The following is a 252,904-nucleotide window of genomic DNA, read 5'->3' on the forward strand; positions in this document are numbered from 1 at the left end:
GAACTCCCTGTACACATAGATACATGATAAGATCCTGTCTGCAGCCACCACTAGGGGGAACTCCCTGTACACATAGATACATGATAAGATCCTGTCTGCAGGCACCACTAGGGGGAGCTCCCTGTACACATAGATACATAAGAGTCTGTCTGCAGTCACCACTAGGGGGAGCTCCCTGTATACAGAGATACATGATAAGATTCTGTCTGTAGTCACCACTAGGGGGAGCTCCCTGTATACGGAGATACATGATAGGATTCTGTCTGCAACCACCACTAGGGGGAGCTCCCTGTATACAGAGATACATGATAAGATCCTGTCTGCAGCCACCACTAGGGGGAGCTCCCTGTACACATAGATATATGATAAGATTCCGTCTGCAGCCACCACTAGGGGGAGCTCCCTGTATACAGAGATACATGATAAGATTCTGTCTTCAGTCACCACTAGGGGGAGCTCCCTGTATATGGAGATACATGATAGGATTCTGTCTGCAGCCACCACTAGGGGGAGCTCCCTGTATACAGAGATACATGATAAGATTCTGTCTGCAGTCACCACTAGGGGGAGCTCCCTGTATACAGAGATACATGATAAGATTCTGTCTGCAGTCACCACTAGGGGGAGCTCCCTGTATATGGAGATACATGATAAGATCCTGTCTGCAGCCACCACTAGGGGGAGCTCCCTCTATAAGAGATACATGATAAAAGTCTGTCTGCAGTCACCACTAGGGGGAGCTCCCTGTATACAGAGATACATGATGAGATTCTGTCTGCTGTCACCTCTAGGGGGAGCTCCCTGTATACAGAGATACATGATAAGACTCTGTCTGCATTCACCACTAGGGGGAGCTCTCTATATACAGAGATACATGATAAGATCCTGCCTGCAGCCACCACTAGGGGGAGCTCTCTGTATACAGAGATACATAATAAGATTCTGTCTGCAGTCACCACTAGGGGGAGTTCCCTGTATACAGAGATACATGATAAGATCCTGTCTGCAGTCACCACTAGGGGGAACTCAATGTATACAGAGATACATGATAAGATCCTGTCTGCAGTCACCACTAGGGGGAGCTCCCTGTATACAGAGATACATGATAAGATCCTGTCTGCAGTCACCACTAGGGGGAGAGCTCTGTATACAGAGATACATGATACGATTCTGTCTGCAGCCACCACTAGGGGGAGCTCCCTGTATACAGAGATACATGATAAGATCCTGTCTGCAGTCACCACTAGGGGGAGCTTCCTGTATACAGAGATACATGATAAGATTCTGTCTGTAGCCACCACTAGGGGGAGCTCCCTGTATATAGAGATACATGATAAGATCCTGTCTGCAGTCACCACTAGGGGGAGCTCTCTGTATACAGAGATACATGATTAGATTCTGTCTGCAGGCACCACTAGGGGGAGCTCTCTGTATACAGAGATACATAATAAGATTCTGTCTGCAGGCACCACTAGGGGGAGCTCCCTGTATACAGAGATACATGATAAGATCCTGTCTGCAGCCACCACTAGGGGGAGCTCCCTGTATACAGAGATACATGATAAGATTCTGTCTGCAGCCACCACTAGGGGGAGCTCCCTGTATACAGAGATACATGATAAGATTCTGTCTGCAGCCACCACTAGGGGGAGCTCCCTATATACAGAGATACAAGATAAGATCCTGTCTGCAGCCACCACTAGGGGGAGCTCCCTGTATACAGAGATACATGATAAGATCCTGTCTGCAGCCACCACTAGGGGGAGCTCCCTATATACAGAGATACAAGATAAGATCCTGTCTGCAGCCACCACTAGGGGGAGCTCCCTGTATACAGAGATACATGATAAGATCCTGTCTGCAGCCACCACTAGGGGGAGCTCCCTATATACAGAGATACAAGATAAGATCCTGTCTGCAGCCACCACTAGGGGGAGCTCCCTGTATACAGAGATACATGATAAGATCCTGTCTGCAGCCACCACTAGGGGGAGCTCCCTGTATACAGAGATGCAAGATAAGATCCTGTCTGCAGCCACCACTAGGGGGAGCTCTCTGTATACAGAGATACATGATAAGATCCTGTCTGCAGCCACCACTAGGGAGAGCTCCCTGTATATAGAGATACATTATAAGATCCTGTCTGCAGCCACCACTAGGGGGAGCTCCCTGTATACAGAGATACATGATAAGATCCTGTCTGCAGCCACCACTAGGGGGAGCTCCCTGTATACAGAGATACAAGATAAGATCCTGTCTGCAGCCACCACTAGGGGGAGCTCTCTGTATACAGAGATACATGATAAGATCCTGTCTGCAGCCACCACTAGGGAGAGCTCCCTGTATACAGAGATACATGATAAGATCCTGTCTGCAGTCACCACTAGGGGGAGCTCCCTGTATACAGAGATACATGATAAGATCCTGTCTGCAGCCACCACTAGGGGGAGCTCCCTGTATACAGAGATGCATGATAAGATCCTGTCTGCAGCCACCACTAGGAGGAGCTCCCTGTATACAGAGATACATGATAAGATCCTGTCTGCAGCCACCACTAGGGGGAGCTCCCTGTATACAGAGATACAAGATAAGATCCTGTCTGCAGCCACCACTAGGGGGAGCTCTCTGTATACAGAGATACATGATAAGATCCTGTCTGCAGCCACCACTAGGGAGAGCTCCCTGTATACAGAGATACATGATAAGATCCTGTCTGCAGTCACCACTAGGGGGAGCTCCCTGTATACAGAGATACATGATAAGATCCTGTCTGCAGCCACCACTAGGGGGAGCTCCCTGTATACAGAGATACATGATAAGATCCTGTCTGCAGCCACCACTAGGGGGAGCTCCCTGTATACAGAGATACATAATAAGATCCTGTCTGCAGTCACCACTAGGGGGAGCTTCCTGTATACAGAGATACATGATAAGATTCTGTCTGTAGCCACCACTAGGGGGAGCTCCCTGTATATAGAGATGCATGATAAGATCCTGTCTGCAGTCACCACTAGGGGGAGCTCTCTGTATACAGAGATACATGATTAGATTCTGTCTGCAGGCACCACTAGGGGGAGCTCCCTGTATACAGAGATACATGATAAGATCCTGTCTGCAGTCACCACTAGGGGGAGCTTCCTGTATACAGAGATACATGATAAGATCCTGTCTGCAGTCACCACTAGGGGGAGCTCTCTGTATACAGAGATACATGATAAGATCCTGTCTGCAGTCACCACTAGGGGGAGCTCCCTGTATACAGAGATACATGATAAGATCCTGTCTGCAGCCACCACTAGGGGGAGCTCCCTGTATACAGAGATACATGATAAGATCCTGTCTGCAGCCACCACTAGGGGGAGCTCCCTGTATACAGAGATACATGATAAGATCCTGTCTGCAGCCACCACTAGGGGGAGCTTCCTGTATACAGAGATACATGATAAGATTCTGTCTGTAGCCACCACTAGGGGGAGCTCCCTGTATATAGAGATGCATGATAAGATCCTGTCTGCAGTCACCACTAGGGAGAGCTCTCTGTATACAGAGATACATGATAAGATCCTGTCTGCAGCCACCACTAGGGGGAGCTCCCTGTATACAGAGATACATGATAAGATCCTGTCTGCAGTCACCACTATGGGGAGCTTCCTGTATACAGAGATACATGATAAGATTCTGTCTGTAGCCACCACTAGGGGGAGCTCCCTGTATATAGAGATGCATGATAAGATCCTGTCTGCAGTCACCACTAGGGGGAGCTCTCTGTATACAGAGATACATGATTAGATCCTGTCTGCAGTCACCACTAGGGGGAGCTCTCTGTATACAGAGATACGTAATAAGATTCTGTCTGCAGGCACCACTAGGGGGAGCTCCCTGTATACAGAGATACATGATAAGATCCTGTCTGCAGCCACCACTAGGGGGAGCTCCCTGTATACAGAGATACATGATAAGATCCTGTCTGCAGCCACCACTAGGGGGAGCTCCCTATATACAGAGATACAAGATAAGATCCTGTCTGCAGCCACCACTAGGGGGAGCTCTCTGTATACAGAGATACATGATAAGATCCTGTCTGCAGCCACCACTAGGGAGAGCTCCCTGTATACAGAGATACATGATAAGATCCTGTCTGCAGCCACCACTAGGGGGAGCTCCCTGTATACAGAGATACATGATAAGATCCTGTCTGCAGCCACCACTAGGGGGAGCTCCCTGTATACAGAGATACAAGATAAGATCCTGTCTGCAGCCACCACTAGGGGGAGCTCTCTGTATACAGAGATACATGATAAGATCCTGTCTGCAGCCACCACTAGGGGGAGCTCCCTGTATACAGAGATACATGATAAGATCCTGTCTGCAGTCACCACTAGGGGGAGCTCCCTGTATACAGAGATACATGATAAGATCCTGTCTGCAGCCACCACTAGGGGGAGCTCCCTGTATACAGAGATACATGATAAGATCCTGTCTGCAGCCACCACTAGGGGGAGCTCCCTGTATACAGAGATACATGATAAGATCCTGTCTGCAGCCACCACTAGGGGGAGCTCCCTGTGCACAATGAAGTTAATTGCAATAGTTGTGTCCTCTATTATTAGGGACTTGTGGGTAATCTGTTGGTGTATACTCCCGTGCAATATTCAGCACACCTTGGTTCTACTTGTGCACCTTCTTCTTTTATTTCTTTGTGCAGAGAAAGGCCGAATGCATTTTCGTTGTTTTATTTAGTCTTGTAAAATTATACCGCAACACAGTGCACAGGAGAAATCATTGTGCTGGAGCTGCTCCAAGCCTGTATACAATGTGTTATGTGATCTGCGCAGGAGAGCCGCACCCCACCCCTCCCTGATCCTGAGGGTCTGTGCTGTGCACCTCTTGTACAACCTTCTCTCCCCTCCTGCACAGAGCCCAACCCTGAACCTAAGGGACAGTAAAACCGCCCCTCAGCTATCTGAGGAATCCCAGGCTGGGAATTCATGGTGGGAGGTGTCGTGTCAGTAACTAAGTGAGGAAGCTGCGTGTCTGGAGGTGTGTACTGGGAGCTTGTACTGGGAGCTGTGTGCTGCACTGGTGTCCGCTCCTGGGAAGTAGTGTGCACTGTGCCTTGTGTTTACAGGTCGCTACGTAACTTTTCGGAGGAGGCATCCAAAGCCTACAGATCCAGAATGGCCGTCCTCGCCTCCCCCAGCGCGGACCAGGGGTACATACGAACCGTCTTGAGCAATGAACACTTCATGGATCTGGATACGTCCACCTTGGCACTACCCTCGGAGGAGAAGCTGTCAATCAGCCGCCAAGATCTGGAGAAAGCCATGAGGATCCAACACCAGGTCCAGCTCACCATGGCGAGGAAGACCAACAAGAAGAGTCTGGCTAACGGTGAGTTAACCGCCGTTGGCACTATTGCTATTGCAACCAGTCGTTATACCTACCTGTGCCACGGTAGAGCCGGCCATATATGGTGCGAAAGCTGGGGAAAAAGAGACAGTAACAATGAGGTCAGGTGGAGGCAGAGAAAGCTGCGTGCTTTATAGTTCGGGGCGCTTTGCAGAATTGGCATTGGAGCCAAAGACTGCAAGTTACTTCCTAAGTTACACCTTATATGTTTGGCCATCTTAAAGGGGTATTCCACTGCATAAGTGATAACTGTTACATCGGTGTGGACTCCCACTCATTGCCAGAACACAGGATTTGTGTTCCCAGTTAACCCTGGTTCTCCCCGGGTTGCAAGATAACGGACACCGCTGTGACCTCCACCGATCAAGAAAAACACAATGACTTTTGTCCCCATTTATTCCTGGTTCTTTCTGGCGAAAAAATTGCTTCCCCATGATAGACATTACTGTGGACTCGTGTTCGTAGTTCTCCCCCTAGCTGCAAGATCATGGTTACCAATGGGACCACCATCGATTGCCAGAATGGAGGACTTAGGTCCCCGTTTTCCCTGGTCCTCCCATGGGTGCAAGATCTCGCTCACCGTAGGGGCCTCCAGTGATCTCCAGAACGGAGGACTTGTGTCTTCATTTCTCCCGAGGCTACAAACTCATGGCCAGTAGAAACTGAGTGCTGCATTTTGCTTGGCTATCTTTTGGTATCTTCAGTGTTATAGGTATGAATAAAGCGCCAGGAGCGTGCGTGATCTGCTGCTCCTTCATAACCTCTTGACCATTTTGGTGAACAGTGGGGGTCTCAGTGGTGGTTGCGATCTTGTCACCAGAGAAGAATCGAGGGTATATTGGGGATACAAGTCCTCCATTTTGGCAATTAACAGGGCTCATGAGTAAAGCATGAGGAGCCATCGCGACCTGCTAAAGTGCTCTGTTTTGTTGATCAGTGGGGGACCTAGATCTTGCAGCCAGGGAGGAATCAGGGTGGGGAGGGAGGGAAACAAGTCCTCAAAAACCAAGCTAAACTGGGGACACAAGTCCGCGAGAACCAGGAGAGAACTAGGGACACATTTCCTCAAGAACCAGTGGAGAACTGGGGACACAATTCTGCGACAACCAACTGGAAACATAAGTCCTCGAGAACCAGGGAAAACAGGGGACACATCCTCAAGAACCAGGGGAAAGCTGGAGACACAAGTCCTTAAGAACGAGTAGAGAACTAAGGAAACAATTTCTAGAGAACTAGGGACACGAGTCCTCAAAAACCAGGGGACAACAGGAGACACAAGTCATTGAGAACCAGGGGAAAACTGGGGACAAAAGTCTTTGAGAACCAGGAGAGAACTAGGGATAACCATGAGAGAAATAGGGGCATAGGTCATTGAGAACCAGGGCAGAACTAGGGATACAAGTCTTGAAAAAGCAGGGAAAAGCTGGGAAGACAAGTTCTTGAGAACCAGGAAAGAACTAGGGACATAAGTTGTTGAGAACCAGGGGGAAACCGTGGACACAAGTCCTTGAGAACCAGGTGGGAACCAGGGAGACAAGTCCTGAAGCACAAAAAAAGAGCCAGGGACACAAGTCCTCAAGAACCAGTGGAAAACTGGGGGCACAAGTCCTCGAGAACCAAAGGGGAACTAGGAACACAAGTTCTCAAGAACCAGGGGAAAACTGGGGACACAAGTCCTCGAGAACCAGAGTGGAACTAGGGAAACAATTCCTCAAGAACCAGGGGAAGACTGGCGACACGAGTTCTCGATAACCAGGGAAAAACTGGGGGCACAAGTCCTCAAGAACCAGGGGAATTCGTGATTGTTGGATTTCCAGTGTCTGGGACACTCCCCAATCTAACAGTTACCACCTACAACGTACAGTACTTGTTTAGGCTGGTTTATCTCTTTAAGTCAGGAAACACAAACGCTGTTTTTGCTGCAGTGTTTGGGCCAACGCCAGAACCAGTATAATCCATCCTATAATTCCCGTTGGCTCAAAAAGCAGAAGCAAAATTTCCATCCCAAATCGGAGTTGTTTTGCTCTCTGCATAGTCGATTTCGAAGTGTCCACTTTGGTTGGAAGTGTGTTTCACCTCAATGTCAGTCTTCTGCTATCAGGCGTCACAAAAATAACGTGTTAAAAGGTCGAAGACAATGACTTATCTCAGCTGGAGATAAAATATTTAACTATAGAGACCCAGACTATTGAAATCAGCGAAGGGATGGATGGGATGAAAAAAATGTGATTGTCTGGATCTGTTGTCTTCAAGTATGAACTGTAATATCTTGGTTTACACACATTTTTCAGTTGTATTCTATGTTGGTATAAAAAGAAAATCCTCGTGTTGCCACGTGGAAACCAACAACAAGTAGGTTAGGCTGTTTTTTATTAAGCTTACCACTGAGTATAAATTCTATTGAGAAACAATCAGGCCCAGAAGATATTGAGATGAGAAGATCATGGTGCCTTCAAAGTCCAAAATAGGCACACACAATAAGAATGGCTGATTTTGCCTACAGCAACTTGTTGATGGTTTCCAGTTAGCCATAAGCATATAGATTCTTTTCGGACGTGATGGGCGTTGACATTTTTACTTTAAATCATAATGAATACAATGTATCAATATCACCCCAAGCTTCCCTGTAGGCTTGGCAACTACTTACTAATTCTTAAAGGGAATGTCCAGAATTAGACAAAAAAAAAGTTTGTTCTTCCAAAAACTGTGCCACCCCTGTCCACAGATTGTGTATGGTATTGCAGCTCCGCTATAATTTAAGGGTTTATTCACACTTTGTGGTGTAACGTGTAGGCCTGTCATTGCCATGTGACCACTTATATGGTAAAATTCTGGCCTACTGCAGTCACCACTAGGGGGAGCTCACTGCTTGTTATGTATACGTTTAGAATAACTATGGATCTGATTAGTGTAAGATCCTAAGATCGCGCAGGAAAACTTGTCAGCTAAGAATGTTGGATGTTCTGTTATTCGCCATAGTTTTTTTACAAAAAAAATTTGTATAAATGCCGCGGTTCTCCTGAATCCGGCATTGTTTTTCTTGTGTTTCTACGCCTTTCCGTTCCTGAGATATGGCCCTTTATTCCCTGAGCATAAATCTAGTCTTTTTAACCAAGTGGGAATGAACCTGAGAGTTTTTGTGGGCGTCATCTTAAGAACCACACCCCCTTGGTTAGCAAGGCTACATTTACATCCAGGGAAGAAAGGGCCATATCTCAGGAACGGAGAGGCGCAGGAACAAAAGAAAAACATCGCCGGATTCAGGAGAACGGCGGCATTTACACCAAATTAAAAAAATATATATATATATTTACATCAAATGGCAGGTCCCCTTTAAGACATTTCCTTAAAGCATTAGTCGTAATTAGCGCTGGGACCGATTTCAGGGATTACCCGTCCATTAGGTGAGTAGTGGGTGTAAGTGACTCCTGTGAATTTCCGCCCCCGTCTCTTTACATTACGCCATTTATAGCTTCCGGCTCAACATATAAAATCCAGTAAACTATAATAAATTTATAATAATCAGTAACAAGGAGTAATAAGCAGCACTCAGAATATTAAAGCAGGTGGATCATGGTAATGTGGGCACTAGCTGGGTGATAACCCCCGTGGCCACAATTTTTTTTTTATTTTTTTTAATGGTATTTTTATTTATTTATTTTTTTAAATTCTCCTTGGAAAAAAGATAAGGGGGGCGCCAAGGACTGCACATTCCACAGACCGGTCCTGCATTCTTCTCCATGACCTTTCGGCCCTGCGCCGCCATCCCACAGTGCCTAATGCATCACACTGGGGGTATGGAAGGTGTCCTGAGTGCTCTCCGCCATGTGGGCGAAGGTTCTACAGCAGCACAGAGGATTTCAGCAGTCTTATGGCGGGCAGTGACTCATATCTTAGATTGTGGTCCTCACTACCAGCACATTCCTATAGAACGAGAGAAATGCTAAAATCAGCAGAAATCCCGCGCCGTCTCCAGACTCCGCAGGATCAGCGCTTCCCCTGAATCCTCGCTAAGTCCAGGATCACGTCTGGTTCAGGCTGGAAGATTAATCGCTTAAGCACAATCCACCTCCTGCCTCATAAAATGCTCAGCTTGTTGTTCCATGCTTTACACTGCAGCTGTGCTTATTCAGATTGCTTCGCATTATTTATTGTCACTAGCAGTGGTCACTTTTTTTTAGGCTCGAAAGTGGTGGAGGACCGTAGAGAAGGCTGTCCTTACCCTGTAGGATTCTAGCGCCGTTCCCTCTGTTCATACCGCATTTAAACAACTGGATCATAAACTGTTATATAGTATGGTGCCTAAATAATACTGCCATATCGTCACCAAATAATACTTCTATACAGCTGCCTAAATAATACTGCCATACAGTGGATATTATTTTTCCAGTGTCACACAAAGCCTAAAAAAAAAACATCATATAGTGCTGAAATTATACCGCCATACATTGCAAAAATGTTATACAACGTGGTGCTTATGTATGAGCGTCTAGAGAAATCCCACCAGTGTTGAAATAATACTGCTATACATTGCAAAAATAATATACTGTACAGTGCCAAACAAGCTTAGTAAAAAGCATTAAACAGTGCTCAAATAATACCGCTGTGTAGTGCAAGATAACATATAATCCATGCTTATGTAACAGCCACAAAACGCCAAGTAACTATCACCAAATAATGGCAAGTGAATACCATCGAACAGCACTGAAATAAAACCGCCATACGTTGCAAAAAAATATTATACAACACAGTGCTTATGTTAGAAATCCCACCAAACAGTGCTCAAATAATACCGCCATACATTGAAAAATAATATTTTTTGGCATTTACAATGCCTAGTAAATACCACCATACAGTGCTTTTGCTCCCGCCATAAACTGCACATAAACTGCTTGGCAGCAAGTAACTATAACCAAATAATGGCAAGTAAATACCGCCACAAGTTGCACAAATAATACAGCTATACAGTGTTTCTGCTACAACCATACACTGAAAAATATTCTACTGCACAGTGCCGAATAATGCCTAGTGGATACCAACATACCATGCTCTAATAAATCCACTATATAGCGCTTCTACTACCATCATATGTTGCAAAAATAATATACTGCCTAGTGTCTATGTGAAAGTACCGCCACAGAGTGCCAAAAAGTGCTGAAATATTATCACCATACAGAGCTTCTACTACCGCCATACACTAGAAAATGATATACAATGCAGTGCTTATAAAACACCCCGCCAAACAGTACTCCAATAATACCGCCATATAGTGATAGAATATCATCTATATACCCTGGCGCCCTCTTGAGCACAGGTTGCACATTCTTAAAGGGGGTGTTGGGTAGGATATGATATAAATGTCCCATACATCTCAGTCCCAACCCCAAGAACATGGTCCCAGCACAGCTTGTCAGAAATGGAGATGCGGTCTTTTCAATGGGGGCCCCAGAAATTGATCACCCGTCCATTTCTGCCAGAGGACCCCACCCACCTATCAGACAGTTATGGCGGCCAACCCTGTAACTCATAACGGCAGGATCAGGCCAGACACAGGACTCGTTGGTAGTGGAAACACATGGCTCTGCATGAGAGCTGCGTACATGAAACGGTAGTCGATTTTTACTTTTTTTTTTTTTTTTTTAAATCGAAACTTTTTTTTTTAAGTTTTAAACTAATTGGAGCAGTAGAAAAAAAAACAAAGACTTGTGTACGTCTACACCCTTTCTTTTCTTTTTTCCTCTTCACCTTTGTTTGCGCGGTGGTAGAGCTACCAGCCTGACCAGACAAGTCCTTCCTGAAGCATCATGGCCCTCAGCAATGTACGATGTAGATTTATTCTCTGAATGATACATTCCTCGCCGTGCGCTCAGATATTATTACCGTCACATGACTCCTCGGGAATTACACCGCGCTTTGAACTCCACGTTCAGTTTGAATGTAAACCTGGAAACGGCGACACACCCTGGAGTCCTCCGTATCCACCGAACCGTGCGGCGACTCAGTATCTGACACCGCTGATCTCCGCACATCAGAGGAATACATGATAAGATCCTGTCTGCAGCCACCACTAGGGGGAGCTCCCTGTACACAGAGATACATGATAAGATCCTGTCTGCAGCCACCACTAGGGGGAGCTCCCTGTACACAGAGATACATGATAAGATCCTGTCTGCAGCCACCACTAGGGGGAGCTCCCTGTATACAGAGATACATGATAAGATCCTGTCTGCAGCCACCACTAGGGGGAGCTCCCTGTATACAGAGATACATGATAAGATCCTGTCTGCAGCCACCACTAGGGGGAGCTCTCTGTATACAGAGATACATGATAAGATCCTGTCTGCAGCCACCACTAGGGGGAGCTCCCTGTATACAGAGATACATGATAAGATCCTGTCTGCAGCTACCACTAGGAGGAGCTCCCTGTATACAGAGATACATGATAAGATCCTGTCTGCAGCCACCACTAGGGGGAGCTCTCTGTATACAGAGATACATGATAAGATTCTGTCTGCAGCCACCACTAGGGGGAGCTCCCTGTACACAGAGATACATGATAAGTTCCTGTCTGCAGCCACCACTAGGGGGAGCTCCCTGTATACATAGATACATGATGAGATCCTGTCTGCAGCCACCACTAGAGGGAGCTCTCTGTATACAGAGATACATGATAAGATTCTGTCTGCAGCCACCACTAGGGGGAGCTCCCTATATACAGAGATACATGATAAGATCCTGTCTGCAGCCACCACTAGGGGGAGCTCCCTGTACACAGAGATACATGATAAGATCCTGTCTGCAGCCACCACTAGGGGGAGCTCCCTGTACACAGAGATACATGATAAGATCCTGTCTGCAGCCACCACTAGGGGGAGCTCTCTGTATACAGAGATACATGATAAGATCCTGTCTGCAGCCACCACTAGGGGGAGCTCCCTGTATACAGAGATACATGATAAGATCCTGTCTGCAGCCACCACCAGGGGGAGCTCCCTGTATACAGAGATACATGATAAGATCCTCTCTGCAGCCACCACTATGGGGAGCTCCCTGTGTACAGAGATACATGATAAGATTCTGTCTGCAGTCACCACTAGGGGGAGCTCCCTGTATACAGAGATACATGATAAGATCCTGTCTGCAGCCACCACTAGGGGGAGCTCCCTGTATACAGAGATACATGATAAGATCCTGTCTGCAGCCACCACTAGGGGGAGCTCCCTGTATACAGAGATACATGATAAGATCCTGTCTGCAGCCGCCACTAGGGGGACCTCCCTGTATACAGAGATCCATGATAAGATCCTGTCTGCAGCCACCACTAGGGGGAGCTCCCTGTATACAGAGATACATGATAAGATCCTGTCTGCAGCCTCCACTAGGGGGAGCTCCCTGTATACAGAGATACATGATAAGATCCTGTCTGCAGCCTCCACTAGGGGGAGCTCCCTGTATACAGAGATACATGATAAGATCCTGTCTGCAGTCACCACTAGGGGGAGCTCCCTGTATACAGAGATACATGATAAGATCCTGGCTGCAGCCACCACTAGGGGGAGCGCCTTGTATACAGAGATACATGATAAGATCCTTACTGCAGCCACCACTAGGGGGAGCTCCCTGTATATAGAGATACATGATAAGATCCTGGCTGCAGCCACCACTAGGGGAAGCTCCCTGTATACAGAGATACATGATAAGATCCTTACTGCAGCCACCACTAGGGGGAGCTCCCTGTATACAGAGATACATAAGATTCTGTCTGCACCCACCACTGTATCTCTATACATGATAAAATTCTGCAGTCACTGCTAGAGGAGGCTCCGTGCATACAGAAATACATAATGAGATTCCATCAGTCTGTAGCCACCACTAGGGGGAGCTCCCTGTATACAATTTCCACATTAATTTCAATGATAGCAAAGTATGCAGCTCCCTCTAGTGGTGGCCACAGGAAGATAGCATTTTATCATTTAGAGGATTTAGGGGGACTTTTTCAAAAAAAGGGTAAAGAGTAAGGAATGTTCTAACCCTACTAGTCCACGTCATGTGATATTGGGACTGGGGCAATGCAGGAACAATACAGCAGCTGAACGGTCCTCGGACGAGACCAAGGTTAGATGCCGTAATATTCAATGCTGACCCATAAATAGATATAAGAAGTAACTCATCGCCTGAAGAAGTCTTTACTCAGTCACGAAACGTTTGTGTTGGCACGACGGGCTGGAAATTCACTCCTCGAGAAGGCAGCCCCGGGGAACCCTTACCAGTGACTATAAAAAACAATAAAAATTCCATTAGGAATAATAACACATTATAAAAAGAAGAAAATTATATTTCATCAGAAAAGAATCTGCTGCCACAGTAAATCAGATTATAGTAAGAATCAAGTTCACTTCTGACACAAAGGAACTTCTAAGAATTCATGTTAAGTTGCCGCAAATGTTCCCAGTAGGGGGTCAATGAAACTCCTTGAAGCATAAGATACAGCAATATTTACGTCTGGTATCTAAGCCACTCACGATGTGAAGGGTTAGGGGGCAAGACATGAACCCATGATGGTGCCGGGAACTGTCCCTTCAGGGTGCAGCCCTCCCAATGGTCAGAAACTTTGGATTGTTTGTTCAGAAGGGTTTGGCCCTGAAGGGATTAGAGGGGGCCTTTGTTATGGAGCACTTCTATTTTTGGGACCCTTTTCCACTAATTCAGGAGTGAATGTAATTTTTTTTTTTATCATGTATTCATGAGACTCTACTTAGCAGAAGACCACCAAGCCTTCCTTTGTGGACTTTATCTGGCCCTAGATAAGTTCCTGTAGACATATTGTGATCAGAATTATGGGCTTACTGTTCCCTTTCTCTTCTGAAGGCCACTAGACCAAATGTATGTATTGGTAAATACAAAAAAGTGGTGTTGATAGTTCATCGGCCGACATCTATCTCTTCTGACAACCCCATATACAGGAATACTAGGCTTGGCTGAGGGTTCCTGTGTTCTCGATGAGAGTCGCTGCCAAACTCCTTTGGTGGTAAGTTATCTCCCGGAGGAGAGAGAAGGATCGGCCGTCAGAAATTCCACAAGCCTTACTCTTCTGGTTGAGAGAGTTGCGAGGACCCCAAACACACGAGAATTTCGGCAGATCTAACAGATGTCGTCAGTTTCGTCTGACTTTGATCTAAGGTGTATGGTGGTCTTAAGGTGATCAAAATTACGGATGCTCTTCCCCATTATGGACTGAAGACCAAACAGCTGCTCTGATAATCGCAAAAATGGTGGCGTGGAAAAAACTCATAAAGCGATAAATGTCATGAAGGCTATAATGAAACTTACAGAGTGTAACATACCTGGTGGCGTCCTTGCATAGTGGTCCATCTCCCACTGTGCAAGAGCGCGTACTTGATCTCCAGTCCAGGGTGTCTCTCTGGCTTCCCTCCATGCTGTCTGTTTGCTTCTGTGTCTGCTGCTTAATGGCGGCGCCCGATCACTTCCTGCTTTTTGTACCTGCTGCAGGCACACCCCTTGTGCGTCCTCAGCCTATTGCTGTCTATCACCTGGTATTTAAATCAGCTGCCCCAATTAACTGATGCCTGAGCATCTTGCCCTGTCAGTTGGCTTTTGTCTCTGACATGCCAGGTCCTGTCTATGTTACCTGCCTTGCGGTATCAGTTCCCGTGTCTGAACTGAGTCCTGTCTATGTCTCCTGCCTTGCGGTATCAGTTCCCGTGTCTGAACTGAGTCCTGTCTATGTCTCCTGCCTTGCGGTATCTGTTCCCGTGTCTGAACTGAGTCCTGTCTTTGTCTCCTGCCTTGCGGTAGCAGTTCCCGTGTCTGAACTGAGTCCTGTCTATGTCTCCTGCCTTGCGGTATCAGTTCCCGTGTCTGAACTGAGTCCTGTCTGTGTTCTCTTGTCTGCCTATCCTGGAGGCTGTATTTCCAGGCCTGTCTGAACACGCTCCAAGCCTGTTCCTCCCGCCTTCTGTGGGCCGTATTCCCAGACCCGCTCCTGTATTCCGCTGCAGTGTCGGTCTCCTCCGTACACTCAGTTCCAGTCTGAACTCTCTCCTATCCTTTACCTGTTTTGCCTCTATGTCCGTTCCCTTCCTTTTTCTGCAGAGTCTGAACTCGTACCTAACTCCTGCTCGTTGTCACTGTACTTCCGTTTGTGAGTTTGTGGTCCACTCGCTACTTCTCTGCAAGTACCCTGTGGGTATCTGGTTCTGCCTTTTCCTTCTAGTCTGTTCCGTGTGAACAGAGCCCTGTTCCCACCGCGTCTGCGGTTTTCGCTTTGCTCAGCTCTGTCCGCCGCGTCTGCGGTTTTCGCTTTGCTCAGCTCTGTCCGCCGCGTCTGCGGTTTCGAATTTGTCTCCCAGTCTGTACTGGACCCTACCCAGCCTGCGCTCTAGTCTGCCTGTTCCAGTATTCCCCGGTGTGGGTCAACAGCCGTGTCCGGAGTCTGACCTGGAGTAGACCCTGGTTCCTCTGCTCGGTTCCTCCCTGGTGCACTGGCGTCGTATGCCGTCGTGCGACCTTGGTCGCATCGGGCAGATACTTAGTTACGCCCCTGCAGGCACTCTCCGGTTCATGGCACAGTGGAATCACTACATAAACATGCACACGCCAGTCAGTCCGGGCGTGTGCATTACACAGAGGTGTCCTCAAAGTTCTTTTATGAGGGCCAATAATTAGTCAAACTCACTTTCCCAATCATTGGGCTGTGTAAACATGGCAGCAATCGGACGAAAAAAGCAAGCAAACCTTGTTCGTGAGCTGACCACATGTGGCCCGAAAAATAATGTTACCTGTGTAAGCACGTGATGTGCTGCCGACAATACACAAACTATATGGGAACTGACTCACTCGTACAGTTTGGATCAAACTATGTGACCTCTTAAAGAACGCTGATGGACTTGTATGATCGATCATCTCTATAGGCCGAAATCTTTGCATGTAAAACAACTATCACCTTGGTCATTTGTAGTACCTCGACAGTATATTATAGCTGTCAACTCCCCCAGAACATCCTGGAGGGTCCCTGAAAAAGGGGAGACCTCCTGAAAGAGTTGGCAAGTCTTCTATGTACTGTCAAATTCCTCTGTAGACCTTCCCGAAAGCAGAAACTTCTGGAAGGTTTGTTCCTTGGAGTGGAAATTAAAGATTTTGGACGGGTGTGGGTATGTTGGAATGAAACTTTGAAAACACAGTTTGTGGTCAGTGTATGTCTTAAAATGTCTGGTCTGATAGTTGAGGGTTCCACCTGCTTAGCAGCTTATAACTCCCATAAAATCTGCAAAGGATAAAGTGATGCACTGTGTAAAGTCTAGTACAAAGCCCGAGGGGGCGAGGCTCAGGGATTCAAAAAAAACCCAAAGAGAACATGCTCCACCCCCACAGAACTCTGTGTCGTAGTCACACAGTGCTCCCCGCGAAGGCAATACACATTGAGCTGAACTTGCCTATTTCTGTAGGACCGACCGACCGACCATCTTTACATGGGGGCTTTCTCACTCTCACCCAACAGATACTGAGAATAAGAATTGGGCATGATGAATTTCAATAAAAATCCTTTTCTTCTACCAGGAGATAAATCACCACCCTTTACTCCACTCTCCCCATGTACGGAACTGTGGTCAAAAGCTATCTGAGGTGTATGTGCTAGCCACACACTGCCTCTAAGGCAAGTGCATTTTTTGGTTGGACCATGGAGTTGGTATTAGATAGAACTAACTATCTGCCCCCTTAGATGAAGAATTGTGATGCTAGATGTCCACAAACCTGAGCAGTTTGTGCATTGATTTGGGTATCAATCACATTGGTGTCCATTCTGCTTGTCAAATACCCCAAGCCACGTGTAAGCGTCACATAGACCAGCCATAGTCGGAATATTAAAGCAAGCAAACTCACAAAAACAGGATAATATTTACAGACCATCAACGTCACAAATCTCCAGACGATGAGCAAACATAAGATTGGTCGAGATACTGGAGAACTTGTCACGACCCCTGACTAAAGATCTATTAGTAGAACAAGCCTTATCTGGGTGCACACACAATCCCCATATAAAGCTCTTCATACAGATAACGGGCCTATATTTACATGAACAATGTCTACCGTGACCTTGGTGGGCAACCACAATCAGCTCATAATTAACATTTCTCCATCCCCTTTCTCTCCTGACCCAAGGATGTCCCCACCATCTAAAATTCTCTCGTGATACCAAGGTCATAGAAATTTAAAGAGCACATGCACTTTTAACCATCTCTGTGATATATTCTGCATTACGATGAGTTCTCCACAACAAATCCATCCTATTCAAATCATGGGTTTTGTATCATCATGGATCTTACATGTCGACAAATCATGATTGCTACCAGAGGTTGGACCTGGCCACTGGAGGACCAAGAGAGCCTTCTGTGAACATAGATTCTGACACAATAATTGTAGGACCCACAGGGTAGACCCATAACACAATTTTTTTAGGTCGGCAAAAAGTGCCCAATTCTGTCATATAATTATTAATACTATGATTGTCATTGGAGGCTGAAATGAGATGAATACTCATTCGACTCTTTGCGCAGAAGAACCTGTTCTATTAGAGGCCATTCTAGAAGCATGTTCCTTCATTGATTCATGAATAGACCCCACTTCTAAATCAATATTTAGCAGTTTGTTCTCCCTGATAAAGTTAATATTGTCCCTCAAACGTGTCAACTAATGAGACCCAAGGACTCCCTTTCATGTAGTTCAGATACAAAAGCCCAGCAGTGGTGGACCTCCATGGTAGACCCAAATGTTGTTGGTGGAGATTGCCGGCTATGATTCTGACGCGCCCCCTGGGCCAGTGTTGTTTGGGGGATACCCGGAGCCGGATCAGATGGGGGTTGTAGTCTCCGAGTGGCGGTGACCCGGTCCGTGCCCAGGGTGTCAAGCTCAGTGTGTGGCAGTCCTACAGATGTTACTGGATGTTCTTTAGTGTCGACTACGCCACCCGTTGATTTGCGGTCACTACGGCCGCCGCTGCAGCAGGGTCCGCTGAGGCTGGTGGTGTGTGTGCAGCTCAGGTAGTATAACCCCCAACGGGAGGGGTATAGTCTCAGGGGGTCAGTTGCAGAGGATGGTGGTTGTGGAGGTGCAGTGAGGATGGTAATGAAACTCAGAGTCGGGCTGTGCAGTTCAGGGTTTTTACTTACTGCTTTTGTGTTGGTCACTCCGGCCTTGAGTGACCACCCGAGCCGTGCTGCGTCCACCAGGTCCTGGACTCGGCCAACCCCCAGGTGATTCTGGAGCGTGTTCCTGAGCTCCCTTTCTGACTTGTCCTTCTCTCTGGCCTTCCCCACCAGGGATCCACCTAAGTCCGGCTCCCTCGGGCCTCTTGTTGGTAAAACCCTTGTCTCTGGGTTCCCTGACCCTATTCTTGGTTTGCCTTCCGGGTGGATTTAGTGGGTGGTCGTGGCAGATCCTGCCCACGACCTCCGGTCTCTGGCTAAGGATTAGTGCCCTCCACCAGCTTGGGATCCGGTACCCTTGTGCCAACTCTTCACCCTCTGGTCTAATTTTGGGTTCTTGGAGTTCCCTCTTCTCCCCCTCTGGGTCCTTCTTTTCTCCTCTCTCTCACTCTCTTGGCCTTGGAGCTGGCTGAGCTGCTCTGCTTGTCTGACCAAACCTCTACAAAAGACCCTGTTCTAAGATGGTTCCCACCTTATATGCTCCCTCTATGTGTAAGCTCAGGTGACCAGCACCCAATGAGCTCCTAGCATTACCCAGACTGCTCCTCCTATCTGCCCCTACACTACTGGGATGTTCCACCCCCCTCCCACTCCAGCCAGGGACAGACGCTGTCGTACCTGCACATTTCTCTAGTGGGAGTACCATTGGTCTGTCCCCCGGAAATGGGATGTATGTAGTGCATGCAGCCTACTGAGCTCAGTTCCACACTCCATCCTCACCCGGGAGTGGAATACCACACCTCTGGCTTGAGGTGTAATACCCCTGTAGCAGCCGAATCCTCAGGGTGCTACATTCCCCCCTGGTAAATCACAGCACGTCCTCGGGCTGTAAGATATAAAAAACATCCAAAACATACAATTTTTTTTTTTTCATAAACATAAACATATAAAACATCACATATATTATCAGCAATAAAACTTTTCATATAAAACTTTTCATAAATAACATCCTTGTAAACACTCTTGCTCCTCCGGCCACGGTGCAACTTGTGACCGGGAAAAGTGCGACAGTCTCCTTTAGAAACACGGTTTTCCTATAAAACCTGTAGAGGGCGCCTTAGAAAGCGCAACTATATACAGGGGGAATATGGCCGCTCTCAGTCCTCGGCCAGGTAATGGGAATAGGGACACACGGGTTAACAGTTCACTCTTGTCCCAACGGGGACATATTTAAAGCAGCAACAGTTCACTGTACCCCGATGGGTAACTATTTACAGTCTCTTTACCGTACTTTAACGACGGCGTACTCCTGCTCCTCCTTCAGACCCGCTCGGGTCCTCCTGCTCCTCCTCACACCGCAGCTCCTCCTCCGTCAGGCGATGTACATGGAGGGCGTAGGGTCCTTTGGCACCCTTGTGCCGGGTGAAGGTGACCTCGTCCCCTACATACAGGTCACGACCTCTGTGTCCCTCCGGCAGATGGCTTTCTACGTCTCTGTGGGTGACAAAGACGTCGCCGGGGGTATGATGGTCTCTTATGAAGCCCCACCCATGCTGCAGGTTGAATTTAATCACAGTCCCGGTGGTACGGGGACCATGAGCTGCACGGGGATCTCTCCTGGTCCGGCTCTTCTGCTCCGCGCTCCTTATCTGTGTTTGCTGTTCCCGGACCCGCCTCTCTCTCCGCTCCTTCTCAAAGACCTCGAGCTGCTGGCGGCAGCACTCTGCACGCTCCGCTGCGGCCGCCCGAGTCTCCTGAGTGAACCCCATGATGTCTCCTCCGGTGGGGTCCCACTCAAACTGTGCCTCCTCTAGCGGGGGCTGGGTCCTCCTGACGGGCTTCGGAGCCGGAATCAGGGGCTCACACAGGGGCCTCGCCCTTTGGAGTTCCAGTTGGTAGTACTCCTGGGGCCATATGAAGGGCTGCCCATCCGGGCACGTATGCTGGGCGAACAGGTCCTCACCCAGGTGCGGTACTTTGGGTGTTATGGGCGCTGTGGTGGTAGCGGCGCCTGGGTTGACCAGGCCTTGCGACCAGGCTTGGGGCACGCTAAAGGAAAAGGGCACCGTAAGAACGTCGGCGCCCGTGGTTACTCGGCCCTGCGACCAGGCTGGTGGCTCCGCGGAGGTAGGGGGCGCTGTTGGAATGGCGGCGCCCGGGTGTACTAGGCCTTGCGACCAGGCCGATGGTATTTCCTGCTTTGCCGCGCTCAGGGTCGAAGCGCGTGACGTCACAGGGGTCGCGGCCGCGGTTTCCGGTTGAGGCCTAGTCTGCGGCGGTGACGATGCAGCGACGGGCATGGCAGGGGGAATTTCGGGCTCTGCGACGGGGAGCTGGGGCAGGCACGCGGTTTCCCGGCTCGGGGTAGAGACGTCCCCTTTACCTGCCTCCATTCGTTCAGCTCCCTTCTCGGCGCCGTCTCCGGCCTTGAGTCCTCCTGCACCATCCTCAGAGGCGGTCTGTCTCCTCGTCTCGGGTGGCGTGCTCCGCTGACGGGTTTCGGTCCGCTGGGCCATCTCTCGGCTCCACTCCGCCAACGTCTCTCGCTGCACCCGGGCCATCCTCCGTGCGAGGCCCTCCAGCGCAGTCTGTGCACACTCCCGGTCTCGGGGGAGCTGTGCCAGGACCTCCACTAGGCCTAGTGGGGTTGTGGCTTGTAGCAGGCTCCTGACCACTGGGTCGGTGCTGCCTGACTCTCCCTCCATCTCCGGGTAGGCTCTCTCTGGACTCCTCTCCAGACTTCTTGTCTCCGGGTGCGCTCTCTCCAGACTCCTCCAGGCGACACCCATCTTCGTTCTCTTGTTCTGTCTCCGCCCACATTGAGGGTGGTCCCGGGGCAACTTTGTGATTGTCAGTTCCAGGGGCAGTTCTCTCACGCTGATGGACACTTCCAGCATCACAGTCTCTGTTGGTGGGCGCGGTTTCCGCTTTTGGCGCCATTCTTCGACCTGGCCCACGATGGGAGGTGACCTCTTGCCACCCTCTGGCACGCCCATAATGGCGTCCGCTCTTCCAAGGCGGGAAATCTTTGGAAATGGCGGGAATAGTCTCCCAGTGGCGGGAAACTCCACGGATGGCGGGAAAAAGCTGCAAATGGCGGACAACCGGCGGGAAACGACCTGTGATGGGGTCCGTTGGCGGGGACCCTCCGGAACCGGCGGGAGACTTCTTTTTAAGGTAACGGTGAACTTTTCTTCAGGCACGCAGTACCCGGTTGTTGCGGGCACGTTATCCTGCCGACTACGCCAAAGTTGACGCGCCCCCTGGGCCAGTGTTGTTTGGGGGATACCCGGAGCCGGATCAGATGGGGGTTGTAGTCTCCGAGTGGCGGTGACCCGGTCCGTGCCCAGGGTGTCAAGCTCAGTGTGTGGCAGTCCTACAGATGTTACTGGATGTTCTTTAGTGTCGACTACGCCACCCGTTGATTTGCGGTCACTACGGCCGCCGCTGCAGCAGGGTCCGCTGAGGCTGGTGGTGTGTGTGCAGCTCAGGTAGTATAACCCCCAACGGGAAGGGTATAGCCTCAGGGGGTCAGTTGCAGAGGATGGTGGTTGTGGAGGTGCAGTGAGGATGGTAATGAAACTCAGAGTCGGGCTGTGCAGTTCAGGGTTTTTACTTACTGCTTTTGTGTTGGTCACTCCGGCCTTGAGTGACCACCCGAGCCGTGCTGCGTCCACCAGGTCCTGGACTCGGCCAACCCCCAGGTGATTCTGGAGCGTGTTCCTGAGCTCCCTTTCTGACTTGTCCTTCTCTCTGGCCTTCCCCACCAGGGATCCACCTAAGTCCGGCTCCCTCGGGCCTCTTGTTGGTAAAACCCTTGTCTCTGGGTTCCCTGACCCTATTCTTGGTTTGCCTTCCGGGTGGATTTAGTGGGTGGTCGTGGCAGATCCTGCCCACGACCTCCGGTCTCTGGCTAAGGATTAGTGCCCTCCACCAGCTTGGGATCCGGTACCCTTGTGCCAACTCTTCACCCTCTGGTCTAATTTTGGGTTCTTGGAGTTCCCTCTTCTCCCCCTCTGGGTCCTTCTTTTCTCCTCTCTCTCACTCTCTTGGCCTTGGAGCTGGCTGAGCTGCTCTGCTTGTCTGACCAAACCTCTACAAAAGACCCTGTTCTAAGATGGTTCCCACCTTATATGCTCCCTCTATGTGTGAGCTCAGGTGACCAGCACCCAATGAGCTCCTAGCATTACCCAGGCTGCTCCCCCTATCTGCCCCTACACTACTGGGATGTTCCACCCCCCTCCCACTCCAGCCAGGGACAGACGCTGTCGTACCTGCACATTTCTCTAGTGGGAGTACCATTGGTCTGTCCCCCGGAAATGGGATGTATGTAGTGCATGCAGCCTACTGAGCTCAGTTCCACACTCCATCCTCACCCGGGAGTGGAATACCACACCTCTGGCTTGAGGTGTAATACCCCTGTAGCAGCCGAATCCTCAGGGTGCTACAATTCTATTCAAACTCAATGGTGGATAAGAAAATCTCAGGTTTTATTTTAGGAATGCGTTTTGAATTAGTCATAATTCTTCAAAACTCAAAGAAAACTCAACATCCTTTTATAATTGGGCTCTTCTTTAGTTTATTTTATGTGTCATGAAAATTTATGTGATAGATTTATAGCTGCATTATGTCAGCGAAATAATGATTCATGAGACTGAAGAAAACTGGTTTGCCTGTGAAAATTCGTGGCATGAGATCCTGCGAGGTTTGTAAAGGCCCACGAGGACTTGTGATATAATCTGGAGGTGGCAATACTTCTTAGATCTCTGTTTGCTTGAAGCCTTATTTGCCTGTAGTTATTCCTCCCGACCACCCGATACATATGGTGTTCTCAAATGCAGAGAGGGCATAGACAGGTTCTTGACATCTCTGATCTCCAGTAAGACCGAAAGGACTGGGACTGTAGAAATTAAACTTGATGACCCTTCCTTCGACATCTACCATCGGGGAGGAATCGAAATACCACATATACAATAGATAGTCTACCAAGTTTGAAGAAAAATAATCAAAACTGTATGGCCACCTTTCGATGTGGCTTATCTTTGATAATTTTGGATTCATCTTGATCTACAATATGTTTGATACTCCAGTTACAGCCAAAGCTGAATACAAAATTCAAAGCCTTCTTTGATACACCCACCGATTATATCTTACATGGTCACAAATCAAGGCTAGCGTAGGAAGTTAAAAAAGAGAAGGCAATAAATATAACCATAAGCCTAACCTTTTTAATTATCTTGTTTGGTCAGATTGGAGATTGAGGGTCAGGGCTATGGAGTCGGAATCGTGGAGTTGGTGTCCATTTTGGTGGCGTCTGAGTCGGAATCGGAGTCGGTATAAAATGGACCGACTCAAACTCCTAAAATATATAATAAATTGGTACAATGTAGTTCGTGGGGAATATTTTTTTCATAAGAATTTGGGAAAGTTATGAAATGTCCTATTCCTGATCTAAGGGTCTAGACTTTTAGCTGAGATGAATCTGTGCTACAGTAAATTTATCACTTAAACATGAGCCGTGTATGAGGGAGTCGGAGTCGGAGTTGGAGTCGGTGTCATGGAAATTGAGGAGTTGGAGGTTTGGCTTACCGACTCCACAGCCCTGTTGAGGTTCAACCATGATCTGGGAAGGTACACATTTTGTAGGGTCGGAGATCTTAAGAACCATGGTTAACTCTCACTTTTGGATCGACCTTTTGGCAATAAAGGAAGGAGGACATGACACATTGAGAAGATCTGACTTCACCCAATGCCAAAATGTCGTTAAAGGGAACCTTCCATCTCATTCGACTCCCAACAAACCACCATACCGGTTATATGCACATCGGGGAGATAAAGTTTAACATATCCATGTGTCCGGCAAATTTGTTGAGTCCTGAAATCGAAATAGACTATTATTTCAATCAGGTTTTTGTGTAACATGTATTTTTTTTTAAAAAAAGTGTCAGTCTCTTTTTCATACCTTGATTTTTGTGAAAAAACTAACTTTGTAATCTTGAAATTTTCACACTGGCCAATGTGGCTTTTTTTTAGACTTTTAACTTTCCGTTGTTTCAGGAAACAACACGTGTACATTAGCAGCAATGGAGAGACTGACTATCTTTTATATTGAAGCATCTAATGAGTGAGTGCAATGGTCATTTAAAATAAATTCATATAACACAAAAATCAGATTTAGACAATTTTTCAGTCATTTTTCAGTTGAGATTTTTATTAGTCGCTCTGAGCGATCCCTGCTTAGGATCTTGAACTGGAGATCACTTCTATAATGTAAGAATTTCTCAATCGGTTTTATAGATCTGACAAACCCATTTTCTTTTGAAAAAAAATCCAGCAAATTATTTGCTTATCGCCGTATGGTTCAGTTTATTGTGATTTGATTACGGCCGGAACTTCTATAGAAAAACACAGTTTTATTGTTTAATAGGCTTGGGCTTTATCTACATTGGCCAATAATCTGAAGGGAGCGTTCCTAGGAAACCTAACCTGAATTGAGTGGCAGGTTCTCTTTAAGTGTGCTACTGAGAACAATGACAGTCTATGTTCACAGAGTAATCATACTAAAGATGGCTCTTTGCCCATAAAAGTTCTGTCGACATGTCTGGGTAAGTTATGAAATGCCCACAGATCGGTCAGATTTCTATGTTAGGGTCAGTTAGGTCTCTGTTCATATCTGCTTTCGAGGCTTTGTGCAAGTGTGGCGCCCTGCTGCGAATTGGTGCCACAGAACCCAGAAGGGTGCATGGATGGACTTCTCCACAAGAGGCCCTCACACATTCACACACCTCCACCCTACCACCTCAGACCAGCAGAGGGAGCCCGTTAGGGATATATATAGGGAGGGTGGAGCCAGGCAGCACAGTTTTGAGTTTTGTCTGTAAGCAGAGAGCATGCTGACGCTCAGAGAGCAGCGAAGAGGCAGCACGCTGGCTGCTGTGCTTAGGCGAGCCAAGGCCTACAGCACGTGTGAGGGCCCTGAGTGTGGCCGAAGGCGAGAGGAGAAGGAAGAAGTAGCGAGGGGGCAGAGGAGCATACCAGGCTCACCCCGAGATATATACCGGACACCGGGTCCGCACCTACGGGGTCCCTTTATACCCAGTAGGGACCACCGGAACCCCTGGAGGACTACAGGTCCCAGGTTTACCAAATGCTGACTACAGTACCAGGGCTAGGAGTCACAGAGGCCCCAGCGTCCAGGGAGAGTGATCTCCAAAAGAAGGCCCTACCACCAGGTCAGCAGGTGCAAGGGAGAGAGAGACAGTACCAAGCTAGGCCTAGTTCCAGGCAGGCCAGAAGCTTGGCGAGTAAAGCCACGGATCAGAAGGCCCTATACCCGCTCACTGGGGAGAGTCCAAAAGTGCCCTTCGTCCGGAGTACCCTGGACCGTGCCTGTATCATCACCAGTAAAGGTACTGAAGCTTACCCCCGTGTGAGTGTCCGTCTTTCCTCCGGGACCGTCCTGCCGTCTCTCCCCAGCATCCACCATCTACCCCTACACTGCCCTGGAGCTAGCTCTACCTGTGGAGAGCCACACCATCCCTGCTGCCGTAACACCAGCTCCAGAGGACTGCTCCGCAACGACGGCTCCCTTTGGTGGCGTCACGAACTTTCCAAATCCCCTATAGATAATTCCCCTTTTACTGACCGCCCTGGGTCAAGGACCGGGTCACCGCTACTGTGACATCACCCCCAGCATCTACCGGCCCGGCACCGGGTACCCCACGGCCCAGAGGGCGCATCATAAGCAGCATGCCAGGCTATCTTTTCTTGTAAAATGCTAGGAAACTCCGACAAAGCCTGTTAAAAGTCAGTAAGATCCATTGGACATCATTCGTTTCTAACTTGTCAAGGATCCGAACCTCCTGTTAAATTTGTCCTTGTGCTCCTATGATAGAAGAAAACTATGGATTTAAAATACTGATGTGACCAGAACCTAAAGGCCCCAACACATTATATATTAGCTACAGGAACCTGTAGATTATGGCGGGACTGGTCAACCAACTGGTGTGAAGAGGGGCTCCATGCTATACTCTAATGTCAGGGAAGATCAATGTCTGGTTCCTTTTGTTTTCATGCCAAAGCAATCTGGAAATTGCTTTCTACCTTCTCCCCAAGGACATCACATTTGACACTCGGCTGAGCTGGAGCGAAAACTTCGATAAAAGCGTTCTCTCGTGTATGGCAAGCTAAAAAAAAAAAGGATTTTTCTTCATCTGCACTTTACTACATTGGATTCTGGGGTGTAAGAGATCATGGGTAACTCCCAATCTCTGATCTGATCCAGCAGCAGAAAGTGAAGAGTTCCAGTTAACATATGATGAAAATGGTCGATGAACGATCGATGGTTGATGACCCCAAACACATCACAGTCAACATCAGCCAATATTGAATGTTTTTCAGCAGATGAAACTGCCATTGCTGATCATCTTCCAAAAAAAGATGCCCAACTGGAGTTTAGAACATTTACGAATGTTCGTTGATTGGCCATGAGTCAAAACAAACTACCAATCTTTCCACCAAACCGTTTGTCATGGTTGAAACCATGAGTTTTACCTAATGTGTATTTGTTCCCTACATGGCAGATTGCTTCAGTCTGGAGTTGGCAGATTTCCCAGAATCTACACTTTTAAGGTTCGGACAAACTGGCCAACCGGCAGAACTTAACGACTACCAACCGGCAACATGCTTGCCGGTTGCTAGTCGTTTAGTAGGGTCGTTTATGTACAGGCAGACTACACTTCAGATGTGTACTAAACGTTCAGTAATAGATCATTCAGTGCACATAGGCTGATAGGGTTCTCGGCAGCACGAGTTCCCTTTATACATGAGCTGCCGAGAACGATGATCTTTTCACCTTTCGAAACGGGCGTTTAGCCCATTCGTTATGTGATCTGCAGCCTTTTTAGACCTCTATGTGACCCGTGGACGCTTCTCTACCAGTGGTAGTTGCTTCTTTAGAACATTTATTGATATAATAATTCATTCTGAACGTTGTCTAGATGTTTTTATCGCTTTTATGGCTTTTCTTTTTTTTCAAAGAACTTCCGCAGAACAGTTTTAATGGGAAAGACCAGAAATGACTTTTGACTTAGATGTTTTTACTTCTTTTATTAGTTAGAAATTTGTCCATTCATAGCACATAGCCATTATTTATTCTCCCGAGCACGAGCCGGGACTGGCTTTTCATTACAAACAGCCATGGGTTATTGTGAAATTTAGCTATGCAGCAGAGAAAAGTAGGTGGAAATTAGGAGAAAATTCAAGAGGGCAGCTCATTGATTCCATCTCCTCTCCCTTTTGAGCCTTATTTTTTGGATAAGGACAGACCTGTTGATAAAGCTGAGAAGAACGTTCAGGTGTATGGGGGGAGCCGGGAGAGATAGCTGTTTGGATGACAGTTATCGAAAGTCTATGGGCACCAAAAGTCAAGAGTCATCTCTGGTCTTTCAACTTCTTGACCACATCACCCAACATATCAACATTTTTGTAAGTCCAGAAACAAGGTGTAATGTATAGTTTGACTTTCTCCGAGGATAAGGCTCAAAAGTTCTACCGTTCTACCCCCTAATCCAGTGGCAACACCCATGAAACTTGAGTAAGCTCCTGGAGGACCCTTTCTGCCCAGGTTTGAACTTGCTACATCCGTTGTACATGTATTATATAGCCGGCTCCTGAGTCTAACTGCTAGCTCCGATCTCAGGAGTCTAACCTCTTAGATGCTGTTGTCAATTGTGACCAACAGGGCTGTGGAGTTGGTAAGCCAAACCTCCGACTCCTCAATTTCCATGAGACCGACTCCAATTCCGACTCCACGACTCCGACTCCCTCATACATGGCTCTTGTTTAAGTGATAAATTTACTGTAGCACAGATTCATCTCATCTAAAAGACTAGACCCTTAGATAAGGAATAGAACAGAAATTTATAGGACATTTCATAACTTTCCCAAATTCTTATGAAAAAATATTCCCTACAAACTGCATTGACCTACTGTACCCAATTTATTATATATTTTAGGAGTCGGAGTTGGTCCATTTTATACCGACTCCGACTCCACCAAAATTGGCACCTGTTATGTTCTGCTACCAGAGCTAAGGAAAGAGAGGAGATCTGTCCCTACGATAGAACTCAGCTGAATCCCTACGATGTAACAGGGAACCTGATCCTGCGATCAGACCTGCTAAAGTCCTAAGCTAGTCTGTACGGAGACCTATAGATGTGGGGAAGGAATCCCTACAAGTACTAAGGACTGGGAGGAAAATGGGACACCTCCTAACAGAAATAGTAGCAGACAGACGAACAAACAAAATAGATAGAACATAGAGGTCCGTAGACCAAGCAAACTAACAGAGTTAGATACAGAGCACAGGCTAGCTAGAAAGTAGTTATACAATGAAGTCCAGCAAAGCCAGAAGGGCGGAGCAGGATTAAATAGGCCAACAAGGTCATGTGACCAGCAAAGGAAAAAACCTAAGAGCAAGGTTCTAACAGTACCCCCCCTTCTAAGAGGATCCTCCGGATCCCCTAGGACCAGGCTTATCAGGAAATCTCCTGTGAAACGCTCTGATAAGTCTGGACGCGGAAACATCATCTGACCTCACCCAAGAGTTATCCTCGGGTCCGAAACCTTTCCAGGCCACAAGATACTGCAAACTACCTCTATACCGGCTAGAGTTAAGGATGCGAGAAACTTCATATTCCCCGTCCTCCACCACTGGAGGAACAGAGGCAGAGGCGTCACCATCCGACACAACAGCTTTTTTTAACAGAGAGACATGAAATACCGGATTAATTCTCCAGGAGGTAGGAACCTCCAACCTAACAGCAGATTGGTTGACAACCTGAAGCACCTTAAAGGGCCCTACAAACTTGGGACCCAATTTCTTAGAAGGAATCCTCAACCGCAGATTCCTAGAGGACAACCAAACCATGTCACCAACAGCGAACAAAACCTCCTGTCGTTTCCTATCAAAGTAGTCTTTAGATTTTCTGTTGGCCTCCTGAAGATTACCACGCACATCCGTCCAAACTCTCTCCAAATCACCGGAAAAATTCTCCTCCTCAGGCACGGCAGATCCCAACTTGGAGAACGACCCAAACGACGGATGTCTCCCAGAACAACAAAAAAAAGGCGAACAACCAGCAGAAGAAGATGTATGATTGTTCAGAGCAAATTCAGCAAGTGGCAGAAACTCAGACCACCCCTCTTGATTGTCTGCCACAAAACAACGCAAGAACTGCTCAACATCCTGGTTTTTCCTTTCTGTCTGGCCATTAGATTCAGGATGATATCCGGACGAGAACGACAAATGAACTCCCAACCTGTCACAAAAGGCACGCCAAAAACGAGCCACGAACTGAGGACCCCTATCAGAAACAATGTCAGTAGGAACGCCATGAAGTCTGACAATTTCCTTGACAAAGGCCTTAGCGAGAGTTTTAGCGCAGGGCAGTTTGACGAAGGGAACCAAGTGACACATCTTGCTAAAACGGTCCACGACCACCCAGATGACAGTAAAACCCTCAGAGGGGGGAAGGACAGTTATAAAGTCCATAGCCAAATGTGTCCAAGGAGCACTGGGAACCTCCAAAGGACAAAGCAACCCCGCAGCAGGAGTATGTGAGGACTTAGATCTAGCACATATAGTACATTGACGCACCCACTTAATGACCTCCTTCTGCCATCCAGGCCACCAAAAACTGCGACCCACCAGTCTCTTGGTCTCAGAGATTCCGGGATGACCTGCCAACCGAGACTCGTGACACTCAACAAACAAATCTCTCCTAAAGGTCCCAGGCACAAACAACCTCCCATGAGGAGTGTTAGATGGGGCATTCTCCTGTGCTTTAAGAATCTCATCTTCCAAAACGGAGTCCAAAGCAGCTATCACAACACCTTCTTGTAAAATGTTCTCCTCTTTCTCAGCACCGACTATGGGAGAAAAACTGCGAGACAAGGCATCCGCCTTAACATTCTTAGTACCAGGGATGTAAGTAACGGAGAAATTAAACCGCGAGAAAAACAGTGCCCACCTAGCCTGACGGGCATTCAGGCGCTTGGCAGCATCAAGATATATCAGATTTTTATGATCCGTAAGAACCTGAACGGGAAATTCCGCACCTTCCAAGAAGTGGCGCCAGTGTTCAAATGCGAGTTTAATAGCCAATAATTCCCGATTACCAATATCGTAATTCAGTTCAGTCTCCGAAAATTTTTTTGAAAAAAAGGCACAGGGATGTAATCCATCCCCGTTATCCTGAGACAATACTGCGCCAACCCCCACAGAGGAAGCATCAACCTCAACCAAAAACGGCTTAGTCACATCAGGCTGCATAAGGATGGGAGCAGAGGTGAACCTCTCCTTGAGATACACAAAAGCTTCAATGGCCTCAGAAGACCACTGAACCGCATCAGCACCTTTCCTGGTGAGATCGGTCAGAGGTTTGACAATACTAGAAAAATTTTTTATGAATTTTCTGTAGTAATTGGCGAAACCTAAAAACCTCTGTATCGATTTCAAACCAATAGGCCTAGGCCATTCCTGTACAGCTTGAACTTTAACCGGGTCCATCTCAAAACCTTCGCTGGAGATAATGTAACCCAAAAAACTGATTCTCTGTACAGCGAACTCACATTTCTCCAGCTTAGCAAAAAGCGAATTGTCCATTAATAACTGTAATACCTCACGTACGCTCCGCCAATGAGACTCCAGATCCAGCGAATAAATCAAAATGTCATCCAAATACACAACCACATTTTTGCCGATCAAAGGTCTAAGGATGTCATTAATAAGATTCTGAAAAAATGCAGGAGCATTAGTAAGACCAAAAGGCATAACCAGATTCTCAAAATGACCCACAGGAGTGTTAAAAGCAGTCTTCCATTCGTCACCCTCCTTCATGCGCAACAGATTGTATGCCCCCTTAAGGTCAATTTTAGAGAACCACTTGGTCCCCATTAACTGGTTAAACAGATCAGGAATCAATGGCAGTGGGTAAGGATTGCGTACCGTAATTTTGTTAATCTCACGAAAATCCAGACAAGGACGTAAACCGCCGTCCTTTTTTTTTTACAAAAAAAAATCCAACCGCCACAGGAGACTTAGAAGGCCTAATGTGACCGGCGGCCAAACTTGTCTGTATGTATTCCTCCAAAGCCTTCCTCTCAGGAATAGTAAGGTTAAATAAACGACTTTTAGGAAGAGTCGCTCAGGGACAAATTCAATAGAACAATCATAGTCTCTATGGGGAGGCAAAACCTGCGATTCCTTCTCAGAAAAAAACTCTCCAAAAATCCTGAATAGGAACAGGCAATTCTCCCCTATCCAAAGCTGCAATACGCCCGTTACAACACTTGTCATAACATTTATGGCTCCAGGATTTAATTTCACTGGTAGACCAATCCAGTACAGGATTGTGACATTTTAACCAGGGCAAACCCAATATTACTGGAGAAGGCAAGTTATTCAACACTACCAAATCCAATTTCTCATGGTGAACACCATTAATAGTGAGAGGAAATTCACAGACCTTGAGAGTAATATTCTTCAAAGGGGAACCACCCACAGAAACCACAGCAATGGGGGATGATAAAGGTTCGGGTTTTAAATTGAGTCTTTCCAAGAATCCCCCATCAATTACATTCAGAGTAGACCCACAATCAACAAACACCCGAAATTCCATTAATTTTTCCTGAGCAATCGTGGAAGCAGCTAAAAATACACCCTTGGAATTTAAACAGGCAATACGGGCATGACTGACCATTTTTTTTTCTTTCTTCATACGAAGCTCACAGCCTTTAATCAAATGACCAGATTTTCCGCAATAGAAACACAAGCCTTCAAAAAATCGACGGTCTTTTTCTTGAGAGCGAGGTGCCACCGATCCAATCTCCATCAGTTCACCACTGTTAGTACACACATTCTCATAACCAGAAACTGACATAGCAGAGGATTTGCTCTCATTAACCCTTGCACGCAGTCTCCTATCCACCCGTACAGCTAATTGCATAGCCTGTTGCAAATCTTCAGGTGTAGGATAAGCTAGTCTGTACGGAGACCTATAGATGTGGGGAAGGAATCCCTACAAGTACTAAGGACTGGGAGGAAAATGGGACACCTCCTAACAGAAATAGTAGCAGACAGACGAACAAACAAAATATATAGAACACTGAGGTCCGTAGACCAAGCAAACTAACAGAGTTAGATACTGAGCACAGGCTAGCTAAAGAGTAGTAATACAATGAAGTCCAGCAAAGCCAGAAGGGCAGAGCAGGATTAAATAGGCCAACAAGGTCATGTGACCAGCAAAGGAAAAAACCTAAGAGCAAGGTTCTAACAGCACCGACTCCACGACTCCGACTCCACAGCCCTGGTGACCTCGGCATCAAGGAAGTTGGAATTAAAGTTGTCCTTTCTGATGCTGATTGACCCTCCTTTTCCCCCACAACATTATAACTGGGTGCTGAGGGCATTGTCTTGGCAGTTACGGGGCCTACTAAAGGCCTCCATCTGTACCTGTGTCAGAGCTTCATAAGCCAGGGCTTCTTAAGAGATAGCTAATTTTACAATACAGTCCCCTAAGGGGACCCATAAAAAATGTTACAAAGCATGAAAAAAAAAAAATTAGAACAAATCATATCAATCCCCCTTTTTTACGAAATGTAATTACATTTAAAAAATGTAATTAAAAAACAGTTCTGTAGAGAGAAAAATCTAAAAAAAGTTCCAGTTCTTGGAAAGTCAGAAGGAAAAATCAGAAGTGAAGAGGGGGAAAATGGGAGTCTGTCGCCCCAATGTGCAGCCAAAGCTGAATACAAAATCTAAAGCCCTCTTTGATATTCCCACCGATAATGGTTGGCATAAGAAGTAAAAAAAAAAAAGAGAAGGCAAAAAATATAACCATTAGTCTAACCTTTTAAATTATTTTGCTTGGTCAGATTAGAGATTGTGGGTCATCCCATTGTTGAGGGAAGGCAATAACCCTTCACGGTTGACCAAGTGGGTGTCAAATTATTATGCTGATTGCAATCCACAGAAAACAAAACGGAGGCAGTGCTCTGTATGGGAGGATTCAAAGAATCTCTAATCCCGTTTATTTCTACTTAGCATTTTATATTGTTTTGAGTATATCAATAGCCAATCACCTACAGCCATACTACAGGCTTGAACCAATGTTAGTGCAATTATTACTGAAATACACATATGGTCATATTATCGTTAGTTCGGTGCAGGATGGAAATTTACAAAGTTATACCCATCCCGGCTCAGACTAGTCAGATAACGGGAGCAGGGTGTCTCATAGAATCTTCTTGTGAGAAAAGGTTAGTGTGGGAAAGATGCTTGGGAAGCATGAGAAAAGAAGGAAAGAATGCATGTTATGCAAGGAGTATAATAAGATGATTTTAAAGCAAGCAGACAAAATGGAGTTGCTCTAGCATGAGTATCATTATGTCCTTTACACTTGGATAGCATGAATATTAATATGTCCTTTACACCATGATCTGGCAAGATATATATTTTGTAGGGTCGGAGATCTTAAGGACCATGGTTAATTCTCACTCTTGGATCGACCTTTTTTGGCAATAAAGGAAGAAGGAAATGACACATTGAGAAGATCTGACTTCATCCAATGCCAAAATATCGTTAAAGGGAACCTTTCGTCTCATTCGACCTCCAACAAATCATCATAACCCAGCACATCGGGGAGATAATAAAGTCTATCTCTATCATTTACATGTGTCCCGCAAATGTGCCGGGTCCTCAAAGGGAAATGAACTATGGTTTTTGTGTAACATGTATTTTTACTGGCCAGCGTGGCTTTTTTAAACTCTAACTTTCCGTTGTTTCAGGAAACAACACCTGTACATTAGCAGCAATGAGCAGACTGACTATCTTTTATATTGAAGCATCTAATGAGCGTGTGCAACGGTCATTTAAAATAAATACATATAACACAAAAATCTGATTTGAACAATAAGTCATTTTTCAGTTGAGCTTCTTCTTCGATCTGACAATCCCATTTTCTTTGGAAAGTAAAGCTAGCAAATGAGTTACTTATCACTGTATGGTTCAGTTTGTTGTGATGTGATTATGGTCAGGGCATTGCTGAGGGCATTGTCTTGGCAGCCAACTAAAGGTCTCCATCTCTGCCTGTGTCAGGGCTTCTTAAGAGATAGTTAATTTTACAATACAGTCCCCTAAGGGGACCCATACATTTAAAAAGAAAAAAAAAATTATATAAAAAAAATCATATCAATCCCTTTTTTTTCGAAATGTAATTAAATTTTAAAAAAATTTAATAAAAAAAACCCAGTTCTATAGAGAGAAAAAAAAACAAAAGAAGTTCCAGTTCTCTGAAAGTCAGAAGGAAAAATTTGTAGCGAAGAGGTCGAAAATGGGAGTCTGTCGCCCCAATGGCCCGTATACACCCAGGGCCGGTCCTGACATCTAGAACATTACTGTGATGGTATTTTTTCCTATTTTAATAAAAATTTCCAGTGAAAAGTAATAATTCTTTTCCGTAGTAATTATCTATATTACACCTTATTATATCACAATAACGTTACATAATCGTCGAGGACCAAATTATTCCGAAACCTCGAAGCCCGACGGCTAAATGATGAATTAATGATAAAGATTAGATATGTGGAGGAACCGGCTACCTGTGATACACGGCCTGTATATGCTAAGACTTATGGGAGATTGCTGTCAGATAGTAAATCCATCTGCAAATATCATATATTATACTTATATAAACTTCACCCGATCTCTCACTTCCAATAATTGCCTTTCATTGAATCATAAGCCCAACTCTGCTGCACCGGATCCAGGAAATTGTGCGTGGGCGACCGAGGAATGGAAATTATTAAAGCACAACTGCAGTTAAAGAGAATGTTTAAAGGGACTTTCAGACTTTACAAAATATTCAAATACTATATAAGAAAATACCTACTATAATACTGCCCCCTATGTACAAGAATATAACTACTATAATACTGCCCCCTATGTACAAGAATATAACTACTATAATACTGCCCCCTATGTACAAGAATATAACTACTATAATACTGCTCCTATGTACAAGAATATAACTACTATAATACTGCCCCCTATGTACAAGAATATAACTACTATAATACTGCTCCTATGTACAAGAATATAACTACTATAATACTGCTCCTATGTACAAGAATATAACTGCTATAATACTGCCCCCTATGTACAAGAATATAACTACTATAATACTGCCCCCTATGTACAAGAATAGAACTACTATAATACTGCTTCTATACAAGGATATAACTACTATAATAGTGCTCCTATGTACAAGAATATAACTACTATAATACTGCTCCTATGTACAAGAATATAACTACTATAATACTGCTCCTGTGTACAAGAATATAACTGCTATAATACTGCCCCTATGTACAAGAATATAACTGCTATAATACTGCTCCTATGTACAAGAATATAACTACTATAATACTACCCTATGTACAAGAATATAACTACTATAATACTGCTCCTATGTACAAGAATATAACTGCTATAATATTGCCCCCTATGTACAAGAATATAACTACTATAATACTACCCCTATATACAAGAATATAACTACTATAATACACAACAATATAACTATGCACAACAATATAACTACTATAATACTGCCCCTATGTACAGGATTATAACTACTATAATACTGCCCCTCATGTACAAGAATATAACTACTATAATACTGCCTCCTATGTACAAGAATATAACTACTATAATACTGCTCCCTATGTACAAGAATATAACTACTATAATACTGCCCCCTATGTACAAGAATATAACTACTATAATACTGCTCCTATGTACAAGAATATAACTACTATAATACTGCCCCTATGTACAAGAATATAACTACTATAATACTGCCCCCTATGTACAAGAATATAACTACTATAATACTGCTCCTATGTACAAGAATATAACTACTATAATACTGCCCCTATGTACAAGAATATAACTACTATAATACTGCCCCCTAAGTACAAGAATATAACTACTATAATACTGCCCCCTATGTACAAGAATATGACTACTATAATACTCGCTGCTGTGTACAAGAATATAACTCCTATAATACTGCCCCCTATGTACAAGAATATAACTACTATAATACTGCCCCCTATGTACAAGAATATAACTACTATAATACTGCCCTATGTACAAGAATATAACTACTATAATACTGCTCCCTATGTACAAGAATATAACTACTATAATACTGCTCCCTATGTACAAGAATATAACTACTATAATACTGCTCCTATGTACAAGAATATAACTACTATAATACTGCTCCCTATGTACAAGAATATAACTACTATAATACTGCTCCCTATGTACAAGAATATAACTACTATAATACTGCTCCTATGTACAAGAATATAACTACTATAATACTGCCTCCTATGTACAAGAATATAACTACTATAATACTGCCCCCTATGTACAAGAATATAACTACTATAATACTGCCCCTATGTACAAGAATATAACTACTATAATACTGCTCCCTATGTACAAGAATATAACTACTATAATACTGCTCCTATGTACAAGAATATAACTACTATAATACTGCCTCCTATGTACAAGAATATAACTACTATAATACTGCCTCCTATGTACAAGAATATAACTACTATAATACTGCCCCTATGTACAAGAATATAACTACTATAATACTGCTCCCTATGTACAAGAATATAACTACTATAATACTGCTCCTATGTACAAGAATATAACTACTATAATACTGCCTCCTATGTACAAGAATATAACTACTATAATACTGCTCCTATGTACAAGAATATAACTACTATAATACTGCCCCCTACGTATAAGGATATTTGACCTGGTATAGTGACACGCTTGCATTCTGCTGTCTCCGTAGATAAACTTTGTGATCTCAGTAAATATGTTCTCAAGGTTTAATTTAAACATTGCAGATCTGTAAAAATGTGAGCAATGTTGCTGTGCCGGGTTTCTGTATAAAATGCTGTGTGCACCTGTTCATTGCTGGAGGTGGCGGTATCTTTGCTGTCTGTATGGGTTGTGGCCATATATATGACATTTTGCAGTATATCATGTTACTCCATGCCCTGTATTACCGCACAGTAAGATTACCTGTGTCTCCGGTGCAGATCGGCTCCTCATCCACTAATCTTCTAAGAGGGGGAAGAATTTCAGGATTAAATGTTCACAATAGACAGTAAAAACGAATTGTGTCTCATGGCAACTAAACATTATACACAGCGGTGCGACACAATCTACCCGAGAGGGTGAAGCTATACAAATTAATATGGTAGAAGTACGAAAAGTGAGGAAACGTCAGGAGATGAGCGACCAACGAGACAGATTACATTTACTAGATGATGTGGCCACAATATTTTCAAAATTCGGGGTGTTCCTGGTATATGGCAGGTCTTGTTGGGTATTTCCGGAATATAGCAGGTCCTGTGGGGTGTTCCAGATATACAGCAGGTCTTGTGGGGTGTCCCCAGTATATGGCAGGTCTTGTGGGGTGTCCCCAGTATATGGCAGGTCTTGTGGATTCTTCTCAGTATGGTGGTTCCCTGAAAGCATCAGGCCTTTTGGGGTGTTCCCTCTATATATCAGGTCTTGGGGGGTTTCTTATATATGTCAAGTTTTTCAGGTTTTTCCCAGTATACATTTCTTGTGGGGTGTTCCCAGCATATGATGGGTCTTGTGGGGTGTTCCCAGTATACTGCAGGTCCTGTGGGATGTCCCCAGTATATGGCAAGTCTTGGGGGGTGTTTCCGGTATATATCAGGTCTTTTAGGGTGTTCATGATTTATGTCAAGTCTTATGTGGTGTTTCCAGTATTCAGCATGTCTTGTATAGTGTTCCTGGTATACAGCATGTCTTGTAGGGGGCTCCCGGTATATATCAGGTCTTGGAGGGTGTTCATGATATATGTCAAGTCTTGTGTGGTGTTCCCGGTATTCAGCATCTCTTTTGGGGTGGTCCCAGTATACAGCAGGTCTTGTGGGGTGTTCCCAGTCTATGTTGAGTCTGGTGTGGTGTTCCCGAAATATGGCGGGTCTTGTGTGGTGGTCCCGGTATACATCAGGTCTTGTGGGGTGCTCCCGATATACGTCAGGTCTTGTGGAATGTTCCCGATTATACGGCATTACTTGTGGGGTGTTCCCGGTATACAGCAGGTTTTGTGGGGTGTTCCCAGTCTGTTGAGTCTGGTGTGGTGTTCTCGGTATATGGCGGGTCTTGCGGGTGTTCCCGGTATACGTCAGGTCTTGTGGGGTGTTCCCGATATACGGCAGGTCTTGTGGGGTATTCCCGGCATACCGCAGGTCTTGTGGGGTGTTCCCAGTCTATGTTGAGTCTGGTGTGGTGTTCTCGGTATATGGCGTGTCTTGTGTAGTGGTCCCGGTATACAGCAGGTCTTGTGGGGTGTTCCCGGTATACGGCAGGTCTTGTGGGTTGTTCCCAGTATACAGCAGGTCTTGTGGTGTGTTCCCGGTATACAGCAGGTCTTGTGGGGTGTTCCCAGTCTATGTTGAGTCTGGTGTGGTGTTCTCGGTATATGGCAGGTCTTGTGTGGTGTTCCCGGTATTCGGCAGGTCTTGTGGGGTGATCCCGGTATACGGCAGGTCTTGTGGGGTGATCCCGGTATACAGCAGGTCTTGTGGGGTGTTCCCGGTACATGGCAGGTCTTGTGGGGTGATCCCGGTATACGGCAGGTCTTATGGGGTGTTCCCGGTATATGGCAGGTCTTGTGGGGTGTTCCCGGTATACGGCAGGTCTTGTGGGGTGTTCCCGGTATACAGCAGGTCTTGTGGGGTGATCCCGGTATACGGCAGGTCTTGTGGGGTGATCCCGGTATACAGCAGGTCTTGTGGGGTGATCCCGGTACATGGCAGGTCTTGTGGGGTGTTCCCGGTATACGGCAGGTCTTGTGGGGTGTTCCCGGTATACGGCAGGTCTTGTGGGGTGTTCCCGCTATACGGCAGGTCTTGTGGGGTGTTCCCGGTATACAGCAGGTCTTGTGGGGTGTTCCCGGTATACGGCGGGTCTTGTTGGGCATTGATCACTTGTCTACAAATGCCACAGGACTTCTGAAGTCTTGTGGACTCTATTCTTATCATTCCTCCATATATCACGGCAGGTTGACTTCTCTGGTTCCGGACGCAGGTTATGTACACAGGACGGAGATTCTGCCAGAATGTGTGAAATGTCTGCTGTTTACCTCCTGTATACATACACGTCTGCACAAATCCTCGCAGATAACAATCGCGGTACGCCCTGATATATGCCCTCTTGTGACTTTGTCCTATTTCTGTCTATTTTTTTCTTATTTGATTCACGTGCTTCTTAAAGGGACGCGTCCATCAGAACCGATCATTTTACCGGCAAAGATCTTAAGGATTTATCATCCCGTTAACGTCGGGAAGATTTCATGGAATAAAATATATATATATTTTTTAATTTTATTTTTCAGGAACAATTCACCGCTCCGTCAACATCCCCGATCAGGTGATTTACAGCACGACCCAGAGGCCACCGAGGGAGACCGTGAAATCTCCGACCAAGTATGATAGTATGAAGGTAAGAGAACGGCAGAGACGAAGAGCAAAGTCTCTTCTTCTACTCCTGAAACAAGAATTAGCCCCTTTTCTCGTCTTCCAAAATGTGAAAAACTTAATTTAATCTGTTATTTCTGGGCTGAGTTTGATCATACGAAGTAGTAGGCCTGAAGCCTGAGGCTGCACTACTGAGAGAGTCTGTTATCATGGAGACATAAGGCTAGAAAACACCAGATACAACAGTGTTGCCTCACATATAGATGTACATATCGATGTAGATGGTGATTAATATCCTTCTCAACCTCCTCCGTGGAGACTGACACCTGAGACGATCTCCAGACAATGTTCTCGCTCATCAGTCCCTTGTTCAGTGGCCCCTGAAGAATTAAAACAATCTTAAAGCCAGTGCCCCGGGGCCCCACCTCTGAACTCTGAATCATACACACCTACAACCATTATATGTACATACAGTATATATATATATATATATATGTTTACATACCAGGAGATATGGGCCCGAATCTCCCCGACATAGAGCAGAGGACCAACAATGTCCATCTGTACCCCGAGGGTCAATAATCATCCTGTACCCCGAGGGTCAATCATCATCCTGTACCCCGAGGGTCAATCATCATCCTGTACCCCGAGTGTCAGTGTCGTTATCCTGTACCCTTTATGTATGACTGATATCTGCATCTGAATTTTTGTGTTCTGTTCCTTTTACATTGTATTTTTCCTTCTCTTAACAGAACCATTCGTTGTTCCTACATGAGAACGGTTGGGGTAGTAATCACGTACACTATGGCCAGAGACAAGAAAATGGATGGGCCAGAACATATTCCTCCAATAGTCAATGGGGCATAGAGCAGGACGGGGGGCAGAGAAGACCCATTGGGAGGAAGGATATGTCTCCACACAGACAAGAGGCCTCAATGGCGGCCTACGAGCAGAGAAAAAACGCCACAATGGCCAGCATGAAATTTAGGGAGTCCAGGCCAAACAACATGTCCACCATACAGTACTCTCGATCTGAGTTTGGACAAGGAACTCGACCTCGACAAAGCAACGTCAAGAAATCCACCCAGTCCGACCAAGACTCAGTGTTCATAAATAGCGTTCCCACCAGTCCAGCCCGACCATACTACCAGTCGAGGAACAGCCAAAGTATGGATAACCTTCTAGAGAAGCGACATTACCAGACACAGGCTTCTGCAGGTCTCGTCGGCCAAGGGAGGTCCCAGGGAACATCCAACGCATATCAGACCAACGCGAGGTATATGACCTACCAGAAGGAGTATATCCAGTCACCCTCGGCAGCCAGCGGCATGGACATAGGTGGAAAGAGAGCTATGATGACAGCCGCAATGGCTGCGATGGCAACCGGTGGGAATATGACGCAAAACGATGGCAGACATGTGGACATAGCTGTAGGGTGAGTCAATGGTGATGAAAACACTTACTTTTCCTGAATTATCAGATACAGTCCCTGGAAAATTTGGGCCTGTCCCAGATCAAAGTAGTCGTGGTTTATATAAACCCCACCTACAGGGGGCCATGTTAGCGGCGTTCCTGGGTGGGACTAAGGGTGGGACTTAGCCCCTTCCGACGTGTTATGTACAAGTACATCACATATTGAGTGCGGGCTCAGGAGCCATATTATAGAGAAGACACCTCTCAACCAGAGCTACCTCCAATCGTTGCTGCTTAACCCCTTAAATGTCAATGTCAGTCTACGACAGTGATGTTTATGTCGTGCAATATCAGCTGCTCCCTCTATGGGTGAATATCAACATATCTGCAATGCAATGGTGGCTTACCATGGCTGCCATATTGGTACCCATGTAAAGCTAATCGGCAAGCTTAACATTTTCAATATATATAGCAATACTAAAGTACAAAAGTCTGAAAAATAACAATAAAAATGTATTGACAAGTTTAAAAAAATATAAAAAAAGGTAAAAAAAAAAATGAAATTTTAAATCACTCAACTTTTCCCAATTTAAAAGAGGAAATAAAAATACACATATTTGGCATCGCCGCATCTGTAAAAATCCGATCTATCAAAATCTTACATAAATTAACTCATAGTGTGATTACCGTAAAGCAAAAAAAAACAAAAAACGCCAGAATTGCTGTTTATTGGTCGAGGCATCAAATGCAATAAATGCATTAAAAAATTATCAAAATGTGCAAGAAATGCATGTATCAATGAAAACACAGGTCCATCGACTGAAAAATAAAAAAAAGGTTTCGGGGCCTTAGAAAATGGCGACACAAAACAAACATTCGGCTATGGCAGCAAAAAAAAAAAAAGTTATATATCTTGGAACAAGAAGGAAAAAAAATGTAAGAGCAAAAAGAAAAATCACCCAAGAGGGAAGAGGTTAAAATGTCCATTATTTTTATTATTATTATTATATGTCCCTTATGTGTGAATATGGTGGGCCATTGGCTCCATGTTTGCCCCCACTACTCTTCAGGCTTTGGTTAGGTTCCCTGTTACTAGGGTGGTCCTCGGTCCAACTGCTGTAGTTTCGTAATAGGTCACATTGATACCATTGATACCCCCTTCTCTGTGGGGCCAAAGTTGCCAAGTAGCAGTGATTCCCGTCTCGTAGGCCCAAGCTGTCCCTATATTACAAATGCCGGTCTCGTAGGTCCTTCCCGTCGGCATATTATAAATGCCGGTCTCGTAGGTCCTTCCCGTCGGCGTATTACAAATGCCAGTCTTGTAGGTCCTACCCGTCGGCGTATTACAAATGCTGGTCTCGTAGGTCCTTCCCGTTGGCTTATTACAAATGCCGGTCTCGTAGGTCCTACCCGTCGGCATATTATTAATGCCGGTCTCGTAGGTCCTTCCCGTCGGCATATTATAAATGTCGGTCTCGTAGGTCCTACCCGTCGGCTTATTATAAATGCTGGTCTCGTAGGTCCTTCCCGTCGGCATATTATAAATGTCGGTCTCGTAGGTCCTACCCGTCGGCTTATTATAAATGCTGGTCTCGTAGGTCCTTCCCGTCGGCATATTTTAAATGTCGGTCTCGTAGGTCCTACCCGTTGGCGTATTATAAATGCTGGTCTCGTAGGTCCTTCCCGTCGGCATATTTTAAATGTCGGTCTCGTAGGTCCTACCCGTTGGCGTATTATAAAGGCTGGTCTCGTAGGTCCTTCCCGTCGGCATATTTTAAATGTCGGTCTCGTAGGTCCTACCCGTCGGCTTATTATAAATGCTGGTCTCGTAGGTCCTACCCGTTGGCGTATTACAAATGCCGGTCTCATAGGTCCTGCGCCACCATATCATATTGCATTGCCAAGCTACTTTACCTAATCTCTACTGCCAGCGCGGAGGCAGTGCACCCAGTCTGTCATGTCTGACAGTCTTGTTGCTAAGGACACACTGCCTAGCAACCACAATCTTTCTAGTCAGGCCTGTCTTAGTTTACTCAGACATCCCTGGATTTTTACCTTTAGGTTGTGTCCAAGTAATAAAATGATACCCTACACTGCCTAATGTAGGGTCTGGGTGAGACTCAGGATGGACTAGTTGTTTAGCCCTAACGACAGCTTTCTACAGTCGGAGTCCCTGTTTAGTCATGATGTCGTTGTGTGTGGTTTCAGCTCTGCCCCGGTGGTGTCGGAGATGCCGATGACTCTAGAGAGAGCTGTCGGTCTGTTGCAGGCTGAAGGCAGCTCCGCGAGCTCACTGACAGCGGCGGCTAGCTACATACAACATGAATGTTTCCAGAAAGCAGAGTCCAGGAAAAAGGTGGGTAACCTATGACGGTGGGTGGTCTCCTAAAGAATCACAAGCAGATAGCAGGGGTCAGAAATAGAGGAAGAGACGAGAAATAGGGATGATAGAGAGATCAGATAGAAGGATTGAGAAAGAGAAACAAAATAGAGAGACGGGATGGAGAGAGATAAAATGGAGAGACGAGATGGAGAGACATAAAATGGAGAGACGAGATGGAGAGACATAAAATGGAGAGACGAGATGGAGAGACATAAAATGGAGAGACGAGATGGAGAGACATAAAATGGAGAGACGAGATGGAGAGACATAAAATGGAGAGACGAGATGGAGAGAGATAAAATGGAGAGACGAGATGGAGAGACATAAAATGGAGAGACGAGATGGAGAGACATAAAATGGAGAGACGAGATGGAGAGACATAAAATGGAGAGACGAGATGGAGAGACATAAAATGGAGAGACGAGATGGAGAGACATAAAATGGAGAGACGAGATGGAGAGACATAAAATGGAGAGACGAGATGGAGAGACATAAAATGGAGAGACGAGATGGAGAGACATAAAATGGAGAGACGAGATGGAGAGACATAAAATAGAGAGACGAGATGGAGAGACATAAAATGGAGAGACGAGATGGAGAGAGATAAAATGGAGAGACGAGATGGAGAGACATAAAATAGAGAAACAAGAGGGATAGATATAAAATAGAGAGACAAGATGGAGAGATATAAAATAAGGAGGCAAGAAAGAGAGATGTAAAATAGAGAGACTAGATGGAGGGACATAAAATAGAGAGACAAGAGGAATAGATATAAAACAGAGAGACAAGATGGAGATACATAAAATAGAGAGACAAGAGGTAGAGATATAAAATAGGGAGACGAGGTGGAGAGACATAAAATAGAGAGACGGGATGGAGAGACATAAAATAGAGAGACAAGAGGGAGAGACTTAAAATAAAGAGACGGGATGGAGAGACATAGAATGGAGAGACCAGATGGAGAGGCATCAAATAGAGAGACAAGATGGAGATACATAAAATAGAGAGACGAGATGGAGAGACAAAATAGAGAGATGAGATGGAGAGAGATAAAATGGAGAGACAAGATGGAGAGACATAAAATGGAGAGACAAGATGAATAGACATAAAATGGAGAGACATAAAATGGAGAGACAAGATGGAGAGAGATAAAATAGAGAGACAAGAGGGAGAGACTTAAAATAGAGAGACGGGATGGAGAGACGAGATGGAGAGGCATCAAATAGAGAGACAAGATGGAGAGACATAAAATAGAGAGACGAGATGGAGAGAGACAAGATGGAGAGACATAAAATGGAGAGACAAGATGGAGAGACATAAAATGGAGAGACAAGATGGAGAGAGATAAAATGGAGAGACAAGATGGAGAGAGATAAAATGGAGAGACGAGATGGAGAGAGATAAAATAGAGAGACGAGATGGAGAGAGACAAGATGGAGAGACATAAAATGGAGAGACAAGATGGAGAGACATAAAATGGAGAGACAAGATGGAGAGAGATAAAATGGAGAGACAAGATGGAGAGAGATAAAATGGAGAGACGAGATGGAGAGAGATAAAAATAGAGAGATTAGATGGAGAGAGATAAAATGGAGAGACAAGATGGAGAGACATAAAATGGAGAGAAGATGAAGAGACATAAAATGGAGAGACAAGATGGAGAGACATAAAATGGAGAGACAATATGGAGAGACATAAAATGGAGAGACAAGAGGGAGAGACTTAAAATAGAGAGACTGGATGGAGAGACCAGATGGAGAGGCATCAAACAGAGAGACAAGATGGAGAGACATAAAATAGAGAGACGAGATGGAGAGACAAAATAGAGAGACGAGATGGAGAGAGATAAAATGGAGAGACAAGATGGAGAGACATAAAATGGAGAGACAAGATGGAGAGACATAAAATGGAGAGACAAGATGGAGAGACATAAAATGAAGAGACAAGATGGAGAGACATAAAATGGAGAGACGAGATGGAGAGAGATAAAATGGAGAGACAAGATGGAGAGAGATAAAATGGAGAGACAAGAGGGATAGATATAAAATAGAGAGACGAGATAGAGAGACATAAAATAGAGAGACAAGAGGGAGAGACTTAAAATAGAGAGACTGGATGGAGAGACCAGATGGAGAGGCATCAAATAGAGAGACAAGATGGAGAGACATAAAATAGAGAGACAAGAGGGAGAGACTTAAAATAGAAAGACAGGATGGGGAGACATAGAATAGAGAAACAAGATTGGGAGACATAAAATAGAGAGACGGTAATGAGATACATAAAATAGAGAGGAGATGGAGAGGCATAAAATAGAGAGAAGAGATGAAGAGATAACATAGCGAGATGGAGAGACAAAGTAGAGAGACAAGATGGAGAGACATACTGTAGAATAGAGAGGCGCAATGGATAGACAGAATAGAGAAATGAGATGTAGAGAAATAAAATAGAAAAAAGGGGAAGACATAAAATGGAGAGCAAGATAAAGAGAGATGAGAGGGAAATTAGACATAGGAGAGAGATGCGATAGAGAGATATTTAATAGAGAGTTTAGAAAAGAGGCAGAGATTAAATAGAGACAAGATATTGAGGAGAAGGATAGAATAGAGATGTGAGAGTTAAGACAGAGGCGAAATAGAGATAAGATAAAAGATGATAGAGATGAAATGAGAGAAGATGAGATCTAAGATAGGGATGAGAATGATGAGACAGAGGCGAAATAGTCAAGATATAAGAAATATGAGAGAAACAAGATAGAGAGATGAGAGAAATAGAGAAGAGAGACCTCGTAGACAACAGAGTGATAAAATATAGTGAAACGAGAGCATTAGATATGAGAACAATGAGATAAGAGAGACACAATAGAGACGGAATAGAGAGAAACAAAGGTATATGAGATACAAGAAAGAGATGAGCTACACAAAGATGAAATATGAAAGAGAGCGATGAGAGACAAATGAGCTATAAGAGGGAGATATGAGAGAAATGAGATGTTAAAGAGGTGAAAGAAAAGACTTCAAGTAGAAAGACAAAGTAGAGAGATGAGAGAGCAACCATACAAGATAAGGAGAATAGAGAGAGATAAGAAAGACAGAGCAATGAGTTATGGAGAGATGAAATAGAAATGAGCCATCAGAGAGCGATGCGAGAGAGGAGATAGAGAGTGAATTGAGAAATGAGGTATGAGAGGGAGATGCGAGAGAGTTAAGATGGAGAAACAACATAGAGAGACCAGAGAGAAACAAGACAGAGAGAACGATGAGTTATGGAGAGATGAAATAGAAATGAGCCATCAGAGAGCGATGCGAGAGAGGAGATAGCGGGCGAAGAGAGATAAGTTAGTTTTGAGAGGGAGATGTGAGAGAGATGATATAAAACAAGTGAAAGAAGAGAGAGGAATGAGATAGAAAAACAAAATAAAGATAGATGAGATGGAGAAACAATATAGAGAGACCAGAGAGAAATAAAACTTAGAGACAGTGATGAGTTATGGAGAGATGAAATAGAAATGAGCCATTAGAGAGCGATGTGAGAGAGGAGATACAGAGTGAAGAGAGAAAAATGTGGTATAATAGGGAGATGTGAGAGAGATGAGATGGAAGAACAATATTGAGAGACCAGAGAGAAACAAGACAGAGAGAGCGATGAGTTATGGAGAGATGAAATAGAAATGAGCCATCAGAGAGCGATGCGAGAGAGGAGATAGAGAGTGAAGAGAGAGAAACGAGGAACGAGAGTGAGATGTGAGAGAGATGAGATGGAAGAACAATATCGAGAGACCAGAGAGAAACAAGACTGAGAGAGAGCGATGAGTTATGGAGAGATGAAATAGAAATGAGCCATCAGAGAGCGATGCGAGAGAGGAGATAGAGAGTGAAGAGAGAGAAACGAGAGTGAGATGTGAGAGAGATGAGATGGAAGAACAATATCGAGAGACCAGAGAGAAACAAGACTGAGAGAGAGCGATGAGTTATGGAGAGATGAAATAGAAATGAGCCATCAGAGAGCGATGCGAGAACGGAGATAGAAAAGAGGTAGGGGAAAAGAGAGAAATGAGAGAGGGATATGATAGAGAAGGAGATATGAGATGTCTCGATAGACAGATGTCCGTCCTCTCTCTTCTGTATTTCTGTATTCCTGGGCTCCACATGAGGCCAGGGATTTAGTTTGATAGGACGGCAGGAATTTCACACAAGGGCTCTGTCTCTAGGCGGGGGGCACGGGATTATCTGGTTAGAGAGCCGCCTATAATCCCTTTTGGAATTCAGGACATAATTATAAAACTCGGTACAGAGGAGCGGCTCGGCCGGGGAGTCTACGAGTTTGGAGGGGTCTACATGTATTTTCCATGGTAGGGACTTTTAGACTGCAGCCCGATGTGTTTATGCAGCGCGTGTCCCTTATATCACATGTTGTTAATGGCCTGTGTGTTTGACATTTTAAAGGGGAGCAGTCACCGGCTGCTGAAATGTCATTTCAGAGCTCAATAACTTCATTAAAGGAGCTCCCAGGTTTCTAATCCTTATTTTTAGTGTTTTAGGGTCCTCATCAAAGCTAAGAGAAGCCCCAAGGAGCTTCTCTCTCTGGAGGACCCAGCGTGTTTGGCAGACATGCCATTGAGTTTAATGAGAAACAGTGTAATACTTCATTTGACCTCTGGTAGTGCTGCAGAGAAACTTGCTACCAGATTCCTGGTCAGTTTATAGCCGATCACTAGTGATCACCAAAATCACAAAAGCTTATTAGACGACCCCTTTGTTATTTGAGATTGTTGGGGATTGCAGTTCTTAAATATCAGCTAGGCAGCTAAGGTAACTCTTAAAGGGGCAGTTTAATTCAGAATATCTTTTGTAAAATGCGTTAGGAGAGAATTTTCTGATACTTGACCATGTCAGAAGCCCCCTCATTACTCGGGTACATTTTACAATTTTGTCCATGGCAGGTGTACAGTCTGCAAGCGATTCCCAAGCTGATTAAGCTTCTGACCAACAGTAATGAGGAAGTTCAGCGAGCTGCCTGCGCCGCGCTGCGCAACCTGGTGTACGAGGACAACGACAACAAGCTGGAGGTGTGCGAGCAGCGAGCCATGCCCATTCTGCTGAACCTACTGAAGGAGAGCCACGACCTGGAGATAAAGAAGCAGATTACAGGTGAGCAGAGTGCAGGCTCCTGGGTCACAACTTTCTCTAGGGGTCAAGAACAATTGTAGGGGATCAAAAACCCCAACCTTCCTGTTATCATAGCGGGAGAAAAACAGAGAATAACTCTGAAGTAAGACAAATAATAGCGCTGCACAGAACAGAAGTGACAGTGTGATGCAATGATTAAGTAACACCACTGTATTGTGTATAGGGAGCTCCCCCTAGTGGTGGCTGCAGACAGGATCTTATCATGTATCATTTTATACAAGGAACTCCCCCTAGTGGTGGTTGCAGACAGAATATTATCATGTATCTCTGTATACAGGGAGCTCCCCCTAGTGGTGTCTGCAGACAGGATTTTATCATGTATCTCTGTATACAGGGAGCTCCCCCTAGTGGTGGCTGCAGACAGGATCTTATCATGTATCTCTGTATACAAGGAGCTCCCCCTAGACATGACTGCAGACAGGATCTTATCATGTATCTCTGTATACAGGGAGCTCCCCCTAGTGGTGACTGCAGACAGGATCTTATCATGTATCTCTGTATACAGGGAGCTCCCCCTAGTGGTGGCTGCAGACAGGATCTTATCATGTATCTCAGTATACAGAGGCGCTCCCCCTAGTGGTGGCTGCAGACAGGATCTCATCATGTATCTCTGTATACATGGAGCTCCCCCTAGTGGTGACTGGAGACAGGATCTTATCATGTATCTCTGTATACAGGGAGTTCCCCCTAGTGGTGACTGCAGACAGGATCTTATCATGTATCTCTGTATACAGGGAGCTCCCCCTAGTGGTGGCTGCAGACAGGATCTTATCTTGTATCTCTGTATACAGGGAGCTCCCCCTAGTGGTGGCTGCAGACAGGATCTCATCATGTATCTCTGTATACATGGAGCTCCCCCTAGTGGTGACTGGAGACAGGATCTTATCATGTATCTCTGTATACAGGGAGCTCCCCCTAGTGGTGGCTGCAGACAGAAACTATTACATGTTACTATATCAATGCATAGAATTTGGAGCTGAACAGTTAAGCAAGCTGAAGATGAAATGATTTCTAAAAGGCCTAAAGTTATAGATGACACATTTCCTTTGTACTTTAGGCAAAAAAATATATATAGTCATATTTTACATTTTAAAAATCACAAAAAGGAAAATGGGCCGATGCAAAAGCTTGGGCACTCTTTTGAAAGTATCACAGCTTCTAAAGACTTTTTGTAGCCAAACAATAGTTTTTAAATTCTTGTTTGAGGGATTTTCCTCTGTTCTTCCTTGGAAAATTCTTCCAGTTCTGTGAGATTCCTGGGGCGTCTTGCTTGCTCTGCTATTTTGAGGTCTAGACACAGATTTTCAATGATTTTCATATCAGTGGACTGTGAGGGCCATTGTAAAACCTTCAGCTTGCGCCTTTTGAGGTCATCTATTGTGGATTTTGACGTGTGTTTAGGATCATTATTATCCATTTGTAGAAGCCATCAGCTTTTTTACAGATAGTGTTATGTTTGCATCAAGAGTTTGTTGAAATTTCATTGAATCCATTCTTCCCTCTACCCGTGAAATGTTCCCCGTGCCATTGGCTGCAACACAACCCGAAAGCATGATTGATCCACCACCATGCTTAATGGTTGGCGAGATGTTCTCTTCATGAAATTGTGCGCCCTTTTTTCTCCACACATACCTTTGCTTATTGTGGCCAGAGTTCTAGTTTACCTCATCAGTCCACAGGACTTGTTTCCAAAATGCATCAGGCTTGTTTAGATGTTCTTCTGCATACTTCTGACTCTGAATTTTATGGTGAGGATGCAGGAGAGGTTTTCTTCTGATGACTCTTCCATGAAGGACATATTTGTGCAGGTGTCTCTGAACAATGTACCACAACTCCAGAGTCTGCTAGATCTTTCTGAAGGTCTTTTGCAGTCAAGCAGAGGATCTGGTTTGCCTCTCTAGCAATCCTACGAGAAACTCTCATTGACATTTTGCTTGGTCTTCCAGACCTTATCTTGACCTCCACTGTTCCTGGTAACTGCCATTTCTTAATTACATTTCGAACTGAGGAAAGGGCAACTTGAAAACGCTTTGCTATCTTCTTATAGTCTTTCTCCTGCTTTGTGGGCCTCCACCATTTCCAGAATGCTAGGCAGCTGCTTAGAAGAACCAATGGCTGCTGGTTTTTGGCACAAGGTTGGAGGAGGCTGGGTTTTTATAAACCATCACCAGCCTTTTCCAACCATGATGGTGAACAAGCCATAAACCTAACAGGCTAATTAAGGCTTGAAACCTTGGTCAAAGTTATCCGAGCATACAACTCTCCAAGGGTGCCCAAACTTTTGCATCGGCCCATTTTCCTTTTTATAATTTTTACAATTTAAAATATATATATATTTTTGCCTAAAGTACAAAGGAAATGTGTCATCTTTTAGAGATCATTTAATCTTCAACTTGCTTAACTGTTCACAACAACAAGATAATTTTGACCAGGGGTGCCCAAACTTTTACATGCCACTGTATGTATCAGAAAAACAGAGCTTTGATTGCTATAAAGACATATTGCGAGAGAGGCAGATATTGACACAGTGCCTCTTGGCTAAGATTAATTCCTAATGCTTCTGAAATTGTCATGGAGTCATCACAATCTCAAGTCCTTGGAAAGCTACAATTTCATCCAGGCTATTATTGAGAACTAGCATGTACTGATGATGCACCCATAGTATATAAAATGTATCACTGTGATTTCCTATGTATCAGAGATAATGAGCATGTGCCCCCAAGGAGCATGGGAAAACAAGTGCCTTCATGATTAATACCAATGAAGCTCCATTTAAATCATTGAAAAAGTAGCGCTAGCGTAATATTCCTTAATAAATAATAATGTCACCCCTCACACACAGCAGTTTTATCTTAAAATGCTGGTTTACTAATGTCACCATTAGGGGGAGCTCCCTGTATACGGAGATACATGATAAGATTCTGTCTGCAGCCACCACTAGGGGGAGCTCCCTGTATACAGAGATACATGATAAGATTCTGTCTGCAGCCACCACTAGGGGGAACTCCCTGTATACAGAGCTACATGATAAGATTCTGTCTGCAGCCACCACTAGGGGGAGCTCCCTGTGTACAGAGATACATGATAAGATTCTTTCTGCAGTCACCACTAGGGGGAGCTCCCTGTATACAGAGATATACAATAAGATCCTGTCTGCAGTCACCACTAGGGGGAACTCCCTGTATACAGAGATACATGATAAGATCCTGTCTGCTGCTGCCACCACTAGGAGGAGCTCCCTGTGTATAGAGATACATGATGAGATCCTGTCTGCAGCCACCACTAGGGGGAGCTCCTTGTATGCAGAGATACATGATAAGATTCTGTTTGCAACCACCACTAGGGGGAGCTCCCTGTGTACAGAGATACATGATAAGATCCTGTCTGCAGCCACCACTAGGGGGAACTCCCTGTATACAGAGATACATGATAAGATTCTGTCTGCAGCCACCACTAGGGGGAGCTCCCTGTATACAGAGATATATGATAAGATCCTTTCTGCAGCCACCACTAGGGGGAGCTCCCTGTATACAGAGATACATGATAAGATCCTGTCTGCAGCCATCACTAGGGGTAGCTCCCTGTGTACAGATATACATGACAAGATTCTGTCTGCAGCCACCACTAGGGGGAGCTCCCTGTATGCAGAGATACATGATAAGATTCTGTTTGCAACCACCACTAGGGGGAGCTTCCTGTGTACAGAGATACATGATAAGATCCTGTCTGCAGCCACCACTAGGGGGAACTCCCTGTATACAGAGATACATGATAAGATTCTGTCTGCAACCACCACTAGGGGGAGGGCCCTGTATACAGAGATAGATGATAAGATCCTGTCTGCAGCCACCACTAGGGGGAACTCCCTGTATACAGAGATACATGATAAGATTCTGTCTGCAGCCACCACTAGGGGGAGCTCCCTGTATACAGAGATACATGATAAGATTCTGTCTGCAGCCACCACTAGGGGGAGCTCCCTGTATACAGAGATACATGATAAGATCCTGTCTGCAGCCACCACTAGGGGGAGCTCCCTGTATACAGAGTTACATGATAAGATTCTGTCTGCAGTCACCACTAGGGGGAGCTCCCTGTATACAGAGATACATGATAAGATTCTGTCTGCAGCCACCACTAGGGGGAGCTCCCTGTGTATAGAGATACATGATGAGATCCTGTCTGCAGCCACCACTAGGGGGAGCTCCCTGTGTATAGAGATACATGATGAGATCCTGTCTGCAGCCACCACTAGGGGGAGCTCCCTGTATACAGAGATACATGATAAGATCCTGTCTGCAGCCACCACTAGGGGAAGCTTCCTGTATACAGAGATACATGATAAGATCCTGTCTGCAGCCACCACTAGGGGGAGCTCCCTGTATACAGAGTTACATGATAAGATTCTGTCTGCAGTCACCACTAGGGGGAGCTCCCTGTATACAGAGATACATGATAAGATTCTGTCTGCAGCCACCACTAGGGGGAGCTCCCTGTGTATAGAGATACATGATGAGATCCTGTCTGCAGCCACCACTAGGGGGAGCTCCCTGTGTATAGAGATACATGATGAGATCCTGTCTGCAGCCACCACTAGGGGGAGCTCCCTGTATACAGTGATACACGATAAGATTCTGTCTGCAGCCACCACTAGGGGGAGCTCCCTGTCTACAGAGATACATGATAACACTCCAGCTGTAATATTTCTCCTTTAATATTAATTCTTTCAATATTGCAGGATTGATGTGGAATTTGTCCTCCAATGACCAGCTGAAGGTCATGCTGATCCGAGATGCTCTGCCCACCTTGACCAACAATATCATAATCCCCGGCTCGGGCTGGAGGGATGGAGAGTATTCCAAAAATGCTCTTATGTCTGATGCGGATATATTCTACAATGCGACTGGCTGCCTCAGGTAAGTTCTTGATACATTACGCCATTGTTTATTGCACAAAGGGGACTGGGTGAGGTTATGTGAATCTTTGGGTGGTATACCTACAGATCAGTAGAGTCCTCTAGTGTAAGTATGGGCAATGGAGAGCGACTTCTCAGCCAGCCTGGCCATGCTAATTCCTCAGTTGCTCCGCAGGGGCGGTGCTGTGGGTGGAGCCAAATAATTGTTCCTCCTCCGAGGAACCACATATCTGTGTCCTCGTAGAATTATTGTGTGTTTTCGATGAGATGGAGCTGTGAACCTCAGGCCGTGAGATAAATGTCTATGTCAGGACAGCGAGGCTTCCCACCTCCTCCTCCTCCTCGCCTTCTTTTCTTCTCACCCTTGCAAGGAGCGGCAGAAACTTCCCTACAAACAATGAGCTCTGCTTTCTCCGATGATTAATCTATCAGTCCTGATGCTGATGGATGGCTTTTATTTTTCTGGGGTGGGGTGCAGACATTTGCGCTGCTCCAGCAGGTCTCCTGGCATTTCCTGTAAATCAGGTTGGCAGATTTGGCGTTTACTTCTCCTCTGGTTACAATCAGCTTTTCAGACGTTAACTATAAAAATAAATCCTCCAAGCAGGAGGCCAAAAAGAAGGGGAATTTTTACTATGGGACCCGGCGAGCGTCCGGGAATATCTCACTGCAAACAGAGCTCCTAAGTTCTTCCATGGAGTGAATGGACCTTTCATTACGGAGACATCATTTAGCATAGGAGCTGTATACTTAAAACGACTATTTTTTTTTTTTAACTTTTTTATTTTTTTTTATTTTTGGAGCTGTTAAAATATAGTTGCAAAAGTATACACACCCACTAAAAGCAAGGAAGTTAGAAAGTGTGCTGCTCCAAAAGAGAGAAACTGTACATCTCCATTTTTCAGTAAGCAATGGTGGACCCTCCAGTGCCACCCGCCTCCGCCCTCGGCTCCAGAGAATTGAATGTTCTTAGTCTTTGTGTTGCTCTCAATGAGATATTAATAATTCACGAGGTGCAGAATAAGCAGATGTCACATCACCGGGGAGGGGGCGTTTATATATTGTATACACGGACTAGAGAGGGCCTGTGGAATTAGTAATTAGGGTTGTTGTTTTGTACCATAAAGGCCCACCATTTGCACACATTGCATAGAACTGTGTAATACCTCTTTTCTCCTGCGGGGGAGCTGTAGAAAAATTCACTTGTTGACAGATTACAGCTGATTGCATAGTATCTACCATCTTTTAAAATGATACCTCATTTGTGTAATACCTCATTTCCCCTGCGGGGGAGCTGTAGAAAAATTCACTTGTTGACAGATTACAGCTGATTGCATAGTATCTACCATCTTTTAAAATGATACCTCATTTGTGTAATACCTCATTTCCCCTGTGGGGGAGCTGTAGAAAATTCACTTGTTGACAGATTGCAGCTGATTGCATAGTATCTACCATCTTTTAAAATGATACCTCATTTTGTGTAATACCTCATTTCCCCTGTGGGGGAGCTGTAGAAAAATTCACTTGTTGACAGATTACAGCTGAATGCATAGTATCTACCATCTTTTAAAATGATACCTCATTTTGTGTAATACCTCATTTCTCCTGCGGGGGAGCTGTAAAAATATTCACTTGTTGACAGATTACAGCTGATTGCATAGTATCTACCATCTTTTAAAATGATTCCTCATTTTGTGTAATACCTCATTTCCCCTGTGGGGGAGCTGTAAAAATATTCACTTGTTGAGAGATTACAGCTGATTGCATAGTATCTACCATCTTTTAAAATGATTCCTCATTTTGTGTAATACCTCATTTCTCCTGCGGGGGGAGCTGTAGAAAAATTCACTTGTTGACAGATTACAGCTGATTGCATAGTATCTACCATCTTTTAAAATGATTCCTCATTTTGTGTAATACCTCATTTCCCCTGTGGGGGAGCTGTAAAAAAATTCACTTGTTGACAGATTACAGCTGATTGCATAGTATCTACCATCTTTTAAAATGATTCCTCATTTTGTGTAATACCTCATTTCCCCTGTGGGGGAGCTGTAGAAAAATTCACTAGTTGACAGATGACAGCTGATTGTATAGTATCTACCATCTTTTAAAATGATTCCTCATTTTGTGTAATACCTCATTTCTCCTGCGGGGGAGCTGTAGAAAAATTCACTAGTTGACAGATTACAGCTGATCGCATTATATCTTCCATCTTTCAAAATGAGATTGTCCAAAGTGAACCAAAAAAAATCCTATACCTCCAGCTGTCATTCCTGACTCTTCTACCTATAAATCGACAATGTTTTTTACCTCCGTAATAAAGAGGCCTCCGCCCCGTAACTTAACTCAATGTTTGTGGCTTTCCTGGGTGCAGTGGAGCATTACTCCATAATTACCGCATTAGATTTAGGAGAGGAGGATATTTATTATTACGCTTTGATCTGCCAGAGGAATGTCAGCGGAAACCTGTGAGGTCACAGGGCGTCTGAAAACACTTCCCAGACAGGTAAGCGGGTTAATGAGCAAGCAACACCTGCCGCAGAGCTGACATATAATGTTTGGGACATTCCATAGTCTATGCACTCCCCTCCTTACAAAGACATCGTCCTCATGTCTCATCCTCAGTGATTGATATTACAGGAGCTCCGGGCTCTGGTTGTGTAATCCGGACACACTGTGGAAGCATGACATCATAATATAGAAACGTAAAGGATATGGAGTAGGGAATAAAACTACTATAATACTGCTCCCTATGTACAAGAATATAACTACTATAATACTGCCCCCTATGTACAAGAATATAACTACTATAATACTGCCCCCTATGTACAAGAATATAACTACTATAATACCGCCCCTATGTACAAGAATATAACTACTATAATACTGCTCCTATGTACAAGAATATAACTACTATAATACTGCCCCCTATGTACTAGAATATAACTACTATAATACTGCCCCCTATGTACAAGAATATAACTAGTATAATACTGCCCCCTATGTACAAGAATATAACTACTATAATACTGCCCCCTATGTACTAGAATATAACTACTATAATACTGCCCCCTATGTACAAGAATATAACTAGTATAATACTGCCCCCTATGTACAAGAATATAACTACTATAATATTGCTCCTATATACAAGAATATAACTACTATAATACTGCTCCTATGTACAAGAATATAACTACTATAATACTGCTCCTATATACAAGAATATAACTACTATAATACTGCTCCCTATGTACAAGAATATAACTACTATAATACTGCCCCCTATGTACAAGAATATAACTACTATAATACTGCCCCTATGTACAAGAATATAACTACTATAATACTGCCTCTATGTACAAGAATATAACTACTATAATACTGCCCCCTATGTACAAGAATATAACTACTATAATACTGCCCCCTATGTACAAGAATATAACTACTATAATACTGCCCCCTATGTACAAGAATATAACTACTATAATACTGCCCCCTATGTACAAGAATATAACTACTATAATACTGCCCCCTATGTACTAGAATATAACTACTATAATACTGCCCCCTATGTACAAGAATATAACTACTATAATACTGCCCCCTATGTACAAGAATATAACTACTATAATACTGCCCCCTATGTACAAGAATATAACTACTATAATACTGCCCCCTATGTACTAGAATATAACTACTATAATACTGCCCCCTATGTACAAGAATATAACTACTATAATACTGCCCCTATGTACAAGAATGTAACTACTATAATACTGCCCCTATGTACAAGAATATAACTACTATAATACTGCCCCTATGTACAAGAATATAACTACTATAATACTGCCCCCTATGTACAAGAATATAACTACTATAATACTGCTCCCTATGTACAAGAATATAACTACTATAATACTGCCCCCTATGTACAAGAATATAACTACTATAATACTGCCCCCTATGTACAAGAATATAACTACTATAATACTGCCCCCTATGTACTAGAATATAACTACTATAATACTGCCCCCTATGTACAAGAATATAACTACTATAATACTGCCCCCTATGTACAAGAATATAACTACTATAATACTGCCCCCTATGTACAAGAATATAACTACTATAATACTGCCCCCTATGTACTAGAATATAACTACTATAATACTGCCCCCTATGTACAAGAATATAACTACTATAATACTGCCCCTATGTACAAGAATGTAACTACTATAATACTGCCCCTATGTACAAGAATATAACTACTATAATACTGCCCCTATGTACAAGAATATAACTACTATAATACTGCCCCCTATGTACAAGAATATAACTACTATAATACTGCTCCCTATGTACAAGAATATAACTACTATAATACTGCCCCTATGTACTAGAATATAACTACTATAATACTGCTCCTATGTACAAGAATATAACTACTATAATACTGCCCCTATGTACAAGAATGTAACTACTATAATACTGCTCCTATGTACAAGAATATAACTACTATAATACTGCCCCCTATGTACAAGAGTATAACTACTATAATACTGCCCTCTATGTACAAGAATATAACTACTATAATACTGCCCCCTATGTACAAGAATATAACTACTATAATACTGCTCCTATGTACAAGAATATAACTACTATAATACTGCTCCCTATGTGCAAGAATATATTGTCCTGTAGATAATCCTGAGTATTCAGTGATGGCTGCAGCAGGTTTTCTTGCAGATCCTGATCCCTTGGAGTCTTTCTTCCCCTATTATCTTATCAGTTCCGTTGAGAACAATATGAATCCTTAAGACCCTGATCTGCCCTAGAAAACTTCCCCTAATGGATGGGGGTAGATGACCTACAACAAGGTCATGCCGGTCAAAGATTATTTATATAATTGATTGATTGGAGGATTTGCAGGTTACAGCAAGACGAAACCCCGAAGACATCTACAGGAAAGCTTGGGAGACACTTAGGGATATTTATCTTAAAGAAACATTCCTTTATTTTTGTTGCTCTCAGCGGGAAAAACGAGAGAATCTTGTAGTTATGAGACCTTTTAATGGCTAACAGAAATAAATGATGTTAAACCGCAGCTTTTGAGACAACTTAGGTCCCTTCCTCAGGCCTGGTATAACACTATATACGAAGAAACACAAATCCTGTTTTTGTTGCAATTGAAAATCATGACTTTGGACCCTTTTACCAATCGATCTGATGACTTGAGTTGTCTTCTTTATGGAGTATACGGGCAAAATAAAAAAGAAATGTCCCCATTGTGGTACTGCTGTATATTCCTCATGCAGAAGCTGCGCACATCGCTGGGATGACTTTAATGGAGCCTTTGCAGACTTAGGCTATGTGCCCACGATGCAGAAATGATGCAGATTTTTTCCGCTTCTCCCTGGCAGGAAAAACGAATGCGGATTTTACATGCGTTTTTCCCGCCAGGTAGAAGCGTTTGTCAAGCGTTTTTGCATGCATTTCTGTATGCGGGTTATATGCGGATTTTAGCATCACTTGGAAAAGTGCTTGACAACTTTTATAGTAGTGTGACCAAGTAATAGTTAAAAAAAAAAAAAAGAATAAGTATGGTGAAAAATATAAAAAAAAATGCCCATTATACTCACCTTCTGATGGCCGGCGGTCTTTCCTCCGCTGCGTCCGGTCTCTTGTACGGCTCGTGGTGATGTGAAAGGACCTGCCATGACGTCATTTAGTCATGTGACAGGTCACGCGACCGCCGACGTCGGCGGTCGCGTGACCTGTCACATGACGGCATGGAAGGTCCTTTCACACCACCGCGAGCCACGGGGAAATCAGGATGCATCATACAGGAGACCGGGGGCCATCGGAAAGGTAAGTATAATCTTTATTTTTTATTTTAAATTCTTTTTTTTACAGGTTCTATGGAACCGGGGTCTGGAGGAGAGTTTCATCTTCTCCAAACCCGGGTACCATCCGCACATTGAATGGTTTAATATCCGCGCGTGCAGATGCAGTGATGCGGATATTAAGCGGTTCAATGCAAGTCAATGGCGGCGATTACTCTGCGTGTCCGCAAAATGAATGGACATGCTGTGTATTTTTCCGCAATGATAATCCGCAACAGAAATTTCCGCAGCATGTGCACAGAATATGCGGATTATCACTGGGGACAATGGGGCACGTATTACCAAGCGTTTTTTAAGCGTTTTCGCTGCTGAAATTCCGCGGCAAAAACGCTTGAGAAACGCACAGTGGGCACGCAGCCTCTACAGCAGTATCAGATAAGGCTCGGTTTGCTAATGTGTCTGTACAGCCTGCATGACATGTGGACACTGTAAGGCGGTATTACATGAGGGCTGTATGGTCCTGGTACATGGGTACTGCTATGTTTACAACTAAAGAAATATTTAAAGGTATTACCTGGTGCTATTACATGAGGACTGAGTATGCAATGACTAAGAATATCAAAACGCGTCTGTGTCTACTCCACGTCTGAATTTTAATGGATTTGCAATAAAAAGATTTTTTAAGGATCCCTTGTTGGAGGTACCTTCCTTTCCTCTACTATAACACTGCCACTATGTACAAGAATATAACTACTATAATACTGCCCCCTATGTACAAGAATATAACTACTATAATACTCCTCCCTATGTACAAGAATATAACTACTATAATACTGCCCCCTATGTACAAGAATATAACTACTATAATACTGCTCCTATGTACAAGAATATAACTACTATAATACTGCTCCTATGTACAAGAATATAACTACTATAATACTGCCCCTATGTACAAGAATATACTATAATACTGCCCCCTATGTACAAGAATATAACTACTATAATACTGCCCCCTATGTATTAGAATATAACTACTATAATACTGCCCCTATGTACAAGAATATAACTACTATAATACTGCCCCCTATGTGCAAGAATATAACTACTATAATACTGCTCCTAATGTGCAAGAATATAACTACTATAATACTGCCCCCTATGTACAAGAATATAACTACTATAATACTGCCCCCTATGCACAAGAATATAACTACTATAATACTGCATCTATGTACAAGAATATAACTACTATAATACTGCCACTATGTACAAGAATATAACTACTATAATACTGTTCCTATGTACAAGAATATAACTACTATAATACTGCTCCCTATGTACAAGAATATAAATATTATAATACTGCCCCCTATGTACAAGAATATAACTACTATAATACTGTCCCCTATGTACAAGAATATAACTACTATAATACTGCTCCTATGTACAAGAATATAACTACTATAATACTGCCCCCTATGTACAAGAATATAACTACTATAATACTGCTCCTATGTACAAGAATATAACTACTATAATACTGCTCCTATGTACAAGAATATAACTACTATAATACTCCTATGTACAAGAATATAACTACTATAATACTGCTCCCTATGTACAAGAATATAATTACTATAATATTGCCCCCTATGTACAAGAATATTGCTACTATAATACGGCCCCCTATGTACAAGAATATAACTACTATGATACTGCCCCCTATGTACAAGAATATTGCTACTATAATACTGCCCCCTATGTACAGGAATATAACTACTATAATACTCCTATATACAAGAATATAACTACTATAATACTGCTCCTATGTACAAGAATATAACTACTATAATACTGCTCCTATGTACAAGAATATAACTACTATAATACTGCTCCCTATGTACAAGAATATAACTACTATAATACTGCTCCTATGTACAAGAATATAACTACTATAATACTGCCCCCTATGTACAAGAATATAACTACTATAATACTGCCCCCTATGTACAAGAATATATCTACTATAATACTGTTCCTATGTACAAGAATATAATTACTATAATACTGCCCCCTATGTACAAGAATATAACTATTATAATACTGCCCCTATGTACAAGAATATAACTACTATAATACTGCTCCTATGTACAAGAATATAACTACTATAATACTGCTCCTATGTACAAGAATATAACTACTATAATACTGCCCCCTATGTACAAGAATATAACTACTATAATACTGCTCCTATGTACAAGAATATAACTACTATAATACTGCCCCCTATGTACAAGAATATAACTATTATAATACTGCCCCCTATGTACAAGAATATAACTACTATAATACTGCTCCTATGTACAAGAATATAACTATTATAATACTGCCCCCTATGTACAAGAATATAACTACTATAATACTGTTCCTATGTACAAGAATATAATTACTGTAATACTGCCCCCTATGTACAAGAATATAACTATTATAATACTGCCCCTTATGTACAAGAATATAACTACTATAATACTGCTCCTATGTACAAGAATATAACTACTATAATACTGCTCCCTATGTACAAGAATATAACTACTATAATACTGCTCCTATGTACAAGAATATAACTACTATAATACTGCCCCCTATGTACAAGAATATAACTACTATAATACTGCTCCCTATGTACAAGAATATAACTACTATAATACTGCCCCCTATGTACAAGAATATAACTACTATAATACTGCCCCCTATGAACAAGAATATAACTACTATAATACTGCTCCTATGTACAAGAATATAACTACTATAATACTGCCCCCTATGTACAAGAATATAACTACTATAATACTGCTCCTATGTACAAGAATATAACTACTATAATACTGCTCCCTATGTACAAGAATATAATTACTATAATACTGCCCCCTATGTACAAGAATATTGCTACTATAATACTGCCCCCTATGTACAGGAATATAAGTACTATAATACTGCCCCCTATGTACAAGAATATACTATAATACTGCCCCCTATGTACAGGAATATAAGTACTATAATACTGCCCCTATGTACAGTAATATAACTACTATAATACTGCCCCTATGTACAAGAATATAACTACTATAATACTGCCCCCTATGTACAAGTATTTAACTACTATAATACTGCTCCTATGTACAAGAATATAACTACTATAATACTGCCCCCTATGTACAAGAATATAACTACTATAATACTGCTCCTATGTACAAGAATATAACTACTATAATACTGCTCCCTATGTACAAGAATATAATTACTATAATACTGCCCCCTATGTACAAGAATATTGCTACTATAATACTGACCCCTATGTACAGGAATATAAGTACTATAATACTGCCCCCTATGTACAAGAATATGCTATAATACTGCACCCTATGTACAGGAATATAAGTACTATAATACTGCTCCTATGTACAAGAATATAACTACTATAATACTGCCCCCTATGTACAAGAATATAACTACTATAATACTGCTCCTATGTACAAGAATATAACTACTATAATACTGCTCCTATGTACAAGAATATAACTACTATAATACTCCTATGTACAAGAATATAACTACTATAATACTGCTCCCTATGTACAAGAATATAATTACTATAATATTGCCCCCTATGTACAAGAATATTGCTACTATAATACGGCCCCCTATGTACAAGAATATAACTACTATGATACTGCCCCCTATGTACAAGAATATTGCTACTATAATACTGCCCCCTATGTACAGGAATATAACTACTATAATACTCCTATGTACAAGAATATAACTACTATAATACTGCTCCTATGTACAAGAATATAACTACTATAATACTGCCCCCTATGTACAAGAATATAACTACTATAATACTGCCCCCTATGTACAAGAATATATCTACTATAATACTGTTCCTATGTACAAGAATATAATTACTATAATACTGCCCCCTATGTACAAGAATATAACTATTATAATACTGCCCCTATGTACAAGAATATAACTACTATAATACTGCTCCTATGTACAAGAATATAACTACTATAATACTGCTCCCTATGTACAAGAATATAACTACTATAATACTGCTCCTATGTACAAGAATATAACTACTATAATACTGCCCCCTATGTACAAGAATATAACTATTATAATACTGCCCCCTATGTACAAGAATATAACTACTATAATACTGCTCCTATGTACAAGAATATAACTACTATAATACTGCCCCCTATGTACAAGAATATGACTACTATAATACTGCTCCTATGTACAAGAATATAACTATTATAATACTGCCCCCTATGTACAAGAATATAACTACTATAATACTGTTCCTATGTACAAGAATATAATTACTGTAATACTGCCCCCTATGTACAAGAATATAACTATTATAATACTGCCCCTTATGTACAAGAATATAACTACTATAATACTGCTCCTATGTACAAGAATATAACTACTATAATACTGCTCCTATGTACAAGAATATAACTACTATAATACTGCTCCCTATGAACAAGAATATAACTACTATAATACTGCTCCTATGTACAAGAATATAACTACAATAATACTGCCCCCTATGTACAAGAATATAACTACTATAATACTGCTCCCTATGTACAAGAATATAACTACTATAATACTGCCCCCTATGTACAAGAATATAACTACTATAATACTGCCCCCTATGAACAAGAATATAACTACTATAATACTGCTCCTATGTACAAGAATATAACTACTATAATACTGCCCCCTATGTACAAGAATATAACTACTATAATACTGCTCCTATGTACAAGAATATAACTACTATAATACTGCTCCCTATGTACAAGAATATAATTACTATGATACTGCCCCCTATGTACAAGAATATTGCTACTATAATACTGCCCCCTATGTACAGGAATATAAGTACTATAATACTGCCCCCTATGTACAAGAATATACTATAATACTGCCCCCTATGTACAGGAATATAAGTACTATAATACTGCCCCTATGTACAGTAATATAACTACTATAATACTGCCCCTATGTACAAGAATATAACTACTATAATACTGCCCCCTATGTACAAGTATTTAACTACTATAATACTGCTCCTATGTACAAGAATATAACTACTATAATACTGCCCCCTATGTACAAGAATATAACTACTATAATACTGCTCCTATGTACAAGAATATAACTACTATAATACTGCTCCCTATGTACAAGAATATAATTACTATAATACTGCTCCCTATGTACAAGAATATAACTACTATAATACTGCCCCCTATGTACAAGAATATAACTACTATAATACTGCCCCCTATGAACAAGAATATAACTACTATAATACTGCTATGTACAAGAATATAACTACTATAATACTGCCCCCTATGTACAAGAATATAACTACTATAATACTGCTCCTATGTACAAGAATATAACTACTATAATACTGCTCCCTATGTACAAGAATATAATTACTATGATACTGCCCCCTATGTACAAGAATATTGCTACTATAATACTGCCCCCTATGTACAGGAATATAAGTACTATAATACTGCCCCCTATGTACAAGAATATACTATAATACTGCCCCCTATGTACAGGAATATAAGTACTATAATACTGCCCCTATGTACAGTAATATAACTACTATAATACTGCCCCTATGTACAAGAATATAACTACTATAATACTGCCCCCTATGTACAAGTATTTAACTACTATAATACTGCTCCTATGTACAAGAATATAACTACTATAATACTGCCCCCTATGTACAAGAATATAACTACTATAATACTGCTCCTATGTACAAGAATATAACTACTATAATACTGCTCCCTATGTACAAGAATATAATTACTATAATACTGCCCCCTATGTACAAGAATATTGCTACTATAATACTGCCCCCTATGTACAGGAATATAAGTACTATAATACTGCCCCCTATGTACAAGAATATGCTATAATACTGCCCCCTATGTACAGGAATATAAGTACTATAATACTGCCCCTATGTACAGGAATATAACTACTATAATACTGCCCCTATGTACAAGAATATAACTACTATAATACTGCCCCTATGTACAAGAATATAACTACTATAATACTGCCCCCTATGTACAAAAATATACTATAATACTGCCCCTATGTACAGGAATATAAGTACTATAATACTGCCCCTATGTACAGGAATATAACTACTATAATACTGCCCCCTATGTACAAGAATATAACTACTATAATACTGCCCCTATGTACAAGAATATAACTCCTATAATACTGACCCTATGTACAGGAATATAACTACTATAATACTGCCCCTATGTACAGGAATATAAGTACTATAATACTGCCCCTATGTACAGGAATATAACTACTATAATACTGCCCCCTATGTACTGCCCCCTATGTACAAGAATATAACAACTATAATACGGCCCCCTATGTACAAGAATATAACTACTATGATACTGCCCCCTATGTACAAGAATATTGCTACTATAATACTGCCCCCTATGTACAGGAATATAACTACTATAATACTGCCCCCTATGTGCAAGAATATAACTACTATAATACTGCCCCCTATGTGCAAGAATATAACTACTATAATACTGCCACTATGTACAGGAATATAACTACTATAATACTGCCCCCTATGTACAAGAATATAACTACTATGATACTGCCCCCTATGTACAAGAATATTGCTACTATAATACTGCCCCCTATGTACAGGAATATAAGTACTATAATACTGCCCCTATGTACAAGAATATAACTACTATAATACTGCCCCCTATGTGCAAGAATATAACTACTATAATACTGCCCCCTATGTGCAAGAATATAACTACTATAATACTGCCACTATGTACAGGAATATAACTACTATAATACTGCCCCCTATGTACAAGAATATAACTACTATAATACTGTTCCTATGTACAAGAATATAACTACTATAATACTGCTCCCTATGTACAAGAATATAATTACTATAATACTGCCCCCTATGTACAAGAATATAACTACTATAATACTGTTCCTATGTACAAGAATATAATTACTATAATACTGCCCCTATGTACAAAAATATAACTATTACAATACTGCCCCGTATGTACAAGAATATAACTACTATAATACTGCTCCTATGTACAAGAATATAACTACTATAATACTGCCCCTATGTACAAGAATATAACTACTATAATACTGCCCCTATGTACAAGAATATAACTACTATAATACTGTTCCTATGTACAAGAATATTATTACTATAATACTGCCCCCTATGTACAAGAATATAAGTATTATAATACTGCCCCTATGTACAAGAATATAACTACTATAATACTCCTATGTACAAGAATATAACTACTATAATACTGCTCCTATGTACAAGAATATAACTACTATAATACTGCTCCTATGTACAAGAATATAACTACTATAATACTGCTCCCTATGTACAAGAATATAACTACTATAATACTGCTCCTATGTACAAGAATATAACTACTATAATACTGCCCCCTATGTACAAGAATATAACTATTATAATACTGCCCCCTATGTACAAGAATATAACTACTACAATACTGCTCCTATGTACAAGAATATAACTACTATAATACTGCCCCTATGTACAAGAATATGACTACAATAATACTGTTCCTATGTACAAGAATATAACTACTATAATACTGCTCCTATGTACAAGAATATAACTACTATAATACTGCTCCCTAAGTACAAGAATATAACTACTATAATACTGCTCCTATGTACAAGAATATAACTACTATAATACTGTTCCTATGTACAAGAATATAATTACTGTAATACTGCCCCCTATGTACAAGAATATAACTATTATAATACTGCCCCTTATGTACAAGAATATAACTACTATAATACTGCTCCTATGTACAAGAATATAACTACTATAATACTGCTCCTATGTACAAGAATATAACTACTATAATACTGCTCCTATGTACAAGAATATAACTACTATAATACTGCTCCTATGTACAAGAATATAACTACTATAATACTGCTCCTATGTACAAGAATATAACTACTATAATACTGTTCCTATGTACAAGAATATAATTACAGTAATACTGCCCCCTATGTACAAGAATATAACTATTATAATACTGTCCCTTATGTACAAGAATATAACTACTATAATACTGCTCCTATGTACAAGAATATAACTACTATAATACTGCTCCCTATGTACAAGAATATAACTACTATAATACTGCTCCTATGTACAAGAATATAACTACTATAATACTGTTCCTATGTACAAGAATATAATTACTGTAATACTGCCCCCTATGTACAAGAATATTGCTACTATAGTACTGTCCCCTATGTACAGGAATATAAGTACTATAATACTGCCCCTATGTACAAGAATATACTATAATACTGCCCCCTATGTACAGGAATATAAGTACTATAATACTGCCCCTATGTACAGTAATATAACTACTATAATACTGCCCCTATGTACAAGAATATAACTACTATAATACTGCCCCCTATGTACAAGAATATAACTACTATAATACTGCTCCTATGTACAAGAATATAACTACTATAATACTGCCCCCTATGTACAAGAATATAACTACTATAATACTGCCCCCTATGTACAAGAATATAACTACTATAATACTGCCCCCTATGTACAGGAATATAAGTACTATAATACTGCCCCCTATGTACAAGAATATGCTATAATACTGCCCCCTATGTACAGGAATATAAGTACTATAATACTGCCCCTATGTACAGGAATATAACTACTATAATACTGCCCCTATGTACAAGAATATAACTACTATAATACTGCCCCTATGTACAAGAATATAACTACTATAATACTGCCCCCTATGTACAAAAATATACTATAATACTGCCCCTATGTACAGGAATATAAGTACTATAATACTGCCCCTATGTACAGGAATATAACTACTATAATACTGCCCCCTATGTACAAGAATATAACTACTATAATACTGCCCCTATGTACAAGAATATAACTCCTATAATACTGCCCCTATGTACAGGAATATAACTACTATAATACTGCCCCTATGTACAGGAATATAAGTACTATAATACTGCCCCTATGTACAGGAATATAACTACTATAATACTGCCCCCTATGTACTGCCCCCTATGTACAAGAATATAACTACTATAATACTGCCCCCTATGTACAAGAATATAACTACTATAATACTGCCCCCTATGTACAAGAATATAACTACTATAATACTGCCCCCTATGTACAAGAATATAACTACTATAATACTGCTCCTATGTACAAGAATATAACTACTATAATACTGCCCCCTATGTACAAGAATATAACTACTATAATACTGCTCCCTATGTACAAGAATATAATTACTATAATACTGCCCCCTATGTACAAGAATATTGCTACTATAATACTGCCCCCTATGTACAGGAATATAAGTACTATAATACTGCCCCCTATGTACAGGAATATAAGTACTATAATACTGCCCCCTATGTACAAGAATATACTATAATACTGCCCCCTATGTACAGGAATATAAGTACTATAATACTGCCCCTATGTACAGTAATATAACTACTATAATACTGCCCCTATGTGCAAGAATATAACTACTATAATACTGCCCCCTATGTGCAAGAATATAACTACTATAATACTGCCACTATGTACAGGAATATAACTACTATAATACTGCCCCCTATGTACAAGAATATAACTACTATAATACTGTTCCTATGTACAAGAATATAACTACTATAATACTGCTCCCTATGTACAAGAATATAATTACTATAATACTGCCCCCTATGTACAAGAATATAACTACTATAATACTGTTCCTATGTACAAGAATATAATTACTATAATACTGCCCCTATGTACAAAAATATAACTATTATAATACTGCCCCGTATGTACAAGAATATAACTACTATAATACTGCTCCTATGTACAAGAATATAACTACTATAATACTGCCCGTATGTACAAGAATATAACTACTATAATACTGCTCCTATGTACAAGAATATAACTACTATAATACTGCCCCCTATGTACAAGAATATATCTACTATAATACTGCCCCCTATGTACAATAATATAACTACTATAATACTGCCCCCTATGTACAGGAATATAACTCCTATAATACTGCCCCTATGTACAGGAATATAACTACTATAATACTGCCCCTATGTACAGGAATATAACTACTATAATACTGCCCCTATGTACAGGAATATAACTACTATAATACTGCCCCTATGTACAGGAATTTAACTACTATAATACTGCCCCTATGTACAAGAGTATAACTACTATAATACTGCTCCTATGTACAAGAATATATCTACTATAATACTGCCCCTATGTACAGGAATATAACTACTATAATACTGCCCCTATGTACAAGAGTATAACTACTATAATACTGCCCCTATGTACAAGAATATAACTAATATAATACTGCCCCTATGTACAGGAATATAACTACTATAATACTGCCCCTATGTACAAGAGTATAACTACTATAATACTGCTCCTATGTACAAGAATATAACTACTATAATACTGCCCCTATGTACAGGAATATAAGTACTATAATACTGCCCCTATGTACAGGAATATAACTACTATAATACTGCCCCTATGTACAAGAGTATAACTACTATAATACTGCTCCTATGTACAAGAATATAACTACTATAATACTGCCCCTATGTACAGGAATATAAGTACTATAATACTGCCCCTATGTACAGGAATATAACTACTATAATACTGCCCCCTATGTACTGCCCCCTATGTACAAGAATATAACTACTATAATACTGCCCCCTATGTACAAGAATATAACTACTATAATACTGCCCTCTATGTACAAGAATATAACTACTATAATACTGCCCCTATGTACAAGAATATAACTACTATAATACTGCCCCCTATGTACAAGAATATAACTACTATAATACTGCCCCTATGTACAAGAATATAACTACTATAATACTGCTCCTATGTACAAGAATATAACTACTATAATACTGCCCCTATGTACAGGAATATAACTACTATAATACTGCCCCTATGTACAGGAATATAAGTACTATAATACTGCCCCTATGTACAGGAATATAACTACTATAATACTGCCCCTATGTACAAGAATATAACTACTATAATACTGCTCCTATGTATAAGAATATAACTATTATAATACTGCCCCTATGTACAGGAATATAAGTACTATAATACTGCCCCTATGTACAGGAATATAACTACTATAATACTGCTCCTATGTACAAGAATATAACTACTATAATACTGCCCCTATGTCCAGGAATATAACTACTATAATACTGCCCCTATGTACAGGAATATAAGTACTATAATACTGCCCCTATGTACAGGAATATAACTACTATAATACTGCCCCTATGTACAGGAATATAAGTACTATAATACTGCCCCTATGTACAGGAATATAACTACTATAATACTGCCCCTATGTACAAGAATATAACTACTATAATACTGCTCCTATGTATAAGAATATAACTATTATAATACTGCCCCTATGTACAGGAATATAAGTACTATAATACTGCCCCTATGTACAAGAATATAACTACTATAATACTGCTCCTATGTACAAGAATATAACTACTATAATACTGCCCCTATGTACAGGAATATAACTACTATAATACTGCCCCTATGTACAGGAATATAAGTACTATAATACTGCCCCTATGTACAGGAATATAACTACTATAATACTGCCCCTATGTACAGGAATATAAGTACTATAATACTGCCCCTATGTACAGGAATATAACTACTATAATACTGCTCCTATGTACAGGAATATAACTACTATAATACTGCTCCTATGTACAAGAATATAACTACTATAATACTGCCCCTATGTACAGGAATATAAGTACTATAATACTGCCCCTATGTACAGGAATATAACTACTATAATACTGCCCCTATGTACAGGAATATAAGTACTATAATACTGCCCCTATGTACAAGAATATAACTACTATAATACTGCCTCTATGTACAAGAATATAACTACTATAATACTGCCTCTATGTACAAGAATATAACTACTATAATACTGCCCCCTATGTACAAGAATATAACTACTATAATACTGCCCCCTATGTACAAGAATATAACTACTATAATACTGCCTCTATGTACAAGAATATAACTACTATAATACTGCCCCCTATGTACAAGAATATAACTACTATAATACTGCCCCCTATGTACAAGAATATAACTACTATAATACTGCTCCTATGTACAAGAATATAACTACTATAATACTGCCCCTATGTACAAGAATATAACTACTATAATACTGCCCCTATGTACAAGAATATAACTACTATAATACTGCTCCTATGTACAAGAATATAACTACTATAATACTGCCCCCTATGTACAAGAATATAACTACTATAATACTGCTCCTATGTACAAGAATATAACTACTATAATACTGCCCCTATGTACAAGAATATAACTACTATAATACTGCTCCTATGTACAAGAATATAACTACTATAATACTGCCCCCTATGTACAAGAATATAACTACTATAATACTGCTCCTATGTACAAGAATATAACTACTATAATACTGCCCCTATGTACAAGAATATAACTACTATAATACTGCTCCTATGTACAAGAATATAACTACTATAATACTGCCCCTATGTACAAGAATATAACTACTATAATACTGCCCCTATGTACAAGAATATAACTACTATAATACTGCTCCTATGTACAAGAATATAACTACTATAATACTGCCCCCTATGTACAAGAATATAACTACTATAATACTGCTCCTATGCACAAGAATATAACTACTATAATACTGCCCCTATGTACAAGAATATAACTACTATAATACTGCCCCTATGTATAAGAATATAACTACTATAATACTGCCTGTCTCTATTTGTTTCTTTTACGTCATCCCTTTTCCCGCTTCTTTCCTGTGTGACAGGAATATGAGCTCCGCTGGTCCGGAGGGCAGGAAGGCTTTGCGGGATTGTGATGGCCTCATTGATTCGCTGGTATATTACATCAGTCGGAGCGTTGCGGACTATAAACCTGATGACCGGGTAAGTTAATGGCGTCCATATTGGTTGTCAGCCAATGATTGTAACGTACCGCTATAACGTGATCATTTACGTACAGGCCACAGAGAACTGTGTGTGCATATTACACAACCTGTCGTACCAGCTGGAGTCGGAGGTGCCCGGCCGCTACAGCCACAACTTCCACTCACTGAACCAGGAATCCACCCAAAGCGACTCAAACATCGGCTGTTTCGGCTCACGGAGCCGGAAGCTGAAGGAGGTAGGAGGCCGCGGCTCGGGATATTGCTGCAATTTCAATTAGAAAATCTCCCGTTTTGTGTATACAGCTCCTATGCAGATGTGTTAATGGTTACAAAAAAACATCTGTAGAGAAGAGGAGTGGATAAAAAGCTTGACTGCTGGATCAGACTACACAAAGTTTATTTGTAGTCTGTCACTATGGAGATGCATAGATCTGTATAGGAGCTGTGTACACAAAAACGGGAGTTTTTTTGTTTTGTTTTGTTTTTTTTTACTTTACGGTTTGGAAAATAAAGATGTTTCTTACGTAAACTTTCCTTCTGCCCCCAGGATTGGAGAGATGTCCCCATTGCGGAGGAAACCAGTAACCCCCGGGGGATTGAATGTTTATGGAGCTCCAAACTGGTGCGGCTCTACCTGTCACTCATCGCAAAGAGCACCCGAAATTACACCCAGGAGGCGTCACTGGGCTCGCTCCAGAACCTCACAGCCGGGAGTGGGCCGGTACGTATCCGAGTGGTCACAAGTATTTAATCCCGTCTGCTGAGCCGTGTATCTCATCTGTTCCGGTGTCCGCTCCTCCGGTACCCTCGGGGCGTCGGTCCTTCCTTCCTCAGTGAATGTTTCCTCTGTGCTGCCGTCACCGGAGCTTCACAAAAGGAGAGAAGGGACATAAATCACCGGAAGGGAAAAGCTCTGAGCAGAAATCCTACCGCACCAGAAGCTCATTCACATCCCAACTGCATCGCTATCTGCTACGACATAGGCTTTATGTTGTATGTGGAGCATGCTGGTATATCCTGGGCATATCATCTGTATATAATTATATCTGTACAGCTGGTATATCCTGGGCATATCATCTGTATATAATTATATATGTACAGCTGCTATAACCTGGGCATCTCCTGTATATAATTATATATGTACAGCTGCTATAACCTGGGTATCTCCTATATATAATTATATATGTACAGCTGGTATAACCTGGGCATCTCCTGTATATAATTATATCTGTACAGCTGGTATAACCTGGGCATCTCCTGTATATAATTATATATGTACAGCTGGTATAACCTGGGCATCTCCTGTATATAATTATATATGTACAGCTGGTATAACCTGGACATCTCCTGTATATAATTATATATGTACAGCTGGTATAACCTGGGCATCTCCTGTATATAATTATATATGTACAGCTGGTATAACCTGGGCATCTCCTGTATATAATTATATATGTACAGCTGGTATAACCTGGGCATCTCCTGTATATAATTATATATGTACAGCTGGTATAACCTGGGCATCTCCTGTATATAATTATATATGTACAGCTGCTATAACCTGGGTATCTCCTATATATAATTATATATGTACAGCTGGTATATCCTGGGCATATCATCTGTATATAATTATATCTGTACAGCTGGTATAACCTGGGCATCTCCTGTATATAATTATATGTACAGCTGGTATATCCTGGGCATATCATCTGTATATAATTATATATGTACAGCTGGTATAACCTGGGCATCTCCTGTATACAATTATATCTGTACAGCTGGTATAACCTGGGCATCTTCTGTATATAATTATATATGTACAGCCGGTATAACCTGGGCATCTCCTGTATACAATTATATCTGTACAGCTGGTATAACCTGGGCATCTCCTGCATATAATTATATATGTACAGCCCGTATAACCTGGGCATCTCCTGTATATAATTATATATGTACAGCTGGTATAACCTGGGTATCTCCTGTATATAATTATATATGTACAGCTGGTATAACCTGGGCATCTCCTGTATACAATTATATCTGTACAGCTGGTATAACCTGGGCATCTCCTGTATATAATTATATATGTACAGCTGGTATAACCTGGGCATATCATCTGTTATAATTATATCTGTACAGCTGGTATAACCTGGGCATCTCCTGTATATTATTATATATGTACAGCTGGTATAACCTGGGCATCTCCTGTATATAATTATATATGTACAGCTGGTATAACCTGGGCATCTCCTGTATACAATTATATCTGTACAGCTGGTATAACATGGGCATCTCCTGCATATAATTATATATGTACAGCCGGTATAACCTGGGTATCTCCTATATATAATTATATATGTACAGCTGGTATAACATGGGCATCTCCTGTATACAATTATATCTGTACAGCCGGTATAACCTGGGTATCTCCTGTATATAATTATATATGTACAGCTGGTATAACCTGGGCATCTCCTGTATATAATTATATATGTACAGCTGGTATAACCTGGGCATCTCCTGCATATAATTATATATGTACAGCTGGTATAACCTGGGCATCTCCTGTATATAATTATATATGTACAGCTGGTATAACCTGGGCATCTTCTGTATATAATTCTATATGTCCAGCTGGTATAACCTGGGCATCTTCTGTATATAATTCTATATGTCCAGCTGGTATAACCTGGGTATCTCCTGTATATAATTATATAGTTACACCTGGTATAACCTGGGCATCTTCTGTATATAATTCTATATATCCAGCTGGTATAAGTTCTCTACCTTCTTGTATATAGTGAGAGGGAGCGTGCCGCTATACCCTGGGCATGTTCTGCATTCCTCCGTCTGGCTGCGGGTGGGGAATGTTCACCTCCTGTCACTCGGGCTTTGACCTCTGCCACTGACACTTGGATGTTACCTTATCCTACATTCCAGGCAGAGGTGCAGGCAGGGTGGTACGCAGGGTGGTACTTGCTGGTACAGGGGCGCACGCAGGGTGGTACTCGCTGGTACAGGGGCGCACGCAGGATGGTACTCGCTGGTACAGGGGCGCACGCAGGGTGGTACTCGCTGGTACAGGGGCGCACGCAGGGTGGTACTCGCTGGTACAGGGGCGCACGCAGGGTGGTACTCGCTGGTACAGGGGCGCACGCAGGGTGGTACTCGCTGGTACAGGGGCGCACGCAGGGTGGTACTCGCTGGTACAGGAGCGCACGCAGGGTGGTACTCGCTGGTACAGGGGCGCACGCAGGGTGGTACGCAGGGTGGTACTCGCTGGTACAGGGGCGCACGCAGGGTGGTACTCGCTGGCACAGGGGCGCACGCAGGGTGGTACTCGCTGGTACAGGAGCGCACGCAGGGTGGTACGCAGCGTGGTACTCGCTGGTACAGGGGCGCACGCAGGGTGGTACTCGTTGGTACAGGGGCGCACGCAGGGTGGTACTCGCTGGTACAGGAGCGCACGCAGGGTGGTACGCAGGGTGGTACTCGCTGGTACAGGGGCGCACGCAGGGTGGTACTCGCTGGTACAGGGGCGCACGCAGGGTGGTACTCGCTGGTACAGGGGCGCACGCAGGGTGGTACTTGCTGGTACAGGGGCGCACGCAGGGTGGTACTCGCTGGTACAGGGGCGCACGCAGGGTGGTACTCGCTGGTACAGGGGCGCACGCAGGGTGGTACTCGCTGGTACAGGGGCGCACGCAGGGTGGTACTTGCTGGTACAGGAGCGCACGCAGGGTGGTACTCGCTGGTACAGGGGCGCACGCAGGGTGGTACTCGCTGGTACAGGAGCGCACGCAGGGTGGTACGCAGGGTGGTACTCGCTGGTACAGGGGCGCACGCAGGGTGGTACTCGCTGGCACAGGGGCGCACGCAGGGTGGTACTCGCTGGTACAGGAGCGCACGCAGGGTGGTACGCAGCGTGGTACTCGCTGGTACAGGGGCGCACGCAGGGTGGTACTCGTTGGTACAGGGGCGCACGCAGGGTGGTACTCGCTGGTACAGGAGCGCACGCAGGGTGGTACGCAGGGTGGTACTCGCTGGTACAGGGGCGCACGCAGGGTGGTACTCGCTGGTACAAGGGCGCACGTAGGGTGGTACTCGCTGGTACAGGGGCGCACGCAGGGTGGTACTCGCTGGTACAGGGGGTACCGGCCTTTTGTCAGCCGCTGCATTTCTGCTGTTACAGAGACATTCCTTTTAGATGATACAGTTGAGAAAAGGAAAAAAAAATATAGCAAAACTTTTTATTTTCTTCCTTCCACCTTTTGTTGTGTACAGATTCCACTCTCCGTGGCTCAGACCATCGTCCAGAAGGAAAGTGGCCTCCAACACATCCGGAACATGCTGTTCGCCAGTGACCCCAGTGTGAAGAGAACGACTGTCTCCCTCCTGAGGAACCTGTCCCGTAATGCCTCCCTACAAAATGAGATTGGTTAGTACCACAGAGAACACCTCTGGCACCAGGTGAAACAAAGGTTCAGACATGGCGGACTCAACCAGTCCCAGCCTTGTATCCATTAATAGAAGACCATGTTTGGCCAAGTCCATAGACCTTAGGTTTTTGGTGGATTCTGCCAATTGTCTAAAGTCCTATGGCTAGTTTTAGGGTCATTAATTAATCTCCATTCTTTATTTTCCAACAGCCAGAGTACTAATGTCCGACCTGGTGAGTGCACTACCCGACTGTGTACCAGACTCCAACATTGCAATGGAGACTTCGGCATCAATCTGCTACATACTGAACAACCTGATCTGCAACAGCTCAAACAACGCCAAGATGCTGCTCCAATCCGGGGGCATCCGGAAGCTGGTTGATATCAGCAACAGTGATAGGTGAGCCAAAACGGGACCCCTTCAGGCCCATACTTTCAATTTGAGGTCAAGAGTAGGTTGATTGATGTCCTTTCTGGAAGACTTTCCACCACTCTTTGGGGGAAACTTGACCCATTATTCTTTGATATGTAGACCCAAGTGAGGATGAGGGACATTACTCTAAAGCTCATTCTAGGCCTAATGTCAAGCGGGTTTAAGATCCAACTTGGTTGACCACAACCATTGTTTTGGTGAAATTATGGTCCAGCCACGATTCTTCATGTCCAATCAGTCTCTGGTCAAAGACCTGAAAAAAATACCCTTTCATTTTTTTTGCCCCCATTTAGCGGTATGATCACGAAGACTGGAAAAGCAGCTTCTCTTGTGCTCTACAACATGTGGTACCACCAGGATCTACACAACGCTTACAAGAAGGTAAGTCCAGTTTGGGTTAATACCAATTCCAATACCTAGTCCAACCTTCCGGGGGTAAGCCCCCCCCACTAAACTCTTTATCTAAGGCCAATATATAAATTCAAAAATTTCGAACCTCATATAAAATTCAAAAGCTTTCACCAAGACAGGTCCCTTACCTCTATTCCCCTTGACAGGACCAAGATCACCTAACGTGCCCTCACTCCACCATCTGATTGAGCTTTGACAGAGCATTGTAAAGACGTAATACTCCAGCTCAGTCGTCGTCAACCTGTGGCTCTCTATTGTGGCCATTGGGGGCCTTTTCTCCACTTTTAAAGGGACTGTCTTAACTATTATTCTATTTCCAACCCACCAGGCAATGTATAAGAAGACAGATTTTGTCAACCCCAGGACTTCGAAGGCTCACTATTCCCTGTGAGGAGAACCGGACCACCCTGGAGGATTATTTTAAGCTCACACGTTTTTTTTGTACCCCAACCCCCTGTTAATGGACTAAAACAAAAAAAAAAAAAAGCCACCTTACCGCATTATCCATAATTCTGCTTACTGCCTTAATGATACCTTTAACAAACCTCTTTCTTGGGCTGTTGCATTGGGAAAGTTTGCTCAACGGACTCATCGGACTGGGAAGCTCAGGACTTTATTGGGATTTCCTATTTTTTCCTCTCTTTTTTTTGTTTTTGGAATTTAACGTCAACACAAGGAATTTTTTTTTTAGCAACCAAATATCGAAACTTTTTAGGGTTTCTCAATGATTTCAACCTAGGTTGTGGCCAAAGACCAAAGTCGTTAAGCGACTTGGACAAACATGTTCTGCATTCACCCTGGGTGGAAATTGGCCACATGGAAAGAAGCAAGTGGGTCCAATATTGTCATCCTAACATATGTGGTCCTCAACCAAGATCTAACCACCTATGAAGGTCAACACCAATGTGTCATCTTGGCACCATAACCTTGGTCTTCGCGAAACCACAACCAGCTAACCGAACAAAAACATCCAATTTGGGACACTATCTTGAGTTAACACATTCTTCTGGAAGCTTCTACTCCTGAACCAGTGAGATTTTTGTATGGCCAAACTGACTTTTTAGTAGTTATTGGGTGATGAAAGTTGGTTCCACTTTGGTGAACCAAGACTGAACTCCAAAATTGCCTCTCCAAAAAATTTTTTCGAGCTGAGCTCTAAGTATAAAGGATTAGCAAGTGTATGAAGGACCTGCCATGAGAACCCATAGGAAAAAAAAAAAGAGAACTTCCTGGATCCTGGTACCAACTGGGTGGTGTGAAATTGTGACAGTCTATGGAGATATGGAGCAGAAAACTGGATATCGTGATGAAAATTTCGAGAGTTGGAGGGTTTCAGAAATAACCCTTAACTTTGGCTTGCCCACATGAACTTTTGTAACCCAAGTAGAAATTGTGTTTAGTTGTTTTTTATTAATGCTTAGTAAGTTTTTGAAATTTCACTTTGTTTGGGCAGGGCATTTGTACCATAGGGTAGGACCCCAAAGCTGCAACAGAGCCCATAGAGAATGAAGAACAGGTGGTCTACTTCAAAGAACCAGAACTGGGAATGGGATACCAAGCTGGGGGACACGATGCCCTACTCTACTACCAGCTTGTGACGTGACCCTTTAGATGGAGGGTCATTTTTGGTTTAGAATTGGTGGTGTAAATGTGGGACTCCCTTCCAAATATTAGTCCATATCACCTCAGTAGCCCATGGACATTTCACCACCTACGTCCCGATGCCTCCTAGGCGAAAAGGACATCATAGCCTTTAGGAGTCCTTGCAAGTGGACCTCCCATTGCAGCTGTCCCCCATGGTACATATGCCCTTGGATGGTGGCAATTTAAGGATGGGTATCTTTGGATTATTGATCACATGCTTGGGTTGTGGAGCAGCGTTCGGCCTCACCTGCCACCGCTCGTAGGACAGTCACACACGGGCAAGCTCCACATATTGTAGGTCTCACATGTTTTATGCTTATTGTGAATTTTTTTTTGGGCAGTTTTATTGCATTTTTGTAACATTGCTTTATTGGCAGCACCAGCTCCATTCAGACCTTTTACTGATATAAAGAGATATAAAACTCAAGATGTGGCTTTGTGTCCGAAAAGTGAATCATGGGAAGGAGGGGTCTGTCCAGCAGTGGACAACGCCTTTAATTTCAGTACAATACACTCATACAGATACAGTACAGTGTCACAATGTCACTGAGCCTCCAGAATACGTTAAAACCACTGTGCCCCCAGAGTAAATAATTACCACTGAGCCCCCAGAATACATTATAATAACCACTTTGGCTGAGTAAATAATAACCACTGTGCCCTCAGAATACATTATAATAACCACTGTGCCCAAAGTAAATAACCACCACTGTGCCCCCAACACCCATGCTGCTTCGGCCTCTTCTGGCCAGCCTGGCTCCTCAGTAACCACTGTGCCCCCAGAATATATTATTTACTCTGGGGTACAGTGGTTATTACAATGTATGCTGGAGGCACAGTAGTTATTATTTACTCAGGGGGCACAGTGGTTATTATAACTACTGTGCCCCCAGACTATATTATAATAACCACTATGCCCCTGTGTAATAGCCACTGTGCCTTCAGACTATACTATAATAACCACTGTGCCCCCGAGTAAATAATTACCATTGTGCCCCCAGACTATATTATAACCACTGTGCTCCCAGACTATATTATAATAACCACTGTGCCCCCAGAGTACATTAATATAATCACTGGGACCACAGACTATATTATAATAACCACTGTGCCCCGAGTAATAACCACTTTGCCCACAGACTATATTATAACCACTGTGCCTTCAGACTATATTATAATAACCACTGTGCCCCCAAGTAAATAATTACCACTGTGCCCCCAGACTATAATATAATAACCACTGTGCCTTCAGAGTATATTAATACAATCAGCGATTTGGGCGCCAAATTTAAACGCCGCTCTGCTAATTGCACCCCGTCGGCCGCATACCTATTCTAGATTACCCGATGCGTTCGAATCGGGCCACCATCTAGTATTAATATAAACACTGGGACCACAGACTATCTACTATATAATTGTCTTATCCCGTCTGTCTGTCTGTCTGTCTGTCTATCGGTCTTTCTCTCTGTCTGTCCTGGAAATCCCGCGTCGCTCATTGGTCCGGCAGCGGCCAATCAGTGCCGCGGGATTTCTGAAAAAAGATGGCGGCCGTTAGCGGCTCATCTGCGGGACGGAGCTCAGCGGCGATGCAGCCGGGAGATGACCGGCGCGAGGCGCTCATCTCCCGGCTGGTAACAGCAGAAGGACCTCGACCGCCGGACCCATCTGCGGGACGGAGATGCAGCCGGGAGATGAGCGGCGCGAAGGACTGCCGGCATCGCTGACCTCCATGCGGAAGGGAGGACCGGGGAGCGGCGCTGCGGGGCGGGATACTTCTGCTGCGAGCGCCCCCTCATGTCCCGGGTTCTCGCAGCGGAAGTACCCGCACAGGCAGCGCCGCTCCCCGGTCCTCACCAAGACGATTCGATAATTGGTCGCGGTCTTCGGACCCGACCAATCACTGATCTTAGCGCAAAAGTTAAATACCGCTGTGCTGATTGGTCACGGACGCTGCCCGTGACCAATCACTGATTTGGGCGCCACATTTAAATATCGGCCGCGACCAATCACCGATCTTGGCTCCACATTTAAACACCGCTGTGCCAATCAGCACAGTAGTGTTTAACTTTTGCGGTAAGATCAGTGATTGGACGCAGCCAAGACCGCGAGCAATCACCGATTTGTGCGGCACATTTAAATAGCGGCCGCGACCAATTGGATGTCAGCGGCGCTGCCTGTGCGGATACTTCCGCTGCGAGAACCCGGGACATGAGCGACTGCTCGCAGCAGAAGTATCCGGACCGGCAGCGCCGCTCCCCGGTCCTCCCTTCACACCCTAGCCGCATGGATGTCAGCGCCGCTCCCCGGTCCTCCCTTCACACCCTAGCCGCTGATGTCCCCACAGTATCCGCAGGGTGTTACAAAGGTTCGGACATTTGTGTTAAAAATCGCTGATTGGTCGCCGACGCTATCTAAATGTGGCGCCAAAATCAGTGATTGGTCGCGCCCAGCGTCGGCGACCAATCAGCGATTTTTAACACAAATGTCCGGACCTTTGTAACACCATGCGGATACTGTGGGGACATCAGCGGCTAGGGTGTGAAGGGAGGACCGGGGAGCGGCGCTGACATCCATGCGGCTAGGGTGTGAAGGGAGGACCGGGGAGCGGCGCTGCGGGTCGGGATACTTCTGCTGCGAGCGCCCACTCATGTCCCGGGTTCTCGCAGCGGAAGTATCCGCACAGGCAGCGCCGCTGACATCCATGCGGCTAGGGTGTGAAGGGAGGACCGGGGAGCGGCGCTGACATCCAATTGGTCGCGGCCGCTATTTAAATGTGCCGCACAAATCGGTGATTGGTCGCGCCCAGCGTCGGCGACCAATCAGCACAGCGGTGTTTAAATGTGGAGCCAAGATCGGTGATTGGTCGCGGCCGATATTTAAATTTGGCGCCCAAATCGGTGATTGGTCGCGGGCAGCGCCAGCGACCAATCAGCGTTTTTTAACACAAATGTCCGGACCTTTGTAACACCATGCGGATACTGTGGGGACATCAGCGGCTAGGGTGTGAAGGGAGGACCGGGGAGCGGCGCTGCGGGTCGGGATACTTCTGCTGCGAGCGCCCGCTCATGTCCCGGGTTCTTGCAGCAGAAGTATCCGCACAGGCAGCGCCGCTGACATCCATGCGGCTAGGGTGTCAAGGGAGGACCGGGGAGCGGTGCTGCGGGTCAGGATACTTCTGCTGCGAGCGCCCGCTTATGTCCCGGGTTCTCGCAGCGGAAGTAGCCGCACAGGCAGCGCCGCTCCCCACTAATACGATTCGCTGATTGGTCGCGATTTATCGCCGCGACCAATCACTGATCTTGGCCCAAAAGTTAAACACCGCTGTGCTGATTGGCCGCGGCCGCTACTAATCACCGATTTGGGCGCCACATTTAAATAGTGTCGGTGACCAATCAGCACAGCGGTGTTTAAATGTCTCTGCAAGATCGTGATTGGTCGCGGCCGCTATTTAAATGTGGCGCCCAAATCGGTGATTAGTTGCAGGCAGCGGCCAATCAGCACAGCGGTGTTTAACTTTTGCAGCAAGATCAGTGATTGGTCGCGGCCGAAGACCGCGACCAATCACCGATTTGTGCGCCACATTTAATAGCGGCCGCGACCAATCACGATCTTGCAGAGACATTTAAACACCGCTGTGCTGATTGGTCACCGACACTATTTAAATGTGGCGCCCAAATCAGTGATTGGTCGCGGGCAGCCTTGGCGACCAATCAGTACAGCAGTGTTTAAATGTCTCTGCAAGATCGTGATTGGTCGCGGCCGCTATTTAAATGTGGCGCACAAATCGGTGATTGGTCGCGGTCTTCGGCCGCGACCAATCACTGATCTTGCTGCAAAAGTTAAACACCGCTGTGCTGATTGGTCGCGGACGCTGCCTGCGACCAATCACCGATTTGGGCGCCACATTTAAATAGCGGCCGCGACCAATCACCGATCTTGCAGACACATTTAAACACCGCTGTGCTGATTGGTCGCGGCCGCTATTTAAATGTGGCGCCCAAATTGGTGATTGGTCAAAGGGGAGGGTCCGCGACCAATCAGCACAGCGGTGTTTAAATGTGGTGCCAAGATCGGTGATTGGTCGCGGCCGATATTTAAATGTGGCGCCCAAAACGGTGATTTTGAACATCTTTGTAACACCATGCAGATACTGTGGGGACATCAGCGACTAGGGTGTGAAGGGAGGACCGGGGAGCGGCGCTGCGGGTCCGGATACTTCTGCTGCGAGCAGTCGCTCATGTCCCGGCTTCTCGCAGCGGAAGTAGCCGCACAGGCAGCGCCGCTCCCCGCTCCTCACCAATACGATTCGCTGATTGGTTGCGGTCTCCGCACCCGACCAATCAGTGATCTTGGCGCAAAATTTAAACACCGCTGTGCTGATTGGTCACGGCCGCGACCAATCACCATTATTGGCGCCAAATTTAAATACCGCTCTGCTGATTGGTCGTGACCGCCGGCCGCAACCAATCAGCATTATTGGCGCCAAATTTAAACACCGCTCTGCTGATTGGTCACGGTCGGCCGCATACATATTCTAGAATACCCGATGCGTTAGAATCGGGCCACCATCTAGTATTATAATAACCACTGTGGCCCCAGACTATATCATAACCACCACTGTGCCCCAGACTATATTAGAATAACCACTGTGCCCACAGACTATGTTATAATAACCACTGTGCCCCCAAGTAAATAACCACTGTGCCCCCAGAATACATTACAATAATCACTGTGCCCCCAGACTATATTATAACCACTGTACTCCCGAGTAATAACCACTGTGCCCCCAGACTATATTAGAATAATGACTGTGCCCCCAGACAATATTATAATAACCACTATGCCATCAGACTATAGTATAATAACCACTGTGCCCCAGACTATATTATAATAATGACTGTGCCCCCAGACAATATTATAATAACCACTATGCCATCAGACAATATTATAATAACCACTGTGCCCCAGACTATATTATAATAACCACTGTGCCCCCAGACAATATTATAATAACCACTATGCCATCAGACTATATTATAATAACCACTGTGCCATCAGACTATATTATAATAACCACTGTGCCCTGAGTGAATAATAAGCACAGCACCCCCAGACTATAGTATAATGACCACTGTGGCCCCAGACTATATTATAATACCCACTGTGGCCCCAGAATACTTTATAACGACCATGCCGGCTCGGCCTCTCCTGGCTCCTTCTCTAGGACGCCAGCGGTGGTACGAGGTCAGGACACCACCTGCTTTTCTTTTCCACAGGAGCCAGGTTGTCCTAGAAGAGGCCGGACTTTATGAAAAGTGCATGTGAGATGGTGCAGGGACCTGCGGAGTCCTCGCATTGCGTCAGAATTTGGTTATTCTACCCGATGGCGCTCAGCGGTGCCAATCAGATGCACCTCTTCCCAGCGGCGTCTGGTGCGCCTGTAGCGGTACATGTGCCCCTGTAGGACTGGCGGCTCGCACCATACATCCCGCCGCGCCCTCTATTTGCCTCCTGCTACGCGATACGGCGAGGAGAGAAAGTGAACAATAGCGCAGCTGGAAGAACCGCCAGCGACAAGCAGCGAGACGTTACAGGAATGCACCAGACAAAAGGGGTTTTCACAAGTGACTCAGTGGTAATTCTCCCTCACAATAAAAGGCATCAGCAAGTTCACCCAGCCGTCTGCTGCACAACAGTGCCCTTAAAGGGACCCCGACACGGATTATTTACTTTATACCAAGGAGTAAACATTCATAGGGTCACTGAACCAGAAAAGTAAAACCCGTAAAACCAACAAAAATGGGTGAGAAAATTCTCTCTTGAGATTCAGTTCGACTTCTACTCCGATCACATCCAAAGCTGCATTCAGAATCCTGCTCGTTGTCCTGAACTATATGTATGCTTGCAGCTTTGGAAGTGAATGGAGTAGAAATGAGCAGATAAATAAAGCCGAATATATCCAAAGTTTCATAAAACTTTTATGTTGATTTCTGGAATTTTTGCTTTGTGGTCTTTTTCTTTTACAACCCATGCCCGGGGCGATTTTTAATTTTTACCTTTTCCTTCCATGGCGGCCAGATCGCGTGTCAGAAAGTCTATTTCTAGAACGCTTCATCTTCGACAATACAAAAAAAAAAAAGAAGACCTACAAGACACGACAGCCCTTCATTAGCGCTGAACATTCAGATCTGTGTAAGCCGTAAATCCGCAGTAATGACGGCCTTAAAGAGGTAATTAGCGCATGAAAAAAAAAGGCACCATGACGGCTTAAAGGGGGGTTCTCCACTGTGGGAAACTTTTTATTTTAGAAGAGACCATGGTAATAAGCGAGCGACAGAGAGAGCAGGTAAATTTAGTAAGGATTCTATTTTTCTGCACTGCCCCCGCAGGAAAATCGAGGTATTACAAGGTGTCTATTAAAATAATATACAGGTCGGTTCCTCCAATATAGGAGATGCTCTTTTATTAAGTCACAGTGTCTGCTCTTCTTTTTTGCCCTGTGTGTGGTATTGCATGGATTGGAAAGTAGTTGTAGTACCAGAAAAGGCCTGAAGATAAGGGGGGGGGCGCTGTTTCTGGGGAAAAAAATGGCTTTTTTTTTTAAAAAAAAAAAAGTAAGTTTGGACAACTGAATATAGGACGTCTTGGGGTGTATATTATTTGGGGGTGAATAGCCTTTAACATGGAGGTAAAAAAGACATTCCGCTGCGGTCTCCAATTGTAGACAGTGATGTTACTCTCTTGAAATTCGAGAAGCTGTGAGCAAAAATAAATAGTGTCTAGGCCGAAGGACTGGAGGAACCTGTTCCTGACAATAGAGTCCTATTCCTCTTCAGGCCGTCCGCTAATACCAGATTACTGCCATGGCCAAGGTACACAGGACACCCGCCGGGGCCAGGATTACACAGAGACCCTTCCAAAACCCATCATAATACACTGAGAGAGTCAGCACAGTCCTCATTGTCCACTGATCCAGGGGTACAATACACTCCAAACACACCCAAAGCTGCGTTCAGAGTCCTACTGGATCACAGTCAGCTCTCAGGATCTTCTCCCATGACGCTTCCCACTAAAATAATAAGTCTGCCATTATGGAGCGGGTGGATTTAAAGTAGCAGCCGGCTGAAGTATGAATGCAGCTCTGCAGGCTGCAAATACATTATTAACTTACTCAAGTCATATCCAAAGCTGCCGATTCCTTCTAGTTTCGATAACATCCATACAGTCAAAAGCGGCTTTGGAGGTGACTGGAGTATAAAGTTTGAAAAGAAAACCTCTTCCCCTGAGGGAGAAAAGGTGCAAAAAAAAAAAATCATTCATATTCAGAATTCACTCATTTCAGCTAATTGACAGACGTAAAGGTCACCATGAAGGATTGCGGAATATATGTACGTTTTTTGGGTTTTTTTTTCCATTAAGACTCGGCAATGTTCAAGGGCAGAAGCATGCAGCTCTGGGAGGAGACACTGCCCCGAGGGGAGATCTAGATGTAGCAGTGATGGGGCAGTTCTGAGCTGCAGTATTGTGTTACAGCCTTCGGTGTTAGGTGTTTTGTTTTGTTTTTATTTTGTATTAATTAAGTTTCTTTTGAGCACGTCATTCACAAAGTCAAATAGGGTTTAGTTGTGAACCTTTTCTTGAAGTTGGTAAGTAGAAGAAAGGGGTACATTGTCTTGAAGACAACATGAAGACCAGTGGTTGACCTAGTCTTGATAACCACGTGTAGACCAGTGATGGACCTAGTCTTGAAGAGGACGTGCACACCGGTGGTGGACCTCGTCTTGAAGAGGACGTGCACACCGGTGGTGTACCTCGTCTTGAAGACAACGTGCAGACAGGTGCTGGACCTTGTCTTGAAGACAACGTGCAGACAGGTGCTGGACCTCGTCTTGAAGACAACGTGCAGACAGGTGCTGGACCTCGTCTTGAAGACGACGTGCAAACAGGTGCTGGACCTCGTCTTCAAGATGACGTGCAGACAGGTGGTGTATTTCGTCTTGAAGATCACATGCAGACCGGTGGTGGACCACGTCTTCAAGACGACGTGCAGACAGGTGGTGTACCTCGTCTTGAAGACAACGTTCAAACCAGTGGTGGACAATGTATTGAAGATGATGTGTAGAGACCTCGTCTTGAAGATGACATGTAGACAAAACAGATACCTTGTCTTGAAGAAGTCGTGTAAACTAAAGATATGCCTTCTCTTTAAGATAACATGTAGACTTCTAGTAGACCTTGTGTTGTAGTTAGCATGTAAAATAATGGTGGGTTCTTATCTTGACGTTGACTTGTAGACTAGTAGTGTATCTAATACTGAAACAGACAAACAGATCAGTGGTGGACCTTGTGTTGAAGTTGGCTTGTACACTAGTGGTGGGACTTGCTTGAAGTTTACACTTAGACCAGTGATGAAGGTTCACATGTAGCCCAGCAATGCACCATATCTTGAAGAGGACATGTAGACCAGTTGTGGCTTTTATCTTGAAGTTAACATCCAGACAAGTGCTTGATTATGCCATGAAGTTGGCATGTAAACTAGTGGTGGACCTCAACTTGAAGTTGTAACTAGACCAGATGAACCTTGTGTTGAACTTTGCCTGTAGATCAGTAGTGCACCGCATGTCAAAGTTGGTATATTGATGTGTATGTGGAAGTCATCTTTAATTTGACATGGAAACCAGTGGTGGACATCTCTTGAAGTTTACAAGTGGTGAACTTAGTCTCGAAGATGGACAATGGTGGATCTCATTTGATGTTGGTACGTAGAACATAGTTAACATCCTTATCAAGCAGGAACACAGACAGGTTGAACCCCTTATTGACATGTAAATTAATGGTGGTTATTTCCAGTCAGCATACAGATTTAGAATGGTGGACCTGGTCTTAAAAGCAAGACGGAAGCATGGACTGGACCTTGGGCTTGTAGTTGACATAAAGACTACGGGTGAAATTGTTCTTAAAGCTATTGTGCAGAGCAATGGTGGACCACATCTAGAAGTAAGAATAATGAGAGTGGTGGACTTCAATCGAAGACTGCGTTTAGCGCAGAAGAAGTCTTAAAAATGGCATATAGACTAGTGATGGACCATTCCTTGAAGCAGGACTGAAGATAGTTATGGACCTAGTATTATATATGGCATGTAGACCAGTGTAGACATTGTCTGGAGGCAGAAATGAAGAAAGTGAGAACCTTATCTTGTAGTTGGAATGTAAACCAGTAATGAAGTTGGCATGTAGACTAGTCGTGGTACTTTCCATCGTGTCTGGGCCTGGAGGACCATCATGACTCCTGTTGAACCCTTGGCTACACTCCATTTGATATCAATGAGGACCATCATATTCACGTTCTTCAGGGTTGAGGGTACACACATTGACTCACCAGACGGTCTTACTGGCTCTTAGACATATATTTTACACCGCAAAAAGAGTGGAATGTGGGCCTATCGTCTGCACACATATTTCTAGAGGACAAGGAACGTACACGCCGCCGGTGACTTGTTATGACTCAAAATGACTTGAAGGACAAAGGAACCTGATAAGACGTTGCAGGAAATTGCCTCCAGCAATTGAAGTTCCCCTCCCTTCACCTGCCGTACTATGATGGATGCAGCCTGCCACCAAACCAATTACTCAAAAATACACCACACCTGAAGTCTCAGTCTCCTTTTTCTTCGAAGGAGTACACAATCACTCGCAGTTATCAGCCACTTCAGGCTATCTGTGACCGAGATGAAATTTTTCTCTTATAACGCTTCTAACCTATTAAAAGACGAGTTGCTGGCCCTTTAAGCAGCTATAACACGGTGCTGCAGCCGACACGTCCTCGGAATAATCAGGTGAGAGTTCCCACTTCCTTTAGGGGAAGATGGGAAAAAATATCATCGATCATTAGAAGAGTCCAGGAAACGTCTGCACAGGAATCATCCGGGTGACCCAAAGGTGATAATGGAAATGATCGCTGCTTACCAATTACAGGAAGGAAAAGGAATCCCAGGACCATAGAGTCTCACTATAGAAAAGGTTACCTGATACAGAGCAACAAATATCCTGTATCCACATAAGGTATAAAGTTCCGACTATCTGCGGCCACCACCAGATCCTGTCTGCAGCCACCACTAGGGGGAGCTCCTTGTATACAGAGATACATGATAAGATCCTGTCTGCAGCCATCACTAGGGGGAGCTCCCTGTATACAGAGATACATGATAAGATCCTGTCTGCAGCCTCCACTAGGGGGAGCTCCCTGTATACAGAGATACATGATAAGATCCTGTCTGCAGTCACCACTAGGGGGAGCTCCCTGTATACAGAGATACATGATAAGATCCTGTCTGCAGCCTCCACTAGGGGGAGCTCCCTGTATACAGAGATACATGATAGGATCCTGTCTGCAGCCACCACTAGGAGGAGCTCCCTGTATACAGAGATACACGATAAGATCTTGTCTGCAGCCATCACTAGGGGGAGCTCCCTGTATACAGAGATACATGATAAGATCCTGTCTGCAGCCTCCACTAGGGGGAGCTCCCTGTATACATAGATACATGATGAGATCCTGTCTGCAGTCACCACTAGGGGGAGCTCCCTGTATACAGAGATACATGATAAGATCCTGTCTGCAGCCACCACTAGGGGGAGCTCCCTGTACACAGAGATACATGATAAGATCCTGTCTGCAGCCACCACTAGGGGGAGCTCCCTGTATACAGAGATACATGATAAGATCCTGTCTGCAGCCACCACTAGGGGGAGCTCCCTGTATACAGAGATACATGATAAGATCCTGTCTGCAGCCTCCACTAGGGGGAGCTCCCTGTATAAAGCGGCTATCTATGCCTCAGCACGACTTGGAGAAACGTGTTTGTGTAATTCTCTAAGGTAAGAGTTTCCTTTAAGAACCATATTCATATTCACAGCAACATTAAAATCACGTGAAGTTGCCAGGACAACGCCGCCGCTGTTTTATGTGTAAAGGGGTAAAGTCTATTTCCGCCATCTAATAATGATTAACAGCTTTCTTGTCTGGTGCAGTTTATTAAAGGAAACCTGCTGCAGTGTGAATGCGGTAATGTCGGCCGGCAGCAGGAGCGGAGCAGATTGAGATGTCGGTTTGTGAGGAAAGATGAAGAACTACTTATGTTTGATTCATTATAATCTCGCTATGATTAAGAGTCCAGTGGGCGGAGCTTACTGTGCCCTGCCCACTGGACTCCTAAGAATAGAAACAGGGGTTAAAATGAATTAATTATGAGCTACAATGAATTGCTGTAATCAAAATTATATATGTCCGCTTTCCTATAATAAATCTTAAGGGAAGGGAAATGGTAACCATTAAAAGACAAGATTCTGTCTGCAGCCACCACTAGGGGGAGCTCCCTGTATACAGAGATACATGATAAGATTCTGTCTGCAGCCACCACTAGGGGGAGCTCCCTGTATACAGAGATACATGATAAGATCCTGTCTGCAGCCACCACTAGGGGGAGCTCCCTGTATACAGAGATACATGATAAGATCCTGTCTGCAGCCACCACTAGGGAGAGCTCCCTGTATACAGAGATACATGATAAGATCCTGTCTGCAGTCACCACTAGGGGGAGCTTCCTGTATACAGAGATACATGATAAGATTCTGTCTGCAGCCACCACTAGGGGGAGCTCCCTGTACACAGAGATACATGATAAGATCCTGTCTGCAGCCACCACTAGGGGGAGCTCCCTGTATACAGAGATACATGATAAGATCCTGTCTGCAGCCTCCACTAGGGGGAGCTCCCTGTACACAGAGATACATGATAAGATCCTGTCTGCAGCCACCACTAGGGGGAGCTCCCTGTATACAGAGATACATGATAAGATCCTGTCTGCAGTCACCACTAGGAGGAGCTCCCTGTATACAGAGATACATGATAAGATCCTGTCTGCAGCCACCACTAGGGGGAGCTCCCTGTATACAGAGATACATATAAGATTCTGTCTGCAGCCACCACTAGGGGGAGCTCCCTGTATACAGAGATACATGATAAGATTCTGTCTGCAGTCACCACTAGAGGGAACTCCCTGTATACAGAGATACATGATAAGATCCTGTCTGCAGTCACCACTAGGAGGAGCTCCCTGTATACAGAGATACATGATAAGATCCTGTCTGCAGCCACCACTAGGGGGAGCTCCCTGTATACAGAGATACATATAAGATTCTGTCTGCAGCCACCACTAGGGGGAACTCCCTGTATACAGAGATACATGATAAGATCCTGTCTGCAGCCACCACTAGGGGGAGCTCCCTGTATACAGAGATACATAAGATCCTGGCTGCAGCCACCACTAGGGGGAGCTCCCTGTATACAGAGATACATGATAAGGTTCTGTCTGCAGTCACCACTAGGGGGAACTCCCTGTATACAGAGATACATGATAAGATTCTGTCTGCAGCCACCACTAGAGGGAGCTCCCTGTATAGAGATACATGATAAGATCCTGTCTGCAGCCACCACTAGGGGGAGCTCCCTGTATACAGAGATACATGATAAGATCCTGTCTGCAGCCACCACTAGGGGAGCCCCCTGTATACAGAGATACATGATAAGATTCTGTCTGCAGCCACCACTAGGGGGAGCTCCCTGTATACAGAGATACATGATAAGATCCTGTCTGCAGCCACCACTAGGGGGAGCTCCCTGTATATAGAGATACATGATAAGATTCTGTCTGCAGCCACCACTAGGGGGAGCTCCCTGTACATAGAGATACATGATAAGATCCTGTCTGCAGCCACCACTAGGGGGAGCTCCCTGTATATAGAGATACATGATAAGATTCTGTCTGCAGCCACCACTAGGGGGAGCTCCCTGTATACAGAGATACATGATAAGATCCTGTCTGCAGCCATCACTAGGGGGAGCTCCCTGTATATAGAGATACATGATAAGATTCTGTCTGCAGCCACCACTAGGGGGAGCTCCCTGTATACAGAGATACATGATAAGATCCTTACTGCAGCCACCACTAGGGGGAGCTCCCTGTATACAGAGATCCATGATAAGATCCTGTCTGCAGCCATCACTGGGGGAGCTCCCTGTATACAGAGATACATGATGAGATCCTGTCTGCAGCCATCACTAGGGGGAGCTCCCTGTATACAGAGATACATGATAAGATCCTGTCTGTAGCCACCACTAGGGGGAGCTCCCTGTATACAGAGATCCATGATAAGATCCTGTCTGTAGCCACCACTGGGGGAGCTCCCTGTATACAGAGATACATGATAAGATTCTGTCTGCAGCCATCACTAGGGGGAGCTCCCTGTATACAGAGATACATGATAAGATCCTGTCTGCAGTCACCACTAGGGGGAGCTCCCTGTATACAGAGATACATGATAACATCCTGCCTGCAGTCACCACTAGGGGGAGCTCCCAGTATACAGAGATACATGAAAAGATTATGTTGTAGCCCCCACTAGGGGGAGCTCCCTGTATAGAGAGATGTAAATTTAAAACAATCTGTATGCAATGAGCTCCCTCTAGTGGTGGCTGCTGGAAGCTACAATTTCATTATTTCGACACAGGGGGTTTTGGAGTGCCTTAATCAGCAAACAAAGAGACCGGGCAGAAACTCAAGAACAATATTATTAATTTCTTTAGTTTCTTCCATCTTCGGCCAAGGCCATCATTTTAGGATATTTCTCCTATTTCCATCAGACGCTTCTTGAGAAGTTTCTTGGCTAGAAAGACAGAACGTGATTAATCCCTCAGCATCTCAGTTCTACAACCCTGAGACAATGGTTGTTATCGGGGCGGATGGCGTGTTCTCACATCTCACACGGTTTGGCGCAGACGTGATTAACAGATTCGCCATCTCGCTGGCTGCAGACGACGCGGTGTCAGGTTTCCATTGTGCGGGGAGGAGAGCGGAGGTCAATTGTTCGTTGACAGACAGAAGTTTTAAGTAAGTAAAACACCCCCGGGGGTGAGAGCAGCGAGGTACGGAGAACCGCGCCCAGTTTATCCTCGAGGTGAGCGGCCTCAGATACAAAGACTCGATAGGAAGACGACCTACATGTCGCCCAGTTTCCCGAGACTTCTTTTCATTTGGCGTCAAGCACGAGACACTTTTGGCTTTCAGGGGGTTTTGGAGGCACTCAGGAGATTTGCCGGCTCTTCTGACAATCCTGGGGGTCCCCTCTTTTTTTAGGATGTTCTGGGAGAGGTGGAAATTGTGTATCCACAAGACCCTAAAGGTCAATACAGGAAAACCAAAAAAGAACAGGCAATTTTTCGAAACGTTTCGAAAGTGACCGTACAAGCGGGATGATGTTCTTTTATAATCAGTCCTCTCATTAGTTACAGCAGTCCTCTCATTAGTCCCTTTTCGAGCAACTTCCTGTTTCCTTCTGCAGGAGCTCCTTGGGGGCGGGGCTTCTAGCAGGTTGTCTCCGATTGGCTGAGGTTCTTCAGGTGGGTGGTCCATCTCACTTCTCGTAGCCGCTTTTCTGGGTCTTCCAAGACTTTTCTTCCTGTTCTTTCAATTGTCCCAAATTAATCAGACTACCCCAAATTTTCAGATAGAGTCCCACGAAATTTAGCGTAAAAGGGGCGGGATTTATGTGAAAAGCAACCCCATCTCTCCCCCACAAGTTATCACCCGGACTCTTCTGTGACTTGGCACGACAGCAGTGCCGGATTGGAAATTGACCAATCCTGAGTGTCTGCGGCTCTCATAGTTGTGGAGCTCCAGGGTCACCAACATTACAGAAAACAGGACAATCCCGAGCGCTGATCATTAGAAGGCTTAGAACGAGCTCCGCTCTCTGGACAGGCAGCGCCATCTGCTGGCAGAAGAGGGGAAAACCGCTCCGGAACATGAAAGCAATGGTGATGTCGGAGGTCCTTGGTATACCCAAGTGCGAGTATATATGCAAATATACAACGATCACCATTGCATTAAAACCTTTTTCCATTGCTCCATGCAATGTGCTACGCGTTCATACACTTGCATTCGCTGTTCTGGGGTGGGGGTCACCACAGGACCCGCTGCATACCGGGAACCTCCCTCAACACCCGCCCCATACCGGGAACCTCCCTCAACACCCGCCCCATACCGGGAACCTCCCTCAACACCCGCCCCATACCGGTAACCTCCCTCAACATCTGCCCCATAGCGGGAGTGCCCCACAGGACCCGCCCCATAGCGGGAGCGCCCCACAGGACCCGCCCCATAGCGGGAACCTCCCTCAACATCTACCCCATAGCGGGAGCGCTCCACAGGACCCGCCCCATAGCGGGAGCGCCCCACAGGACCCGCCCCATACCAGGAACCTCCCTCAACATCTGTCCCATACCGGGAGCGCCCCACAGGACCTGCCCCATACCGGGAACCTCCCTCAACATCTGCCCCATAGCGGGAGCGCCCCACAGGACCCGCCCCATAGCGGGAGCGCCCCACAGGACCCGCCCCATAGCGGGAACCTCCCTCAACATCTACCCCATAGCGGGAGCGCTCCACAGGACCCGCCCCATAGCGGGAGCGCCCCACAGGACCCGCCCCATACCAGGAACCTCCCTCAACATCTGTCCCATACCGGGAGCGCCCCACAGGACCTGCCCCATACCGGGAACCTCCCTCAATATCTGCCCCATACCGGGAGCGCCCCACAGGACCCGCCCCATAGCGGGAACCTCCCTCAACATCTACCCCATAGCGGGAGCGCTCCACAGGACCCGCCCCATGGCGGGAGCGCCCCACAGGACCCGCCCCATACCAGGAACCTCCCTCAACATCTGTCCCATACCGGGAGCGCCCCACAGGACCTGCCCCATACCGGGAACCTCCCTCAACATCTGCCCCATAGCGGGAGCGCCCCACAGGACCCGCCCCATAGCGGGAGCGCCCCACAGGACCCGCCCCATAGCGGGAACCTCCCTCAACATCTACCCCATAGCGGGAGCGCTCCACAGGACCCGCCCCATAGCGGGAGCGCCCCACAGGACCCGCCCCATACCAGGAACCTCCCTCAACATCTGTCCCATACCGGGAGCGCCCCACAGGACCTGCCCCATACCGGGAATCTCCCTCAACACCCGCCCCATACTGGGAGCGCCCCACCGGACCCGCCGCATACCAGGAACCTCACTCAACATCTGCCCAATACCAGGAGCGCCCCACAGGACCCGCCGCATACCAGGAACCTCCCTCAACATCTCCCCAATACCGGGAGCGCCCCACAGGACCCGCCGCATACCAGGAACCTCCCTCAACATCTGCCCCATACCGGGAGCACCCCACAGGACCCGCCCCATACCTGGAGCGCTCCACAGTACCCGCCCCATAGCGAGAGCACCCCACATGACCCGCCCCATACCAGGAACCTCCCTCAACATCTGTCCCATACCGGGAGCACTCCACCGGACCCGCCCCATACCGGGAGCGCCCCACAGTACCCGCCCCATACCAGGAACCTCCCATAACATATGCCCCATTACTGGGAGCGCCCCACAGGACCCGCCCCATACCGGGAGCGCCCCACAGGACCCGCCCCATACCGGGAACTTCCCTCAACACCCGCCCCATACCAGGAACCTCTCACAGGACCCGCCCCATACAGGGAACCTCCCTCAACACCCGCTCCATACCAGGAACCTCCCACAGGACCCGCCCCATACCGGGAACCTCCCTGAACACTCGCCCCATACCAGGAGCGCCGCAGAGGGCCCGCTGCATACCAGGAACCTCCCTCAACACCCGCCCCATACCAAGAGCGCCCCATAGGGCACGCTGCATACCGAGAACCTCCCTCAACCCCCGCCCCATACTAGGAGAGCCCCACAGGACCTGCCCCATATCGGGAGGAACCAACAAAATCCGAGTACAACCCACAAGCCCCCCAAATACCAGGAGCACCCCTACAGGACCTGTTGTATACTGGGATCACCCCTCTACACCCGCCCCATACCAGGAGCGCCACACAGGACCCGCCAAATTCTGAGTAAAGCCCACAAGACCCGCCGAATAACTGGAGTGCCCCACAGGACCTGTTGTATACTGAGAACACCCCATAAGACCCACCATGTTGGAGATCTTCTAAGCAACTCTTCTCACAGTCGCTCACATCTTCTTGTTTGCTTATTTATCCTGCTTCCAACACACCATCTTCAAGAACTGACTGCTCGTGCAGGTGTGTAAAATTTTGACCCAAAATCCCCGCTCATCGGCCCCCCATCTTCTGATCACACACACAGAATCCAACATTTTATACAATTTAGGATTTATTAACAAGTATGAAAACCTCTCACTCTGGTTGCGCGCTCTACCGCCCGCTCGATCTCTCCCTCCCGCTCGATCTCTACCGCCCGCTCGATCTCTCCCGCCCGCTCGATCTCTCCCTCCCGCTCGATCTCTCCCTCCCGCTCGATCTCTCCCTCTCACAATGCCGCGCTACCCAGAGTGGAGTCAAGTAAGAAATGCTTTGATGTGCAAGTAACAAAAAAAATATAAAAAACCCATCAGTCTGGCTGCGAGTCCGATCGTTACAGTACGTGCAGTTGTGCGTTTCGCTGCTGGCGGCGGCCGTCCTGTCCCGCTAGATCGTCCAGTGTAAGTCGTGTAAATCTCCGGCTCCTCCCAGACTGCCGTCGGCTTCTAGAAAGTTCATCAGGGCGGCTTCATCATCCTCAAAATCAAACGGCGAGCCGTCACCTAGGTGAGATGGAGAATGTCACCAACCGGTGAGTACAAGTCCTTTAAGAAGAGATCTAATCTGCATATTTTCCCATAATGCACTGTCAATAAGACCCGCCCCCCACGCTGGTCTCCATAACCAATTCCCTTCAGAGTGAATTTCCATTTTTTTCCTTTTCGTTTTTTCCTCCCCTTCATCTAAGAGCCGTAACTTTCTTATTTTTCGGTCCCTGTAGCTGTACGAGGGCTCGTTTTTTTTGTGGGACGGGCAGCATTTTTTTTTAATTTTTTTTTTTACCTCTAAAATATGAAATCATAATTTTGCAAAAAAAAAGCTAAAAATTAAAAAATAAAAAGAAGTTGATTTGTGTTGAACTTTGTGAGATTGGTAGCGTTATTTGTCCTTTCTTTTTTTTTCCTGATAAATTATTAATAAGTCTAATATAATAATAAATTATAATTAAAAAATTATAATTAAATTATAATAATTTAATAAGTATTAATTAAGGACGCGACGACAGCGAATATTTTTTTTTTAATTTATTATTTATGAGGGAGATATATATTTATTTTTATATTATTTAAATATTATTATAATTGTATTTTTTTTTTTTTTATTAAATTTTACTTTATTTTTGGGCTCCTTACGGGTGTTGAACCCGCGCGGTGCACCCGGTACGGACACAATAACAGTCCTGATCTGGGACATCAGGCGACCAGTGACAAAACCCTCAGCTTTTCCAGACTCATAAATGGCCGAATCTAGAAGGTCCGGACCCTCGGGGGTCGGCCTAGGAATATTATTGGTGGTCGCGGTGAGTCGTCTTACTTAGCAGGTTGTCAGGAAGCGGGAATGACGGCAGGTGGTCGCTCTGAGACGATGCGTCTAATTTCTCGATTTCTGAGGGAGACAGATGAACCAGCGCCTCCTTCTGCACCTACGGGGTAAACAGAATATCCCCTGATGACATCACACGATGACATCACACAGTTATGTATCCGTATATATGTACTGCGGGGGAGGCAACTTCTACAATACACTGATCTCCTGAAATCCTCTGTGATGCTGGGAAATCCCTTCCTCCAAGCTATTCTGAAATCCTCTGTGCTGCTGGAGACCCCCTTCCTCCAAGCTATTCTGAAATCCTCTGTGCTGCTGGAGACCCCCTTCCCCAAACCTCTTCTAAAATCCTCTGTGCTGCTGGAGACCCCCATCCTCCAAGCCATTCTAAAATCCTCTGTGCTGCTGGAGACCCCCTTCCTCTAAGCTCTTCTGAAATCCTCTGTGCTGCTGGAGACCCCCTTCCTCCAAGCTATTCTGAAATCCTCTGTGCTGCTGGAGACCCCCTTCCTCCAAGCTATTCTGAAATCCTCTGTGCTGCTGGAGACCCCCTTCCCCAAACCTCTTCTAAAATCCTCTGTGCTGCTGGAGACCCCCATCCTCCAAGCCATTCTAAAATCCTCTGTGCTGCTGGAGACCCCCTTCCTCTAAGCTCTTCTAAAATCCTCTGTGCTGCTGGAGACCCCCTTCCTCCAAGCTATTCTGAAATCCTCTGTGCTGCTGGAGACCCCCTTCCTCCAAGCTATTCAGAAATCCTCTGTGCTGCTGGAGACCCCCTCACTCTAACCTCTTCTAAAATCCTCTGTGCTGCTGGAGACCCCCATCCTCTAAGCTCTTCTAAAATCCTCTGTGCTGCTGGAGACCCCCTTTCTCTAAGCTCTTCTAAAATCCTCTGTGCTGCTGGAGACCCCCATCCTACAAGCCATTCTAAAATCCTCTGTGCTGCTGGAGACCCCCTTCCTCCAAGCTATTCTAAAATCCTCTGTGCTGCTGGAGACCCCCTTCCTCCAAACTATTCTGAAATCCTCTGTGCTGCTGGAGACCCCTTCCTCCAAGCTCTTCTAAAATCCTCTGTGCTGCTGGAGACCCCCTTCCTCCAAGCTCTTCTAAAATCCTCTGTGCTGCTGGAGACCCCCTTCCTCCAAGCTATTCTAAAATCCTCTGAGCTGCTGAAGACCCCCTTCCCCAAACCTCTTCTAAAATCCTCTGTGCTGCTGGAGACCCCCTTCCTCCAAGCTCTTCTAAAATCCTCTGTGCTGCTGGAGACCCCCTTCCTCCAAGCTATTCTAAAATCCTCTGTGCTGCTGGAGACCTCCTTCCCCAAACCTCTTCTAAAATCCTCTGTGCTGCTGGAGACCCCCTTCCTCCAAGCTCTTCTAAAATCCTCTGTGCTGCTGGAGACCCCCTTCCTCTAAGCTCTTCTAAAATCCTCTGTGCTGCTGGAGACCCCCTTCCTCCAAGCTATTCTGAAATCCTCTGTGCTGCTGGAGACCCCCTTCCTCCAAGCTATTCTAAAATCCTCTGTGCTGCTGGAGACCCCCATCCTACAAGCCATTCTAAAATCCTCTGTGCTGCTGGAGACCCCCTTCCTCTAAGCTCTTCTAAAATCCTCTGTGCTGCTGGAGACTCCCTTCCTCTAAGCTCTTCTAAAATCCTCTGCGCTGCTGGAGACCCCCATCCTACAAGCCATTCTAAAATCCTCTGTGCTGCTGGAGACCCCCTTCCTCTAAGCTCTTCTAAAATCCTTTGTGCTGCTGGAGACCCCCTTCCTCCAAGCTATTCTAAAATCCTCTGTGCTGCTGGAGACCCCCTTCCTCCAAACTATTCTGAAATCCTCTGTGCTGCTGGAGACCCCCTTCCTCCAAGCTATTCTAAAATCCTCTGTGCTGCTGGAGACCCCCTTCCTCCAAACTATTCTGAAATCCTCTGTGCTGCTGGAGACCCCCTTCCTCCAAGCTCTTCTAAAATCCTCTGTGCTGCTGGAGACCCCCTTCCTCTAAGCTCTTCTAAAATCCTCTGTGCTGCTGGAGACCCCCTTCCTCCAAGCTCTTCTAAAATCCTCTGTGCTGCTGGAGACCCCCTTCCTCCAAGCTATTCTAAAATCCTCTGTGCTGCTGGAGACCCCCTTCCTCCAAGCCATTCTAAAATCCTCTGTGCTGCTGGAGACCCCCTTCCTCTAAGCTCTTCTAAAATCCTCTGTGCTGCTGGAGACCCCCTTCCTCTAAGCTCTTCTAAAATCCTCTGTGCTGCTGGAGAAACCCATCCTACAAGCCATTCTAAAATCCTCTGTGCTGCTGGAGACCCCCTTCCTCTAAGCTCTTCTAAAATCCTCTGTGCTGCTGGAGACCCCCATCCTCCAAGCCATTCTAAAATCCTCTGTGCTGCTGGAGACCCCCTTCCTCCAAGCTATTCTAAAATCCTCTGTGCTGCTGGAGACCCCCTTCCTCCAAGCTCTTCTAAAATCCTCTGTGCTGCTGGAGACCCCCTTCCTCCAAGCTCTTCTAAAATCCTCTGTGCTGCTGGAGACCCCCTTCCTCCAAGCTATTCTAAAATCCTCTGTGCTGCTGGAGACCTCCTTCCCCAAACCTCTTCTAAAATCCTCTGTGCTGCTGGAGACCCCCTTCCTCTAAGCTCTTCTAAAATCCTCTGTGCTGCTGGAGACCCCCTTCCACTAAGCTCTTCTAAAATCCTCTGTGCTGCTGGCGACCCCCTTCCTCCAAGCTATTCTAAAATCCTCTGTGCTGCTGGAGACCCCCTTCCTCCAAACTATTCTAAAATCCTCTGTGTTGCTGGAGACCCCCTTCCTCCAAACTATTCTAAAATCCTCTGTGCTGCTGGAGACCCCCTTCCTCCAAGCTCTTCTAAAATCCTCTGTGCTGCTGGAGACCCCCTTCCTCCAAGCTCTTCTAAAATCCTCTGTGCTGCTGGAGACCCCCCCCTCACTCTAAGCTCTTCTAAAAATCCTCTGTGCTGCTGGAGACCCCCTTCCTCTAAGCTCTTCTAAAAATCCTCTGTGCTGCTGGAGACCCCCTTCCTCCAAGCTATTCTAAAATCCTCTGTGCTGCTGGAGACCCCCTTCCCCAAACCTCTTCTAAAATCCTCTGTGCTGCTGGAGACCCCCTTCCTCCAAGCCATTCTAAAAATCCTCTGTGCTGCTGGAGACCCCCTTCCTCCAAGCTATTCTAAAATCCTCTGTGCTGCTGGAGACCCCCTTCCCCAAACCTCTTCTAAAATCCTCTGTGCTGCTGGAGACCCCCTTCCTCCAAGCCATTCTAAAATCCTCTGTGCTGCTGGAGACCCCCTTCCTCCAAGCTATTCTAAAATCCTCTGTGCTGCTGGAGACCCCCTTCCCCAAACCTCTTCTAAAATCCTCTGTGCTGCTGGAGACCCCCTTCCTCCAAGCCATTCTGAAATCCTCTGTGCTGCTGGCGACCCCCTTCCTCCAAGCTATTCTAAAATCCTCTGTGCTGCTGGAGACCCCCTTCCTCCAAACTATTCTGAAATCCTCTGTGCTGCTGGAGACCCCCTTCCTCCAAGCTCTTCTAAAATCCTCTGTGCTGCTGGAGACCCCCTTCCTCCAAGCTATTCTAAAATCCTCTGTGCTGCTGGAGACCCCCCCCTCACTCTAAGCTCTTCTAAAAATCCTCTGTGCTGCTGGAAATCCCCTACCTCCAAGCTATTCTAAAATCCTCTGTGCTGCTGGAGACCCCCTTCCTCCAAGCTCTTCTAAAATCCTCTGTGCTGCTGGAGACCTCCTTCCCCAAACCTCTTCTAAAATCCTCTGTGCTGCTGGAGACCCCCTTCCTCTAAGCTATTCTAAAATCCTCTGTGCTGCTGGAGACCCCCTTCCTCCAAGCTATTCTAAAATCCTCTGTGCTGCTGGAGACCCCCTTCCTCCAAACTTTTCTGAAATCCTCTGTGCTGCTGGAGACCCCCTTCCTCCAAGCTCTTCTAAAATCCTCTGTGCTGCTGGAGACCCCCTTCCTCCAAGCTCTTCTAAAATCCTCTGTGCTGCTGGAGACCCCCTTCCTCCAAACTATTCTGAAATCCTCTGTGCTGCTGGAGACCCCCTTCCTCCAAGCTATTCTGAAATCCTCTGTGCTGCTGGAGACCCCCTTCCTCCAAGCTCTTCTAAAATCCTCTGTGCTGCTGGAGACCCCCTTCCTTCAAGCTATTCTGAAATCCTCTGTGCTGCTGGAGACCCCCTTCCTCCAAACTATTCTGAAATCCTCTGTGCTGCTGGAGACCCCCTTCCTCCAAGCTTTTCTGAAATCCTCTGTGCTGCTGGAGACCCCCTTCCTCTAAGCTCTTCTAAAATCCTCTGTGCTGCTGGAGACCCCCTTCCTCCAAGCTCTTCTAAAATCCTCTGTGCTGCTGGAGACCCCCTTCCTCCAAGCTCTTCTAAAATCCTCTGTGCTGCTGGAGACCCCCTTCCTCCAAGCTATTCTGAAATCCTCTGTGCTGCTGGAGACCCCCTTCCTCCAAAGTATTCTGAAATCCTCTGTGCTGCTGGAGACCCCCTTCCTCCAAGCTATTCTGAAATCCTCTGTGCTGCTGGAGACCCCCTTCCTCTAAGCTCTTCTAAAATCCTCTGTGCTGCTGGAGACCCCCTTCCTCTAAGCTATTCTAAAATCCTCTGTGCTGCTGGAGACCCCCTTCCTCTAAGCTATTCTGAAATCCTCTGTGCTGCTGGAGACCCCCTTCCTCCAAGCTATTCTGAAATCCTCTGTGCTGCTGGAGACCCCCTTCCTCTAAGCTCTTCTAAAATCCTCTGTGCTGCTGGAGACCTCCTTCCCCAAACCTCTTCTAAAATCCTCTGTGCTGCTGGAGACCCCCTTCCTCCAAGCTCTTCTAAAATCCTCTGTGCTGCTGGAGACCCCCTTCCTCTAAGCTCTTCTAAAATCCTCTGTGCTGCTGGAGACCCCCTTCCTCCAAGCTATTCTGAAATCCTCTGTGCTGCTGGAGACCCCCTTCCTCCAAGCTATTCTAAAATCCTCTGTGCTGCTGGAGACCCCCATCCTACAAGCCATTCTAAAATCCTCTGTGCTGCTGGAGACCCCCTTCCTCTAAGCTCTTCTAAAATCCTCTGTGCTGCTGGAGACTCCCTTCCTCTAAGCTCTTCTAAAATCCTCTGCGCTGCTGGAGACCCCCATCCTACAAGCCATTCTAAAATCCTCTGTGCTGCTGGAGACCCCCTTCCTCTAAGCTCTTCTAAAATCCTTTGTGCTGCTGGAGACCCCCTTCCTCCAAGCTATTCTAAAATCCTCTGTGCTGCTGGAGACCCCCTTCCTCCAAACTATTCTGAAATCCTCTGTGCTGCTGGAGACCCCCTTCCTCCAAGCTATTCTAAAATCCTCTGTGCTGCTGGAGACCCCCTTCCTCCAAACTATTCTGAAATCCTCTGTGCTGCTGGAGACCCCCTTCCTCCAAGCTCTTCTAAAATCCTCTGTGCTGCTGGAGACCCCCTTCCTCTAAGCTCTTCTAAAATCCTCTGTGCTGCTGGAGACCCCCTTCCTCCAAGCTCTTCTAAAATCCTCTGTGCTGCTGGAGACCCCCTTCCTCCAAGCTATTCTAAAATCCTCTGTGCTGCTGGAGACCCCCTTCCTCCAAGCTATTCTAAAATCCTCTGTGCTGCTGGAGACCCCCATCCTACAAGCCATTCTAAAATCCTCTGTGCTGCTGGAGACCCCCTTCCTCTAAGCTCTTCTAAAATCCTCTGTGCTGCTGGAGACCCCCTTCCTCTAAGCTCTTCTAAAATCCTCTGTGCTGCTGGAGAAACCCATCCTACAAGCCATTCTAAAATCCTCTGTGCTGCTGGAGACCCCCTTCCTCTAAGCTCTTCTAAAATCCTCTGTGCTGCTGGAGACCCCCATCCTCCAAGCCATTCTAAAATCCTCTGTGCTGCTGGAGACCCCCTTCCTCCAAGCTATTCTAAAATCCTCTGTGCTGCTGGAGACCCCCTTCCTCCAAGCTCTTCTAAAATCCTCTGTGCTGCTGGAGACCCCCTTCCTCCAAGCTCTTCTAAAATCCTCTGTGCTGCTGGAGACCCCCTTCCTCCAAGCTATTCTAAAATCCTCTGTGCTGCTGGAGACCTCCTTCCCCAAACCTCTTCTAAAATCCTCTGTGCTGCTGGAGACCCCCTTCCTCTAAGCTCTTCTAAAATCCTCTGTGCTGCTGGAGACCCCCTTCCACTAAGCTCTTCTAAAATCCTCTGTGCTGCTGGCGACCCCCTTCCTCCAAGCTATTCTAAAATCCTCTGTGCTGCTGGAGACCCCCTTCCTCCAAACTATTCTAAAATCCTCTGTGTTGCTGGAGACCCCCTTCCTCCAAACTATTCTAAAATCCTCTGTGCTGCTGGAGACCCCCTTCCTCCAAGCTCTTCTAAAATCCTCTGTGCTGCTGGAGACCCCCTTCCTCCAAGCTCTTCTAAAATCCTCTGTGCTGCTGGAGACCCCCCCCTCACTCTAAGCTCTTCTAAAAATCCTCTGTGCTGCTGGAGACCCCCTTCCTCTAAGCTCTTCTAAAAATCCTCTGTGCTGCTGGAGACCCCCTTCCTCCAAGCTATTCTAAAATCCTCTGTGCTGCTGGAGACCCCCTTCCCCAAACCTCTTCTAAAATCCTCTGTGCTGCTGGAGACCCCCTTCCTCCAAGCCATTCTAAAAATCCTCTGTGCTGCTGGAGACCCCCTTCCTCCAAGCTATTCTAAAATCCTCTGTGCTGCTGGAGACCCCCTTCCCCAAACCTCTTCTAAAATCCTCTGTGCTGCTGGAGACCCCCTTCCTCCAAGCCATTCTAAAATCCTCTGTGCTGCTGGAGACCCCCTTCCTCCAAGCTATTCTAAAATCCTCTGTGCTGCTGGAGACCCCCTTCCCCAAACCTCTTCTAAAATCCTCTGTGCTGCTGGAGACCCCCTTCCTCCAAGCCATTCTGAAATCCTCTGTGCTGCTGGCGACCCCCTTCCTCCAAGCTATTCTAAAATCCTCTGTGCTGCTGGAGACCCCCTTCCTCCAAACTATTCTGAAATCCTCTGTGCTGCTGGAGACCCCCTTCCTCCAAGCTCTTCTAAAATCCTCTGTGCTGCTGGAGACCCCCTTCCTCCAAGCTATTCTAAAATCCTCTGTGCTGCTGGAGACCCCCCCCTCACTCTAAGCTCTTCTAAAAATCCTCTGTGCTGCTGGAAATCCCCTACCTCCAAGCTATTCTAAAATCCTCTGTGCTGCTGGAGACCCCCTTCCTCCAAGCTCTTCTAAAATCCTCTGTGCTGCTGGAGACCTCCTTCCCCAAACCTCTTCTAAAATCCTCTGTGCTGCTGGAGACCCCCTTCCTCTAAGCTATTCTAAAATCCTCTGTGCTGCTGGAGACCCCCTTCCTCCAAGCTATTCTAAAATCCTCTGTGCTGCTGGAGACCCCCTTCCTCCAAACTTTTCTGAAATCCTCTGTGCTGCTGGAGACCCCCTTCCTCCAAGCTCTTCTAAAATCCTCTGTGCTGCTGGAGACCCCCTTCCTCCAAGCTCTTCTAAAATCCTCTGTGCTGCTGGAGACCCCCTTCCTCCAAACTATTCTGAAATCCTCTGTGCTGCTGGAGACCCCCTTCCTCCAAGCTATTCTGAAATCCTCTGTGCTGCTGGAGACCCCCTTCCTCCAAGCTCTTCTAAAATCCTCTGTGCTGCTGGAGACCCCCTTCCTTCAAGCTATTCTGAAATCCTCTGTGCTGCTGGAGACCCCCTTCCTCCAAACTATTCTGAAATCCTCTGTGCTGCTGGAGACCCCCTTCCTCCAAGCTTTTCTGAAATCCTCTGTGCTGCTGGAGACCCCCTTCCTCTAAGCTCTTCTAAAATCCTCTGTGCTGCTGGAGACCCCCTTCCTCCAAGCTCTTCTAAAATCCTCTGTGCTGCTGGAGACCCCCTTCCTCCAAGCTCTTCTAAAATCCTCTGTGCTGCTGGAGACCCCCTTCCTCCAAGCTATTCTGAAATCCTCTGTGCTGCTGGAGACCCCCTTCCTCCAAAGTATTCTGAAATCCTCTGTGCTGCTGGAGACCCCCTTCCTCCAAGCTATTCTGAAATCCTCTGTGCTGCTGGAGACCCCCTTCCTCTAAGCTCTTCTAAAATCCTCTGTGCTGCTGGAGACCCCCTTCCTCTAAGCTATTCTAAAATCCTCTGTGCTGCTGGAGACCCCCTTCCTCTAAGCTATTCTGAAATCCTCTGTGCTGCTGGAGACCCCCTTCCTCCAAGCTATTCTGAAATCCTCTGTGCTGCTGGAGACCCCCTTCCTCTAAGCTCTTCTAAAATCCTCTGTGCTGCTGGAGACCCCCTTCCTCTAAGCTATTCTAAAATCCTCTGTGCTGCTGGAGACCCCCTTCCTCTAAGCTCTTCTAAAATCCTCTGTGCTGCTGGAGACCCCCTTCCTCTAAGCTCTTCTAAAATCCTCTGTGCTGCTGGAAATCCCCTTCCTCCAAGCTCTTCTAAAATCCTCTGTGCTGCTGGAGACCCCCTTCCTCCAAGCTCTTCTAAAATCCTCTGTGCTGCTGGAGACCCCCTTCCTCCAAGCCATTCTAAAATCCTCTGTGCTGCTGGAGACCCCCTTCCTCCAAGCTCTTCTAAAATCCTCTGTGCTGCTGGAAATCCCCTTCCTCCAAGCTATTCTGAAATCCTCTGTGCTGCTGGAGACCCCCTTCCTCCAAGCTATTCTAAAATCCTCTGAGCTGCTGAATACCCCCTTCCTCCAAGCTATTCTGAAATCCTCTGTGCTGCTGGAGACCTCCTTCCCCAAACCTCTTCTAAAATCCTCTGTGCTGCTGGAGACCCCCATCCTCCAAGCCATTCTAAAATCCTCTGTGCTGCTGGAGACCCCCTTCCTCCAAGCTCTTCTAAAATCCTCTGTGCTACTGGAGACCCCCTTCCTCCAAGCTCTTCTAAAATCCTCTGTGCTGCTGGAGACCCCCTTCCTCCAAGCTCTTCTAAAATCCTCTGTGCTACTGGAGACCCCCTTCCTCCAAGCTCTTCTAAAATCCTCTGTGCTGCTGGAGACCCCCTTCCTCCAAGCTCTTCTAAAATCCTCTGTGCTGCTGGAGACCCCCTTCCTCCAAGCTCTTCTAAAATCCTCTGTGCTGCTGGAGACCTCCTTCCTCTAAGCTCTTCTAAAATCCTCTGTGCTGCTGGAGACCCCCTTCCTCCAAGCTCTTCTAAAATCCTCTGTGCTGCTGGAGACCCCCTTCCTCCAAGCTCTTCTAAAATCCTCTGTGCTGCTGGAGACCCCCTTCCTCCAAGCTCTTCTAAAATCCTCTGTGCTGCTGGAGACCCCCTTCCTCCAAGCTCTTCTAAAATCCTCTGTGCTGCTGGAGACCCCCTTCCTCCAAGCTCTTCTGAAATCCTCTGTGCTGCTGGAGACCCCCTTCCTCCAAACTATTCTGAAATCCTCTGTGCTGCTGGAGACCCCCTTCCTCCAAGCTATTCTGAAATCCTCTGTGCTGCTGGAGACCCCCTTCCTCTAAGCTCTTCTAAAATCCTCTGTGCTGCTGGAGACCCCCTTCCTCCAAGCTCTTCTAAAATCCTCTGTGCTGCTGGAGACCCCCTTCCTCCAAGCTATTCTGAAATCCTCTGTGCTGCTGGAAATCCCCTTCCTCCAAGCCATTCTAAAATCCTCTGTGCTGCTGGAGACCCCCTTCCTCCAAGCTCTTCTAAAATCCTCTGTGCTACTGGAGACCCCCTTCCTCCAAGCTCTTCTAAAATCCTCTGTGCTGCTGGAGACCCCCTTCCTCCAAGCTCTTCTAAAAATCCCCTGTGCTGCTGGAGACCCCCTTCCTCCAAGCTCTTCTAAAAATCCCCTGTGCTGCTGGGGGACCTTGTCCCTCCTGCCACCAGACTTCATGACCTCCCAGGAGATCAGTAAACTCCTCTTCTGAAATGCTCTGTGCTGCTGAGAACCTGATTTCGACCAGGTTACTCAATTGCCTCCCGAAGATCAGTATATTTTTCTCCTTAAATACTCTGTGCGGCTGACTTTCCCACTTCTGTCATCATGTTTCATGAGCTCCTCCTTGCCCCCATTCCCAAAAGAACAGCCTTATGACTCTCCTGAAATACTTTGTGCTGCAGAGAGGGGGAGGGGGGGGGAATGAGGAGACAGATCAAAAATGTAGAAGAGTGAATCCACACCTCGCATGGCGGCAGGGCTGAGGGCGACTTCTTCAGAGGATGGCTGGGACTTGTGTTGCCATTGAACGGTGGGGAATGCAACCTGCGGATGAGAGGAGATGATGAGAGTTCTTCTTCTGATGTCGGATAAGCCTGTAGTTCCGCACTGTAACTGTAGGGGGAGTGAGAGGCCATCAGGTGGTCCCACCTCTGCAGTTCCACGATCTGCTTTGCGATCTCCCTGCCGATGTTGGCGGCCCCGAGCAGCGTCCCGCTGGACATCCCCGGCACGTTGATGAAGGAACGCTTGGAACCATCTGCAAGGAACAAAAAAAAAAAAACCCATAACATGGAGCGGCCACGTCTCATGGTCCAGGAAAAAATCCACAGGGGTCTCCTACCTTCCGAGGAATGGGAGCTACCGGGGAGGGATGCCGTCTCCAACGACGAACCATGACCTCTGTATCCAAGAAAAATATGTAATAAAACTTAGATGGTGTTGCTGGCCCTTTAAATAATTAAAGGAGCACTCCAGCTTTACAGTAAAGAGGCCACAAAGAACGGAATTAAAACCCATAGAACATGTAAGGGATTATTTTGTTTAGCCCCTGGTATAAAGAGCACTTACGACACCACGGTGTTGCTGGACACGATGTATTCGATGTCTTTGGTCCAAGGGTTGATAAAACTGAACCACTGGCTTTGTAAAATGATGAAGGACCCGTCTTTGGCCTTGAACTTGTACGGATTTGTCAGGATTTTTTCTTTGCTTTGTAAAACTGGTGATTTAAAAAAAAAAAAAAATCCTCATATGCGGGACGGACGAGGCGAGGCAAAGTGCGCGGGGCGGGGGCGAGGCAAAGAGCACGGGCAGGGGGCGAGGCAAAGGGCAGGGGGCGAGGCAAAGAGCACGGGCAGGGGGCGAGGCAAAGAACACGGGCAGGGGGCGAGGCAAAGGGCAGGGGGCGAGGCAAAGGGCAGGGGGCGAGGCAAAGCGCACGGGCAGGGGGCGAGGCAAAGCGCACGGGCAGGGGGCGAGGCAAAGGGCAGGGGGCGAGGCAAAGGGCACGGGCAGGGGGCGAGGCAAAGCGCACGGGACGGGGCGGGGGCGAGGCAAAGCGCACGGGACGGGGCGGGGGCGAGGCAAAGCGCACGGGACGGGGCGGGGGCGAGGCAAAGCGCACGGGACGGGGCGGGGGCGAGGCAAAGCGCACGGGACGGGGGGGGGGCGAGGCAAAGCGCACGGGACGGGGGGGGGGCGAGGCAAAGCGCACGGGACGGGGGGGGCGAGGCAAAGCGTACGGGACGGGGCGAGGCAAAGAGCGCGGGGCGGGGCGAGGCAAAGCGCGCGGGGCGGGGCGAGGCAAAGCGCGCGGGGCGGGGCGAGGCAAAGCGCGCGGGGCGGGGCGAGGCAAAGCGCGCGGGGCGGGGCGAGGCACAGCGCGCGGGGCGAGGCAAAGCGCGCGGGGCGAGGCAAAGCGCGCGGGGCGGGGCGAGGCAAAGCGCGCGGGGCGGGGCGAGGCAAAGCGCGCGGGGCGGGGCGAGGCAAAGCGCGCGGGGCGGGGGCGAGGCAAAGCGCGCGGGGCGGGGGCGAGGCAAAGCGCGCGGGGCGGGGGCGAGGCAAAGCGCGCGGGGCGGGGGCGAGGCAAAGCGCGCGGGGCGGGGGCGAGGCAAAGCGCGCGGGGCGGGGGCGAGGCAAAGCGCGCGGGGCGGGGGCGAGGCAAAGCGCGCGGGGCGGGGGCGAGGCAAAGCGCGCGGGGCGGGGGCGAGGCAAAGCGCGCGGGGCGGGGGCGAGGCAAAGCGCGCGGGGCGGGGGCGAGGCAAAGCGCGCGGGGCGGGGGCGAGGCAAAGCGCGCGGGACGGGGGCGAGGCAAAGCGCGCGGGGCGGGGGCGAGGCAAAGCGCGCGGGGCGGGGCGGGGGCGAGGCAAAGCGCGCGGGGCGGGGGCGAGGCAAAGCGCGCGGGACGGGGCGGGGGCGAGGCAAAGCGCGCGGGACGGGGCGGGGGCGAGGCAAAGCGCGCGGGACGGGGCGGGGGCGAGGCAAAGCGCGCGGGACGGGGCGGGGGCGAGGCAAAGCGCGCGGGACGGGGCGGGGGCGAGGCAAAGCGCGCGGGACGGGGCGGGGGCGAGGCAAAGCGCGCGGGACGGGGCGGGGGCGAGGCAAAGCGCGCGGGACGGGGCGGGGGCGAGGCAAAGCGCGCGGGACGGGGCGGGGGCGAGGCAAAGCGCGCGGGACGGGGCGGGGGCGAGGCAAAGCGCGCGGGACGGGGCGGGGGCGAGGCAAAGCGCGCGGGACGGGGCGGGGGCGAGGCAAAGCGCGCGGGACGGGGCGGGGGCGAGGCAAAGCGCGCGGGACGGGGCGGGGGCGAGGCAAAGCGCGCGGGACGGGGCGTGGGCGAGGCAAAGCGCGCGGGACGGGGCGGGGGCGAGGCAAAGCGCGCGGGACGGGGCGGGGGCGAGGCAAAGCGCGCGGGACGGGGCGGGGGCGAGGCAAAGCGCGCGGGACGGGGCGGGGGCGAGGCAAAGCGCGCGGGACGGGGCGGGGGCGAGGCAAAGCGCGCGGGACGGGGCGGGGGCGAGGCAAAGCGCGCGGGACGGGGCGGGGGCGAGGCAAAGCGCGCGGGACGGGGCGGGGGCGAGGCAAAGCGCGCGGGACGGGGCGGGGGCGAGGCAAAGCGCGCGGGACGGGGCGGGGGCGAGGCAAAGCGCGCGGGACGGGGCGGGGGCGAGGCAAAGCGCGCGGGACGGGGCGGGGGCGAGGCAAAGCGCGCGGGGGCGGGGGCGAGGCAAAGCGCGCGGGGGCGGGGCGGGGGCGAGGCAAAGCGCACGGGGGCGGGGCGGGGGCGAGGCAAAGCGCGCGGGGCGGGGCGAGGCAAAGCGCGCGGGGCGGGGCGAGGCAAAGCGCGCGGGGCGGGGGCGAGGCAAAGCGCGCGGGGCGAGGCAAAGCGCGCGGGGCGAGGCAAAGCGCGCGGGACGGGGGCGAGGAAAAGCGCGCGGGGCGGGGGCGAGGCAAAGCGCGCGGGGCGGGGGCGAGGCAAAGCGCACGGGGCGGGGCGGGGGCGAGGCAAAGCGCACGGGGCGGGGGCGAGGCAAAGCGCACGGGGCGGGGCGAGGCAAAGCGCGCGGGGCGGGGGCGAGGCAAAGCGCGCGGGGCGGGGGCGAGGCAAAGCGCGCGGGGCGGGGGCGAGGCAAAGCGCGCGGGGCGGGGGCGAGGCAAAGCGCGCGGGGCGGGGGCGAGGCAAAGCGCGCGGGGCGGGGGCGAGGCAAAGCGCGCGGGGCGGGGGCGAGGCAAAGCGCGCGGGGCGGGGGCGAGGCAAAGCGCGCGGGGGCGAGGCAAAGGGCACGGGGGCGAGGCAAAGGGCACGGGGGCGAGGCAAAGGGCACGGGGGCGAGGCAAAGGGCACGGGGGCGAGGCAAAGGGCACGGGGCGAGGCAAAGGGCACGGGGGCGAGGCAAAGGGCACGGGGGCGAGGCAAAGGGCACGGGGGCGAGGCAAAGGGCACGGGGGCGAGGCAAAGGGCACGGGGGCGAGGCAAAGGGCAGGGGGCGAGGCAAAGGGCAGGGGGCGAGGCAAAGGGCGAGGCAAAGGGCAGGGGGCGAGGCAAAGGGCAGGGGGCGAGGCAAAGGGCAGGGGGCGAGGCAAAGGGCAGGGGGCGAGGCAAAGGGCAGGGGGCGAGGCAAAGGGCAGGGGGCGAGGCAAAGGGCAGGGGGCGAGGCAAAGGGCAGGGGGCGAGGCAAAGGGCAGGGGGCGAGGCAAAGGGCAGGGGGCGAGGCAAAGGGCAGGGGGCGAGGCAAAGGGCAGGGGGCGAGGCAAAGGGCAGGGGGCGAGGCAAAGGGCAGGGGGCGAGGCAAAGGGCAGGGGGCGAGGCAAAGGGCAGGGGGCGAGGCAAAGGGCAGGGGGCGAGGCAAAGGGCAGGGGGCGAGGCAAAGGGCAGGGGGCGAGGCAAAGGGCAGGGGGCGAGGCAAAGGGCAGGGGGCGAGGCAAAGGGCAGGGGGCGAGGCAAAGGGCAGGGGGCGAGGCAAAGGGCAGGGGGCGAGGCAAAGCGCACGGGGCGAGGCAAAGCGCACGGGGCGAGGCAAAGCGCACGGGGCGAGGCAAAGCGCACGGGGCGAGGCAAAGCGCACGGGGCGAGGCAAAGCGCACGGGGCGAGGCAAAGCGCAGGGGGCGAGGCAAAGCGCACGGGCAGGGGGCGAGGCAAAGCGCACGGGCAGGGGGCGAGGCAAAGCGCACGGGCAGGGGGCGAGGCAAAGCGCACGGGCAGGGGGCGAGGCAAAGCGCACGGGCAGGGGGCGAGGCAAAGCGCACGGGCAGGGGGCGAGGCAAAGCGCACGGGCAGGGGGCGAGGCAAAGCGCACGGGCAGGGGGCGAGGCAAAGCGCACGGGCAGGGGGCGAGGCAAAGCGCACGGGCAGGGGGCGAGGCAAAGCGCACGGGCAGGGGGCGAGGCAAAGCGCACGGGCAGGGGGCGAGGCAAAGCGCACGGGCAGGGGGCGAGGCAAAGCGCACGGGCAGGGGGCGAGGCAAAGCGCACGGGCAGGGGGCGAGGCAAAGCGCACGGGCAGGGGGCGAGGCAAAGCGCACGGGCAGGGGGCGAGGCAAAGCGCACGGGCAGGGGGCGAGGCAAAGCGCACGGGCAGGGGGCGAGGCAAAGCGCACGGGCAGGGGGCGAGGCAAAGCGCACGGGCAGGGGGCGAGGCAAAGCGCACGGGCAGGGGGCGAGGCAAAGCGCACGGGCAGGGGGCGAGGCAAAGCGCACGGGCAGGGGGCGAGGCAAAGCGCACGGGCAGGGGGCGAGGCAAAGCGCACGGGCAGGGGGCGAGGCGGAAAATTTGAAAGATGTACTTAGAAGATGTCATCATAAGTGGAAACTGTACAATAGATTTACATGAGTGAGATCCAAGTGGGGCATGTAAGCAGAAGCGAGATCCGCGTGGGCGGGGTTAGCAGCAGAAGCGAGATCCGCGTGGGCGGGGTTAGCAGCAGAAGCGAGATCCGCGTGGGCGGGGTTAGCAGCAGAAGCGAGATCCGCGTGGGCGGGGTTAGCAGCAGAAGCGAGATCCGCGTGGGCGGGGTTAGCAGCAGAAGCGAGACCCGCGTGGGCGGGGTTAGCAGCAGAAGCGAGATCCGCGTGGGCGGGGTTAGCAGCAGAAGCGAGATCCGCGTGGGCGGGGTTAGCAGCAGAAGCGAGATCCGCGTGGGCGGGGTTAGCAGCAGCAAGATCCGCGTGGGCGGGGTTAGAAGCCAGATCAGCATGGGACGGACAAAGATTAAAGCAAATCGCCTCTCAGACATTAATTCTTTCAAACTTTCTTTTTAAGCAATTAAATAAAAATTACAGGGTATAACTTCCTGATCCCTAGGGGTCCAAATGCTGGTACCCCCCAACTGTTGGGGCGGTGAACGGTCATCAGCATTGCCGCTCCCTTTATTCTTAATTGGGGAGAGTCCGCTAACTCCGGTGCTCCCACGACAGACCAAGCCCTCCACCTCACGACAGACCAAGCCCTCCCCACACGACAGACCAAGCCCTCCCCACACGACAGACCAAGCCCTCCCCACACGACAGACCAAGCCCTCCCCACACGACAGACCAAGCCCTCCCCACACGACAGACCAAGCCCTCCCCACACGACAGACCAAGCCCTCCCCACACGACAGACCAAGCCCTCCCCACACGACAGACCAAGCCCTCCCCACACGACAGACCAAGCCCTCCCCACACGACAGACCAAGCCCTCCCCACACGACAGACCAAGCCCTCCCCACACGACAGACCAAGCCCTCCCCACACGACAGACCAAGCCCTCCCCACACGACAGACCAAGCCCTCCCCACACGACAGACCAAGCCCTCCCCACACGACAGACCAAGCCCTCCCCACACGACAGACCAAGCCCTCCCCACACGACAGACCAAGCCCTCCCCACACGACAGACCAAGCCCTCCCCACACGACAGACCAAGCCCTCCCCACACGACAGACCAAACCCTCCCCACACGACAGACCAAACCCTCCCCACACGACAGACCAAACCCTCCCCACACGACAGACCAAACCCTCCCCACACGACAGACCAAACCCTCCCCACACGACAGACCAAACCCTCCCCACACGACAGACCAAACCCTCCCCACACGACAGACCAAACCCTCCCCACACGACAGACCAAACCCTCCCCACACGACAGACCAAGCCCTCCCCACACGACAGACCAAGCCCTCCCCACACGACAGACCAAGCCCTCCCCACACGACAGACCAAGCCCTCCCCTCACGACAGACCAAGCCCTCCCCTCACGACAGACCAAGCCCTCCCCTCACGACAGACCAAGCCCTCCCCTCACGACAGACCAAGCCCTCCCCTCACGACAGACCAAGCCCTCCCCTCACGACAGACCAAGCCCTCCCCTCACGACAGACCAAGCCCTCCCCTCACGACAGACCAAGCCCTCCCCTCACGACAGACCAAGCCCTCCCCTCACGACAGACCAAGCCCTCCCCTCACGACAGACCAAGCCCTCCCCTCACGACAGACCAAGCCCTCCCCTCACGACAGACCAAGCCCTCCCCTCACGACAGACCAAGCCCTCCCCTCACGACAGACCAAGCCCTCCCCTCACGACAGACCAAGCCCTCCCCTCACGACAGACCAAGCCCTCCCCTCACGACAGACCAAGGAATGAAACGTGATGGTACACGCACCGGTTTTATGTTGTTCGGTGAGATGGCCATGGTCGTCCGGATGGAAGTGTTCGTAGCAGGACGTGCCGAGAAGCTCCTGTGGAAGATAACCTAAAATGGCTGTAGCTCTGGAGGGAGAGAATATTGTATTTCGATGCATAAATAAGCAGCAAAATGCAACACAAAAAAAAAAGATTGGAATATTTGATTTAAAAAAAAAATTAAAATTTATTTTTGGACATTTTAGATTTCGGACCCCTCTCCCCCAGTAGGCGGAGATTCGACCCGTGAATGTTCGTCTTACCGTTGATCTACATAGACAAATTTACCATCCATGGTATAGCGGGTGACAAACTCTGCGGGTCTCACTCTGATTTCCGCGGTGCTCTGCGGCACGATGTACGGATGCAACCGACCGATGGCCACGAGGCACCTGAAGTTATACGCCTCTTTGTCTTCTTCGCAGTCCTCTTTAACCCCTACTTCGCTGGAATGGCAGGTCTTCAGGTACCCCGTGCAATGGATGGTGCAGTATCGCCGGTGCTCTGTGACAACGGAAGGTCCAGGTGAGAAAAATGCGGCAAAATACAGAGCCCTCTGGTGGTAGAAAGTGGTACTGTAATGTAATCAGTGAGGGGTCCTCTGGTGATAGAAAGTGGTACTGTAATGTAAATCAGTGTGAGGCCCTCTGGTGGTAGAAATTGGTACTGTAATGTAATCAGTGCGGGGCCCTCTGGTGGTAGAAATTGGTACTGTAATGTAATCAGTGAGGGGTCCTCTGGTGATAGAAAGTGGTACTGTAATGTAATCAGTGTGAGGCCCTCTGGTGGTAGAAATTGGTACTGTAATGTAATCAGTGTGGGGTCCTCTGGTGGCAGACAGCGGTGGTGTAATGTAATCAGTGCGGGGCCCTCTGGTGGCAGACAGCGGTGGTGTAATGTAATCAGTGTGGGTCCCTCTGGTGGCAGACAGCGGTGGTGTAATGTAGTCAGTGTGGAGCCCTCTGAAGGCAGACAGCAGTGGTGTAATGTAATCAGTGTGAGGCCCTCTGGAGGCAGACAGCGGTGGTGTAATGTAATCAGTGTGGAGCCCTCTGGAGGCAGACAGCGGTGGTGTAATGTAATCAGTGTGGCGCCCTCTGGTGGCAGACAGCGGTGGTGTAATGTAATCCGTGTGGAGCCCTCTGGTGGCAGAAAGCCGTGGTGAAATGTAATCAGTGTGGAGCCCTCTGGTGGCAAACAGCAGTGGTGTAAGGGATGTAAGCAGTGTGGAGCCCTCTGGTGGCAGACAGCCGTGATGTAATGTAAGCAGTATGGGTCCCTCTGGAGGCAGACAGCAGTGGTGTAATGTAATCAGTGTGGCGCCCTCTGGAGGCAGACAGCAGTGGTGTAATGTAATCAGTGTGGAGCCCTCTGGTGGCAGACAGCAGTGGTGTAATGTAATCAGTGTGGCGCCCTCTGGAGGCAGACAGCAGTGGTGTAATGTAATCAGTGTGGCGCCCTCTGGTGGCAGACAGCGGTGGTGTAATGTAATCAGTGTGGAGCCCTCTGGTGGCAGACAGCAATGGTGTAAGGGATGTAATCAGTGTGGAGCCCTCTGGAGGCAGACAGCGGTGGTGTAATGTAATCAGTGTGGGTCCCTCTGGTGGCAGACAGCGGTGGTGTCATGTAATCAGTGTGAGGCCCTCTGGAGGCAGACAGCGGTGGTGTAATGTAATCAGTGTGGAGCCCTCTGGTGGCAGACAGCCGTGGTGTAATGTAATCAGTGTGGAGCCCTCTGGTGGCAGACAGCGGTGGTGTAATGTAATCAGTGTGGAGCCCTCTGGAGGCAGACAGCAGTGGTGTAATGTAATCAGTGTGAGGCCCTCTGGTTGCGGACAGCAGTGGTGTAATGTAATCAGTGTGTGGCCCTCTGGAGGCAGACAGCGGTGGTGTAATGTAGTCAGTGTGGAGCCCTCTGGAGGCAGACAGCAGTGGTGTCATGTAATCAGTGTGGGTCCCTCTGGTTGCGGACAGCAGTGGTGTAATGTAATCAGTGTGAGGCCCTCGGGAGGCAGACAGCGGTGGTGTAATGTAATCAGTGTGGAGCCCTCTGGAGGCAGACAGCAGTGGTGTAATGTAATCAGTGTAAGGCCCTCTGGAGGCAGAGAGCGGTGGTGTAATGTAATCAGTGTGGGGTCCTCTGGTGGCAGACAGCAGTGGTGTAATGTAATCAGTGTGGAGCCCTCTGGAGGCAGACAGCAGTGGTGTCATGTAATCAGTGTGGGGTCCTCTGGTGGCAGACAGCAGTGGTGTAATGTAATCAGTGTGGAGCCCTCTGGTGGCAGACAGCGGTGGTGTCATGTAATCAGTGTGGAGCCCTCTGGAGGCAGACAGCGGTGGTGTAATGTAATCAGTGTGGAGCCCTCTGGTGGCAGACAGCGGTGGTGTAATGTAATCAGTGTGGAGCCCTCTGGAGGCAGACAGCAGTGGTGTAATGTAATCAGTGTGAGGCCCTCTGGTTGCGGACAGCAGTGGTGTAATGTAATCAGTGTGAGGCCCTCTGGAGGCAGACAGCGGTGGTGTAATGTAGTCAGTGTGGAGCCCTCTGGAGGCAGACAGCAGTGGTGTCATGTAATCAGTGTGGGTCCCTCTGGTTGCGGACAGCAGTGGTGTAATGTAATCAGTGTGAGGCCCTCGGGAGGCAGACAGCGGTGGTGTCATGTAATCAGTGTGGAGCCCTCTGGAGGCAGACAGCGGTCGTGTAATGTAATCAGTGTGAGGCCCTCTGGTGGCAGACAGCGGTGGTGTAATGTAATCAGTGTGGAGCCCTCTGGTGGCAGAAAGCGGTGGTGTAATGTAATCAGTGTGGAGCCCTCTGGTGGCAGACAGCGGAGGTATAATGTAATCAGTGTGGAGGCCTCTGGTGGCAGAAAGCGGTGGTGTAATGTAATCAGTGTGGAGCCCTCTGGTGGCAGACAGCGGTGGTGTAATGTAATCAGTGTGGAGCCCTCTGGTGGCAGACAGCAGTGGTGTCATGTAATAAGTGCAGGGCCCCCTGGTAGCAGACAGCGGAGGTGTAATGTAATCAGTGTGGGGTCCTCTGGTGGCAGACAGCGGTGGTGTAATGTAATCAGTGTGGAGCCCTCTGGTGGCAGACAGCAATGGTGTAAGGGATGTAATCAGTGTGGAGCCCTCTGGAGGCAGACAGCGGTGGTGTAATGTAATCAGTGTGGGGTCCTCTGGTGGCAGACAGTGGTGGTGTAATGTAATCAGTGTGGAGCCCTCTGGAGGCAGACAGCGGTGGTGTAATGTAATCAGTGTGGCGCCCTCTGGTGGCAGACAGCGGTGGTGTAATGTAATCCGTGTGGAGCCCTCTGGTGGCAGAAAGCCGTGGTGAAATGTAATCAGTGTGGAGCCCTCTGGTGGCAAACAGCAGTGGTGTAAGGGATGTAAGCAGTGTGGAGCCCTCTGGTGGCAGACAGCCGTGATGTAATGTAAGCAGTATGGGTCCCTCTGGAGGCAGACAGCAGTGGTGTAATGTAATCAGTGTGGCGCCCTCTGGAGGCAGACAGCAGTGGTGTAATGTAATCAGTGTGGAGCCCTCTGGTGGCAGACAGCAGTGGTGTAATGTAATCAGTGTGGCGCCCTCTGGAGGCAGACAGCAGTGGTGTAATGTAATCAGTGTGGCGCCCTCTGGTGGCAGACAGCGGTGGTGTAATGTAATCAGTGTGGAGCCCTCTGGTGGCAGACAGCAATGGTGTAAGGGATGTAATCAGTGTGGAGCCCTCTGGAGGCAGACAGCGGTGGTGTAATGTAATCAGTGTGGGTCCCTCTGGTGGCAGACAGCGGTGGTGTCATGTAATCAGTGTGAGGCCCTCTGGAGGCAGACAGCGGTGGTGTAATGTAATCAGTGTGGAGCCCTCTGGTGGCAGACAGCCGTGGTGTAATGTAATCAGTGTGGAGCCCTCTGGTGGCAGACAGCGGTGGTGTAATGTAATCAGTGTGGAGCCCTCTGGAGGCAGACAGCAGTGGTGTAATGTAATCAGTGTGAGGCCCTCTGGTTGCGGACAGCAGTGGTGTAATGTAATCAGTGTGTGGCCCTCTGGAGGCAGACAGCGGTGGTGTAATGTAGTCAGTGTGGAGCCCTCTGGAGGCAGACAGCAGTGGTGTCATGTAATCAGTGTGGGTCCCTCTGGTTGCGGACAGCAGTGGTGTAATGTAATCAGTGTGAGGCCCTCGGGAGGCAGACAGCGGTGGTGTAATGTAATCAGTGTGGAGCCCTCTGGAGGCAGACAGCAGTGGTGTAATGTAATCAGTGTAAGGCCCTCTGGAGGCAGAGAGCGGTGGTGTAATGTAATCAGTGTGGGGTCCTCTGGTGGCAGACAGCAGTGGTGTAATGTAATCAGTGTGGAGCCCTCTGGAGGCAGACAGCAGTGGTGTCATGTAATCAGTGTGGGGTCCTCTGGTGGCAGACAGCAGTGGTGTAATGTAATCAGTGTGGAGCCCTCTGGTGGCAGACAGCGGTGGTGTCATGTAATCAGTGTGGAGCCCTCTGGAGGCAGACAGCGGTGGTGTAATGTAATCAGTGTGGAGCCCTCTGGTGGCAGACAGCGGTGGTGTAATGTAATCAGTGTGGAGCCCTCTGGAGGCAGACAGCAGTGGTGTAATGTAATCAGTGTGAGGCCCTCTGGTTGCGGACAGCAGTGGTGTAATGTAATCAGTGTGAGGCCCTCTGGAGGCAGACAGCGGTGGTGTAATGTAGTCAGTGTGGAGCCCTCTGGAGGCAGACAGCAGTGGTGTCATGTAATCAGTGTGGGTCCCTCTGGTTGCGGACAGCAGTGGTGTAATGTAATCAGTGTGAGGCCCTCGGGAGGCAGACAGCGGTGGTGTCATGTAATCAGTGTGGAGCCCTCTGGAGGCAGACAGCGGTCGTGTAATGTAATCAGTGTGAGGCCCTCTGGTGGCAGACAGCGGTGGTGTAATGTAATCAGTGTGGAGCCCTCTGGTGGCAGAAAGCGGTGGTGTAATGTAATCAGTGTGGAGCCCTCTGGTGGCAGACAGCGGAGGTATAATGTAATCAGTGTGGAGGCCTCTGGTGGCAGAAAGCGGTGGTGTAATGTAATCAGTGTGGAGCCCTCTGGTGGCAGACAGCGGTGGTGTAATGTAATCAGTGTGGAGCCCTCTGGTGGCAGACAGCAGTGGTGTCATGTAATAAGTGCAGGGCCCCCTGGTAGCAGACAGCGGAGGTGTAATGTAATCAGTGTGGGGTCCTCTGGTGGCAGACAGCGGTGGTGTAATGTAATCAGTGTGGAGCCCTCTGGTGGCAGACAGCAATGGTGTAAGGGATGTAATCAGTGTGGAGCCCTCTGGAGGCAGACAGCGGTGGTGTAATGTAATCAGTGTGGGGTCCTCTGGTGGCAGACAGTGGTGGTGTAATGTAATCAGTGTGGAGCCCTCTGGTGGCAGACAGCCGTGGTGTAATGTAATCAGTGTGGAGCCCTCTGGTGGCAGACAGCGGTGGTGTTATGTAATCAGTGTGGGGCCCTCTGGTGGCAGACAGCGGTGGTGTCATGTAATCAGTGTGAGGCCCTCTGGTGGCAGACAGCGGTGGTGTAATGTAATCAGTGTGGAGCCCTCTGGTGGCAGACAGCGGTGGTGTAATGTAATCAGTGTGGGTCCCTCTGGTGGCAGACAGCAGTGGTGTAAGGGATGTAACCAGTGTGGGTCCCTCTGGTGGCAGACAGCAGTGGTGTCATGTAATCAGTGTGGAGCCCTCTGGTGGCAGACAGCGGTGGTGTCATGTAATCAGTGTGACGCCCTCTGGTGGCAGACAGCGGTGGTGTAATGTAATCAGTGTGGAGCCCTCTGGTGGCAGACAGCGGTGGTGTAATGTAATCAGTGTGGAGCCCTCTGGTGGCAGACAGCGGTGGTGTCATGTAATCAGTGTGGAGCCCTCTGGAGGCAGACAGCAGTGGTGTAATGTAACCAGTATGGGTCCCTCTGGTGGCAGACAGCGGTGGTGTAATGTAATCAGTGTGAGGCCCTCTGGTGGCAGACAGCGGTGGTGTAAGGGATGTAATCAGAGTGGGGCCCTCTGGAGGCAGACAGCGGTGGTGTAATGTAATCAGTGTGGGTCCCTCTGGTGGCAGACAGCAGTGGTGTAAGGGATGTAACCAGTGTGGGTCCCTCTGGTGGCAGACAGCAGTGGTGTCATGTAATCAGTGTGGAGCCCTCTGGTGGCAGACAGCGGTGGTGTCATGTAATCAGTGTGGAGCCCTCTGGAGGCAGACAGCAGTGGTGTCATGTAATCAGTGTGACGCCCTCTGGTGGCAGACAGCGGTGGTGTAATGTAATCAGTGTGGAGCCCTCTGGTGGCAGACAGCGGTGGTGTAATGTAATCAGTGTGGAGCCCTCTGGTGGCAGACAGCGGTGGTGTCATGTAATCAGTGTGGAGCCCTCTGGAGGCAGACAGCAGTGGTGTAATGTAACCAGTATGGGTCCCTCTGGTGGCAGACAGCGGTGGTGTAATGTAATCAGTGTGAGGCCCTCTGGTGGCAGACAGCGGTGGTGTAAGGGATGTAATCAGAGTGGGGCCCTCTGGAGGCAGACAGCGGTGGTGTAATGTAATCAGTGTGAGGCCCTCTGGTGGCAGACAGCGGTGGTGTAATGTAATCAGTGTGGAGCCCTCTGGAGGCAGACAGCGGTGGTGTAATGTAACCAGTGTGGGTCCCTCTGGTGGCAGACAGCAGTGGTGTAAGGGATGTAATAAGAGTGGGGCCCTCTGGTGGCAGACAGCGGTGGTGTAATGTAATCAGAGTGGGGCCCTCTGGTGGCAGACAGCGGTGGTGTCATGTAATCAGTGTGGAGCCCTCTGGTGGCAGACAGCGGTGGTGTCATGTAATCAGTGTGGAGCCCTCTGGTGGCAGACAGCGGTGGTGTAATGTAATCAGTGTGGAGCCCTCTGGTGGCAGACAGCGGTGGTGTAATGTAATCAGTGTGGAGCCCTCTGGTGGCAGACAGCGGTGGTGTAATCTAATCAGTGTGGGTCCCTCTGGTGGCAGACAGCGGTGGTGTAATGTAATCAGTGTGGAGCCCTCTGGTGGCAGACAGCGGTGGTGTAATGTAATCAGTGTGGAGCCCTCTGGTGGCAGACAGCGGTGGTGTAATGTAATCAGTGTGGGGCCCTCTGGTGGCAGACAGCCGTGGTGTAATGTAATCAGTGTGGAGCCCTCTGGTGGCAGACAGCGGTGGTGTCATGTAATCAGTGTGGAGCCCTCTAGTGGCCGACAGCGGTGGTGTCATGTAATCAGTGTGACGCCCTCTGGTGGCAGACAGCGGTGGTGTCATGTAATCAGTGTGGAGCCCTCTGGAGGCAGACAGCGGTGGTGTAATGTAATCAGTGTGGGTCGCTCTGGTGGCAGACAGCGGTGGTGTCATGTAATCAGTGTGACGCCCTCTGGTGGCAGACAGCGGTGGTGTCATGTAATCAGTGTGGAGCCCTCTGGTGGCAGACAGCGGTGGTGTAATGTAATCAGTGTGGAGCCCTCTGGAGGCAGACAGCGGTGGTGTAATGTTATCAGTGTGGAGCCCTCTGGAGGCAGACAGCGGTGGTGTAATGTAATCAGTGTGGAGCCCTCTGGAGGCAGACAGCGGTGGTGTAATGTAATCAGTGTGGAGCCCTCTGGAGGCAGACAGCAGTGGTGTCATGTAATCAGTGTGGAGCCCTCTGGTGGCAGACAGCGGTGGTGTAAGGGATGTAATCAGTGTGGAGCCCTCTGGTGGCAGACAGCGGTGGTGTCATGTAATCAGTGTGGAGCCCTCTGGTGGCAGACAGCGGTGGTGTCATGTAATCAGTGTGGAGCCCTCTGGTGGCAGAAAGCGGTGGTGTAATGTAATCAGTGTGGAGCCCTCTGGTGGCAGACAGCGGTGGTGTCATGTAATCAGTGTGGAGCCCTCTGGTGGCAGACAGCGGTGGTGTAAGGGATGTAATCACTGTGGAGCCCTCTGGTGGCAGACAGCAGTGGTGTCATGTAATCAGTGTGGAGCCCTCTGTTGGCAGACAGCGGTGGTGTAATGTAATCAGTGTGGAGCCCTCTGGTGGCAGACAACGGAGGTGTAATGTAATCAGTGTGGAGGCCTCTGGTGGCAGAAAGCGGTGGTGTAATGTAATCAGTGTGGAGCCCTCTGGTGGCAGACAAAGGTGGTGTAATGTAATCAGTGTGGAGCCCTCTGGTGGCAGACAGCATTGGTGTCATGTAATAAGTGCAGGGCCCCCTGGTAGCAGACAGCGGAGGTGTAATGTAATCAGTGTGGGGTCCTCTGGTGGCAGACAGCGGTGGTGTAATGTAATCAGTGTGGAGCCCTCTGGTGGCAGACAGCCGTGGTGTAATGTAATCAGTGTGGAGCCCTCTGGTGGCAGACAGCGGTGGTGTAATGTAATCAGTGTGGGGCACTCTGGTGGCAGACAGCGGTGGTGTAAGGGATGTAACCAGTGTGGGTCCCTCTGGTGGCAGACAGCGGTGGTGTCATGTAATCAGTGTGAGGCCCTCTGGAGGCAGACAGCAGTGGTGTCATGTAATCAGTGCGACGCCCTCTGGTGGCAGACAGCGGTGGTGTAATGTAATCAGTGTGGAGCCCTCTGGTGGCAGACAGCGGTGGTGTAATGTAATCAGTGTGGGTCCCTCTGGTGGCAGACAGCAGTGGTGTAAGGGATGTAACCAGTGTGGGTCCCTCTGGTGGCAGACAGCAGTGGTGTCATGTAATCAGTGTGGAGCCCTCTGGTGGCAGACAGCGGTGGTGTCATGTAATCAGTGTGAGGCCCTCTGGAGGCAGACAGCGGTGGTGTAATGTAATCAGTGTGGAGCCCTCTGGTGGCAGACAGCGGTGGTGTAATGTAATCAGTGTGGGTCCCTCTGGTGGCAGACAGCGGTGGTGTCATGTAATCAGTGTGAGGCCCTCTGGAGGCAGACAGCGGTGGTGTAATGTAATCAGTGTGGGTCCCTCTGGTGGCAGACAGCGGTGGTGTCATGTAATCAGTGTGAGGCCCTCTGGAGGCAGACAGCGGTGGTGTAATGTAATCAGTGTGGAGCCCTCTGGTGGCAGACAGCGGAGGTGTAATGTAATCAGTGTGGGGTCCTCTGGTGGCAGACAGTGGTGGTGTCATGTAATCAGTGTGGAGCCCTCTGGTGGCAGACAGCGGTGGTGTCATGTAATCAGTGTGGAGCCCTCTGGAGGCAGACAGCGGTGGTGTAATGTAATCAGTGTGGGTCCCTCTGGTGGCAGACAGCGGTGGTGTAATGTTATCAGTGTGGAGCCCTCTGGAGGCAGACAGCGGTGGTGTAATGTAATCAGTGTGGGTCCCTCTGGTGGCAGACAGCAGTGGTGTAATGTAATCAGCGTGACGCCCTCTGGAGGCAGACAGCCGTGGTGTAATGTAATCAGTGTGGAGCCCTCTGGTGGCAGACAGCGGTGGTGTAATGTAATCAGTGTGGGGCCCTCTGGTGGCAGACAGCAGTGGTGTAAGGGATGTAACCAGTGTGGGTCCCTCTGGTGGCAGACAGCAGTGGTGTCATGTAATCAGTGTGGAGCCCTCTGGTGGCAGACAGCGGTGGTGTCATGTAATCAGTGTGGAGCCCTCTGGAGGCAGACAGCAGTGGTGTCATGTAATCAGTGTGACGCCCTCTGGTGGCAGACAGCGGTGGTGTAATGTAATCAGTGTGGAGCCCTCTGGTGGCAGACAGCGGTGGTGTAATGTAATCAGTGTGGAGCCCTCTGGAGGCAGACAGCAGTGGTGTAATGTAACCAGTGTGGGTCCCTCTGGTGGCAGACAGCGGTGGTGTAATGTAATCAGTGTGAGACCCTCTGGTGGCAGACAGCGGTGGTTTAAGGGATGTAATCAGAGTGGGGCCCTCTGGAGGCAGACAGCGGTGGTGTAATGTAATCAGTGTGGGTCCCTCTGGTGGCAGACAGCGGTGGTGTAATGTAATCAGTGTGAGGCCCTCTGGTGGCAGACAGCGGTGGTGTAATGTAATCAGTGTGGAGCCCTCTGGTGGCAGACAGCCGTGGTGTAATGTAATCAGTGTGGAGCCCTCTGGTGGCAGACAGCGGTGGTGTAAGGGATGTAATCAGTGTGGGGACCTCTGGTGGCAGACAGCGGTGGTGTAATGTAATCAGTGTGGATCCCTCTGGTGGCAGACAGCGGTGGTGTCATGTAATCAGTGTGGAGCCCTCTGGTGGCCGACAGCGGTGGTGTCATGTAATCAGTGTGACGCCCTCTGGTGGCAGACAGCGGTGGTGTCATGTAATCAGTGTGACGCCCTCTGGTGGCAGACGGCGGTGGTGTCATGTAATCAGTGTGGAGCCCTCTGGAGGCAGACAGCGGTGGTGTAATGTTATCAGTGTGGAGCCCTCTGGAGGCAGACAGCGGTGGTGTCATGTAATCAGTGTGGAGCCCTCTGGAGGCAGACAGCGGTGGTGTAATGTTATCAGTGTGGAGCCCTCTGGTGGCAGACGGCGGTGGTGTCATGTAATCAGTGTGGAGCCCTCTGGAGGCAGACAGCAGTGGTGTCATGTAATCAGTGTGACGCCCTCTGGTGGCAGACAGCGGTGGTGTAATGTAATCAGTGTGGAGCCCTCTGGAGGCAGACAGCAGTGGTGTAATGTAACCAGTGTGGGTCCCTCTGGTGGCAGACAGCGGTGGTGTAATGTAATCAGTGTGAGGCCCTCTGGTGGCAGACAGCGGTGGTTTAAGGGATGTAATCAGAGTGGGGCCCTCGGGAGGCAGACAGCGGTGGTGTAATGTAATCAGTGTGAGGCCCTCTGGAGGCAGACAGCAGTGGTGTCATGTAATCAGTGTGAGGCCCTCTGGAGGCAGACAGCGGTGGTGTAATGTAATCAGTGTGGAGCCCTCTGGTGGCAGACAGCAATGGTGTAAGGGATGTAATCAGTGTGGAGCCCTCTGGAGGCAGACAGCGGTGGTGTAATGTAATCAGTGTGGGTCCCTCTGGTGGCAGACAGCGGTGGTGTCATGTAATCAGTGTGAGGCCCTCTGGAGGCAGACAGCGGTGGTGTAATGTAATCAGTGTGGGGTCCTCTGGTGGCAGACAGCAGTGGTGTAATGTAATCAGTGTGGAGCCCTCTGGAGGCAGACAGCAGTGGTGTCATGTAATCAGTGTGGGGTCCTCTGGTGGCAGACAGCAGTGGTGTAATGTAATCAGTGTGGAGCCCTCTGGTGGCAGACAGCGGTGGTGTCATGTAATCAGTGTGGAGCCCTCTGGAGGCAGACAGCGGTGGTGTAATGTAATCAGTGTGGAGCCCTCTGGTGGCAGACAGCGGTGGTGTAATGTAATCAGTGTGGAGCCCTCTGGAGGCAGACAGCAGTGGTGTAATGTAATCAGTGTGAGGCCCTCTGGTTGCGGACAGCAGTGGTGTAATGTAATCAGTGTGAGGCCCTCTGGAGGCAGACAGCGGTGGTGTAATGTAGTCAGTGTGGAGCCCTCTGGAGGCAGACAGCAGTGGTGTCATGTAATCAGTGTGGGGTCCCTCTGGTGGCAGACAGCAGTGGTGTAATGTAATCAGTGTGAGGCCCTCTGGAGGCAGACAGCAGTGGTGTCATGTAATCAGTGTGACGCCCTCTGGTGGCAGACAGCGGTGGTGTAATGTAATCAGTGTGGAGCCCTCTGGTGGCAGACAGCAGTGGTGTAAGGGATGTAACCAGTGTGGGTCCCTCTGGTGGCAGACAGCGGTGGTGTCATGTAATCAGTGTGGAGCCCTCTGGAGGCAGACAGCAGTGGTGTAATGTAACCAGTGTGGGTCCCTCTGGTGGCAGACAGCGGTGGTGTAATGTAATCAGTGTGAGGCCCTCTGGTGGCAGACAGCGGTGGTGTAAGGGATGTAATCAGAGTGGGGCCCTCTGGAGGCAGACAGCGGTGGTGTAATGTAATCAGTGTGGAGCCCTCTGGAGGCAGACAGCAGTGGTGTCATGTAATCAGTGTGGGGTCCTCTGGTGGCAGACAGCAGTGGTGTAATGTAATCAGTGTGGGTCCCTCTGGTGGCAGACAGCAGTGGTGTAATGTAATCAGTGTGAGGCCCTCTGGTGGCAGACAGCGGTGGTGTAATGTAATCAGTGTGGAGCCCTCTGGTGGCAGACAGCGGTGGTGTAATGTAATCAGTGTGGGTCCCTCTGGTGGCAGACAGCGGTGGTGTAATGTAGTCAGTGTGGAGCCCTCTGAAGGCAGACAGCAGTGGTGTAATGTAATCAGTGTGAGGCCCTCTGGAGGCAGACAGCGGTGGTGTAATGTAATCAGTGTGGAGCCCTCTGGAGGCAGACAGCGGTGGTGTAATGTAATCAGTGTGGCGCCCTCTGGTGGCAGACAGCGGTGGTGTAATGTAATCCGTGTGGAGCCCTCTGGTGGCAGAAAGCCGTGGTGAAATGTAATCAGTGTGGAGCCCTCTGGTGGCAAACAGCAGTGGTGTAAGGGATGTAAGCAGTGTGGAGCCCTCTGGTGGCAGACAGCCGTGATGTAATGTAAGCAGTATGGGTCCCTCTGGAGGCAGACAGCAGTGGTGTAATGTAATCAGTGTGGCGCCCTCTGGAGGCAGACAGCAGTGGTGTAATGTAATCAGTGTGGAGCCCTCTGGTGGCAGACAGCAGTGGTGTAATGTAATCAGTGTGGCGCCCTCTGGAGGCAGACAGCAGTGGTGTAATGTAATCAGTGTGGCGCCCTCTGGTGGCAGACAGCGGTGGTGTAATGTAATCAGTGTGGAGCCCTCTGGTGGCAGACAGCAATGGTGTAAGGGATGTAATCAGTGTGGAGCCCTCTGGAGGCAGACAGCGGTGGTGTAATGTAATCAGTGTGGGTCCCTCTGGTGGCAGACAGCGGTGGTGTCATGTAATCAGTGTGAGGCCCTCTGGAGGCAGACAGCGGTGGTGTAATGTAATCAGTGTGGAGCCCTCTGGTGGCAGACAGCCGTGGTGTAATGTAATCAGTGTGGAGCCCTCTGGTGGCAGACAGCGGTGGTGTAATGTAATCAGTGTGGAGCCCTCTGGAGGCAGACAGCAGTGGTGTAATGTAATCAGTGTGAGGCCCTCTGGTTGCGGACAGCAGTGGTGTAATGTAATCAGTGTGTGGCCCTCTGGAGGCAGACAGCGGTGGTGTAATGTAGTCAGTGTGGAGCCCTCTGGAGGCAGACAGCAGTGGTGTCATGTAATCAGTGTGGAGCCCTCTGGAGGCAGACAGCAGTGGTGTAATGTAATCAGTGTGGGTCCCTCTGGTTGCGGACAGCAGTGGTGTAATGTAATCAGTGTGAGGCCCTCGGGAGGCAGACAGCGGTGGTGTAATGTAATCAGTGTGGAGCCCTCTGGAGGCAGACAGCAGTGGTGTAATGTAATCAGTGTAAGGCCCTCTGGAGGCAGAGAGCGGTGGTGTAATGTAATCAGTGTGGGGTCCTCTGGTGGCAGACAGCAGTGGTGTAATGTAATCAGTGTGGAGCCCTCTGGAGGCAGACAGCAGTGGTGTCATGTAATCAGTGTGGGGTCCTCTGGTGGCAGACAGCAGTGGTGTAATGTAATCAGTGTGGAGCCCTCTGGTGGCAGACAGCGGTGGTGTCATGTAATCAGTGTGGAGCCCTCTGGAGGCAGACAGCGGTGGTGTAATGTAATCAGTGTGGAGCCCTCTGGTGGCAGACAGCGGTGGTGTAATGTAATCAGTGTGGAGCCCTCTGGAGGCAGACAGCAGTGGTGTAATGTAATCAGTGTGAGGCCCTCTGGTTGCGGACAGCAGTGGTGTAATGTAATCAGTGTGAGGCCCTCTGGAGGCAGACAGCGGTGGTGTAATGTAGTCAGTGTGGAGCCCTCTGGAGGCAGACAGCAGTGGTGTCATGTAATCAGTGTGGGTCCCTCTGGTTGCGGACAGCAGTGGTGTAATGTAATCAGTGTGAGGCCCTCGGGAGGCAGACAGCGGTGGTGTCATGTAATCAGTGTGGAGCCCTCTGGAGGCAGACAGCGGTCGTGTAATGTAATCAGTGTGAGGCCCTCTGGTGGCAGACAGCGGTGGTGTAATGTAATCAGTGTGGAGCCCTCTGGTGGCAGAAAGCGGTGGTGTAATGTAATCAGTGTGGAGCCCTCTGGTGGCAGACAGCGGAGGTATAATGTAATCAGTGTGGAGGCCTCTGGTGGCAGAAAGCGGTGGTGTAATGTAATCAGTGTGGAGCCCTCTGGTGGCAGACAGCGGTGGTGTAATGTAATCAGTGTGGAGCCCTCTGGTGGCAGACAGCAGTGGTGTCATGTAATAAGTGCAGGGCCCCCTGGTAGCAGACAGCGGAGGTGTAATGTAATCAGTGTGGGGTCCTCTGGTGGCAGACAGCGGTGGTGTAATGTAATCAGTGTGGAGCCCTCTGGTGGCAGACAGCAGTGGTGTAAGGGATGTAATCAGTGTGGAGCCCTCTGGAGGCAGACAGCGGTGGTGTAATGTAATCAGTGTGGGGTCCTCTGGTGGCAGACAGTGGTGGTGTAATGTAATCAGTGTGGAGCCCTCTGGTGGCAGACAGCCGTGGTGTAATGTAATCAGTGTGGAGCCCTCTGGTGGCAGACAGCGGTGGTGTTATGTAATCAGTGTGGGGCCCTCTGGTGGCAGACAGCGGTGGTGTCATGTAATCAGTGTGAGGCCCTCTGGTGGCAGACAGCGGTGGTGTAATGTAATCAGTGTGGAGCCCTCTGGTGGCAGACAGCGGTGGTGTAATGTAATCAGTGTGGGTCCCTCTGGTGGCAGACAGCAGTGGTGTAAGGGATGTAACCAGTGTGGGTCCCTCTGGTGGCAGACAGCAGTGGTGTCATGTAATCAGTGTGGAGCCCTCTGGTGGCAGACAGCGGTGGTGTCATGTAATCAGTGTGAGGCCCTCTGGAGGCAGACAGCGGTGGTGTAATGTAATCAGTGTGAGGCCCTCTGGAGGCAGACAGCGGTGGTGTAATGTAATCAGTGTGGAGCCCTCTGGTGGCAGACAGCGGTGGTGTAATGTAATCAGTGTGGGTCCCTCTGGTGGCAGACAGCGGTGGTGTCATGTAATCAGTGTGGAGCCCTCTGGTGGCAGACAGCCGTGGTGTAATGTAATCAGTGTGGAGCCCTCTGGTGGCAGACAGCGGTGGTGTAATGTAACCAGTGTGGGGCCCTCTGGAGGCAGACAGCAGTGGTGTAATGTAATCAGTGTGGAGCCCTCTGATGGCAGACAGCGGTGGTGTCATGTAATCAGTGTGAGGCCCTCTGGAGGCAGACAGCAGTGGTGTCATGTAATCAGTGTGACGCCCTCTGGTGGCAGACAGCGGTGGTGTAATGTAATCAGTGTGGGTCCCTCTGGTGGCAGACAGCAGTGGTGTAAGGGATGTAACCAGTGTGGGTCCCTCTGGTGGCAGACAGCAGTGGTGTCATGTAATCAGTGTGGAGCCCTCTGGTGGCAGACAGCGGTGGTGTCATGTAATCAGTGTGAGGCCCTCTGGAGGCAGACAGCGGTGGTGTAATGTAATCAGTGTGGAGCCCTCTGGTGGCAGACAGCGGTGGTGTAATGTAATCAGTGTGGGTCCCTCTGGTGGCAGACAGCGGTGGTGTCATGTAATCAGTGTGAGGCCCTCTGGAGGCAGACAGCGGTGGTGTAATGTAATCAGTGTGGAGCCCTCTGGTGGCAGACAGCCGTGGTGTAATGTAATCAGTGTGGAGCCCTCTGGTGGCAGACAGCGGTGGTGTAATGTAATCAGTGTGGGGCCCTCTGGTAGCAGACAGCAGTGGTGTAAGGGATGTAACCAGTGTGGGTCCCTCTGGTGGCAGACAGCAGTGGTGTCATGTAATCAGTGTGGAGCCCTCTGGTGGCAGACAGCGGTGGTGTCATGTAATCAGTGTGGAGCCCTCTGGAGGCAGACAGCAGTGGTGTCATGTAATCAGTGTGACGCCCTCTGGTGGCAGACAGCGGTGGTGTAATGTAATCAGTGTGGAGCCCTCTGGTGGCAGACAGCGGTGGTGTAATGTAATCAGTGTGGGTCCCTCTGGTGGCAAACAGCGGTGGTGTCATGTAATCAGTGTGGAGCCCTCTGGAGGCAGACAGCAGTGGTGTAATGTAACCAGTATGGGTCCCTCTGGTGGCAGACAGCGGTGGTGTAATGTAATCAGTGTGAGGCCCTCTGGTGGCAGACAGCGGTGGTGTAAGGGATGTAATCAGAGTGGGGCCCTCTGGAGGCAGACAGCGGTGGTGTAATGTAATCAGTGTGGGTCCCTCTGGTGGCAGACAGCAGTGGTGTAATGTAATCAGTGTGAGGCCCTCTGGTGGCAGACAGCGGTGGTGTAATGTAATCAGTGTGGAGCCCTCTGGAGGCAGACAGCGGTGGTGTAATGTAACCAGTGTGGGTCCCTCTGGTGGCAGACAGCAGTGGTGTAAGGGATGTAATAAGAGTGGGGCCCTCTGGTGGCAGACAGCGGTGGTGTAATGTAATCAGAGTGGGGCCCTCTGGTGGCAGACAGCGGTGGTGTCATGTAATCAGTGTGGAGCCCTCTGGTGGCAGACAGCGGTGGTGTCATGTAATCAGTGTGGAGCCCTCTGGTGGCAGACAGCGGTGGTGTAATGTAATCAGTGTGGAGCCCTCTGGTGGCAGACAGCGGTGGTGTAATCTAATCAGTGTGGGTCCCTCTGGTGGCAGACAGCAGTGGTGTAAGGGATGTAACCAGTGTGGGGCACTCTGGTGGCAGACAGCGGTGGTGTAAGGGATGTAACCAGTGTGGGTCCCTCTGGTGGCAGACAGCGGTGGTGTCATGTAATCAGTGTGAGGCCCTCTGGAGGCAGACAGCAGTGGTGTCATGTAATCAGTGCGACGCCCTCTGGTGGCAGACAGCGGTGGTGTAATGTAATCAGTGTGGAGCCCTCTGGTGGCAGACAGCGGTGGTGTAATGTAATCAGTGTGGAGCCCTCTAGTGGCCGACAGCGGTGGTGTCATGTAATCAGTGTGACGCCCTCTGGAGGCAGACAGCGGTGGTGTAATGTAATCAGTGTGGAGCCCTCTGGAGGCAGACAGCGGTGGTGTAATGTAATCAGTGTGGAGCCCTCTGGAGGCAGACAGCAGTGGTGTCATGTAATCAGTGTGGAGCCCTCTGGTGGCAGACAGCGGTGGTGTAAGGGATGTAATCAGTGTGGAGCCCTCTGGTGGCAGACAGCGGTGGTGTCATGTAATCAGTGTGGAGCCCTCTGGTGGCAGACAGCGGTGGTGTCATGTAATCAGTGTGGAGCCCTCTGGTGGCAGAAAGCGGTGGTGTAATGTAATCAGTGTGGAGCCCTCTGGTGGCAGACGGCGGTGGTGTCATGTAATCAGTGTGGAGCCCTCTGGTGGCAGACAGCGGTGGTGTAAGGGATGTAATCACTGTGGAGCCCTCTGGTGGCAGACAGCAGTGGTGTCATGTAATCAGTGTGGAGCCCTCTGTTGGCAGACAGCGGTGGTGTAATGTAATCAGTGTGGAGCCCTCTGGTGGCAGACAACGGAGGTGTAATGTAATCAGTGTGGAGGCCTCTGGTGGCAGAAAGCGGTGGTGTAATGTAATCAGTGTGGAGCCCTCTGGTGGCAGACAAAGGTGGTGTAATGTAATCAGTGTGGAGCCCTCTGGTGGCAGACAGCATTGGTGTCATGTAATAAGTGCAGGGCCCCCTGGTAGCAGACAGCGGAGGTGTAATGTAATCAGTGTGGGGTCCTCTGGTGGCAGACAGCGGTGGTGTAATGTAATCAGTGTGGAGCCCTCTGGTGGCAGACAGCGGTGGTGTAATGTAATCAGTGTGGAGCCCTCTGGAGGCAGACAGCGGTGGTGTAATGTAATCAGTGTGGGGTCCTCTGGTGGCAGACAGTGGTGGTGTCATGTAATCAGTGTGGGGCCCTCTGGTGGCAGACAGCGGTGGTGTAATGTAATCAGTGTGGAGCCCTCTGGTGGCAGACAGCCGTGGTGTAATGTAATCAGTGTGGAGCCCTCTGGTGGCAGACAGCGGTGGTGTAATGTAATCAGTGTGGGGCACTCTGGTGGCAGACAGCGGTGGTGTAAGGGATGTAACCAGTGTGGGTCCCTCTGGTGGCAGACAGCGGTGGTGTCATGTAATCAGTGTGAGGCCCTCTGGAGGCAGACAGCAGTGGTGTCATGTAATCAGTGCGACGCCCTCTGGTGGCAGACAGCGGTGGTGTAATGTAATCAGTGTGGAGCCCTCTGGTGGCAGACAGCGGTGGTGTAATGTAATCAGTGTGGGTCCCTCTGGTGGCAGACAGCAGTGGTGTAAGGGATGTAACCAGTGTGGGTCCCTCTGGTGGCAGACAGCAGTGGTGTCATGTAATCAGTGTGGAGCCCTCTGGTGGCAGACAGCGGTGGTGTCATGTAATCAGTGTGAGGCCCTCTGGAGGCAGACAGCGGTGGTGTAATGTAATCAGTGTGGAGCCCTCTGGTGGCAGACAGCGGTGGTGTAATGTAATCAGTGTGGGTCCCTCTGGTGGCAGACAGCGGTGGTGTCATGTAATCAGTGTGAGGCCCTCTGGAGGCAGACAGCGGTGGTGTAATGTAATCAGTGTGGGTCCCTCTGGTGGCAGACAGCGGTGGTGTCATGTAATCAGTGTGAGGCCCTCTGGAGGCAGACAGCGGTGGTGTAATGTAATCAGTGTGGAGCCCTCTGGTGGCAGACAGCGGAGGTGTAATGTAATCAGTGTGGGGTCCTCTGGTGGCAGACAGTGGTGGTGTCATGTAATCAGTGTGGAGCCCTCTGGTGGCAGACAGCGGTGGTGTCATGTAATCAGTGTGGAGCCCTCTGGAGGCAGACAGCGGTGGTGTAATGTAATCAGTGTGGGTCCCTCTGGTGGCAGACAGCGGTGGTGTAATGTTATCAGTGTGGAGCCCTCTGGAGGCAGACAGCGGTGGTGTAATGTAATCAGTGTGGGTCCCTCTGGTGGCAGACAGCAGTGGTGTAATGTAATCAGCGTGACGCCCTCTGGAGGCAGACAGCCGTGGTGTAATGTAATCAGTGTGGAGCCCTCTGGTGGCAGACAGCGGTGGTGTAATGTAATCAGTGTGGGGCCCTCTGGTGGCAGACAGCAGTGGTGTAAGGGATGTAACCAGTGTGGGTCCCTCTGGTGGCAGACAGCAGTGGTGTCATGTAATCAGTGTGGAGCCCTCTGGTGGCAGACAGCGGTGGTGTCATGTAATCAGTGTGGAGCCCTCTGGAGGCAGACAGCAGTGGTGTCATGTAATCAGTGTGACGCCCTCTGGTGGCAGACAGCGGTGGTGTAATGTAATCAGTGTGGAGCCCTCTGGTGGCAGACAGCGGTGGTGTAATGTAATCAGTGTGGAGCCCTCTGGAGGCAGACAGCAGTGGTGTAATGTAACCAGTGTGGGTCCCTCTGGTGGCAGACAGCGGTGGTGTAATGTAATCAGTGTGAGACCCTCTGGTGGCAGACAGCGGTGGTTTAAGGGATGTAATCAGAGTGGGGCCCTCTGGAGGCAGACAGCGGTGGTGTAATGTAATCAGTGTGGGTCCCTCTGGTGGCAGACAGCGGTGGTGTAATGTAATCAGTGTGAGGCCCTCTGGTGGCAGACAGCGGTGGTGTAATGTAATCAGTGTGGAGCCCTCTGGTGGCAGACAGCCGTGGTGTAATGTAATCAGTGTGGAGCCCTCTGGTGGCAGACAGCGGTGGTGTAAGGGATGTAATCAGTGTGGGGACCTCTGGTGGCAGACAGCGGTGGTGTAATGTAATCAGTGTGGATCCCTCTGGTGGCAGACAGCGGTGGTGTCATGTAATCAGTGTGGAGCCCTCTGGTGGCCGACAGCGGTGGTGTCATGTAATCAGTGTGACGCCCTCTGGTGGCAGACAGCGGTGGTGTCATGTAATCAGTGTGACGCCCTCTGGTGGCAGACGGCGGTGGTGTCATGTAATCAGTGTGGAGCCCTCTGGAGGCAGACAGCGGTGGTGTAATGTTATCAGTGTGGAGCCCTCTGGAGGCAGACAGCGGTGGTGTCATGTAATCAGTGTGGAGCCCTCTGGAGGCAGACAGCGGTGGTGTAATGTTATCAGTGTGGAGCCCTCTGGTGGCAGACGGCGGTGGTGTCATGTAATCAGTGTGGAGCCCTCTGGAGGCAGACAGCAGTGGTGTCATGTAATCAGTGTGACGCCCTCTGGTGGCAGACAGCGGTGGTGTAATGTAATCAGTGTGGAGCCCTCTGGTGGCAGACAGCGGTGGTGTGATGTAATCAGTGTGGAGCCCTCTGGAGGCAGACAGCAGTGGTGTAATGTAACCAGTGTGGGTCCCTCTGGTGGCAGACAGCGGTGGTGTAATGTAATCAGTGTGAGGCCCTCTGGTGGCAGACAGCGGTGGTTTAAGGGATGTAATCAGAGAGGGGCCCTCTGGAGGCAGACAGCGGTGGTGTAATGTAATCAGTGTGGGTCCCTCTGGTGGCAGACAGCGGTGGTGTAATGTAATCAGTGTGAGGCCCTCTGGTGGCAGACAGCGGTGGTGTAATGTAATCAGTGTGGAGCCCTCTGGTGGCAGACAGCCGTGGTGTAATGTAATCAGTGTGGAGCCCTCTGGTGGCAGACAGCGGTGGTGTAAGGGATGTAATCAGTGTGGGGACCTCTGGTGGCAGACAGCGGTGGTGTAATGTAATCAGTGTGGATCCCTCTGGTGGCAGACAGCGGTGGTGTCATGTAATCAGTGTGGAGCCCTCTGGTGGCCGACAGCGGTGGTGTCATGTAATCAGTGTGACGCCCTCTGGTGGCAGACAGCGGTGGTGTCATGTAATCAGTGTGACGCCCTCTGGTGGCAGACGGCGGTGGTGTCATGTAATCAGTGTGGAGCCCTCTGGAGGCAGACAGCGGTGGTGTAATGTTATCAGTGTGGAGCCCTCTGGAGGCAGACAGCGGTGGTGTCATGTAATCAGTGTGGAGCCCTCTGGAGGCAGACAGCGGTGGTGTAATGTTATCAGTGTGGAGCCCTCTGGTGGCAGACGGCGGTGGTGTCATGTAATCAGTGTGGAGCCCTCTGGAGGCAGACAGCGGTGGTGTAATGTAATCAGTGTGGGTCCCTCTGGTGGCAGACAGCGGTGGTGTAATGTTATCAGTGTGGAGCCCTCTGGAGGCAGACAGCAGTGGTGTAATGTTATCAGTGTGGAGCCCTCTGGAGGCAGACAGCGGTGGTGTCATGTAATCAGTGTGGAGCCCTCTGGAGGCAGACAGCGGTGGTGTAATGTTATCAGTGTGGAGCCCTCTGGAGGCAGACAGCGGTGGTGTCATGTAATCAGTGTGGAGCCTTCTGATGGCAGACAGCGGTGGTGTAATGTAATCAGTGTGGAGCCCTCTGGAGGCAGACAGCGGTGGTGTAATGTAATCAGTGTGGAGCCCTCTGGAGGCAGACAGCAGTAGTGTAATGTAACCAGTGTGGGTCCCTCTGGAGGCAGACAGCAGTGGTGTCATGTAATCAGTGTGGAGCCCTCTGGTGGCAGACAGCGGTGGTGTAAGGGATGTAATCAGTGTGGAGCCCTCTGGTGGCAGACAGCGGTGGTGTCATGTAATCAGTGTGGAGCCCGTTGGTGGCAGACAGCGGTGGTGTCATGTAATCAGTGTGGAGCCCTCTGGTGGCAGAAAGCGGTGGTGTAATGTAATCAGTGTGGAGCCCTCTGGTGGCAGACAGCGGTGGTGTCATGTAATCAGTGTGGAGCCCTCTGGTGGCAGACAGCGGTGGTGTCATGTAATCAGTGTGGAGCCCTCTGGTGGCAGAAAGCGGTGGTGTAATGTAATCAGTGTGGAGCCCTCTGGTGGCAGACAGCAGTGGTGTCATGTAATCAGTGTGGAGGCCTCTGGTGGCAGAAAGCGGTGGTGTAATGTAATCAGTGTGGAGCCCTCTGGTGGCAGACAGCGATGGTGTAATGTAATCAGTGTGGAGCCCTCTGGTGGCAGACAGCAGTGGTGTCATGTAATAAGTACAGGGCCCCCTGGTAGCAGACAGCGGAGGTGTAATGTAATCAGTGTGGAGCCCTCTGGTGGCAGACAGCGGTGGTGTAATGTAATCAGTGTGGAGCCCTCTGGAGGCAGACAGCGGTGGTGTAATGTAATCAGTGTGGGGTCCTCTGGTGACAGACAGTGGTGGTGTCATATAATCAGTGTGGGGCCCTCTGGTGGCAGACAGCGGTGGTGTCATGTAATCAGTGTGGAGCCCTCTGATGGCAGACAGCGGTGGTGTAATGTAATCAGTGTGGAGCCCTCTGGAGGCAGACAGCGGTGGTGTAATGTAATCAGTGTGGAGCCCTCTGGAGGCAGACAGCAGTAGTGTAATGTAACCAGTGTGGGTCCCTCTGGAGGCAGACAGCAGTGGTGTCATGTAATCAGTGTGGAGTCCTCTGGTGGCAGACAGCGGTGGTGTAAGGGATGTAATCAGTGTGGAGCCCTCTGGTGGCAGACAGCGGTGGTGTCATGTAATCAGTGTGGAGCCCTCTGGTGGCAGACAGCGGTGGTGTCATGTAATCAGTGTGGAGCCCTCTGGTGGCAGAAAGCGGTGGTGTAAGGGATGTAATCACTGTGGAGCCCTCTGGTGGCAGACAGCAGTGGTGTCATGTAATCAGTGTGGAGGCCTCTGGTGGCAGAAAGCGGTGGTGTAATGTAATCAGTGTGGAGCCCTCTGGTGGCAGACAGCGATGGTGTAATGTAATCAGTGTGGAGCCCTCTGGTGGCAGACAGCAGTGGTGTCATGTAATAAGTACAGGGCCCCCTGGTAGCAGACAGCGGAGGTGTAATGTAATCAGTGTGGAGCCCTCTGGTGGCAGACAGCGGTGGTGTAATGTAATCAGTGTGGAGCCCTCTGGAGGCAGACAGCGGTGGTGTAATGTAATCAGTGTGGGGTCCTCTGGTGACAGACAGTGGTGGTGTCATGTAATCAGTGTGGGGCCCTCTGGTGGCAGACAGCGGTGGTGTAATGTAATCAGTGTGGAGCCCTCTGGTGGCAGACAGCCGTGGTGAAATGTAATCAGTGTGGAGCCCTCTGGTGGCAGACAGCGGTGGTGTAATGTAATCAGTGTGGGGCCCTCTGGTGGCAGACAGCGGTGGTGTAAGGGATGTAACCAGTGTGGGTCCCTCTGGTGGCAGACAGCGGTGGTGTCATGTAATCAGTGTGAGGCCCTCTGGAGGCAGACAGCAGAGGTGTCATGTAATCAGTGCGACGCCCTCTGGTGGCAGACAGCGGTGGTGTAATGTAATCAGTGTGGAGCCCTCTGGTGGCAGACAGCGGTGGTGTAATGTAATCAGTGTGAGGCCCTCTGGAGGCAGACAGCGGTGGTGTAATGTAATCAGTGTGGAGCCCTCTGGTGGCAGACAGCAGTGGTGTAAGGGATGTAACCAGTGTGGGTCCCTCTGGTGGCAGACAGCGGTGGTGTCATGTAATCAGTGTGACGCCCTCTGGTGGCAGACAGCAGTGGTGTCATGTAATCAGTGTGGAGCCCTCTGGTGGCAGACAGCGGTGGTGTCATGTAATCAGTGTGAGGCCCTCTGGAGGCAGACAGCGGTGGTGTAATGTAATCAGTGTGGAGCCCTCTGGTGGCAGACAGCGGTGGTGTAATGTAATCAGTGTGGGTCCCTCTGGTGGCAGACAGCGGTGGTGTCATGTAATCAGTGTGAGGCCCTCTGGAGGCAGACAGCGGTGGTGTAATGTAATCAGTGTGGAGCCCTCTGCTGGCAGACAGCGGAGGTGTAATGTAATCAGTGTGGGGTCCTCTGGTGGCAGACAGCGGTGGTGTAATGTAATCAGTGTGGAGCCCTCTGGTGGCAGACAGCGGAGGTGTAATGTAATCAGTGTGGGGTCCTCTGGTGGCAGACAGCGGTGGTGTAATGTAATCAGTGTGGATCCCTCTGGTGGCAGACAGCGGTGGTGTCATGTAATCAGTGTGGAGCCCTTTGGAGGCAGACAGCGGTGGTGTAATGTAATCAGTGTGGAGCCCTCTGGTGGCAGACGGCGGTGGTGTCATGTAATCAGTGTGGAGCCCTCTGGAGGCAGACAGCAGTGGTGTCATGTAATCAGTGTGACGCCCTCTGGTGGCAGACAGCGGTGGTGTAATGTAATCAGTGTGGAGCCCTCTGGTGGCAGACAGCGGTGGTGTAATGTAATCAGTGTGGAGCCCTCTGGAGGCAGACAGCAGTGGTGTAATGTAACCAGTGTGGGTCCCTCTGGTGGCAGACAGCGGTGGTGTAATGTAATCAGTGTGAGGCCCTCTGGTGGCAGACAGCGGTGGTTTAAGGGATGTAATCAGAGTGGGGCCCTCTGGAGGCAGACAGCGGTGGTGTAATGTAATCAGTGTGGGTCCCTCTGGTGGCAGACAGCGGTGGTGTAATGTAATCAGTGTGAGGCCCTCTGGTGGCAGACAGCGGTGGTGTAATGTAATCAGTGTGGAGCCCTCTGGTGGCAGACAGCCGTGGTGTAATGTAATCAGTGTGGAGCCCTCTGGTGGCAGACAGCGGTGGTGTAAGGGATGTAATCAGTGTGGGGACCTCTGGTGGCAGACAGCGGTGGTGTAAGGGATGTAATCAGTGTGGGGACCTCTGGTGGCAGACAGCGGTGGTGTAATGTAATCAGTGTGGATCCCTCTGGTGGCAGACAGCGGTGGTGTCATGTAATCAGTGTGGAGCCCTCTGGTGGCCGACAGCGGTGGTGTCATGTAATCAGTGTGACGCCCTCTGGTGGCAGACAGCGGTGGTGTCATGTAATCAGTGTGACGCCCTCTGGTGGCAGACGGCGGTGGTGTCATGTAATCAGTGTGGAGCCCTCTGGAGGCAGACAGCGGTGGTGTAATGTTATCAGTGTGGAGCCCTCTGGAGGCAGACAGCGGTGGTGTCATGTAATCAGTGTGGAGCCCTCTGGAGGCAGACAGCGGTGGTGTAATGTTATCAGTGTGGAGCCCTCTGGTGGCAGACGGCGGTGGTGTCATGTAATCAGTGTGGAGCCCTCTGGAGGCAGACAGCGGTGGTGTAATGTAATCAGTGTGGGTCCCTCTGGTGGCAGACAGCGGTGGTGTAATGTTATCAGTGTGGAGCCCTCTGGAGGCAGACAGCAGTGGTGTAATGTTATCATTGTGGAGCCCTCTGGAGGCAGACAGCGGTGGTGTCATGTAATCAGTGTGGAGCCCTCTGGAGGCAGACAGCGGTGGTGTAATGTTATCAGTGTGGAGCCCTCTGGAGGCAGACAGCAGTAGTGTAATGTAACCAGTGTGGGTCCCTCTGGAGGCAGACAGCAGTGGTGTCATGTAATCAGTGTGGAGCCCTCTGGTGGCAGACAGCGGTGGTGTAAGGGATGTAATCAGTGTGGAGCCCTCTGGTGGCAGACAGCGGTGGTGTCATGTAATCAGTGTGGAGCCCTCTGGTGGCAGACAGCGGTGGTGTCATGTAATCAGTGTGGAGCCCTCTGGTGGCAGAAAGCGGTGGTGTAATGTAATCAGTGTGGAGCCCTCTGGTGGCAGACAGCGGTGGTGTCATGTAATCAGTGTGGAGCCCTCTGGAGGCAGACAGCGGTGGTGTAAGGGATGTAATCACTGTGGAGCCCTCTGGTGGCAGACAGCAGTGGTGTCATGTAATCAGTGTGGAGCCCTCTGTTGGAAGACAGCGGTGGTGTAATGTAATCAGTGTGGAGCCCTCTGGTGGCAGACAACAGAGGTGTAATGTAATCAGTTTGGAGGCCTCTGGTGGCAGAAAGCGGTGGTGTAATGTAATCAGTGTGGAGCCCTCTGGTGGCAGACAGCGATGGTGTAATGTAATCAGTGTGGAGCCCTCTGGTGGCAGACAGCAGTGGTGTCATGTAATAAGTACAGGGCCCCCTGGTAGCAGACAGCGGAGGTGTAATGTAATCAGTGTGGAGCCCTCTGGTGGCAGACAGCGGTGGTGTAATGTAATCAGTGTGGAGCCCTCTGGAGGCAGACAGCGGTGGTGTAATGTAATCAGTGTGGGGTCCTCTGGTGACAGACAGTGGTGGTGTCATGTAATCAGTGTGGGGCCCTCTGGTGGCAGACAGCGGTGGTGTAATGTAATCAGTGTGGAGCCCTCTGGTGGCAGACAGCCGTGGTGTAATGTAATCAGTGTGGAGCCCTCTGGTGGCAGACAGCGGTGGTGTAATGTAATCAGTGTGGGGCCCTCTGGTGGCAGACAGCAGTGGTGTAAGGGATGTAACCAGTGTGGGTCCCTCTGGTGGCAGACAGCGGTGGTGTCATGTAATCAGTGTGAGGCCCTCTGGAGGCAGACAGCAGTGGTGTCATGTAATCAGTGCGACGCCCTCTGGTGGCAGACAGCGGTGGTGTAATGTAATCAGTGTGGAGCCCTCTGGTGGCAGACAGCGGTGGTGTAATGTAATCAGTGTGAGGCCCTCTGGAGGCAGACAGCGGTGGTGTAATGTAATCAGTGTGGAGCCCTCTGGTGGCAGACAGCAGTGGTGTAAGGGATGTAACCAGTGTGGGTCCCTCTGGTGGCAGACAGCAGTGGTGTCATGTAATCAGTGTGGAGCCCTCTGGTGGCAGACAGCGGTGGTGTCATGTAATCAGTGTGAGGCCCTCTGGAGGCAGACAGCGGTGGTGTAATGTAATCAGTGTGGAGCCCTCTGGTGGCAGACAGCGGTGGTGTAATGTAATCAGTGTGGGTCCCTCTGGTGGCAGACAGCGGTGGTGTCATGTAATCAGTGTGAGGCCCTCTGGAGGCAGACAGCGGTGGTGTAATGTAATCAGTGTGGAGCCCTCTGCTGGCAGACAGCGGAGGTGTAATGTAATCAGTGTGGGGTCCTCTGGTGGCAGACAGCGGTGGTGTAATGTAATCAGTGTGGAGCCCTCTGGTGGCAGACAGCGGAGGTGTAATGTAATCAGTGTGGGGTCCTCTGGAGGCAGACAGCGGTGGTGTAATGTAATCAGTGTGGAGCCCTCTGGTGGCAGACAGCGGAGGTGTAATGTAATCAGTGTGGGGTCCTCTGGTGGCAGACAGCAGTGGTGTAATGTAATCAGTGTGGAGCCCTCTGGTGGCAGACAGCGGTGGTGTCATGTAATCAGTGTGGAGCCCTCTGGAGGCAGACAGCGGTGGTGTAATGTAATCAGTGTGGGTCCCTCTGGTGGCAGACAGCAGTGGTGTAATGTTATCAGTGTGGAGCCCTCTGGAGGCAGACAGCGGTGGTGTAATGTAATCAGTGTGGGTCCCTCTGGTGGCAGACAGCGGTGGTGTAATGTAATCAGCGTGATGCCCTCTGGAGGCAGACAGCCGTGGTGTAATGTAATCAGTGTGGAGCCCTCTGGTGGCAGACAGCGGTGGTGTAATGTAATCAGTGTGGGGCCCTCTGGTGGTAGACAGCAGTGGTGTAAGGGATGTAACCAGTGTGGGTCCCTCTGGTGGCAGACAGCAGTGGTGTCATGTAATCAGTGTGGAGCCCTCTGGTGGCAGACAGCGGTGGTGTCATGTAATCAGTGTAGAGCCCTCTGGAGGCAGACAGCAGTGGTGTCATGTAATCAGTGTGACGCCCTCTGGTGGCAGACAGCGGTGGTGTAATGTAATCAGTGTGGAGCCCTCTGGTGGCAGACAGCGGTGGTGTAATGTAATCAGTGTGGGTCCCTCTGGTGGCAGACAGCGGTGGTGTCATGTAATCAGTGTGGAGCCCTCTGGAGGCAGACAGCAGTGGTGTAATGTAACCAGTGTGGGTCCCTCTGGTGGCAGACAGCGGTGGTGTAATGTAATCAGTGTGAGGCCCTCTGGTGGCAGACAGCGGTGGTGTAAGGGATGTAATCAGAGTGGGGTCCTCTGGAGGCAGACAGCGGTGGTGTAATGTAATCAGTGTGGGTCCCTCTGGTGGCAGACAGCAGTGGTGTCATGTAATCAGTGTGGAGCCCTCTGGTGGCAGACAGCGGTGGTGTCATGTAATCAGTGTGAGGCCCTCTGGAGGCAGACAGCGGTGGTGTAATGTAATCAGTGTGGAGCCCTCTGGTGGCAGACAGCGGTGGTGTCATGTAATCAGTGTGAGGCCCTCTGGAGGCAGACAGCGGTGGTGTAATGTAATCAGTGTGGAGCCCTCTGGTGGCAGACAGCGGTGGTGTAATGTAATCAGTGTGGAGCCCTCTGGTGGCAGACAGCGGTGGTGTAATGTAATCAGTGTGGGGCCCTCTGGTGGCAGACAGCAGTGGTGTAAGGGATGTAACCAGTGTGGGTCCCTCTGGTGGCAGACAGCAGTGGTGTCATGTAATCAGTGTGGAGCCCTCTGGTGGCAGACAGCGGTGGTGTCATGTAATCAGTGTGGAGCCCTCTGGAGGCAGACAGCAGTGGTGTCATGTAATCAGTGTGACGCCCTCTGGTGGCAGACAGCGGTGGTGTAATGTAATCAGTGTGGAGCCCTCTGGTGGCAGACAGCGGTGGTGTAATGTAATCAGTGTGGGTCCCTCTGGTGGCAAACAAAGGTGGTGTCATGTAATCAGTGTGGAGCCCTCTGGAGGCAGACAGCAGTGGTGTAATGTAACCAGTATGGGTCCCTCTGGTGGCAGACAGCGGTGGTGTAATGTAATCAGTGTGAGGCCCTCTGGTGGCAGACAGCGGTGGTGTAAGGGATGTAATCAGAGTGGGGCCCTCTGGAGGCAGACAGCGGTGGTGTAATGTAATCAGTGTGGGTCCCTCTGGTGGCAGACAGCAGTGGTGTAATGTAATCAGTGTGAGGCCCTCTGGTGGCAGACAGCGGTGGTGTAATGTAATCAGTGTGGAGCCCTCTGGTGGCAGACAGCAGTGGTGTAATGTAACCAGTGTGGGTCCCTCTGGTGGCAGACAGCAGTGGTGTAAGGGATGTAATAAGAGTGGGGCCCTCTGGTGGCAGACAGCGGTGGTGTAATGTAATCAGAGTGGGGCCCTCTGGTGGCAGACAGCGGTGGTGTCATGTAATCAGTTTGAAGCCCTCTGGTGGCAGACAGCGGTGGTGTCATGTAATCAGTGTGGAGCCCTCTGGTGGCAGACAGCGGTGGTGTAATGTAATCAGTGTGGAGCCCTCTGGTGGCAGACAGCGGTGGTGTAATCTAATCAGTGTGGGTCCCTCTGGTGGCAGACAGCGGTGGTGTAATGTAATCAGTGTGGAGCCCTCTGGTGGCAGACAGCGGTGGTGTAATGTAATCAGTGTGGAGCCCTCTGGTGGCAGACAGCGGTGGTGTAATGTAATCAGTGTGGGGCCCTCTGGTGGCAGACAGCCGTGGTGTTATGTAATCAGTGTGGAGCCCTCTGGTGGTAGACAGCGGTGGTGTAAGGGATGTAATCAGTGTGGGGCCCTCTGGTGGCAGACAGCGGTGGTGTAATATAATCAGTGTGACGCCCTCTGGTGGCATACAGCGGTGGTGTAATGTAATCAGTGTGGATCCCTCTGGTGGCAGACAGCGGTGGTGTCATGTAATCAGTGTGGAGCCCTCTAGTGACCGACAGCGGTGGTGTCATGTAATCAGTGTGACGCCCTCTGGTGGCAGACAGCGGTGGTGTCATGTAATCAGTGTGACGCCCTCTGGTGGCAGACGGCGGTGGTGTCATGTAATCAGTGTGGAGCCCTCTGGAGGCAGACAGCGGTGGTGTAATGTAATCAGTGTGGGTCGCTCTGGTGGCAGACAGCGGTGGTGTAATGTTATCAGTGTGGAGCCCTCTGGAGGCAGACAGCGGTGGTGTAATGTAATCAGTGTGGAGCCCTCTGGAGGCAGACAGCGGTGGTGTAATGTAATCAGTGTGGAGCCCTCTGGAGGCAGACAGCAGTGGTGTCATGTAATCAGTGTGGAGCCCTCTGGTGGCAGACAGCGGTGGTGTAAGGGATGTAATCAGTGTGGAGCCCTCTGGTGGCAGACAGCGGTGGTGTCATGTAATCAGTGTGGAGCCCTCTGGTGGCAGACAGCGGTGGTGTCATGTAATCAGTGTGGAGCCCTCTGGTGGCAGAAAGCGGTGGTGTAATGTAATCAGTGTGGAGCCCTCTGGTGGCAGACAGCGGTGGTGTCATGTAATCAGTGTGGAGCCCTCTGGTGGCAGACAGCGGTGGTGTAAGGGATGTAATCAGTGTGGAGGCCTCTGGTGGCAGAAAGCGGTGGTGTAATGTAATCAGTGTGGAGCCCTCTGGTGGCAGACAGCGGTGGTGTAATGTAATCAGTGTGGAGCCCTCTGGTGGCAGACAGCATTGGTGTCATGTAATAAGTGCAGGGCCCCCTGGTAGCAGACAGCGGAGGTGTAATGTAATCAGTGTGGGGTCCTCTGGTGGCAGACAGCGGTGGTGTAATGTAATCAGTGTGGAGCCCTCTGGTGGCAGACAGCGGTGGTGTAATGTAATCAGTGTGGAGCCCTCTGGAGGCAGACAGCGGTGGTGTAATGTAATCAGTGTGGGGTCCTCTGGTGGCAGACAGTGGTGGTGTCATGTAATCAGTGTGGGGCCCTCTGGTGGCAGACAGCGGTGGTGTAATGTAATCAGTGTGGAGCCCTCTGGTGGCAGACAGCCGTGGTGTAATGTAATCAGTGTGGAGCCCTCTGGTGGCAGACAGCGGTGGTGTAATGTAATCAGTGTGGGGCACTCTGGTGGCAGACAGCGGTGGTGTAAGGGATGTAACCAGTGTGGGTCCCTCTGGTGGCAGACAGCGGTGGTGTCATGTAATCAGTGTGAGGCCCTCTGGAGGCAGACAGCAGTGGTGTCATGTAATCAGTGCGACGCCCTCTGGTGGCAGACAGCGGTGGTGTAATGTAATCAGTGTGGAGCCCTCTGGTGGCAGACAGCGGTGGTGTAATGTAATCAGTGTGGGTCCCTCTGGTGGCAGACAGCAGTGGTGTAAGGGATGTAACCAGTGTGGGTCCCTCTGGTGGCAGACAGCAGTGGTGTCATGTAATCAGTGTGGAGCCCTCTGGTGGCAGACAGCGGTGGTGTCATGTAATCAGTGTGAGGCCCTCTGGAGGCAGACAGCGGTGGTGTAATGTAATCAGTGTGGAGCCCTCTGGTGGCAGACAGCGGTGGTGTAATGTAATCAGTGTGGGTCCCTCTGGTGGCAGACAGCGGTGGTGTCATGTAATCAGTGTGAGGCCCTCTGGAGGCAGACAGCGGTGGTGTAATGTAATCAGTGTGGAGCCCTCTGGTGGCAGACAGCGGAGGTGTAATGTAATCAGTGTGGGGTCCTCTGGTGGCAGACAGCGGTGGTGTAATGTAATCAGTGTGGAGCCCTCTGGTGGCAGACAGCGGTGGTGTCATGTAATCAGTGTGGAGCCCTCTGGAGGCAGACAGCGGTGGTGTAATGTAATCAGTGTGGGTCCCTCTGGTGGCAGACAGCGGTGGTGTAATGTTATCAGTGTGGGGCCCTCTGGTGGCAGACAGCAGTGGTGTAAGGGATGTAACCAGTGTGGGTCCCTCTGGTGGCAGACAGCAGTGGTGTCATGTAATCAGTGTGGAGCCCTCTGGAGGCAGACAGCAGTGGTGTCATGTAATCAGTGTGACGCCCTCTGGAGGCAGACAGCCGTGGTGTAATGTAATCAGTGTGGAGCCCTCTGGTGGCAGACAGCGGTGGTGTAATGTAATCAGTGTGGGGCCCTCTGGTGGCAGACAACAGTGGTGTAAGGGATGTAACCAGTGTGGGTCCCTCTGGTGGCAGACAGCAGTGGTGTCATGTAATCAGTGTGGAGCCCTCTGGAGGCAGACAGCAGTGGTGTCATGTAATCAGTGTGACGCCCTCTGGTGGCAGACAGCGGTGGTGTAATGTAATCAGTGTGGAGCCCTCTGGTGGCAGACAGCGGTGGTGTAATGTAATCAGTGTGGGTCCCTCTGGTGGCAGACAGCGGTGGTGTCATGTAATCAGTGTGGAGCCCTCTGGAGGCAGACAGCAGTGGTGTAATGTAACCAGTGTGGGTCCCTCTGGTGGCAGACAGCGGTGGTGTAATGTAATCAGTGTGAGGCCCTCTGGTGGCAGACAGCGGTGGTTTAAGGGATGTAATCAGAGTGGGGCCCTCTGGAGGCAGACAGCGGTGGTGTAATGTAATCAGTGTGGATCCCTCTGGTGGCAGACAGCGGTGGTGTCATGTAATCAGTGTGGAGCCCTCTGGTGGCAGACAGCGGTGGTGTAAGGGATGTAATCACTGTGGAGCCCTCTGGTGGCAGACAGCAGTGGTGTCATGTAATCAGTGTGGAGCCCTCTGTTGGAAGACAGCGGTGGTGTAATGTAATCAGTGTGGAGCCCTCTGGTGGCAGACAACGGAGGTGTAATGTAATCAGTGTGGAGGCCTCTGGTGGCAGAAAGCGGTGGTGTAATGTAATCAGTGTGGAGCCCTCTGGTGGCAGACAGCGATGGTGTAATGTAATCAGTGTGGAGCCCTCTGGTGGCAGACAGCAGTGGTGTCATGTAATAAGTACAGGGCCCCCTGGTAGCAGACAGCGGAGGTGTAATGTAATCAGTGTGGGGTCCTCTGGTGGCAGACAGCGGTGGTGTAATGTAATCAGTGTGGAGCCCTCTGGTGGCAGACAGCGGTGGTGTAATGTAATCAGTGTGGAGCCCTCTGGAGGCAGACAGCGGTGGTGTAATGTAATCAGTGTGGGGTCCTCTGGTGACAGACAGTGGTGGTGTCATGTAATCAGTGTGGGGCCCTCTGGTGGCAGACAGCGGTGGTGTAATGTAATCAGTGTGGAGCCCTCTGGTGGCAGACAGCCGTGGTGTAATGTAATCAGTGTGGAGCCCTCTGGTGGCAGACAGCGGTGGTGTAATGTAATCAGTGTGGGGCCCTCTGGTGGCAGACAGCGGTGGTGTAAGGGATGTAACCAGTGTAGGTCCCTCTGGTGGCAGACAGCGGTGGTGTCATGTAATCAGTGTGAGGCCCTCTGGAGGCAGACAGCAGTGGTGTCATGTAATCAGTGCGACGCCCTCTGGTGGCAGACAGCGGTGGTGTAATGTAATCAGTGTGGAGCCCTCTGGTGGCAGACAGCGGTGGTGTAATGTAATCAGTGTGAGGCCCTCTGGAGGCAGACAGCGGTGGTGTAATGTAATCAGTGTGAGGCCCTCTGGAGGCAGACAGCGGTGGTGTAATGTAATCAGTGTGGAGCCCTCTGGTGGCAGACAGCAGTGGTGTAAGGGATGTAACCAGTGTGGGTCCCTCTGGTGGCAGACAGCAGTGGTGTCATGTAATCAGTGTGGAGCCCTCTGGTGGCAGACAGCGGTGGTGTCATGTAATCAGTGTGAGGCCCTCTGGAGGCAGACAGCGGTGGTGTAATGTAATCAGTGTGGAGCCCTCTGGTGGCAGACAGCGGTGGTGTAATGTAATCAGTGTGGGTCCCTCTGGTGGCAGACAGCGGTGGTGTCATGTAATCAGTGTGAGGCCCTCTGGAGGCAGACAGCGGTGGTGTAATGTAATCAGTGTGGAGCCCTCTGGTGGCAGACAGCGGAGGTGTAATGTAATCAGTGTGGGGTCCTCTGGTGGCAGACAGCGGTGGTGTAATGTAATCAGTGTGGAGCCCTCTGGTGGCAGACAGCGGAGGTGTAATGTAATCAGTGTGGGGTCCTCTGGAGGCAGACAGCGGTGGTGTAATGTAATCAGTGTGGAGCCCTCTGGTGGCAGACAGCGGAGGTGTAATGTAATCAGTGTGGGGTCCTCTGGTGGCAGACAGCAGTGGTGTAATGTAATCAGTGTGGAGCCCTCTGGTGGCAGACAGCGGTGGTGTCATGTAATCAGTGTGGAGCCCTCTGGAGGCAGACAGCGGTGGTATAATGTAATCAGTGTGGGTCCCTCTGGTGGCAGACAGCGGTGGTGTAATGTTATCAGTGTGGAGCCCTCTGGAGGCAGACAGCGGTGGTGTAATGTAATCAGTGTGGGTCCCTCTGGTGGCAGACAGCGGTGGTGTAATGTAATCAGCGTGACGCCCTCTGGAGGCAGACAGCCGTGGTGTAATGTAATCAGTGTGGAGCCCTCTGGTGGCAGACAGCGGTGGTGTAATGTAATCAGTGTGGGGCCCTCTGGTGGTAGACAGCAGTGGTGTAAGGGATGTAACCAGTGTGGGTCCCTCTGGTGGCAGACAGCAGTGGTGTCATGTAATCAGTGTGGAGCCCTCTGGTGGCAGACAGCGGTGGTGTCATGTAATCAGTGTGGAGCCCTCTGGAGGCAGACAGCAGTGGTGTCATGTAATCAGTGTGACGCCCTCTGGTGGCAGACAGCGGTGGTGTAATGTAATCAGTGTGGAGCCCTCTGGTGGCAGACAGCGGTGGTGTAATGTAATCAGTGTGGGTCCCTCTGGTGGCAGACAGCGGTGGTGTCTTGTAATCAGTGTGGAGCCCTCTGGAGGCAGACAGCAGTGGTGTAATGTAACCAGTGTGGGTCCCTCTGGTGGCAGACAGCGGTGGTGTAATGTAATCAGTGTGAGGCCCTCTGGTGGCAGACAGCGGTGGTGTAAGGGATGTAATCAGAGTGGGGCCCTCTGGAGGCAGACAGCGGTGGTGTAATGTAATCAGTGTGGGTCCCTCTGGTGGCAGACAGCAGTGGTGTAATGTAATCAGTGTGAGGCCCTCTGGTGGCAGACAGCGGTGGTGTAAGGGATGTAATCAGAGTGGGGCCCTCTGGTGGCAGACAGCGGTGGTGTCATGTAATCAGTGTGGAGCCCTCTGGTGGCAGACAGCGGTGGTGTAATGTAATCAGTGTGGGTCCCTCTGGTGGCAGACAGCGGTGGTGTAATGTAATCAGTGTGGAGCCCTCTGGTGGCAGACAGCTGTGGTGTAATGTAATCAGTGTGGAGCCCTCTGGTGGCAGACAGCTGTGGTGTAATGTAATCAGTGTGGAGCCCTCTGGTGGCAGACAGCGGTGGTGTAATGTAATCAGTGTGGGGCCCTCTGGTGGCAGACAGCCGTGGTGTAATGTAATCAGTGTGGAGCCCTCTGGTGGCAGACAGCGGTGGTGTAAGGGATGTAATCAGTGTGGGGCCCTCTGGTGGCAGACAGCGGTGGTGTAATATAATCAGTGTGACGCCCTCTGGTGGCAGACAGCGGTGGTGTAATGTAATCAGTGTGGATCCCTCTGGTGGCCGACAGCGGTGGTGTAATGTTATCAGTGTGGAGCCCTCTGGAGGCAGACAGCAGTGGTGTAATGTAATCAGTGTGGAGCCCTCTGGAGGCAGACAGCGGTGGTGTCATGTAATCAGTGTGGAGCCCTCTGGTGGCAGACAGCGGTGGTGTCATGTAATCAGTGTGGAGCCCTCTCGTGGCAGACAGCGGTGGTGTCATGTAATCAGTGTGGAGCCCTCTGGTGGCCGACAGCGGTGGTGTCATGTAATCAGTGTGACGCCCTCTGGTGGCAGACAGCGGTGGTGTCATGTAATCAGTGTGACGCCCTCTGGTGGCAGACGGCGGTGGTGTCATGTAATCAGTGTGGAGCCCTCTGGAGGCAGACAGCGGTGGTGTAATGTAATCAGTGTGGGTCCCTCTGGTGGCAGACAGCGGTGGTGTAATGTTATCAGTGTGGAGCCCTCTGGTGGCCGACAGCGGTGGTGTCATGTAATCAGTGTGGGGTCCTCTGGTGGCAGACAGTGGTGGTGTCATGTAATCAGTGTGGAGCCCTCTGGAGGCAGACAGCAGTGGTGTAATGTAATCAGTGTGGAGCCCTCTGATGGCAGACAGCGGTGGTGTAATGTAATCAGTGTGGAGCCCTCTGGAGGCAGACAGCGGTGGTGTAATGTAATCAGTGTGGAGCCCTCTGGAGGCAGACAGCGGTGGTGTAATGTAATCAGTGTGGAGCCCTCTGGAGGCAGACAGCAGTGGTGTCATGTAATCAGTGTGGAGCCCTCTGGTGGCAGACAGCAGTGGTGTAATGTAACCAGTGTGGAGCCCTCTGGTGGCAGACAGCAGTGGTGTAATGTAACCAGTGTGGGTCCCTCTGGTGGCAGACAGCAGTGGTGTAAGGGATGTAATCAGAGTGGGGCCCTCTGGTGGCAGACAGCGGTGGTGTCATGTAATCAGTGTGGAGCCCTCTGGTGGCAGACAGCGGTGGTGTCATGTAATCAGTGTGGAGCCCTCTGGTGGCAGACAGCGGTGGTGTCATGTGATCAGTGTGGAGCCCTCTGGTGGCAGACAGCGGTGGTGTAATGTAATCAGTGTGGAGCCCTCTGGTGGCAGACAGCGGTGGTGTAATGTAATCAGTGTGGGTCCCTCTGGTGGCAGACAGCGGTGGTGTAATGTAATCAGTGTGGAGCCCTCTGGTGGCAGACAGCGGTGGTGTAATGTAATCAGTGTGGAGCCCTCTGGTGGCAGACAGCGGTGGTGTAATGTAATCAGTGTGGGGCCCTCTGGTGGCAGACAGCCGTGGTGTAATGTAATCAGTGTGGAGCCCTCTGGTGGCAGACAGCGGTGGTGTAAGGGATGTAATCAGTGTGGGGCCCTCTGGTGGCAGACAGCGGTGGTGTAATATAATCAGTGTGACGCCCTCTGGAGGCAGACAGCAGTGGTGTCATGTTATCAGTGTGGAGCCCTCTGGAGGCAGACAGCAGTGGTGTAATGTAATCAGTGTGGAGCCCTCTGATGGCAGACAGCGGTGGTGTCATGTAATCAGTGTGGAGCCCTCTGGAGGCAGACAGCGGTGGTGTAATGTAATCAGTGTGGAGCCCTCTGGAGGCAGACAGCAGTGGTGTCATGTAATCAGTGTGGAGCCCTCTGGAGGCAGACAGCAGTGGTGTCATGTAATCAGTGTGGAGCCCTCTGGTGGCAGACAGCGGTGGTGTCATGTAATCAGTGTGGAGCCCTCTGGAGGCAGACAGCGGTGGTGTAATGTAATCAGTGTGGGTCCCTCTGGTGGCAGACAGCGGTGGTGTAATGTTATCAGTGTGGAGCCCTCTGGAGGCAGACAGCAGTGGTGTCATGTAATCAGTGTGGAGCCCTCTGGTGGCAGACAGCGGTGGTGTAAGGGATGTAATCAGTGTGGAGCCCTCTGGTGGCAGACAGCGGTGGTGTCATGTAATCAGTGTGGAGCCCTCTGGTGGCAGACAGCGGTGGTGTCATGTAATCAGTGTGGAGCCCTCTGGTGGCAGAAAGCGGTGGTGTAATGTAATCAGTGTGGAGCCCTCTGGTGGCAGACAGCGGTGGTGTCATGTAATCAGTGTGGAGCCCTCTGGTGGCAGACAGCGGTGGTGTAAGGGATGTAATCACTGTGGAGCCCTCTGGTGGCAGACAGCAGTGGTGTCATGTAATCAGTGTGGAGCCCTCTGTTGGCAGACAGCGGTGGTGTCATGTAATCAGTGTGACGCCCTCTGGTGGCAGACAGCAGTGGTGTCATGTAATCAGTGTGGAGCCCTCTGGTGGCAGACAGCAGTGGTGTCATGTAATCAGTGTGGAGCCCTCTGGAGGCAGACAGCGGTGGTGTAATGTAATCAGTGTGGAGCCCTCTGGTGGCAGACAGCGGTGGTGTAATGTAATCAGTGTGGAGCCCTCTGGTGGCAGACAGCAGTGGTGTCATGTAATCAGTGTGGAGCCCTCTGGCGGCAGACAGCAGTGGTGTCATGTAATCAGTGTGGAGCCCTCTGGAGGCAGACAGCGGTGGTGTAATGTAATCAGTGTGGAGCCCTCTGGTGGCAGACAGCGGTGGTGTAATGTAATCAGTGTGGAGCCCTCTGGTGGCCGACAGCGGTGGTGTCATGTAATCAGTGTGACGCCCTCTGGTGGCAGACAGCGGTGGTGTCATGTAATCAGTGTGACGCCCTCTGGTGGCAGACAGCGGTGGTGTAATGTAATCAGTGTGGGTCCCTCTGGTGGCAGACAGCGGTGGTGTAATGTTATCAGTGTGGAGCCCTCTGGAGGCAGACAGCGGTGGTGTAATGTAATCAGTGTGGGTCCCTCTGGTGGCAGACGGCGGTGGTGTCATGTAATCAGTGTGGAGCCCTCTGGAGGCAGACAGCAGTGGTGTAATGTAATCAGTGTGGAGCCCCCTGGTGGCAGACAGCGGTGGTGTCATGTAATCAGTGTGGAGCCCTCTGGAGGCAGACAGCGGTGGTGTAATGTAATCAGTGTGGGTCCCTCTGGTGGCAGACAGCGGTGGTGTGATGTTATCAGTGTGGAGCCCTCTGGAGGCAGACAGCAGTGGTGTAATGTAATCAGTGTGGAGCCCTCTGGTGGCAGACAGCGGTGGTGTCAAGTAATCAGTGTGGAGCCCTCTGGTGGCAGACAGCGGTGATGTAAGGGATGTAATCAGTGCGGAGCCCTCTGGTGGCAGACAGCGGTGGTGTAATGTAATCAGTGTGGGTCCCTCTGGTGGCAGACAGCAGTGGTGTGATGTTATCAGTGTGGAGCCCTCTGGAGGCAGACAGCAGTGGTGTAATGTAATCAGTGTGGAGCCCTCTGGTGGCAGACAGCGGTGGTGTCATGTAATCAGTGTGGAGCCCTCTGGTGGCAGACAGCGGTGGTGTAATGTAGCCAGTGTGGAGCCCTCTGGTGGCAGACAGCAGTGGTGTAATGTAATCAGTGTGGAGCCCTCTGGTGGCAGACAGCGGTGGTGTAAGGGATGTAATCAGTGTGGAGCCCTCTGGTGGCAGATAGGAGAGAGACAATCACCTTTTTTCTTTGCTCCAGGCAGGAAGTTGTTGCCCTCCTTGCTCAGGGCTCGGCCGACCTTCATCCGGCAGAAGAACGAGCGCCTGGATCCCCAGTGCATGCGGGGGCAGCCGGGGGGGAGGTGAGTGCGCACCTGCAACCCAGCTTCCCAAACAGGAGAATGAGACGGTCAGATCTGATCGGGGTCAGTAAGGAACAGAGTGTAACAGCGGAGAGCGATGGCGGAGGGTGCACAGAGCCGGCGGGGGACTCGCCACTTCCCTCACACAGGCCAGATAGTGATTTCTTACTTTTGGCATCGATGAGCTTCTCCCTCGGGGCGATGTCAGGGGAGGCGAGCTGCTCCTTCACTTTGGCAACATCTTTGGGATGTAGATAATCAAAGAGACTCTTTCCTACCAGATCGGCCTGAAAAAAAGCGCAAGATGAGGAGCCGGCCGGTGTGTGACTTCAACCAACCATCACCTCCAGAGCTGCACTCACTATTCTGCTGGTGCAGTCACTGTGTACATACATTACATTACTGATCCTGAGTTACCTCCTGTATTATACTCCAGAGCTGCACTCACTATTCTGCTGGTGCAGTCACTGTGTACATACATTACATTACATTACTGATCCTGAGTTACATCCTGTATTATACCCCAGAGCTGCACTCACTATTCTGCTGGTGCAGTCACTGTGTACATACATTACATTACTGATCCTGAGTTACATCCTGTATTATACTCCAGAGCTGCACTCACTATTCTGCTGGTGCAGTCACTGTGTACATACATTACATTACTGATCCTGAGTTACATCTTGTATTATACTCCAGAGCTGCACTCACTATTCTGCTGGTGCAGTGACTGTGTACATACATTGCATTACTGATCCTGAGTTACCTCCTGTATTATACTCCAGAGCTGCACTCACTATTCTGCTGGTGCAGTCACTGTGTACATACATTACTGATCCTGAGTTACCTCCTGTATTATACCCCAGAGCTGCACTCACTATTCTGCTGGTGCAGTCACTGTGTACATACATTACATTACTGATCCTGAGTTACCTCCTGTATTATACTCTAGAGCTGCACTCACTGTTGATGGGTTCTCCTATCTTATCCTGTGATTTTGCGGCCTCCTCCCCTCCTCCCTCCCCCCTCGGACCACTGTTCCCCGCAAAGTACAATGCCCCTGACAATGGCCTGCAGGGTTTCCCACACAAGCCTGCAGGGGAGAGCAGTAGCGTGGCCGCTGTCTTTCTGAGTCGCGGCTCGTTCAGACCTGGCCGCACTTCAGGGTCTTGGAGACGGATTCAGACACGAACAGGATCTTCCCTCTGTCGCACCCGACCACAAACAGGAAACCGTCGGCCACCTGGAAAAAAAAAGAAAACAGAGAATGGGGCAGATTCACTACCTAACCTGGAGGTGTAGAGAGGACTGCAAAAGTCATCACCCCCTATAAAAAAAAAAATATATATATATATAGCAATCAAGTCTGGTGGGGTCTGCGGTCCTAAGACGATTTGACCTACAACCATACAGGAGGTTCTCTGACACTGGCGCGGGCCAATCCGACAGCCCCCCAGAGGAGCCCGCGGCGGCACAGGCTGGTCCCACTACTGACCCCAAAATTCTCCATTCTACAAAATTAGTAACAAACCTTCAGAATTAACCCCTTCAGCTCCTCCTGCTGCAAAAACGACGGTTTGTAGCTTTCGTCTGCAAACGAGCTGCCGGAACCTGAAACCACAGATCGCAGATGACAAACTGGGGGGGCGCTGTTGCATTGAAGTCTATGGCAAATATTCACATTCACATTGGTGGTAAAAACCCGGTACTACAAGTAACGTACATACAGTATGGTGTCTGAGGGGGGAAAAAGTATTCACTCCCCCTCTGACTTTTCTTTTATTCATCACAACTGTTGGATTAAGCCTCAGGAAAAGAATCAAATCTCTGTAACGAGGCAAGAAACAAGTTTCCTTCCCCTTTAAAATAATTATAAGGGGGTGAATACTTTTGCATATGGGAATTTTGTGAGGTTTATTCCCGGCATTAGGTCATATGTGACGGCTTTCTCTCCAACCAATGAGGATTTATTCTAGAATTCCTTTCATGAGCGGATAAATAAGTCCAGAAGCACAAGCTGTGGTTATGAAGTGGCGATAGGGGGTCCGGCGGGGCAGGATCCAGCCGCAGGGGTCATCGGATTCTTTCTATAGACTCACACACCCTTCAGGGACTTCAGGTGCTGCACCGCCATCTTCAGCACAGTCAATTTGTCCAGCTTGCGGGGTAAAGGCTCGCACTGAGGAATCATGGCGGAAAGTTCCTCGATCAGCGTGTTCATTTTATCCCGCCGTCTCTTTTCCGTCTCGCTGTGAGCCTGTCTGCAAGGGACAAATGGAAAGATCGTGTGGATGAGGAAAGTGGGGAGGAGTAGACGGCAGCCGGCAGAGGAGGGGAGGAGTAGACGGCAGCCGGCAGAGGAGGGGAGGAGTAGACGGCAGCCGGCAGAGGAGGGGAGGAGTAGACGGCAGCCGGCAGAGGAGGGGAGGAGTAGACGGCAGCCGGCAGAGGAGGGGAGGAGTAGACGGCAGCCGGCAGAGGAGGGGAGGAGTAGACGGCAGCCGGCAGAGGAGGGGAGGAGTAGACGGCAGCCGGCAGAGGAGGGGAGGAGTAGACGGCAGCCGGCAGAGGAGGGGAGGAGTAGACGGCAGCCGGCAGAGGAGGGGAGGAGTAGACGGCAGCCGGCAGAGGAGGGGAGGAGTAGACGGCAGCCGGCAGAGGAGGGGAGGAGTAGACGGCAGCCGGCAGAGGAGGGGAGGAGTAGACGGCAGCCGGCAGAGGAGGGGAGGAGTAGACGGCAGCCGGCAGAGGAGGGGAGGAGTAGACGGCAGCCGGCAGAGGAGGGGAGGAGTAGACGGCAGCCGGCAGAGGAGGGGAGGAGTAGACGGCAGCCGGCAGAGGAGGGGAGGAGTAGACGGCAGCCGGCAGAGGAGGGGAAGAGTAGACGGCAGAGGAGGGGAGGAGTAGACGGCAGCCGGCAGAGGAGGGGAAGAGTAGACGGCAGCCGGCAGAGGAGGGGAGGAGTAGACGGCAGCCGGCAGAGGAGGGGAGGAGTAGACGGCAGCCGGCAGAGGAGGGGAGGAGTAGACGGCAGCCGGCAGAGGAGGGGAAGAGTAGACGGCAGAGGAGGGGAGGAGTAGACGGCAGCCGGCAGAGGAGGGGAAGAGTAGACGGCAGCCGGCAGAGGAGGGGAGGAGTAGACGGCCGCCGGCAGAGGAGGGGAGGAGTAGACGGCCGCCGGCAGAGGAGGGGAGGAGTAGACGGCCGCCGGCAGAGGAGGGGAGGAGTAGACGGCCGCCGGCAGAGGAGGGGAGGAGTAGACGGCCGCCGGCAGAGGAGGGGAGGAGTAGACGGCCGCCGGCAGAGGAGGGGAGGAGTAGACGGCCGCCGGCAGAGGAGGGGAGGAGTAGACGGCCGCCGGCAGAGGAGGGGAGGAGTAGACGGCCGCCGGCAGAGGAGGGGAGGAGTAGACGGCCGCCGGCAGAGGAGGGGAGGAGTAGACGGCCGCCGGCAGAGGAGGGGAGGAGTAGACGGCCGCCGGCAGAGGAGGGGAGGAGTAGACGGCCGCCGGCAGAGGAGGGGAGGAGTAGACGGCAGCCGGCAGAGGAGGGGAGGAGTAGACGGCAGCCGGCAGAGGAGGGGAGGAGTAGACGGCCGCCGGCAGAGGAGGGGAGGAGTAGACGGCCGCCGGCAGAGGAGGGGAGGAGTAGACGGCCGCCGGCAGAGGAGGGGAGGAGTGGACGGCCGCCGGCAGAGGAGGGGAGGAGTAGACGGCAGCCGGCAGAGGAGGGGAGGAGTAGACGGCAGCCGGCAGAGGAGGGGAGGAGTAGACGGCCGCCGGCAGAGGAGGGGAGGAGTAGACGGCCGCCGGCAGAGGAGGGGAGGAGTAGACGGCCGCCGGCAGAGGAGGGGAGGAGTAGACGGCAGCCGGCAGAGGAGGGGAGGAGTAGACGGCAGCCGGCAGAGGAGGGGAGGAGTAGACGGCAGCCGGCAGAGGAGGGGAGGAGTAGACGGCAGCCGGCAGAGGAGGGGAGGAGTAGACGGCAGCCGGCAGAGGAGGGGAGGAGTAGACGGCAGCCGGCAGAGGAGGGGAGGAGTAGACGGCAGCCGGCAGAGGAGGGGAGGAGTAGACGGCAGGCGGCAGAGGAGGGGAGGAGTAGACGGCCGCCGGCAGAGGAGGGGAGGAGTAGACGGCCGCCGGCAGAGGAGGGGAGGAGTAGACGGCCGCCGGCAGAGGAGGGGAGGAGTAGACGGCCGCCGGCAGAGGAGGGGAGGAGTAGACGGCAGCCGGCAGAGGAGGGGAGGAGTAGACGGCAGCCGGCAGAGGAGGGGAGGAGTAGACGGCAGCCGGCAGAGGAGGGGAGGAGTAGACGGCAGCCGGCAGAGGAGGGGAGGAGTAGACGGCAGCCGGCAGAGGAGGGGAGGAGTAGACGGCAGCCAGCAGAGGAGGGGAGGAGTAGACGGCAGCCGGCAGAGGAGGGGAGGAGAAGGCAAGAACAAAAAGGATGACAAGGGGAAAGGGGAGGAAAAAAGGAGAAAAAGAATAAGAAAAAAAAGTAGGATCGAAAAAAAAGATAAAAAAGATGGTAGCATTAAGGAGAGAATAAAGCAGAGGCAAGAGACCTGAAGAAAAGAAAGGAAGGGAAGACGGAGTAATGAGACCCCGAGAGGCGGAGTGAGCAGCCATATACTGTGGCGGTGTCTCTTACTTGCTCTGGACGTCGCTGCCATCGGCTCCTTCACTTGTTCTGAGGGAAGCAATCGATTCACTGCACGGTGAAACAGATGAGGAGTTAATGACCTTATTGCCGCCTCATATAGGATAAAGCATTCACAACATCTACACCCAGCGGTGGGCAGGGGGGACACATAGCTCTGCACAGGAGCTGTGTACACAAAACAGTTGGGAGATTTTTAAATGAAGACGAATTTTAAAATTTATTCATTTATTTTTCGATTGGAGCAAAATATATAATAAATAAATAAATAAATGTGCGAATGAATATATTTTTAGAAAATGCAACAAGCCGCCTTGCTCCTCGCGCACCGGGGACATCTGGTTTTAATGTTTCCTAGTTTGGGTAAATTTCATTCTTCTGGAATGACTTTGGCTCCAAGAGTGAATATTTTATAGTTGTAGACGATCGTGTTTCGGGGAATTTGCTCTTTTAGTGTCCTCCGCCTACAGGGAAAACCAAGGCTGCAAAATGTAGAGCAGAAGAAGCGCAGCTCGAAACGCGACGACTGCGGCTCTGAGCATGAAACGCGGACAGATCGGTTGTTGTAGGATCAAGAGGGTAAATTCTTTGGAAACTGTCTGGGGCTTAGTCATCTTTTTCTTATTGCTGAAAGAACAGAGAGAGGAGGCTCCTGCTGCAGACAGTTGTCTCACAACCAGATATAAAGCCCTTCGGGGGTGTGGCCTGTAAGCGTGGGAGGAGTTACACAGGAATCTAAATTCTAATGTAAAAAAAAAAATTCGATTTCCCGGTGTCGTAAAGGACTTACTTGTTGTCAGATTCACTTAGTTTCCTTTTTTGGGGATATTCCACCATGAGGGAAGAGAAGGTACTGGAGGAAATGGTTGTAGAGCCCGGTTTAGGACCCAGGATGCTGGAGACGGCCAGGCACTGACTCGGTTCCATTATCAGGGTATCTGGGAAAAGAGACGAAAATGTTTGTAAAACTACACATCCCATAAGATCCCACTCCAGAAAAAAAAATTCTATATTCTCGAATTGTGTTACTATCCCGGTCCTAGTTAAAAGGGGGTCATCTCACAACAAAATCCCCTATTTTAATAGGAATCTGGCACGGTGATCTGCTCATTGCGATGACTTTTGTTTCTCTAATCCCCGGCGATCACTTCTCTGGCCATACACTCCTCCCACAGCAGCCTCTAGTGGGGAAATTTAGTATTACATGCCAGTTATTGAAATGATTCCAACATAAGGGCAAATATGCCGCCATTCCATATTATCAGCAAATCTCCTCTAGGTCAGGGTACTGGCATTTTGGATGCAGGCAGTCAGTATTTTCTGTATTTGGCCCCTGCTGTGAGGGGCCCATCCATCTAGCCCCATCCACTGCAACGCTCAGTGGATGGGGCCAGAGAGTGACTGACAGCTTTGGCCATGCCCCAAGGCAATAACCTCAATATTCCCGCCCCGTCCGCCTTTTGTCCAGGTGAAGTGCTCACACCAGGGGCGGACATATAGCCGATGCAGCTGCACCGGGGCCCAGGGGGAGAGGGGGCCCTCTCGACTAGAAAAGGGCTGTGGCTCTTTGGGAAGCTGCCGAATATCCCAATGGGCCCTGGAACCAGTGAGGCCAATCTGCTGAAAAGCGTGAGAGCGCAGGGAGAAGACGGCCGGGGCGCCCTGCTCTGGAGAGGATGGAGCCAATGATGACAACAGTCCTGCTGGATAGGAGGGCAGGGAGATACTGTACTTATGGTATATGTGTGTATGTGACAGTATATACAGTCATGGCCGAAATTGTTGGCACCCTCGAAATTGTTCTAGAAAATTACATTTTTGTCCGAGAAAATTTTTGCAATGACATGTTTTGTTATACACAGGTTTATTTCCTTTGTGTGAATTGGAATAAAACAAAAAAACAGAAAGAAAAAAAAAAAAAAAAAAAGCAAATTTCACACTAAACCCCAAAAATGGGCAAGACAAAACTGTTGGCACCCTCAACTTAATATTTGGTTGCGCCCTCTGGAATAAATAACTGCAATCATTCGCTTCCTATAACCATCAGCTTTTTACTCCTCAGCTGGGATCTTGGACTCTTCTTACAATCGTCTCCAGGTTGTTCATATGTGAAGACGTCTTCTTCTCCCATCAGCAATTGTAAGATCTCTCCACAAGTGTCAATGGGATTTAGATCCGGACTCATTGCTGCCTCTTCAGAACTCTCCAGCGCTTTGTTTCCATCCATTTCTGGGGGCTTCTTGAAGCAGGTTTGTGGTCATTGTCCTGCTGGAAGACCCATGACCTAGGATGGACACCCAGCTTTCTGACACTGGGCGCTACATTGCCACCCAAAATCCTTTAGTAATCTTCAGATTTCATGACGCCTTGCACACAGTCAATGCACTCAGTGCTAGAGGTAGCAAAACAACCCCAAAACATCTTTGAACCGCCACCATATTTGACTGTAGGTAGTGTGTTCTTTTCTTTGTAATTCATAGTTTTGATGCCTTCAGTGTGCATGCACAATTTTCATAGTCAAGAAAATACAGAAAAATCTTAACAAGAGAAGGTGTGTCCAAACTTTTGGTCTGTACTGTGTACATATATATATATATGCACACACAGTATGTGTCTGTATATATGGTATCTGCCTGTGTGTATATTAAGTATGTGTGTGCAGGTGACTTCTTTATGATGTAGTTTGTGCAGTAATAATTGTGCACATGTGGTGTCTTGTTTGTGCTTGTCTGATGTATATGTTCAGGGTGCGCGCTGTGCTCGTGTGACGGCTGCGCGCTGTGCTCGTGCGACGTGTTTTTGTTGCATCAAATAATGCTATTTAAAGGGATTTTCTGTTTTGATTCTATTAATGCCCTAAAAACAATAAAATCAGGGTTCCTCCTCGGGGTCAGCAATTCCTCCTTGATACTGCTCTGGTCTTTCTTTTCAGGCTGCAGCCGTGATGTCAGGACTAAGTAACATGACTGCTGGATCTAATCACTGAGCTCAGCAGTCAGGCCAAGGTAGACGGCACAAGTTGCTGAGCCCTGTGATTGGCTGCAGTGGTCATGTGTGACATTACCACTGCAGCCTGTAATCATAAACGGAGCAGTAGCAGAGACATTAATAGACCAGGTGAAAATGAGTAACTCTAATTTCATTATTTTTTCCTAGCGAAAGCCGACAAACACAAAAATAAAAATGGAAGACTCCTTTTAAAAAAATGAGGGGCCCATACACAATTCTGGCACAGGGGCCCTTTGCTCTCAGAGTCCGCCCCTGGCTCACACGGAGCGCTTTCCAGTATTTCATGACAAGAGGCGGCGCAGCTTTGAGGGGAGATTAAGCCATTCTTAGAAATGCTGTCTGACCTGACACCACCACAGAACATAATACACTAAAGCTTGTAGATAAGAGGCCTCCGAGCCGCTCACCCAGAGCTGCCAATTACATAAAGCTCACATCCCGTAGTGTGCCGCCATACAGATAACATTCAATGCGGTCACTTACCACCCGCTCAAAGGAACGGGACTTGTAAGGGACAGATTCCCAGGGGAAAACTTTGTATGGAGCTATCAATCCTGGGCACCCATGAACGGCAACCCCATTGCGGGCTCCCATGAACAGCAACCCCATACGACAGTTTCCAGGTATAAACAAGAGCCTAAAAATGAGAAGCCTAATTCTTCTTGAGGGCGACCCCATCGCGGTCCCCCCACGAACCCGGCCACCCCATCACGGTCCCCCACGAACCCGGCCACCCCATCGCGGTCCCCCACGAACCCGGCCACCCCATCGCAGTCCCCCACGAACCCGGCCACCCCATCGCGGTCCCCCACGAACCCGGCCACCCCATCGTGGGCACCCCGTACGGCAGTTTTCAGGTAATAAGTGTCTAAAAATGAGGAGCCTGACTCTTCTTGCGGTCCTGGGTCCCGATTTGTACACCGTAACACCCATGCAAGACAAGGAACATGGCTTGTGTCAGTCGGGGAAGCATCTTGCTGTAGCAGAAAGCTTCCCCTCAATTCTCTATCTGCAATGCTGATTCAGGCAAGTCACGCCCCTGTGCATCTGAACCCAGTGAAGAAGAACCTGGATTTTAGAAAAATCTCCAGGAGTAAAACCTCCCCAATGCCTTATTTTGATGGCACCCTAAACAGTAAACGCTCATATGTTGAGGTTGGGGCAGAATTCCCCTTGAAACAGCCATGACGGGAGCTGGGTACAAATAGAGCCATGTGACCAGTGGTGGTGTTTTTTGCACGGGGAGGTTAATAACATTCCTCATTTCACAATCCATTAATCTCCTGGTAATTATACAGCCGGGAATTCTGGAAAAACCCGCAATGCCAACGCAACATTGATCGAGATGACGCAGATTCAGGAAGCCCGAGGCTAGAAAGGGAGAAGAAAAAAAAGCAATAAAAATCCAGTGTCGAGCCGGGGTGAGCGGAGTAAAAATAAAAGTTCTTGAAATACAAAATCCTCTCTGCCGATACAGATTAGGTAAAACCCAGTAACCTAAATCCGTATAAATACCCAGACAGACGGCCGCAGCCATTTAAAGAAACTAGAGCAGGGATTAGAAAACGGCTCAGAAGAAATTCATAGCCTGAGCTCCAGAAAAATCAGAAATCAACGGTGTCCTGGAACAATAGGAAGAAGAAAAGCAACTGCAACCACAAAGCGCAACGCCTCCCCCCCCAGAAAATAATCCGGGACGATCAAATAAAAAAAATCGTAATCACTGTTTCCATATAGAGTCCAGGTAATTCCACCCGCTGTTCTGTACAGGCGCCGTCTCAGCTCCGGGTACTCCTGCCCGCCGTTCTGTACAGGCGCCGTCTCAGCTCCGGGTACTCCTGCCCGCCGTTCTGTACAGGCGCCGTCTCAGCTCTGGGTACTCCTACCCGCCGTTCTGTACAGGCACCGTATCAGCTCCGGGTACTCCTACCCGCCGTTCTGTACAGGCACCGTATCAGCTCCGGGTACTCCTACCCGCCGTTCTGTACAGGAACAGTATCAGCTCCGGGTACTCCTACCCGCCGTTCTGTACAGGAACAGTCTCAGCTCCGGGTACTCCTACCCGCCGTTCTGTACAGGCACCGTCTCAGCTCCGGGTACTCCTGCCCGCCGTTCTGTACAGGCGCCGTCTCAGCTCCGGGTACTCCTGCCCGCCGTTCTGTACAGGCGCCGTCTCAGCTCCGGGTACTCCTGCCCGCCGTTCTGTACAGGCGCCGTCTCAGCTCCGGGTACTCCTGCCCGCCGTTCTGTACAGGCGCCGTCTCAGCTCCGGGTACTCCTGCCCGCCGTTCTGTACAGGCACCGTCTCAGCTCCGGGTACTCCTGCCCGCCGTTCTGTACAGGCGCCGTCTCAGCTCCGGGTACTCCTGCCCGCCGTTCTGTACAGGCGCCGTATCAGCTCCGGGTACTCCTGCCCGCCGTTCTGTACAGGCGCCGTCTCAGCTCCGGGTACTCCTGCCCGCCGTTCTGTACAGGCACCGTATCAGCTCCGGGTACTCCTGCCCGCCGTTCTGTACAGGCGCCGTATCAGCTCCGGGTACTCCTGCCCGCCGTTCTGTACAGGCGCCGTATTAGCTCCGGGTACTCCTGCCCGCCGTTCTGTACAGGCACCGTATCAGCTCCGGGTACTCCTACCCGCTGTTCTGTACAGGTACCGTATCAGCTCCGGGTACTCCTACCCGCTGTTCTGTACAGGTACCGTGTCAGCTCCGGGTACTCCTACCCGCTGCTCTGTACAGGTACCGTATCAGCTCCGGGTACTCCTACCTGCTGTTCTGAGCAGAATGACTCAAATTAAGATTAACTCAAATAGTCGGGGCCCCTCAATTTGGAGCCAGCGGGAATATGTAAATATATGGGTACTATTTCCATACGTGATGGCATATGCCCTCTAAGACACGGATACACACACATGGTGTCTGTTCAGACAGGCGATGAGAGATCACAGCTGTGCGATGAGATCTTGTGCGGTGCTCACCTTCAGCCATGACACAGGGGATAATCATTTAGGAATTAATATGAGGTTAGTATTTGGCCTTGTCATCGCCCATAATGTCACGCGGTGATTATCATCTATAAATATATTCCACGCGTCTCAGAGATTAATCACTCAACACAAAGCTGGAAAATAAAACATTACCCTGGATCTGACTCATAGAAATGGTCATCATGGAGCCACGTGAAAGGTTCACACAGGGACCTCAAGAGGCTGCAGACAGGATCTCATCATGTATCTCTGTATACAGGGAGCTCCCCCTAGTGGTGGCAGCAGACAGGATCTCATCATGTATCTCTGTATACATGGAGCTCCCCCTAGTGGTGGCAGCAGACAGGATCTCATCATGTATCTCTGTATACATGGAGCTCCCCCTAGTGGTGGCTGCAGACAGGATCTTATCATGTATCTCTGTATACAGGGAGCTCCCCCTAGTGCTGACTGCAGACAGGATCTCATCATGTATCTCTGTACACAGGGAGTTCCCCCTAGTGCTGACTGCAGACAGGATCTCATCATGTATCTCTGTATACAGGGAGCTCCCCCTAGTGGTGGCTGCAGACAGAATCTGATCATGTATCTCTGTATACAGGGAGCTCCCCCTAGTGGTGACTGCAGACAGGATCTTATCATGTATCTCTGTATACAGGGAGCTCCCCCTAGTGGTGGCTGCAGACAGGATATTATCATGTATCTCTGTATACTGGGAGCTCCCCCTAGTGGTGGCTGCAGACAGAATCTTATCATGTATCTCTGTATACAGAGAGCTCCCCCTAGTGGTGGCTGCAGACAGGATCTTATCATGTATCTCTGTATACAGAGAGCTCCCCCTAGTGGTGGCTGCAGACAGGATCTCATCATGTATCTCTGTATACAGGGAGCTCCCCCTAGTGGTGGCTGCAGACAGGATATTATCATGTATCTCTGTATACAGGGAGCTCCCCCTAGTGGTGGCTGCAGACAGAATCTTATCATGTATCTCTGTATACAGAGAGCTCCCCCTAGTGGTGGCTGCAGACAGGATCTTATCATGTATCTCTGTATACAGAGAGCTCCCCCTAGTGGTGGCTGCAGACAGGATCTCATCATGTATCTCTGTATACAGGGAGCTCCCCCTAGTGGTGGCTGAAGACAGAATCTTATCATCTAACTTAATGGTACAATTCTCTGCTTGATATTCCTGCTTTATCTGTCACATTCCATTCAATATTCACACATGTCTGTCCTTTCCCCACTGTAGATTTTATCTGATGTTTAGAGGTGCTAAACTGCAGAGCCTACATAGTCTTTGCTCTGTCTTTGATCACCCAGCCATCTCCCTGTATATAGTGTCAGTGTACAGGTAATACAGTGATCACCAGTGACATTATACACAGGAGCTTTGTATATAGTGTCAGTGTACAGGAAATACAGGGATCACCAGTGACATTACACACAGGAGCTCTGTATATAGTGTATAGTGTACAGGTAATACAGTGATCACCAGTGACATTACACACAGGAGCTCTGTATATAGTGTCAGTGTACAGGTAATACAGTGATCCCCAGTGACATTATACACATGAGCTCTGTATATAGTGTCCGTGTACAGGTAATACAGTGATCACCAGTGAAATTATACACAGGAGCTCTGTATATAGTGTATAGTGTACAGGTAATACAGTGATCACCAGTGACATTATACACAGGAGCTCTGTATATAACTCACACATGTCTGTCCTTTCCCCACTGTAGATTTTATCTGATGTTTAGAGGTGCTAAACTGCAGAGCCTACATAGTCTTTGCTCTGTCTTTGATCACCCAGCCATCTCCTGGTGATGTGAGCAACTGCTAATTTAGCCACAAGCAGCTCCCAGAATGCCCCTCACCTAATGTATACTCTGCCCTATATATTTAGAAGCTCCTTAAGGGGTGCACGCGACTTCTTGTGCAAAGTGGCTTTGGCGCCAATTGGCAGTTATTTCAGAGGCAGTTAGTCAGGGCAGGAGTCAGGTAACCCACACTTTGACCACTTACTCTCTTTTAACTATGTTTCTGTTAGCTTTCACTTTTTCCCCTATAGTCCTCCACTTTCTACTAACCCCCTAATCCCTACACCTAGTAATGAACTCTTCATCTCTCCCTCCATCCTCCCCATTCATCTCACCTCCTCCTTAGAATTATTCCTCAACATTCAATCCTGTATCTCCAAACACAGACAGCCACCTCATGCTCTCTCCTACTCCCACCTGCTAACGCTTTCTCTACTCCTCACTGCCAGCGACATCTCTCCAAATCCTGGTCCTCCTCACCATATCCCCACAGTCACTTCTACCTCCTATCCATGACCTTCCATAAACTCTCGCAACCTTTCTAACCTCATACCCATCCAACTAATCCCCACTTCCTCAGTTGCACTAACAGGAGCTCTATGGAACGCTCGCTCCGTCTGCAACAAACTTTCCTACATCCACAACCTTTTCATTACTAACAAACTTTCCTTCCTCACCATCACCGAAACCTGGCTCACCCCCTCTGACACAGCCTCCCCAGCTGCACTTTCGTATGGTGGACTCCACCTTTCCCACACACCCCGCCCCAACGGCAAACATGGTGGAGGCGTAGGTTTACTCCTGTCAGATACCTGCGCCTTCATCCAAATCCCACTCCCATCTTTTGAGGTGCACTGTGTGCGCATCTACTCCCCCTCCAACTGGCTGTTATTTACCGCCCCCCAGGACCAGCCAACCACTTTTAGACCACTTCACCACCTGGCTGCTTCATTTCCTTTCTGCTGACATCCCCACTATCATAATGGGTGACTTCAACATCCCCATTAACACTTCCCACTCATCTGTCTCTAAATTCCTATCCTGCACTTCCTCCTTCGGCCTTGCTCAATGGTCTTCCCCAGCAACTCATAAAGATGGCAACACACTGGACCTCATCTTCACCTGCCTCTGTCCCCTATCTAAATCTCCTCTCCCTCTCTCAGACCACAACCTACTGACATTCTCTACCCTCTCCTCTCCAGGTCCACAATCCCCACTCCAAAAACTTGCACACCCTCGCAGAAACCTCAAACACCTTGACCTACACTCACTCTCTGAATCCCTCCTCCCTCTTACAGACATAAATTCTTTACACGACGCAGATGTTGCTGCTGCTTCATATAACACCACAACAGCTGCAGCTCTCGATTCGGTAGCCCCCCCTCACACACCAAAGCTTGCACAATCAACAGGCAACCCTGGCACACCAACCTTACTAAAGAACTGCGACGGGCCTCCAGGGTTGCTGAGCGGAGATGGAAAAGGTCCCACTCAAACGAGCACTTCATTGCATTCAAACAATCCCTCACTATTTTCAAGTCCACACTCACTACAGCAAAACAAACATACTTCTCATTCCTCATATCCTCCCTGTCCCACAACCCTAAACAGCTATTCAACACTTTCAATTCTCTCCTTCGTCCCCCAGCACCTCCTCCCTCTTCTCTCATCTCAGCCAAAGACTTTGCCAAATTCTTCAAGCAGAAGATTGACACCATCAGACAAAGCTTTTGCCTAAAGTCACCACAGCTCCTCCTCATATCTACTCACCCTTCCTCCTCCAAACCCCACTTCTCCACCATTACAGAAGGTCAAGTCTCCTCTTTACTCTCCAAATCACACCTCACCACCTGCAAACTTGACCCAATCCCATCCCACCTCATCCCGAACCTTACCACAGTCTTCATTCCAACCCTAACGCACCTCTTCAACCTTTGACCAACAACCGGTGTCTTCCCCTCATGTTTCAAACACGACACAATCACACCCATCCTCAAAAAGCCCTCCCTTGACCCATCCTCTCTGACTAGCTATCGCCCCGTATCACTTCTCCCCTTTGCATCAAAACTACTAGAACAACACGTCCACCTTGAACTGTCCTCCCACCTCTCCTCCTGTTCCCTCTTCGACTGCTTACAATCTGGCTTCCGGCCGCATCACTCGACTGAAACTGCCCTGACCAAAGTCACCAACGACCTACTAACCGCCAAATCCAAGCGACACTAGTCCATCCTCCTCCTCCTGGACCTGTCATCTGCCTTCGACACAGTCGACCATTCCCTCTTACCACAGATTCTCTCATCTCTTGGCATCACAGACTTGGCCCTATCCTGGATCTCCTCATACAGACAGAACCATTCAGTGTCTCCCACTCACACACCACCTATCTGTCGGTGTCCCCCAAGGTTGAGTTCTAGGACCTCTGCTCTTCTCCATCTATACCTTAGGCCTGGGACAGCTCATAGTCTCATGGCTTTCAATACCACCTCTATGCTGATGACACACAGATCTACCTCTCTGGACCAGATATCTCCTCCCTACTAACCAAAATCCCACAATGTCTGTCCGCCATCCCATCCTTCTTCTCTGCCAGATTTCTAACATTTAACATGGATAAAACAGAATTCATCATCTTTCCACCCTCTCATTCATCCCCCCCATCTGACCTATCTATCATCAATGGCTGTCCACTCTCCCCAGTCCCACAAGCTCACTGCCTTGGGGTAACCCTGGACTCTGATCTCTCCTTCAAACCACATATCCAAGCCCTTTCCACTTCCTGCCGACTCCAACTCAAAAATATCTCCCGCATCCGCACATTCCTCAGCAAAGACACTAGTGCACGCCCTCATCATCTCCCGCCTCGACTACTGCAACCTCCTGCTCTGTGGCCTCCCTTCCAACACTCTCGCGCCTCTCCAATCTATACTAAACTCTGCTGCTCGACTAATCCACCTGTCCCCCCGCTATTCCACGGCCTCCCCCCTCTGTCAATCTCTTCACTGACCCCCCATTGCCCAGAGACTCAAGTTCAAAACCCTAACCCTGGCATACAAAGCCATTCACAACCTGTCTCCTCCATAGATCTGTGACCTAGTCTCCCGGTACTTACCTGCACGCAACCTCCGATCCTCACACGATCTCCTTCTCTACTCCCCTCTTATCTCCTCTTCCCACAATCGCATACAAGATTTCTCCCGTGCATCCACCCTACTCTGGAACTCTCTACCCCAACACATCAGACTCTCGCCGACCGTGGAAACCTTCAAAAGAAACCTGAAGACCCACCTCTTCCGACAAGCCTACAACCTGCAGTAACCACCACTCCACCACATTGCTACATGACCTCCTCTACCCTTACCTACTGTATCCTCACCCATCCCTTGTAGAATGTGAGCCCTCATGGGCAGGGTCCTCGCTCCTCCTGTACCAGTTGCCGACTCGTTTTGTTAAGATTATGTAAATGTTTTTGTTATGTATATCCCTATCACATGTAAAGTGCCATGGAATAAATGGCGCTATAATAATAAATAATAATAATCTATCTCTGTATACAGAGAGCTCTCCCTAGTGGTGGCTGCAGACAGGATCTTATGTATCTTATGTATAGAGAGGTCTATGGGCTGTGCATTATACTAATATGGAGGTGCATTATATCATATGGAGGACTATGGGGTGTGCATTATACTATATGGGAAGTGCATTATACTTCTGCTAAGGGGCCATATGACTTTTGTATGTCCCTGATGAGTATAATGTTTGTTTTTTTCTATATATGAAAGAACAGCGGCAGAACGGGGGACATATACCAAGATGGGTCCAGGATGACAAAAAATATATGTATCAGGATGGCGGGGGAAGTCCAAATCTTACACCGGGGTCCATCAGACTCTATTTATGCCATGGCAGGGAGCTCCCCCTAGTGGTGGCAGCAGAGAATCTTATGTATCTCTGTATACAGGGAGCTCCCCCTAGTGGTGGCAGCAGAGAATCTTATGTATCTCTGTATACAGGGAGCTCCCCCTAATGGTGACTGCAGACAGGATCTAATCATGTATCTCTGTATACAGGGAGCTTCCCCTAGTGGTGACTGCAGAGAATCTTATGTATCTCTGTATACAGGGAGCTCCCCCTGGTGGTGGCTGAAGAAAGAGCTTTATCAACGATAATGATGACTATGAAGGAGATTTGTTGAAAAAACCCAAGCTCTAGCTGCTAAAAAGATTTATTCGGAAATTACTCAGTGCAGAATTAAGGACAAATTTGTATAAAGAATAATATTGGACTTTCGCTGTAACGTTTGAGCACAACGAGAAACCACAATAGAAGATCTGGATCCAGATGGATGACAGACAATGCCTCCTTGTGAGGACCACACCCTGACCTACTTCTGCAGCCTGTGAAGACGACACTACATGTTTTGTTTGTCCGCGCTTCCTCCTTGTTGTTGGCAGGTTTACAGATGAGCAAGGTTCCTGTATAGAAGAAGGAATGATCCCTCCGGGGCGACAGGTAAGTGGGGCGAGGGCACGAGACACAAATACTGTATAGAAGGGGTCAAGAAAGTTGCGAAAAATAGAGAAAAATTCCCCAAAATCATTGAAAACAAAACCACTGCTCATCCTGAACCTCCCGATGCATGAAATAAAACAGCAGGGAGGAAGTTCACCGAGATCCCACCAGTCCTAAGAATAACGGAAGAGCTCCCCCTAGTGGTGGCTGCAGACAGGATCTTATCATGTATCTCTGTATACAGGGAGCTCCCCCTAGTGGTGGTTGCAGAGAGGATCTTATCATGTATCTCTGTATACAGGGAGCTCCTCCTAGTGGTGGCTGCAGACAGAATCTTATCATGTATCTCTGTATACAGGGAGCTCCCCCTAGTGGTGGCTGCAGACAGAATCTTATCATGTATCTCTGTATACAGTGAGCTCCCCCTAGTGGTGGCTGCAGACAGAATCTTATCATGTATCTCTGTATACAGAGAGCTCCCCCTAGTGGTGGCTGCAGACAGAATCTTATCATGTATCTCTGTATACAGGGAGCTCCCCCTAGTGGTGGCTGCAGGCTGGTTTATTTGGTGTGATTGTAGGTCTATACAGGGGGTTGGAAGCTTTGTATCGGGGGGTGGGGGCAGTCTTCTGCAGAGATGGGGTCCTTTTCTACTAGGGCCACATAGGAGCCACACGGTTTTGATAGTATATACTCACAGCCCTACATTCCTATATGGCATGATCAGCGCTCACAGCATTTTTCTTTATTAAGGGAGTGCAAATGTATCACCACCAATAGGGCAGCATGCACGGAAGCCTCCGCACGGCTGCTACTTCCCCTTTAAGGCCTCATGTGACCTGGGTCGTTGCTGTGATCGCAGCTCTTCAGCCCGTTCCTGGGGGGCAGACGTCAGACTGACAGCGACATGATGGGACTGGTTCGTCACTGACTGATCACATTAATATTCCTGCAGAACCGGCGAGTCTCATCTATTTCCTGCTGTAACCGAAGAGAATCCGCCCTGCGCCGTCCACAGCCTGTGGGAGCAGAGCGAGACCCAGGAGGAAACTCGCTGTATATCATCAGTCGCTGCCCCCCCCCCATACACCTGAAATACTCTGTGCTGCTGAGGACACTGCTCCTCCACTATAACACTCTCAGCCTACCGAGCCCCTACAGTAGTCACACACTTCCCCTCCTGAAATACTCTGTGCTGCTGAGGACACTGCTCCTCCACTAGAACACTCTCAGCCTACCGAGCCCCTACAGTAGTCACACACTTCCCCTCCTGAAATACTCTGTGCTGCTGAGGACACTGCTCCTCCACTAGAACACTCTCAGCCTACCGAGCCCCTACAGTAGTCACACACTTCCCTCCTGAAATCCTCGGTGCTGCTGAGGACACTGCTCCTCCACTATAACACTCTCAGCCTACCGAGCCCCTACAGTAGTCACACACTTCCCTCCTGAAATACTCTGTGCTGCTGAGGACACTGCTCCTCCACTATAACACTCTCAGCCTACCGAGCCCCTACAGTAGTCACACACTCCCCTCCTGAAATACTCTGTGCTGCTGAGGACACTGCTCCTCCACTAGAACACTCTCAGCCTACCGAGCCCCTACAGTAGTCACACACTTCCCTCCTGAAATCCTCTGTGCTGTTGGTTTATAAGGAGAAAAAAAAAAAAAAAATAGGCGCACGCACCAAATCTCCTCCATCTTCTTAAAGCCATAGCGCAGTTTTAAAGGTTCCCATCCCCCTCCCGATCTGTGCTGCATCCACAGCTCTGATTATCCGGACACGTGAATAAGATTCCAGTATTACAGTCTAGACTGACACATAAGAGAAAAGTGGCAGTCGAGGGGCGATTCAGCCCTCAGTCTACAGATGTTGGCGGATTGGGGGGGGATTAGGATCTCTGCAAAGCATCATCCAGCCAGAAAGGCTGATAACAGAGAACAATAGCTGGATTAAAGTGTCGCTCTACCCTCCATCCAGAATAAATCCGCCATCTCTACATTTTACCCTGCAGCGAAACGTGTTGCCGAATGCAAACAGTCAGCAGGCAGGGTATGTGCTGTTGACAGATCTTATCGCGACGGCTGCTCTAATTAGCACTTGTGTCAATACCCGGGATGGTCGGGTACAGGAGCGGTGAGCGGCCACGCCAGCGGGGAGGAGGTGCGGGATCTTACTACGCGCTTTATGTGTCAATTCCAAGATCTCAGCGAAGAACGAAAATTTCTATAGAGGTCATCCATTATCTGCGGACGGCTCTCCTCAAATCCTCTGTGCTGCTGGAGGCTCGATGGGCCGGGAACGGTGGCCGTACGTAACCTACCCTTATCCGCCAACGCCAAAGGCGAGGACTGATGAGTGCAGCGCACAACCGGTTAATCCAGACTCACCGATGGGTTAACGATTGCCTAATTATCGCTGCAGGTCATGTGACTTCAGCTTTGCAATTAAGACGAGGCCTCGATCATCCCAGGAAAAAAAAAAAAAGTTTTGAAAACTTTCAAAACTTGTCGGAAATTCTACACAGAACCGTCAGGGAGGAAACAATGTATCAGATCAGCAGAAACTACAACTCCCAACATCACCTGCACCCGGCGGGTGTGAGTCGGGTCACAACTCGGCCGACAACCACAGAGAAAAGCAGCAGTTCAACACTTTTATTTTTGCCTTTTTAGTGAGTTCTAAAATTTAATATCAATATTATTTCCTACTTGGACGAGTTATAAAATAATCTAAAAAAATATATATAATAATATTATTATTATTATTAATAAATATTGACCAATGAATTTTTCTTTTTATTTTCTCAAAAAAAAGGGGAAAAACATAAAAAAATAATTTTATTGGACAATTAATTTATAATTTATTGAATTTTCTCAAACTGGAAAAATATAAAAAAAATGTATATTAATTTTCTTAAAAGGAAAAATATAAAAATAATTTTTAATATTGAACAATTATTTTTTTTAATTCTTAAAAGGTGAAAAAAAAATGAATTGGTCAATATTAAAATTATTTTTTTTTTTTACATTTTTTAAAACATTTTCTTAAAAGGGAAAAAAAATAATTGGTCAATGTTAAAAATATTTTCTTTTCTTTTTCAATTTTCTCTAAAAAAAAAAAAAGGGGGAGAGGAAGTCTAAAAAAATCATTTTAAAATTGACCAATTCATTTTCTCTCTTTTAGAAAAAAATAAAAATAAAATAATTGTAATACGGCAGACTAGAACCTTTTTTTTTTTTTTTTTTACATTTTCTCTTAAAAACAGAGGAGGGAAAAAAAATATTTCAGTTTAGTTTTAACACCGGCCAATTGCAATTCGTCATTTTAAAATGTTATTTTATTTTTAAAGGAGGAAGTTAAATGCGAGATGAAAAATTCTTACTTCGATGTTAAAACTAAACTGAAATTATTTTTAATTTAGATTTTTTTTTTTTAACCTTTTTAAGAAAAAAAAAATTGAAAAAAATCTTTAAAAAAAAATCCAAATCAATATTAAAATTAAACCGAAGTTGACTTTTTTTTTTTTTTTTTTAAATAAATATACATTTTTTTATTTCAATCACGGCTTTTTTTCATTAAAAAAAAATATATATACACATAATATACGTAAATAAAAAAATATTCTATATACATTTTTAATACTTACACACATATATATATATATATATATACACACATACACAGTATATATATATATATATTAAAAATTATATATAAATGAAATAAACAGACAAAATAAAAATCTAATAAATAAATGATATAAATATAAAAACTATAAAAATATTTTTAAAAGATAAAAAATATATCTAAATAAATGATATAAAAAAAAATAAATAAAAAATACAAAAATAATTGATATATATTAAAAAAAAACACAATAAAACAATGTTTAAAAAAAATTAGATATAAAAAATAAATATAAAATATATATATATTAAAAAAATAGATAAGAAAATATTTTAAAAAATAGAAATAAAATATAAAAATTAAAAAAAAATAATAAAATAAAATCTACTAACAATAATAGATAAATAGATCTCGTGCACATATCGCGATTGTCGGATCTGGACGGTAAATGATTAAAATAATAAACAAAAAGGCAACACAATTTCAAGCCAAGATGGCAGAGCAGCCTCACTAGCCCCAATGGTCGCCTATGGGGATGCAGCAGAGCTGACTGTGTTGTGCAAAAACTTCAGGTCACAAAAGTCACTAGAAATTACGTGCGACAACTCAAAGAGAGATTTATAAAAAGTCGCAGAGCTGGAACAAGTTTAATGCGTCTTTAGTGCGGCATTAAATAGACAGAGCTGTATATGAAGGTCAGAGGAGGACGCGGCCCCTCGCACTCACCCGGCAGCTCCTCCCCGTGCCCCCTGGCGGCGGACATGATGAGCCCCCACAGCCAGCATGGAGATTCCTCCACTCCTGGCCGGAGCCGGCTCCGACTGCTGAGCTCGATGTTACACCACGCCCACTTCCTGTCAACCACACTCCGCCCACATTACGATGAAAGCGTCTTATTGGTCGGTGAGAAGAGTGCGATAGTAAAGGAGGAGGGGCCTGCGTCTCCACGGTAACAGAGCTGTTTAATAATAGTGAGACCTGAGAGGGGAACTGATAGGGAGGGTTGTGCAGATCAGCCAATCAGACTGCTGCTTTCATTTTCCAAACGGCTTAATAAAAATGAGAGCTGGACTGTGATTGGTTGCTAGGAGGAATTCTTTCACTTCTCTAGTTTTAGTGGTCCCTATCTGTTTATAGGGGTCTTTTTTTATCTGAGAGGTGTCATATGAAGTACATATAATTAACCCCTTCCCTCAATACGACATACAGTTACGTTACGCTAATAGCGACCGTTCGTAAATCGTCGTTTAACCCCTTCAACGCCAATGTCTACCTCTTGATGGCAGTTTCGACACGGCGCGACACCAATCGCCACATGTAACGCAATTGTGTGGTGCTGATGAGTTACCATGGCAACCAAAACGCCATCTTGGCAGCCATGTTTGTCGTCAATGGGGAAAAAAAAAGGAGCGATCGAGCTCTGGCTAACCTCCATGGGCGTCACTGACCGGCACCTGAAGGGTTAACAATAACTTATACAAATAGGGGTATAATTCGCGCTTGGGTAGTGGGTAGAGGGAAATTGGGGAGATACCAACGTGGGGGCGTAACTAAGGACTAGTCGTAGATTGGATAAAATTAATTAAGCTTTATTTGAAATAAATAGATAAAAGGTGTTTAAAACCAGTTAAAAGTGATAAAGTCTCTGACCAGAGGCCAGTATATCCAGAGAATAGGAGTAACGTATTATATTTTGATAGAAGATGGTCCTTAGTGTGGTCCAGAGGTGTAAGAACCTGTGGAAAAAGGGTAAGGGAGGTTAGTTTAGTGGGATTATTGGATAAGGTCAAGATGAGATAGATGGTGACCAATGTACCTGTAGTAGGGTCCTTGTTCTTATTGGTGAATAAGTATCAGGGACTATCTGTTAGGTAGGTGCTCTTATTCCATGGTGGGAGAATCTACAGGACTAAATGATAGGTATGAAGGATTAATTAAGGTAGAGAGATGCTGCAAAGTAAGTAAATTCTCTGTACCTACTGTAATCCGGGCGGATATTAGTTTCGGGTAAGAAGAGGTCCAGGGGCCTAGGTTGTCTTTTTAGTCTACCTGCAGTGCGAAGGTAGAGGGTGGGTAGAAAACGATCTTTGCCCTAGTGGGGGCTATAAATAAGTAGTGGATATTTACCTGATGATGCAGGTGTGTTCCAATAGGTGACCTGTAGCAGTCCAGGGAAGTCCGGTGGGTCTATTACAGTGGTGACCCTGTACGTCCTGGTGGTGTGATAATTGTACCTGTGGTGAGGTAAGTCACATGGGTCAGGTGAGGCAGGATGTCAACCAACCAAGGTATGAGAATCCTACTAGGTATACCTTGTCAGGGAAGTTTGTAGCACGGTGGTTCCCCTAGGTCCTAGAGCCGGTCGGTGCCAGATAGGAGAAATATTGGTAGGGGTAGCCTCTGTGTATAGATAGGCCTGGTTCTAGGAGGGAAGCGGCCGGTTAGTCAAATGGAGGGTAAAGCTGTACAAAGTAGACGGAGCGGTCGCAGCATCCAGTTACTCACAGTTGGGGAGGTCTACGTGGATCTGAGTCAGACAGTCGTCCCAGGGACGGGGGCGTCCTGTCGGCAGGTACCGTGACTGTATCCGGAGCGAGAGCGGAGTCCCGGCCGGAGACTTCCGCTCCTCGCGTGATCTCGGATAGGGAGAGCGCGCGCTTCCTGCAGAAAGCACGCGAGACTAGTGTGACGCGCTGACACGTGACACACAGGATGCAGCGGTCTCTTAGCGCTAGTGAGCTGGGATAGGGCGGGTCCTACGCGTTTCGAAAGATTCGTCTTTCTTCCTCAGGGATAGTCCTACCCAGCATCAGTGCCCTTATATACTCTAGTCAGGAGTGGTCTTGATGACTGCCTGTCAGTCATGTGTATGTTTTCTGAGCACACACAGGTCTGTCAGTCATTAAATGCAAACAGCTCGATGTCACTGTTTAACCCTTTGGGTTTAAGGGTGTTTAGTTGAAATATCCACTTACTTTCTGTTCTGGACATAGTTTTAATAAAATTACCAGATTTCCAGTGTGTTGGTACAATCTGGATACCTGTGATGCAAGGGGATGCAGGGGAGGGAAACTCGCCCAAAAGAAAAAGAACAACTCAAAAAAAGTGACCAGCAATGACTCCATATTCAACTTAAGTAAATATAAACTAACAGCTAGCGACACCACCCTACTAACAAAAGGCCTCAAATATGCACCCTCAACTAAATTAGACAAATTCCAGGCCTTCATAGGTATAAAGAAATTTATAAGAAAACTAGCTCTAAAAAAATATTTTGTCAAAAGAGAAGGGGAAATTAGAACCACTACATTAACCAATTCACCAACTAACCCAGCAACTTTACATACCTCCTTAAAAAAACAAATCAAACTTTCACCCTATCCAGGAACATTCAGAGGCCATTAATACATTTGAAAAAAATGTCACGGACGACATCCGCCGGCTCAGTGACAAGAAGTGCTTAAAATTCAGTACCAATCTCACTAAATCAGAAACAACTGCCATAAAGAATATACAAAAAAATAAAGATATAGTCATCCGCCCGGCCGATAAGGGAGGCGGCATAGTTATTTTAGACCATGACTACTATCACAAAGAGTCACTTAGACTTCTGAGTGACTCACGCACATATCGAATTATCCCTTCAAATCCAACTACCATTTATCTACAGGAACTAAAAACATTAACCAGAAAGGGATTAGAGGCAGGTTTTCTCACTAAAAATGAATACGACTATGTGAATATTCCATACCCTAGACTAGCCGTATTTTACCATTTACCCAAAATACATAAAGACCAAAAAGAACCCCCAGGGAGACCAATTATTTCAGGGATACAATGTCTTACAGCCAATCTTTCTAGATTAGTAGACCACCACCTTCAAGACCTAATACCAGTATTACCATCTCACCTGAAGGACAGCAAGCATGCAATACAAATATTAAATAATATCACCTGGCAGAGTAACTATATCCTGGGGACCTTAGACATTACCTCTTTGTATACCAATATTCAACACCAAAAGGGATGTGAGGCCTCCCGCCACTTTTTACAACAAAAAATGTCCACAGAACAGAGCTAGTTCATCACAGAATGTATGACATTCATACTTACTCATAATTATTTTGCATATGAGGAGAACTACTACTCCCAGCAATGGGGCACTGCCATGGGAACCAGGTTCGCCCCCAGCTACGCTAATTTGTATGTGGGAGAGTGGGAATCTCTAACCATACACCCGGGGGGTACCCTACACCCAAACCTGGTCCTGTGGTGGAGATTTATTGACGACATATTATTCATATGGTCAGGTGATCATTCTTCCCTTGAGAAGTTCCTACAGGATATAAATAACAATAACTACTTCCTACAGTTCACATCTACCACCAGCACCAAAACCATTAACTTTTTGGATTTAAATATTTATATTGAAGACAATCATATCCGGACACGTACCTATTATAAACCCACAGACGCAAACGGATATATACCACTGGACAGCTGTCACCTACCAAACTGGCTACTCAATGTACCTCGGAGCCAGTACATACGAATACACAGAAATTGCTTGACAAATCCCGACTTCAGAAAAGAGGCTGATCAACTGACAAGAAAGTTCCTTGAGAAAGGTTATGATGCTAAATTTCTTAATGAAATAGTAGATTCCGTAGCTCAAATACCACGGGAAACCCTTTTGAACCCATCCAGAAAAACCAATAAAAAATCACAGTATGATAGAGAACAGCTTAACATTCCGATCATCACACCATATTGTTCCAATATCCATCTATTCAGGAAAATTGTGGGGAAACATTGGCACATACTCAGGGATGACAAAATAATTGGAGATCAGATACCTGTCAATCCCCAATTTATATATAAAAAGGCACGGAATTTAAGAAACATATTAGCACCAACAACAAATAATTTTTCATTAAGCAATCAAATATACACCCCCTTTAAACAAAAAATTAAAGGTTTTTTTCCATGTAAAAAATGTAAAATGTGCAGAATGGTTAAAACCTGCAAACAAAGTACTGTCAGCCATGGAACTGAATCATACCCCATTAAGGACTTTATCACCTACACAAGTACAGGAGTAATATATGGTCTGACATGCCCTTGCCAAAAGATGTATGTAGGGCGAACTAAAAGACCTATGAATGTCAGAATAAACGAACATCTAAGGAACATAAAAAATAAATATAAGGAACACCCGCTCTCCAAGCATTACATGGAAAAACATAATGGATGCATAAATGGGACCCAAATCACAGGTATCCAGATTGTACCAACACACTGGAGATCTGGTAATTTTATTAAAACTATGTCCAGAACAGAAAGTAAGTGGATATTTCAACTAAACACCCTTAAACCCAAAGGGTTAAACAGTGACATCGAGCTGTTTGCATTTAATGACTGACAGACCTGTGTGTGCTCAGAAAACATACACATGACTGACAGGCAGTCATCAAGACCACTCCTGACTAGAGTATATAAGGGCACTGATGCTGGGTAGGACTATCCCTGAGGAAGAAAGACGAATCTTTCGAAACGCGTAGGACCCGCCCTATCCCAGCTCACTAGCGCTAAGAGACCGCTGCATCCTGTGTGTCACGTGTCAGCGCGTCACACTAGTCTCGCGTGCTTTCTGCAGGAAGCGCGCGCTCTCCCTATCCGAGATCACGCGAGGAGCGGAAGTCTCCGGCCGGGACTCCGCTCTCGCTCCGGATACAGTCACGGTACCTGCCGACAGGACGCCCCCGTCCCTGGGACGACTGTCTGACTCAGATCCACGTAGACCTCCCCAACTGTGAGTAACTGGATGCTGCGACCGCTCCGTCTACTTTGCACAGCTTTACCCTCCATTTGACTAACCGGCCGCTTCCCTCCTAGAACCAGGCCTATCTATACACAGAGGCTACCCCTACCAATATTTCTCCTATCTGGCACCGACCGGCTCTAGGACCTAGGGGAACCACCGTGCTACAAACTTCCCTGACAAGGTATACCTAGTAGGATTCTCATACCTTGGTTGGTTGACATCCTGCCTCACCTGACCCATGTGACTTACCTCACCACAGGTACAATTATCACACCACCAGGACGTACAGGGTCACCACTGTAATAGACCCACCGGACTTCCCTGGACTGCTACAGGTCACCTATTGGAACACACCTGCATCATCAGGTAAATATCCACTACTTATTTATAGCCCCCACTAGGGCAAAGATCGTTTTCTACCCACCCTCTACCTTCACACTGCAGGTAGACTAAAAAGACAACCTAGGACACCAGGTTTTCAGGAAGCCTAGGCCCCTGGACCTCTTCTTACCCGAAACTAATATCCGCCCGGATTACAGTAGGTACAGAGAATTTACTTACTTTGCAGCATCTCTCTACCTTAATTAATCCTTCATACCTATCATTTAGTCCTGTAGATTCTCCCACCATGGAATAAGAGCACCTACCTAACAGATAGTCCCTGATACTTATTCACCAATAAGAACAAGGACCCTACTACAGGTACATTGGTCACCATCTATCTCATCTTGACCTTATCCAATAATCCCACTAAACTAACCTCCCTTACCCTTTTTCCACAGGTTCTTACACCTCTGGACCACACTAAGGACCATCTTCTATCAAAATATAATACGTTACTCCTATTCTCTAGATATACTGGCCTCTGGTCAGAGACTTTATCACTTTTAACTGGTTTTAAACACCTTTTATCTATTTATTTCAAATAAAGCTTAATTAATTTTATCCAATCTACGACTAGTCCTTAGTTACGCCCCCACGTTGGTATCTCCCCAATTTCCCTCTACCCACTACCCAAGCGCGAATTATACCCCTATTTGTATTGGTACTATCCCATTGACACATTGTGGTTTGTGTCCCTTGATTCGCTGCTTATCAGTGACCAGCCTACCAGCGCCTCCTACCTTTTATTTGGATAATTGGTTAACAATAACTACCCATCTATGGAGGACTATGTGAGGCCCAATATACTGTATAGAGGACTATGTGAGACCCAATATACTGTATGGAGGACTATGTGAGGCCCAATATACTGTATGGAGGACTATGTGGGGCCCATTATACTGTATGGAGGACTATGTGGGGCCCATTATTCTGTATGGAGGACTTTGTGGGGCCATTAAACTGTATGGAGGACTATGTGGGGCCCATTATACTGTATGGGGGACTATGTGAGGCCATTATACTGTATAGAGGACTATGTGGGGCCCATTATACTGTATGGAGGACTATGTGGGGCCCATTATACTGTATGGAGGACTATGTGGGGCCCATTATTCTGTATGGAGGACTATGTGGGGCCATTAAACTGTATAGAGGACTATGTGGGGCCCATTATACTGTATGGGGGACTATGTGAGGCCATTATACTGTATAGAGGACTATGTGGGGCCCATTATACTGTATGGAGGACTATGTGGGGCCCATTATACTGTATGGAGGACTATGTGGGGCCCATTATTCTGTATGGAGGACTATGTGGGGCCATTAAACTGTATGGAGGACTATGTGGGCCCATTATACTGTATGGAGGACTATTTGGGGCCCATTATACTGTATGGAGGACTATGTGAGGCCATTATACTGTATGGAGGACTATGTGGGGCCATTATACTGTATGGAGGACTATGTGGGGCCATTATACTGTATGGAGGACTATGTGGGGCCCATTATACTGTATGGGGGACTATGTGAGGCCATTATACTGTATGGAGGACTATGTGGGGCCATTATACTGTATGGAGGACTATGTGAGGCCCATTATACTGTATGGAGGACTATGTGGGGCCCATTATACTGTATGGAGGACTAAGTGGGGCCCATTATACTGTATGGAGGACTATGTGAGGCCATTATACTGTATGGAGGACTATGTGGGCCCATTATACTGTATGGAGGACTATGTGGGGCCCATTATACTGTATGGAGGACTATGTGGGGCCATTATACTGTATGGAGGACTATGTGGGGCCCATTATACTGTATGGAGGACTATGTGAGGCCCATTATACTGTATGGAGGACTATGTGGGGCCCATTATACTGTATGGAGGACTATGTGGGGCCCATTATACTGTATGGAGGACTATGTGAGGCCATTATACTGTATGGAGGACTATGTGGGGCCCATTATACTGTATGGAGGACTATGTGGGGCCCATTATACTGTATGGAGGACTATGTGAGGCCATTATACTGTATGGAGGACTATGTGGGGCCCATTATACTGTATGGAGGACTATGTGGGGCCCATTATACTGTATGGAGGACTATGTGGGGCCCATTATACTGTATGGAGGACTATGTGGGCCCATTATACTGTATGGAGGACTATGTGGGGCCCATTATACTGTATGGAGGACTACGTGAGGCCATTATACTGTATGGAGGACTATGTGGGGCCCATTATACTGTATGGAGGACTATGTGAGGCTCATTATACTGTATGGAGGACTATGTGGGCCCATTATGCTGTATGGAGGACTATGTGGGCCCATTATACTGTATGGAGGACTATGTGGGGCTCATTATACTGTATGGAGGACTATGTGGGCCCATTATACTGTATGGAGGACTATGTGGGGCCCATAATACTGTATGGAGGACTATGTGGGCCCATTATACTGTATGGAGGACTATGTGGGCCCATTATACTGTATGGAGGACTATGTGGGGCCCATTATACTGTATGGAGGACTATGTGAGGCCATTATACTGTATGGAGGACTATGTGGGGCCCATTATACTGTATGGAGGACTATGTGAGGCTCATTATACTGTATGGAGGACTATGTGGGCCCATAATACTGTATGGAGGACTATGTGGGCCCATTATACTGTATGGAGGACTATGTGGGGCTCATTATACTGTATGGAGGACTATGTGGGCCCATTATACTGTATGGAGGACTATGTGGGGCCCATTATACTGTATGGAGGACTATATGGGGCCCATTATACTGTATGGAGGACTATGTGAGGCCATAATACTGTATGGAGGACTATGTGGGGCCCATTATATTATATGGAGGACTATGTAGGGCCCATTATACTGTATGGAGGACTATGTGGGGCCATTAAACTGTATGGAGGACTATGTGGGCCCATTATACTGTATGGAGGACTATGTGGGGCCCATTATACTGTATGGAGGACTATGTGAGGCCATTATACTGTATGGAGGACTATGTGGGGCCATTATACTGTATGGAGGACTATGTGGGGCCATTATACTGTATGGAGGACTATGTGGGGCCCATTATACTGTATGGGGGACTATGTGAGGCCATTATACTGTATGGAGGACTATGTGGGGCCATTATACTGTATGGAGGACTATGTGGGGCCCATTATACTGTATGGAGGACTATGTGGGGCCCATTATACTGTATGGAGGACTAAGTGGGGCCCATTATACTGTATGGAGGACTATGTGAGGCCATTATACTGTATGGAGGACTATGTGGGCCCATTATACTGTATGGAGGACTATGTGGGGCCCATTATACTGTATGGAGGACTATGTGGGGCCATTATACTGTATGGAGGACTATGTGGGGCCCATTATACTGTATGGAGGACTATGTGAGGCCCATTATACTGTATGGAGGACTATGTGGGGCCCATTATACTGTATGGAGGACTATGTGGGGCCCATTATACTGTATGGAGGACTATGTGAGGCCATTATACTGTATGGAGGACTATGTGGGGCCCATTATACTGTATGGAGGACTATGTGGGGCCCATTATACTGTATGGAGGACTATGTGAGGCCATTATACTGTATGGAGGACTATGTGGGGCCCATTATACTGTATGGAGGACTATGTGGGGCCCATTATACTGTATGGAGGACTATGTGGGGCCCATTATACTGTATGGAGGACTATGTGGGCCCATTATACTGTATGGAGGACTATGTGGGGCCCATTATACTGTATGGAGGACTACGTGAGGCCATTATACTGTATGGAGGACTATGTGGGGCCCATTATACTGTATGGAGGACTATGTGAGGCTCATTATACTGTATGGAGGACTATGTGGGCCCATTATGCTGTATGGAGGACTATGTGGGCCCATTATACTGTATGAAGGACTATGTGGGGCTCATTATACTGTATGGAGGACTATGTGGGCCCATTATACTGTATGGAGGACGATGTGGGGCCCATTATACTGTATGGAGGACTATGTGGGCCCATTATACTGTATGGAGGACTATGTGGGCCCATTATACTGTATGGAGGACTATGTGGGGCCCATTATACTGTATGGAGGACTATGTGAGGCCATTATACTGTATGGAGGACTATGTGGGGCCCATTATACTGTATGGAGGACTATGTGAGGCTCATTATACTGTATGGAGGACTATGTGGGCCCATAATACTGTATGGAGGACTATGTGGGCCCATTATACTGTATGGAGGACTATGTGGGGCTCATTATACTGTATGGAGGACTATGTGGGCCCATTATACTGTATGGAGGACTATGTGGGGCCCATTATACTGTATGGAGGACTATATGGGGCCCATTATACTGTATGGAGGACTATGTGAGGCCATAATACTGTATGGAGGACTATGTGGGGCCCATTATATTATATGGAGGACTATGTAGGGCCCATTATACTGTATGGAGGACTATGTGGGGCCCATTATACTGTATGGAGGACTATGTGAGGCCATTATACTGTATAGAGGACTATGTGGGGCCCATTATACTGTATGGAGGACTATGTGAGGCCATTATACTGTATGGAGGACTATGTGGGGCCCATTATACTGTATGGAGGACTATGTGGGGCCCATTATACTGTATGGAGGACTATGTGGGGCCCATTATACTGTATGGAGGACTATGTGTGGCCCATTATACTGTATGGAGGACTATGTGAGGCCATTATACTGTATGGAGGACTATGTGAGGCCATTATACTTTATGGAGGACTATGTGGGGCCCATTATACTGTATGGAGGACTATGTGGGGCCCATTATACTGTATGGAGGACTATGTGGGGCCCATTATACTGTATGGAGGTCTATGTGAGGCCATTATACTGTATGGAGGACTATGTGGGTCCCATTATACTGTATGGAGGACTATGTGGGGCCCATTATACTGTATGGAGGACTATGTGAGGCCATTATACTGTATGGAGGACTATGTGGGCCCATTATACTGTATGGAGGACTATGTGGGGCTCATTATACTGTATGGAGGACTATGTGGGCCCATTTTACTGTATGGAGGACTATGTGGGCCCATTATACTTTATGGAGGACTATGTGGGGCTCATTATACTGTATGGAGGACTATGTGGGGCCCATTATACTGTATGGAGGACTATGTGGGGCCCATTATACTGTATGGAGGACTATGTGGGGCCCATTATACTGTATTGAGGACTATGTGAGGCCATTATACTGTATGGAGAACTATGTGGGGCCCATTATACTGTATGGAGGACTATGTGGGGCCCATTATACTGTATGGAGGACTATGTGGGGCCCATTATACTGTATGGCGGACTATGTGGGCCCATTATACTGTATGGAGGACTATGTGGGGCCCATTATACTGTATGGAGGACTATGTGAGGCCATTATACTGTATGGAGGACTATGTGGGCCCATTATACTGTATGGAGGACTATGTGCGCCCATTATACTGTATGGAGGACTATGTGGGGCCCATTATACTGTATGGAGGACTATGTGGGCCCATTATACTGTATGGAGGACTATGTGGGGCCCATTATACTGTATGGAGGACTATGTGAGGCCATTATACTGTATGGAGGACTATGTGGGCCCATTATACTGTATGGAGGACTATGTGGGGCTCATTATACTGTATGGAGGACTATGTGGGCCCATTATACTGTATGGAGGACTATGTGGGCCCATTATACTGTATGGAGGACTATGTGGGGCTCATTATACTGTATGGAGGACTATGTGGGCCCATTATACTGTATGGAGGACTATGTGAGGCCCAATATACTGTATGGAGGACTATGTGGGGCCCATTATACTGTATGGAGGACTATGTGAGGCCCAATATACTGTATGGAGGACTATGTGGGTCCATTATACTGTATGGAGGACTATGTGGGGCCATTATACTGTATGGAGGACTATGTGGGGCCCATTATTCTGTATGGAGGACTATGTGGGGCCCATTATACTGTATGGAGGAGTATGTGGGGCCATTATACTGTATGGAGGACTATGTGGGGGTCACAGTTGGGGCATCATACTGTGTTGGGGGAGGGTTGAGGTGGAGTACAGTAGGGTCATTATACCGTGTGTGTGGAGGGTACTGTGGAAGAATTCACTGTGGGGGCAATAAAAGGGCAATCTAGGGGCTTCTCTAGGAGGAAAATACCTGTGTAAGGGCTGCAAATTTGTGACATGTGCTCTTCTGTGACACCGCTGAATATTAAATTTTTTTTAGTGGGGCCTAATTAGAACTTCTGCTGTAGGGCCCCATGATTTCTCTGTACATCCCTGGAGCCAGGTGTAAGGGGGCGAAGCTTGACACAATCACTGATCCAGGCTCCGCCCCCTGCTCTGAGGTTTTCTCAGGAAAATTCCTTTATGTCCTAACCTGAGACATGGAGTCAGTGCAGGGAGGATCTGCCATCCTCTGATGATCCGCCATCCTGACGATCCGCCATCCTCTGACGATCCGCCATCCTCTGATGATCCGCCTTCCTCCGACGATCCGCCTTCCTCCGACGATCCGCCTTCCTCCGACGATCCGCCATCCTCCAACGATACGCCTTCCTCCGGCGATCCGCCTTCCTCTGACGATCCGCCTTCCTCTGATGATCCGCCTTCCTCTGATGATCCGCCTTCCTCTGATGATCTGCCATCCTCTGATGATCTGCCATCCTCTGATGATCCGCCTTCCTCTGACGATCCGCCTTCCTCTGATGATCCGCCTTCCTCTGACGATCCGCCTTCCTCTGACGATCCGCCTTCCTCTGATGATCCGCCTTCCTCTGATGATCCGCCTTCCTCTGACGATCCGCCTTCCTCTGATGATCCGCCTTCCTCTGATGATCCGCCTTCCTCCGGCGATCCGCCTTCCTCCGACGATCCGCCTTCCTCTGACTATCCGCCTTCCTCTGATGATCCGCCTTCCTCTGACGATCCGCCTTCCTCTGATGATCCGCCTTCCTCTGATGATCCGCCTTCCTCTGATGATCTGCCATCCTCTGACTCATTCACATAATTGCGGCTCATGGAAATTCTTCCAGGAAGAGGAACCACTGAATAAATGGTCGATGCTGAGAAGAGAGATTCTGTGATATCACAGCGAGACTGTCACTGCCCCTACTGAAAATACTCTGTGCTGCTCTCGGGGCCAGCTCATTTCACTCCGACACGCTCAGTCCATAACATCTCAATCAGAATAGTGAGTGCAGCTCTGGAGTATAATACAGGAGGTAACTCAGGATCAGTAATGTAATGTATGTACACAGTGACTGCACCAGCAGAATAGTGAGTGCAGCTCTGGAGTATAATACAGGATGTAACTCACGATCAGTAATGTAATGTATGTACACAGTGACTGCACCAGCAGAATAGTGAGCGCAGCTCTGGAGTATAATACAGGATGTAACTCAGGATCAGTAATGTAATGTATGTACACAGTGACTGCACCAGCAGAATAGTGAGTGCAGCTCTGGAGGATAATACAGGATGTAACTCAGGATCAGTAATGTATATACACAGTGACTGCACCAGCAGAATAGTGAGTGCAGCTCTGGAGTATAATACATGATGTAACTCAGGATCAGTAATGTAATGTATGTACACGGGGACTGCACCAGCAGAATAGTGAGTGCAGCTCTGGAGTATAATACAGGATGTAACTCAGGATCAGTAATGTAATGTATGTACATAGTGACTGCACCAGCAGAATAGTGAGTGCAGCTCTGGAGTATAATACAGGAGGTAACTCGGGATCAGTAATGTAATGTATGTACACAGTGACTGCTCCAGCAGAATAGTGAGTGCAGCTCTGGAGTATAATACAGGATGTAACTCAGGATCAGTAATGTAATGTATGTACACAGTGACTGCACCAGCAGAATAGTGAGTGCAGCTCTGGAGTATAATACAGGATGTAACTCAGGATCAGTAATGTAATGTATGTACACAGTGACTACACCAGCAGAATAGTGAGTGCAGCTCTGGAGTATAATACAGGAGGTAACTCAGGATCAGTAATGTAATGTATGTACACAGTGACTGCACCAGCAGAATAGTGAGTGCAGCTCTGGAGTATAATACAGGATGTAACTCAGGATCAGTAATGTAATGTATGTACACAGTGACTACACCAGCAGAATAGTGAGTGCAGCTCTGGAGTATAATACAGGATGTAACTCAGGATCAGTAATGTAATGTATGTACACAGTGACTGCACCAGCAGAATAGTGAGTGCAGCTCTGGGGTATAATACAGGATGTAACTCAGGATCAGTAATGTATGTACACAGTGACTGCACCAGCAGAATAGTGAGTGCAGCTCTGGAGTATAATACAGGAGGTAACTCGGGATCAGTAATGTAATGTATGTACACAGTGACTGCTCCAGCAGAATAGTGAGTGCAGCTCTGGAGTATAATACAGGATGTAACTCAGGATCAGTAATGTAATGTATGTACACAGTGACTGCACCAGCAGAATAGTGAGTGCAGCTCTGGAGTATAATACAGGATGTAACTCAGGATCAGTAATGTAATGTATGTACACAGTGACTACACCAGCAGAATAGTGAGTGCAGCTCTGGGGTATAATACAGGATGTAACTCAGGATCAGTAATGTATGTACACAGTGACTGCACCAGCAGAATAGTGAGTGCAGCTCTGGAGTATAATACAGGAGGTAACTCAGGATCAGTAATGTAATGTATGTACACAGTGACTGCACCAGCAGAATAGTGAGTCCAGCTCTGGGGTATAATACAGGAGGTAACTCAGGATCAGTAATGTAATGTATGTACACAGTGACTGCACCAGCAGAATAGTGAGTGCAGCTCTGGAGTATAATACAGGATGTAACTCAGGATCAGTAATGTATATACACAGTGATTGCACCAGCAGAATAGTGAGTGCAGCTCTGGATATAATACAGGATGTAACTCAGGATCAGTAATGTAATGTATGTACACAGTGACTGCACCAGCAGAATAGTGAGTGCAGCTCTGGAGTATAATACAGGAGGTAACTCAGGATCAGTAATGCAATGTATGTACACAGTGACTGCACCAGCAGAATAGTGAGTCCAGCTCTGGGGTATAATACAGGAGGTAACTCAGGATCAGTAATGTAATGTATGTACACAGTGACTGCACCAGCAGAATAGTGAGTGCAGCTCTGGAGTATAATACAGGATGTAACTCAGGATCAGTAATGTAATGTATGTACACAGTGACTGCACCAGCAGAATAGTGAGTGCAGCTCTGAAGGATAATAATGTAGACTGATAATGATTAAAGAAAATCCCATGGGCATAATTAGTTAATCTAAGTGAGACCCTTATGGATCATTAGTGCATATAAAACTACATACTCCAACAGAGAAATATATGTCAAACAGGAGAAACAAAGGAGTATCTCTTTATTTTATAAAAAATATACACGTTTTTATTAGAGAAAATAGATTAAAAATCACATTGAAATCACATAAAAATAGACATGATAGACAGAAATGGTAATAAACGTTCCGGGTACAAGCCACAGTGACCAAAAGTTTGACTGTCAAATTAATAGTAAATCTAGGATAAGGAGCAGAGGTAACAAATAGAAAATGATATGAAGAGGTTTTTTTATAGTATAGAAATTATGCCCCAAGTGATCCTAAGATCTTCATGAATAAGTAACATTACCCATTATTAGGAAACAAATCTGGCTAGCCCGGAGTGCAAAAGGCTGAAAAATGCTGCGCGCATGGGGCCTCTGCATAATGTAGACTGATAGTCTGATGTTCTGTACATAATACAGCGAGTAATTAGACCTGAAGGTGTGAACTGGAACATAAATTGATGTGCATGCAAAATGTAAATGCATGTTCACACAAGGCCATTAAACAGAGAGAAACCAAAGACAAGAAAAATAACCAAATAATTAAAAGTAAATATATAAATCGCACAGTGCAAAAATAATAATAAATAATAAAGGGTATTTAGTTAACATAATTTTGATCAAAATAATGTAAAAGCTGTCCCGCCACTTCACGGCTGATCCTGCCTCGGTTTTATGCTTGCACCAGGGATCCAGTCTCTCTGCCCTTGTCCATATGTATGTCACTTGACAAATGGTAAGGTTTTTAATATTAGAGTTAGGACTGTCCCAGAAGGGTTGCCGTGAAGTGGCGGAACAGCTTTTACATTATTTTGATCAAAATTATGTTAACTAAATACCCTTTATTATTTATTATTATTTTTGCACTGTGCGATTTATATATTTACTTTTAATTATTTGGGTATTTTTCTTGTCTTTGGTTTCTCTCTGAGTTATTAGACCTGTGGATTCTCCGTACAGGGCTGAATCTGACACTTCTGGTGATGGTCTCCACCCTGCGCTGTGGAGGGTAACACAGCTTGTACATATAGATGGCAGGCAGGGCGGTGATGCGTGCCCGGGCAAAGCATGAGGGTAAGGTTTAGGAATATTAATGATGCCAAACCCGCTCTGAAGAACCTGGGGCAGACCCCACCCGCACTCCGCAGCAGGTCACCATCTCGTGAGTGGCACATGACATATACATGGCGGACGCTGAACAGGAGGCCCGAGGACACGCGAGCCGGACCGGCGAGTGACCGCACACGCGCCACAACCACTCAATGTCCGGCAGGGAAGAGGAGTGCAGCCACAGCGCCCTCTAATGGAGGCTACAGACTGTACAGAGAAGACACCGTGCAGTTATCAGAAAATAACTTTATTAGTATTAGTTGGGTTTATTGAATAAATGCCGCAGATGAAATCACATATACACGGCCAAAATGAGCATCCACTAGCCTCGCTGAGTACAGGGCAGCAGAAAGCCTGTATTATACCGGCAGCAGTGTCCTATCTGCCATAGAGACTGCGGTGGGAGGAAACAATGACCACTACCAGCGGTCACCACTAGAGGGAGCTGAGAGCACAGGAATGTGTACAGCGTTCATCATATTCCACAGCGCTTTACAGACATCACTCACAATCTAAATTCCCTATCAGTATGTGGGAGGAAACTAGAGAACCCAGAGGAAACCCACACAAACACGGGGAGAACATACAAACTCCTTACAGATGTTATCCTTGGGGGCTGTATGTAGTGATGATGGTTGTGTATGTAGTGAGCTCCCTCTAGTGGTGACTGTATAAACCTGTATGTAGTGAACTCCCTCTAGTGGTGGCTGTATAAATCTGTATATAGTGAGCTCCCTCTAGTGGTGGCTGTATAAATCTGTATGTAGTGAGCTCCCTCTAGTGGTGGCTGTATAAATCTGTATATAGTGAGCTCCCTCTAGTGGTGGCTGTATAAATCTGTATGTAGTGAGCTCCCTCTAGTGGTGGCTGTATAAATCTGTATGTAGTGAGCTCCCCCTAGTGGTGGCTGTAAAAATCTGTATGTAGTGAGCACCCCCTAGTGGTGACTGTATAAATCTGTATGTAGTGAGCTCCCTCTAGTGGTGGCGGTATAAATCTGTAAGTAGTGAGCTCCCCCTAGTGGTGGCTGTATAAATCTGTATGTAGTGAGCTCCCTCTAGTGGTGGCTGTATAAATCTGTATGTAGTGAGCTCCCTCTAGTGGTGGTTGTATAAATCTGTCTGTAGTGAGCACCCCCTAGTGGTGACTGTATAAATCTGTATGTAGTGAGCTTCCTCTAGTGGTGACTGTATAAATCTGTATGTAGTGAGCTCCCTCTAGTGGTGGCTGTATAAATCTGTATGTAGTGAGCTTCCTCTAGTGGTGGCTGTATAAATCTGTAAGTAGTGAGCTCCCCCTAGTGGTGGCTGTATAAATCTGTATGTAGTGAGCTCCCTCTAGTGGTGGCTGTATAAATCTGTATGTAGTGAGCTCCTCTAGTGGTGACTGTATAAATCTGTATGTAGTGAGCTCCCTCTAGTGGTGGCTGTATAAATCTGTATGTAGTGAGCTCCCTCTAGTGGTGGTTGTATAAATCTGTATGTAGTGAGCTCCCTCTAGTGGTGGCTGTATAAATCTGTATGTAGTGAGCACCCCCTAGTGGTGACTGTATAAATCTGTATGTAGTGAGCTCCCTCTAGCGGTGGCGGTATAAATCTGTAAGTAGTGAGCTCCCCCTAGTGGTGGCTGTATAAATCTGTATGTAGTGAGCTCCCTCTAGTGGTGGCTGTATAAATCTGTATGTAGTGAGCTCCCTCTAGTGGTGGCAGTTTAAATCTGTATGTTGTGAGCTCCCTCTAGTGGTGGCAGTATAAATCTGTATGTACTGAGCTGCCTCTAGTGGTGGCTGTATAAATCTGTATATAGTAAGCTCTCTCTAGTGGTGGCTGTATAAATCTGTATGTAGTGAGCTCCCTCTAGTGGTGGCTGTATAAATCTGTATGTAGTGATCTCCCTCTAGTGGTGGCTGTATAAATCTGCATGCAGTGATCTCCCCCTAGTGGTGACTGTATAGATCTGTATGTAGTGAGCTCCCTCTAGTGGTGGCTGTATAAATCTGTATGTACTGAGCTCCCTCTAGTGGTGGCTGTATAAATCTGTATGTAGTGAGCTCCCTGTAGTGGTGGCTGTATAAATCTGTATGTAGTGATCTCCCTCTAGTGGTGGCTGTATAAATCTGCATGCAGTGATCTCCCCCTAGTGGTGGCCGTATAAATCTGTATGTACTGAGCTCCCTCTAGTGGTGGCTGTATAAATCTGTATGTAGTGAGCTCCCTGTAGTGGTGGCTGTATAAATCTGTATGTAGTGAGCACCCCCTAGTGGTGACTGTATAAATCTGTATGTAGTGAGCTCCCTCTAGTGGTGGCGGTATAAATCTGTAAGTAGTGAGCTCCCCCTAGTGGTGGCTGTATAAATCTGTATATAGTAAGCTCTCTCTAGTGGTGGCTGTATAAATCTGTATGTAGTGAGCTCCCTCTAGTGGTGGCTGTATAAATCTGTATGTAGTGATCTCCCTCTAGTGGTGGCTGTATAAATCTGCATGCAGTGATCTCCCCCTAGTGGTGGCCGTATAAATCTGTATGTACTGAGCTCCCTCTAGTGGTGGCCGTATAAATCTGTATGTAGTGAGCTCCCTCTAGTGGTGGCTGTATAAATCTGTATGTAGTGAGCTCCTTCTAGTGGTGGCTGTATAAATCTGTATGTAGTGAGCTCCTTCTAGTGGTGGCTGTATAAATCTGTATGTAGTGAGCTCCCTGTAGTGGTGGCTGTATAAATCTGTATGTAGTGAGCTCCTTCTAGTGGTGGCGGTATAAATCTGTATGTAGTGAGCTCCATCTAGTGGTGATTGTATAAATCTGTATGTAGTGAGCTCCATCTAGTGGTGATTGTATAAATCTGTATGTAGTGAGCTCTCTCTAGTGGTGGCTGTATAAATCTGTATGTAGTGAGCTCCCTCTAGTGGTGGCTGTATAAATCTGTATGTAGTGAGCTCCCTCTAGTGGTGGCTGTATAAATCTGTATGTAGTGAGCTCCTCCTAGTGGTGACTGTATAAATCTGTATGTAGTGAGCTCCCCCTAGTGGTGGCTGTATAAATCTGTATGTACTGAGCTCCCTCTAGTGGTGGCGGTATAAATCTGTATGTAGTGAGCTCCATCTAGTGGTGATTGTATAAATCTGTATGTAGTGAGCTCCATCTAGTGGTGATTGTATAAATCTGTATGTAGTGAGCTCTCTCTAGTGGTGGCAGTATAAATCTGTATGTAGTGAGCTCCCTCTAGTGGTGGCTGTATAAATCTGTATGTAGTGAGCTCCTCCTAGTGGTGACTGTATAAATCTGTATGTAGTGAGCTCCCCCTAGTGGTGGCTGTATAAATCTGTATGTAGTGAGCTCCATCTAGTGGTGGCTGTATAAATCTGTATGTACTGAGCTCCCTCTAGTGGTGGCGGTATAAATCTGTATGTAGTGAGCTCCATCTAGTGGTGATTGTATAAATCTGTATGTAGTGAGCTCCATCTAGTGGTGATTGTATAAATCTGTATGTAGTGAGCTCTCTCTAGTGGTGGCAGTATAAATCTGTATGTAGTGAGCTCCCTCTAGTGGTGGCTGTATAAATCTGTATGTAGTGAGCTCCTCCTAGTGGTGACTGTATAAATCTGTATGTAGTGAGCTCCCCCTAGTGGTGGCTGTATAAATCTGTATGTAGTGAGCTCCATCTAGTGGTGGCTGTATAAATCTGTATGTACTGAGCTCCCTCTAGTGGTGGCCCATAGAAAAAAAAAAAAAAAAAAGGAAAAATAAAAAATTCCAAATATACAGAATTTTGAACATAATCTATTGTGATCCCTTCCGTAGATATTAAAAGGGGAGATTCGACATTCTAGTTCACTTTACTTTTCAACCATTTGAAAGATTTCTGTTTGCCGTCAGGGAATGGAGCATTCTTTTTTTTTTTTTTGCATCCACTGCCGAGGCATGCTGGGAGTTGTAGTTTCACAAGAACGGGAGTGCTGCAGATTGTCAACCTCTGGGTCCAACACAATGCTCTGAGCGTGGATACAGCTGTAACAAACCCTCAGCTGTGTTACAACCTCTGGCAGTAAAGCTCAATGACAGGAAGCAGAGGTCGTTAATGCAAAATTTTAATTAAGTGCAAAAAGTTTCTAAGCGCCGGAGAAAAATGACACAATACAGACTGGACCAGGATCAAATATTTTAATATCTTTTTTTTTTTTTTTGTACTTTTTCATCCGTTACCAGACACAGCTTCTTCCATGTGGAGGTCAGTAACAAAATATTAGAAGGACGCCGGACCCCCGACAGTGGAAAAGAAAAGATTAAATACTAACCGGACACCATAGAATAAATAATCATAAAATTAAAAACGTAGAAATAAAAAAGTGTATTAACAATAAAATTCATGGCTTTCCCCACCAACCGGCAGCTGCCCCTTTAAAACAAAACACAGCCCCTATGATCGCAATGATCCCTGTATAATCCCGTTGCGGAACGGTCGTCATCAGATCCCGGTGTGACAGTGATCGGCGGCAGATTGCAGCTCTGGGGTCTCATAGTGCAAAGAATGGCAATAAAAAATGAGAAGAATTTTAAAAAAGACCCCCGCGGTGAGAGCAGGGACTGAGTGCTTGCTCCAGTACCCACATAACAAAATTTAAGCCCCTCCTTCGTTCCTAAACTTAAGCCCCTCCTTTGGAAGTATCCGGGCGCGCGCTACCATCATGCGAGAAATCCTAGGCCTGCAGAATTTCCTTGGCGTCTGCGTCGCTCCTGCGCAGTTTGTGCCGACCAAGTCTGAGTTTGGCAGATACCTGAGAATCTTTTTTTTGTTATATTTTTTCTCATTTTCTGCTCGAGTCAAAAAAAAAAGCAGCTGAAAGATCTCATAACTTTCCGGACTTCATGTAGGATGGGATGGAGCCGCGCTGCGTCAGACCCTCGAAGCGCTTGTACGTGTAGTTTAGGAAAACCCAGTCCTTGGATTTGTAGTCCGGCTCTGTCGTGTTTGGCACTAACGAGACAAAAGGAGAAAAAAAAAGCTTCAAAAATCAAAAGATAAATTATAAAAAGGAGAGAGCGAGCGAGGGAGCGACAGGCAGAGCGAGCGAGAGGCGGCGACAGGCAGAGCGAGCGAGAGGCGGCGACAGCCAGAGCGAGCGAGAGGCGGCGACAGCCAGAGCGAGCGAGAGGCGGCGACAGCCAGAGCGAGCGAGAGGCGGCGACAGCCAGAGCGAGCGAGAGGCGGCGACAGCCAGAGCGAGCGAGAGGCGGCGACAGCCAGAGCGAGTGAGAGGCGGCGACAGCCAGAGCGAGCGAGAGGCGGCGACAGCCAGAGCGAGCGAGAGGCGGCGACAGCCAGAGCGAGAGAGGCGGCGACAGGCAGAGCGCCTTCAATAAGTCATTTACAAACAAAAGCTTTAAATAAAGGGAAAGACGAACTCAGGAAGTCACTTATCTCTACTAGGACAGAAACGCACGGAGTGGATTATACTTACACTTACCTGGCTGCAAAATATCCGATTCTGGGAAGTCATCAAAGTTGGACGTGTCGTCAATGCTCTTTATCTCAATGTTGATCGCTGCCGGTCTCTCCCTGAATCAGGAAAAGACTCAATAACACACAAAGGAAAAAAATTACCTATAACTGTATAAAGAGAGTGCAGACAGGATCTTATCATGTATCTCTGTATACAGGGAGCTCCCCCTAGTGGTGGCTGCAGACAGGATCTTATCCTGTATCTCTGTATACAGGGAGCTCCCCCTAGTGGTGGCTGCAGACAGGATCTTATCATGTATCTCTGTATACAGGGAGCTCCCCCTAGTGGTGGCTGCAGACAGAATCTTATCATGTATCTCTGTATACAGGGAGCTCCCCCTAGTGGTGGCTGCAGACAGGATCTTATCATGTATCTCTGTATACAGGGAGCTCCCCCTAGTGGTGGTTGTAGACAGGATCTTATCATGTATCACTGTATACAGGGAGCTCCCCCTAGTGGTGGCTGTTGACAGGATATTATCATGTATCTCTGTATACAGGGAGCTCCCCCTAGTGGTGGCTGCAGACAGGATCGTATCATGTATCTCTGTATACAGGGAGCTCCCCCTAGTGGTGGCTGCAGACAGGATCTTATCATGTATCTCTGTATACAGGGAGCTCCCCCTAGTGGTGGTTGTAGACAGGATCTTATCATGTATCTCTGTATACAGGGAGCTCCCCCTAGTGGTGGCTGCAGACAGGATCGTATCATGTATCTCTGTATACAGGGAGCTCCCCCTAGTGGTGGTTGTAGACAGGATCTTATCATGTATCTCTGTATACAGGGAGCTCCCCCTAGTGGTGGCTGCAGACAGGATCTTATCATGTATCTCTGTATACAGGGAGCTCCCCCTAGTGGTGGCTGCAGACAGGATCTTATGTATCTCTGTATACAGGGAGCTCCCCCTAGTGGTGGCTGCAGACAGGATCTTATCATGTATCTCTGTATACAGGGAGCTCCCCCTAGTGGTGGTTGTAGACAGACTTGTTTTTCGTGTCGGATCCTCGGTACCTGATATGTCCCCAGTCCACACATTCGAAGAACGGATGAGTTTTTATTTCCTCTACTCCAATTGCGCCAATTCGGTTGTCCGCGTCGGTGCAAAACCTGTTTAGGGGTAAATTAAGGCTGTAACATTGGGGGCAGATACGGCCTGATACATTCCCTCTATTACATATCTATCCTTGGATGGCGGCAGCGATCACAGAGGGTCCTCCGCACTCCTGGCGACATTCGCACCTGAGGATTAAGTCTTTGGCCTTTTCGGATATTGGCACCTCCAGGGGGAACACGAGGGTCTCTTTCCAAGTCATCACTTTCCGATAGGTTTCTTGGGGAGTTTCCGAACAGAATGGAGGATATCCTGAAAGGGGCGAAACACTGCTATGAGCGCGCGGGTTATTGGGGTGGTAGGGGTCTCATCACACACAGATACTGTACCATGGGGGGGGTCGTACCTATCAGCATCTCGTACATAATGACCCCAAGCGACCACCAGTCACAAAGCTTGTTGTATCCTGTCTGCATGAAGACCTCCGGAGCGATGTAGTCAGGGGTCCCAACCGTAGAGTAGGCCTGTGTGCAAACAAAGGAGTAAACACCATGAATGTTCAATACAGGTGGGTGGGGGAGTCTGACATCTGGTGGTCCGCTGCAGCCCATCTACAGTAGCACTACGAAATCATGTGACCGGCAGGGAGATACGACAGTGACTTACCAGCTGCCTCCGATTCTTTTTCCAAGTCTCTGCTTTCCTCTTTGAGTTCATGTTCTGAAAAGCTGAAAAAAAAAGAGTGAATTTTAATCTACCGTATTTTTCGGACTATAAAACGCACCTTTTTCCTCCAAAATATATATATATATATATATATATACACACACATACACATATATATGGTGTGGGGGGAGCGGCAGCGGCGGTGGAGCAGGCACGGGAGGCAGCAGCCGCCTGCTGCCTTCCCTGTGCTCGCTACTAAAGAATATGAATATTCACTGCTCCCCACGTCCATGGGTGTGGGGAGCACCGAATATTCACTTTCCTTAATAGCCGTCACACTGTACCGCACCTCGGCTCCTGCAGAAGCCGACAGTCAGTGTACCCGCTTATTTAAGTCCATGAATATTGATGGACTTTAATAGCAGGCACGCTGACCGCCGGCTGCCGCGGTACAGTGTGCGCGCTATTAGAGAATCAATGGTAACTGCTCCCCACGCACACAGTCCAGGCGTGGGGAGCAGTGACTCTGCCGGCACAGCATCTCAGTGTGAGGGTGCATGGTGTCACACTGAGATCAGTGCTGGCAGGAGGACGCAGCGCTGGAACACAGGGAAGAAAGGGGAGTAGAACTAGGGTTTATTTTTTTGTGTACAGCATGGGACGAGGGGGGGCCCATCATAGATAACAGAAAGAGGGACGAGGAGGGGGGCGATCATACACAGCAGGAAGAGGGACGAGGAGGGGGGCCATCATACACAGCAGGAAGAGGGACGAGGAGGGGGGCCATCATACACAGCAGGAAGAGGGACGAGGAGGGGGGCCATCATACACAGCAGGAAGAGGGACGAGGAGGGGGGCCATCATACACAGCAGGAAGAGGGACGAGGAGGGGGGCCATCATACACAGCAGGAAGAGGGACGAGGAGGGGGGCCATCATACACAGCAGGAAGAGGGACGAGGAGGGGGGCCATCATACACAGCAGGAAGAGGGACGAGGAGGGGGGCCATCATACACAGCAGGAAGAGGGACGAGGAGAGGGGCCATCATACACAGCAGGAAGAGGGACGAGGAGAGGGGCCATCATACACAGCAGGAAGAGGGACGAGGAGGGGGGCCATCATACACAGCAGGAAGAGGGACGAGGAGAGGGGCCATCATACACAGCAGGAAGAGGGACGAGGAGGGGGGCCATCATACACAGCAGGAAGAGGGACGAGGAGGGGGGCCATCATACACAGCAGGAAGAGGGACCAGGAGGGGGGCCATCATACACAGCAGGAAGAGGGACGAGGAGAGGGGCCATCATACACAGCAGGAAGAGGGACGAGAGGGGCCATCATACACAGCAGGAAGAGGGACGAGGAGGGGGGCCATCATACACAGCAGAAAGAGGGACGAGGAGGGGGGCCATCATACACAGCAGGAAGAGGGACGAGGAGGGGGGCATCATACACAGCAGGAAGAGGGACGAGGGGGGGCCCATCATAGATAACAGAAAGAGGGACGAGGAGGGGGGCATCATACACAGCAGGAAGAGGGACGAGGAGGGGGGCCATCATACACAGCAGGAAGAGGGACGAGGGGGGGGAATCATACATAGCAGAAAGAGGGACGAGGGGGGGGCATCATACATAGCAGAAAGAGGGACGTGTGGGGGGCATACATACCAGGAAGAGGGACGAGGGGGGGCATACATACCAGGAAGAGGGACGAGGGGGGGCCCATACACAGCAGGAAGAGGGACGAGGGGGGGGGGCATACATAGCAGGAAGAGGGGGACCATACATACCAGGAAGAGGGACGAGGGGGACCATACATACCAGGAAGAGGGGTGCCATGCCAACCAGAATAAGGGATGAGGGGTGTCTTGCATACTGGGATGGGGGATGAGGGCCACAAATACCAGGAAGGAAGGGTCATATATACTAGGATGGAGGATATTAACAGATTTGGGGGACATTACCGCTATACCAGTGTCAGCAGCAGATCCCCTGTAGTGCATCATGACCACATTTTTTGCTTCAATTTTTTTCTATTATCCTCCTCTAAAACCTAGGTGCATCTTACAGTCCGAAAGATATGGTAACTTTATATGGATCCTGTCAACAGCCACCACTAGGGGGAGAGCCCTGTATACAGAGATACACGATAAGATTCTGTCTGCAGCCACCACTAGGGGGAGCTCCCTGTATACAGAGATACACGATAAGATTCTGTCTGCAGCCACCACTAGGGGGAGCTCCCTGTATACAGAGATACATGATAAGATCCTGTCTGCAGCCACCACTAGGGGGAGCTCCCTGAATATGGTTTATTATAAGTCTCTATACAGTGACCTCCCTCTAGTGGTGGCAGTTGGCAGACAGAATGCAGATAGCTGTTCCTCAGCAGGGAATCTGGAGCTGTGTATCAGTGTGTTACATCCTTGTACTTACAGAAGTCGCTGGGCGGATTGTGGCTGAGATTCCTGTAGAATTCGGTCCGATGAGCTTTCTTCAGTCCTGTACAAAGCCCGAAATCTGAGAGCTTGACGTGACCCTGCGAGAGAAGAGGTGGAGGTCACCACAGAGTATAACACCTCCCCAAACTGAAGCGGTAGATAACAGGGAGCAATAGAATATTAGATAGAAATGCTGGAGTATTAGCACAAGGTCCCTTTAAGAAAAGACTCAAGTGTGTGACAGTGAAGCAGCGGCTGCAGAGCTCACCTTCGCATCCAGCAGCAGGTTGTCCGGCTTGATGTCTCGGTGGATGAAACCCAACTGGTGAATGGCGTCAATGGCCAAGACAGTCTCCGCAATGTAGAACTGCGTCTCCTCCTCCGACAGAGTGTCCTTCTTCATGAGCAGCGTCATCATGTCACCTACAGACAGCAGAATAGTGAGTGCAGCTCTGGAGTATAATACAGGATGCAACTCAGGATCAGTAATGTAATGTATGTACACAGTGACTGCACCAGCAGAATAGTGAGTGCAGCTCTGGAGTATAATACAGGATGTAATGTATGTACACAGTGACTGCACCAGCAGAATAGTGAGTGCAGCTCTGGGGTATAATACAGGATGTAACTCAGGATCAGTAATGTAATGTATGTACACAGTGACTGCACCAGCAGAATAGTGAGTGCAGCTCTGGAGTATAATACAGGAGGTAACTCAGGATCAGTAATGTAATGTATGTACACGGGGACTGCACCAGCAGAATAGTGAGTGCAGCTCTGGAGTATAATACAGGATGTAACTCAGGATCAGTAATGTAATGTATGTACACAGTGACTGCACCAGCAGAATAGTGAGTGCAGCTCTGGGGTAAAATACAGGATGTAACTCAGGATCAGTAATGTAATGTATGTACACAGTGACTGCACCAGCAGAATAGTGAGTGCAGCTCTGGAGTATAATACAGGAGGTAACTCAGGATCAGTAATGTATGTACACAGTGACTGCACCAGCAGAATAGTGAGTGCAGCTCTGGAGTATAATACAGGAGGTAACTCAGGATCAGTAATGTAATGTATGTACACGGGGACTGCACCAGCAGAATAGTGAGTGCAGCTCTGGAGTATAATACAGGATGTAACTCAGGATCAGTAATGTAATGTATGTACACAGTGACTGCACCAGCAGAATAGTGAGTGCAGCTCTGGGGTAAAATACAGGATGTAACTCAGGATCAGTAATGTAATGTATGTACACAGTGACTGCACCAGCAGAATAGTGAGTGCAGCTCTGGAGTATAATACAGGAGGTAACTCAGGATCAGTAATGTATGTACACAGTGACTGCACCAGCAGAATAGTGAGTGCAGCTCTGGAGTATAATACAGGATGTAACTCAGGATCAGTAATGTAATGTATGTACACAGTGACTGCACGAGCAGAATAGTGAGTGCAGCTCTGGAGTATAATACAGGATGTAACTCAGGATCAGTAATGTAATGTATGTACACAGTGACTGCACCAGCAGAGTAGTGAGTGCAGCTCTGGAGTATAATACAGGATGTAACTCAGGATCAGTAATGTAATGTATGTACACAGTGACTGCACCAGCTGAATAGTGAGTGCAGCTCTGGAGTATAATACAGGATGTAACTCAGGATCAGTAATGTAATGTATGTACACAGTGACTCCACCAGCAGAATAGTGAGTGCAGCTCTGGAGTATAATACAGGAGGTAACTGATGACATTACCTCCCGGTAAGAACTCCATGATCAGGTACAGGTTACTTTTGTCCTGGAAGCTGTAGAACATTTTCACCACCCAGGCCCCGTCGGCCTCCACCAATATGTCTCTCTCGGCTCGGATGTGCGCCACCTATGGGGGATACAGAGACTTGTACAGGATTAAACAGAATGATTTTAGACAAATCCCCCAAAAACAGACGGCAGTGAGCTATGGAGACCCCGCGGTGCTTCACCTGCTCCTTCTCCAACATGTCGGCTTTCCTGAGGATCTTCATTGCATAGATGTGTCCTGTGTCTTTCTTCTGAACAAGTCGCACCTACAAACGGAAAATATTATTTTCCCCATGCGCTCACATTTGCGACCACTTCTGGACGGCCCTCTAGTACTGGACTTACCTCTCCGAAGGCTCCGCGCCCGATAACCTTCAGCGACTCAAAATCATCCAAGCCCAGCCTGGTCCTCTTCAGCCGCAGGAATTCAGTCTCCTTTCGTGCGTGCTGAGACCGACGCAGCCTTTTCTGCAGAAATGAATTACAATTTAAGTGAAAGGTGTAGTTCTCAAAGATGACACTAGAGGGCAGACAAGGGATTAATGGAGGGTGCAGATCTCAGTCCCGACACCAGACATGGGATTAATGGAGGGTGCAGATCTCAGTCCCGACACCAGACATGGGATTAATGGAGGGTGCAGATCTCAGTCCCGACACCAGACATGGGATTAATGGAGGGTGCAGATCTCAGTCCCGACACCAGAGGGCAGACAGGGAATAATGGAGGGTGCAGATCTCTGTCCTGACACCAGAGGTCAGACAGGGAAATAATGGAGGGTGCAGATCTCATTCCTGACACCAGACGTGGGATTAATGGAGGGTGCAGATCTCAGTCCTGACACCAGAGGGCAGACAGGGAATAATGGAGGGTGCAGATCTCTGTCCTGACACCAGAGGTCAGACAGGGAAATAATGGAGGGTGCAGATCTCAGTCCCGACACCAGAGAGCAGACAGGGAATAATGGAGGGTGCAATTCTCAGTGATGACACCAGAGGGCAGACTCACATCGTCGTCTGCTAGTCCCTCTTCGTCCATGGCGATCTCCAACTTCTTTTGCCTGTTGGAAAGAAAACCTCCGTTATGTTTCTACAGTGATCCGGATTATCAGCGGCTCCGGATTATCAGATCTGTATTCAGTAACCCCCAGCTCCGCCCTCAGCGACTGCTTTTTTAGCAATTATCCAGCATTACAGTATATGAGACCCGTGAAACTACAACTCCCACTATTCCCCGGTTCCCCACCCCGTTTGCAGACTACAACTCCCAGCACGTCCTGGAGGCTGGCGGAGCATGCTGGGAGTTGTGGTGCTGCTGCCGGCCCCGGTACCTGGTCTCGCGCTCCTCGTGCTGCAGGATCAGGTTGCTATAGAAGGTCTCCAGCGTCAGTTTGGCCACGGTCACGCGCTCCCGGGTGTGATTACTCATAGGGAAGGCGGTGGCGTTACCGGCCGTCATCGCCATAGTAACGAGCGCTGGAAAAGAAATTACAGTCAAAGAAGATGTCCAGCAGGGGGCAGCATCCCACCCAGGGAGGAGGAGGGGGCTGTGCATCTCCCCCTAAGTGCCAGCTACTGTTCTCTGCCAGTCATGGAGTCTGACCGCAGGGGTCTCTGAGAGTCTTGTGTTTCCGGCTCGGGGTGCGGCAGGAAGGAAGCACCTGTCAGGTCCTTACACCGGGGTGCGGTGTGTGACTCCTCCACGCGACCTGTGAGGGGCAGCTGGGGAAAGCTGGGTGATCAAGTTCGGCGCCAATATCACTGATTGGTCGCGGCCAGCGACCAATCAGCGAATCGTATTAGTGAGGACCGGGGAGCGGCGCTGCCTGTGCGGATACTTCCACTGCGAGAAGCCGAGAGATCAGCGACTGCTCGCAGCAGAAGTATCCGGACCCGCAGCGCCGCTCCCCGGTCCTCCCTTCACACCCTAGCCGCATGGAGGTCAGCGGCGCCGCCGGTCGAGGTACTAATGCTGCGAGCAGCCGGGAGATGACCGGCGCTAGCCGGTCATCTCCCGGCTGCATCGCCGCTGAGCTCCATGTGACAGATGAGCCGCTAACGGCCGCCATCTTTTTCTGAAATCCTGCGTCGCTGATTGGCCGCGGTAGGACAAATCAGCGACGCGGGATTTCCTGGACAGAAGGACAAACAGATGGGATAAGACGATTATATATATTAGATAATACTGCCCCCTATGTACAAGAATATAACTACTATAATACTGCCCCCTATGTACAAGAATATAACTACTATAATACTGCCCCCTATGTACAAGAATATAACTACTATAATACTGCCCCTATGTACAAGAATATAACTACTATAATACTGCCCCCTATGTACAAGAATATAACTACTATAATACTGCTCCAATGTACAAGAATATAACTACTATAATACTGCCCCAATGTACAAGAATATAACTACTATAATACTGCCCGCTATGTACAGGAATATAACTACTATAATACTGCCCCCTATGTACAAGAATATAACTACTATAATACTGCCCCCTATGTACAGGAATATAACTACTATAATACTGCCCCTATGTACAAGAATATAACTACTATAATACTGCTCCAATGTACAAGAATATAACTACTATAATACTGCTCCAATGTACAAGAATATAACTACTATAATACTGCCCCTATGTACAAGAATATAACTACTATAATACTGCCCCTATGTACAAGAATATAACTACTATAATACTGCCCCCTATGTACAAGAATATAACTACTATAATACTGCCCCTATGTACAAGAATATAACTACTATAATACTGCCCCCTATGTACAAGAATATAACTACTATAATACTGCCCCCTATGTACAAGAATATAACTACTATAATACCGCCCCCTATGTACAAGAATATAACTACTATAATACCGCCCCCTATGTACAAGAATATAACTACTATAATACCGCCCCCTATGTACAAGAATATAACTACTATAATACTGCTCCTATGTACAAGAATATAACTACTATAATACTGCTCCTATGTACTAGAATATAACTACTATAATACTGCTCCTATGTACTAGAATATAACTACTATAATACTGCTCCTATGTACAAGAATATAACTACTATAATACTGCTCCTATGTACTAGGATATAACTACTATAATACTGCTCCTATGTACAAGAATATAACTACTATAATACTGCTCCCTATGTACAAGAATATAACTACTATAATACTGCTCCTATGTACAAGAATATAACTACTATAATACTGCCCCCTATGTACAAGAATATAACTACTATAATACTGCCCCCTATGTACAAGAATATAACTACTATAATACTGCCCCCTATGTACAAGAATATAACTACTATAATACTGCCCCCTATGTACAAGAATATAACTACTATAATACTGCTCCTATGTACTAGAATATAACTACTATAATACTGCTCCTATGTACAAGAATATAACTACTATAATACTGCCCCCTATGTACAAGAATATAACTACTATAATACTGCTCCTATGTACAAGAATATAACTACTATAATACTGCCCCCTATGTACAAGAATATAACTACTATAATACTGCCCCCTATGTACAAGAATATAACTACTATAATACTGCCCCCTATGTACAAGAATATAACTACTATAATACTGCCCCCTATGTACAAGAATATAACTACTATAATACTGCCCCCTATGTACAAGAATATAACTACTATAATACTGCCCCCTATGTACAAGAATATAACTACTATAATACTGCTCCTATGTACTAGAATATAACTACTATAATACTGCTCCCTATGTACAAGAATATAACTACTATAATACTGCTAATAGATAACAGTGGGTTGCGGTATTCTGTTATTACACCTGTGTACACAGGATGGGGGAGGGGATTGTGTTGTCTGAGAGTCGGTAATAAAAATCGTTATCTGTTGGGAAGCAGAACCCGTTATCCCAGGTGTCGGCAGGAGGGTGTATACGGTATATACTCCACTAGTGATGAGTTGTCTGGTCAGTAATTACTCACTGTGCAGATATGTGGGGCCTCGTGCGTCGCTCCTGATTACACTACGCGTCACCATTACTGTACCTGGAGTAAACAATGCGCCGCCACATGGGGCACAAATACCTGTATCCTGCCTCACGCGCCCTGTGACTGGCAGGGGAGGTGAGATACGGCTTGTAGGCAGCAGGGTGTGCGGCCCTTTAAATAGTAGTCATGTTATAAAGTGTGTGTGGGGGGGGGGGGTGGCATAAATCCCCCAACCTGCAGGGGGCACCACAACTCCCAGCATGCCCTCAGTATATACAAATATACACACACTGGGGGTCCTGTAGAGTGAGACCCTTTATATCCCCATTTTCAGCAGCCCTGCTTGCTGTTAGTGACTGGTGACCTTCCCTTTCACAGCTGCGGGTTTGTTACAATGTCTCAGGGAGTCCAGAATATAAAGTTCTCCTCGGAATGTAAACATAAGGGGAAAAAAAAAAAAGTGTCTGCAGTCAATGACAGCAAGCAGCGGTGCCGACAACCTAGCCCTGACTGAGTAGTCGGCACAATGCCGGAGCACGTACCTGCTCTGTGGTCCCTTCCGGCGCTGACGTCTTGTCTCACCGGTCACCAGACCCCGCACTGAGCGCTGCCCTCCTCCTCCGGCCGCTCCAGTCACAGCCTCTCGCGAGAACTGCGCACCTGTCCTGAAGCCCCGCCTCCTGGTCACACCCCCAGCCTGTGCGCAGGGACACGCCTCTTTTCCCTCTGCTCAGTCTGGCCACTAGAGGACAAACAGTCTTTATCACTTTTTCTCGGTGACGTCCATTTTTTTGTAGCCTGTCTTCGTTGAAATACATAGAAAGTCATCACAAAAATGGACTTCAAAATGGGGACAATAATTATACTAGCTTTTTAATTGATATGGCGTGACGTCATCGCATTTGTTATTTCAAATTCTCAGCAGGTGCGCATTCAAAAGGCACGCAACTTAATTGAATGTGAAGTTTACATTGGCTGAATAAGTAGCCAATGTGTTGCCTCAGTGATGATTTTATTTTGGGTCTACGTGGGGAAGGCGACATATTGTAAGACAGACCCTTAAAGGGGAAACAAAAATTGATCCGACGATATAATAAAATTCAAAATCTCTATCAAAACGGAAGGAAAATAGAGTGTTCGATCATCTGACCAATAATCAGTACATATTAAAAAGCAACATAATCCTAGGACGAGCATTTAACGAAAAACGGCGTGAAAAAATGAAAGGACCTTCGGTGTAAATAAAAAATGTGAAAACGGATTCTTAATATCTTTCTTCTAGGCTGAGATATGATCGTTTGGAGTCACAGGCCCGAAGCCTGAGGCTGCACTACTGCAGTGTTGTCGTGGCGACCGTGTGTTTATCCGTATCACGATGGCTTTCTGGAGATATTGATAGAAACATAGGTTTCCATGACAACATTGTCGGAGGCTCGCAGTAGTGCAGCCTCAGGCTTCTGGCTTTCAGGTTTAAGTCCCTGTATCTCAAATTAGAAATGAGGTATTTGGAAACGGTTTTCTCAGTGTTAATGTAGACGGGTGAATCTCCAGACTGACGAGTGGATCGGCCGTGTCATACAAAATGTGCAGGAAACTACAGGAAAAAGGGGCGATCGCCCTGAAGATCTATCACATCTCCTCCGCACCCACACGCTGGGCTCTTCCATCCTCCCGGGTGCAGCTGCAGACATTGTGCTGACTGGAGAGAAGCGCAGGAAAGGAGCAGATCTGAATGTCTGGTCTGAGGTTTGTGTCTGGGTCTGTATACAGGAGGGGTCTGGTCTGGGGTCTGTATACAGGAGGGGTCTGGTCTGGGGTCTGTATACAGGAGGGGTACATCCGGTATGAGGTCCTTATACAGGAGGAGTCCGTCCGGTCTGAGGTACTTAATCAGGAGGGGTCTGGTCTAGGATCTGTATACAGAAGGGGTCTGGTCTGGGGTCTGTATACAGGAGGGGTCTGATCTGGGGTCTGTATACATGAGGGGTCTGATCTGGGGTCTGTATACAGGAGGGGTCTGGTCTGGGGTCTGTATACAGGAGGGGTCTGGTCTGGAGTCTGTATACAGGAGGGGTCCATCCGGTCTGAGGTCCTTATACAGAAGGGGTCCGTCCGGTCTGAGGTACTTATACAGGAGGGGTCTGGTCTGGGATCTGTATACAGAAGGGGTCTGGTCTGGGGTCTGTATACAGGAGGGGTCTGGTTTGGAGTCTGTATACAGGAGGGGTCTGGTCTGGGGTCTGTATACAGGAGGGGTCTGGTCTGGAGTCTGTATACATGAGGGGTCTGGTCTGGGGTCAGTATACAGGAAGGGTCTGGTCTGGGGTCTGTATACAGGAGGGGTCCATCCGGTCTGAGGTCCTTATACAGGAGGGGTCCGTCCGGTCTGAGGTACTTATACAGGAGGGGTCTGGTCTGGGATCTGTATACAGAAGGGGTCTGGTCTGGGGTCTGTATACAGGAGGGGTCTGGTCTGGAGTCTGTATACAGGAGGGGTCTGGTCTGGGGTCTGTATACAGGAGGGATCTGGTCTGAAGTCTGTATACAATAGGGGTCCATCCAGTCTGAGGTCCTTATACAGGAGGGGTCCGTCCGGTCTGAGGTACTTATACAGGAGGGGTCTGGTCTGGGGTCTGTATACATGAGGGGTCTGATCTCGGGTCTGTATACAGGAGGGGTCTGATCTGGGGTCTGTATACATGAGGGGTCTGATCTGGGGTCTGTATACAGGAGGGGTTTGGTCTGGGGTCTGTATACAGGAGGGGTCTGGTCTGGAGTCTGTATACAGGAGGGGTCTGGTCTGGGGTCTGTATACAGGCGGGGTCCATTCAGTCTGAGGTCCTTATACCGAAGGGGTCTGATCTGAGGTACTTATACAGGAGGGGTCTGGTCTGGGATCTGTATACAGAAGGGGTCCGGTCTGGGATCTGTATACAGCAGGGTTCTGGTCTGGGGTCTGTATACAGGAGGGGTCCATCCGGCCTGAGGTCCTTATACACGATGGGTTCGTCCTTTATGAGGTACTTATACAGGAGGGGTCTGGTCTGGGATCTGTATACAGAAGGGGTCTGGTCTGGGGTCTGTATACAGAAGGGGTCTGGTCTGGGGTCAGTATACTGGAGGGGTCTGGTCTGGGGTCTGTATACAATAGGGGTCTGGTCTGGGGTCTGTATACAGGAGGGGTCTGGTCTGGGATCTGTATACTGGAGGAGTCTGGTCTGGGGTCTATATACAGGAGGGGTCTGGTCTGGGGTCTGTATACAGGAGGGGTTTGGTCTGGGGTCTGTATACAGGAGGGGTCTGGTCTGGAGTCTGTATACAGGAGGGGTCTGGTCTGGGGTCTGTATACAGGCGGGGTCCATTCAGTCTGAGGTCCTTATACCGAAGGGGTCTGATCTGAGGTACTTATACAGGAGGGGTCTGGTCTGGGATCTGTATACAGAAGGGGTCCGGTCTGGGATCTGTATACAGCAGGGGTCTGGTCTGGGGTCTGTATACAGGAGGGGTCCATCCGGCCTGAGGTCCTTATACACGATGGGTTCGTCCTTTATGAGGTACTTATACAGGAGGGGTCTGGTCTGGGATCTGTATACAGAAGGGGTCTGGTCTGGGGTCTGTATACAGAAGGGGTCTGGTCTGGGGTCAGTATACTGGAGGGGTCTGGTCTGGGGTCTGTATGCAATATGGGTCTGGTCTGGGGTCTGTATACAGGAGGGGTCTGGTCTGGGATCTGTATACTGGAGGAGTCTGGTCTGGGGTCTATATACAGGAGGGGTCTGGTCTGGGGTCTGTATACTGGAGGGGTCCATCCGGCCTGAGGTCCTTATACACAAGGGGTCCGTCCGTTCTGAGGTACTTATACAGCAGGGGTCTGGTCTGGGATCTGTATACAGTAGGGGTCTGGTCTGGGGTCTGTATACAGAAGGGGTCTGGTCTGGGGTCTGTATACAGGAGGGGTCTGGTCTGAGGTCTGTATACAGGAGGGGTCTGGTTTGGAGTCTGTATACCGGAGGGGTCTGGTCTGGGGTCTGTATACAGGAGGGATCAGGTCTGGAGTCTGTATACTGGAGGGGTCTGATCTGGGTTCTGTATACAGTAGAGGTCTGGTCTGGGGTCTGTATACAGGAGGGGTCCATCCGGTCTGAGGTCCTTATACAGGAGGGGTCCGACCGGTCTGAGGTACTTATACAGGAGGGGTCTGGTCTGGGATCTGTATACAGAAGGGGTCTGGTCTGGGGTCTGTATACAGGAGGGGTCTGGTCTGGAGTCTGTATACAGGAGGGGTCTGGTCTGGGGTCAGTATACAGGAGGGGTCTGGTCTGGAGTCTGTATACAATAGGGGTCCATCCGGTCTGAGGTCCTTATACAGGAGGGGTCCGTCCGGTCTGAGGTACTTATACAGGAGGGGGCTGGTCTGGGGTCTGTATACAGAAGGGGTTTGGTGTCTGCATACAGGCGGGGTCCATTCAGTCTGAGGTCCTTATACAGGAGGGGTCTGGTCTGGGGTCTGTATACAGGAGGGATCAGGTCTGGAGTTTGTATACAGGAGGGGTCTGGTCTGGGGTCTGTATACAGGAGGGGTCTGGTCTGGGGTCTGTATACAGGAGAGGTCTGGTCTGGGGTTCGTGTACAGCAGGGGTCTGGTCTGGGGTCTGTATACAGAAGGGGTCTGGTCTGGGGTCTGTATACAGGAGGGGTCTGGTCTGGGGTCTGTATACAGGAGGGGTCTGGTTTGGAGTCTGTATACAGGAGGGGTCTGGTCTGGGGTCTGTATACAGGAGGGGTTTGGTTTGGAGTCTGTATACAGGAGGGGTCTGGTCTGAGGTCTGTATACAGGAGGGATCAGGTCTGGAGTCTGTATACAGGAGGGGTCTGGTCTGGGATCTGTATACAGGAGGGGTCTGATCTGGGGTTCGTGTACAGGAGGGGTCTGATCTGGGGTATGTATATGTGGGGGTCTGGTCTAGGGTCTGTATACGTGGGGGTCTGTATACAGGAGGGGTCTGATCGGGGGTTCGTGTACAGGGGGGGTCTGGTCTGGGGTCTGTATACAGGAGGGGTCTGGTCTGGGGTCTGTATACAGTAGGGGTCTGGTCTGGGGTCTGTATACAGGAGGGGTCTGGTCTGGGGTTCGTGTACAGCAGGGGTCTGGTCTGGGGTCTGTATACAGGAGGGGTCTGGTCTGGATTCTGTATACAGGAGGGGTCTGGTCTGGGGTCTGTATACAGGAGGGGTCTGGTCTGGGGTCTGTATACAGGAGGGGTCTGGTCTGGGGTCTGTATAAAGGAGGGGTCTGGTCTGGATTCTGTATACAGGAGGGGTCTGGTCTGGGGTCTGTATACAAGAGGGGTCTGGTCTGGGGTCTGTATACAGGAGGGGTCTGGTCTGGATTCTGTATACAGGAGGGGTCTGGTCTGGGGTCTGTATACAGGAGGGGTCTGGTCTGGGGTCTGTATACAGGAGGGGTCTGGTCTGGGGTCTGTATAAAGGAGGGGTCTGGTCTGGATTCTGTATACAGGAGGGGCCTGGTCTGGATTCTGTATACAGGAGGGGTCTGGTCTGGGGTCTGTATACAGGAGGGGTCTGGTCTGGGGTCTGTATACAGGAGGGGTCTGGTCAGGGGTCTGTATACAGGAGGGGTCTGGTCTGGGGTCTGTATACAGGAGGGGTCTGGTCTGGGGTCTGTATACAGGAGGGGTCTGTATACAGGAGGGGTCTGGTCAGGGGTCTGTATACAGGAGGGGTCTGGTCTGGGGTCTGTATACAGTAGGGGTCTGGTCTTGGGTCTGTATACAGGAGGGGTCTGGTCTGGGGTCTGCATACAGGAGGGGTCTGGTCAGGGGTCTGTATACAGGAGGGGTCTGGTCTGGGGTCTGTATACAGGAGGGGTCTGGTCTGGGGTCTGTATACAGGAGGGGTCTGTATACAGGAGGTGTCTGGTCTGGGGTCTGTATACTGGAGGGGTCTGGTCTGGGGTCTGCATACAGATAGACATGAGATAATAGATCAGGACTTTTTGCTGTCATTCATGAGATGAGTCTGTAGAGCGGTTGGATAAGAGCAGAGCTGCGCGCAGTCGTCCATGACGGGCTGGGTCGGTCCCTGGCATCACCATGTTCTCGGGTGCAGTCAAGTCTTCCAGGCTTTAGGTTGCATTCTTCTTCTATACAGCGCCCCCCGCAGGGCAGACACAGGAGCCGCCAGGGGGAATTTTTCTTCTCTGGACTTTTTCACAGAATGCCCTTGACATTGGTCTCGTTACATTTTTAAGAGCATAAGACAGAGTGGCGCCCATTAACCCCTTCAGACCAGTTTGTCTGCTTCATGGCTCCCAGAGCCGAAATCCCCGTAAGGCCGCGTTCACACGTTCAGTATTTGGTCAGTATTTTAATATGGCCGCTGTTACCTCACAGATCAGTTATTTCACACCCCACACTGGGCAGCCATTATGGGGTGTGAAACAGCTGATCGGTGCGGTAACGGCGGCCATATTGTCATCACCCAGAGTAAAATACACACATAGGGGCAGATTTATCAAAACTAGGAGAAGCGTTGTCATTGCTGCCCCTAGCAACCAATCACAGCGCAGCTTCCATGTCAGAATACTGGTTTGAAAAATGAAATCTGCTCTCTGATTGGTTGCTCAGGGGTATCTATGACATATTTGATAAATGAGGCCTAGTGGGGATTTCTGCGCTGTGTGTACAGGGCTCGGCCTCGTTCTGTTTACTCAGCAATAAAAAAAAAACGTGTTAAACTTCACTACATTCCACTTTATTGTCAGATATTAGATTGCCCGGAGCAGCTGTCAGCGCTGCCACCCCCACGTAGTGTGTAAACACAGCGCCGCCCTGCTGGGCACACCACCCTCACCAAAATCACAGACAGCCCCATAATCATGATTCCTGACGCCCCGCACGCTCCTGCTTCTTTATGAACGGGTCACACTTGTGAGACAATAATAATTAAGTGTGGCTCATCACATAAACCGTGTGCGAGAGCCGAGGAGTCATCATGGCGGAAAGTAACTGCACCCGACTAACGCGCGCTGAGAAAATAATCATTTACTGACTAATGTGCGGATCTCGGTTACGTCAGGGTGTGAATCCTTCATACAAGTGCTCCCAAAATGATTAGGAAACCTGGACGACGACAGAAAAAAAAAAAGAAAAATAAATTGAAAAAAGAATAGAAAAAAAAAAAAGAACAGAAAAAAAGAAAATAATAGAGAAAAGAAAAATAAATAGAAAATAGAATAGAAAAAAGAAATAGAAAAAAAGAACAGAAAAAAATAAAGAAACAAATAAAAATTAATAGAAAAGAGAAAAAAGAACAGAAAAAAGAAAAATAGAAAAAAATATAAAAAAAAACAAGAAGAAAAAAAGAATTAAAAAGGAAAAAAGATAGAAAAATAAATATAAAATGGAAAAGATATAAAAAAAAATAGAAAAATAGAAAAAAAAACAAGAAGAAAAAAAAATAGGAAAAGAAAAAAATAGAAAAAATAAAAATAAATATAAAAAAGAAAAGATAGAAAAAAAGAATAGAAAAAAGAAAAAAAGAATGGAAAAAGGAAAATAGAAAAGATAGAAAAAAAAAGAAAAATAGAAGAGAAAGAAAAATAGAAAGAAAGATAGAAAAATAAATAGAAAAAAAATAGAAAAAAATGAAAAAATGGCGGCCATATTGGTTGTCAGCTTTTGACAGCAACAAAATGGCTGAGTGGAATTTTTCCAACAACCTTACAGACGAGGAAGACTAGGACAGAATTGTTGTTAAAAAGCAGCCCGCGCCAGCGTCTGAACTGGTAATCATGGCGGCTCCGGTGCCGCCTCTTCCTGCCTGAGATTACCGCATAACAGGTGGTTGTCAGAACTGCTCAGTAATATCCTAGGAGACGCGTCTGACTCCTCCGAGGGGAAAGGGAGGCATAAAGAGACCTTGGCGCCATGCTAAGATGGCTGCTCTTGTGCCGCGACACCTGACCAAGTCGTGTGTTATCACTCTTTATCTGACTACCAGGCTTTTGTTTGTAGTCTGTAACTATAGCGACGCATAGGAGCTGTATACACAAAACGGCAATTTTTTTTTTTTTCGCGGTTGCTTCCCTTTTTAAGAAGATTTTTAATAATTGATCTCATTCTTCTCTCGCCCAAAAGGAAGAACAAAGTAAAATGAAGGAACAAGTTTGTAAAATGTGATAAAAATACCGCCATGGAAATTCCCAACACTATGAATGTTTGCACAGGAGGCGGTAGATGTGGGAGGGAGACGGGAATGGAAATGGGATGTTTACCCTTAATAAATAATGCCGCCATTAGGGGCCCACATCATACTCATAGGCATTGCTCTAAGAGCGCCATGCCAAACCTAAACTTATTACAGCCTTACAGTGTCTGTAGAAAGCTGGGTGGAAACTCTTAAAGGCGCAGTAACAGCATAAGTCATACACAAGTCCTGGATTTGCAGGGTGTGTTCATCCAATTAGTAGGACGACAGGAAAGGATTTTCTGCTTTTAAGGCAGACGAAAAAAGAAATACAGCGGCGACAACAGCAGCAGCGCTCCACCCCAAAATCCAGAGCGGACTGAATTCCTTTCCGATTATGTGACGTCTGTGTATGTGTGAGTATTTATAGCTCGCCCAGGAGTTATTGCACCGGATTCATATATATTATATATATACTTATTTAAAGGGGTTGTCCAGAAATATAAAAATAAATAAAAATAAACAGCGCCCCACCCGCCCATAGGTTGCGGCTGGCACTGCAGCTGAGCTGAATTAGAAGTAAATAGGACTGAGCTGCAATACCAGACATAACCTTTGGACACGGGAGGCGCCGTTTTAGTCCCAGACAAATCACTTTTCTTCATAAAAACTTCACCTATTCTCCGAGGCAGAAGACAGAGCGGTTCTGCCAGAGCGGGATATTTAGGGCAGGGTGACCTCACCCTCGGATCTCGCCCGCCGTATTATTCCACAATGACACGAGTGTTCCTGGACAGACTCCTTCATGTTCTTATGAAGCCCCTGCTAGAAATCCCTCTCCTTCTCCTCCCTCACACCTTCTTAAAGGAGCCTTTGAGGATCATGAGGTCTTTTCCTCCAGGCTACTAAATGGCTGTTATATGATCCAGACAGGGAGGGGAGAGGATTGTGGTGGGACACAGAGTGGCCCTTGTAGGAAAACCCACAAAATGGAAACATTTATTGTAACCATGCGAAGGTCTGTACATCGAGAAGTCTGTACATCGAGGGGAAAAGGAGACTTCACAACGATGATACAGCAATTAGTCGAAAAAAGCTAAAACCAAAAAGCCATAACTACTCCTCCCTCCCTCCTGTATAATACCCAGGTGCCACAACTACTCCTCCCCCCTCCCGTATAATACCCGGGTGCCACAACTACTCCTCCCTCCCTCCTGTATAATACCCAGGTGCCATAACTACTCCTCCCCCCTCCCGTATAATACCCAGGTGCCACAACTACTCCTCCCCCCTCCCGTATAATACCCAGGTGCCACAACTACTCCTCCCCCCTCCCGTATAATACCCGGGTGCCACAACTACTCCTCCCCCCTCCCGTATAATACCCAGGTGCCATAACTACTCCTCCCCCCTCCCGTATAATACCCAGGTGCCACAACTACTCCTCCCCCCTCCCGTATAATACCCAGGTGCCACAACTACTCCTCCCCCCTCCCGTATAATACCCAGGTGCCACAACTACTCCTCCCCCCTCCCGTATAATACCCGGGTGCCACAACTACTCCTCCCCCCTCCCGTATAATACCCAGGTGCCACAACTACTCCTCCCCCCTCCCGTATAATACCCAGGTGCCACAACTACTCCTCCCTCCCTCCTGTATAATACCCAGGTGCCACAACTACTCCTCCCCCCTCCCGTATAATACCCAGGTGCCACAACTACTCCTCCCTCCCTCCTGTATAATACCCAGGTGCCACAACTACTCCTCCCCCCTCCCGTATAATACCCGGGTGCCACAACTACTCCTCCCCCCTCCCGTATAATACCCAGGTGCCACAACTACTCCTCCCCCCTCCCGTATAATACCCGGGTGCCACAACTACTCCTCCCCCCTCCCGTATAATACCCAGGTGCCATAACTACTCCTCCCCCCTCCCGTATAATACCCAGGTGCCACAACTACTCCTCCCCCCTCCCGTATAATACCCAGGTGCCACAACTACTCCTCCCCCCTCCCGTATAATACCCAGGTGCCACAACTACTCCTCCCCCCTCCCGTATAATACCCAGGTGCCACAACTACTCCTCCCCCCTCCCGTATAATACCCGGGTGCCACAACTACTCCTCCCCCCTCCCGTATAATACCCAGGTGCCACAACTACTCCTCCCCCCTCCCGTATAATACCCAGGTGCCACAACTACTCCTCCCTCCCTCCTGTATAATACCCAGGTGCCACAACTACTCCTCCCCCCTCCCGTATAATACCCAGGTGCCACAACTACTCCTCCCCCCTCCCGTATAATACCCAGGTGCCACAACTACTCCTCCCCCCTCCCGTATAATACCCAGGTGCCACAACTACTCCTCCCCCCTCCTGTATAATACCCAGGTGCCACAACTACTCCTCCCCCCTCCCGTATAATACCCAGGTGCTATAACTACTCCTCCCCCCTCCCGTATAATACCCAGGTGCCACAACTACTCCTCCCCCCTCCCGTATAATACCCGGGTGCCACAACTACTCCTCCCCCCTCCCGTATAATACCCAGGTGCCACAACTACTCCTCCCCCCTCCCGTATAATACCCAGGTGCCACAACTACTCCTCCCCCCTCCCGTATAATACCCAGGTGCCACAACTACTCCTCCCCCCTCCCGTATAATACCCAGGTGCCACAACTACTCCTCCCCCCTCCCGTATAATACCCAGGTGCTATAACTACTCCTCCCCCCTCCCGTATAATACCCAGGTGCCACAACTACTCCTCCCCCCTCCCGTATAATACCCGGGTGCCACAACTACTCCTCCCCCCTCCCGTATAATACCCAGGTGCTATAACTACTCCTCCCCCCTCCCGTATAATACCCAGGTGCCACAACTACTCCTCCCCCCTCCCGTATAATACCCAGGTGCCACAACTACTCCTCCCCCCTCCCGTATAATACCCAGGTGCCACAACTACTCCTCCCCCCTCCCGTATAATACCCAGGTGCCACAACTACTCCTCCCCCCTCCCGTATAATACCCAGGTGCCACAACTACTCCTCCCCCCTCCCGTATAATACCCAGGTGCTATAACTACTCCTCCCCCCTCCCGTATAATACCCGGGTGCCACAACTACTCCTCCCTCCCTCCCGTATAATACCCAGGTGCCACAACTACTCCTCCCCCCTCCCGTATAATACCCGGGTGCCATAACTACTCCTCCCACCTTCCTGCATATTTGTAGGTATTGGGGAACCTCCGCAGATGACCGTGCTGTTACTGAAAATATATCACTATGTAAATGTCCTGTGCAAGTACCCTATAAAACAGTGGCCACATTTTGCCCCTAGACACAGTATAATGCCCCCACATCTCTCCTATGCATGGTATGATGGGCCCACATGTCCCCTGTGCACAGTATGATGGGCCCAGAGCTTCCCTATACACAGTATGATGGGCCCACATCTCCCCTATACAGAATATGATGCCTCCACATCTCCCCTATACAGAATATGATGCCTCCACATCTCCACTATACACAGTATACCTCCACAGCTCCCCTATAAACAATATGATACCCCACATGTCCCATATACATAGTATGATTGGCACACAGTTCCCCTATACACAGTATGATGGGCACACAGTTCCCCTATACACAGTATGATGGGCCCACATCTTCCCTATACACAGTATAATGCCCCCACAGCTCCCCTATACAGAATAAGATGCCTCCACATCTCCACTATACACAGTATACCTCCACAGCTCCCCTATAAACAATATGATACCCCCACATGTCCCATATACATAGTATGATTGGCACACAGTTCCCCTATACACAGTATGATGACCCCTACAGTAGCCCTCACACTGTATAGCGGCCCCCCCAGTAGCCCTCACACTGTATAGCGGCCCTCACAGTAGCCATCACACTGCATAGTGGCCAACAGTAGCCCTAACACTGTATAGTGGCCCCCCAATAGCCCTCACACTGTATAGTGGTCCCCAGTAGCCTTCACACTGTATAGCCCCCCCCAGTAGCCCTCACACTGTATAGCGGCCCGCACAGTAGCCCTCACACTGTATAGCGGCCCCCCCAGTAGCTCTCACACTGTATAGCGGCCCTCACAGTAGCCATCACACTGCATAGTGGCCAACAGTAGCCCTAACACTGTATAGTGGCCTCCCAGTAGCCCTCACACTGTATAGTGGTCCCCAGTAGTCCTCACACTGTTTAGCACCCCCCCAGTAGCCCTCACACTGTATAGCGGCCCTCACAGTAGCCATCACACTGCATAGTGGCCAACAGTAGCCCTCACACTGTATAGTGGCCCCCCAGTAGCCCTCACACTGTATAGTGGTCCCCAGTAGCCCTCACACTGTTTAGCACCACCCCAGTAGCCCTCACACTGTATAGCGCCCCCCCCCCAGTAGCCCTCACACTGTATAGCGGCCCTCACAGTAGCCATCACACTGCATAGTGCCCAACAGTAGCCCTCACACTGTATAGCGGCCCCCCCAGTAGCCATCACACTGCATAGTGGCCCCCCAGTAGCCCTAACACTGTATAGTGGCCCCCCAGTAGCCCTAACACTGTATAGTGGCCCCCCAGTAGCCCTCACACTGTATAGTGGTCCCCAGTAGCCTTCACACTGTATAGCCCCCCCCAGTAGCCCTCACACTGTATAGCGGCCCGCACAGTAGCCCTCACACTGTATAGCGGCCCCCCCAGTAGCTCTCACACTGTATAGCGGCCCTTACAGTAGCCATCACACTGCATAGTGGCCAACAGTAGCCCTAACACTGTATAGTGGCCACCCAGTAGCCCTCACACTGTATAGTGGTCCCCAGTAGTCCTCACACTGTTTAGCACCCCCCCAGTAGCCCTCACACTGTATAGCGGCCCTCACAGTAGCCCTCACACTGCATAGTGGCCAACAGTAGCCCTCACACTGTATAGTGGCCCCCCAGTAGCCCTCACACTGTATAGTGGTCCCCAGTAGCCCTCACACTGTTTAGCACCCCCCCAGTAGCCCTCACACTGTATAGCGCCCCCCCCCAGTAGCCCTCACACTGTATAGCGGCCCTCACAGTAGCCATCACACTGCATAGTGGCCAACAGTAGCCCTAACACAGTATAGTGGCCCCCAGTAGCCTTCACACTGTATAGCCCCCCCCCCCCCAGTAGTCCTCACACTGTATAGTGGCCTCCACAGTAGTCCTCACACTGTATAGTGGCCTCCACAGGAGTCCTCACACTGTATAGCGGCCCGCACAGTAGTCGTCACACTGTATAGCGGCCCCCTCAGTAGTCGTCACACTGTATAGCGGCCCCCCCAGTAGTCCTCACACTGCATAGCGGCCCCCCCAGTAGTCCTCACACTGTATAGCGGCTCCCACAGTAGCCCTCACACTGTATAGCGGCCCCCCTAGTAGTCCTCACACTGTATAGCTGCCCCCCCTAGTAGTCCTCACACTGTATAGCGGCCCGCACAGTAGTCCTCACACTGTATAGCGGCCCCCACAGTAGTCCTCACACTGTATAGCGGCCTCCACAGTAGTCCTCACACTGTATAGCGGCCTCCACAGTAGTCCTCACACTGTATAGCGGCCTCCACAGTAGGCCTCACACTGTATAACGCCCCCCCCCGTAGCCCTCACACTGTATAGCGGCCCCCACAGTAGGCCTCACACTGTATACCGCCCCCCCCGTAGCCCTCACACTGTATAGCGGCCCGCACAGTAGCCCTCACACTGTATAACGCCCCCCCCCGTAGCCCTCACACTGTATAGCGGCCCCCACAGTAGTCCTCACACTGTATAGCGGCCCCCACAGTAGGCCTCACACTGTATACCGCCCCCCCCGTAGCCCTCACACTGTATAGCGGCCCGCACAGTAGCCCTCACACTGTATAACGCCCCCCCCCGTAGCCCTCACACTGTATAGCGGCCCCCCCAGTAGTCCTCACACTGTATAGCGGCCCCCACAGTAGCCCTCACACTGTATACCGCCCCCCCCATAGCCCTCACACTGTATAGCGGCCCCCACAGTAGTCCTCACACTGTATAGCGGCACCCCCGTAGCCCTCACACTGTATAGCGGCCCCCACAGTAGTCCTCACACTGTATAGCGGCCTCCACAGTAGGCCTCACACTGTATAACGCCCCCCCCGTAGCCCTCACACTGCATAGCGGACCCCACAGTAGCCCTCACACTGTATAGCGGCCCCCACAGTAGCCCTCACACTGTATAGCGGCCCCCACAGTAGCCCTCACAATGTATAACGCCCCCCCCCGTAGCCCTCACACTGTATAGCGGCCCCCACAATAGTCCTCACACTGTATAGCGGCTCCCACAGTAGTCCTCACACTGTATAACGCCCCCCCGTAGCCCTCACACTGTATAGCGGCCCCCACAGTAGGCCACACACTGTATACCGCCCCCCCCGTAGCCCTCACACTGTATAGTGGCCCCCAGTAGCCTTCACACTGTATAGCCCCCCCTGTAGCCCTCACACTGTATAGTGGCCCCCAGTAGCCTTCACACTGTATAGCCCCCCCCCCCCAGTAGTCCTCACACTGTATAGTGGCCCACAGTAGCCTTCACACTGTATAGCCCCCCCCCCAGTAGTCCTCACACTGTATAGTGGCCTCCACAGTAGTCCTCACACTGTATAGTGGCCTCCACAGGAGTCCTCACACTGTATAGCGGCCCCCTCAGTAGTCCTCACACTGCATAGCGGCCCCCCCAGTAGTCCTCACACTGTATAGCGGCTCCCACAGTAGCCCTCACACTGTATAGCGGCCCCCACAGTAGTCCTCACACTGTATAGCTGCCCCCCCTAGTAGTCCTCACACTGTATAGCGGCCCCCACAGTAGTCCTCACACTGTATAGCGGCCCCCACAGTAGTCCTCACACTGTATAGCGGCCTCCACAGTAGTCCTCACACTGTATAGTGCCCCCCCGAAGCCCTCACATTGTATAGCGGCCTCCACAGTAGTCCTCACACTGTATAACGCCCCCCCCCCGTAGTCCTCACACTGTATAGCGGCCCCCACAGTAGTCCTCACACTGTATAGCGGCCCCCACAGTAGGCCTCACACTGTATAGCGGCCCGCACAGTAGCCCTCACACTGTATAACGCCCCCCCCCCGTAGCCCTCACACTGTATAGCGGCCCCCACAGTAGTCCTCAAACTGTATAGCGGCCCCCACAGTAGGCCTCACACTGTATAGCGGCCCGCACAGTAGTCCTCACACTGTATAGCGGCCCCCACAGTAGTCCTCACACTGTATAGCGGCCTCCACAGTAGTCCTCACACTGTATAGCGGCCTCCACAGTAGTCCTCACACTGTATAGCGGCCTCCACAGTAGGCCTCACACTGTATAACGCCCCCCCCCGTAGCCCTCACACTGTATAGCGGCCCCCACAGTAGCCCTCACACTGTATAGCGGCCCCCACAGTAGCCCTCACACTGTATAACGCCCCCCCCCCGTAGCCCTCACACTGTATAGCGGCCTCCACAGTAGGCCTCACACTGTATAACGTCCCCCCCGTAGCCCTCACACTGCATAGCGGCCCCCACAGTAGCCCTCACACTGTATAGCGGCCCCCACAGTAGCCTTCACACTGTATAGCGGCCCCCATAGTAGCCCTCACACTGTATTACGCCCCCCCCCCGTAGCCCTCACACTGTATAGCGGCCCCCACAGTAGTCCTCACACTGTATAGCGGCTCCCACGGTAGTCCTCACACTGTATAACGCCCCCCCCATAGCCCTCACACTGTATAGCGGCCCCCACAGTAGGCCTCACACTGTATACCGCCCCCCCCGTAGCCCTCACACTGTATAGTGGCCCCCAGTAGCCTTCACACTGTATAGCCCCCCCCGTAGCCCTCACACTGTATAGTGGCCCCCAGTAGCCTTCACACTGTATAGCCCCCCCCCAGTAGTCCTCACACTGTATAGTGGCCTCCACAGCAGTCCTCACACTGTATAGCGGCCCCCTCAGTAGTCCTCACACTGCATAGCGGCCCCCCCAGTAGTCCTCACACTGTATAGCGGCTCCCACAGTAGTCCTCACACTGCATAGCGGCCCCCCCAGTAGTCCTCACACTGTATAGCGGCCTCCACAGGAGTCCTCACACTGTATAGCGGCCCGCACAGTAGCCCTCACACTGTATAGCGGCCCCCACAGTAGTCCTCACACTGCATATTGGCCCCCCCAGTAGTCCTCACACTGTATAGCGGCCTCCACAGTAGACCTCACACTGTATAGCGGCCTCCACAGTAGTCCTCACACTGTATAGCGGCCCCCCCAGTAGTCCTCACACTGTATAGCTGCCCCCCCAGTAGTCCTCACACTGTATAGCGGCCCCCTCAGTAGCCCTCACACTGTATAGCGGATCCCACAGTAGTCCTCACACTGTATAACGCCCCCCCCCGTAGCCCTCACACTGTATAGCGGCCCGCACAGTAGCCCTCACACTGTATAGCGGCCCCCACAGTAGCCCTCACACTGTATAACGCCACCCCCCGTAGCCCTCACACTGTATAGCGGCCACCACAGTAGGCCTCACACTGTATAACGCCCCCTCCGTAGCCCTCACACTGTATAGCGGCCCCCACAGTAGCCCTCACACTGTATAGCGGCCACCACAGTAGCCCTCACACTGTATAGCGGCCACCACAGTAGCCCTCACACTGTATAACGCCCCCCCCCCCGTAGCCCTCACACTGTATAGCGGCCCGCACAGTAGTCCTCACACTGTATAACGCCCCCCCCGTAGCCCTCACACTGTATAGCGGCCCCCACAGTAGTCCTCACACTGTATAACGCCCCCCCCGTAGCCCTCACACTGTATAGCGGCCACCACAGTAGTCCTCACACTGTATAACGCCCCCCCCCGTAGCCCTCACACTCTATAGCGGCCCGCACAGTAGTCCTCACACTGTATAACGCCCCCCCCGTAGCCCTCACACTGTATAGCGGCCCCCACAGTAGGCCTCACACTGTATGCCGCCCCCCCCGTAGCCCTCACACTGTATAGCGGCCCCCACAATAGCCCTCACACTGTAAAGCGGCCCGCACAGTAGTCCTCACACTGTATAGCGGCCCGCACAGTAGGCCTCACACTGTATACCGCCCCCCCGTAGCCCTCACACTGCATAGCGGCCCGCACAGTAGGCCTCACACTGTATAGCGGCCCGCACAGTAGGCCTCACACTGTATAGCGGCCCGCACAGTAGGCCTCACACTGTATAGCGGCCCGCACAGTAGGCCTCACACTGTATAGCGGCCCGCACAGTAGGCCTCACACTGTATAGCGGCCCGCACAGTAGCCCTCACACTGTATAGCGGCCCGCACTGTAGTCCTCACATTGTATAGCGGCCCCCACAGTAGTCCTCACACTGTATAGCGGCCCGCACAGTAGTCCTCACACTGTATAGCGGCCCGCACAGTAGGCCTCACACTGTATCGCGGCCCGCACAGTAGCCCTCACACTGTATAGCGGCCCGCACAGTAGGCCTCACACTGTATAGCGGCCCGCACAGTAGGCCTCACACTGTATAGCGGCCCGCACAGTAGGCCTCACACTGTATAGCGGCCCGCACAGTAGCCCTCACACTGTATAGCGGCCCGCACAGTAGGCCTCACACTGTATAGCGGCCCGCACAGTAGGCCTCACACTGTATAGCGGCCCGCACAGTAGTCCTCACATTGTATAGCGGCCCTCACAGTAGCCCTCACACTGCATAGGGGCCAACAGTAGCCCTAACACTGTATAGTGGCCCCCCAGTAGCCCTCACACTGTATAGTGGTCCCCAGTAGCCCTTACACTGTATAGCGCCCCCCCCAGTAGCCCTCACACTGCATAGCGGCCTCCACAGTAGTCCTCACACTGTATAGCTGCCCCCCTAGTAGTCCTCACACTGTATAGCGGCCCCCACAGTAGTCCTCACACTGTATAGCGGCCCCCACAGTAGCCCTCACACTGTATAGCGGCCCCCACAGTAGCCCTCACACTGTATACCGCCCCCCCCGTAGCCCTCACACTGTATAGCGGCCCCCACAGTAGTCCTCACACTGTATACCGCCCCCCCTGTAGCCCTCACACTGTATAGCGGCCCCCACAGTAGCCCTCACACTGTATACCGCCCCCCCCGTAGCCCTCACACTGTATAGCGGCCCCCACAGTAGCCCTCACACTGTATACCGCCCCCCCCGTAGCCCTCACACTGTATAGCGGCCCCCACAGTAGTCCTCACACTGTATACCGGCCCCCCTGTAGCCCTCACACTGTATAGCGGACCGCACAGTAGGCCTCACACTGTATACCGCCCCCCCTGTAGCCCTCACACTGTATAGCGGCCCCCACAGTAGCCCTCACACTGTATACCGCCCCCCCCCGTAGCCCTCACACTGTATAGCGGCCCCCCCCGTAGCCCTCACACTGTATACCGCCCCCCCCGTAGCCCTCACACTGTATAGCGGCCCCCACAGTAGCCCTCACACTGTATAGCGGCCCGCACAGTAGCCCTCACACTGTATAGCGGCCCCCACAGTAGCCCTCACACTGTATACCGCCCCCCCCGTAGCCCTCACACTGTATAGCGGCCCGCACAGTAGTCCTCACACTGTATAGCGGCCCCCACAGTAGCCCTCACACTGTATAGCGGCCCGCACAGTAGTCCTCACACTGTATAGCGGCCCGCACAGTAGCCCTCACACTGTATAGCGGCCCGCACAGTAGTCCTCACACTGTATACCGCCCCCCCCCGTAGCCCTCACACTGTATAGCGGCCCCCACAGTAGGCCTCACACTGTATACCGCCCCCCCCCGTAGCCCTCACACTGTATAGCGGCCCCCACAGTAGTCCTCACACTGTATACCGCCCCCCCCGTAGCCCTCACACTGTATACCCCCCCCCCCCGTAGCCCTCACACTGTATAGCGGCCCGCACAGTAGGCCTCACACTGTATAGCGGCCCCCACAGTAGCCCTCACACTGTATACCACCCCCCCCCCCCGTAGCCCTCACACTGTATAGCGGCCCGCACAGTAGCCCTCACACTGTATAGCCCCCCCCCCAGTAGCCCTCACACTGTATAGCGGCCCGCACAGTAGTCCTCACACTGTATACCGCCCCCCCCGTAGCCCTCACACTGTATAGCGGCCCCCACAGTAGGCCTCACACTGTATACCGCCCCCCCCCGTAGCCCTCACACTGTATAGCGGCCCCCACAGTAGTCCTCACACTGTATACCGCCCCCCCCGTAGCCCTCACACTGTATTCCCCCCCCCCCGTAGCCCTCACACTGTATAGCGGCCCGCACAGTAGGCCTCACACTGTATAGCGGCCCCCACAGTAGCCCTCACACTGTATACCACCCCCCCCCCCGTAGCCCTCACACTGTATAGCGGCCCGCACAGTAGCCCTCACACTGTATAGCCCCCCCCCCAGTAGCCCTCACACTGTATAGCGGCCCGCACAGTAGTCCTCACATTGTATAGCGGCCCGCACAGTAGTCCTCACACTGTATAGCGGCCCGCACAGTAGGCCTCACACTGTATAGCGGCCCGCACAGTAGCCCTCACACTGTATAGCGGCCCGCACAGTAGCCCTCACACTGTATAGCGGCCCGCACAGTAGCCCTCACACTGTATAGCGGCCCGCACAGTAGTCCTCACATTGTATAGCGGCCCGCACAGTAGCCCTCACACTGTATAGCGGCCCGCACAGTAGCCCTCACACTGTATAGCGGCCCGCACAGTAGCCCTCACACTGTATAGCGGCCCGCACAGTAGCCCTCACACTGTATAGCGGCCCGCACAGTAGCCCTCACACTGTATAGCGGCCCGCACAGTAGGCCTCACACTGTATAGCGGCCCGCACAGTAGGCCTCACACTGTATAGCGGCCCGCACAGTAGGCCTCACACTGTATAGCGGCCCGCACAGTAGGCCTCACACTGTATAGCGGCCCGCACAGTAGCCCTCACACTGTATAGCGGCCCGCACAGTAGCCCTCACACTGTATAGCGGCCCGCACAGTAGCCCTCACACTGTATAGCGGCCCGCACAGTAGCCCTCACACTGTATAGCGGCCCGCACAGTAGCCCTCACACTGTATAGCGGCCCGCACAGTAGCCCTCACACTGTATAGCGGCCCGCACAGTAGGCCTCACACTGTATAGCGGCCCGCACAGTAGTCCTCACATTGTATAGCGGCCCGCACAGTAGTCCTCACATTGTATAGCGGCCCGCACAGTAGCCCTCACACTGTATAGCGGCCCGCACAGTAGCCCTCACACTGTATAGCGGCCCGCACAGTAGCCCTCACACTGTATAGCGGCCCGCACAGTAGCCCTCACACTGTATAGCGGCCCGCACAGTAGCCCTCACACTGTATAGCGGCCCGCACAGTAGCCCTCACACTGTATAGCGGCCCGCACAGTAGGCCTCACACTGTATAGCGGCCCGCACAGTAGCCCTCACACTGTATAGCGGCCCGCACAGTAGCCCTCACACTGTATAGCGGCCCGCACAGTAGGCCTCACACTGTATAGCGGCCCGCACAGTAGTCCTCACATTGTATAGCGGCCCGCACAGTAGTCCTCACATTGTATAGCGGCCCGTACAGTAGTCCTCACATTGTATAGCGGCCCGCACAGTAGGCCTCACACTGTATAGCGGCCCGCACAGTAGTCCTCACATTGTATAGCGGCCCTCACAGTAGCCCTCATACTGCATAGTGGCCAACAGTAGCCCTAACACTGTATAGTGGCCCCCCAGTAGCCCTCACACTGTATAGTGGTCCCTAGTAGCCCTCACATTGTATAGCGGCCCCCCCAGTAGTCCTCACACTGTATAGCCCCCCCCCAGTAGCCCTCACACTGTATAGCGGCCCTCACAGCAGCCATCACACTGCATAGTGGCCAACAGTAGCCCTAACACTGTATAGTGGCCCCCAGTAGCCTTCACACTGTTTAGTCCCCCCCCCACCAGTAGTCCTCACACTGTATAGTGGCCTCCACAGTAGTCCTCACACTGTATAGTGGCCTCCACAGTAGTCCTCACACTGTATAGTGGCCTCCACAGGAGTCCTCGCACTGTATAGCGGCCCCCTCAGTAGTCCTCACACTGTATAGCGGCTCCCACAGTAGTCCTCACACTGTATAGCTGCCCCCCCTAGTAGTCCTCACACTGTATAGCGGCCCCCACAGTAGTCCTCACACTGTATAGCGGCCTCCACAGTAGTCCTCACACTGTATAGCGCCCCCCCCCGAAGCCCTCACATTGTATAGCGGCTCCCACAGTAGTCCTCACACTGTATAACGCCCCCCCCGTAGCCCTCACACTGTATAGCGGCCCCCACAGTAGGCCTCACACTGTATACCGCCCCCCCCCCGTAGCCCTCACACTGTATAGCGGCCCGCACAGTAGCCCTCACACTGTATAGCGGCCCGCACAGTAGTCCTCACATTGTATAGCGGCCCCCACAGTAGGCCTCACACTGTATAACGCCCCCCCCCGTAGCCCTCACATTGTATAGCGGCCCCCACAGTAGTCCTCACACTGTATAGCGGCCCCCACAGTAGCCCTCACACTGTATAACGCTCCCCCCCCCCCGTAGCCCTCACACTGTATAGCGGCCCCCACAGTAGTCCTCACACTGTATAGCGGCCCCCACAGGAGGCCTCACACTGTATAACGCCCCCCCCCGTAGCCCTCACACTGTATAGCGGCCCCCACAGTAGTCCTCACACTGTATAGCGGCCCCCACAGTAGGCCTCACACTGTATAACGCCCCCCCCCCCCCGTAGCCCTCACACTGTATAGCGGCCCGCACAGTAGTCCTCACACTGTATAGCGGCCCCCACAGTATCCCTCACACTGTATAACGCCCCCCCCCCCGTAGTCCTCACACTGTATAGCGGCCTTCACAGTAGGCCTCACACTGTATAGCGACCCGCACAGTAGTCCTCACACTGTATAGCGGCCCCCACAGTAGTCCTCACACTGTATAGCGGCCCCCACAGTAGGCCTCACACTGTATAACGCCCCCCCCCCCCCCCGTAGCCCTCACACTGTATAGCGGCCCGCACAGTAGTCCTCACACTGTATAGCGGCCCCCACAGTATCCCTCACACTGTATAACGCCCCCCCCCCCGTAGTCCTCACACTGTATAGCGGCCTTCACAGTAGGCCTCACACTGTATAGCGACCCGCACAGTAGTCCTCACACTGTATAGCGGCCCCCACAGTAGGCCTCACACTGTATAACGCCCCCACCCCCGTAGTCCTCACACTGCCTAGCGGCCCCCCCAGTAGTCCTCACACTGTATAGCGGCTCCCACAGTAACCCTCACACTGTATAGCGGCCTCCACAGTAGTCCTCACACTGTATAGCTGCCCCCCCCCAGTAGTCTTCACACTGTATAGCGGCCTCCACAGTAGTCCTCACATTGTATAGCAGCCCGCACAGTAGTCCTCACACTGTATAGCGGCCCGCACAGTAGCCCTCACACTGTATAGCGGCCCGCACAGTAGCCCTCACACTGTATAGCGGCCCGCACAGTAGCCCTCACACTGTATAGCGGCCCGCACAGTAGCCCTCACACTGTATAGCGGCCCGCACAGTAGCCCTCACACTGTATAGCGGCCCGCACAGTAGCCCTCACACTGTATACCGCCCCCCCCGTAGCCCTCACACTGTATAGCGGCCCGCACAGTAGGCCTCACACTGTATAGCGGACCGCACAGTAGCCCTCCACTGTATACCGCCCCCCCCGTAGCCCTCACACTGTATAGCGGCCCGCACAGTAGGCCTCACACTGTATAGCGGCCCGCACAGTAGCCCTCACATTGTATAGCGGCCCGCAGAGTAGGCCTCACACTGTATAGCGGCCCGCACAGTAGCCCTCACACTGTATAGCGGCCCGCACAGTAGGCCTCACACTGTACAGCGGCCCCCACAGTAGGCCTCACACTGTATAGCGGCCCCCACAGTAGGCCTCACACTGTATAGCGGCCCGCACAGTAGGCCTCACACTGTATAGCGGCCCGCACAGTAGGCCTCACACTGTATAGCGGCCCGCACAGTAGGCCTCACACTGTATAGCGGCCCCCACAGTAGGCCTCACACTGTATAGCGGCCCGCACAGTAGGCCTCACACTGTATAGCGGCCCCCACAGTAGTCCTCACATTGTATAGCGGCCCGCACAGTAGGCCTCACACTGTATAGCGGCCCCCACAGTAGGCCTCACACTGTATAGCGGCCCGCACAGTAGGCCTCACACTGTATAGCGGCCCCCACAGTAGCCCTCACACTGTATAGCGGCCCCCACAGTAGCCCTCACACTGTATAGCGGCCCCCACAGTAGCCCTCACACTGTATAGCGGCCCCCACAGTAGGCCTCACATTGTATAGTGGCCCGCACAGTAGTCCTCACATTGTATAGCGGCCCCCACAGTAGTCCTCACATTGTATAGCGGCCCCCACAGTAGTCCTCACATTGTATAGCGGCCCGCACAGTAGGCCTCACACTGTATAGCGGCCCGCACAGTAGGCCTCACACTGTATAGCGGCCCGCACAGTAGTCCTCACACTGTATAGCGGCCCGCACAGTAGTCCTCACATTGTATAGCGGCCCGCACAGTAGTCCTCACACTGTATAGCGGCCCGCACAGTAGTCATCACACTGTATAGCGGCCCTCACAGTAGCCATCACACTGCATAGTGGCCAACAGTAGCCCTAACACTGTATAGCGGCCCGCACAGTAGTCCTCACACTGTATAGCGGCCCGCACAGTAGTCCTCACACTGTATAGCGGCCCCCACAGTAGGCCTCACACTGTATAGCGGCCCTCACAGTAGGCCTCACACTGTATAGCGGCCCGCACAGTAGGCCTCACACTGTATAGCGACCCGCACAGTAGTCCTCACACTGTATAGCGGCCCCCACAGTAGGCCTCACACTGTATAGCGGCCCCCACAGTAGTCCTCACACTGTATAGCGGCCCGCACAGTAGTCCTCACACTGTATAGCGGCCCGCACAGTAGTCCTCACACTGTATAGCGGCCCGCACAGTAGGCCTCACACTGTATAGCGGCCCGCACAGTAGGCCTCACACTGTATAGCGACCCGCACAGTAGTCCTCACACTGTATAGCGGCCCGCACAATAGGCCTCACACTGTATAGCGGCCCGCACAGTAGTCCTCACACTGTATAGCGGCCCGCACAGTAGGCCTCACACTGTATAGCGGCCCGCACAGTAGGCCTCACACTGTATAGCCCCCCCCCATTAGCCCTCACACTGTATAGCGGCCCGCACAGTAGGCCTCACACTGTATAGCGGCCCGCACAGTAGTCCTCACACTGTATAGCGGCCCCCACAGTAGCCCTCACACTGTATAGCGGCCCGCACAGTAGGCCTCACACTGTATAGCGGCCCGCACAGTAGTCCTCACACTGTATAGCGGCCCGCACAGTAGGCCTCACACTGTATAGCGGCCTCCACAGTAGTCCTCACACTGTATAGCGGCCTCCACAGTAGTCCTCATACTGTATAGTGGCCTCCACAGTAGGCCTCACACTGTATAGCTGCCCCCACACTGTATAGCGGCCCGCACAGTAGCCCTCACACTGTATAGCGGCCCGCACAGTAGCCCTCACACTGTATAGCGGCCCCCCCAGTAGTCCTCACACTGTATAGCGGTCCGCACAGTAGTCCTCACACTGTATAGCGGTCCGCACAGTAGTCCTCACACTGTATAGCGGCCCCCACAGTAGTCCTCACACTGTATAGCGGCCCGCACAGTAGTCCTCACACTGTATAGCGGCCCGCACAGTAGTCCTCACATTGTATAGCGGCCCGCACAGTAGTCCTCACATTGTATAGCGGCCCCCACAGTAGTCCTCACACTGTATAGCGGCCCCCACAGTAGTCCTCACACTGTATAGCGGCCCGCACAGTAGTCCTCACACTGTATAGCGGCCCGCACAGTAGTCCTCACATTGTATAGCGGCCCGCACAGTAGTCCTCACACTGTATAGCGGCCCGCACAGTAGTCCTCACACTGTATAGCGGCCCGCACAGTAGCCCTCACACTGTATAGCGGCCCGCACAGTAGCCCTCACACTGTATAGCGGCCCGCACAGTAGCCCTCACACTGTATAGCGGCCCGCACAGTAGTCCTCACACTGTATAGCGGCCCGCACAGTAGTCCTCACACTGTATAGCGGCCCGCACAGTAGTCCTCACACTGTATAGCGGCCCGCACAGTAGTCCTCACACTGTATAGCGGCCCCCACAGTAGTCCTCACACTGTATAGCGGCCCCCACAGTAGTCCTCACACTGTATAGCGGCCCGCACAGTAGTCCTCACACTGTATAGCGGCCCGCACAGTAGTCCTCACACTGTATAGCGGCCCGCACAGTAGTCCTCACACTGTATAGCGGCCCGCACAGTAGCCCTCACACTGTATAGCGGCCCGCACAGTAGCCCTCACACTGTATAGCGGCCCGCACAGTAGTCCTCACACTGTATAGCGGCCCGCACAGTAGTCCTCACACTGTATAGCGGCCCGCACAGTAGTCCTCACACTGTATAGCGGCCCGCACAGTAGTCCTCACACTGTATAGCGGCCCCCACAGTAGTCCTCACACTGTATAGCGGCCCGCACAGTAGTCCTCACACTGTATAGCGGCCCGCACAGTAGCCCTCACACTGTATAGCGGCCCGCACAGTAGTCCTCACACTGTATAGCGGCCCGCACAGTAGTCCTCACACTGTATAGCGGCCCGCACAGTAGTCCTCACACTGTATAGCGGCCCGCACAGTAGTCCTCACACTGTATAGCGGCCCGCACAGTAGTCCTCACACTGTATAGCGGCCCGCACAGTAGTCCTCACACTGTATAGCGGCCCGCACAGTAGTCCTCACACTGTATAGCGGCCCGCACAGTAGTCCTCACACTGTATAGCGGCCCGCACAGTAGTCCTCACACTGTATAGCGGCCCGCACAGTAGTCCTCACACTGTATAGCGGTCCTCACACTGTATAGCGGCCCCCACAGTAGGCCTCACACTGTATAATTTGCTCACCCCCCTTGTATAATACCCAGGTAATATAATGTAATCATATATCGCTCATTACCGGACGATATCGACCGTGCACTCACTCGCCGCAACTTTCTATAAGTTTCTAAAACTAAAGTTGTTGTTTTTTTTTTAAAAAAAATGGAAGCTCCCAGCCGAATATAACCCGACCTATCGAGCTGTAGACAAAGCACAAACCTTTCCAGTGCCGGCCTCATCATCAGGGGGGAAAAGGATGGAAAACGTCCCCTTATCAGACGAGGATAGCCCACAGACACAAGAACTATGGAAGTGGATGGAGAGGATTTCAGCAGACTGGCCCTTTAAATAACAGGACGGCTCTTATTATCGGTGTACGTGGTCCAGTCTTTGTGAAGCCCGAGGTGACGTAACGCAGCGACACACGACTGAGCGCAGGGAAACTAACAGATTAACTCACGAGAGGAAGTGACTGACGGCTGTAATCATCCTCCGCGGCTGGAGATCATCGTCATGATGTCACACGACAATCATCGATGACATCATATGGTCATGTGATAACAAGACTGAACTGTACAATCCAGATCGGAAACAAGAGAGGAAAAAAAACAAAAAAAATAATTCGACTGCAGCTGCATCCCCCTCCTCCTCCCTAAGACTCTAGATCAGGTCGGCACAACATACGGCCCGAGGAGCTGTCTGGAGACGCCGCTGAGGCAGAGAAAACGCGGTCAGCCCCCGCCCCGAATTGCGGCAGCATCATCATGAGGTCACCATGCTGCTGCCAGTGCCGCACGGGCAGAGGAGACATCGAGCACTAATAAGCCCTCCATGGAGGAGCTGAAGATTCAATGTCATGTTATTTCAGATGAGGGGCCGGGGGAGGAAAGGGTAGTGTTACTACGAGGCCACATAATGTGACAATTTGCGACATAATGGGGCAATTAAGGGGGCATAGTATAGCGAGGGGCAGTGGGATGGGGGGACTTGCAAAGGGGCAGTATGTGGGAGAGACATTATGGAGAGGGACAGTGTGGGAGAGACATTATGGAGAGGGGCAGTGTGGGAGAGACATTATGGAGAGGGGCAGTGTGGGAGAGACATTATGGAGAGGGGCAGTGTGGGAGAGACATTATGGAGAGGGGCAGTGTGGGAGAGACATTATGGAGAGGGGCAGTGTGGGAGAGACATTATGGAGAGGGGCAGTGTGGGGAGAGACATTATGGAGAGGGGCAGTGTGGGAGAGACATTATGGAGAGGGGCAGTGTGGGGAGAGACATTATGGAGAGGGGCAGTGTGGGAGAGACATTATGGAGAGGGGCAGTGTGGGAGAGACATTATGGAGAGGGGCAGTGTGGGAGAGACATTATGGAGAGGGGCAGTGTGGGGAGAGACATTATGGAGAGGGGCAGTGTGGGAGAGACATTATGGAGAGGGGCAGTGTGGGAGAGACATTATGTAGAGGGGCAGTGTGGGAGAGACATTATGGAGAGGGGCAGTGTGGGGGGATATTATGGAGAGGGGCAGTGTGGGAGAGACATTATCGAGAGGGGCAGTGCGGGAGAGACATTATGGAGAGGGGCAGTGTGGGAGAGACATTATGGAGAGGGGCAGTGTGGGAGAGACATTATGGAGAGGGGCAGTGTGGGGAGAGACATTATGTAGAGGGACAGTGTGGGGAGAGACATTATGTAGAGGGACAGTGTGGGGATATTATGGAGAAGGCCTGTGAATGTGGGAAGGGGTATTTTATAGAGGGGCAGTGTGGGGGATATTATGGAGAGGGACAGTGTGGGGGGATATTATGGAATAGGGCAGTGAATGTGGGAAGGGGTATTTTATAGAGGGGCAGTGTGGGGGATATTATGGAGAGGGACAGTGTGGGGGGATATTATGGAATAGGGCAGTGAATGTGGGAAGGGGTATTTTATAGAGGGGCAGTGTGGGAAGGGGTATTTTATAGAGGGGCAGTGTGGGGGATATTATGGAGAGGGGCAGTGTGGGGGATATTATGGAGAGGGGCAGTGTGGGGGATATTATGGAGAGGGGCAGTGTGGGGGATATTATGGAGAGGGGCAGTGTGGGGGATATTTTGGAGAGGGGCAGTGTGGGGGATATTATGGAGAGGGGCAGTGTGGGGGATATTATGGAGAGGGGCAGTGTGGGGGATATTATGGAGAAGGCCTGTGAATGTGGGAAGGGGTATTTTATAGAGGGGCAGTGTGGGAAAGTATTTTGGAGAGGGGCAGTGTGCAGGAGGATATTTCAGAGAAGGGCAATGTGTGTGTGGGGTATTTTGTGCGGGAAGCGCAGTGAGGGGCAATTATTTATTCAGGGGCAGAGAATGGGAGATACTGTTATTTATGGAGCAGTATAATGATACTTTTATTTTTAAGGGCACAGTGTCGGGATGTGCTACTGAAGAAGAAAGAGGCAAATCTGGAGAGAGCAGCTCTGGGCATGGAAGTTCATCATGGCATCTGTGCTACATGGGGGACGGAAGGGATGGGAGCGACTCTAATCAGAGAACATGTCACCTGTAAGGTACCTGGATGTAAATGTTTGTTTCTTTTATGATACTGACCACATCTCATCGGTACTGTGGTTCCTGTATGATCCACAGTCTGATGCTGGCTGGCAACAACTCCCAGCATCTCCTTACCATTTTTAAGGACATACTGGGAATTGTAGGTTCATGCGATACAAATGTATATGGGTCTGACCATACAACACAATTGATCACTGTACTAAGCATGGCGCTGCACTCGCACACTGCCAGCGGTTCTGGCGCTGCACTCGCACACTGCCAGCGGTTCTGGCGCTGCACTCGCACACTGCCAGCGGTTCTGGCGCTGCACTCGCACACTGCCAGCGGTTCTGGCGCTGCACTCGCACACTGCCAGCGGTTCTGGCGCTGCACTCGCACACTGCCAGCGGTTCTGGCGCTGCACTCGCGTGCTAACTGTGGTTCTGATCTTGTACACAAGTAGCAATGCATAACGTGTTTCATAGCTATATTAAAACTTAAAAGTGTAAAAAAACTTACAGATTTGAGATTATGAGGAGGATTTGGCTAGTTTCTGCTCCAAAAAAAAAAAAAAACACAACAAAAAAAAACTGTTTAAGTTAGTGTGTGTGTTCACACTGATTTTTTTGGAGCAAAAATTCTCCAAATCCTTCTCAAATACTCAAAATTTGGTTCTGGCGATGTATTCATGTACCGATGGTGGTTCTGGCGATGTATTCATGTAACTACCTCTTTAAAATACAATTTGCGGCCCTTGCGATTGGTCCAGTATGGCAATGTGGCCCTTGGACCCCAAAAAAATGTTGTGCACCCCTGCTCTAGATCAAGGAACTAGAATTTGTGGCTGAGCACCAGTCACTGAACAGCAGGACATAAGATTATTAAACCACACCCCTTCTTTATACCCCGCCCCTTCAGACATTCCTTAGCCCAGAATCCGGTGATATTTCAGGCCATATGTGGGATTTGCTTCTATTTGGAGAGCGGGGTCCCCCTTATCCTGTCCGCTGCCTATCACTGACTTCTATGGGAGGAGCTCTGTTTCACAACTCCCATAGGTTTCAGATATAAGAGGCTTCTACTCCTTTAAGACCAGACGACAATCTAGAGCAGTCTGGGACAAATCTGTTGATTTTTATAGGGAATGAATATTTTTGCAAATATAAAGCAAAGCCATGAAGAAAAATAAATAATATCAGGTATTTCTCATCCAATTTTTTTTATTTTTTATTTTTTTTTTTATTATGAAAAACCTGATTACAAACGTCGGTGGAGATCCCGGGATCCGCTGCAGCCGTCCTCGCTGGAGAAAATCCACTCGTACCTCCCGCGCCTCATTTATCAGTGACAACGGGGCCACCTACTGGTCGTGAATGGGAAGGATGGTGCACGATAGATTGTTTCCAGAGACAGACGGGGGCTGTTTTGTGCCATCCTGGGGAATGCGGGTCTTCTCTCATTAAATGATCAGAAGGGGGCGCCAGTCTTTAATGCGAAGAATTGGGGACATGAAAAGATATAAATCTGATAAACACGAGGGGGCTGAGACCCCCACGATCGCTAACACGAAGGCGCGGACTCTCCTCCATCGGTCTTCGCTTTAGCGATCGGTGGGGGGGGGGGGGGGGCAGTCAGCCACCATCGCACGCAGTTCGGTATCTCAGTCCTGAGGCGGGAGAGCGCCCCCTGCTGCTAGCTCTCAGGCAGCGGCTGCATGTGGATGATGCTCCTCGTCTTCAGCTGTGACTGAGCGATGTCGGCCAGCGCCGTCTGGATCTTCTCCAGCAGCATGTCCCCCCGGTACACCACCTCCTCCAGGCGCGCGGCGGCCGCGTGGTTCTCCTCCTCTAGCTGGTACAGGCTGGCGGCCTAGAGAAGATACAAACCAAGTCCTGTAATTGGGAAATCCTGATAATCCGGCACATTGCACCAATCTACACCGACCAATCTACACCGACCCCCCACCGATGTCTGCAGAGCATCTCACCTGTAGTGCCGCCGTGGACTCCTCGCTGGGTAAAGACTCGATGAGAACGTCAATATCTTTCGCGGTGCGAGCGATGAGGGCGGCGAAGAGCTGAGCGTATTCTGCAAGAGAGAAGAAGATCAAGAGGAAAGTACAACAAAGACGACCACCACGACAAAGACGACCACCACGACAAAGACGACCACCACGACAAAGACGACCACCACATGTCTGCCGGAGGAGGAGGCGACACTCACCTTCCGTGGGGCTCGAGGGCTGCTCTTTACTTATAGACGTCTGGATGTTACTGAACGAGGCGGGAGGAGCGCACTGCTGAAGAACCCCAATGGCGTTACAGAACTGGTCCGCAAGCTGCAACACATAGCAGAATAGTGAGTGCAGCTCTGGAGTATAATATAGGATGTAACTCAGGATCAGTAATGTAATGTATGTACACAGTGACTGCACCAGAAGAATAGTGAGTGCAGCTCTGGAGTATAATACAGGATGTAACTCAGGATCAGTAATGTAATGTATGTACACAGTGACTGCACCAGCAGAATAGTGAGTGCAGCTCTGGTGTATAATACAGGATGTAACTCAGGATCAGTAATGTAATGTATGTACACAGTGACTGCACCAGCAGAATAGTGAGTGCAGCTCTGGAGTATAATACAGGATGTAACTCCGGATCAGTAATGTAATGTATGTACACAGTGACTGCACCAGCAGAATAGTGAGTGCAGCTCTGGAGTATAATACAGGATGTAACTCACAATCAGTAATGTAATGTATGTACACAGTGACTGCACCAGCAGAATAGTGAGTGCAGCTCTGGAGTATAATACAGGATGTAACTCACAATCAGTAATGTAATGTATGTACACAGTGACTGCACCAGCAGAATAGTGAGCGCAGCTCTGGAGTATAATACAGGAGGTAACTCAGGATTAGTAATGTAATGTATGTACACAGTGACTGCACCAGCAGAATAGTGAGTGCAGCTCTGGAGTATAATACAGGATGTAACTCAGGATCAGTAATGTAATGTATGTACACAGTGACTGCACCAGCAGAATAGTGAGTGCAGCTCTGGAGTATAATACAGGATGTAACTCAGGATCAATAATGTAATGTCTGTACACAGTGACTGCACCAGCAGAATAGTGAGTGCAGCTCTGGAGTATAATACAGGAGGTAACTCAGGATTAGTAATGTAATGTATGTACACAGTAACTGCACCAGCAGAATAGTGAGTGCAGCTCTGGAGTATAATACAGGGTGTAACTCAGGATCAGTAATGTATGTACACAGTGAATGCACCAGCACAATAGTGAGTGCAGCTCTGGAGTATAATACAGGATGTAACTCAGGATCAGTAATGTAATGTATGTACACAGTGACTGCACCAGCAGAATAGTGAGTGCAGCTCTGGAATATAATACAGGATGTAACTCAGGATCAGTAATGTAATGTATGTACACAGTGACTGCACCAGCAGAATAGTGAGTGCAGCTCTGGAGTATAATACAGGATGTAACTTACAATCAGTAATGTAATGTATGTACACAGTGACTGCACCAGCAGAATAGTGAGCGCAGCTCTGGAGTATAATACAGGAGGTAACTCAGGATTAGTAATGTAATGTATGTACACAGTGACTGCACCAGCAGAATAGTGAGTGCAGCTCTGGAGTATAATACAGGATGTAACTCAGGATCAGTAATGTAATGTATGTACACAGTGACTGCACCAGCAGAATAGTGAGTGCAGCTCTGGAGTATAATACAGGATGTAACTCAGGATCAATAATGTAATGTCTGTACACAGTGACTGCACCAGCAGAATAGTGAGTGCAGCTCTGGAGTATAATACAGGAGGTAACTCAGGATTAGTAATGTAATGTATGTACACAGTGACTGCACCAGCAGAATAGTGAGTGCAGCTCTGGAGTATAATACAGGGTGTAACTCAGGATCAGTAATGTAATGTATGTACACAGTGAATGCACCAGCACAATAGTGAGTGCAGCTCTGGAGTATAATACAGGATGTAACTCAGGATCAGTAATGTAATGTATGTACACAGTGACTGCACCAGCAGAATAGTGAGTGCAGCTCTGGAGTATAATACAGGATGTAACTCAGGATCAGTAATGTAATGTATGTACACAGTGACTGCACCAGCAGAATAGTGAGTGCAGCTCTGGAGTATAATACAGGATGTAACTCAGGATCAGTAATGTAATGTATGTACACAGTGACTGCACCAGCAGAATAGTGAGTGCAGCTCTGGAGTATAATACAGGATGTAACTCAGGATCAGTAATGTAATGTATGTACACGGTGACTGCACCAGCAGAATAGTGAGTGCAGCTCTGGAGTATAATACAGGATGTAACTCAGGATCAATAATGTAATGTCTGTACACAGTGACTGCACCAGCAGAATAGTGAGTGCAGCTCTGGAGTATAATACAGGAGGTAACTCAGGATTAGTAATGTAATGTATGTACACAGTGACTGCACCAGCAGAATAGTGAGTGCAGCTCTGGAGTATAATACAGGGTGTAACTCAGGATCAGTAATGTAATGTATGTACACAGTGAATGCACCAGCACAATAGTGAGTGCAGCTCTGGAGTATAATACAGGATGTAACTCAGGATCAGTAATGTAATGCATGTACACAGTGACTGCACCAGCAGAATAGTGAGTGCAGCTCTGGAGTATAATACAGGATGTAACTCAGGATCAGTAATGTAATGTATGTACACAGTGACTGCACCAGCAGAATAGTGAGTGCAGCTCTGGAGTATAATACAGGATGTAACTCAGGATCAGTAATGTAATGTATGTACACAGTGACTGCACTAGCAGAATAGTGAGTGCAGCTCTGGAGTATAATACAGGATGTAACTCAGGATCAGTAATGTAATGTATGTACACGGTGACTGCACCAGCAGAATAGTGAGTGCAGCTCTGGAGTATAATACAGGATGTAACTCAGGATCAGTAATGTAATGTATGTACACAGTGACTGCACCAGCAGAATAGTGAGTGCAGCTCTGGAGTATAATACAGGATGTAACTCAGGATCAGTAATGTAATGTATGTACACGGTGACTGCACCAGCAGAATAGTGAGTGCAGCTCTGGAGTATAATACAGGATGTAACTCAGGATCAGTAATGTAATGTATGTACACAGTGACTGCACCAGCAGAATAGTGAGTGCAGCTCTGGAGTATAATACAGGATGTAACTCAGGATCAGTAATGTAATGTATGTACACGGTGACTGCACCAGCAGAATAGTGAGTGCAGCTCTGGAGTATAATACAGGATGTAACTCAGGATCAGTAATGTAATGTATGTACACGGTGACTGCACCAGCAGAATAGTGAGTGCAGCTCTGGAGTATAATACAGGAGGTAACTCAGGATCAGTAATGTAATGTCTGTACACAGTGACCGCACCAGCAGAATAGTGAGTGCAGCTCTGGAGTACGCACAGATAATGATGGGTTGAGCACACTCATCCAGTAACCACACAATACAACATGTGACTATGTCTCGGTTGTCACTGTATCACCTTCCCCTCGGCTCTGCACAACACAGCGAATGAACCAGAAGTCTCGGGCGGACATCGGGACCGGGAATCACTCACCGAGTTCAGCGCGTCCTGCAGCTGCGTCAGCCGATCCGCCATCTTTGACTCGGGCAAAACCGAAACTGAGCCCATAATCACGACGTGCTCTCCTATTGGTCCGCGGCTCCTGGGCGTGTCTACTATGTTCGACGTATTTTTTTCTATGTTTTTTTTTTTTGTATGAACTTTATTGACATTACTCGCAACAAACACTGGCACTGTAGTGACAAGGAACCTGTGTAATTCCAGGAGGATTTTCAGCTTCTGAGGCTCTGGAACGATTTCTATCCGCACTGGGACTGACATTAAATAAAAACAGATCCCTTAAAATTAAAAACTAAAAAAAAAAGCTGTGTACTATGCTGTACATTGGGGTTCAACTGTGTTAGGGGAAGGTTTATCTCACGTGCAGTTCCACTATTAACCACCAGGTGTCACACTTGATACAATCTGTGAATCCAAAGTTTTAACCTTTTCCTTCCAGGTGATTTTTTTATTTTTTTATTTATTTTTTCCTCTATTTATTTTTATAATTTTTCTTCTCATTGGCCGTACGAGCGTTTTTGCTTTTTTTTCCGGGTCAAGTTGTATTTTTTTTTAACCATATACTGAAAAACAGGAGAAAAAAAAACCTCCTTGTGATTATGAAAAGGCTAAAAAAAAAAATAATAAAAAATTAATAATAATAATTAAAATGATTAAATTAATGAATAATAATTATTAATATTATTCTCCAGGTCGGTACGATGACGGCAATATCAAACTACTATAGATTTTATTGGCTACAAAAAAAAAAGAATAAAAGTGAAACTTTTTAAATAAAAAAATATATTTTTTGTTAGTTTTTGTCGCCATTTTCTGAGTCCGGTAATTTTTTAATGTTCTGTTGGGGCTCGTTTTTTCCATGTAGTTTTTGTGGCTGGACCACCTGGGAGTACAAAGATGGCGTCGACGGGGGTCTTCATCAGACACCTTGTTGCCATGGCAATCCATCAGCCCACAGGGAAAAAAAAATGCCATTGTCAAGGAAAGACGACTGCGGCAGCAATCAGATCCAATAATGACTAAAATTATTATTCATTTTTTTCTTGTACGTGAATAAAAATAGACTCTGTGGATGAAATTTTTATCCGTTTTCGGTCCAAGTCTCCATTTTTATCACTATGGTGATAAACGGGCGTCTGAATGAGGCCTCAGCCACAGACGTGATCTACCGTCTGACATGTGTATGGGGATCAGCCATATTTCTTCTCTGCCGCCCCTTTAAGGCCCCCAATAGCAGCGATCTGAGGAGCACAAGACCGCCATTTATACAGGAGGGTTTGGGTAATTTTATTGTTTCCACAAAATCATCAAATTTGGGGCTTTTATTAACTAGGCACCTATAGTCATATACTGCAGACGCCATGGTTGGGATGTATATAATATATACAGTGCCTACAAGTAGTATTCAACCCCCTGCAGATTTAGCTGGTTGACACATGCGGAATTAACTTGGCATTGTGACATTTGTACTGTAGATCAGCCTGGAAGTGGGAAATGCACTGCAGCAAATTTTTTTTTTTTTTTTTAAAACGTTAAAAGTTAATTCAGAGTGTCATTTATTATTCAACCCCTCAAACCACAAGGATTCTGTTTGGTCCCCCTAAAGTATTAAGAAGTAGTTCAGGCACCAAGAATAATGAGCTTCACATGTGTGGATTAAAGATCTCTTTTGCCAGCCTTTTCTGACTATTTAAGACCCTCCCCAAACTTGTGAACAGCACTCAGACATGGTCAACATGGGAAAGACAAAGGAGCATTCCAAGGCCATCAGAGACAAGATCGTGGAGGCTCACAAGGCTGGCAAGGGGTACAAAACCCTTTCCAAGGAGTTGGGCCTACCTGTCTCCACTGTTGGTAGCATCATCCGTAAGTGGAAGGCTTATGGAACTACTGTTAGCCTTCCACGGCCTGGACAGCCTTTGAAAGTGTCCTCCCGTGCCGAGGCCAGGCTTGTCCGAAGAGTCAAGGCTAACCCAAGGACAACAAGGAAGGAGCTCCGGGAAGATCTCATGGCAGTGGGGACATTGGTTTCAGTCAATACCATAAGTAACGTACTCCACCGCAATGGTCTCCGTTCCAGACGAGCCTGTATGGTACCTTTACTTTCAAAGCGTCATGTCAAGGCTCGTCTACAGTTTGCTCATGATCACTTGGAGGACTCTGAGACAGACTGGTTCAAGGTTCTATGGTCTGATGAGACCAAGATCGAGATCTTTGGTGCCAACCACACACGTGACGTTTGGAGACTGGATGGCACTGCATACGACCCCAAGAATACCATCCCTACAGTCAAGCATGGTGGTGGCAGCATCATGCTGTGGGGCTGTTTCTCAGCCAAGGGGCCTGGCCATCTGGTCCGCATCCATGGGAAGATGGATAGCACGGCCTACCTGGAGATTTTGGCCAAGAACCTCCACTCCTCCATCAAGGATCTTAAGATGGGTCGTAATTTCATCTTCCAACAAGACAACGACCCAAAGCACACAGCCAAGAAAACCAAGGCCTGGTTCAAGAGGGAAAAAGTCAAGGTGTTGGAGTGGCCTAGTCAGTCTCCTGACCTTAACCCAATTGAAAACTTGTGGAAGGAGCTCAAGAATAAAGTCCACATGAGACACCCAAAGAACCTAGATAACTTGGAGAAGATCTGCATGGAGGAGTGGGCCAAGATAACTCCACAGACCTGTGCCGGCCTGATCAGGTCTTATAAAAGACGATTATTAGCTGTAATTGCAAACAAGGGTTATTCCACAAAATATTAAACATAGGGGTTGTATAATAATTGACCCACACTTTTATGTTTAAAATTTAATAAAATTCAACTGAGCAACATAACTTTTTGGTTTGTAAGATTTATGCTTCTGTTCATAAAACCTACTCCCGTTTGCAGTTTGAAGGCTCTAACTTATTTGCATCTTATCAAACCAGCTAAATCTGCAGGGGGTTGAATACTACTTGTAGGCACTGTATGTCTCTATCACTGTCGCTTCTCTCCAGTTTGTCCACAGTCGGATCAATCAGAAGCTGTAGAAATCGGTCTTCGAGAAAAAACAGGCCTCGTTGCCCTTCGCAACCAATCAGAGCTCAGCTTTCATTCTTCCCAAGCACTGTGAGGCATGAAAGCTGCGCTCTGATTGGTTGTTATGGACAACGAGGCCCGCTTTACCTTTCTGATAAATGGAGCCTAACTACACACAATTCGTTTGGGTCTTTTTTTATTATTATTATGATCTATGTATGCCTACAGTGAATGTTAATAAGGGGGAATCTGTCTTTCAGAAACCAAAAGGGCGGCATTAAATCCGACGTGTATTTCCAGTAAAAACAAAACAGGCCTTGTTGTGCTTAGCAACCAATCGGAACTCAGCTTTCATTCTCCTACAGCTTTGTCAGGCATGAAAGCTGCGCTCTGATTGGTTGCTATGGACGAGGCCTGTATTCTGTTTCTCTCCAAATAAACGTTGAATCTAATGCCGCCCTTTCGGCAGGTTCTGTGTGTCCCCCCCCTTATTAACATTCACTTTAGGTGTACATGGATTATGTCTACACAGGGCTATAGATTAACAATAATAAAAAAAGACCCAAAAGAATTGTGTGTAGTTAGGCTTCATTCATCAGAAAGGTAAAGCGGGCCTCGTTGTCCAAAGCAACCAATCAGAGCGCAGCTTTCATTCCTCACAGTGCTGTGGAAGAATGAAAGCTGCGCTCTGATTGGTTGCTATGGACAACGAGGCCTGCTTTACCTTTCTGATAAATGGAGCCTAACTACACACAATTCGTTTGAGTTTTTTTTCTTCAGTGAATGATCCATGACAGTCCGACGCGAAAACACGCAGAACCTGTCTTTCTGAAACCAAAAAAGGGCGGCATTAAATAGGACATGTATTTCCAGTTTTAGCACCATTGTCACTCAGTGGGACTGATCTTATAGTTCCTCCATAGACTGGGGGGGGTCCTCATAATTTACATGATAGCATCTGTACAGGAGATAAGGAGCTGCCAAACAGATGCTTATCTCCGCCATTAACCCTCACATGTTATGTCATCTGTATAGACATGGAGATAATAATGGCTGCTATCTGCAATGTGGGGATTGCAGCTCCCCAGATACCTAGTAACCAGATCTCCTATTTGCACGTCCATTGATCCTTACAATACATGGAGGCGGGGGGCCGTTTACCCCCCTCCAGCTCCTGTTTACAGGCACGCCTGTCTCTTTGGATGCAGATGAGACGCCATGTTGATACTCAAACCATTGTTCCTGATCCAATGATCCCAAAAATCATGGGTGGTCTCGTAAAGTGGACATGCGGCCAACATGAATGGAAATTGTTCGGGGACCCAAAGTAAGTCCAAATGATCGATCACAAGCGCAAATCGTCGGGCTATGTCATTGGTCGTCTGCCAAGTTTTTGGACGGCCGAAAAGGGGTACTCCCATCCCGTAAATAAATATATGATAGGTGGGACCCACCTGTGTCTTGGGGGTCTCATAGTCAATGCAGAAGTGGTCACGTTTTCGATTCTCTCTCCAATAGTTGGTGTGGGAGTCTGAAAAATTTCCAAGCAAAGTTTTCAATCTTCAGGGCTCATGTAAAAGTAAATGGAAAAAGAGAGAGAAATGCGCGAGTGCGGCCATCTTGCCATTCCCGGCAGCGCATAACGAGGCTCCATAATTTACCATAAAAATGAAATAGTAAATTGTACGCAAACAACGAAAAGCAAAAAAATAAATAAAATATTGTATGGACAGATTGGACATTTTTTGGTCGCCGCTTCTCGCTCAAAAATGCAATTAAAACATTTATATCCAGTCCAAAATGGTGCCGATAAAACATCAGCACGACTCGCAAGAAACGGCTCGCACAGCTCCATCCACAGAAGAAGAAGAAAGTTACCAGGCTGAGAAAATAACCATCTATTATCTATCTATTATCTATCATCTGTCTATCATCTATCTATTATCTATCTATTATCTATCTATTATCTATCATCTATCTATCTATTATCTATCATGTCTATCATCTATCTATTATCTATCTGTTATCTATCATCTATAAATTATCTATCATCTATCTATCTATTTGTCATCTATTATCTATCTATTATCTATCTATTATCTATCATCTATCTGCTATCTATCATCTATCTATTATCTATCTATTATCTGTCTATCATCTATCTATTATCTATCTATTATCTATCTATTATCTATCATCTATCTATTATCTATCTATTATCTATCATCTATCTATTATCTATCTGTTATCTATCATCTATCTATTATCTATCATGTCTATCATCTATCTATTATCTATCTATTATATATCTATCTGTTATCTATCTATTATCTATCTATTATCTATCATCTATCTATTATCTATCTATCTATTATCTATCTATCATCTATCTATCATCTATCAATTATCTATCATCTATTATTTATTTATTATCTGTTATCTATCATCTATCTATTATCTATCTATTATCTATCATCTATCTATTATCTATCTATTATCTATCTGTTATCTATCATCTGTTATCTATCATCTATCTATTATCTATCATCTGTCTATCATCTATCTATTATCTATCTGTTATATATCATCTATCTATTATCTATCTATTATCTATCATGTCTATCATCTATCTATTATCTATCTGTTATCTATCATCTATCTATTATCTATAAATTATCTATCATCTATCTATTTGTCATCTATTATCTATCTATTATCTATCATCTATCTATTATCTATCTGTTATCTATCATCTATCTATTATCTATGTTATCTATCATCTATCTATTATCTATCATCTATCTATCTATTTGTCATCTATTATCTATCTGTTATCTATCATCTATCTATTATCTATCATCTATCTATTATCTATCTGTTATCTATCATCTATCTATTATCTATCTATTATCTATCATCTGTCTATCATCTATCTATTATCTATCTATTATCTATCATCTATCTATTATCTATCTATTATCTGTCATCTATCTATTATCTATCTGTTATCTATCATCTGTCTATCATCTATCTATTATCTATCTATTATATATCATCTATCTGTTATCTATCTATTATCTATCATCTATCTGTTATCTATCATCTATCTATTATCTATCAATTATCTATCATCTATCTATCTATTTGTCATCTATTATCTATCTGTTATCTATCATCTATCTATTATCTATCATGTCTATCATCTATCTATTATCTATCTATTATCTGTCTATCATCTATCTATTATCTATCTATTATCTATCATCTATCTATCTATTATCTATCTGTTATCTATCATCTATCTGTTATCTATCATGTCTATCATTTATCTATTATCTATCTATTATATATCATCTATCTATTATCTATCTATCTATTATCTATCTATTATCTATCATCTATCTATTATCTATCTATCTATTATCTATCTATCATCTATCAATTATCTATCATCTATTATCTATCTATTATCTATCTGTTATCTATCATCTATCTATTATCTATCTATTATCTATCATCTATCTATTATCTATCTATTATCTATCATCTGTCTATCATCTATCTATTTATCTGTTATATATCATCAATCTATTATCTATCTATTATCTATCATGTCTATCATCTATCTATTATCTATCTATTATCTATCTGTTATCTATCATCTATTATCTATCATCTATCTATTATCTATCTATTATCTATCATCTGTCTATCATCTATCTATTATCTATTTGTTATATATCATCTATCTATTATCTATCTATTATCTATCATGTCTATCATCTATCTATTATCTATCTATTATCTATCTGTTATCTATCATCTATCTATTATCTATAAATTATCTATCATCTATCTATTTGTCATCTATTATCTATCTATTATATATCTAATATCTATCTATTATCTATCATCTATCTATTATCTATCTGTTATCTATCATCTATCTATTATCTATCATCTATCTATTATCTATCAATTATCTATCATCTATCTATCATCTATCTATCTATTTGTCATCTATTATCTATCTGTTATCTATCATCTATCTATTATCTATCATGTCTATCATCTATCTATTATCTATGTTATCTATCATCTATCTATTATCTATCTATTATCTATCATCTGTCTATCATCTATCTATTATCTATCTATTATCTATCATCTATCTATTATCTATCTGTTATCTATCATCTGTCTATCATCCATCTATTATCTATCTATTATATATCATCTATCTGTTATCTATCTATTATCTATCTATTATCTATCATCTATCTGTTATCTATCATCTATCTATCTATTTGTCATCTATTATCTATCTGTTATCTATCATCTATCTATTATCTATCATGTCTATCATCTATCTATTATCTATCTGTTATCTATCATCTATCTATTATCTATCTGTTATCTATCATCTATCTATTATCTATCTATTATCTATCATCTGTCTATCATCTATCTATCTATTATCTATCTATTATCTATCATCTATCTATTATCTATCTGTTATCTATCATCTGTCTATCATCTATCTATTATATATCATCTATCTGTTATCTATCATCTATCTATCATCTATCAATTATCTATCATCTGTTATCTATTTATTATCTGTTATCTATCATCTATCTATCTATTATCTATCTATTATCTATCTATTATCTATCATCTATCTATTATCTATCTGTTATCTATCATCTATTATCTATCATCTATCTATTATCTATCTATTATCTATCATCTGTCTATCATCTATCTATTATCTATTTGTTATCTATCATCTATCTATTATCTATCTGTTATCTATCATCTATTATCTATCATCTATCTATTATCTATCTATTATCTATCATCTGTCTATCATCTATCTATTATCTATTTGTTATCTATCATCTATCTATTATCTATCTATTATCTATCATGTCTATCATCTATCTATTATCTATCTATTATCTATCTGTTATCTATCATCTATCTATTATCTATCTGTTATCTATCATCTATCTATTATCTATAAGTTATCTATCATCTATCTATCTATTTGTCATCTATTATCTATCTATTATATATCTAATATCTATCTATTATCTATCATCTATCTATTATCTATCTGTTATCTATCATCTATCTATTATCTATCTATTATCTATCATATCTATCTATTATCTATCTGTTATCTATCATCTATCTATTATCTATAAATTATCTATCATCTATCTATTTGTCATCTATTATCTATCTATTATCTATCTAATATCTATCTATTATCTGTCATCTATCTATTATCTATCTATCATCTATCTATCATCCATCTATTATCTATCTATTATCTATTATCCATCTATCATCTATCTAATATCTATCTATCATCTATCTATTATCCATCTATTATCTATTATCCATCTATTATCTATTATCCATCTATCTATCATCTAATAAGTATCTGTCCATCTATCTATCTATCTATCTATCTATCTATCATCTAATAAGTATCCATCTATCAATCTATTATTTATCTATCTAATATATATCATCTAATATCTATCATCTAATATATCTGTCTCATATCGATCTATCTATTATCCATCTATTATCTATTATCCATCTATTATCTATTATCCATCTATCATCTATCTATCATCTATCTATTATCTATCTATTATCTATTATCCATCTATTATCTATTATCCATCTATTATCCATCTATCATCTATCTATCATCTATCTATCATCTATCTATTATCTATCTATTATCTATTATCCATCTATTATCTATTATCCATCTATTATCTATTATCCATCTATCATCTATCTATCATCTATCTATTATCTATCTATTATCTATTATCCATCTATTATCTATTATCCATCTATTATCCATCTATCATCTATCTATCATCTATCTATCATCTATCTATTATCTATCTATTATCTATTATCCATCTATTATCTATTATCCATCTATTATCTATTATCCATCTATCATCTATCTATCATCTATCTATTATCTATCTATTATCTATTATCCATCTATTATCTATTATCCATCTATTATCCATCTATCATCTATCTATCATCTATCTATTATCTATCTATTATCTATCATCTATCTATCATCTATCTCATTTCTGCAGTATAACAAAAATCAGACATTGTTATGGTGTTAATTGCATGAAATCATGAATGTTTGGTTGTGATCTGCAAATAAATCCATTTGGTAAAAAAAGTGACAATTAAGAATGAAAGAGATGAAGGTAAAGCGGGCAGTATACAGGCGGGGTGCGGGCAGTATACAGGCAGGGTGAGGGCAGTATACAGGCTGGGGTGAGGGCAGTATACACAGGCAGGGTGAGGGCAGTATACAGGCGGGGTGAGGGCAGTATACAGGCGGGGTGCGGGCAGTATACAGGCGGGGTGAGGGCAGTATACAGGCAGGGGTGAGGGCAGTATACAGGCGGGGTGCGGGCAGTATACAGGCGGGGTGAGGGCAGTATACAGGCGGGGTGAGGGCAGTATACAGGCGGGTTTAGGCAGTATACAGGCAGGGTGAGGGCAGTATACAGGTGGGGTGCGGGCAGTATACAGGCAGGGTGAGGGCAGTATACAGGCGGGGGTGAGGGCAGTATACAGGCAGGATGAGGGCAGTATACAGGTGGGGTGCGGGCAGTATACAGGCGGGGTGAGGGCAGTATACAGGCGGGGTGCGGGCAGTATACAGGCAGGGTGAGGGCAGTATACAGGCGGGGTGAGGTCAGTATACAGGCGGGTTTAGGCAGTATACAGGCAGGGTGAGGGCAGTATACAGGCGGGGTGCGGGCAGTATACAGGCAGGGTGAGGGCAGTATACAGGCGGGGGTGAGGGCAGTATACAGGCGGGGGTGAGGGCAGTATACAGGCGGGGTGAGGGCAGTATACAGGCGGGGTGCGGGCAGTATACAGGCGGGGTGAGGGCAGTATACAGGCGGGGTGCGGGCAGTATACAGGCGGGGTGCGGGCAGTATACAGGCGGGGTGAGGGCAGTATACAGGCGGGGTGCGGGCAGTATACAGGCGGGGTGAGGGCAGTATACAGGCGGGGGTGAGGGCAGTATACAGGCGGGGTGCGGGCAGTATACAGGCGGGGTGCGGGCAGTATACAGGCGGGGTGAGGGCAGTATACAGACGGGGTGAGGGCAGTATACAGGCAGGGGTGAGGGCAGTATACAGGCAGGGGTGAGGGCAGTATACAGGCGGGGTGCGGGCAGTATACAGGCGGGGTAAGGACAGTATACAGGCGGGGTGCGGGCAGTATACAGGCGGGGTGAGGGCAGTATACAGGGGGGGTGAGGGCAGTATACAGGCGGGGTGAGGGCAGTATACAGGCGGGGTGCGGGCAGTATACAGGGGGGGTGATGGCAGTATACAGGCAGGGATGAGGGCAGTATACAGGCGGGGTGCGGGCAGTATACAGGCGGGGTGAGGGCAGTATACAGGCGGGGTGCGGGCAGTATACAGGCGGGTTTAGGCAGTATACAGGCAGGGTGAGGGCAGTATACAGGCGGGGTGCGGGCAGTATACAGGCGGGGGTGAGGGCAGTATACAGGCGGGGGTGAGGGCAGTATACAGGCGGGGTGAGGGCAGTATACAGGCAGGGGTGAGGGCAGTATACAGGCGGGGGTGAGGGCAGTATACAGGCGGGGGTGAGGGCAGTATACAGGCAGTATACAGGCGGGTTTAGGCGGTATACAGGCGGGGTGAGGGCAGTATACAGGCGGGTTTAGGCAGTATACAGGCGGGGTGAGGGTAGTATACAGGCAGGGGTGAAGGCAGTATACAGGCGGGGGTGAGGGCAGTATACAGGCGGGGGTGAGGGCAGTATACAGGCGGGGGTGAGGGCAGTATACAGGTGGGGGTGAAGGCAGTATACAGGCAGGGTGAGGGCAGTATACAGGCGGGGGTGAGGGCAGTATACAGGCGGGGGTGAGGGCAGTATACAGGCGGGTGAGGGCAGTATACAGGCGGGGTGAGGGCAGTATACAGGCGGGGGTGAGGGCAGTATACAGGCAGGGTGAGGGCAGTATACAGGCGGGGGTGAGGGCAGTATACAGGCAAGGTGAGGGCAGTATACAGGCGGGGGTGAGGGCAGTATACAGGCAGGGTGAGGGCAGTATACAGGCAGGGTGAGGGCATTATACAGGTGGGGTGAGGACAGTATACAGGCAGGGTGAGGGCAGTATACAGGCAGGGTGAGGGCAGTATACAGGCGGGTGAGGGCAGTATACAGGCAGGGTGAGGGCAGTATACAGGCAGGGTGAGGGCAGTATACAGGCAGGGTGAGGGCATTATACAGGCGGGGTGAGGACAGTATACAGGCAGGGTGAGGGCAGTATACAGGCAGGGTGAGGGCAGTATACAGGCGGGGTGAGGACAGTATACAGGCAGGG

The 252,904-nt window shown here is 48.6% G+C and overlaps 4 protein-coding genes and 1 long non-coding RNA gene across 8 annotated transcripts; 2 read left to right on the plus strand and 3 right to left on the minus strand.

Annotated features, from left to right (window-relative positions):
• Positions 1-4,969: 4,969 nt before the first annotated feature.
• On the plus strand, positions 4,970-79,516 carry PKP2 (plakophilin 2). Its single transcript, XM_073650378.1, has 13 exons — positions 4,970-5,391; positions 40,106-40,212; positions 40,940-41,622; positions 43,809-43,956; positions 48,923-49,130; positions 53,908-54,085; positions 73,109-73,226; positions 73,303-73,464; positions 73,776-73,949; positions 77,513-77,666; positions 77,878-78,067; positions 78,394-78,481; positions 78,840-79,516. Exons 1-13 carry the CDS (start codon positions 5,178-5,180, stop codon positions 78,900-78,902), a joined length of 2,487 nt encoding a protein of 828 aa, XP_073506479.1. The 5' UTR covers positions 4,970-5,177; the 3' UTR covers positions 78,903-79,516.
• Positions 79,517-97,403: 17,887 nt separating this feature from the next.
• Positions 97,404-175,628, minus strand: BMAL2 (basic helix-loop-helix ARNT like 2). The gene is made up of 16 exons (XM_073650379.1): positions 175,473-175,628; positions 159,577-159,724; positions 158,778-158,837; positions 156,232-156,389; positions 155,660-155,739; positions 155,279-155,371; positions 154,298-154,415; positions 154,008-154,151; positions 115,793-116,033; positions 115,510-115,616; positions 109,436-109,586; positions 109,209-109,267; positions 109,016-109,124; positions 108,829-108,910; positions 98,663-98,771; positions 97,404-97,851 (listed from the first exon to the last, which is right to left on the minus strand). The coding sequence occupies exons 1-16, from the start codon at positions 175,507-175,509 to the stop codon at positions 97,736-97,738; spliced, it is 1,812 nt and encodes a 603-aa protein (XP_073506480.1). The 5' UTR covers positions 175,510-175,628; the 3' UTR covers positions 97,404-97,735.
• A 5,011-nt stretch (positions 175,629-180,639) lies between these two features.
• On the plus strand, positions 180,640-181,232 carry LOC141164277 (uncharacterized). Its single transcript, XR_012250893.1, has 4 exons — positions 180,640-180,751; positions 180,830-180,936; positions 181,015-181,108; positions 181,180-181,232. It is a non-coding gene; the product is annotated as an uncharacterized lncRNA (long non-coding RNA).
• Positions 181,233-196,165: 14,933 nt separating this feature from the next.
• Positions 196,166-207,680, minus strand: STK38L (serine/threonine kinase 38 like). Of its 4 annotated transcripts, none has more exons than XM_073650381.1 (14): positions 207,526-207,680; positions 204,285-204,429; positions 203,963-204,014; positions 203,302-203,424; positions 203,139-203,222; positions 202,912-203,035; positions 201,431-201,585; positions 201,158-201,260; positions 198,721-198,782; positions 198,461-198,578; positions 198,243-198,366; positions 198,015-198,110; positions 196,968-197,059; positions 196,166-196,477 (listed from the first exon to the last, which is right to left on the minus strand). In XM_073650381.1, exons 2-14 carry the CDS (start codon positions 204,416-204,418, stop codon positions 196,350-196,352), a joined length of 1,395 nt encoding a protein of 464 aa, XP_073506482.1. In that variant the 5' UTR covers positions 204,419-204,429; positions 207,526-207,680; the 3' UTR covers positions 196,166-196,349. The 4 variants fall into 4 exon arrangements, 2 of the variants coding, with proteins under 2 accessions (XP_073506482.1, XP_073506481.1); XM_073650380.1 differs by having other exon boundaries at positions 196,962-197,059; XR_012250947.1 differs by having other exon boundaries at positions 196,339-196,477; positions 196,962-197,075.
• A 29,253-nt stretch (positions 207,681-236,933) lies between these two features.
• On the minus strand, positions 236,934-241,586 carry MED21 (mediator complex subunit 21). The gene is made up of 4 exons (XM_073649414.1): positions 241,431-241,586; positions 238,025-238,139; positions 237,789-237,889; positions 236,934-237,670 (listed from the first exon to the last, which is right to left on the minus strand). The coding sequence occupies exons 1-4, from the start codon at positions 241,503-241,505 to the stop codon at positions 237,494-237,496; spliced, it is 468 nt and encodes a 155-aa protein (XP_073505515.1). The 5' UTR covers positions 241,506-241,586; the 3' UTR covers positions 236,934-237,493.
• Between the last annotated feature and the right edge of the window lie 11,318 nt (positions 241,587-252,904).

This window comes from Phyllobates terribilis, unplaced genomic scaffold (assembly GCF_046119375.1).
Source record: "Phyllobates terribilis strain yellow unplaced genomic scaffold, ASM4611937v1 Scaffold_10__3_contigs__length_209671492, whole genome shotgun sequence".
Taxonomy (NCBI): Eukaryota; Metazoa; Chordata; class Amphibia; order Anura; family Dendrobatidae; genus Phyllobates; species Phyllobates terribilis.

Coding starts and splice junctions, on each gene's coding strand:
- PKP2 (XM_073650378.1), top strand. CDS start 5,178: ATGGCCGTCCTCGCCTCCCCCAGCGCGGACCAGGGGTACATACGAACC. Junction 5,392..40,105: donor CAAGAAGAGTCTGGCTAACG/GTGAGTTAACCG, acceptor TTTATTTTTCAG/GAACAATTCACCGCTCCGTC. Junction 54,086..73,108: donor AATGCGACTGGCTGCCTCAG/GTAAGTTCTTGA, acceptor CCTGTGTGACAG/GAATATGAGCTCCGCTGGTC.
- BMAL2 (XM_073650379.1), bottom strand. CDS start 175,509: ATGTCCGCCGCCAGGGGGCACGGGGAGGAGCTGCCGG. Junction 155,740..156,231: donor GCACCTGAAGTCCCTGAAGG/GTGTGTGAGTCT, acceptor CTGTGGTTTCAG/GTTCCGGCAGCTCGTTTGCA. Junction 154,416..155,278: donor AGACCCTGAAGTGCGGCCAG/GTCTGAACGAGC, acceptor GCTTTTTTTCAG/GCCGATCTGGTAGGAAAGAG.
- STK38L (XM_073650380.1), bottom strand. CDS start 204,418: ATGGCGATGACGGCCGGTAACGCCACCGCCTTCCCTATGAGTAATCAC. Junction 198,579..198,720: donor AAAAGAATCGGAGGCAGCTG/GTAAGTCACTGT, acceptor GTTTGCACACAG/GCCTACTCTACGGTTGGGAC. Junction 197,060..198,014: donor GTGGACTGGGGACATATCAG/GTACCGAGGATC, acceptor TTCCTGATTCAG/GGAGAGACCGGCAGCGATCA.
- MED21 (XM_073649414.1), bottom strand. CDS start 241,505: ATGGGCTCAGTTTCGGTTTTGCCCGAGTCAAAGATGGCGGATCGGCTG. Junction 238,140..241,430: donor TGCAGGACGCGCTGAACTCG/GTGAGTGATTCC, acceptor TATGTGTTGCAG/CTTGCGGACCAGTTCTGTAA. Junction 237,890..238,024: donor GCCCTCGAGCCCCACGGAAG/GTGAGTGTCGCC, acceptor TCTCTCTTGCAG/AATACGCTCAGCTCTTCGCC.